Source organism: Jaculus jaculus, chromosome 10, assembly GCF_020740685.1.
Source record: "Jaculus jaculus isolate mJacJac1 chromosome 10, mJacJac1.mat.Y.cur, whole genome shotgun sequence".
NCBI lineage: Eukaryota > Metazoa > Chordata > Mammalia > Rodentia > Dipodidae > Jaculus > Jaculus jaculus.
In genome coordinates this window covers 13,585,921-13,866,752 of record NC_059111.1, presented here as the reverse complement: position 1 = coordinate 13,866,752, position 280,832 = coordinate 13,585,921, and the positions used below count along the sequence as shown (strand labels likewise).

The window sequence follows — 280,832 nt, the reverse complement described above, 5'->3', positions numbered from 1 at the left end:
CTATATATATTTGAGAGACTGTATACATATACATATACATACACATACATATACACATACATACATACATACATACATACATACATACATATATATGCAGTCTCTCAAATTTGTGTATTCCACCCCTTTAACTTAAGATGCTCACACTCTTGTTTGGAGAATCTGCTTTATTCTACAGATGACAGAGAAGACGGAGGAGAACCAAAATCCATCAATAAGACAAGAAGTTAGCCGACTGTCCACCAGGAGACGTGCCCCCTCTACCACATCTGCCCCGGCCCAGGAGAAACTGCAGGGGAAGTGACGACATGAACACCGCTCTTACTGCTAGCCTGGCAACCAGCCCCAGGTTGATGGTGACAAACACGGTGATCACTCAAAACCTATCAAAGTAGAAATCCAGAGGCCACAGAGAACTCAACACTAAATCAGACTGCCAACAGGCCTCCCATGGCTCAAAGAACATTGCAGAAGAGGAGGCAGGAAGATTGTAAGAGCCACAGAGTGGGTAGGAATATCCTGAAGCATCGTACCCCACTGCCCCCAGGGACTGACTGAGGCTTTCATAACCCTTCAGTGAATACCATAACTCCACTGAGGAGGGTCCTCAGGGTAACAGGACCTGGGACAAGGGGATAAAAGAGAATAACCTATCATAATTAATATAAAATAACAATTACTCTCAATCTCTGTCTCCGTTCTTCTCTCTGTCACTAATAAATAAATAAATGTTTAAAAGAAACTTATAAAAGAAAAAAGCTGGGTGTGGTGGCGCACGCCTTTAATCCCAGCACTTGGGAGGCAGAGGTAGGAGGATCACTGTGAGTTCAAGGCCACCCTGGTCAGCTTGGGCTAGAGTAAGACTCTACCTTGAAAAATAAAACAAACAAAAAAAGAGGGGGCTAGAAAGATGATTTAGCTGTTAAGGCGCTTGCCTGCAAAGCCTAAGGAACCAGGTTTGATTCTGCAGGTCCCACGTAAGCCAGATGCACAAGGTGGCGCATGTGTCTGGAGTTTATTTGCAGTGGCTGGAGACCCTAGCAAGCCCATTCTCTCCCTCTCTGTCTCTCTCTCTAATGAATAAACGTTACAAAAAAATTAACACACACATACTAGACAGAGCATGCTCCTGACTGGCTGAGAAGAAGAGAATCCCCTGGGTGGTTTCTCCAAGGGTGGCAGTGGGCCTCTCTGTCTATGTAACCAACCTGCAGAATCTGGGACCATCTCAGGTCCACTAAGTCAGTGCCCCTGGGGTCGGCCATGGGCTTCATGTTGATATGTTCCTGAGGGGTTTCTCAGGCACAGTTAATTCCGGGGTTTGCTTGTTTGTTTTAAGACAAGGTCTTGCTTTGTGGCCCAGGCTAGCCTAGAACTTACTTTGCCCATTCGGCCTCAGCTGGCCCAGTATTGGTTCTATAGCTGTGCACCCCCATGGGCAGCTCACAGTAACCTCTCTGTGGGAAGGGAGGACACATGTTCTCCGTCCTGCATCTTGACCTGGAAGAGTTTCCACGGTATACATGTAAAAATCAAAGCTTCCAACCGGGCATGATGGCACACATGATGGTCCCAGCACTCAGGAGACAGAGGTAGGAGGATCACTGTGAATTTGAGGCCAGCCCAGGACTACAAAGTGAGTTCCAGGTTGGCCTGGACTAGAGTGAGATTCTACCTCAAAAAAAAAAAAAAAAAAAATTTAGCTGGGCATGGTGGCGCACACCTTTAATCCTAGCACTTGGAAAGCAGAGATAGGAGGATCACCATGAGTTCAAGGCCACCCTGGGGATTACACAGTGAATTCCAGGTCAGCCTGAGCTACAGTGAGACCCTACCTCAAAAAATAAAAAATTTTTTCAAAAATATTTTTATTTGTTTTCAATTCGAGAGAGAGAGAGAGAATGGTCACGCCAGGGACTCTAGCCACTGCAAATGAACTCCAGATGCATGTGCTACCATGTATATCTGGCTTACGTGGGTACTGGGGAATTGAACCTGAGTCCTTAGGCTTTGCAGGCAAGTGCCTTAACCACTAAACGATCTCTCCAGCCCCAATTTAAAAAACAAACAAAAAAAAATTTTTTTAATGTAGCCAGGCATGGTGGTACATGCCTTTCAGCACTCAGGAGGCAGAGGTAAGGGAATCACCTGAGTTCAAGGCCACCATGAATCTACATAGTGAATTCCAGGTCATCCTGGGGTAGAGCAAGACCCTACCCTACCTTAAAAAACAAAACAAAGCAAGCCAGGCATGGTGGCACACACTTTAATCCCAGCCCTCGGGAGGCAGAGGTACGATTGCCGTGAGTTCGAGGCCACTCTGAGACTACATAGTGAATTCCTGGCCAGCCTGAGCTAGAGTGAGACCCTACCTGGAAAAAAACGAAATAAATAAATACAGCCAACAATACCCTTAAACTTTCTGATCCTCCTGCCTGCACCTCCTCCCCAGTTTTAGGGTTACAGAAATGCACCACCACACCTAATTTATGCAGTACTAGGAACTGAACTCACGGCTTTATGCATGCCAGATGTGGTGGTTTGATTCAGGTGTCCCCATAAACTTAGGTGTTCTGAATGCTAGGTTCCCAGGTGATAGAGAATTGAAAATCAACACCTCCTGGAGGCAGTGTATGGTTGGGGGTGGGCTGATATGGGTGTTATGGCCAGTGTCCCCTTGCCGGTGTTTGGCACTCTCCTATTGCTGTTGGCCACCTGATGTTGACGAGGGGGTGATGTCCACCCTCTGCTCATGTTGCCGTTTACCCCTGCCATCGTGGAGCCTCCCCTTGAGTCAGCAAGCCAAAATAAACCCTTTTTTTCCCCCCAAAAGCTGCTTTTGGTCAGGTGATTTCTGGCAACAATGTGAACCTCAGTCCAACACCAGACAAACACCTCACCAACTGAGCTACATCCCCAACCCAGAAGGAACTCTTTGAGCTGGGCCTCAGTGGGGAGAAGAGTAGGGACCAGGATGAAAGGAGTTGGAAGGCCCCGGAGGAAGATTCTTGTGACTGAGGTACTGGGAGAGGGTACCGGGAGAAAGTTGGCTCTGAGGCCTTGGTTATCCAGCTGCCTCGTCTCTCCCATGAGCAGGGTGTCCTCAAAGGCCCACAGCCGCTGTGGTCAGCCTAGGTAACCCATGGAGACTCCCAACTTGCCTCTAAGAGCATCCAGGTCATTCTTCCCAACAAGACAGCATTGTTTGGGGTTCCAATGAGAGACAAGAAAAACAGAGAGCTCAATTGTCCCTGTCATAATGGGTATATAATTTATAATAATGTCAGTCATTAAGGGATTTTTAGTAATTAACTGACAGTGGTGTGCTATTTCACTGCATTTTTGCCTGTCATAATGATCTTGAACTTTGCAAGGCGGTTTTGAACTTGTTCAAAATAAGCCCTTAATACAAAGGAAGGACACGATCCTTCCAAATGAGGGGGAAGTGGGGTGGCATGAGCTGGGCTGTCTTCCACCCAGGGAGATGGCTGAGCTGTGGGGGACCAGGGAACCTGAGGCCTCTGACTTCCCAGGAGTTATGCACCCAGAAGGCACAGACCAGACTGCTGTAGTGACTATGCAGTCAGTGGCTGAGGGAAGGTACCTGTTTGGAACACCTTGATTGCATAACACACAGCTGGGAATATATTCTCTACCCCAAGGAAATTTACTTCTTTTGTTGTTGTTTTTCTTTTCCCCCTTGAAACAAGAATTTTTTGCCATATCTTTTGCTATTTTCCCTTTTTTACTTTTTTAAAAGATTTTATTTTTATTTATTTACTATTAGAGACAGAGAGAGTAGGAGAGAGAGAGGGAGAAAAATCATACTAGGGCCTCCAGCCACTGCAAACAAATTCCAGACACATGTGGCCTCTTGTGCATCTGGCTTATGTGGGACCTGGGGAATCGAACTTGGGTCCTTTGACTTTGCAGGCAAGTGCCTTAACTGATAAGGCATCTCTCCAGCCCTCTTTTCCTTTTTTAATTTTAATTTTTGTTTGTTTGTTTTTGAGGTAGGGACTCGTTCTAGCTCAGGGCTCAGGCCGGCCTGGAATGTCAGGTTACTATATATTCTCAGGGTGGCCTCGCAGAGAGAGAAAGAGAAATGGATAAAGTCCTTTGAGGGGGTTTTGAGGACAGACTGCCTCTCTGGACCACGATTTTGGATTTTTATCTAATTCAACCTTCCATGTCAAGTGGAAGAACTCAAAGCCCACAGAGGTTCACTGGCTCCAGGGACAGTTAGAAAGTAGCAGAAACTGTTCTTGAACCTGTTCTGGCATCTTTCAAGGCCTGTCCATGGCAACCCTGCCCCGCCTTCCTCCACAGGAGTCTCCCCACTGGGGAGAACACTGTGCTCCATGCTAGAGGCCCACGGGCGGCAGAATAGGTCAGCGCCCAGTCTGTGGAGCCAGACACCTGCATGCCCAGCCCAGCTCAGCCTTCCTGCCTGGTACCTGTGGGCTCACTAGCTTTGGTTCTCTTCTGCGATGGAAGATGCTTGGGCTTGCTTAGAGTAAAGCAAACCCCGTTCTTACATGTTCCTAGACAACCTCAACCTGTTCACTGGACTTGAGCTTCCAGCCTCCTCCTTACGCCACGCTTCTCAAGCCGTTTGTCGCGCTGACCCCTAGTGGAGGGAAGCGTGTTATCAGAACAGGTGCCAGGTGGGTGACCTCATGATTTTATTCAGGTCATTTGGGTTTTTTGTATTTTGTTGTTTTGTTTTGTTTTTCAGGTAGGGTGTCACTCTACCCAGGCTGACCTGGAATTCACTCTGTATTTTCCAGGGTGGCCTTGAACTCACAGTGATCCTCCTACCTCTGCCTCCCAAGTGCTGGAATTAAAGATGTGTGCCACCATGCTCAGCTGTTGTTGTTTTTGTGAGAGAGGCAGGTAGAGAGAGGGGCAGAGAGAGAGACAGAGAGAGAACGGGCACACCAGGGCCTCCGGCTGCTGCAAACAAACACAGATTCATGCACTACATTGTGCATCTGGCTTACTTGGGTCCTAGGTATTCGAACCTGTGTCCTTTGGCTTCAAGGGAAATGCCTTAACTGCTAAGCCATCTCACCAGCCCTGTTTTTTTAAGTTTAATGTAATTTATTTATTTGATATAGAGAAAGGCAGAGAGAGAAGGAAATAATGGGCTCACCAGGGCTTCTAGATGCTGCAGATGAACTCCAGATACATGCACCACTTTATGCATCTTACTTTACATGGGTACTAGGGAATCAAATCCAGGTTCTTAGGCTTTGCAGGCAACTGCCTTAACCACTCAGCAATCTCTCCAGCCCTGTTCAAGCCATTTATACAACAGCCTGTATACCAGATGAGGAAAATGAATCTCTTGAAGCTAAGGAAATCTTCTCACATCTCAGAGGGGACAGCAGTGACGCTTAGCCATGACTGTCTGTGTCTAGTTCTTTTGTTATCTTTATGATGTGACTTCGATGGGAAAGACACCAAAGGGTGTAAGGATCCTGTGGAGGGGGTCCAGAGAAGAAGGTGAAACAGTGGAGACTAGGAGAGCAGGGGTCCCACCCACAGTGGCCCCTTTCCTGAGCTCCGTAATGGACAAGATGAACACAGAGAGGCCACCACCGCAGCCGGGATCACAGTGGGTAGACCCAGCTGTGATCTTGCTTCCAAATTTCAGGCTCAACTCAGCCAACAGGGTGGTGTTCACAGTCAGGAGGAGGTGGAGGTCAAGGTGTCTGTTCCCCAGTGTCATCCTTCTGGATGCTACGTCTTCTCCCAGTGTCCTCCTGCTGGGTGCTTTATCATCTCCAGTGTCCTCATACTGGGTGGTGTATCATCTCCAGTGTCCTCATACTGGGTACCGTATCACTCCAGTGTCCTCCTGCCGGGTGCCGCGTCGTCTCCTCCAGTGTCCTCCTGCCGGGGGCCGCGTCGCCTCCTCCAGTGTCCTCCTGCCGGGGGCCGCGTCACCTCCTCCAGTGTCCTCCTGCCGGGGGCCGCGTCGCCTCCTCCAGTGTCCTCCTGCCGGGGGCCGCGTCGTCTCCTCCAGTGTCCTCCTGCCGGGGGCCGCGTCGCCTCCTCCAGTGTCCTCCTGCCGGGTGCCGCGTCGCCTCCTCCAGTGTCCTCCTGCCGGGTGCCATGTCATCTCCTCCAGTGTCCTCCTGCCGGGTGCCGCGTCGCCTCCTCCAGTGTCCTCCTGCCGGGTGCCGCGTCGCCTCCTCCAGTGTCCTCCTGCCGGGTGCCACATCGTCTCCTCCAGTGTCCTCCTGCTGAGTGCCATATCATCTTTTCCCAGAGGCCTCCTACTGGGTGCTACATCTTCTCCCAGAGGCTCTGCTCCTGGCAGCATCTCAGGACTTGGCCGTGCTATGGTTGGGCTTTCTATCCTTTCCTCTCTCACTTCCACCAACCAGGAGACATCAGCTCCCTCCGTGGCAGCCCCAGCTACTCCAGCGTCCCGGATGCAGCTCTCTGGCCTGCCCCGCCACCACCTGTCTCCACTCCTCCCATGAATGGTGCTTCTCCCTCCTTTCTTGCCCTGACCTGTCTGTTACACTGGGAAAATGCTCCCTGTGCTTTCCTTTTCTTGTTCTTTTAATATTTATTTATTTGTGAGCAAGATAGAGAAAGAAAGAGAGAGAATGGGCACATCAGGGCCTCTCGCCACTGCAAAAGAACTACAGACACACGCACCACTTTGTGCATCCAGCTTTATGTGTGTACTGGGGAATTGAACCTGGGTTCTTTGGCTTTGCTGGCAAGCACCTTAACCACTGAACCATCTCTCCAGCCCCTCCCTTGTGCTCTTGAATAGAGTCTCCTGGGTCCCTTTTCAGCAGGTCCCAAAGAACTTACACCCATCCCCCATCCTGGCATTCTCAACTCTGCCAACATCACCACCCACCTTTTAGCCACTCATGTCCACCAGGATTACAAGCTGGTGGTTGATTTTTCTACTCGCCCACAGCCCTTAGCCCAGCTTCTGTGGGTCCCACCTCGACCCCTCTCCCTCAACTCCACCCTACCCAATGCTGGGCCTCTGTCACTGCCCATGTCCTCATAACAGCAGCCCTGCAAGTGACCCTCATCTCTGATTGCTCACGCTGCCTTGAGAAGCTTCTTTACCCACGTTAGGCCTAGCAGGGTCCCCTGCTCAAGCTTCTACTCCCATGGCCAGCAAATCAAAGACTCCCACTGTGGAAATCTGCCATCCATGCCATCATGTTTGCATGCCTGCCCAGCCACACCCTGGCCTCGGCTCCCTCCGCATCACCCTCTGCCTGCACAGCTCAGCTGTGGCTGAGAAAGTCACCCCCAAACTCAGTAGCTGAAAACAACACCTCCAGGTTTTGCTGACGAGTCCAGGGTCATCGGCTGTTCTGCTGCCCCGGCCAGACACAAGGCTTACTCACATGTCTCGTGACTGTGTGACCGGGCCACATGTCACTCATCATTTAACAGACCAGCCTGAAGGTGTATTACTTATCTGGCATGTCACTGCATAACAAATTATATAGCTAAAAAAACCCATCAGCGTGCATCTGACAGCCAGGAATTCGAATGATGCTTTGCTGGGTCATCTGGTTGAGGAGGGTCTCCTGACAGGGTAAATGAGGTAGCAAGGAAGGTTTCAGTCTGTCCTCTCAACAGTCAAAGGGGGGAGGTGGAGGATGGTGCTCCATCACTGATCGCCCAGCCTGCACGAGACCCTGTGTCCCATCCCCAGCACGGGAGGGTTGCAGAGTGGTGCATGTCTGTCATCCCAACACTCAGGAGGTAGAAACAGGAGGATCTGACGTCCACGGTCATCTCCAGCTACACAGTGAGTTCAAGGCCAACCTGGTTACATGAGACTTAAAGAAGAAAACTGAGCGATGTGTGGTGGCGCATGTCTTTAATCCCAACACTCGGAAGGCAGAGGTAGGAGGATCGCTGAGTTCAAAGGCCACCTTGAGACCCTGCCATTACTTTCTATTGTCCCTCTTCTCTGTGCCCCTTTCAGTGAAACTCTTCTTCCCAACCAGGCTCTCACTCTGGTCCAGGCTCACCTGGAATTCACTATGGAGTCTCAAGGTGGCCTTGAACTCACGGTGATCCTCCTATCTCTGCCTCCCGAGCGCTGGGATTAAAGGCGTGCGCCACCACACCCAGTTCTTGATGTCTTTTCTTGTGTGTATATGTGTGTGTATGTCCTGCTGAGTTTAAGTAGAGTTAGTTTAAGCAGGGCTACTTTAAGTAGGGTTAGTTTAAGCAGGGCTAGTTTAAGTAGGGTTAGTTTAAGCAGGGCTAGTTTAAGTAGGGTTAGTTTAAGCAGGGCTAGTTTAAGTAGGGTTAGTTTAAGCAGGGCTAGTTTAAGTAGGGTTAGTTTAAGCAGGGCTAGTTTAAGTAGGGTTGCCCGCAGGAACCTGGCTGGGTAATGATCTACCAAGGAGTGCATCCCACCACTGGAGACTCCTCCATTGAAGACAATGTCTCCCACTCCCCCAGCAACCATGACCTTGCTAGTACCTCCTCAAGGAGGTACGGGGGCCTCATGCCCTTCCCCGTCCCCCATGGGGGGATGTCAGTGGGCCCAGTACTGTGCAGATAACAGGCAACCTTTTTTAAGTAAGTTTACAATTTTGCCTTGGGCCACATTTGGAAATTCTTGCAGGCCAGGGGTTAGGCGAGCCTTGTCAGTGGACACTCTAGCGTGTAGAGGGATGAGCCACTTGTGAAAGCCCTTTGTGACTCACCTGACAATGAGGCTGGGAACCCAGAATCTCCCTCCATGGAGGGACCCAGTGTGCCTCCTGAGAGTCGGCCCCGGGGGGAAGTCATATTTCCTCCTCCTCTGTCCACCCGCACCCCCCCCATCCATCCTGGGGTGGCCTCCACTACAGGAATGCGATGATATCTCTGCAAACAGACAGCCTGTTCCCAGAGGAGACAAGGCCGCCTCTGGGAGGCCCAACTCTCCCCAGACTCGAGCCACAGTAAACACAAGGGTCTGTCCTCCTTATCAGCTCTGCTCAGCAGCCTCGGAGACAGTCTGCCTGCCGGGGGAGTCACTGCAGTGATAAGCCTGGGGGCCTTGGGTGGGCCACCCTCCTGGGGCTGCGCCCAGCTCCCAGGCAGTGGGAACCAACGAATCCTGATCCGGTGGGAATGGAGGGGGCTGCCCTGGCTTGGAGCCCTGAATACCTCCTGCACTGGCTGGCAGCTGAGGGCGGGCGCTTGGCTGGCTGTGTGCTGATCCTGTGTCCTTCTTAGAGGAGGAAAGCTGCACGGGAGTGATGTCCCTCACAGTGCAAAGCCGGATAGATGGTTGTTGAAAATTCACGAATCTTGAAACGCATGGCTTAGCAGGACACGGTTATCTTCAATGTCATCTTCATGGAGGAAGGGTGTTCTCCCTCCCGCCTTTTTCAGTCCACACCCCATTCAATGAATGAATGTGGTCAGGCACCTCTGGCCAGGCCTGGTGAGAGCCACTTAGCAGCAAAAGCTGCAGAGCAGTTGCCCCCAGCCCCTCAGGCAACTCACAGCCCCATATTCTTTCCTCGGCCTCCCCTTCCCCCCTTTTTCTCTGTGTGGGGCCAAAGTGCTGGTTTATTTATTATTATTATTATTATTATTATTATTATTATTATTATTATTAAGATTTACTTATTAGAGACAGAGGGAGAGAGGGAGAGAGAGAGGGAGAATGGGTACGCCAGGGCCTCTAGCCATTGCAAACGAACTCCAGATGCATGTGTCACCACGTTCTTCTGGCTTATGTGGGACCTGGAGAATTGAACCTGGGTCCTTAGGATTTGCAGGCACGCACCTTAACCACTAAGCCATCTCTCCAGCCCTGTTATTTATCTAGTTATTATTTATTTATTTATTTATTTATTTATTTTGGTGTATGTGTAATATGTGTGTTTGTGCAGATGGAGATGTAGAGAGGCCAGAGAAAGATGTCAGGTATTATCCTTTATTTCTCTCCTGTCTTATTTGAGGCAGAGTCTCTCCATGATCCTAGATAGCTCTGGTTTTTCATTAGTCTGGATGACCAAGGTGCCTCAGAAATCCTCTTGTCTCCATCTCCACTCCCAACACTCCAATGCTGGGATTATAGGGCGCACATGGTCATGCCCAGCTCTTTCAATGGATAACTTTTATGCATATATAGAATGTATTTTCTCTCCTTTTTTATTTCCCGTTGGCAATAAGTGTGAGCAGCATGTGGTGTGAGGGTATGGGTGTGGTGTAGTGCATGTACAGATGGATGCAGATGCACGGGTACCATAAGCAATGTTATGTACAGAGGCCAGAAGAAGACAGCAGATGTCTTTCCCGGTGGCTTTTCTACATTATTTCTCTGAGACACAGTCTCTCCCTGAATCTGGAGCTCCCCATTTTTTCAGTTAGACAGGCTGACCGGGATACCTCAGAGATTGACTAGGCATGGCTTTTCTCCTCACTTTTTTTTCATTTAAATATTTTTATTTTTATTTATTTATTTGAGAGACCGAGGGAAAGAGGCAGATCAAGAGAAAGGATGGCAGCCGGGTGCAGTGGTGCACAACTTTAATCCAGCATTTGGGAGGCAAAGGTAGGAGGGTTGCCATGAGTTCAAGGCCACCCTGAGACTACAAAGAGAATTCCAGATCAGCCTGAGCTAGAGGGAGACCCTACCTCAAAAAAAAAAAAAAAAGAGAGAGAGAGAGAGAGAGAGAGAGAGAAAATAGTCACACCAAGGCCGCCAGCCACTGCAAAGGAACTCCAGACTCATGTACCACCTTGTGCATCTGGCTTCCATGGGGCCTGGGGAATCAAACCTGGGTCTTTTGGCTGTATAGGCAAGTACCTGAACTACTCTCAGGCCTTCAACCCTCAACTTTTTTTTTTTTTTTTTTTTGAGGTAGGTTCTCGCTCTAGCCCAGGCTGACCTGGAATTCACTTGGTAGTCTCAGGTTGACCTTGAACTCATGAGGATCCTCCTGCCTCTGCCTCCCAAATGCTGGGACTAAAGGCATGAACCACCATGCCCAGCATCCCTCACCATTTTTTGATGTTGCTTATTTTTATTTATTTATTTGAGAGTGACAGAGAGAAAGAGGCAGATAGAGAGAGAATAGGCACGAAAGGGCCTCCAGCCACTGCAAAGTAACTCCAGATGCTTGCACCACCTTGTGCATCTGGCTTACGTGGGTCCTAGAGAATTGAGCCTTGAACCGGGGTCCTTAGGCTTCACAGGCAAGTGCTTAACCACTAAGTCTTCTCTCCAGTCCCCCCTCAACTTTTTTATTGATGATTTTTGTACATGTACATGGTGTATTTGATGATCTCCCATTACCTTTCCTTTCGTTTTTCTTTTTAAAAATATTTTATTTATTTATTTGAAAGAGAGAATGGGTGCACCAGGGCCTCTAGCCACTGCAAACAAATTCCAGATACATGCACCACTTTGTGCCTGTGACTTATGTGGATACTGGGGAATCAAACCTGGGTCCTTAGGCTTCTGAGGCAAGTGCCTTAACCACTAAGCCATCTCTCCAACCCTCCTTCCCTATTCTCTTTCAACTGAACTCCTTCTTTCTAACTAGTCCCTCTTCTATTTTGATGCCTTCTGTTCCCTCCTCCATCATCCACAATATTATGTTGGTGGACCCAATGTTGGGTAGGTCATATGCAAGTAACAACAGCCACTATGAGGTCATGAACACAACAGAACTTTGCGTCTGGAAGAGCACTCCTTCCCATCCTCTGGTTCTCACATTCTTTCTGCCACCTTCTCCACAACGCTCCCTAAGCCTTGGAAGGCCTGATAGAGATGACTCACTTAGTGCTGAGCTCAGTATTCACTTATTCTCAGCACTTTGATGAGTTTTGAGTCTCCCTATTGGTCATCTGCAAAACAATAAATAAAAACTAACAAAAAAAAAGGAGCTGGGCGTGGTGGCGCACGCCTTTAATCCCAGTACTTGGGAGGCAGAGGTAGGAGGATTGCTGTGAGTTCGAGGCCATCCTGAGACTACATAGTGAATTCCAGGTCAGCCTGAGCTAGAGTGAGACACTACCTTGAAATCCCCCACCCAAAAAAAAACCTTCTCTAACCAAAACTGAGAGCAGCATTAATCTATGGGCCTAAATACAAATATTTAGGATGACTTGATGAGCATAACATACCCATTTAGCCAAACAACAGTCATAGCTTCCACTAGGTTTTAATATCAAGTATTAATTCCCTTTCATGATGCCGGCTTCAAATGCAGTCAGAGAGCAGTTGGCTCCCATTATACCAGACTCGCCACTACTGCACCAATGAGTAGATCTTGTCTGGGTGGCTGATCGTGTAGCTCAGGGTCCACCGCTGGTCAAGACCATTGGCAACACTTTACCCCCAGCAGGTTACACAGCTCTTCCAAATATGATGACAGCTAATCAGGAGGAGCTGAATTTCTCACCTATAGCCCAGCATGTGGTGTCTTCAGCAATAAGATCTTACCATTCGCTTTGGTGATGTCCAGATGTTTACATGGGTACCAAGGATCAAACTCAGGTTCCCACGCTTGCCCGGTAAGCGCTCTTACTTGCCGGGCCGCCTCCATAGCCGTATATTTTGGTCACAAACCTCTCCTTTCTCCTTTTCTTGCCCCACCTTCCCAGCTACCTATTTTTTTTCTTCACAAGAAGCCCCCTTCTACTTCGAAGTCTCTGTCTCTCCCTCTCTCTTTTTCTCTCTCTCTTCCTCTCCCTCTCTCCCTCTCTCTCTTTCTTCCAAGGCAGGGTCTCACTCTAGCCCAGGCTGAACTGAAACTCACTCAGTAGTCCCAGGCTGGCCTGAACTCACAGTGATCCTCCTACCTCAGCCTCCTAAGTGCCAAAATGAAGGGTGTGTGCCCCCAGGCCCTGCTTAAGTCTCTCTCTCTCTCTTTTTTTTTTTCTTGTCTATTTATGTGGCCCACTGAGTTTATTTAGGGTGGCCTTCATGAGCATAGATGAAGGGTTATCTACCAGAGCACGTACCATTTATACCAGTGGTTACAGCACTGCAGAAAAAGTCTCCCAGTCCACCAACAACCATGACCTGCCAATACCACCTGATGGAGGGATGCAGGCCTCATGCCCTCCTCCACCATCTATAAAGGAATGTTGGTGAACCTAATTTTACGCAGGTCTTATCATGCCCAGCTTTTTATGGGCATGCTGGGAACTGAACTCAGGTCCTCAGGGCTTGCTTAGCAGGCTCTCTCACCCACTGAGTCACCTCCCTAGCCCAGCCCCACATTCTTATAAATCACATCTAACTTCTGTGTGGGAGGTCATGACCACTGTGTAGCCAGTTCCTTGGTTCCCTGTAGGTGGACAGTTCTGGACTGTACTCAAATGAAGAGGAAAGTAAAGGGCTGGAGAGATTGCTCAGCAGTTAAGGCCCTTGCCTACAAAGCCTAAGGGTCCTGGTTCAATTCCCCATTACCCTTGTAAGATGCACAAGGTGGCGCAGGTGTCTGGAGTCCATTTACAACGGCTTGAGCCCTGGCACTCCCATTCTCTCTCTCTCTCTCTCTCCTTCTCTCTCTTTCTCTCTCTCCAATAAATAAATAAAATCTTTTTAGGATTGGAGAGATTGCTTAGTGGTTAAGGTGCCTTCCTGGGAAGCCTAAGGACCCAGGTTCGCTTCTCCAGGTCCCACATAAGCCAGATGCACAAGGTGATGCATGCATCTGCAGTTCATTTGCAGTGGCTAGAGGCCCTGGTGTGCCTAATCTCTCTCTCCTCTCTCTCTAACTCTGTCTTAAATAAATAATACAATTTTTTTTAAAAAAAGAGGAAACTGAAGATGTCCAGAGAAGTGACGTGCTGTCTACAGCCACACCGCAGGGTCAGGGCAGTACTGAGATGAGGCACAAGTCCTGGGGCTCAAAGTCTGACACATCCTTTTCCTTCCTGGTCACTGCCTGCCCTCGCCTGCCAGTGAGGTCTCAGAGCCACAGCCTTGGTCTTCGCTGAGCTCCCCCAGGCAGGGTAAGAGTCTGAGAATTAGCTGGCTGCTGACACACTGGAAAGAGGCAGTGGATAGATTTCTGGAGTGGCCAGTGACCTCTGGGAGCCCACGGGATGAGCACCGGATTGGCAGTCCAGCTGCTCTGAGTCCCGGCCTCAGCCGTTACTCTCGGGCTGGCAACTGGCCGGGCCCTCACCCACCCTTCCTGGATGTGGCCCCAGTGGTCCCTCAGGAGTCTAAATCACCTCCTGTGCCTGGAGTGCTGCCAGAGCTGCCAGGTGAGCGGAATGAAGCAGTGTCCTTTTAAAATATTTTTGGGCTTTGCAAGGTAGGGTCTCACTCTAGCCCAAGCTGACCTGGAATTCACTATGTAGTTTCAGGGTGGCCTTGAACTCACGGCAATCCTCCTACCTCTGCCTCCCGAGTGCTGGGATTAAAGGTGTGCGCCACCACACCCACCTGTAATGTACTTTAAAAAAAAAAAAAAAAGATTTTTATTTATTTATTTGAGAGTGACAGAGAGAGAAAGAGGCAGATAGAGAGTGAGAGAGAGAATGAGCGCGCCAGGACCTCCAGCCACTGCAAACGAACTCCAGACGCGTGCGCCCCCTTGTGCATCTGGCTAACGTGGGTCCTGGGGAACCGAGCCTCGAACCGGGGTCCTTAGGCTTCACAGGCAAGCGCTTAACCACTAAGCCATCTCCTCAGCCCTGCAATGTACTCTAAAAAATATATTTTTATTATTTATTTGAGAGAGAATGGGCATGCCAGGGCCTCTAGCCACTGCAAACAAATTCCAGACACATGTGCCACCTTATGCATATGGCTTTATAGGCAAGTGCCTTAACCACTAAGCCATCTCTCTAGCCCATTCACTGTACTTTTTTTATTTTTATTTTTGTTTTTGTTTTTTCGAGGTAGGGTCTCACTCTAGCCCAGGCTGACCTGGAATTCACTATGCAGTCTCAGGGTGGCCTTGAATTCATGGTGATCCTCCTACCTCTGCCTTCCGAGTGCTGGGATTATGTGTGCTCCCACACCTGGCTTGCAATGTACTTTTTATTCTATTTTATTATATTTGCAAGTAGAGAGAGAGACAGACAGACAGAGAATGGGCATGCCAGGGTCTCTAGCCACTGCAAACGAACTTCAGATGCATGTCCCTCATGCATCTGGCTTACATGGGTCCTGGAGAATCGAACCTAGGTCCTTTGGCTTCTCAGGCAAATGCCTTAACCATTAAGCCATCTCTCCAGCCCACAATGTACTTTTTAATCAGTGGATTTAACTGTGCAACATCGGAACCCATGGCCTCCCTCTGATCAGCTGATTTGCCCTCCCTTGGCCAGCCCTGAGCCAGCTTAGATGCCTCCTCTTCCAGGAAGTCTCTCTGGACTTCAGCAGGGCACAACCACGGCCTCCATAGCATTGGCGCTCCTCTCCTGTGGCACTCTGTCCTTTGCCCGGTGACCATCATGGTCACCAGAGTTCAGAACAGAGCCACACACTAGACCCGTAATTAACATAACAAAGTGAGGAAGGGACCAGGTCTCCTCAGTGAGATAGCATCACAGTAAGTCTCTTCTTTAAGTTTCTATAAGAATGCTTAGAAGGCTGGAGAGATGGCTTAGTGGTTAAGGCGTTTGCCTGCAAAGCCACAGGATCCCGGTTCGATTCACCAGGACCCACGTAAGCCAGATGCACAAAGGGGCACATACATCTGGAGTTAGCTTGCAGTGGCTGGAGTTCCTGATGCACCCATTCTCATTCTCTCTCTCTCTCTCTCAAATAAGTAAGTAAAATTAAGAAGAAATAAAAAAGAACATTTAGAGTGCATACTCCTTGGGCAGCTGGGGCTGGTAAGACTCTCGATGGACAGTTCTTCCTGGGTATAACTTCCCTTACCACCACCAAATTTAATCACATACCGTCCCCAGGATTCGGACCCTGTGAGGCCTTTGGGGCCTCATGGCCAGCTTCTTCTCTGAACCTGGCCCTGTGACCTTTGTTGCGGTCTCGGGTCTCAGCCGTTGAAACAGCTCTACCATCTCAGGATGCACCGCACAGCTCCCAGCGCAGGGAGTTCTGAAGCCACGGGGTACTTTCTCCACACTTCAGGTGGCTGCACCAAAGGGGCTGCCATCACCTTTCCAACTTCCAAATGTGCCCAAGGAACACTGGCCTTTCAGCAGTGCTCCCAAGCCTGCCCTCCACAATAGACCCTGGGCTATGAGTCTCAAGACACCAAGAGAGGAGATGGGTGCTGAACTGGAATTTAGGGATAGAGAACAGCCCCTCAAGTGTCTTGGACTTTTTAATTTTTTTTTTAATTTTTATTTATTTATTATTTATTTATTTATTTGAGAGTGACAGGCACAGAGAGAAAGACAGATAGAGGGAGAGAGAGAGAATGGGCATGCCAGGGCTTCCAGCCTCTGCAAACGAACTCCAGACGCGTGTGCCCCCTTGTGCATCTGGCTAATGTGGGACCTGGGGAACCGAGCCTCGAACCGGGGTCCTTAGGCTTCACAGGCAAGCGCTTAACCACTAAGCCATCTCTCCAGCCCATTTTTTAAAATTTTTATTTATTTTTTATTTGAGAGGGAGAGTTACAGAAATAGGCAGGTAGAGAGAGAATGAGAGACAGAGAGAATGGGTGCACCAGGGCCTCCAGCCACTGCAAACAAACTCCAGATACATGCGTCACCTCGTGCATCTGGCTTACGTGGGTCCTAGGGAGTCAAACCTGGGTCCTTTAGCTTTGCAGGCAAGCGCCTTAACCGCTAAGCCATCCCTCCAGCCCTGTCTGGGATTCTCTTGGGCCACATCCTGCCTCCATCATTCACACCTCCATGTGCCCACACTCATTGTGAGAGGCTCCTCCGTCCATGACTGCAGCCTTGGACCTCCCCAGCCCCATGCAGGCTCCCCGCCTCCAACAGGGGCCCTATCAACCACTAGAGCCACAGAGACCTACAGAGTGCTTGCTCTATGTCGGACCCTGATCCAGGCATTGGGGACAGAGCAGAGGGCGGAGGAGACATGGTTCCTTCCCTCACGCCTCTTCCCGCCTCTTCAAAGAGCATCCACCTCGCATGTATGTTCCCAGAATGGAGACAAGGCAGAGCCAGGGCTCTCCACAGAAGCATGTGTCCCCTGCTCCTTGTGCCCAGGCCACCGGGAGCGGCTTGGTTTCCACTTGGTTACCCCCAGAACTGGCAAGCTTCTTGGGTCTGAAATATGATCCCTCCTCACACTTGATCGTGGAAAGTAAGCAGAGTCAGCCTGGTGGGTGCTTAGAGGAAGACTGAGTCCCTGGGAAGACCCATGCATGCCAAAAAGCCCACCGTCCTCAGGAAGATGTGATCAGGGAAGAAGGCTGGAGGAGCAGAGCGGGGGTTGGGAGGCGACACTGGGCATGACAGACGAAACTGCACATTACAGAGTTTCTCTAAACGTGGTTAAAGGTGCTTGCTCGCAAAGCCTGCCTGCCCGGGTTCAATTCCCCAGTGCCCATGTAAAGCCAGACATACTAAGTAATACATACATCTGGAGTATGTTTGCAATGGCAAGAGGCCCTGGCATGCCCATAGTCTCTAAAATAAATTTTGAAAGTAAATTATTTATTTATTATTATTATTTTGGTTTTTTGAGGTAGCGTCTCACTCTACCTCAGGCTGATCTGGAACTCACTATGTAGTCTCAGGGTGGCCTTGAACTCATGGTGATCCTCCTACCTCTGCCTCCTAAGTGCTGGGATTAAAGGCATACGCCACCACACCTGGCTAAAAGTAAAAATATTTTTTTTTAAATTTTTATTTATTTATTTATTTGAGAGTGACAGACACAGAGAGAAGGACAGATAGAGGGAGAGAGAGAGAATGGGCGCACCAGGGCTTCCAGCCTCTGCAAACGAACTCCAGACGCGTGCGCCCCCTTGTGCATCTGGCTAACGTGGGACCTGGGGAACTGAGCCTCGAACCGGGGTCCTTAGGCTTCACAAGCAAGCGTTTAACCGCTAAGCCATCTCTCCAGTCCCCTATTGTGATTTATTTTTTAAAAATATTTTTGGGCTGGAGAGATGGCTTAGCGGTTAAGGCATTTGTCCACAGAGCCTAAGTATAGTTCAATTCCCCAGAATCCATGTACACCAGATGCACATGGTGGTGCATGTGTCTGGAGTTCATTTGCAGCAGCTAGAGGCCCTGGTACGCCCATTCTCTTGGGCCTTTTTTTTTTTTTTTTTTTTTGAGGTAGGTCTCACTGTAGCCCAGGCTGACCTGGAATTCACTATGGAGCCTCAGGGTGGCCTCGAACTCACGGTGATCCACCTACCTCTGCCTCCCAAGTGAGTGCTGGGATTAACCACACCTAGCTTACACCCTCAAATAAATAAATAAAATAGGGCTTCTGGTCGAGATGTTGGAAAAGGAGTCACTCTAGAACAATGTAAGCAGAAAGGAGAGAGCAGAGTGCTGGGGAGCTCCGAGATCCATCAATAATGACAAGAAAAGATGGCTAACTGCCCTCCACAAGATGGGCCGCCCGCCTCTGCCACATGCACCCAGGTCCAGGAGAAATCGCAGAGGAGGCGGTGACACAAGTACCACTCCCGATGCTAGCCTGACAACCTGCTCCAGGGAAATGACGACAGACACTGTGGTAAACTGAAACACATCGAAGCAGAGACAGAGGCTACCGAGAACTCAACAGTAAAACAAAACTGCCAACGCGCCTGCCAAGGCTCAGGGAGTATTTCAGAAGGGGGGTGGTGGGAAGATTGTAAGAGCCACAGGGTGGGTAGAATATCCTGAGGGACAGCGCTTCCCCCACCCAAGAGACTGACAGAGACCCTAATAACCCCACAGCGAACACCAATAGCCCTATGAAGGAGGGTCGTCATGGGAGTGGGGGCTGTGGGAGAGGGGATATAAGACTGTAATCTATGTAAAAACACAAATAAATAATAAAAAATAAAATAAAGTGAAGGCACTATATAGTCCTCCTCTGAGCCTTTACAGCTGTGGTGGTTTGATTCAGGTGTCCCCCATAAACAGGTGTCCTGGATGTTAGGTTCCCCAGCTGATGGCAATTGGAAATTAAAGCCTCCTGGAGGTAGTGTATTGTTGGGGGCGGGCTTATGGGTGTTACAGCCAGCTTCCTCTTGCCAATCTTTGGCACACTCTCCTGCCTCTGTTGTCCACCATATGTTGGCCAGGGGGTGATGTCCACCCTCTGCTTGTGCCATCGTTTTCCCCTGCCATCATGGAGCTTCTCCCTCAAGTCTGTAAGCCAAAATAAACCTCTTTTTCCCAGAAGCTGCTCTTCGTTGGGTGATTTCTACCAGCAATGTGAACCAGACTGCAACAACAGCTGACAGACTGAAAGTTCCCCGTAAAAAGGACAAGGGAGAGATGGCTTAGCGGTTAAGCGCTTGCCTGTGAAGCCTAAGAACCCTGGTTCGAGGCTCCATTCCCCAGGACCCACGTTAGTTAGATACACAAGGAAGCACATGCATCTGGAGTTCGTTTGCAGTGGCTGGTAGCCCTGGCATGCCCATTCTCTCCCTCTCTCTCTTTTCTGCCTCTTTCTCTCTGTCTGTTGCTCTCAAATAATAAATATTGAAGAAAAAAAAAAAAACAGGACAGGGTTTAAACTGGGTATGGTGACACACGCCTTTAATCCCAGCACTTGGGAGGCAGAGGTAGGAGGATCTCTGAGTTCAAGGCCACCCGTAGAATCCAGAGCAAATTCCAGGAGAGCCTGAGCTACAGTGAAACCCTACCTCAAAAAAACAAACAACAACAAAAAAAGGACAAGGTTTGAGCAGGGCGTGGTGACACATGTCTTTAATCCCAGCACTGGGGAGGCAGAGGTAGGAAGATGGATGTAAGTTCGAAACCACCTTGAGACTACGTGGTGAATTCCAGGCCAGCCTGGGTTAGAGCGAGACCTTACCTCAAAAAAACAAAAAGAGGAGGACAGGGTTTGAGCCACCAGATGACTACCCCTGCCAAGTATTGGCACTGTTCCTCAGATACACCATGCCAGGCGGCGCGTGCCTTCTGTTTATGGGAGCAGATGAGTCAGGCAGAAGCCTGCGGTCAGGTGCTTACAGGGTACATACGCATTTAAATCCCAAGAGGACAATGGTCAGGGATCCCGGATATTACTTCTCCTGGAGTGAGAAAAAAAAAGAAAGAGAAGAATGAACACAGGACACCAGGCTCAGGGAGCTGACATATGTAAAGAGCAGGAAAGGAAAACTTTGGCCTTAGGTGGCAGGCACCAAGCAGGAAGTGTCAAAGTAGGAGGTGGAGACCTTCAAAGAGGGTTGCAGCAGGATCTGGCTCGTGTTCTTCTGGATCTCTCACTTCCTGTGAGTGTGAAGAGAAAAATGTTCTAGAAGCTCCAGGACGTAAGGTTTAAGGACATCCCTAAAATTGAGCAGTCAATGCATTTCTTTCTTTTCTTGTCTTTCTTCTTTTTTTCCTTTTTTCTTTCTTTCTTTCTTTTTTTTTTTTTTTTTGTTTGTTTTTGGAGGTAGGGTCTCTCTCACCCAAGGTGGCCTGGCACACACTATGTATTCTCAGGGGGGCCACAACTTCATGGCCATCCTTCTACCTCGGCTTCCCAAGTGCTGGGCTCAAAGGCGTGCACCACCATACCTGGTAGGATTATGTTCCTTTACTGATTTTCTTATTTTATTTATTTTGAGAGAGAGAAAGAGGCAGATAGAGAATGGGCACTCCAGGGCCTCCAGCCACTGCAAATGAAATCGAGACAAATGCAGCATCCTTGGGCATCTGGCTTACGTGGGTCATGAGAAATCGAACCTGGGTCCTTTGGCTTCTCAGGCAAACACTTTAACTACTAAACGATCTCTCCAGCCCATGTTCTTTTTTAATGTATGAAATTGATTAAAGTGAAAATTTTTCTTCCTTTCTCCCTTCTTTTCCTCCTTTATTTCTTCCTTGTTCTTTTTGTTTTGCTTTTGATACAGGGTCTTATGAAGCCCAGGTTGACCTCAAACTCACTATGTAGCCAAGGCTGACCTTGAATTCTCTCTCTCTCTTTTTTTTTCCCAAGGTAGGGTCTCACTGTAGCCCAGGCTGACCTGGAATTCACTATGAAGTCTCAGGGTGGCCTCGAACTCATGGCGATCCTCCTACCTCTGCCTCCTGAGTGCTGTGTGAGTGCGTGCACCACCACGTACAGCTGACCTTGAACTCTTTTTAAAACAAAAAAATTGTATCGCCGTGAGTTCGAGGCCACCCTGAGACTACATAGTGAATTCCAGGTCAGCCTGAGCCAGAGTGAGACCCTACCTCAAAAAACCAAAAAAAAAAAAAAAAAAAAAGTATTTATTTATTTTAGAGAGAGAGAGAGAGGAGAGGAGGCAGATAGAGAGAATGGGCGTGCCAGGACCTTCAGCTACTGAAAATGAACTCCAGACACATGCATCACCTTGTGCATCTGGCCTACGTGGCTTCCCCAGAATCAAGCCTAGGTCCTTAGGCCTTGCAGGCAACCACCTTAACCTTTGAGCCATCTCTTCAGTCCCTGACCTTGAACTCTTGAGCCTCCTGCCTCAGCCTTTAGATTGCTGGGATTACAGGCTTAGGCCACCAGATCTAGTGGGGCGGGGGAACTAATAAAGGTTCTGAGATCCGAGCAAAGACAGCACTGAGGATAGCTAATACTGGAGCAGAGCGTAGGCATCAGAATGCTTAACGGGTAAGGCTCTAGGGCTTCATAAGCAAGCACTCATTTAATCCTCACAGCAGCCCTGTGAGGTGAGCGTTTCGTTCCCACCGGCTCAGTAGGATGAAGGGTTGGGATTCAGGACCTCAGTCTTTAGTGGTGGAACTGGCTTGTGTGGAGTCTGTGGCAGAGATGGGGGTGGGGCAGGGTGGCGTGGAGTGGGGTGGGTAGAGTGGGCAAGGCCAAAGGGAGCCTGGACACAACCTCAGCATGGAATAAAGGTACTGTCCTTGTGACTTTTCTGCCCGTCACATACTCTAGAGACCTGGTGCCCGGTTTTCCAACCGCACGTGGCAGTGCCGTTGGCAAGGGCCTGGACCTAATGAATGCCACCAGAGGAGCCTTCCTGCACAGGGTGCTGGATTATCACGGCAACTGGACCTAGAAAACCGCTGGCTGTGGCCACGGCCTTCAAGGCTGCAGTTCCCTCCTGTGTCAACCAGGAGAGTCTCCGGGGACTTGGCACCACTCTTGCCTCCAGGGAAAAGAGGAGCCACCCTTCCGCTCCCCTCACTCCACCCCAGGCTCTTACGCCCTTGGAAAGCTGCAGCGTCTTTCAAATTACACAGACTGTCAGTAGCAGCACCCTAGTGCGAAGGGAAAATTCTCGGGACCAGCTATGGGGTTGAACCAGCCAGCTGGGTGATCGGCATGACAACCTGGCTCTATGGCGATCTGCCCACACACAGCTCCCATCTCTCCGGTGCTCAAATACTATCAATGGCTCCCTACTGTCCTAGAATGAAGCCAAGAGCATCTCCTGACATCCATGTCTTGTGCAACCTGACTCCACCTTCGGGAAGGACAATCGGCCCCTCTGACTCATCTGGACATCGCATAGCTTATCTTCTCTGAAACACATCCTGTGTTTCCAGGCGCGTGTTAGCGCTGCTCCCTTAGCCTGGAATGACTGTCATTCCCTCCAATTCCTTTTCGAACAAAATTTCAAGTTTCCCTTCCAGGAAATCTTCCCAGAGCACATCCACCCTCCAGGAAGTCCCAGTCTGCGCTCCTGCCCAGACACGAGTTCCGCTTGGTTTGATGCTGTTATGGGCTGAACTGTGGCTTCTATCCGGGGAAGCCGCATATGGAAGCCCCGAGGCAAAGTCCCCCAGACTAGTACTATATTTGAAGGCAGGGCCTTTAAAGGGGTCATTAAAGCAAAATGAGGCTATTACCAAGGGGTCTGACTAGTGGCCTTGGAGGACAGAGGGTCTGGATGCCCAGAGGTGTATGCCAGGAATGAGCATTCACAGAGAAATGACCATGGGGGGGGGGGCAGCTACCTGCAAGCCACAGACAGCCTGGCTAGCACTTCAGCCTTGGACTTTCAGCCTCCAAATACTGTGTGATTTTTGTTGTTGTTGTTGTTGTTAGTTAAACCACTCAGTCACAGCCCTAATCAACACATACCAATGTCCTAGAACTCCCTGTATTAAAAAAATATATATTTATTTGATAGAGAAAAGGGCAGATAGAGAGAGAGAGGAGAGAATGGGCGTGCCAGGGACTCCAGATGCATGTGCCACTTTGTGCATCTGGCTTATGTGGGTACTGGGAAATCAAACCTGGGATCTTTGGCTTCACAGGCAAGCACCTTAACCACTAAGCCAGCCCTCTAGCCCACTCCCTGTATTTTGCTAGACTTCTCAGCCTCTTCATTCCAACTCAGACTTCCTTGGAACCCTGTCTGTCATTGCTCCTTCACATGACATCCATTTACCCAAGGAGGACTCTGGTGGCTGTCTCTGGACAGGAATGGATGGACACAAGTAAGACCAAAGGGAATGTGTTGAGTTCCTCTGTGTCCCAACTCACAGATGGTTTCTCTCTGAGGACCAGGCGCTCAATTATTAAAGGCCAGACATGGGCTAGAGGGAGGGCTTAGTAGTTAAGGCGTTTGCCTACAAAGCCAAAGGACCCAGGTTCAGTTCCCCAGGACACCCACGTTAGCCAGATGCACAAGGTGGTGCATGCATCTGGAGTTCCTATGCAGTGGCTGGAGGCCCTGGGGCACCCATTCTCTCCCTCTCCCACCCCCCTCTCTATCTGCCCTGCCAAATAAATAAGTAAATAAATAAAAACAAAACATGAAAGGCCAGCTACAAGTGTCCTTGAAGTTGAGAAGTCATTTCCAGCGAGTTATTGTCATCTCCTTCGTGACCAATTCAAAGTCTCTGATAGATATTGGACTATTTATGATATCTACTTTCTTTTTAACTTATAACCCTTTAGATTTTTCAATAATCAATCTGTTATCTATGTGTGTATGAGCACACACGCTAGGGAGCCCGTTTGGAAGTCAGAGGACAACCTGCCATCTGCATTATTTGAGACAGGTTCTCTTGTCACTGTTTTTTTGTTTTTGTTTTTGTTTTTCGAGGTAGGGTCTCACTCTGGCCCGGGCTGACCTAGAATTCACTATGGAGTCTCGGGATGGCCTCGAACTCACAGCGATCCTCCTCCCTCTGCCTCCCGAGTGCTGGGATTAAAGGCGTGCGCCACCACGCCCAGCCTCTTGTCACTGTAAATGAACTGCTGGACTGCAAATGAGCTTCACATTAGCTAGCCTGAGAGCTTTTTTGTTGTTGTTGTTGTTTTGGTTTTTTTGTTTTTCAAGGTAGGGTCTCACTCTTGCCCAGGCTGACCTGGAATTCACTATGTAGTCTCAGGGTGGCCTTGAACTCACGGCGATCCTCCTACCTCTGCCTCCCAAATGCTGGGATTAAAAGCGTGCACCACCACGCTCACCGGGCCAAGATTTGGGTTCTTTTTGCTCTGCCTCCCTTTGTCATGGGGATCACAGAAGCACGAGCCACTCTGCATCCAGCTTTCTGTGGGTGCTGGGGGATTGAACCCGGCTGGCCTTTAATCATCTCCTCAGGCCCTATATTTCTTTTTGGGTACATTTGGGAAATGACGTCTTTCAAGGAATTTGTCTGCTCATCTAAGTTGTCCAACGTGCCAGGCTTCCGTGGCCTTCCCTCATCCTTGTAATGTGTGTAGAGTCTGTACTGATTGCTCACCCTCCTGGTGTTATTTCTCTGGTATTTGTTTTGTTGACTTTTGCCCTGGCCTTTTAATTTTCTACCTGTGTTCCATTTGCTCAACTCTTCTCATTCTTTAAGGTAGAGACTAAGAAAGTAGAACTAAGTGTTTTCGTGTTTTCTTGTTTTTTTGAGACGTCTCACTCTGTATCACAGGTTGTCTTGTGACTCAGTAGGTAGACCAGGCTGGCCTTGATCTCATAGTAATTCACCTGCCTCAGCCTCTCAAGTACTGGGATTATAAGCATGGGTCACCACACCTGTCTGGTCCATCTTGATAAATGCCTGGCAAAGCATTTTTTAAAAAAAATTATGGGCTCCAGGGATGGCTTGGTAGTTAAGGCATTTGCCTGCAAAGCCAAAGGACCCAGGTTCGATTCCCCAGGACCCACATTAGCCAAATGCACAAGGGGGTGCACATGTCTGAAGTTCATTTGCAGTGGCTAGAGGCCCTAGGGCACCCATTTTCTCTCTATCTATCTATCTATCTATCTATCCATCCATCCATATCCTTCCCTCCCTTATCCTCTGTCAAATAAATAAATAAATGAAAATAAAATATCCATGACTTCACAGTGCCTGACACTACCTACACAAGACCATCATAAGAGGAGGAAAAGATCATGACATAAAAATTAAAAGAGGGGAGGGGATATGATGGGGAATAGAGTTTCAAAGGGGAAAGTGGGGGGAGGGAGGGTATTACCATGGGATATTTTTTATAATCATGGAAGTTATTAATAAAAATTTGAAAAAAATTATTTATTTGAAAAGCTGGGCATGGTGGCACATGCCTTTAAATCCCAGCACTCAGGAGGCAGAGGCAGATGGATCACCATGAGTTCAAGGCCACCCTGAGACTATATAGTAAATTCCAGGTCAGCCTGGGCCACAGTGAGACCCTACCTTGAAAATCAAAACAAAACAAAAATTTTACTTGAGAGCAGGGTGTGGTGACACATGCCTTTAATCCCAGCATTCAGGAGGCAGAGGTAGGAGGATCACCGTGAGTTCAAGGCCACCCTGAGACTACATAGTGAATTCCAGGTCAGCTTGGGCTAGAGTAAGACTCTGCCTTGAAAACAACAACAACAAAAATTATTTGGGCTGGAGAGATGGCTTAGTGGTTAAAGAGCTTACCTGTGAAGCCTAAGGACCTAGGTTCAACTCCCTAGATTCCATGCAAACCAAATATACAAGGTGGCACATGTGTCTGGAGTTCAATTAGAGTGGCTGGAGGTCCTGGTACACCAATTCTCTCTCTTTCTCTCTCTCTCTTGCTCTCATTCTCTCACATTTAAAAAAAAAAAAAGGCTAGGGCTGGAGAGATGGCTTAGTGGTTAAGGAACTTGCCTGCAAAGTCAAAGGACCCAGGTTCAATTCTACAGGACCCACATAAGCCAGATGCATAAGGGGGTGCACGCATCTGGAGTTCGTTTGTAGCAGCTGGAGACCCTGGTATGTCCATTCTTTCTCTCTCCCTCTGCCTCTTTCAAATAAATACATAAAAATAAAATATATATATTTCAGTTTCAGTCTGGGGGTTGGAGAGATGGCTTGGCAGTTAAGGCACATGCCTGCGAAGCCTAAGGACCCAGGTTCAATTCTTCAGGTCCCACATAAGCCAGATGCCCATGGTGGTGCATGTATCTGGAGTTCATTTGCAGTGTCTAGAGGCCCTGGCACACCCATTCTCACACACACACTCTCTCTCCCCCCTCTCTGTCTCTAATAACTAAATAAAAATTCATAAATAAAAAGCCCAGTCTGTTGAGCTTGCCTAAAAAAAGTTTTATTTACTTGAGAGAGAAACAGCACACCAAGCTCTCCCGCCACTGCAAATGAACATGTGTGTCACTTTGCCCAACTGACTTTATGTAGGTACTGGGGAACGGAACCCAGGCCGGCATGCTTTGGGAGAAAACACCTTTAACTGCTGAGCCATCTCCCCAGCCCACATGTCTGATTTTTATAAATATTTACATTTATTTACTTATGAGAGAGAGGCAGAGAGATAGAAGCAGACAGAAAGAGTGAGTATGGTTGCTCCAGGGCCTCCTGCCACTGCCTATGAACTCCAGGTACATGTGCCACCTTGTGCAGGTGGTTTATGTGGGTACTGGGGAATTGAACCCAGGCCTACGGGCTAACCACTACGTCATCTCTCCAGTGCCCCGTCAACTCTCTTTAGGCTACTTCTTCTTCTTTTTTTTTTTTTTTTTTTTAGGTAGGATCTTGCTCTAGTATAGGCTGACCTATGTATTCTCAGGCTGGCCTCAAACTCATAGCAAGCTTCCTACCTCTGCCTCTCAAGTACTAGGATTAAAGGCATGCACCACCTCATCTGGCTTTTTTTTTTTAATATATTTTTACTTATTTATTTATTTTAGAGAGAAAGAGGGACGAGGGTGGGAAGGGAGAGAATGGACATGCCAGGACCTCCAGTCACTGCACACAAACTCCAGACAAATGCTCCCCCTTTTGCATCTGGCTTACGTGGGGCCTGGAGAATTGAACCCAGATTCTTTGGCTTTGCAGGCAAGTGCCTTAATTGCTAAGTCATCTCTCCAGCACCTCACCTGCCTTTTTTTTTTTAAAGCATTATTAATTTATTTATTCACAAGGGAAGAGAGAACGGGAATGGGCACCAAGGTTTCTACCTGCTGGAAATGAACTCTAAACATATGCACCACCTTGTGTGTCTGGCTTTATGTGGGTACTAGGGAATTGAACCTGGGTCATTAGGCTTTGCAGATAAGTGCCTTAACATCTGTGCCATTTCTCCAGCCTCTTTTATTGTTTTTTAATTATTTATTTATTAGAGACAGAGAGGGAGAGAATGGATGTGCTGGGGCCTCTAGCCACTGCAAATGAACTCCAGACATATATGCCACCTTGTGCAACTGGCTTATGTGGGACCTGGAGAATTGAACCTGGGTCTTTAGGCTTCACAGGCAAATGCCTTAACCACTAAGTCATCTCTCCATTCCCCTTTATTTATTTATTTTATTTATTTTTTTTTTTTTTTTTGGTTTTACAAGGTACAGTCTCACTCTATCCCAGGCTGACCTGGAATTCACTATGTAGTCTCAGGGGTGGCCTCGAACTCACAGAGATCCTCCTACCTCTGCCTACTGAGTGCTGGGATTAAACGCATGTGCCACCACGCCCAGCCCCTTTATTTTTATTTTTATTTTTTAATGAAAGAAACACAGATAAATCTGATTTGGACTCCAGCACCCAAGTAGAGAGGAGGAGGAGGAAGCTGAGTACTGTAAGAAATCCCAACCTGAGGGGCTGGAGGCTTTGTTGCACCCATTCTCTCCCTCTTTCTCTCTCTCAAATAAATAAATATTTAAGGAAAGGGTCTGGTGTGGTGGTGCACGACTTTAATCCCAGCACTTGTGAAGCAGAGGTAGGAGGATCACTGTGAGTTCCAGGCCAGCCTGAGACTACATAGTGAACTGCACATCAGCCTGGGCCACAGTGAGGCCTACCTCAGTGGGGGGGGGGGGGAACATGGGGGGATGTGAAGAAAGAAAAAGAAATCTAAGCCTGGGGCAGCAAGGCTAGGAATGGATCTGAATTCCTGGATTAACCCTCACAGCACCTCAGCCTTATTGCTATGACTGTCCCAACAATCTTTTATCCTCAGAAGTTTCCAGTCAAAAAGAACTTCCTGAAATTGGGCAGGGCAGCCTGGAGAGGCACAAACAATAACTCAGACTCCACTCTGGGCCAGGTTCTCCACACACTTCAAAGTCTTTAACTCTCCCATTGATCCAACTGGAGCCAGTTAACATGGTTCAATTTATAATAAAGGAATAGAAGCTGAGATTAGTCAAATGATCTGTCCAAGGTCACAGGAACACGAACCGGAGGTCTCCCAGTAAACAGCATGTCAGGCAGATACACACAGGTTGGAGGCAGGTAGAATTTTCTGCCATCCATGTGTCTTATTTTGGAGCCTCCATCCTGCTCTCCTCATATTAAAGCATATTAAAATTGTGGACCCTAGCCAGGCATGGTGGCGCACACCTTTAGTCCCAGCACTCAGGAGGGAGAGGTAGGGGAATCGCCGTGAGTTCGAGGCCATCCTGAGACTACATAGTGAATTCCAGGTCAACCCAAGCTAGAATGCGACCCTACCTCAAAAAAAAAAAAAAAAAAAAAGTAATGGGGGTCCTGGCTTTGTGGGCAAAGATCTGAAGGCCCATTGACCCACTGAAAGGCTTTGGGCTTAAGCAAAGGTGTGCCTGGTTATTAGGGGCAGCGCCACCCTCCCAGGAAGCTGAAGCTCAGGAGTCTGATTGGTCCAGAGCGTATACATACAGGCTCAGAACCATTCTTTTTGTTGTTGTTTAGAGAGAGAGAAAAAATAAAAAGACTGACAAGTCAAGCTTGGTGGCACACACCTTTAATCCCAGCACTTAGGAGGCAGAGGTAGGAGGATTGTCAAGAGTTCGAGGCCACCCTGAGACTATACAGTGAATTGCAGGTCAGCCTGAGCTAGAGGGAGACCCTACCTCAAGAAACAAAAAAAGAGGGCTGGAGAGATGGCTTAGCGGTTAAGCGCTTGCCTGTGAAGCCTAAGGACCCCGGTTCGAGGCTCGGTTCCCCAGGTCCCACGTTAGCCAGATGCACAAGGGGGCACACGCGTCTGAAGTTCGTTTGCAGAGGCTGGAAGCCCTTGCGCGCCCATTCTCTCTCTTCCTCTATCTGTCTTTCTCTCTATGTCTGTCGCTCTCAAATAAATAAATAAATAAATAATTTAAAAAAAAAAAAAGAAACGAAAAAAGAAAAAAAAAAAAGACAGAGAATGGGCATACCAGGGCCTCCAGCCATTGCAAACAAATTCCAGATGCATGTGCCACCTTGTACATCTGGCTCACACCAGTACTGCAGAACTGAACCCGGGTCCTTAGGCTTCACAGGCAAGTGTCTTAGCCATTAAGCCATCTCTCCAGCCCTCAGACACATTCTTATGTGACCGTGGCTATCCCTGTCAGTGCTCTGCGCCTTCTTCTTCTATGACGTTAGGATCCTTACTCCCACAGTGTGGCTCGGTTTGATGGTGTTTAAGACAAGAAGGCAAGAGGGTTCTAGAACTCACATGTGACTGGGCCGTGGAAAGCCCATCGGGTTGGCCATCTCAGCACCTCACTGGACTCAGCTGTTTTCCTTTAGAGTCATCTTACCTTATCAAGTCACAAGTCCCTGAGTCACCCTGGCCTGCTCCGGCTCCCTGGCCCTGGCTGTCCTGCAACACTTCCTGCGGCCCTCCTCCACCCGCCCCATATTGTTCCCTGCCCCACCACACTCAGGCATTCAGACACGGTTTTGTCTCCCCGAGCCTGGCGACCGAGAGCCGCTGGGAACAGGAACTGTGAGACGGCCCTGGCTACTGCCAGGAAGTCCCTGTGGGATGAAAGGGACGTGTCAAGCACCAGGCCTGTTGGCCCAGCCTGGAGCCCAACGACCAGCCACTGCCTGCACCCTAGACCAACAGGCAGAGGACAGCAGCCGAGCCTTGGGACCCCCACCCCTGTTCCGTCACAATCACTGGGTTCAGTTACCCTTACAACCACAAAGCCCCTCGTGGTAAAGCCCTCAGATTGGCATCAGATAGTTACAACAGGTGTGTAAATGCATGCATATGTCCACCCCTGGCACAGCTGTGCCCATGCGTGCCTGCCCAAGGGCAGTCCTGAGGGTCTAACCCCTCTACCCATGAGGTGCCACTCTGTCCAGAAAGCCTTCTCAGGCCCCACCGCCCATGCTTACTTGGTATCACATGTGTCCTGCTGTGCTCCTTAGCTGTGTGTCCTCTTGAGGTCTTCCTAGCAGAGGGACTTCCCTTCCCTAGCTGCACATAAAGGCCAGGTCTGCTTGGTGGATGGACACACGGTGTGACAGTGACCATATCTGCCAACCAGGGGCTCTCCTCTGTTCACATACCTCCCCATGCCTCAGTTTCCTGCTCTGACCCATGAGGACAACAGAGACTGCCAAAAGCATCTATGAGCTTGGCTCGGTGGCGCACGCCTTTAATCCCAGCACTCGGGAGGCAGAGGTAGGAGGATCGCCGTGAGTTCAAGGCCACCCTGAGACTCCATAGTAAATTCCAGGTCAGCCTGGGCTCGAGTGAGACCCTACCTCAAAAAAATAAAAACAAAAACAAACAAACAAACAATCAGACAAGAAGAAGGAGGAGGGAGGAATGTGCTTTATTCCAAAGGCTCCTAGTGGAGACTCGCTGTAGCTTAGTGATCCTCCTACCTCTGCCAACCAAGTGCTGGGATTAAAGGCATATGCCACCACACACGGCCCCTCTCACTTCTTTTTTTTTTTTTTTAACATATTTATTTGTTTGTTGGCACAGAGAGAAAGAGAGAGAGAATACGGGCATGCCAAGGCCTCCAGCCACTGCAAACGAATTCCAGATGCATGTGCCACATTATGCATCTGGCTTTATGTGGGTCCTGGGGGATTGAACCCCGGTCATTGGGTTTTGCAGGCAAGTGCCTTAACCGCTAAGCCATCTCTCCACCCCTCCTGTCCCTTCTTACAGCCCCTCAGATGAAGGAGGCAGTACCACCTGCTGTAGGCCCAGAGAGGAGCTCTGGCTTCCTGAGAAGGGACCATAATGGCCTTACCGGATATGACTGCCATTCAACCTTTCCATGCCCTGCTTAACACAAAGACCACTCCCCACTGGGGACTACTGGGCTTTCAATGATCCATCTGTATGTGTCACAGGTGTGATGACCACTGCTGTGATAATAGGAACACTGGGTTTGGGGACTCACAGAGCTGGTCTCGAGGCATTTCCACAGCCCCTGCAGCCCAGATAACAGAATTGCCCACTTGACCATTGAGAAAGAGGCTCTGAGGGCTCCGGAGCACAGCTTGAGTGGGTGGCTGAGGCTCACGTTGGCCTGAAGGAAAGCTGTGATGACCCACTGAGGCTGGGACTTCCAGCAGTGGCCAACAGAGAAGAGGGGGAGTCGAGGGAGAGCCAGGCAGGGGCTTGCCATGGGCTTTGGGAACCTGGCCCCTGGTAATATTTGTCCATCTATCTGGAGTTACACCATTAAAAGCATACATCGGGGGCTAGAGAGATGGCTTAATGGTTAAGACACTTGCCAGCAAAGCCAAAGGACCAGGGTTCAATTCCCCACTTCCCATGTAAAGCCTGATGCATAAAGTGGCACATACGTCTGGGGTTCATTTACAGTAGCTAGAGGGCCCTGGCTTGCCCATTCTCTCTCTGCCTCTGCTTCTCTTTCTCTCCCTGCCTCAAATAAATAAGTAAATTAAATAAAATCATGAAAGGCTAGGCATGGTGGCACACGCCTTTAATCCCAGCACTCGAGAGAAAGAGGTAGGAGGATCACTGTGATTTCGAGGCCAGCCTGACACTACATAGTGAATTCTAGGTCAGCCTGTGTTAAGAACAAGGCACTGCCTCAAAAAAAAAAAAAAAAATCCAAAACTCAAACCAAACCAAAACAACCACCAACAACAACAACAAAAGCGCACACGACACCCTGCTCACTTTGCTCGTGGAAAATCAGGCCTGGCATGGCCCGGCATCGGCACCACGTGCTTCAGTTTTCACTTGGCTTCAAAGCTCAGGCAGAAGAGGCCATGACGACTGGTGCTAACAAGAAAGTCAGGCCAGGCGTGGTGGCGCACACATTTAACCCAGCACTCAGGAGGCAGAGGTAGGAGGACTGCTGTGAGCCACCCTGAGACTACACAGTGAATTCCAAGTCAGCTTGGACTAGAGTAGACCCTGCCCTGAAAAAAAAAAAAAAAAGCAGTTAGTGGGGGTGCATAAAATATTTCCATAAAGATCAACCTTTTGGGCTCAAGAGATGGCTCAGCAGTTAAGGCACTTTCTGTGCAAGCCCAAGGGCCTAAGAGGGTCTGAGTGACTGACTTTGAGCCCCAGAACCCACATAAACAGCTGGGTGTGGCCACCCGCATCTGTCACCCCAGTCCCAGAGAAGTGAAGAGACCTAAGAATCATGGGGCTTGTGAGTGAAACAGAAAGCTTTGGGATCAGTAAGAGACTCAGGCTCAAGGGCTGGAGAGATGGCTTAGTGGGTAACGTGCTTGCCTGTGAGGTCCAAGGACAAGGGTTTGATTTCCCACTACCCACATAAACCAGAGGCACAAGGTGTCACATACATCTGGAATTTGTTTGCAGTGGCCCATTCTCTCTCTATATGCCTCTCCTCTCTCTCAAATTAATTAATTACATTTTTTAAAAAATTAGTTGGGCTGGGCATGGTGGTACACACCTTTAATCCCAGCACTCGGGAGGCAGCGGTAGGAGGATCACCGTGAGTTTGAGGCCACCCTGAGACTACAGAGTGAATTTCAGGTCAGCCTGAGCTAGAGTGAGACCCTACCTCAAAAAAAAAAAAAAAAAAAGAGTCGGAAGAATGATGGACACCCAATGTCAATGTTCAACTCTCACCACTGCAGACGAGTACACCCTGCCCCAGGCAAATGCATGGGTGCTGTGTGGGCTCATGCACATGTATGTAACACACACAAGGCCAATTAACTGATGAGAAAGAGATCTGGGTGCTGGAGAGATGGCTCACCGGTTAAGGTGCTTATCTGCAAAGCCAAAGGACTCAGGTTCAATTTCCCAGTACCCACCTAAAGCCAGATGCACAAAGTGGCACATGTATCTGAAGTTTGTTTGCAACAGCTGGAAGCCCTGGTGTGCTCATTTTCTCCACCCCGGCCCCCACCACCACTCCTTGCAAATAAACAAATAAGAACACACACACCTAATGATTCGGGACACTTGCAAAATCACCTGTACACTGCTAATTGCCTACAGAAAGATAATCCCAGCACATTCACGCAACTGCACACATGTGCTCGGAGTGAGAATTCCGGAATGGATCGTCCATGTTTTATTCCAAACCCCCTAAGCCATGTGCGGTGCATGTCTCTAATCCTAGCACTTAAAAGGCTGAGGAAGGAGGATTATGAGTTCAAGGCCAGCCTGGGATACATGTGGTGCTTGGCTTTCTGGGCCTGGGTTACCTCACTTAGTATAATCCTTTCCAGATCCAACCATTTCCCTGCAAATTCCATAACTTCATTTTTCTTTACCGCCGAGTAGAACTCCATTGTGTAAATGTGCCACATCTTCATTATCCACTCATCAGCTGAGGGACACGTAGGCTGGTTCCATTTCCCAGCTATTGTGAATACAGTGGCAATAAACGTGGATGTGTGAGTATCTCTAAGGTACTACAAACGAGTCTTTAGGATACCTGCCTAGGAGTGCTATACCTTGGTCATATGATAAATCTATTTTTAGCTGTCTCAGAAACCTCCACACTGATTTCCACAATGGCTGGACCAGACTACACCAACAGTGTAGCAGGATTCCTCTTTTTCCGCATCCTTGCCAGCATTTATTGTCATTTGTTTTCATGATGGTGGCCATTCTGACAGGAGTGAGATGGAATCTCAACGTAGTTTTAATCTGCATTTCCCAGATGGCTAGGGATGTAGAACATTTTTTAGATGTTTATATGCCATCTGTATTTCTTCTTTTGAGAAAACTATTTAGTTCCATAGCCCATTTTTTAATTGGGCTGTTTGATTTCTTATCATTTAATTTTTTGAGTTCTTTGTATATATGCCAGATATATAGCTGTCAAAGCCTTTCTCCCATTCTGTAAGTTGCCTCTTCGCTCTATTCACAGTGTCCTTTGCTGTACAAAAGCTTTGTAATTTCATGAAGTCCCAGTAGTTGATTAGTGATTTTGTTTCCTGAGCAATTGAGCTTATATTCAGAAAGTCATCGCCTATGCCAAATGTTGAAGGGTTTCCCCTATTTTGTCCTCTAGAAGTTTCAGGTGTGATATTTAGGTCTTTTTTCCCTCTGGGCTTAATTCTTGTGTATGGAGAATGATAAGGACCTGTTTTTAATCCTTCTACATATAGATGTCCAGTTTTCCCAGCACCATTTGTTAAAGAGGCTATCTTTTCTCCGTTGAGTACTTTAGCATTTTTGTTGAAGAGCAGGTGGCTGTAGCTGCCCAAACTTAACAACTGGGCCCTCTAATCTGTCCCATTGATCTACGTGTCTGTTTTGGTGCCAGTACCGTGCTGTTTTTGTTACTATGGCTCTGTAATATAGGTAAAAGTCAGGTATGGTGCTACCGTCAGCCTTATTTTTGTTGCTCAAAATTGTTTTGGACATTTGACTTTTTTTGTGTTTCCAAATGAATTTTAGGATTGTTTTTACTCCTTCTGTGAAGAATGCCATGGAAATTTAGATGGGGATTGCATTAAATGTATAGATTGCTTTTGGTAAGATTGATATTTTCACAATATTGATGCATCCAATCCAAGAACATGGGATGTCTTTCCATTTCCTAGTGTCTTCTGCAATTTCTGTCTTGAGTATTTTAAAGTTTTCATTGTAGAGATCCTTCACTTCCTTGGTTAGGTTTATTCCAAGGTACTTTTTTTTTTTTTAAGGCAATTGTGAATGGGAGTGATTCCCTGATTTCATTCTCAGCATGTTTGTTGTTAGCATATAGAAAGGCTCCTGATTTCTGTGTGTTTATTTTGTATCCTGCTACATTGCTAAAAGGTGGTTATCAGCTCTAACAGTTTGCTGGTAGAGTCTTTAGGATTCTTTATGTATAGAATCATATCATCTACAGATAATGATACTTTGAACTCTTCCTTTCCAATTTGTATCCCTTTTATGTGTGTCTCTTGCCTTATTGCTACAGCTAAGACTTCCGGTGCTATATTAAATAAAAATGGAGTAAAGACATCTTGGAATGGGAATACTGTCCCAGGTCTAGAGCAGACAGGAGAAAGGACTGCATATGGACCCTCAGAAACTGTCAGCCAAATTCTTTAATGAGACAAGATCAAAAATAATCACTGGGGGCTGCAGAAATAGCTTAGTGGTTAAGGCATTTGCCTGCGAAGCCGAAGGACCCAGGTTCAATTCTCCAGGTGCCATGCAAGCCAGATACACAAGGTAACACGTGTCTGGAGTTCATTTGCGGTGGCTGGAAGCCCTGGCACACCCATTCTCTCTGTATGTCTCTTTCTCTCTCTCCCTCTTCCTCTGTCTCAAATAAAAATAAATTTAAAAAATAATAATCACTGGACCTGGGTGTTGTGGTGCACGCCTTTACTCTCAGCATTCAGGAGGCAGAGGTTGGAGGATCGCCGTGAGTTGGAGACCAGCCTGTGACTACTGAGTGAGTTCCAGAGTGAAACCCTACCTTGAAAAACACCAAAAAGAAAGGAAGGAAGGAAGGAAGGAAGGAAGGAAGGAGCTGGAGGGATGGCTTAGCAGTTAGGTATTTGCCTGCAAGGCCAAAGGACCCAGGCTTGATTCCCCAGGACCCACGTTAGCCAGATGCAAAGGGGGGCACACGCGTCCGGAGTTTGTCTTCAGTGGCTGGAGGTCCTGGCGTGCCCATTCTCTCTCTCTCTCCTTCTTTCTCTAATAAATAAAAATAAAGAAAGAATTGGCCTTTCACCATCATTTTCTCGAGAATCCAGCCTGTGATCAGCATACAGTACTCCATCAGTCCTCCTGCCCTTGACTCCAGCTCCTTCTCAGAACAGTTTTGCTATGTGACCTGGGTGAATTCCTTCCCTCTCTGGGCTCTAGCTTCCCCACCCAATGGATCCCTAAGGCCACATAGCAATGAGCTTCTCTGCTGGGAGCTGGTGAGCAGAGTGAACCTATGTGGTAACCATGGTGATGGCCTGGACTGTTCCCTGAGATCCCAGACCCCTGGTTTGAAGGGACCAGGTCTACAGCCCCTCAGAGAGAAGGGCTGGAGGGGGATGAGCAAGCCTTTGTCAGCTCAGGCCTGAGGAGGCTGGTATTTGAAATATTCTTCTGAACCATGAAGAATCCCTGGGAGGTCTCTGGGTAAGCTGGGAGGAGGGATGCAGTTGCCTAGGAAACCATGTGTTTTTACTTTTCTAGGAGAGGGAGCCCAAAAAGGAAAAAGCTCGGGGTGTGAACAAGTGGAGGGAATGGGGGAGTATGTAGCCCTGGGGGTGAGTTGGGGAAGAGGACATGCATGGGCAGCAGTTGCCTACAGGCAATTGGTAGACCCAGATCTGCCAAGATGCTGGCCAAAAATACAGATTCCCAGGCCTTGTGATACAGGAAGGCAGGTGTGTGTGTGTGTGTGTGTGTGTTGATCAGTTTCTGGCCTGGGAACCTGGAGAGGAAGTCACTTTGGGAAGGAGAGGAGGATACTGAGGCTAAGCCTGACTCCTCTTGGGACTTCACTGTCTCCATCCGTAAAAGCAAGGTGGGGACTGAGGGTGTGACCCAAGGGAGAGAATGCTTGCTTAGCATGCATGAGCCCTAGGAAGAGTCCCCAGCACTGCATAAACCCACGCGGTGGTGCAGGTCTGTGATTTCTGCATTTGGGAAGGAGAGGCAGGAGAGTCAGAAATTCAACGGCATTCTTAGCTACTTGGCAAGTTAGAGGCCAGCTTGGGCTAAATGAAACCCTGTCTCAAAAGAAAATAAAATAAGAAGAAAGAAAGAAAAGAAAAGTGGAGCTGGAGAGATAGCTCAGTGGTAAAGACAACTGCTTGCAAAGCCTGACAGCCCAGGTTCGATTCCCCAGTACCCATGTAAAGCTTGATGTACAAAAGGATGTATGCATCTGGAATTAGTTTGCTGTAGCTACAGGGTCTGCATGACTCCTCACTCTGCTTGCAAACAAACAAAAAGATTAATAATGCCAGGTGTGGTGGCACATGCCTTTAATCCCAGCACTCAGGAGACAGAGGTGGGAGGATTACCATGAGTTCAAGGCCACCCTGAGACTACATAGTGAATTCCAGGTCAGCCTGAGCTAGAGTGAGATCCTACCTTGGAAAAAAAAAAAAAAAGATTAATAAGGGCTGGAGAGATGGCTTAACCATTAAGACACTTGCCTGCAAAGCCTAAGGACCCAGGTTTGATTCTCCAGGTCCCATGTAAACCAGATGCACATAGTGGAGCATGCATCTGGAGTTTATTTGCAGCGCCAAGATACCCTGGTGTACCCATTCTCTCTCTATCCCTGTTTCTCTCTCTGTCTCAAATAAAAATTAACTTTAATTTAAAAAAAAAAAGATTAATAGAAAGCAAAGAGGGCCCAATGTGGTGGTGCATGCCTTTAACCCCAATACTTAGGAGGCAGAGGTAGGAGGATCGCTGTGAGTTCAAGGCCACCCTGAGACGACAGAGTAAATTCCAGGTAAGCCTGGGCTAGGGTAAGACCCTACCTCTAAAAAAATATTTTTTTTAACTTTTTTAAAAAATTATTTATTTTGTTTTATTTTATTTTTTTTGAGATAGGGTCTTGCTCTAGCCCAAGCTGACCTGAAATTCACCAGGTAGTCTCAGGGTGGCGTCTACTCATGGCGATCCTCCTACCTCTGCCTGGCAAGTGCTGGGATTAAAGGCAGGCTTGCTTTATTTATTTATTTAAGGGACAGCAAGCGTGTGTGTATGGGCACAGCAGGATCTCGTGCTGCGAATTCCAGACACATGCAACACTTTGTGCAGCTGGCTTTACTTATATGGGTACTGGGGATCTGAAGCCGAGGTGCAAGGAAGAACCCTTAACTGCTGAGCCATCTCTCCAGCCCCAACCCTCTTTTCATTCTGAGACAGGGCCTTACTGAGTTGCCTGGGCTGGCCTTGAATTTACTCCGTGCTCCAGGCAGGCCTTGACCTGCGATCAATCTTCCTCTGCCACCCAAGTAGCTGGGATGTCAGACATGGGCCGCAAAGCCAGGCCGTGAACACCCTTCTCCCATGGCCCTTTCGGTGGCCCGTTCCTCGGGTATGTGAGGTTTTGGTCCTTCCTCCAGGGCTACTCCAAGCAGGCAGCTGGGACCCTCATCCCAGAAGCTGAGATGCAACGAACCTGTTCTGTAGGGACTGAGCCATCAGGGCCAAAAGGGGGCAGAAGTGGGTGACAGGTAGCCACTCAAGTCCTCAGGAAAGCCAGGGGATCCTGCTTAGCTGAACTTAGACCCCCACACACCTCCTCCTGGGAGGGCACCGTAGGATGGTGAGACCCTGTTTCTGTCACTCACTCCCCAGGGCCCTGGGAAAGGAAGACCTTTGCTGGGGTGGATCTCAATGCAGTATGATGTGGTGGCTTGGCCACTGGGTGTTCTTCCGGGGGACCCAAGTGTTTCTCCTGTGAAAAGGGGACCGAGCAGCGTCCTCCTGTCCCCTCCCACATCAGCCGCCTGGTGAGCTGCTGGGAGGCCCCTTCCTGCTCCCAGCCCGGCCTCGGAGGGACCCTGCAGCCAGCATGTCCTACGCAACCCTGGGCGACATCGCCCGTCGTCCTGGAGCCCGGTGGGAGCCTGGAGCCCAGCGGGCCGGAGGCGGGAGGCGACCCGGCAGCGACAGCGATAAGGCCGAGCCGGCGCCGCCCCAGCCCCAGCGGAGGCCCGGCTCAGACATCCGGCCGCTGTTGGGCCCCTCGTGGCCCCATTCACCATTCTGTCGCCTTCAGAGAGCAATGGAGGCGACAGACTGAGCCACCCTGGGCGCCCCAGGATGAGGACAGGGTGGGGGGGCTTCCCCCCCGCCCCCCGCAATGGGAATGCACAAGGTCTGACCTCTGGCACCCTGGGAGCTGTCCTTCCAGGCTTGGGAGGTGTAGGGTTACCTGCATCCACTGGCCACATGCGGTGTGCCCAGAAATGTCCACCATTGTCCTTGCACTGGGGATGGGGAGACAGACTGACGTTCCTGGCTAAGTCCTCAGCCCTCCACAAACCGCACTCCTTCTCCAAGCTCCCACGGAGCTGTCTCTGCGGACTAACCTCCTTCCCTTATTAAATCCTCTGGGCCTCCTGTCTCTGCCTTCATTGCAAAATTTCCCACTCAAATTTCCCAGGCGCCTAACCGGTGTCAGCCTTTGTCCCAGGGGCCACTGGGGACACCACAGCAAAACTAACTTCTGCCCACACAAGACCTCCTGTTCTAGCAAGAACAGGGAAGCAGCAGGAGAGGGCCTATGGGTCCAAGTCCCACGGGTCTTGGCTCTATGAAACTTAGGCTGAGCATTTTTTTTTTTTTAATTTCTTTCTTTCTTTTTTGGTTTTTGGAGGTATGGTCTTGCTCTAGCTCAGGCTGACCTAAAATTCACTATAGTGTCAGGGTGGCCTGAAACTCATGGCAGTCCTTCTACCTCTGCCTCCTGGGAGCTGGGACTAAAGGGCATGTGCCACCAGGCCCAGCTCTGGGAGGGACGGAGAGAGAGGTGTGTGTGTGTATGTGGTGTGTATATGTGTGTGTGTGTGTGTGTGTAGGGAGAGACAGAGGTGTGTGTGTGTGTGTGTGTGTGTGTGTGTGTGTGTGTGTTTATGTGGTGTGTATATGTAGGGAGAGACAGAGGTGTGTGTGTGTGTGTGTGTGTGTGTTTATGTGGTGTGTATATGTAGGGAGAGACAGAGGTGTGTGTGTGTGTGTGTGTGTGTGTGTGTGTGTGTGGAAACTTCCTGTAGAACGCATAGCTTGCTCACTACTGAGGAGTGGTTGGGCCCTAGGGAAGCCTGAGTGTGGTTTATTTGATGTCCTGTGTGGAGGGGCCTGAAAAGACTCCGCAGACTAGCAACTTGGGAGCAGGCTCCTTGTGCAGAGCAGGGAGGAGGTATCAAAGGGAAGGGGCAGGGAGAGATGGCTTAGCTGTTAAGGCATTTGCCTGCAAAGCATAAGGACCTAGGTTCAATTCCCCAGTTCCCATGCAAGCCAGACGCACAAGGTGGTGCATGTGTCAGGAGCTCATTTGCAGTGGCTGAAGGCCCATTCTCTATCCAATTTCCATCTGCCTCTTTCTCTGTCTTTCTCAAATAAATGAATGAAAATAAAATTTAAGGGCTGGAGACATGGTTTAACGGTTAAGGTGCATGCCTGCGAAGCCTAAGAACCCAGGTTCGTTTCTCCAGGTCCCACGTAAGCCAGATGCACAAGGGGGCGCATGTGTCTGGAATTCAGTTTGCAGTGGCTGGAGGCCCTGGCACGCCCATTCTCTCTCTCTCTGTCTCAAATAAATAAATGAATAAAATCTTTTTATTTAAGAAAAAGAATTTTAAAAAGTAACATTTTTGAAAAGGGGAGGAGCAGGATGGGAAGGCCCAGGGGAAGGTGCTAGAAGTCAGGAGCACGGGAAGCCGGTGGGTTATGTGAAAACCCTGTGGCCCCTGTGTGGTGAGTGGGCAAAAGCCAGGAGACCAGCGAGGAACCTTTGGCAGGTATCCACCAAAGCCACACACACCTTGACCTCTGGATGGCCCAGCTGGCTTCCTCTGCATGCCTTCCGGGTTTGCATCTGCGGTTTTTCAGCTCTGGCCACATCCACCTGACCCTCTATGCCATGGGCCCTGCTGATTGGTCCTGCCTGATCCATGCTGTCCTAGAGCCCCTGATTTCCCAGTTTCTCTTTCTCCTCTGACCTGGAGACACTCTGGCTTCAAGCTCCCTCTTCCCACATTCTCAAGAAGACAGCCTCATCCAAGGTCACAGATTTAGCCATCACCTGAACACATGTCCAGGTTCAAGGCCACTCTCTTCTAAACACAGCTCTGGGGATAGAGAGATGGCTTAGTGGTTAAGGCGCTTGCCTACAAAGCCTAAGGACCCAGGTTCAATTTTCCAGGACCCATGTAAGCCAGATGCACAAAGTGGTGCATGCGTCTGGAGTTCGTTGGCTGGAGGCCCTGCTCTCTGTCCCCTCATCTGTCTCTGAACCAAGTTCTAACTTCCTGTTCCTCCTCCTGATCACTCACAGATTCTGCCTAGGGGCCCTCTCCTCTAGGAACCTCCTGTCCCTTCTGGCTCCACTTCTCCCTGTGTTCCCCACACTGAGTGTTGGCAGGGATGGTGAGCCAAATTATGCCATTCCAGTGTGGGTGGGACCATTGTGAAGGAGAGATCTTACTGAACAAATCCATCTCAGAAATCATGGCCACAGAAACAAGGGACATCAGAGATAGCCCTGGGCTGACTCAGCTGGGTTGATCACATGGACCAACCAGTTTAAAAATGAGGGGACCAGCCAGGCATGGTGGTGCACACCTGTAATTCCAGCACTCCGGAGGCAGAGGTAGGAGGACCGCCATGAGTCAAGGCCACCCTGAGACTACATAGTAAGCTCCAGGTCAGCCTGGGCTAGAGTGAGACCCTACCTTGAAAAACCAAAAAGAAAGGAAGGAAGGAAGGAAGGAAGGGTGGGTGGGTGGGTTTGGACTTGTTGGTAAAGAGTTAGCCTTGGGCTGGAGAGATGCTTAATGGTTAAGTACTCGCCTATGAAGCCTAAGGACCGCGGTTCAAGGCTTGATTTCCCAGTATCCACATAAGCCAGATGCACAAGGTGGTGCGTGTATCTGGAGTTCATTTGCAGTAGTTGGTGCCCATTCTCTCTCTTGCTCTCAAATAAATAAATAAAAATAATTTTTTTTAAATAAAGAGGGCTGGAGAGATGGCTTAGTGGTTAAGCACTTGCCTGTAAAGCCTATGGACCCCAGTTCGAGGCTCAATTCTCCAGGACCCACGTTAGCCAGATGCACAAGGGGGCACATGCATCTGGAGTTTGTTTGCAGTGGCTGGAGGCCCTGGCACACCCATTCTCTCTCTCCCTCTTTCTCTCTCTGTCTGTCGCTCTCAAATAAATAAATAAATAAATAAATAAATAAATAAATAAATAAAATATTTTAAAAAATAAAAAAAAGAGTTTGCCTTGCAAGTAGGAGAACCTGAGTTTCATCCTTACAACCCAAGTTAAAAAAAAAAAAAAAAAGAGCCAGCCATGACTGGAGAAATGGCTCAGTGGTTAAGGTGCTCACCTGCAAAGCCTAACTAACTGGGTTGGACTCCCAAGTACCCACGTAAAGCCAGATGCATGAAGTGACACACACATTTGGAGTTCATTTGCAATAGCTGGAGGCCCTGGCACGCCCATTCTCTCTCTTTCCTCTCTCTATCTCTCTGTGTGCAAATAAATGCACTCGGGAGGCAGAGGTAGGAGGATCGCCATGGGTTCAAGGCCACTCTGAGACTACGTAGTAAAATTCAGGTCAGCCTGAGCTAGAGTGAAACCCTACCTCGAAAATCAAAAACAAACAAAAAAAAATTAAAATTAAAAAAAAAATAAAGTGGACAGTACTTTAGGAACAACACCTGAGATTTTCCCTCTGGCTCTGACACAGTGAGAAACACACAATGAGGACACCCCCACTGGCCCAGAACCCCCACGCCTAGGCCTCAGCAGCCCTCCCCAGTACACGGCACTGTGTACGGGTGGTCACACAGCCACTTCTTGCCAGAGCCTTCAGGGAACCCCACGCGGCAGCAGCAAACCGGACCCCAGCAGACAGCCAGGACTGGGGAGTAGGAGGCTATCACATCCTCACAGGAGACATACCCAAAGCAAGACCCACTGTGTTCACAACACTTATCCCTTGCAAGGAGGCTTCGCCAGCTGTTTGCACACAAGGGGAATTTGAAATTCCCACCGTCACAGAGATGGAGCTAATCTGAGGTGTCCTCGCCTCCTCCCATGGCCCTGAGGTGAACAGAACTCTCCACAGTCACGGCAGGACAAGATGAGTGCTCAGAGCTCGCCTGGACCCTCCTCTCGGGGACAGAAGTGAGGGGTAGACAGAGTGGGCAATAGGCCAGGTCCCAGAACTGAGATACAGGACGCGGAGCTGAGGGGCCTTAACGCACACGCACTTTGTTTTTGGTTTTTCGAGGTAGGGTCTCCAGCCCAGGCTGAGCTGCAATTCACTATGTAGCTGTCAGCGTGGCCTTGAACTCCTACCTCTGCCTCCAGAGTGCTGGGATAAAGGTGTGTGCCACCACGCCCGGCTCTTAAATGTGAGAGAGCTAGAGGGGGGGAGGGGGGAAGAATTGTCATGCCCGGACCTCCAGCCACTGTAATTGAACTCCAGACGTGTGCGCCACCTAACACGCATGTGCCACCTTGTGCACTTGCGTCACCTTGCGTCTGGTGCATATGGGACCTGGAGAGTCGGACATGGGTCACCAGGTTTTGCAGGCAGGCGCCTTAACTGCTAAGCCATCTCTCCAGCCCATCCAGCCAATTTCTTTCTGCCCCTTTGCTGTGGCTCTTGATGAGAGGTGCTTTAGGCCACCTTCAGACCAGTCCACGGAAGCTGAGGAACGGGGAGTTAGGCGACGTGCCCAGCTGGGAAGCAATGGGCTGAGATGCGCAGCTGGGACTTGGGGGAGAACACGGGAGGCTGCGTGCTGACGGGAAGTCCTGAGCTGAGTCCCGACTCTTACTATCTGTACGCCTCTTCAAGTGAGGAGTGAGACCCAAGGACCCCTGTGAAAGGGAATCTGTGAGATCCCAGGACACACAAGAGGGGCGGGGGGCTGGGGGCGGACCCAGTTCCTGAGCCTGGCTGCCAGACTGGAGCTTCTGGGGTCAGAAACAGGGAGGGGATGGGCCAGCCGCCACACCAGCCATGGCAGGCTGGAGACTGAGCCGGGATGTCTGCTCCCTCCCCGGCTGGCGGCCTCCCAGGGGTGCTGGGCTGGGAGCCTGGCTGGCCCCAGCTCTCCCCAGGGCCTGATAAACCAGCAACAAGCACTCCCACTGTGAGGGGAAGGAAGCCCCAGTACACAAAGGGCCCCTGATTCCATCGGCTCCTCTCAGGCCCTCAGCCACCCTGGCGGGCTAGGCAGGGCAGGGCAGGGCAGGGCAGGACCTGTAGACTGGCAGCCTCCAGAGCTGGCGGCAGGAGGCTAGGGGCCCTGTGGCCTGGCAGTCACTGTGCCTGCTGGTCCTAGTGCCCAGCTAGCTGCTGTGGGGACAGACCACATCTTGCCAGAGCCTCTTCATAACATGCCCTGGGTACAGGTGGTCTCGGGGACTTCAGCAGGGACCAGAGTCCCAGCTGGGAGCAAAGGTCCTCTCCCAAGCCCTACTGCCCTCAAATCTTCCAGAACCTTGTTTTGCCCCGTGAGGAGGCAGCATGGCACCATCAAATGGGCCCGACACAGACATGCCAGGCGCTTTCTAGGTTCTGACTTAATCCTCACTTGGGTCCTGTGAAGATAGCCATTGTATCATGCCCATTTTTTTTTTTTTTTTTTTTTTTTTGGATCAGAAAACTAAGGCTTGGAGCAATTAAGCAACATGCCAGGAGTTGGAACTGCAATCAGAGCCCATGCGTCCATAGACGGGCCTTGGCAAGGCTCTCAAGGACATGCAAACTCTCCTTCCTCTGGAGGGACACAGGACTCAGGGTTTGAGGGTTAGGCTGGGGGGGAGGGGAGGGGACTTCCCTGAGGGCTCAGAAGGGACATGGAAAGATGGGGACAGAGAGCTTCACTTATTTCTAAAGTTAGCCATGGGGAAAGGAGAAAAAGGTGGGGGTGGGACTGGGCTCTGGTCCTTCCCAGGAGACCCTGCAGGATGACCTAGGAGGCTTGAGGATGCCCAGGTGGTACTTCCACACGACCTCTGTCCACAGGGTAGAACACAGCCCCGTCTCCATGGGGCCACCAAGAGGAACCGCAAAGACCTTGAGCAAGGCCTCTTCCAGCTAAGGCTCCAGCCAGCCCTCTGGGCCCAGCCTGAGGTTTTTAGGCATGCCAAGTGCTGCCCACACACTGACCACCATCCCTGGGGATCTGCCTCAAAGACTGTCCTCCTCACATGGCCCCAACCTCAGAAATGAGGACTGAGGCCGGGAGAAACAAAAGCCAAGCTAAAGGCCTTAAGGAGCCAGTCCTGCAGGGGGCCACTGGTGATGGTCACTGGGGCAGAAGGCATGTGTCAAGCTGTGCCCTAGGCAGACTGCCTTGGGTTTGCACATGCCCAGAGCTGTCTGCTGGACTGAGCGAGAGTAGACAGCTCAGCCAGGTGTGTGTGACACATCCCTTCTTCTTTTCCTTTTTCTTTCTTCCTTTTTTTCTTGTTGCCAAGGTAGGGTCTTGCTCTAGCCCAAGGTGACCTGGAATTCACAATGTAGTCTCAGGGTGGCCTCGAACTCATGGCTATCCTCTTACCTCTGCCTCCTGAGTGATGGGATTAAAGATGTGCACCACTACAGCTGGCCATATATATATATATTTATTTTAGATATATATTTATTTATTTGAGAAAGAGCGCAAATGGGCGCTCCAGGGCCTCTAGCCACTGCAAAGGAACTACACACAAATGTGCCACCTTGTGCATCTGGCTTACATGTGTACTGGGGAAGTGAACCCCGGTCCTTAGGCTTCACAGGTAAGTGCCTTACTGCTAAGCCATCTCTCCAGCCCTTTTTACATTTTTTTAAAATTTATTCTCAGGGAGAGAGAGAGAGATTGGCAAATAGAGAGAGAGAATGGGCGCACCAGGGCCTCTAGCCACTGCAAACGAACTCCAGGTGCATATGCCACTTTTGTGCATCTGGCTTTATGTGGGTACTGGGGAATCGAACCCAAGTCGTTAAGCTTTACAGACAAGTGCCTTAACCACTGAGCGATCTCTCCAACCCATCTATCCCCTTCCTGAATACCCCTGGGCCAAAGATGGGTCACAGGCCCAGAGCCTGTCCTAGAGGCACTCACAGCCATGAGGCTCGAGCCCTGTGTACCCAGGGACAGGGAGCAGCGCACCCAGCAGGCACCGGAGCCCAGGCCCCTGCTCCCCTCCCCAGCCTTGCAGACCCGGACCCGCATCTCCATCCAGCTCAGCACGCTCAGACCAGAGAGGCCAAGGAGCCGGCTCTGTCCACTCCCCCCCCCCATAAACACCCACCTGGGGTCCTCAGGAGCATCCCATGAAGACCTAGAATCACAGGTCATCAACCCCGACATCCCTGGACATTGCTGGCCCACCTCTCCGGCCATCCTCAAAGCTGGGTGCCCGGGTGGGACGCGATGTACCCAAGCTGGCGAACAGAAGCCCAGGGCTCCCAACTTCCGACTCAGGACTCCCTCACTTCCGGGGCTTCAGGCTTTCCGCCTGACAGCAGCATAGACCACCTTCTCCAGTACTAAAAAATATTTTTATTTACTTATTATTTATTTGAGAGAGAGACAGAGGCAGCTAGAGAGAGAATGGGCACGCCAGGGCCTCCAGCCACTGCAAACGAACTCCAGACGCATGCACCACCCTGTGCATCTGGCTTATGTGGGTCCTGGGGAATTGAACCTGGGTCCTTTGGCCTTGCAGGGAAGGGGCCTTAACTGCTAAGCCATCCCTCCAGCCCAGTGTTCTCTCGTTCTTATCTCTGCTTTGGTGTATGGAACCTGTTATGGTAACTAACACTGGACCCCACCTCCGTCCCCCACCCCACCACTGCTGAATGACCGGATCTCCTTGCTGGGGGGGCTGGGCTCAGAGTGCTCCAGGGAACTGGAGACCCTCAGCTCAGCTCCGCTGGCACTGGAAGAGCCATGGAGTGAGAAAGATCCCAGGACAGGCTAGTACAAAAATTAGTGAGATCTGCCCTGCTCCCTTGCCATCAGGGACCCCAAGAGAGAGAGAGGAGCCTCTCCTCACACAGGTATGGGGTGAGGAAAGGCTGCTGCTGAGCCCGGGTGACCTAAAATGCCAGAGGAAGGGTCAGGGGGAGAATCCAAAACACAACATGAGCGTATAACCACCCCAGAGGAAAAGTCCAGGTCTAAATTTTAAACAGGAAGAACTAGGCGTCAGGCTGGGAGGACATTAACAGCCAGCTGAGCAAAGCAACAAGAAAAAAAGAAAAAACAGGGTCCCAGAGGAGAGCTGGAGGAGGGGTGCTTCTGCCTCCAACTAGGTGCTCTCTGGCTCCCCCTTTCTCCCTGAGCACAGGGGTCAGGGTCCTCACTCCCTACCACAAAGGGCCCAGGCCCAGGAGGGCAGCCCAAAGGCCTCCCTTCCAATAGAGGGCTTGAGGGCCAGGCAGCCCACCGGTCTCTGCAAGAGCCTCTGAGCCTCAGTTTCTCTTCCTGAAATGGGCTAAAAAAAAAAAAAAAAAAACAGCTTGCTGACAAGGGGAGACCAGGGTAGCTATGACCCCCACCCCCCACATCCAACCATGCTCAGCTTTGGAATTTCTCTTCATAGAGTCCCCAAAGGGCCACAGTTCCCCCACTGAAGAACTGAACTGAAGGACTGTTGGTCTCCACTTAAAAAATAATTTGGGAGCCGGGCGTGGTGGCGCACGCCTTTAATCCCAGCACTCGGGAGGCAGAGGTAGGAGGATCTCCAAGAGTTCGAGGCCACCCTGAGACTACATAGTGAATCCCAGGTCAGCCTGAGCCAGAGTGAGACCCTACCTCGAAAAACCAAAAAAAAAAAAAAAAATTGGGGGCTGGAGGGATGGCTTAGCGGTTAAGGCACTTGCCTGCAAAGCCAAAGGATCCTGGTTCGACTCTCCAGCAAGATGCACAAGATGCCGCATTCGTCTGAAGTTCATTTGTAGTGGCTGAAGGCCCTGGCGTGCTCTCTCTCTCTTCCTCTCTCCCTCCTCCCCACCCCCCTCAAATAATAGGCTTTCTCCAGCCTGGACCAGAGTGAGATCCTACCTAAAAAAAAACCAAAAACCAACGAGAGCAAACCAAGGAAGGAGCGGGGGAGGGGGCCAGGGAAGAGAAGCTAAGAAAGGGAGAAAAAGAAAAAGTAAAGAAAGAGGGGCCGGGCGTGGTGGCGCACGCCTTTAATCCAGCGCTCAGGAGGCAGAGGTAGGAGGATCACCATGAGTTCGAGGCCACCCTGAGACTCCATAGTGAATTCCAGGTCAGCCTGGGCTGGAGTGAGACCCTACCTTGAAAAATCAAATAATAATAATAATAATAATAATAAATAAAAGAAAGATAGAAAAAGAAAAAAAAAAGCCCTGAAGGAAATTTCCTAAAATGTTCACAGGTGGTTTCCATGGGAGCTAGGCAGATGGCCACCCTCCCTCCCAGGAGGTCACTGATGAAAAGAGCCCTCGGTTTGTGTGGAGGCTCGGCCCAGCCACTTAATCGTGGTGCCCACACTTCTGTGGTCCTGGAGTTGCTCCGCGTGAAATGGGAGGTCTGTTGGGAAAGCTGTGAAAGGAAGGGCCACTTCTGAAATAGCAACTGCCAGAAGAGCAACGGTTTCTAGGCCTTGGAGGTGGGAAGCAAAGGCAGCCAAAAAAAACCCAGCCATCCAGAGCCTGTTAGCTCTTACCCCGTGTCCCCAGATCGACCACGACTGATGTTCTTCAAACCTGGCTGAAGGGTGGGTGTCGCAGGCAAGCTCTGGAGTGAGAGAGCGCTGGGGAGGGACGGGCGGGGTGACACGCGGTTCCACCACCTGAGCGATGCGGCCACAGGACAGAAACAGTGACATCAGCCACAACCAGAGCTCATCACCGGCTCACCTTGCACCAGGAGTGCCCCAGCGCTTTATATGTGAATTAACTTGTTGGGGCTGGAGAGATGGCTCGGTCCTTAAGTGCACTGCCTGCGCAGGCATGGGGGCCTGGGAACAACCAAGTTCGAATCTCCAGCTCCCATGTGAACAGCTGGGCATCGCCTCAAAGGGGAGCAGAGACAGGGTGCCACCCAGGCTCATGAAAAGCAGATAGCTCTGGTATCATAGGAGACTCTGGATCAATAAGAACAGGCAGCAGAGCAATGGAACAGGCGACGCAGTGTTCTGCTGTGGCCACTGTAAGCGAGCATCCTTTGCCACAGGCGAGTATATGTGCTGCAAAGGTCTGTACACGTACACTCATCACACACACACATCACGTTACATGTATGCAAGCAGACAAAATAAGGATCAACTTGGGGGCTAGAGAGATTGTTTAGCAGTTAAGGCGTTCGCCTGCAAAGCCCAAGAACACATGTTTGAATCTGCAAGCCCCACGCAAGCCAAACCCACAGAGGCGCAGGCGGACGATGTTGCACACGCACACAAGGGGGCGCTAGCGTCAGGTGTCCATCGGCAGTGCCTGAAGACTCTGGCAAGCCCATTTTCTCTCTCTCTCTCTGCCTCTTTCTCTCTGTCTCAAAATAAATAAATAAAAATATAAAAGTAAAAAGAATCAACTTGATACAATCAACTTGCTACCGCACTGCCGAGCATCACGAAGCCCTGGGTGTGATTCCCAGCACTATTTAAATCAAGTGAGGTGGCCCTAATCTCAGCTCTCAGGAAGGAGAGGCAGGAGGATCAGAAATTCAAAGTCATCCTTAGCTACCTAGCAAGTTCAAAGCCAGCCTGAGCTACATGAGATGCTGTCTCAAAAGATAATAATAATAGGGGCTGGAGAGATGGGTCAGCAATTAAAGGCACTTCAGTCCGAAGACCAGGGTTCAATCCCCAGTACCGGCATCAAGCTGCTTGTACGAAGGGGCAAATGTCCGGAGTATGTTTGCAGCAGCAGGAAGCCCTGTCTTTCTCTCTCTCTTTCTTTCGTTCCTTCCTCCCTCCCTCCCTTCCTTCCTTCCTTCTTTCCTTCCTTTTTCTTTTCTTTCTTTCTTTCTTTTTTTTTTTTTTTCCAGGTAGGCTCTTGTTTTAGCCCAGGCTGACCTGGAATTCACTATGGAGTAACTCACGGTGATCCTCCTACCTCTGCCTCCTGAGTGCTGGGATTAAAGGCATGCGCCACCACGCCCGGCATAAAATATTTTAAAAGCATTCTAAACTGAACAGCAATGTAAGCTTTGATGCTTAGCCCAGGACATAGAGCTTGCTTTCCTCCTACCCTGTGTCAAAGTTCTGTGTTGTGTTAGAGATGGCCAAATGGTTAAGGGACTTGTCTGCAAAGGGTAAGAACCTAAGTTCAATTCCCCAGAACCCGTGTAAAGCCAGATGCATGAGGTGGCGCATGTGTTTGGAGTTCGTTTGCAGTGGCTAGGGACCCTTGGTGTGCCTTATCACTCTGTCTTTCTCTCAAATAAATTAATAAATATTTTTAAAATTAATTAATTTTTTAAAAGTTCTGTGTTCCTCACATCACCTATGTTCACATTATGTGCCCAAAGGGGCCGTGTGTGAACTCCATGGTGGGTCGGGGAAGCCAAGCCTCTGAGGACAAGAGGACAATGACTTGCCCAAGGTCAGGTGTCAAGAAGCTGCCTGGCTGGATTCTCACTCAGGCCCGATTCCCAGGTTCAGTCAAGCGAGGAATGTCTCCCGTGAGGCTGTTCCTGTCACCACAGAGTCTCCCCTTGTTGAGTGTGTACCTCAATCTTCTGGAAAAGGCCTTGCCCAAGCCCAGCCTCCCTTCGCATCCCTCAGCCCCCAGGCATCCTGTCCCAGCCACTGTGGGGGGAACTGGCTAATGTTCCTCTCCACTCGGTCCCAGCCGGCCACATCCACACTGCCATTATCGAGGCACATTTCCTCATGGGCCCAGCAGCGCCTCCCAGACTGAGGGCTGGCATCAGGCTGGTGTCCTTATCCCACGGCCTGTCAGGAATACTCACCATGTAATTTCTGCCATGTTGGTCAAAGGTGCTCTTGGTCCTCAAACCGCACGGAGCTCCTCTCCAGGGGCTGAGGCTTACGCCCTAGTTTAGGGCCAGCCTCCAAGATCTAGACGTAGAACGGATCCAGAGCCCCCCCCCCCCGAAGCCCCAGGCTGGGGGCAGCACCAAGAGCCATACTGTCTTCACCTGGAAGCCAGGGAGGGGAGGGAAGCCACATGCAACAAAGTACCTGATGGGGGGCGGGGGGAGAGGGAGGCCAGAGAGATGGGTTAGTGGTTAAGGTGCTTGCCTGCAGAGCCTAAGGACTCATGTTGGACTCCCCAGATCCCACTTAAGCCAGATGCACAAGGTGATGCATGCACAAGGTCACACACGCGTCTGGAGTATACAATTACAGTGGCCGGAGGCCCTGGCACACCAGTGCTCTCTCTTCCCCATTTCTCTCTTATTCTCTCTCATAAAGAAAGGGGGACTGGAGAGGGGGCTTAGCAGTTAAGGTGCTTGCCTGCAAAGCCTAAGAACCCAGGTTCGACTTCCCAGAACCCATGTAAGCCAGAGGCACAAGGTGGCACAAGCGTCTGGAGTTAGTTTGCAGTGTCTAGAGGTCCTGGCACGCCCATTCTCCCTCTCTCTTTCTCTTACACACACACACATAAATAATTAAAGAAAAATGAAGAAGCCGGGCGTGATGGCGCACGCCTTTAATCCCAGCACTTGGGAGCAGAGGTAGGAGGATCGCCGTGAGTTCGAGGCCACCCTGAGACTCCATAGTGAATTCCAGGTCAGTCTGGGCTAGAGTGAGACCCTACCTCAAAAACCAGAAAAAAAAGAAAGAAAAAAAGAAAAGGGGGGCCAGTCTGTACCTAGTTCTCCTGGCTCCTGGGATAGACTTCTTCCCCAGCTCTGGTCCCCACATAGAACTGCCTGTCTGGAGGGAGTCCACCCCCCTTTCTATGCAAGGCTGTGACAAAGTTTGGGAGTTGGGGTATCTCACATCTGGGGACTTTCACCCTTCAGCACTGGTCGAGGTGAAGGCCCCCGAGCAGCTGGCCCTGGGGCAGGCAGTGGCACACAGCTGGAACTGAGTCTCGTGCCCTTTCGTCCTTGTCCCCAGCTGCTTGAAAGGGCACAGAGGGACTTCCCACCTGAGAAGCAGCCAAGGGCAGGGATCCCGAAGCTTACGGCCTGAGGTTGGCCCATCACCCTTGTCAATGCTTGGTGACCTTGGCCACTTATTTATTTCTTGAAGCCTGGAGCCCTGAATCTGTAAAATGGGGAGATGGGGTTGTGGTCCTAGCACCTGAGAAGCGCCATCTGTCAGTCTCCATGGCCGGCAAGCTGCAGGAGCAATGGCAGCCTCTTGCCCGCAGCTAGGAAGGCTGTCTGGGGGAGGCGGGGGGGGGGGGCTTGATGGACGACGATGAGCCGCACACATGGCCAGGCAAGCAAGGAGAGATCCCCACACTGATGGGGGGAAGGGTTGAGCCTTGCCACAGTGGTGCTATGTCCTTGGACAAGACACCCCGCCCCACCCCAATAAAACTAAGGGGTCCACTCGGATGAGCACCCAGCGTGGCCCACTGACCTTTCTAGTTCTAACTTCCTGTACCAAAGCTGGGGACTAGACTGAGACAGGCCATGGAGGCAGAGGGTGCTGGGTGCAGAGGGCCAAGCAGACCCGCAAGGGGGTCCTGGGGCGGGAGCGCCGGCCAGGCAGGCATCGAGCTAAAAGTGAACTTTTCTGTCCCTGTACAGGCAGCTTTTTCTTTCTTCTTTCCTTTTTTTTTTTTTTTTTGTTTTTGTTTTTGTTTTTGTTTTTTCGAGGTAGGGTCTCACTCTGGTCCAGGCTGACCTGGAATTAACTATGTAGTCTCAGGGTGGCCTTGAACTCATGGCAATCCTCCTACCTCTGCCTCCCGAGTACTGGGATTAAAGGCGTGCGCCACCACGCCCGGCTCCTTTTTTTTTGTTTTTTTTTTGTTTAAAGATTTATTCATTTATATTTATTTATTAGAGAGAGAATGGGCGCACCAGGGTTTCTAGCCGCTTCAAACAAACTCCAGACACATGAGCCACCTTGTGCATCTACCTGGCTGACATGGACCTGGAGAATCGAACCTGGGTCCTTTGGCTTTACAGGCAAGCGCCTTAACCGCTAAGCCATGTCTCCAGCCCAGGGGGCTTTTCACAATGAGAATTAGAGGTTCGGTCCTTGGGTTGTGAGGAAATGTCAACAAAATGTTTCTGATGGTTTTGTCCTGTCAAAGGGAGGGGAGTGACACTGACTTATTTGCTTGGGGTTTTTTGTTGTTGTTGTTTATTTATTTATTTACTCAGTGGGTTGAGGGATTATCTGTGGACATTTTAGCCATGACAATAAGAATGACTAGTTGTATAGTTTTCTTTTTATTTTAACTTTTTAAAAAATGATTCTTTTTTTTTTTAGAGACAGAGAGAGAGAGAGAGAGGGCATGCCAGGGTCCCTAGCCACTGCAAATGAACTCCAGATGCATGCTCTACCGTGTGCATCTGGCTCACATGGAACCTGGAGAATCAAACCTAGGTCCTTAGGCTTCACAGGCAAGCGCCCTAACCCCTAAGCCATCTCTCCAGCCCTAGTTTGTTTGCTTGTTTGTTTGTTTTTGTTTGTTTGTTTGTTTCAAAGTAAAAAGAAAAAAGCAGAACAACTCGGTTTGACTCTTGCCCTGGGGCACAAAATTTTCCTTCCTTCCTCCTTTCCTGTCTGGCTGTCTGCTTGCCTGGGTCTCATGTTGCCAGGCGGGTCTGGACCTTGCTTATGTAGGTGAGCGTGATCTTGAACTTCTGATCCTCTTGCCCTGGAGCTCAGAGCAAATCTGCATGTGGCTGAGCCTGGGTTTGCTCGCCTGAAGGATGAGCTATCTGGCAGTGCTCTCCTCCTGAGAGCCAGAGATCTGAGTGTGGGTCTCCTGCAGTGCAGCCGAGGCCCAGCACCTAACCTGGTTGTTGTTGGAGGGTTTCTTCTTGTTGTTGTTGTTTTCTGTTTGTTTGTTTGTTTGTTTTGTTTTTCCAGGTAGGGTTTCCACTCTAGCCCAGGCTGACCTGGATTCACCATGTAGTCTCAGGGTGGCCTCAGACTCATGGCGATCCTCCTGAGTGCTGGGATTAAAGGTGTGAGCCACCACGCTGGCTCCTATTATTGGTAGTTTTTGTTTTTGTTTGTTCTTGTGTGTGTTAGCTTTTTTTTTTTTTTTTCAAGATAGGGTTTCACTTTAGCTCCGGCTGACCTGGAATTCACTATGTAGTCTCAGGCTGGCCTCGAACTCACAGTGACCCTCCTACCTCTGCCTCCTGAGTGCTGGGATTAAAGGCGTGCGCCATGACGTCCGGCTTCTTTGCTTATTTTGAAGTAAGGTGTCACATAACCCAGTGTATCTCAAACTTGCTCTGTGGGGCAGAATGAGCTTGAATTTCTGATCCTCCTGCTCCCGATGCGCAGCACAACACCCGGTTTTTACGCAAACTCGGGGGGCCTCCACGTTAGGCAAACACTGCCCACTGAGCAACATCCTCAACTCAAGGAGGATGCATTCTTGGGTCTCTTTAAAATAACACAGAAGATGAATATTGTAAAGCCCTACAGAAAGTCCACAACAATCTTCCTGGGGCTCACTCACCAGGCACCCCGACTCCTGACACACACACACAGCCTGACCCCTGGGAAAACACCCCCACAAGTCCCCACCCTGAGCTGGCAAAGAGCAGGGGGCCACTTTCCCAGCAGCTGGGACGCAGTGGCGACAGCTGATAAGCTAGCCTGTTTAGTTCTGTCTGCCTTGGGCCTGGGGGAGGCGAGCGCTCTGCCCAGGCGGCAGACAGTGTGACGGTGGCCTCTTCCCCTTCCTAGGCTAGCTTGGTTCCCCTAGGTCTGGGACAGCCCCAGTCAGGGGTCCTCCAGCCCTGTCTGAGGCTCAGGCTGGAAGGAGCCAGGAGTGGGGGCTGGGAAAAGCCTAGGCAGGCGAGGATGTGGCTTCAGGCTGTCTTACCACGGGCTGCAGGGATCATGTCTGCTCAGATTAAAACATCTCCACGCAGTGTCTGTCCCAGCCCACCTCCAAGTACCCCCCAGGGACAGGCTCTGCTGTAAGAGGAGGACAGTCGAGAAGCAAACATGCGCGTCCGCGCGTCCCTGCCGCCCTGGCTCGGCACAGCCTCCCCCAACACGTGCATAAGGGTGTCCAGCTCCCCGGGTGTCTCCTCTCCTGGTCTGTGGTCCTGCCCACCTGCCATCCCTCTGCCCCGCGCTCCTCTGCCTTCCGCCACTTTGCTCAGCTCCCTCCTTTGGGGACCCCCTTACCTCCGAGCTGCCTCGGTCTCTAGAAGTCTCGCCAGTGCCCTTGCAAAGCACTCAGGACACTGGGAACGTTCCCACCAAGCCTTCTCCAGATGGCTTAATTCTCTGTGCCCTGTTGGATGGTAGGGCCCCCAACTCCTCCAACTTGCTACGGGCTGTGCCAGTTTGGGCACCAACAAGTCCATGTCTCAGGAAAGTCACCGGGTACAGGTAAGCCAGGACAGTGGCACCCTCTAGTTTCCTGAGCTTCCAGAGGGCAGCAAAGGGGGCTGTCTTATCCTTCCCAGTCTCCCCAGCACCCAGCAGGTGCCTGGCACCTACGGGCTGCATAGCAAGCATGGAATCATGAAAATAACAGTCCCTCCCATGGTAATGCCAAGTGCCCCACACCATGCCCAGCAAACGCTCAGCACTCAGAAACTCATTTGATTCTCCCACCTTAGCCTCCTGGGTTCTGGGATTAAAGACATGTGCCACCATATCCGGCTTCTTTTTTAATGATATGACATTTACTTTTTTTTTTTTTTTTTTTTTTAAGATAGGGTCTCACTCTAGCCCAGGCTGACCTGAAATTCACTATGTAGTCTCAGGGTGGCTTCAAACTCACAGAAATCCTCCTACCTCTGCCTCCTGAGTGCTGGGATTAAAGGTGTGCACCACTACGCCCGGATTCTCTTCTATCTTGATGGCATCATTTTTTTTCCTCCTGTTATGTAGGTCTTGTGTAAGTAGAGTCAGCTACTATGGGGCCATGAATGCCAAGGCCACTTAATGTCTGGAAGACAGCATGGTAAGCATTCCTCTCCTTTCTTTTGGCTCTTTCCCCCACCTCTTCCACAATGGCCCCTAAGTCTTGGAGAGTGTGATAGAGATGCCCCTCTTAGTGCTGAACACTCCTCTGTCACTTCTCAGCACTATGGTGGGTTCTGAGTCACCCCAGTGGTCACCACCATCCGAAAAGAGGAACTTCTCTAACCAAAAGTGAGAGAAGCATTAATATATGGACTTAACCATAAGTGCTTAGAGGGCAGTTTGTTGGGCATACTAAATGCATTTAGCCAGACAACAGCAGTCATCACTCGCCCAGGGTTTATGATCCCCCCAGCCGCAGGGTTTTGACTCAGTTTTCAGTAACAGACATGTATGTATTTCTTTCAGGTGCAGCAGGTCTCCCTGGAGGTTTGGTTTTGTTTTGTTTTGTTTTTCCAAGGTAGGGTCTCACTCTAGCCCAGGCTGACCTGGAATTCACTCTGTAGTCTCAGGGTGGCCTCCAACTCACTGCAATCCACCACCACCTACCTCTACCTCCCAAATGCTGGGATTAACAGTGTGCGCCACCACGCCCAGGATTTTGTTTGCTTCTCTTGCCAGTCCCCACAGAGGTCACTCCAGCAGGCCACTAGAGAGCCAACAGGACAAGACCATCATCTTTTTACTGCAAATGACAGATGAGGCTATAGCCTAGCAGCTGCCGATGCACACAGTGTGTCAAGAGACACACAGTATGGCAAGAGGCAGGAATGCCTCCGAGAATGGTGGAAGTTTACTGTGATACTGGCCAATGGAAAGATGGAACAGCCTAAGAATCAAATGACATCAGCCAACCACACTTGGCATCATGCTCTGGGACCGTTCTGAGCACCACCTGACATGTATTAATTCATTGAACCGCTCACAAGCCTCAGACTGTAAAATAGGGATCATTTTTTGGATCGACACTCTGCAGATGAGGAAAGTAGGACTCAAAGAGAGGTCAAACAATTCTTGTCCGAAGGGCACACGGCTAGACTCTGTGGCGGGGAGTAGTAGAGTTTATTTAGTTTTTGGGTTTTTTTTTTTTTTTTTTTTTTTTTACTTTTATTTATTTATTTGAGAGAGGCAGAGAGAGAGAGAATGAGTGCACCAGGGCCTCCAGCCATTGTAAATAAACTCCAGAAGCATGTGTCACCTTGTGCATCTGGCTTACATGGGTCCTGGGGAATCAAACCTGGGTCCTTAGGCTTCTCAGGCAAGCACCTTAACTGCTAGACCATCTCTCCAGCCCTTTCCTTCTTAGAAACATGTCATTGTGAACTTTAGGCACCAACATGTTAAGCTCTTATCTAGAGATGAGGCCGTGGGACCAGATACCCCTGCATACCCTGCGGGACTGGAGGGGACCACACTGGGCCTTCTTGTTACTTCTGTTCCCTTAGGGAAGCTGTCAGCGTAGGTAGCTCTGTTGCATGGAGGGAAGAAGAGAGGGAAAGGGCTGAAGAAGGAAAGGAGAAGCGAGAGGAAGAGAGGGAAGGAAGAAGGGTAGATGGAAGGAAACAAAAGGAAGACAGAGCCGGGCATGGTGGCACATGCCTTTAATCCCACCACTCGGGAAGCAGAGGTAGCAAGGCTGTGAACTCGAGGCCAGCCTGGAATTTACAAAGTGAGTTCTAGGTCAGCCTAGTTAAAATGAGACCCTACCTCAAAAAAAGAAAAGAGCCGGGTATGGTGGTGCACACCTTTAGTCCCAGCACTCGGGAGGCAGAAGTAGGAGGATCGCAGTGAGTTTGAGGCCGCCGTGAGATGACATAGCGAATTCCAGGCCAGCCTGGGCTAGAGTGAGACCTACCTCCAAAAAATCAAAAAGAAAAAGACACTTGATGTCAACCTCTGACCTGCATGTGTGTGTGCACACATAAATATATGAACACACACACACACACACACACACACACACACACACACACACACACACCTGGGAATAGGAGAAGGAGGAGAGGAAGGAGAAGAGGAGGAGGAAGAAGAAAGTGGGCATGGTGGCACACACGCCTTTAATCCCAGCTTTTAGGAAGCAGAAGGAAGAGGATTGCTGTGAGTTCGAGACCAGCCTGGGACTACAGAGTAAGTTCCAGATCAGCCTGGGCTAAAGTGAGACTCTGCCTTGAAAAAGAATTTAAAAATAGAGGATGAGGAGGAAAAAGAGGAAAGACAGACAGAAACCTCCCAAACTTTTTTTTTTTTTTTTTTTACCAATTTATTTATTTGAGAGAGAGAGAATGGGCGCACCAGGGCCTCCAGCCACCGCAAACAAATTCAGATGTGTGCGCCCCCTTGTGCATCTGGCTTACAAGGGTCCTGGAGAATCAAACCTACATCCTTTGGCTCTGCAGGCAAATGCCTTAACCGCTAAGCCATCTCTCCAGCCCCCTCCCAAACTCTTAACTAACATGTACACTTTTTCTAATAAGGTCGTTCCTCAATGTCCTATGGGGTTTGGACCCTCTTCCAAAATCCAAGCTTGCCTAAACCCCATCTAGACTTTGGCATAGAATTTGCATCTAACCCATGTGCGTCCTTGAATATTTAAGTCCTTTCCAAGCGATGTCGCTGCGCTGGGTTGTTTACCGAATCATGACAAGACAAAGTCTACGTGCTTTTGATCGGAGATTGGTTGAATCCTTCGGCGAGGAGCCCTGGATACGGAGGGCTGGCTATTGACATATGTGACTTGAACTGGTCCACACTTTCATTCCCACGAGGACTAGACGGGAGCAAAATAAACACGGCTTGACCTCCTGGACCCCAGGGCCATGGGCTGTCTCCCCTAATTCTTATAAATGTCCCCAGCATGCAGGCTGTCTACTTTGCAGACAAGGAAACAGAAAGTTAAGCTATCGCACCCGCAATCAGAGGTGACTGTGGGGGGCTCAAATCCACTTGTCCCACAACCCTCATAACCCCACTTTTCTGATCAGAAGACAGGCTCATCAGCGTGGACTTGGAGGAACCAGATCCTCTCTTCCTCCCTGCTGCTGAGCTGTCCGCTAGGGACACATTCCCCCAGCCGGGTCACTAGGTGTAAGTACTTTTGTGGCTTCCCATCCATACTGCCAAAGCCTCGTGACAAAATGCCCCATGTGCTCTGCCACCCGCGCTGCCAGGGCTTTGTGCCCCCCCCCCACAACACACACCGGCTCAACTGGGCAGAGAAACAGCCATCAGCCCCACCCCCACAGGGCGTTCCCACAGCCCCCACATTGGGGGGACCATTAGGGGAGGGGACTTTGAGGTTTTAGTTTGTTTTGCAGAAATTTTCCTCTCTTGTGAAAGTGGTTAAGTCATGACCAAATGAGATTAAGCATAGTTAGGCTTGTCTTTTAAGGAAAGAAAAAAAAAATCTGGAAAATAAATAAATAAATAAAAGCTTTTCTGTCCCCTGGGCAGCTTGGCTGTGTGTATGCTGTGGGGGTGTCCCTAGAGGGGACATATAAGGAAAAGGAGGGACTTGAGAGGAGGAGGAGACAAGAGGAGAGGGGCCATCAAGCAGGATGAGGAGGGTGATCAGGAGAGGGGGCCTGGGTGGTGGCGCACGCCTTTAGTCCCAGCACTTAGGAGGCAGAGGTAGAAGGATCGCTTGAGTTTGAGGCCAGCCCGAGACCACATAAGGAATTCCAGATCAGTCTGGGCTAGAGCAAGACCCTACCTCGAAAAAACAAAATATGAAATAAAACAAAAAGGAGCTGGGGGCTAGAGAGATGGTTTAGCAGTTAAGGCATTTTCCCGAGAAGCCTAAGGACCCAGGTTCGATTCCCCAGGACCTATGTAAACCAGATGCACAAGGTGGCACATGCTTCTGAAGTTCTCATTTACAGTGGCAGGAGGCCCTGGCATGCTCATTCTCTCTCTCTCTGTCTGCCAATTCCTCAAAAAAACAAATAAATAAAATATATTTTTTTAAAAAGGAGCTGGGACAAGGGTGTGGGGGCATGGGGGGAGGGGAGGGGAGGGGAGGGGAGGGGAGGGGAGGGGAGGGGAGGGGAGGGGAGGGGAGGGGAGGGGAGGGGAGTGGGCCTAGGATGATGGAACTTAATGCTATAAATCTAGAGCCTTTGGCTTCAGTGCACTTAGTTGGTTGTTCCCCCCGCCTTAGGATTATTATCTCTTCTTGACTGAAAATTTTACCTGTGAGATTTTCTGGGTTTTGTTGGTTTTATCTTTAAGATCTTTCCCTGGGCCTGATTCTTAAATCTGTGGCTCTTGTGATAGTCACTGGCTTGCTTTTTTCTTCCTTCTGACTAACATGAGTGTGGATCCAGCATGTTCCCACAGTTCCTGTTCTGAAGAACCATCAGATCCTGAGGACATCTCACCAATGCCTGTGACTTATGGGTCTGAGGAAAATTGCTTCTCCTTACAAATACCTTCTACTGAGATGCATCACACAGAAACTGCCTCTCTTCTTCCTTCCTCTGTGAACCTACCTGTTCAGGACAGCCCTGATTCTTCCACCAGTCCCAAACTGGAACTTCCTGGTTCCAGCTCTGAGGAGGGCAAGGGAAAGAAAGAAGAGAGTAAGATCCAAGTCAAGAAGCAGAAGGTGAGAACTGTGTTCTCTCAGGCTCAGCTGTGCGAACTCGACCAGAGGTTTCAGAGACAGAAGTACCTCAGCCTGCAGCAGATGCAAGAACTTTCCAGCAGTCTGAACCTTAGCTCAAACAGGTTAAAACCTGGTTCCAAAATCAATGAATGAAATATAAGCCATGGCAGAAAAACAACTGGTCAAAGACTAGCAATAGTGTAACTCAGAACATCTATAGAATATCCAGGCCTCCATTCCAGCTATCTCCCAGGGTTCCTGGTGAACCCATCTGGAAACCTTCCAGTGTGGAGCAACCAGACCTGGAACAACCCAGCTTGGAGCAGCCATTCCTGGAGCACTCCGGCCTCGTACTCCAAAGTGTGGAGCAGTCAGCCCTGGGGTGCTCCGTTCCATAACTCTGGAGAAGACTCTCTGCAGCCCTACATGCAGTTCCAGCGGCATTTCTCTGGAAATGATTTAGAGGCCAGTTTGGAAACTGTTGGGGAAAACTCTAAGTATCTTAACACTCCGCAAGCTTTGGACGTCTTCCTGAACTACTCTGTGAACATACCTCCTGATGACATGTGAAGTGGACATGCAGTTTTAGTTGGAGAACTGGCTGAGTTCATGGCTTTCTTAAAGGGTCATTGTATTGTTTAATTTTGTTTTTAGTGCTGTAGGGCAAACCCGGGACTTTGCATATGCTAGGCAAATACTGTTCCACTCTAACACTGACACCAAATTGCTGTTTTAGAGCTATGTCACTATGGTGTTTTTGTTGTTGTTTGTTGTTTGTTTTGTTATTTTTTTTTTGAAGCCAGGTCTCACCCTAGCCTAAGATGGGCTGACCTGGAACTCTATATATAGCCCAGGCTTGCCACACACTCAGTGATCCTCCTACCTCAGCCTCCCATGTGCTGGGATTAATGGCCTGTGTCATCATGCCAGGCTCTTTTTGTTCTCTTTTCCTTTGCAGGGCTGTGTATTGAACTAAGGGCACGTGTATATGCTAGGCAAGTGCTCTACCACTGAGCTTCACCTCCACCTTGTCTCTTCCTTATTACATTGTATTTCATTGTACATAGTGTGTCAGTTTGAAGGGCGGGGTTTACTTAGCCTCTAGTTCAAGAGCTTTCAATAACCTGTTGCAGACTGTCTCTGGCTATGTCCTAATATATGGTCTGGGTATCCTTAGAATGTAGAATATAACTTAAAGCCGGGCGTGGTGGCGCACGCCTTTAATCCCAGCACTTGGGAGGCAGAGGTAGGAGGATCGCCGAGAGTTTGAGGCCACCCTGAGACTCCATAGTGAATTCCAGGTCAGCCTGGGCTAGAGCGAGACCCTACCTCAAAAAAATTCAAAAAATCAAAAAAAAAAAAAAAAGAAAGAAAAATAGAATATAACTTAAAATGTAGGGATAAGGAATACAAAAAATTGGCCTTTAATCCCAGCACTTCTCAGGAGGCTGAGGTAGTAAGACCACTTTGAGTTCGAGACCATCCTCAGATTACATAGTGAATTCCAGGTCAGCCTGGGCTGGAGCGAGACTCACCTCAAAAATAAAAGGGGGGCGGCTGGAGAGATGGTTTAGCATTTAAGATGCTTGCCTGCAAAACCTAAGGACCCAGGTTTGATTCCCCAGAACTCTCGTAAGCCAGATGCACATGGTAGCTGGTACATGCATCTGGTGTGTGTTTGCAGTGGCTGGAGGCCCTGATGTGTCCATTGTCTCTCTCAAAGCGATCCTCCTACCTCTGCCTCCCAAGTGAGGGGATTAAGGCATACTCTCCAATGCCTGGTGTCTCTCACTCTCTTTATCATCTATCTCTATATTTTTCTCATTAAAAAAAAATTAAATATTTTTTAAATGGGATTGGAGAGAATACAAAAATAACCTGATGTGGTGGCCTCTGCAGGTGGTGAGGTAGGATCATGAATTCAAGGCCAACTAGAAAATATAGCAAGTTATACAGCAGCCTGGACTAAATGTACACAGTGAGACCTTGTCTCAAAAAACAAAACTAGAGCTGGTCATGGTGGCACATGTCTTTAATCTCAGCACTCTGGAGGCCAAGGTAGTATTGCCATGGGTTTGAGGACAGCCTAAGACTACATAAGGAATTCCAGGTTGGCCTGGGTGAGAGCAAGACCCTACCTGGAAAACAAAACAAAAACCTAGAAAGTTATATGGTGCCAGGTGTGGTGATACAAGCCTGTAACCCTGTACTAGTAGATGGAAGCAAGAGGATCAAAAGTTCAGAGTTAGTGGGGCGTGGTGATGCATGCCTTTAATCCCAGCACTTGGGAAAGGTAGGAGAGTTGCTGTGAAATCAAGGCCAGCCTGAGACTATAGTGAATTCCAGGTCAGACTTGGCTAGAGTGAGACCCTATCTCACAAAAACAAGAGGGCTGGAGAGATGGCTTAGTGCTTAAGGCACTTGCCTGCAAAGCCAAAGGACCCAGATTCAATTCCCCAGGACCTACCTAAGCCAGATGCACAAGGGGGTGCGTGCATCTGGAGTTTGTTTGCACCAGCTGGAGATATTGGCACATCCATTCTCTATCTGACTTTTCTTTCTCTCAAATAAAAATGAAACGATCTCAAAAAAAAAAAAAAGGAGCTGGGCATGGTGGTTTGATTCAGGTGTCCCCCATAAGCTTAGGTGTTCTGAATGCTAGTCTCCCCAGCTGATGGCAATTGGATATTATAAGCCTCCTGGAGGCGGTGTATTGTTGGGGGTGGGTTTATAAGCTTTATAGCCAGTTTCCCCTTGCCAGTGTTTGGCACACTCTCCTGTTCCTGTTGGCCACCTGATGTTGGCCAGGGGGTGATGTCCACCCTCTGCTCATGCCATCATTTTCCCCTGCCATCATGGAGCTTCCCCCTCGAGCCTGTAAACCAAAATAAACCTCTTTTTTATTTTTTCCCACAAGCTTCTCTTGGTTGGGCGATTTCTACCAGCAATGAGAACTTGGCTGCAACAGTAATGTTGGTACCGAGGAGTGGGATTGCCACTAGACACCTGACTGTGCGGCTTTGGCATTTTGGAGCTGATTTTCAACAGGAATGTGGAAGGTCTTGAAACCTTTGCCTAAGAGATGCCTTGAAGTGCTGTAAGCACAGCTTGATGGACAGAACTGAATGCAGTACAAGCTATGGACTGTGAGGTTTGGTTTATGATGATCAGAAAGAGCTTTGCCTGGATTGAGCTGGAAGCAGTTTGTGTGAGAGGCTTACTGTAATAGCTGTGTCCTTAGAACTTGTGCAGGGCTGCAATGCTTAGAAATGGATTGCACATAAAAAATGAAATCTTTGGAGCTGGGCGTGGTGGTGCACGCCTTTAATCCCAGCCATTGGGAGGCAGAGGCAGGAGGATTGCCATGAGTTCCAGGCCATCCTGAGACTCCATAGGGAACTCCAGGTCAGCCTGATCTAAAGTGAGACCCTACCTCGGAAAAAAAAAAAAAAAAATGAAATCTTTGGGCCTAAACTGCTACCCATTCAAGCTGCACTTGTTCGAGAGATTACAACCATTGAGATTGGGCCAACTGACGTGAACTGAGGCAACAGGAAGAATACAGTTTTTGAAGGGGCCTGAGTGCTCAAGGAGTGTCCCGTTCTTCAAAGGCTGCTTTATGACCCCCTGGATTAACAAATATGCACCCTACCTGGTATTGTGAGGTATAACAAATGCAGGAAAGAGCCAGGCGTGGTGGCACACACCTTTAATCTCAGCACTTTGGAGGCAGAGGTAGGAGGATTGCTGTGAGTTTGAGTCCATCTGAGACTTCATAGTGAATTCCAGGTCTGCCTGGGCTAGAGTGAGACCCTACCTCAAAATAAATAAATAAATAAATAAATGCAGGAAAGAGAGGGTCATTGAGTTTGCAACACAGACTTGTGTTTTGGAAATGGCCATGAACAGTGTGAAGCAGGTTTGCTGGATGCCTGCATAGAGACCCGATAGAGCCGTGAGGATGGACCGAGGGCTGCAGTGGAGAACCAGTGGAGGACCACGATATATATAGATGAGGAGGAGAGGATGAGGAGGAGAGGGAAGCAGAAGCGGAGGGGATGTCAGGAAGAAGGGCATCAGGGAAGAGGGAGAAGGAAAGAAAGGGACACACGGAGAAAGAGGGATGTCAGGGGAAACGGGGAGCTTCCAGAGAAACGGAGTGTTGGTGGAGGAAAGGGGACACAGGGGAGGAGGAAGGAGTGTGGGAGGATGAGGAGGATGGAGGAGGAAGGGGACACAGGGGAGGAGGAGGGAGTGTGGGAGGACGAGGAGGATGGAGGAGGAAGGGGACACAGGGGAGGAGGAGGGAGTGTGAGAGGACGAGGAGGATGGAGGAGGAAGGGGACACAGGGGAGGAGGAGGGAGTGTGAGAGGATGAGGAGGATGGAGGAGGAAGGGGACACAGGGGAGGAGGAAGGAGTGTGAGAGGATGAGGAGGATGGAGGAGGAAGGGGACACAGGGGAGGAGGAGGGAGTGTGGGAGGACGAGGAGGATGGAGGAGGAAGGGCACACAGGGGAGGAGGAGGGACTGTGGGAGGACGAGGAGGATGGAGGAGGAAGGGGACACAGGGGAGGAGGAGGGAGTGTGGGAGGACGAGGAGGATGGAGGAGGAAGGGGACACAGGGGAGGAGGAGGGAGTGTGGGAGGACGAGGAGGATGGAGGAGGAAGGGGACACAGGGGAGGAGGAGGGAGTGTGGGAGGATGAGGAGGATGGAGGAGGAAGGGGACACAGGGGAGGAGGAGGGAGTGTGGGAGGACGAGGAGGATGGAGGAGGAAGGGGACACAGGGGAGGAGGAGGGAGTGTGAGAGGACGAGGAGGATGGAGGAGGAAGGGGACACAGGGGAGGAGGAGGGAGTGTGGGAGGACGAGGAGGATGGAGGAGGAAGGGGACACAGGGGAGGAGGAGGGAGTGTGGGAGGACGAGGAGGATGGAGGAGGAAGGGGACACAGGGGAGGAGGAGGGACTGTGGGAGGACGAGGAGGATGGAGGAGGAAGGGGACACAGGGGAGGAGGAGGGAGTGTGGGAGGAAGAGGAGGATGGAGGAGGAAGGGGACACAGGGGAGGAGGAGGGACTGTGGGAGGACGAGGAGGATGGAGGAGGAAGGGGACACAGGGGAGGAGGAGGGAGTGTGGGAGGATGAGGAGGATGGAGGAGGAAGGGGACACAGGGGAGGAGGAGGGAGTGTGGGAGGATGAGGAGGATGGAGGAGGAAGGGGACACAGGGGAGGAGGAGGGACTGTGGGAGGAAGAGGAGGATGGAGGAGGAAGGGGACACAGGGGAGGAGGAGGGACTGTGGGAGGAAGAGGAGGATGGAGGAGGAAGGGGACACAGGGGAGGAGGAGGGACTGTGAGAGGAGGAGGAGGAGGAAGGGGACACAGGGGAGGAGGAGGGACTGTGGGAGGAAGAGGAGGATGGAGGAGGAAGGGGACACAGGGGAGGAGGAGGGAGTGTGGGAGGAAGAGGAGGATGGAGGAGGAAGGGGACACAGGGGAGGAGGAGGGAGTGTGAGAGGATGAGGAGGATGGAGGAGGAAGGGGACACAGGGGAGGAGGAGGGACTGTGGGAGGAAGAGGAGGATGGAGGAGGAAGGGGACACAGGGGAGGAGGAGGGACTGTGGGAGGAAGAGGAGGATGGAGGAGGAAGGGGACACAGGGGAGGCGGACGGCCGGGGCAGAGGGGAGGGTCTGCGCAGGCGGTGCCCCTCGCTGGCGCCCGGTCTCCTGCGGCCGTGGCGGGCGCGCTGGGCGCGGGCGGCGCTGATAAGGCGGGAAGCGCGCGGGCGGCGGCGCTGCAGATAACGGGCCGCGCTCGGGCTCCGAGACTGCGCGACGCCGCGGCCCGGGAGGCATCGGCGCCCCCACCCTGCCCGCGGGATCGCTGGGGCCCCCCGTCCGCCCGCCCGGCTGCTGGGGACCGCGGACTCGCCCTGGCCCGGCCCCCGCCCCCGCCCCGCCGCCAGCCCGCTGGACGCTGCCCAGGAATCTCCACGACTGACACTTGCATTCTGCTTTTGCAAATTCCTCAAATTCTCCACAGAAAATCCAGTTGGCTGCCACACAGGGCTGGCAAGGAGGGCTGGGGAAGGAAGGCTGGGCTGGGAGAGGCCTCCCAGGGGCAGCCCCCAACCCACTCTGGACCTGAGTACCCCTCACCCCAGGAGCAAGTCTGGGGGTGAGTGGACATTCTCTCTCCGAGGGAATCTTCCTTTGCCTCACCCACTGCCCAAGTCAGACACCTCCAACCTCCGCCCCACCTGACCTGGTACCTGCCAGAGTGCACCAGCCTTTTCCCTGGCACAGTGGGGGCTGGTCTCTCTTCCTCTCAAGGGCTCTCTCTCTCTCTCTCTCTCTCTCTCTCTCTCTCTCTCTCTCTCTCTCTCCCCCTCTGCCCTTGGCTCTCTGCCCTCACCCTTTCCTCCCCTCTTCTCTGTCCTCTATCCCTCTCTTCCTCTCCTGTTTCCTCTCTCTCTCCTCCCTCTTTCTCTCCTCGCTTACTCTCTTTCTCTCCTCTCACTGCTCTTTGATCAGCCTCACTTTTTTTTCTTTTCGGTTTTTTGAGATACGGTCTCACTTTAGCTTAGACTGACCTGGATTTGGAATTCACTATGTAGTCACGGCTTCGAACTCATGGTGATCCTCCTACCTCTGCTGGGATTAAAGGCCGCCTCACTCTTCCAATGAGCCCTTCCCTCCCACCTCCAAGGCTCCCTTGAGCGCACATGTCAGGCGCCCAGAGGAACACGCTGGGCACCTTCCTCTGCCATACTTCCCTGAGACAGTCTTTGGCTGAACTTGGAGCTTCCCGGTTTTTGTTATTTAATATTTTATTTATTTATTTATCTGACAGAGAAAGAGGGGGAGAGAGAATGGGAACACCAGGGCCTCCAGCCACTGCAAATGAACTCCAAACACATTCGCCCCCTTGTGCATCTGGCTAACGTGGGTCCTGGGGACTCAAACCTGGGTCCTTTGGCTTTGCAGGCAAGCGCCTTGACCGCTAGGCCATCCCACCAGCCCTGTTTTTCTTTTCCTTTGGTAAGGCTGGCTGACCAGCTCCCGTGATTCTCCCGTCTTCGTCCCTCAGCACTAGCAGCTACAGGCATGTGCAGCCACACTGGGCTTTTCCGGAGGGTGTTGGGGATCAAACTTAGGTCCCATCCTGCCCGAGCCCCTGCAGCCCTTCCTCACTGAGCCACCTCCCCAGCCTGGCCTTTTTTTTTTTTTTTTTTTTTTTTTTTAAGCTGCCTTTGGAACTGTGCCCAGAGCAAGGTTCGACTCCTTGGTCATACAGCAGTCATTGATCACACTGACAGGTGTGTTAGGCCTATCATGATTCTATGTCATAGTTTTTTTGTTGTTGTTGTTGTTTTGTTTTTGGTTTTTCGAGGTAGGGTCTCACTCTAGCCCAGGCTGACCTGGAATTCACTATGGAGTCTCAGGGTGGCCTTGAACTCACGGCGATCCTCCTACCTCTGCCTCCCGAGTGCTGGGATTAAAGGTGTGCGCCACCACGCCCAGCTATTTCCTACAGTTTTAAGTCTGTTCATGAACCGCATCTTACAGATAAGAAACACTGAGCTCAGAGAGGGTCTGTAACTTGCCCAGAGTCACAGAGCCAGGAGTGCGGTAGGCCTCAATACAGCTGCGGGAAGAATCTAAGTCAAGAGTGTGCCAGTTCCCAGTCTCTTCCCCTGCCTAGGGCCTCAGTGGGCTGGGAGAGAAAGAAGAGCAGTTTGGGGTCTCTGCAGGGAGGCGTGTGGGGCTGGGCCTATGGGCCTGCCCTTTCATGGTGTTTGCTGTGGCCCTGTCACCCAGGTTACAGGCACTGACTCTCAGAGACTGAGTGGCCGCCCTCACTACCACCCAGTTTCTCCCACATAACAGATGCCCCTGTTTTCCTCCAGTGTGTGAGAGACCCTAGGGCCCTGGACTCTGTTCTTCCATTCAACACACACCCTCTCCCAGCCCCTCCCCACCCGCGCCCACCAGCTCACAGGCCCCTCTTTTCTGCTCCTCTGAGATCTGCTCTAGGCAAAAGGCAACAGTCACAGTTGAATATATGAATATGGTTTTGATTTTTTTTGAGGCAGTATCTCACTCTTGCTCCCCCCCACACACAAAAAAAAAAAAAAACGGACTTGAAACGCACTAAGAAGCCCAGGCTGGCCTTGAACTCGCTGTGATCTTCTTACCTCAGATCTCTAATCCCACTCCAAGTGCTGGGATTAAAGATGAATGTGAATATATTATGAATGAGTTCACGTTCCCAGCGTGCTTTGCCCTGAATTTGCATGTTATTGACCTGGGGTTCTAGGCGGTTACTAATATGGGGTGATAAGTCCCTCCTCCCCACACGAGAGGCTAGTCCTGCCAAATGTATCTGGAGTTCCAAATTTTTATGTTATATTGTTGTTGTTTTTCTCCTGCACCCACACACATCCCAAGCTGGGAGAGGGTTTCTAGGAGCCCACTAATTAACAAGAACAGAGGTTTTCTTATTTCCTAAGTAAAAAAAAAACACCCTCTGAAGAGGGTTGAACCTTTGCAGATATGCCCTGGGGGCGGGCCCTGAGCAGGTGAGCCCTGAGGGGCTTTTCCATGGGAATACTTGAAGGGTAGCTGTCCCTCATAAGAGGGAGGCTCCTGGGCTGGTTAAGCGCTTGCCTGTGAAGCCTAAGGACCCCGGTTCGAGGCTCGGTTCCCCAGGACCCACGTTAGCCAGATGCACATGGTGGCGCACGCATCTGGAGTTCCTTTGCAGTGGCTGGAGGCCCTGGCGCGCCCATTCTCTCCCTCTCTCTCTCCCTCTCTCCCTCTCTCCATCTGCTCTTTCTCTCTCTGTCACTCTCAAATATATAAATAAAAATGAATAAAAATTAAAAAATAAAAGAGGGAGGCTCCTTAGCCTTGGACATGATGGCATTCCACTTGGTAGGGTCCTACGGGGTTCGCATCCTGCCCCCACCACCCGCAGTCCTTGCTCACAGGGCTTTCTGTGTGAGGCCTTTGCGCAGAGGGGAGGAGAGCTCAGCTGTCCTCACGGTCCCCCCCTGTAAAGGAGCCCCGGGGTCTCCTCCTTCTCCAGGGGCCAGTTCTGCTGTCCCTAGGCCAAGCAAGGGAGCTGAACACCTGCTGGCTAAGTCACACCTCATTAACTTCACAGATGCAGAAACTGAGGCACAGGATCTGACCTGAAACCCAGACCAGAAAGGGCATCCAACCAAAGTGGAGACTGAGGTCCAGCGAGACCCAGCAACTCTTTCTGTCACTGTCCCTTGGCAAAAACCTTGTTCAAAGGACTGGTCACATAGCCGGGTATGCAGCGGCCCGCCTGGGCTGGGTCGACATCGGGCAGCAGCTCCTGGGGTGACAGAGGGCGCGCGCTCAGAGCAGAGGAGGTGGAAGGCTCTCTGCAAAGGCTTCCATGAGAGCGCAGCGGCCTGCGCGGTTCCCCCTAGTGGCCATGGTCTGTCACTGCAGGTGTTCGAGAGGCCTGAATTCAACCGAGATCCAAAGAACTTTGAGACCCATCTTGGAGTCCAGAAAGATCCAGAAAGATCTGGGGACTCTGGCTTGGCTGCTGCAGCCGCTTCCGTTCAGGTTGTGATGTAGAAAAGTTCTTTCCGGGCTGGAAAGCTGGCCCCTGCCTTCCACCCCGACATCCTTGGGCCCATTGCACCACAGCAGTTGAGGGAAAGCCTCAACTGAGATCACACAGCAAGCGGGTGTGGGGGAGTGGGAAGACAGATAAAAATGCAGTGGCAAAGCCCATCGTCTCAGTGTGCCTGCTGTGTGGCCTTGTGCCAGGTATGTACCTTCTCTGAGCCTCAATTCCGTCATCAAAAAAAAAAAAAAAAAAAGAGGAAATGGGGGCTAGAGAGATGGCTTAGCGGTTAAGCACTTGCCTGTGAAACCTAAGGACCGCGGTTGGAGGCTCAATTCCCCAGGACCCATGTAAGTCAGATGCACAAGGTGGCGCCATGTGTCTGGAGTTTGTCTGCAGTGGCTGGAGGCCCTGATGCGCTCATTCTCTCCATCTGCCTTTTGCTCTGTCTTTCTCAAATAAGTAAAAATTTTAAAAATATTTTAGGGGCTGGAGAGATGGCTTAGCGGTTAAGCGCTTGCCTGTGAAGCCTAAGGACCCAGGTTCAAGGCTCAAATCCCCAGGACCCACCTTAGCCAGATGCACAAGGGGGCACATGCATCTGGAGTTCGTTTGCAGTGGCTGGAGGCCCTGATATGCCCATTCTCTCTCTATCTTTCTCTCTGTCTGTTACTCTCAAATAAATAAATAAATAAATAAATATTTTTAAAAAAAATTAAAAGGAAATGCCAGGTGTGGTGTCTCACACCATTAATTCCAGCACTTGGGAGGCAGAGGTAGGAGGATTGCCATGAGTTTGAGGCCAGCCTGGGCTAGGATGAGACCCTACCTTGAAAAAACAAAAAAAGAAAGAAAGAAAGAAAGAAAAGAAAAGAAATTCAAGGTTGATTACCTTGCACACGATGCAGAGCAGTGTTTGTGGTGACTGGCATGACGACATTTTCTTGTTAGTGGTCCTTACTGTGTCCAAGGTTAGGGACCCACAACACCATCCTATGACAAAGGACACATCTCAGGCAGACGGGTCTGGAGTCCAGTAATAAGTCAGGAATCCTGACACTGGCTATTTCAGAAATCTCAGTGAAGAGGCAGAAGGACTGGCAGTGGGAAACCCACTTCCGTGGGGTTAAAAAATAAATAAATAAAACAGGAGCCTGGAGAGATGGTTCAGTGGTTAAGTCACTTGCCTGCAAAGCCTAACAACCCAGATTTGATTCCCCAATACCCATGTAAGCCAGATGCACAAAGTAGCGCATGCATGCGGAGTTCATTTGCAGTGGCTAGAGGCCCTGATGTACCCATACTGTAACCCCAGCATATTGGGAGGTGGTGTCAGGAGACCAGAAATTCAAGGTCACCCTCAGGTACGTAGCAAGTTCAAGTCCAGTCTGGGCTACATGAAATGCTGAGCATGGTGGTGCATTCCTATAAGCCCAGCACTGGGGAGATGGAGACAGGATCTCCAGGCCTCACTGGCTACCTAGTTTAGCCAAATCAGTAAGCTTACCGGTCAGCAAGAGACTCTGTCTCAGAGTAAGGTGGAAAGTGACTGAGGAAGACCACTGTGTTGGTTTGGTTCAGGTGTCCCCCATAAGCTTAGCTGTTCTGAAGGCTAGGTTCCCAGCTGATGGAGATTTAGGAATTAACACCTCCTGGAGGGAGTGTATTGTTGGGGCGGGCTTATGGGTATTATAGCCAGTGTCCCCTTGCCAGTGTTTGGCACACTCTCCTATTGCTGTTGTCCACCTGATGTTGGCCAGGGGGTGATGTCCACCCTCTGCTCATGTCGCTGTTTTCCCCTGCCATCGTGGAGCTTCCCCTCGAGTCTGTAAGCCAAAATAAACCTCTTTTTCCCCCAAGCTGCTCTTGGTTGGGTAACTTCTGCCAGCAATGAGAACCTGACTGCAACACCCCCCACCCATATCAACCTCTGGCCTCAACACACGTGTGCACACACATGCATATATCCATGCATACATACAAACACACACACACGCATGCATGCAAAAGAAAAGTTTGAAAACCTTGGCTATTTCAAAATGCTAATTTCTTCCATGGTCCTCTTACCCTCTCCCTCATAGAAAGCCCAGAGGCACCAGGCCTTCCAGCCAGCATCACCCAGAACCCCTGGTTCCTTGGGACCTCTCCTCAACGGCCCCCTGGCCACCCTGCCTGGTCCCCTGATGGCTGCTATGCGAGGCTGAGGTGGGCTCTATTTATAAGTTCTCGCTGATCATGAATCACGGGAGGAACTGCTCAGACTGGAGACAAAAGTCTGGGGCCGACTGGCCGGGAGGAAACACTCTTTAGATTTGACTTTCCCGTTGGCACAGGGCCTCCCTGCGCCTGGCCCAGCCAGGCTCTGCCAGCCCCTTCCAGTCCCTTTCTGTTCTCAGAGGCAGAAGCGCGCTTGCCGCCAAGTTCTGCCGGCCTGTCCGCCTTGCTGTGTAAACAGGACCGGAGGCCGGCGGCCCGCCCCACGCTGCCTTCCGCGCCCGGCCACTTCCTCTGTGTGTCCCGACACTGCTCAGAGTTCGAATGAGGGCTGGAGTTCGCAGGGAGGAGGTAAGAAGCTGGAGCCTTCCCTGCTGTGGTCCTCATCAGCCTGGGCCGAGGCTCAGTGGACAAGTGGAAGATGCAAAGGACTGCTGAGCAACCATCCCAGCTCAGTAGAGTAACAAAAAAAAAGTTTGATGGGCTGGAGTGATGGCTTAGCGGTTAAGGCGCTTGCCTGCAAAGCCACAGGACCTAGGTTCGATTCCCCTAGACCCACGAAAGCCAGCTGCACAGGGTGGCACGTGCATCTGGAGTTCCTTCACTGTGGCTAGAAGCCCTGGTGTGCCCATTCTCTCTCAAAACCTGTCTCTCTCTCTCCTTTCAAATAAATAAATAAATACAATATTAAAGAATTGAAAATATTAAAGAATTTAAAAATTGTGTGGATAATGCTCTTCCAGAAGCAACAGGAAAATTCCAGTGCCGGGAGTGGGATGCCTCCCAGTAAACTGTTGGTCAGGGAGGCCCCTGAGATCCCCCAAACAATACAGGTTATTGCCAAAGTTCTTGGTTGCCCATCAGAAGCAGGTGGTTAGACTCTATTGCTGAAGACACTGTGTGTTTCATTTGTGGACACAGAGAAATCAAGCTGGAACTGAGCTGAAAGCTTCCTTGTGGCTGGCTGTCATGTGGAAAATGCTATGCCCACTGTTGGGGGTGGGGAGAGGGAGAAAATTCATCTATAGTCTTGCCCAGCAATGGATCCTGCCTGTTATACCACTGACCAGCCAGGCACGATGTGCCCACGGGTGCAATGATGGCATTAGTGTTATGCGGGTAACCAACCACCCTCTGGTTGGATTAGAAGCCTGCTCCACACAGGTGGGAGGTTGTGCTGATATTGAAAACCTAGCCAAAAATCTGTGACTGTGGGCTGGAGAGATGGCTTAGTGGTTAAGGTGCATGCCTGCCAAGCCTAAGGACCCAGGTTTGATTCTCCAGGTCCCACATAAGCCAGATGCACATGGTGTCACATATGTGTGCAGTTTGTTTGCAATGGCTAGAAGACCTGGCATGCCCATTCTCTCTCTCTCTCTCTCCTTCTCTGACTAATAAATAAATAAATAAATCTTTTTTAAAAAAATGTCTGTGGGGGCTGGAGGGATGGCTTAGTGGTTAAGGCGTTTGCCTGCGAAACCAAAGGACCCAGGTTTGATTCCCCAGGACCCATGTAAGCCAGATGCACAATGGGGTGCATGTGTCTGGAGTTTGTTTGCAGTGGCTGGAGGCCTTGGCACACCTATTCTCGCTCTCTTTCTCTTCTTGTAAATAAATAAATAAGAATAAAAATTTTCAACGAATAACGTAAGATGAAAAGCCCAGTATGAATGACCCCTCCTCTAGGAAACCGTCCCACTGCCCCTTATTGTAGTTTGTACTTTAGCTCCATTCAGTCAACATGTACTGAGCACGTGTACACACCACAGTCATACACACGTTCTCACACCACACACACACACGTGCTCACTCACACACAGTCACATGCCTGATCACCCTAATACACGTGCACACACACACATACACACTCATGCATATGTGCTCACACACACTCACCCAGCCACACACCAACCACACTCGCTAGTGCATGGATTCACACTCACTCACATCTACTCACACTTACAAGCACACTGGAAATGGAACCAGGAATGCTGCCCTGGGGACACACGTGCATTGATTTCAGTCTAATGTCTTCAGAAAATTTATTTTTTTTTAATTTAATTTAATTTTTCTCTTTTAAGGTAGAGTCTCACCCTAGCCCAGGCTGACCTGGAATTCACTATGGAGTCTCAGGGTGGCCTCGAACTCACGACGATCCTCCTACCTCTGCCTTCCCAGTGCTGGGATTTAAGGAGTGTGCCTCAAAGCCCAGCTGTTTTGTTTTCTTGAGGTAGGGTCTTGCTGTAGCCTGGACTGACCTGGAATTCACTACGTAGTCTCAAGGTGGCCTCGGACTCACAGCAACCTTCCTACCTGTGCCTCTCAATTGCTGGGATTAAAGTTGTGTACCACCACGCCTGGCTCTATATTTTTATTTATTTGCAAGCAGAGAGAGATAGAGAGAATGGGTGCGCAAGGGCATCCAGCCACTTCAAACAAACTCCAGATGCACACGCCACTTTGCACATCTGGCTTTACATGGGTACTGGGGAATCGAACCTGGGCCAGTAAGCTCTGCAAGCAATCCCCTTTAACTGCTGAGTCATCTCTCCAGCCCCAGAGAATCTTTAAATTCTGCCCTGAAAAGGATCCTCACTCCCGTCTCTTGTGCAGGAATGAAAAGAGACCAGGGTGCTGGAGGGCTCGGCCCAGGATCTGGTGAGCAGTGTGCCTCCTCTGACAGGCTGGGCCGGCCTTCCTGCCCCCGCTGTCCACGCGGGGCGTGCCGCGCCATCCGCTCCGGCTGGGCTGGAGGTGGGTGTGGGAACCGCAGCTGGAAGGGCAGCAGGGATACAGGGGTCTCGGGGTACAGGCTTGGCAGGTCGCCCAACTGTGCAAAAATAACGGTGTCGCTCCTCTGCCAGGTTCGGGAGGCACCAAGAGAAGAACTGGGGGCCCCTGCAAGGTCTGATATTCCCCCATCACTGAGCAGCTTACAGGGCTTTGGGAAGTCGGCCCAAGGCGGGGTCTCCTCACCTGCCCGTCTGCGGCAGGGGGAGAAGAGCCCTTGGCAAAGCTATTTGCCTATCAAATGAGTTCAGACAGGAGAGATCAGTATGGCGGAGGGTAAGCAGACGCTCTGTCCCTTGGTGGCCTGCACTGGTCTGGTTATCTGGTCAAGGACTTGCCTTTCTTGCCCCAAGCTCCTCAAGTCCCTGAGGGAGGAGTGCGAGGTGCCAGATCTTGTGCCCTAGCTGGCCCTTCACAACAGTGCCCTATCAGTTCGAGCAGGTGACCTCAAGTGACCAGGCCTGGACAAAGGGGCACAGATTCAGTGACCCCCCCCCAAAGTCCTGTCTGGCTGGGGAGCTCTGCGGGATGATGCCCCCAAGGAAGGCTTCTCAAGCCTCTTGCTCCTGCCACTGAGCAGTTTCACATCCGCTGTCCCAGTGACTACATGTGGTTCTCTTAGATTCCCTCAGTCTGCTTGTGCAGGGGATCAAACTGGGGCTCAGAGGGATGTGGGGGGCCTGTCCGAAGCTACAAAGCCAGTGAGAAATAGAATCTTTTCTTTCTTTCTTTCTTTCTTTGTTTTTTGAAGTGGGGTCTCATTTTGGTCCAGGCTGACCTGGAATTCACTCTGTAGTCTCAGGGTGGCCTTGAACTCACCGAGATCCTCCTCTTCCTCCCAAGTGCTGGCATTAAAGGCCTGCTCCACCATGCCTGGCTCATTTTTCTTTTTCAAGGTAGTGTCTTGCTCTACTCCAGGCTGACCTAAAACTCACTCTCTAGTCCTGGGCTGGCCTCAAATTCAGCAGTCCTCCTATCTCTGCTTCCAAAATACTGGGATTAAGCATGTGTGCCACCATGCCCAGCTCTTTGATTTATTTATTTATTTATTATTTTGGTTTTTGAAGTAGGGTCTCACACTAGCCCAGGCCCTGGAATACACTATGTAGTCTCAGGGTAGCCTTGAATTCATAGTGATCCTCCTACCGCTGGCCCCCAAGTGCTGGGATTAAAGGCATGCACCATCATGCCCGGCCTATTTTTTAAAATAGTTATTTATTTACTTCAAGCAGAAGGAGAGAGAGAAGAAAGAATGAGATGCCAGGGCCTCACTGCAAATGAACTCCAGATGCATATACCACTCTGTGCACCTGGCTTTATGTGGGTACTGGGGAACTGAACCCAGGTCTTTAGAATTTTCAGGCAAGCACCTTAACCACTGAGCCATCTCTTCAGCCCTATTTTATTTTATTTTGGGATTTTCAAGGTAGAGTTTCACTCTAGTTCAGACTGACCTGAAATTCACTATGTAGTAGAGTGGACTTGAACTCACGGCAATCCTCCTACCTCTGCCTCCCAAATTGCTGGGATTAAAGGCGCGTGCCACCATGGCTGGCTTTTTTTTTTTTTTTTTGAGACAAGGTTTCATGTAGCCCAGGCTGGCCTCACACTCCCTAGGTGACCAAGCACAACCTTAAACATCTGATCCTCCTCCTGCCTCCAGGTCTTGAGGGCTGTGATTATAGGTATGCTCCTGTATTGCCAGTTTAGATGGTGCCCTGGGCTTTGCCCACATAAGACAAGCACTCTACCAACCAAGCCACATCCCCAGCCCTGTGCAGGCCCTTCAGTGAGGTGCTCAGCTATCCCAACCAGAACAGCAAGCCAAGAACTCCACGGGGCTCCAGCTGCAGTGGGGGGGGAGGTGGGGGATGTGCCTAGAATATACAGACCTGCTAGCCGCTGGCTCCAGGGCTCTCCCCAGTATCCCAAGCCTGGCATGGTGCCCACACAAAGTGGGTGCTCCATAGACATTGTTCAATGAATGGATGCTGTTTGCATACCGAAAGGTCCGCACTGCCGCCACCGTTCCCGGCTCCAGGAGACAATGGGCTGGCCTATTTGGACTGGGGGGGACTGTCCCCAAATGTCTGTGGGCTGAGGTCACCGAATGCACCGCCCGCAGGAAGCTCATGAGTTCCAGAACTCCCGAAGCTGGCGGGCAGACGTTTCCTGGCTGCCAGTGGCACCCTGCTCCTCCTCTTCCTCCTCCGCCCCACTCATGCCCCCAGCCTGGCACTGGGCTGGTATCTCTCCTCTAACCTCAGGCCCCACCCTGGGAGTGCAATGCCCCGGGCATTCTCATGTGCCTGCCTCGTCCCCAGCAGCCAGATAAGCAAAGCCCACTTGAGCATCTTTCCCGGACCACAGCCCTCAGAAGAGTCACACTGTGTGGCAGGAGCTGCCGGATACTAGATTCTCCTTTGCCTAATGGGTCTGGGGGTGGGAGTGTCACTCGTGAGACTCAGGACCCACATTGGGAGAGTGACACACTTCAGAAATGAGGCTCCCCTGACTGTATGTGGCTGACAGAGTGAGACTGAGGTCCAGAGAGGTTAAGCAATTTGCCAGGATTGAATAGCCGCTGGGCAGGCTCCTGCCTCTGCCAGTGTTTGGGGGAAACCATCCTCTGGACTTCTCCTGCCTTGCGCTTGCTTCACCTTTGCGCATCTGCTTTACATGGGATCTGGAGAGTCAAAATGGGTCCTTAGGCTTTGCAATCAAGCACCTTAACCACTAAGCCATCTTCCTAGGCCCCATCTCTGCTTTCTAACTACAGATCTAATGTGACTGGAGCCTCATACTCCTGCCATTACTCCTTCTCCATGCTGTACCCTCCTTAGGGTGCTTTCTTTTAGGTACATTAACAACTACAAAAAAATAGTAACTAACAGAGAGGTTGTTGCACCCAAGCTGGGTCTTGAACCTGTTACGCAGGCCTCTGAGACTCATCTTCCCGGCTCCCTTGACATGGCCACAGGCTGGCCAGAAGCTGCCAAGAAATCCGTGTGGGTATTTCTTAGCCCTTCTGAGGTCTGGCACACCTATTTAAATGGGGGTCTTTCAGAGATGAAACCCCTCAGGGACCTCCAGCCTCACGGCAAGACCAGATCTCAGGGGGTTTCCGACTTCCGTGTGCTTCAGAGTCCCCTGGAAACGACAGTGTCTTAGGAGGGTGTGAGGATCCACTCTGCCCGTCCTGTGCTGATGAAAGCGGCCAGGATGGCCAGGCTCTGGAGAGAAGGAGCAAGCCCAGAGCCGCTGAGACAGGCTGGGAGGCCCCAACCCCCGCTGCCCACTCCAATACACCCCGCTGCAAGGACCCTCTCATCAGACCCCATCATCACCGTGGCCACCAACCAAGACATAGATGGCCTGAGGGGGTCGCAGCCAAGAAAGGGCTATGCCCCTGTTTTTTGCTCTCCAGTGCACTGTGATTGTGGGCTAATGACCACAGTGGCCAGAGGCCAGGGGTCGAGTTTGATTTCAGGAAGCTGGCTACCCACAGTTCTGAACTCAAGCTGGCTGGGTCCACAGCTCAGGTCCAGCACTGCCTCAGGACCTCACGTAATCCCTAATGACAACTGTCAAAGGGGCTCGGCCATCTGATGGGACCCACAGTCAAATGGAGGTGCAGGAAAAATGAAATGGCTCACCATAGCTGCAGCCGACATCAAAGGGAGCTGGGTCCTAGCACCACATGTGACCTGAGCACCAGGATCTGGCCATAACCTGTTTCCTGGTGAGCTCCTGGCAGGGTCTGGCATGTTCTACCATGAGTACCTGCGCTGGGTCAGGTAAACCACTGCCATGCTTGCTGGTCATTGGATTGTGAACAGAATAACCCAGAAGAGAAGGCCTCACTCACCCCATTACACAGCTAGGAAAACCAGAGGCTCATGGAAGATCTGCTTCAAATAGTCACAGTCCCAGGCACTGTTGAATGGCAGAAATGTCCCCTGTAATGCCTTTCTTCCACAAGAGAAGTGAAATCCCATTACGGCCCTGTGTTTACAGCCTGGGCCACAAAGTGGGGCCTCATTAAGTTCTGCATCCCCGGGGGAGGGAGGGCCTACAAATGACCTGAACACTCTGTCCCTTTTGTATAAGAATAAAGCTTCAGCTAGGTGTGGTGGCCTCTAATCCCAGCACTGGGGAAGCAGAGGTAGGAGGATCTCTATGAGTTTGAGGCCAGCCTGAGACTACAGAGTGAATTCCAGGTCAGCCTGTGCTATTGTGAGAGCCTATCTCGAAAAACAAAACAAAACAAAACAAAAAGAATATAGCTTCATTTAAGATCAAAACACAAGGCACAAGGAGCTGGGGATATCATTCAGCAGTTGGAGTGTCCCTTGACTATCATACACAAGGCCCTGGGTTCAATCCCCAGCACTGCAAAAAACAAACAGAAAGCTAGGCATGATGGTACACACTATTCCTAACACTCAAGTGTGCCTGCTAACTCCTGCTTCCAACAGTCTGTTTCCTGGAGCAACACAGAAGACAGAAACATGGCTGGAGAGATGGCTCAGCAGTTAAAGCACTTGCCTACAAAGCCTAATATCCCAGGTTCGATTCCCCAGTACCCACATAAAGCCCAAATGCACAAAGTGGCACGAACATCTGGAGTTCATTTGCATCACTTAAGAGGCCCTGGTGATGTGCCCATTCTTGTTTTCTCTCCTTGCAAATAAAATTTTTTTGTGTGTTTTGTTTTTTGAGGTAGGGTTTCACTCCAGCCCAGGCTAACCTGGAATTCACTATGTATAGTCCCAGGGTGGCCTCGAACTCAAAGTGATCCTCCTACCTCTGCCTCCCAAGTGCTAGGATTAATGGCAAGTACCACCCCCGGCTCACAAATAAAAATATGTTTTAAAGGAGACAGAAGCATTTGGGAAGCCACTCTTGGGGATGGGAGCAGGCTGCTCTGCCTAAATGGTGACTCTGAAGCCTGTCATGGCGTCCCTCTGGTTCCTGAGTCCTTCACACGTGCATGTGGAGGCCAGAGGTCGATGTCCTAGCTCTTAGCCTATTGCTCTCCACATTATGGAAACTCATCCTCACTGAACGTAGAGCTCACTGATTTGGCTAGAGAAGTGGGCCAGTGTGCCTCAGGGACCGTTTGGTCTCTGCCTCCTCAGTGCTGGGATTATAGGCAACCATCCTGCCTGCCATTTTACATGGGTTCTGGGATCCAAACTCAGCTTTTCACACTTGTCTGGCATCTCCCTGCCTCCTGAGGGAGTTTTTTGTTTTTTTTTTTTTTGAGGTAGGGTCTCACTCCAGCCCATGCTGACCTGGAATTCACTCTGTAGTCTCAGGCTGGCCCCAAACTCACAGTGATCCTCCTACCTCTGCCTCCCGAGTGCTGGGATTAAAGGCATGCACTACCACATCCAGCTGGGTATGTCTATTTTTAAATTTCTTTTTAATTTTTATTCTATTTACTTATTTGAGAGAGAGAGAGAGAGAGAGAGAGGCAGACATGGAGAGAGAATGGGCACACCAGGGCCTCCAGCCACTGCAAAGAACTCCAGACGCACATGCCGTTTTGAGCATCTGGCTCACGTGAGTCCTGGGAAATGGAATCTGGGGTCCTTAGGCTTTGCAGGTAAAGTGCCTTCACCGCAGAGCCATCTCTCCAGCCCCTGAGTGAGCCTATTGACAAGAGTGACCCGTGTCTTCACGAGGGATCCTGTCCAACTGCAGGTATTGGGTTAGCAGTCTGAGGGGTGCTGAAGCTCTTGGTGGGGGGCGCCTTCTCATAGAGTGGTCCTGTGTGTGTGTGGCCACAGCTGGAGCTCCTCCCCTGACGCCTGGGCCTCCCCATCAGCCTGGAGTATCAAAAGTGAGGAGGCCTCATCTGTTTCCAGGGTGGCCACTGGATCATCCCAGGTGACTCTGATGTGCAGCGAAGGCCTGGATCTCAGCTGCGGCAGCACCCAAGCGCTCAAGGCACGGGAAGGCCACCAGCTTTTTTTTTTTTTTGAGGTGGGGTCTCACTCTAGCCCAGGCTGACCTGAAACTCACTATGTAGTCCCAGGCTGGTTTCGAACTCACGGCGATCCTCCTACCTCTGCCTCCCGAGTGCTGGGATTAAAGGTGTGCACCAACATGCTTGGCTTTCCATCTCGTTTTATATCAGAGAAGCTGAGACCGAGCAGTTAACTATGACAGGGACATCTGATGATGTCCGAAGTGTGAAAGCTCTTTCAGAGTCAGTAAGAAACACAAAAGGTTCTAGCACAGGTGTGGTGACGCTCTAAAGCAAGCACCTAGGAGGCAGAGGTAGGAGGATCACTGTGAGTTAAAGGCCAGCCTGGGACTACAGAGTGAATTCCAGGTCAGCGTGGGCTAGAGTGAGACCCTACCTTGGGCTGGCAGGGGTGGGGGGGGGAGGAAACAGACAAGGTCTGGAAAGATGGCTCAGCAGTTAAATGCACTTGCCTGCAAAGCCTGATAGCCCCAGGTTTAGATGCACAAGGTGACACACCACGTACCTGGAACTCTTTGCAGAGGCCCTGGTGCCCCAAAATCATTCTTCCTTTCCAGCTCAAACTTTTTCTTTCCTGGCTTTTTGAGATAGGGTCTCACCCTAGTCCAGGCTGACCTGGAATTAACTATGTAGTCTCAGGATGGCCTCGAACTCACGGCAATCCTCCTACCTCTGCCTCCCGAGTGCTGGGATTTAAGGTGTGCGCCACCATGCCCGGCTTCAGCTTGAACTTTTAAAAAAGTATATTGTATTAATTATTTAAGAAAGAAAGTCGGAGGGGGAAAACAGAGAGAGAGAATGGGTGCACCAGGGCCTCTAGCTACTGCAAATGAACTCCAGATGCATATACCTCCTTGTGCATCTGGTTATGTGGGTCCTGGGGAGTTGAACCTGGGCCCTTAGGCTTTACAGACAAGCACCTTTGCCACTAAGCCATATCTACCTCTATCTCTCCTTTCTCTGCTTGCAAATAAAAATAAATAAATAATAAAATCTGCCCTTATGGGTGGCAGGGGAACGTCACTGCCATCCCATATCTGGACTATTCAGTGCTGGGGATAGAACCCAGGGCTAGGTGTGCACTAGGCAAGCCCTCTACCCAGTGAGGCACATCCCAGCCCCTTTTTACATTGTCAAGTATCTACCATTCCCAGGGCCCTGTCCCGGGCCCTGAGGACAGCATCAAGTAACCAACACCACTCCCATCACAGTAGAAAGTCACTTCCATTCTAGTCAGTCCACTACCTACCTGTTACGTATGTAATGGGGAAACTGGGGGTCTGGGGGGGGGGCTTGTTAGAACCCCAAGCCCTGAGTTTGTATCTGCAAACTAACCAAAGAATTGTCAATTCCAGATTCAAGAGAATGATTGCTTTTTGTTTTGTTTTTCAAGATGGGACCTCACTCTAGCCCAGGCTGACCTGGAACGCACTCATCTCGCCTGCAGGATGGACAAGTGACTGCCTTGCCCTCCAGAGTCAGGTTCCCAAAGTGCTGCTTAGCAGAAACCATGGGCCTTCTCTCCGACATAGGTACCCCGGCCCCCTCATCCACTTTTGCTCACAGATCTCATACCACTCTGGGAACGCTGGGCCTCCGGGAGCCCACTTTCCGAGAGCAGGAATCTCACTGTGGGTATGGAAGTTCAGTGCGCCCGGCTCGGAACCACCAACTGCCAAGGAGAGTTCCTCAGGCCAGAAGTGCCGCCCACATGGTGTGTGAACGCCCCCTGGGGGCAGTTCGGCCAAGTGTCCCAGGAAACTCACAACCACCGTGTCCTACAACAGCCTAGCCCTGGGAGTTGACCTTGACCTCCAACATTTGCTGAAGAAATGGTATCTTTTAGGTTTTTGTTTTGTTTCCAAATGCAGTCTCACTCTAGTCCAGGCTGACCTGGAACTCACTCTGTAGTCCCAGGCTGGCCTCGAACTCACAGCAATCCCCCTAACTCTGCCTCCAGAGTGCTAGGATTAAAGGTGTGTGCCACCACACCCTGCTTCATTTAAATTAAAAAAAAATTTTTTTTTTATTAATTTATTTTTTTGTTCATTTTTTTTAAATTTAGTTATTTGAGAGCGACAGACATAGAGAGAAAGACAGACAGAGGGAGAGAGAGAGAATGGGCGCGCCAGGGCCTCCAGCCTCTGCAAACGAACTCCAGACACGCGCACCCCCTTGTGCATCTGGCTAACGTGGGACCTGGGGAACCGAGCCTCGAACTGGGGTCCTTAGGCTTCACAGGCAAGCGCTTAACTGCTAAGCCATCTCTCCAGCCCTCATTTAAATTTTTTAAAAAATAGTTTCTAAATATTTATTTATTTATTTGAGAGAGAGACAGAAAAAGAGAGAAAGGGTGCACCAGGACCACCAGTCACTGCAAACAAACTCCAGACGCATGTGTCCCCTTGTGCATCTGGCTTATGTGGGTACTGGGGAATCAAACGTGGGTCCTTAGGCTTAGGGTACGTGCCTTAACCACTAAGCCATCTCTCCAGACCTTTTGTTTTTGTTTTTGTTCTTGGTGTTTTCAAGGTAGGATCTCACTCTAAGTCAGGCTGACCTGGAATTCACTCTGTAGTCCCAGACTGGCCTCAAACTCACAGCGATCCTCCTACCTCTGCCTCCCAAGTGCTGGGATTAAAGGCATGCGCCATCACGCTTGGATCACTTAAATTTTTCAAAATGTGTGTGTGGATGCAAGTGTGCATGTGCTGTACGTACACGTGTGTGCATAAACCACCTTTAAAAATTATTTATGGGCTGGAGAGATGCTTTAGCGATTAAGCGTTTGCCTATGAAACCTAAGGACCCTGGTTCAAGGCTTGATTCCCCAGGACCCACATTAGCCAGATGCACAAGGGGGTGCACGCGTCTGGAGTTCCTTTGCAATGGCTGGAGGCCCTGGTGTGCCCATTCTCTCTCTCTCTCTCTCAATCTCTCTCTGTGTGTGTGTCTCTCTCTCTCTGTCTATTGCTGTCAAATAAATAAATAAAATAAACAAGATAAAAATTATTTATGTCTGTTATAGATGTCTGGTGTGGGGGGGCCCAGCATGTGTGTGGAGGTCAGAGGATACCCTCTGGGTATTTGTCCTCTCCTTCCACTTTATTTTGAGACAGTCTCTGTCTTTTAAAAATATTTCTTTTTTTAATTTTAATTTTTCTTTCTTTATTTGAGAGGGACAGACAGAGAAAGAGGCAGAGAGAGAGAGAGAATGGGGCCTCCAGACACTGCAAATGAACTCCAAATGCATGCGTCCCCTTGTGCATCTGGCTTACATGGGTCCTGGGGAATCGAGCCTCAAACTGGCGTCCTTAGGCTTCACAGGCAAGCGCTTAACCGCTAAGCCATCTCTCCAGCCCTATTTCTATTTCTTTCTTTGGAAGATGAGAGAACTAATGGGCACACCAGAGGCTCCATCCACTGCGAACAAACTCCAGACTCATGTGCTATTTTGTACATCTGGCTTCACGTGGATACTGGGAATCGAACCAAGTGTCTCGGGCTTCATGAGCCAATGGCTTTAACCACTGAGTCACCTCCCCAGTCCAAGAGACAGGGTCTCTCTTGTTGGTTGACCGCTGCGTGAGCCAGTCTAGCTGGACTGCAAGCCTCCATACTGACTCGCTCTGTCTCCTGTAGCTGAAGCGTTCTGGAATTACAGCCACATGAGCCGCTCTGCATCCCGCTGTTCATGGACTGGGGGGAGGATTAAACTCAGGCTTACAAACAAGAGCTTTTAACCGCTTTACCCCAGCCATTGTAAAAGCCTTTATTTATTTATTTGGTTATTTCTCTATTTATGAGCAGAGAGAGAGAGGGAGAGAATGGGCGTGCAAGGGCTGCTTGCCTCTGCCAACAAACTCCAGATATTTCTGCATCTGACTTGAAATCACCTGTGTGGTGATTCGAATGTAAATGGTCTCATAGCCTCAGGTATTTTTTTCCCCAAGGGAGGGTCTTGCTATAGTCCAGGCTGATCTGGAATTCACCACGTAGTCTCAAGGTGCTTCGAACTCACTGATCCTCCTACCTCTGCCTCTCCAGTGCTGGGATTAAAGGCGTGTGCCACCACGCCTGACAATTTAAATATCTTATTTTTATTTTATTTATTTATTTGATAGAGAAAGAGAGAGAATGAGCGCACCATGGCCTCCAGCCACTGCAAACAAACTCGAGACACATGGCACCACCTTGTGCATCTGGCTAACGTGGGTCCTGGGGAATCGAACCTGGGTCCTTTGGCTTTGCAGGCAAATGCCTTAACTGCTAAGTCATCTCTCCAGCCCGTGCCTGACGATTTGTATGTCCTGACTGTTTGATCCCCGGCAGGTGGCGATTTGGGAAGGGAACCTTATTGGAGGTGTGCTGCTGGGGGCCCTCTGCTCATGCCACATTGCCCCCCGCCATCAGAGCGCGTCCCCTCGAGTGTGTGAGCCAAAATAAACCCTTTCCTCCCACAGGCTGCTTTGGTTTTGCGCTTTGTGCCAGCAACGCGAAGGTGACTGCAACATGCACCATGAGAGGATCTGTGACTGAGATGGCTTTCTGTCACCCACCCACCCTGGGTGGACCTGAGACTTCTGCCAGGACACAGCTCAGGCTTGCGGGGGGGTGGGCCACCTGCCTCACGCTGGAATTCTGCTGCATGCCTTGGCCATCCCAGCAGCTCCAGCCCTCGCCACACACCTGTCAGGAATGAATGACCCTTTGTAGCACACCTGGCTAGAGGTGCTGGACACCGACCCTGTGCCCCAGAGATCCCCACCCCCCACCCCCCCCGCAGCCCCCTCCAGTTTGGGAATCCCTGTTGCACACCTACACACATTTTTACCAGGGACTCCGAAGTGGCAGAGGGCCAGCATGGGAACCCACAGTAAGTGGCCAGGTGCTTCCCAGTCACAAAGGCAGGTAAAAGAGGGGCCTTGGCAGGTGAGGCCAGACTCCCACATCTGCGCCTTCTCCCATGCTTCGCCTCCAAAGCCATGCAGAGGCAGGCACTGCAAGGGCACACAGGTAGGTAGGCACGGGCCTTTTCAGCTCACAGGCTCCTGGGGCAAGAGGGGAAGGGATGTAAGAGAGAAAAGAATGGAAGAGGGCTGGAGAGATGGCTTAGTGGTTAAGGCCTACAAAGCCTAAGGACTCAGGTTCGATTCTCCAGGTCCCACATAAGCCAGAGGCACAAGATGGCACATGCGTCTGGAGTTGGTTTGCAGTGGCTGGAGGTCCTGGCACACCCATTCTCTATCTCCTCTCTCTCTCTCTGTGCTTGCAGATTAGTTAATTAAATAAAAAAAAATTGTTTAAAGTCAGTCTTGACAAGAGCCTACTCCCCCATCCTCCTGGCAATGAGTGGTTCACTGCTAATGCCCAGTGCTGGGATTACAGACACGTGCCCGCCATTGCTTTATGCAATTCTGGGGATTGAACCCACAACTTTATGCATGCTAGGCAAGCACTGCACCAACTGAGCTACATCCCCAGCCCAAAGGTCCTTTCGGACCTTATATACAAAGGACCACCCAGATAAGACAGAATTCTGAGATGCACACAAAGCTTCCAGCAGGCACAAAGGGCCCCCCACTTCTTCCCTGAGAGAACGAAGCAGACAGAAAGGAAAATCACCAAGTCTCACCTCCAGCGGCACCTCACAGGACACTCCCCTTGGCGTCCTGCCAGCTTTTGGAGCTGTGGAGCAGGGTTATGGTGGGCCTGAGTTGTCCAGTATAGGGGTCACCTGCCAGGTGTGGGTAGTGACACCCTGAAGTAGGCCAGTCTGACCTGGGATGCTTGCAAGTGTGAACTACATACCAGATAGAAAACACCTAACAGAAAAATAGATTGTTCAGCCGGGTGTGGTGGCGCACGCCTTTAATCCCAGCACCTGGGAGGCTGAGGTGGGAGAGCTGCTGTGAGTTCGAGGCCAGACTGAGACCCCATAGTGAATTCTAAGCCAACCTGGGCTACAGCAAGACCCTACCTCAAACAATAAAAACAAACAATCAACAACAACAAAAAGGATATTATGAAAATTCCAAGGGCTAGTGGCCTGAAGAGAGATATCAGTGGCTAAGGCACTTACCTACAAAGCCGAATGACCAGGCTTCCATTCCCCAAGTACCCATGTAAAGCCAAATGCACAAAGTGGCACTTGTACCTGGAGTTCATCTAAGGCAGCTAGAGGCCCTGGCATGCCCATTCTTCCTCTCTCTCTCTCCCTCTCTGCAAATCATTTTTTTGTTTGTTTGTTTTTGTTTTTTGAGGCAGGGCCTCGCTCTAGCCCAGGCTGACCTGAAATTCACTATGGAGTCTCAGGGTGGCCTCGAACTCACGGCGATCCTCCTACCTCTGCCTCCCCAGGGCTGGGATTAAAGGCGTGCGCCACCACGCCCGGCATTGCAAATAAATTTTTTTAAAAGTTAAGGGCTGGGGTGGAACCCAGTTGTGAGCAGTCCCAAGGGTCCCCTGGAGCTTCCACTGTTCAAGCAAAGCTGAGAAACGTCAGACAAGACCCAGGCTCGGGCCCACAGCCAGCAGAACGCGAAGCCAACTCTAGAATTCTAGATCTTAGGACAGTCTCCTCTTGCCCCAAGAATCTGAGGGAGGCTTCTGGACCACAGGCTGTTTGAGATCCTACGATCTGGTAAAAGAGAACCCCACAGGAAGCTTGCTCGGTGGAGCCAACTCTTCTCTCCTTGTCCTGCCCTGACTCCAAACAGCCAATGCCCAGGGGGGGGAGGAGTGACTCAGCCACTTCCTGTTTTCTTGGCTACACTGTTGGGGTGTGTGGGGGAAGACAGTCACAGGTTGGGCTGGGGTTCACAGCCTGTGAGAGGGGTCTGAGGAGAAGGGACCCAGCCTGCCCTGGGACAGCGCTGGGGTGAGCTAGGTGAGGCCCTGCAGTGAGATTTCCTGGACCCAGGGTGTGAAGACCAGTGTTTTTGTGGGGCCGTGGGGTCGGGAGAAGAGGGGTGGGTCTGGGCCAGCTGTTCTTGAAGTATAAGGGAATCTCTGAGTCCTTGGGGACTGAAAGGGAGCTCTGAGGTTTGGTCCATAGGCTTGTTTTTAAGCAAAGCAGACAAGCTCTGGGTCAGCCCGGAGCACCATGTGACCCAGGGTAAAGCCCGTGGCACCAAAACAAAACCCTGAAGACAGTAATAAAGAGAACACGTTTATTTTGGCTCTCTGTTGTGGAGGTTCCAAACCAAACCAAGAGTGACCTCATATGGTTTTGGACCTGAACGTGGCTCACTCTGCAACCCAGGCTAGCCTCCAGCTCACGGGTCCCCACCGCAGTCTCCTGCGAGCTGGGAGTCTACGCGTGAGCCACTAGGTCCCTCTGTGATGGTTTTGTTTTGGGTAAAGTTTTAACTGGGCGTGGTGACGCGGTCCTGCAATCACAGCACACGTAGAGAGGCAGGAGGGTCAGGAGTTCAAAGCCAGCCAGCCTGGACTACGTGAGATCCTGTCTCAAATCAAGGACAACAGAAAAGTGGAATGGGAATATAGCTCATGGTAGAGGGCTTGCCCAGCATGTATGAGGCCCTCGGCTCAATTTCCAGCACCGCCAAAAACAACAACAACAACAAAAAAAAAAAAAACAGGATGTTTTGTTTGTTTTTTTGAGGTCTCACTCTAGCCCAGGCTGACCTGGAATTCACTACGAAGTCTCAGAATGGCCTCGAACTCACAGCGATCCTCCTACCTCTGCCTCCCAAGTGCTGGGATTAAAGGCATGCGCCATGACACCACCCCCCCCAAAAAAAAAGAATTTTTAAAAAGTTAAGAAAATACATAAATCTACTCATATTAGATACAGCACCACTCCTGAAGCAGGGTAAAGCCCCCACCCCTTCCTTAGATAGCAGCCTCAATTTCTCCATTGGGCGTAAGGCTAGCACAAGCTTTCTTCTCTTGAAGTAACCTTTCCCCGGGTCAGTCTGCTTTAATGGAAGCAGTGTTTTCCTCATAATTCCTTTCCTCCTCTTATCCCAAACACAAGCACGAAGGTCACTCTGGTGCAAAGTTTCACTATTAATTGCTCAAGAGAGCCAGGCGCACATCTTTAATCCCAGCACTTGAGGAGCAGAGGAAGGAGGATCGCCGTGAGTTCAAGGCCACCCTGAGACTACGTAGTGAATTCCAGGTCAGCCTGGACTAGAGTGAGTTGCTACCCGGAAAAACAAAACAAAACAAAAAAGAAGAAAAAGAAAAAAAGAAACTGGCCGGGCTGGTGGCACACACCTTTAATCCCAGCACACAGGAGGCAGAGGTGGGAGGATTGCCGTGAGTTCAAGGCCACCCTGAGACTCCATAGTGAATTCCAGGTTGGCCTGAGCTAGAGCAAGATCCTACCTCAGAAAAAAAAAAGAAAGAAAGAAAAGTAGGTCTCTGATAGATGTGCTAAAGGACTTCCTGAGAAACTGCAGAGTGCCTTTCTCTCCATTTTCCCTGAGACTTGTCCCTTCCCCCCCACACTACTTAGGCTTTACCAACTGGAGCCTTGGCTGGGCTCTTTGACAACTGACCTTGGGGTTCCCTTTGGGGATGGGGCAGAAAATGCCAGAAATCGTCAGGAGATGAACTTAATACAAGAAGCACTGGCCTTGCTTATGATGGGAGTGTGGGAGTTCCTCGCCAACACACCAAATAGATTTAGGGTAGCCCCAGATTCTTGTCTTGCAAATTTAAAGAATTAAAACCCATGGGCCAGAGGGTAAGGTTTGGAGAGACGTTACTGGGTGAGGAGGAGGAAGTGCGGTGCGGCAGGTCAGAGGGGTAGACAGCCCTGCGGGAGTGAGGCTCCCTCCACATCTCAGCCTGGCTGAGCAGGGATGAGGAGTGGTGGCAGCTTGCCAGAGCAGGGACTTGGTGGTTCTGAGAGGTGAAAAGGCAGCCTGGCAAGCATCTGTTTATAATCTTATTGCCATGGGCTTTATCGTCAGGTTCAGATGAGTCAGAGAGAGAGCTGACTGGTCTGGGCTCAGGGGGCTGGCTCAGGAGGAGGTCAGCCCACCTGAGTAGGGGGCACGAGAGATGACTGGGGGCTGGAGAGACGGCTTAGCAGTTAAGGCGCTCGCCTGCGAAGCCTAAGGACCCAGGTTCGATGCTCTAGATCCCACGTAAGCCAGACGCACAAAGGTGAGGCAAGCGCAAGGTCACACATGCCCACGAGGTGGCGCAAGTGTCTGATGTTCAATTGTAGTGGCTGAGGCCCTGGAGCAACAATTCTGTCTTTCTCTCACTCTCACTCTCTCTAAACAAACAAACAACAACAACAAAAAAAAAAAAATAGCCAGGCATGGTGGTGCACGCCTTTAATCCCAGCACTCAGGAGGCAGAGGTAGGAGGATCGCCATGAGATCAAGGCCACCCTGAGACTCCATAGTGAATTTCAGGTCAGCCTGGACCAGAGTGAGACCCTACCTCAAAAAACCAAAATAAATAAATAAATAAAATAATAATAATAAAAAGAAAGATGAAAACTGGGCATGGTGGTGCACGTCTTTAATCCCAGCACTCCAGAGGCAGAGGTAAGAGGATCACCTTGGTTCAAGATCACCTTGAGACTCCATAGTGAATTCCAGGTCAGCCTGGGCTAGAGTGAGACCCTACGTTGAAAAATTTAAAAAAAAAAAAAAGAGAAAGATGATTGGATGAGATTGGATCAGATGTTGATCCCTGGTTCTGCTGGAGCACGCCGCAACATCATCTCTTGCAATGACATCTCTGTTGATTTCCTTTTCAGGCCCTCTAACTGGCTCCCTGAAAATATAATACTACCTAATTCCCCCTCATTCCCTTCCAGCCTTCACTACCGTTCTAATCATAGACATGGCCTCCAGGTATACAAACCAACCTCCCCTCCCGAAGCCGGGGCCTGCAGGGCTCCTGGACAACAAGATGTGGAATTGATGGGATTTTCTTTTTGTTGTTATTGTTTTGGTTTTTAATATTTTATTTTTATTTATTTATTTGACAGAGAGAAAGAGGGAGAGAAAAGAGAATGGGCGAGCCAGGGCCTCCAGCCACTGCAGATGAATGCCAGACATGTGCACTCCCTTGTGTGTCTGGCTTACATGGGTCCTAGGGAATTGAACCTGGGTCCTTTGGCTTTGTAAGCAAATGCCTTAACCACTAAGCCATCCCTCCAGCCCTGTTGTTTTGTTTTTTTTACTGACAATGTCAGTGTCTGGGCCAAGACAGAAATTCACGTGTGCACGTGTGTGTGTGTGTGTGTGTGTGTGTGTGTGCACATGCAGACTATCCACACAGGTCTGCCCAGTGTGGGTAGGGTGTCAATTCATTCCAGATTTCCTGGAACAGCTTCAACTTCACATATTTGGACGACAAACCATTGAAATGTCCTGAAAATTCCAATGTGATTACTTCGTTTTGCAGCATTCCTTCAGTCCTGCTCCAAGAACAAGATTTGAGGAGCAGCGGCTAGAGAAGCCTGTGTGCTTCAGTACAAGTTAAAATAACAGACCAGGAAACCAGGGGGTGGGAGGGAATGAAATGCATCTCTTGGGCTGGAGAGATGGCTTAGCAGTCAAGGTGCTTGTCTGCAAAGCCAAAGGGCCCAGGTTCGATTCCCCAGGACCCAGGTAAGCTAGATGCACAAGGAAGTACATGCTAGAGGCCCTGACATGTCCATTCTATTCCCCTCTTTATCCCTGTCAAATAAATAAATAAAAATAAGATTCCAGGTGCATTAAAAAAAAAAAAAAGAATATGTAGGGCTGGAGAGATGGCTTAACGATTAAGCACTTGCCTATGAAGCCTAAGGAACCCGGTTCAAGGCTCGATTCCCCAAGACCCATGTAAGCCAGATGCACCAGGTGGTGCATGCACCTGGAGTTCGTTTGCAGTAGCCGGAGGCCCTGGTGCGCCCATTCTCTCTCTCTTTCTCTCATCTGTCTCTCTCAAATAAATAAATAAAAATAAACAGCAACAACAAAGAGTATGTATATTTAAAAAAAAAGAAATGCATCTCTCCAGTCCATTTCCTCGCGCATGCTAGAAGCAAGCGTCAGGGGGCGGGACTCACCAATTCCAAGCAGCTCGAGCTAAATGGGGAAGGAGATGCCAAGCCCACCTCAAGACCTACACTTTCGAGGTAGGGTCTCTTTGTAGTCCAGGCTGACCTGGAATTCACTCTGTAGTCTCAGGCTGGTCTGGGACTCATATGGATCCTCCTACCTCTGCCTCCCGAGTGCTGGGATTAAAGATGTGCGCCACCACACCCGGCTTTATACATATATGAAATTGTCAAAAAAAAAAATACTTGGAAGGAAGGAGAAAGGAAGGGATGAAGGGAAAAGGGCAAAAAAGAAAGTGAGGAAGGAAGGAAGGGAAGAAAGGAAGGAAGGAAAGGAGGGAGGGAGGAAGGAGGAGAGAGGGCATTCTTGGGGAGCAAGCCCTCAGTCTGCGGGTCTGACCCTGTCTAGACACCTGGGGATATGGAGTCAAATCAGAAGAGGGGAGCTGGTATGTATGACGGGCAGTAGCTGAGTCCAAAAGTCGGCTGTGCAATCACGGTTTAAGCACAGGGGCAAGCCGTCGGTTTTTGCCAGCCTCTGGTGAGCCCATGCTTGAAGCCCACAGGGGGACTCATGGCTCCGTCAGGGCAGGGCTTGACTCCCTGCACACCCCACAGCTCTCAGGGATCTGAGTGTCTTCGAGACAGAACTTTTCAGATCTTTGAAGCCCCTGGTGGACCCTCAGGGAGCATCTTCCCTAGAAATGCCACCTCTGCTCAGGGGCCTCCGAAAGTGCAGGCTTTGGGGCCTGAATAACATGATGGCTGGTGTTGGTGACGGGGCTTCTTCCAGGACGTTTTTCTGGGCCAGGCTCTAAGTTAGGCACTTACCTCACTCTCTCAGTGTCAAAGTGACCCTAGTGTATCAGTTACCTTCTCATTGCTGGGACAAAGTACCTGACAAAAACCATGGGTTGTGGAGCTTCCCCTCGAGCCTGTAAGCCAAAATAAACATCTTTTTCCCACAAGCTTCTCTTGGCTGGGTGATTTCTATCAGCAATGCAAACCTGACTGCAACAGTAAAGTGGTACCGAGGAGTGGGATTGCTGCTAGATACCTGACTCTGTGGCTTTGGCCTTTTGGAGCTGATTTTCAAGAGGAATGTGGGAGGATTTGAAACCTTGGCCTAAGAGGTGCCTTGCAGTGCTGTAAGTACAGCTTGATGGATATTCTGGTCAGAGTTGAAAGGCCTGAATGCAGTAAGAACTATGGACTATGAGATTTGGCTTATGAGGGTGAGAAAGAGCTTTGCATGGACTGTGCTAGAGGCAAGTTGTGTGAAAAGCTTGCTGTTATGCCCGTGTCCTGAGAAGTTGTGCAGGGTTGCTTTGTGTAGAAATGAACTGGTGTGTGCAGAGGGATATGGCACAGAAAAAAATGAAATCTTTGGGCCTAAATTGATGTCCATTCACCTGCAAATTGTTTGAGAGATTACAACCTTTGAGACTGGGCCAACTGACCTGCACTGGGGCAACTGGAAGAATGTAGACTCTTTTGGAAGGTGCCTGAGTGTTCAAGGAGTGTCCTGTTCTTCAAAGTCTGCTTTATTCCCCCTGGATTAACAAATTGGCACCCTACTTGGTATTGTGGAGTATAAGAAATGCAGGAAAGAGAGGGTCATTGATTTTGCAATGTGGTCTTGTGTTTTGGAAATGGCCATGGGCAGTGTGAAGCGGGTTTGCTGGATGCCTGCATGGAGACCCCATGGGGCCATGAGGATGAACCGTGGCTTGCAGTGGAGACCCAGTGGAGATGCCAGGACCACGAGATGGCTGCTAAGGAAAGCTGCCAGCCCCAATGAAGTTTTCCAGGACTGTGAGTAGCCTAGCTGGTGGGGTGTAATTGAAATGCTAGAGACTTGTTGCTGGTTATAATTATCGGACTGGAAGATTTGTCACTGGCTAGAGTTGTTGGACTTAAAGCTACAGAGTCTGATGTTTGCCCTGGTTGTTTTAAATCTTGTATTGGTTGAATATTTCTTTGCTATGCCCAATGCCATCTTTTGCAGCGTGAATGTTTATTCTGTGCCATTATGGGTATTTGGGGGATTCTTTGATATTATGGCTGTTAAAAGACCTTGGACTATAGGGATGTATGAACATCATTGGAATTGATAAAAACTATGGGGACTTTTATTAAAGTTAGACTGAATGCATTGTATTTTACATCATGTGTTAACATCAGCTTATGGGGGCCAGGGGTGGAATGTGGTTTGATTCCGGTGTCCGCCATAAACTTAGGTGTTCTGAATGCTAGGTTCCCAGCTGATGGACATTTGGGAATTAACGCCTCTTGCAGGGAGTATGTTGTTGGAGGTGGGCTTATGGGTGTTATACCAGCTTCCCCTCGCCTGTGTTTGGCACACTCCTGATGCTATTGTCCACCTGATGTTGGCCAGGGGGTGATGTCCACCCTCTGCTCATGCCATCATTTTCTCCTGCCATTGTGGAGCTTCCCCTCAAGCCTATAAGCCAAAATAAACATCTTTTTCCCACACACAAAAAAAAAGTCATGGGTTGGAGAGATGGCTTAGTGAAGCCCAAGGGCCCAGGTTCGATTCTCCAGGACCCATGTAAGGCAGACACACAAGGTGATACATGTGTCTGGAGTTCATTTACAGCAGCTGAAGGCCTGGTATACCCATTATTTCTCTCTCTTTCTCTCTCTCTCAAATAAATAAATAAATAAATAATCAGTTTTAGGGAGGAAGGGTTGATTTCTGTTTACAGTCCCAGGTTACATCCATCATGGAGGGAAGGCTTGGTGCAACGGGTCCCATTCAGTCCCCAGTGAGGAAGCAGAAAGTATTGAATGCCGCTGCTCAGCCAACTCTGTCCACTTTATTTTATATTATATTATTTTATTATTTTATTTTATTTTTGAGGTAGGGTCTCACTCTAGCCTGGAATTCACTATGTAGTCTCAGAGTAGCCTTTCCTTTTTATTTATTTATTTATTTATATATTTTTTTTAAAGTCGCTCTCAGCCGGGTGTGGTGGCACATGCCTTTATTTATTTATTTTTTTTATTTATTTGAGAGTGACAGACACAGAGAGAAAGACAGATAGAGGGAGAGAGAGAGAATGGGCGCGCCAGGGCTTCCAGCCTCTGCAAACGAACTCCAGACGCGTGCACCCCCTTGTGCATCTGGCTAACGTGGGACCTGGGGAACCGAGCCTCGAACCGGGGTCCTTAGGCTTCACAGGCAAGCGCTTAACCGCTAAGCCATCTCTCCAGCCCTTCCTTTTTATTTTTAATTATTGATTTTTTTAAACAAAAAGATTGCACATACAGACACACCCTCCTTTGCCCCAGTCCTGCTGAGGGTCTTCTTAAAGTAGGGTGATTGGTGGTCATTGTGGGGGCCAAGTGGCCTGTTGCAGTCAGGTTCACATTGCTGGCAGAAATCACCCAACTAAGAGCAGCTTTTGGGGAAAAAAAATGGGGGGGTTATTTTGGCTTACAGGCTCAAGGGGAGGCTCCATTATGTCCAGGGGAAACAATAGCATGAGCAGAGAGTGGACATCACCCCCTGGCCAACATCAGGTGGACAACAGCAACAGGAGAGTGTGCCAAACACTGGCAAGGGGAAACTGGCCATAACACCCATAAGCCCGCCCCCAACAATACACCACCTCCTTGAGGCGTTAATTCCTAAATTACCATCAGCTGGGAACCTAGCATTCAGAACACCTAAGTTTATGGGGGACACCTGAATCAAACCAGCACACGGCCCTTGGACAGTCTCTGCAGGGATGGGGGAAACATGGGGTCTCAGGTTATCTCCACCCACCTTGAGGCTCTTACAATCATACTGCCCCTCTTCCATGATGCTTCTTGAGCCTTGGTGGTCAAGAAAGAGATCTGATTTAGTGTTTCTTTCTTTTTTTAATATTTTACTATTTATCTAAGAGAAAGAGAGCGAGGGCTGGAGAGATGGCTTAGCGGTTAAGCGCTTGCCTGTGAAGCCTAAGGACCCCGGTTCAAGGCTCGGTTCCCCAGGTCCCACGTTAGCCAGATGCACAAGGGGGTGCACGCGTCTGGAGTTCGTTTGCAGAGGCTGGAAGCCCTGGCGCGCCCATTCTCTCTCTCTCCCTCTATCTGTCTTTCTCTCTGTGTCTGTCACTCTCAAACAAATAAATAAATAAAAATATTTAAAAAAAAAAAGAGAGAGAGAAAGAGAGCGAGCAGAGGATAGAGAGAATGGGAGTGCCAGGGCTTCTAGCCACTGCAAACGAACTCCAAAGTCATGCACCACCTTGTGCATCTGGCTTTACGTGGGTACCTTACCCACTAAGTCAGCTCTCCAGCCCTTTTTTTTTTCTTTTCTTTTTCTTTTTTCAAGGTAGGATCTCACTCTAGCCCAGGCTGACCTAGAATTCACTATGGAGTCTCAGGGTGGCCTCGAACTCGCGGCAATCCACCTACCTCTCCCTCTCGCCACACTGGGAAGAGGAACAAAGAGCTCCCCAAGGCCACTTTCAGAGTCCTGACATGAGGTTTGGGTTTAAATTGAGGGCAACTGACATGCCCGTATCCCCCTCTTCTCTCTCTCCTTACAAAGAAATAAATAAATAAAGGGCAAGCTGGGCATGGCGGTGCACACCTTTAATCCCAGCACTCCCTCTCCGGTGCTGGGATTCAAGGTGTGCGCCACCACGCCCAGCAGTGTGTTGCTTTCCTTGTGGACTCTGGGTCTCCACTTCGATGAGGTTTGAGTGACCACAGTGTTTGCCACCATTTCCCTGGCACGAGTTTTCAGGCTAGCCGTGAGAGCAGTATTCATGTCGCCACTTTCCTGCCACGACTTCTGGGCCCAGGCAGGTGAGGTGGAGGTGACCCATCCATCTCCTGGCAGACAGCCAGCTCTCTCTTCTTGATGTTTTGATGTATCCGTGTTCTCCCACATATCCTCCTCCATGCCGCATGCGCACAGGGGAACCCCCCCCCCAGCTCTTTTTTTCTTTCCAAGTAAGGTCTCACTCTAACCCAGGCTGACCTGGAACTCACTCTGTACTCCCAGGCTGGCCTCAAACTCACAGTGATCCTGGCTACCTCTGCCTCCTGAGTGCTGGAACTAAAGGCATGCAAAATTTTACTGAGCCTGGTGGGCAGGGAAGGGGTGAGACCCTTTTTGGTGGTGTAGCTGGCCATGAGTTCCTACTCCTGTAAACAACCCTAATGAACTTATATATTTCATCAGACTGGACTTGCATGAAGCTCTGGGCTATCTCTGCACCCTCCTTATTGGGAGTAAGTAGGAATTTTATTTCTTTTTTTCTTTTCTGAGGTAGGGTCTTACCCTAGCCCAGGCTGACCTGGAATTCACTATGGAGTCTCAGGGTGACCTTGAACTCATGACAATCGTCCTATTTCTGCCTCCTCAGTGCTGGGGTTAAAGGCACATGCTACCACACCAGGCGGAATTTTTCTTTCTTTCTTTTAAAATATATTTTAGTTATTTATTTTGCAATGAGAAAGAGAGTGTGTGTGTGTGTTCCAGGGCCTCCTGGCACTGTAAATGAACTCCAGACATATTGCCACCTTAGTACATCTGGCTTCACGTGGGAACTGGGGACTCGAACCTTGGACTGTCCCGCTTTGTAAGCAACGCACATTTAACCGCTGAGCCATCTCTCCAGCCCCAGTGAACAGGAATTTCTTTTCCGTCTCCCGGGGAAGTCACACAAGTCTCTGACTCAGTAGGCTGGGGAGTCTCAGTCCAGGCGGAGGAAGTGCCTGGCCCTGGACAACTGGCAGGGTGCAGACAGCGCGTAGTTTCCCCGAAACCCTCGCTGTGTGAGCTCTCGGGGAGCCTAAGAGGCAGAGCGGCTGCCGCAGCGCCCCGAGTCCCAGGCCGTGCCTCCCAAGGCCCGTCCTGTTACTAGAGCTGTCAGGATCAGAACCTTGGCCTTGGCAGCCCTGGCAAACCGATTCCACCCCTGTGCTCAGTAGGCCAATGACAGAAGCAAGTCATAGTCCAGAATGGAGAGAGGAAATTGATTCGACGTGGCCACACTGGGAAGAGGAACAAAGAGCTCCCCAAGGCCACTTTCAGAGTCCTGACATGAGGTTTGGGTTTAAATTGAGGGCAACTGACATGCCCGTATCCCCCTCTTCTCTCTCTCCTTACAAAGAAATAAATAAATAAAGGGCAAGCTGGGCATGGTGGTGCACACCTTTAATCCCAGCACTCAGGAGGCTGAGGTCGGAGGCCCACACTGTGAGTTCGAGCTAGGAGTTGGAGGCCAGCCTGAGACTACATAGTGAGTTACAGGTTAGCCTGGGCTAGAGTGAGACCCCCACCTCAAAAAACCAGCGACAAACAAAAAATAAATAAATAGAGGGTCATAGGTACGGATAAGTGAGCAATCCTGGTTAAGGCGTGGCCCTGCTCAACGCTGGCCTGTCGCTGTCTCAGCTCCTGTCTCTCCCCAGGGTGATCTGGGGGCTCGTCTGCACTGTGTGAAGTCTCCTCTTGGGCGACAACATGCCACTCTGGTTGGCACCAGGCTTCAGCCTTTTCCTTCTCCCAAATGAAGTTCGTTGGGAAAATTCCAACTTCCTAGGGACCATTTTTTGGTTTACAATTTATTTTTAGTTATTTATTTGAGAGAGAGAATGAAAGCGCACCAGGGCCTTCAGCCACTGCAAACGGAACTCCAGACACATGCGCCACCTTGTGCATCTTCCTTAAGTGGGTCCTGGGGAACCGAACTTGGGTCCTTTGGCTTTGCAGACAAGCACCTTAACTGCTAAGCCATCCCTCCAGCCCATGGAACCATTGTTTGTTTGTTTGTTTTTTTTATCTGATGGCCAAAGGGAGGCGCACAAGTGTCTTTCTTTGGAAAGTCCCGCCGCATCAGTACAGTCTCACCACGTCCCATGACTGAAGACCCACAGCGCCACCTGACACTGAGGTCGAGATCTGCCAGAGGCCGACCTGGTGCCCGTGGGAGAACCAGCCCCCTCCCCAGCCCCCCAAGCCGACCCACCATGCTGAGCAGAGCAGCCTTTCCAACACAAACACAGGGCCCAGCCTCCTGGCTCGGGACATTTTTCAAAGATGACATCAGCCTTTCAAGTGTTATATTTCCTGCTACCCTCATTCCCCAGAGCACAGCATGCCCAGAGCCCGCTGGCCTGGGAGACGAAACCACAACAAATGCCACGCATGGGCCTTAGAAACCAGAGGAGGTACCAGGTGGTCTGCTCAGCTCTGAGCATGGCCTCTCCTTATGTAGTGAGACAGAAGCAAGGCAGGAGAAGGTCCCATCCCACCAAGGCCCCGAACAAACCTGGAGCTTATACTCACGCTGGCCACTTGGCCTGTAGCTTTCTTTGCCCACAAGAGTCTCTGCATCTTTCCAGGATCCTGCCCAGCGTCCCTCCCCGGAGAGACCAGGCCTCATTCCCACCCATCGCCCTGCCCAGTGTTTGGAATTCTTCCTCAGCCTCTGGCCCCAACAGACCCCAACCACAGGCTCACTTGTGGAGAAAGACATGGGGAAACTGATGGGGGAAGACAGTGGTGGGGAAACACCCACAACTTATCAGTTTCCAGTGCAGTCAAGACATTTATTTTAAATTTTTATTTATTTACTTATTGAGAGAGAGAGAGAGAGAGAGAATTGGCACCCAAGGGCCTCAGCCACTGCTATCAAACTCCAGATGCTTGCACCACCTAGTGGGCATATGCGACCTTGCACTTGCTTCACCTTTGTGTGTCTGGCTTATATGGGATCTGAAGAGTCAAACATGGATCCTTAGGCTTCACAGGCAAGAACCTTAACCACTAAGCTGTCTCTTCAGACCCCCTTAAAAAAATTCTTTTTGTTTGTTCTTATTTATTTGAGAGCAACAGAGAGAGAAAGAGGCAAAGAGAAAGAGAGAATGGGTGCACCAGGGCCTCCAGCCACTGCAAACAAACTCCAGACACGTGCTCCCCCTTGTGCATCTGGCTAACGTGGGTCCTGGGGAATCGAGCCTCAAACCGGAGTCCTTAGGCTTCACAGGCAAGCGCTTAACCGCTAAGCCATCTTTCCAGCCCCTCCAGCCCCTTTTTAATATTTTATTTTTATTTATTTATTTATTTGAGAAAGAGAGAGAGGGAGAGAGACAGAATGAGGCAGAAAGAGAGAATGAGCTTGTCAGGGCCTCCAGCCACTGCAAACGAACTCCAGACACATGCGCCACCTTGTGCATCTGGCTTACATGGGTCCTGGGGAGTTGAACCGGGGTCTCTTGGCTTTGCAGGTGTGATAGTTAAGGTGTTGTCAACTTGATCTGTTTAGTAATCTACAGAAATCACTTTCCGGTGGGTCTTGGAGGTTGCTTCCGGGAAGGATTCACTGAAGGAGGAAGTCCTTCCCCCAGAGTGGGCAGCCCTGCTCAGAGGGGGACTTGATATAAGGAAGCTCTGGGTGAAAAGAGCCCTCCCTCCCTCCCTCCCTCCCCCCTCCCTCCTCCCTCCCTCCCTCCCTCCCCTCCCCCCTCCCCCCTCCCCCCTCCCCCCCCTCCCCCCTCCCCCCTCCCCTCCCCCCTCCCCCCTCCCCCCTCCCCCCTCCCTCCCCCCTTCTCCTTCCCCTTCCCCCCTCCCCCCTCCCTCCCACTTGGCTGTGGGAGCTGCTCGCTGCCTTCCAGCATGGACTGAAGACCAGAGTCCACTGAAGACGCACGTGGATGGAAACCCAGCGGCTCCTCAGGAACCTCCAGGCCTTCAGTGCCGGGTCGGGGCTGCTGAGGCCTCTGGCCACGTGGACTGAGCAGCTACCAGGTTCCGTGATTCTTGGGCCTGCAACTGCTACTGGACTACCGTAAACAAATCCAGTAAATTCCCTTTTTAAAATAATTCCTGGGCTGGAGAGATGGCCTAGCGGTTAAGCGCTTGCCTGTGAAGCCTAAGGACCCCGGTTCAAGGCTCGGTTCCCCAGGTCCCACGTTAGCCAGATGCACAAGGGGGCGCATGCGTCTGGAGTTCGTTTGCAGAGACTGGAAGCCCTGGCGCGCCCATTCTCTCTCTCTCCCTCTGTCTTTGTCTCTGTGTCTGCCACTCTCAAATAAATAAATAAATAAATTAAATAAAAAAAAAATAATTCCTTCTAGCCATTCTGTTCCTCTAGAGAACCCTGACTAATACAGCAGGCAAGTGCCTTAACCACTAAGCCATCTCTCCAGCCCCCCCCTTTTTTTTTTTTTTTTTTGAGGTAGGGTCTCACTCTAGCCCAGGCTGACCTGGAATTCACTCTGTAGTCTCAGGGTGGCCTCGAACTCATGGCGATCCTCCTACCTCTGCCTCTCAGTGCTGGGATTAAAGGCGTGTGCCACCATGCCCGGCTCTCCTGCCCCCCCTTTTTTTTAAATTTTTTATTTTATTTATTTATTTGAGAGTGACAGACACAGAGAGAAAGACAGATAGAGGGAGAGAGAGAGAATGGGCGCGCCAGGGCTTCCAGCCTCTGCAAACAAACTCCAGACACGTGCACCTCCTTGTGCATCTGGCTAACGTGGGACCTGGGGAACCGAGCCTCGAACCGGGGTCCTTAGGCTTCACAGGCAAGCGCTTAACCGCTAAGCCATCTCTCCAGCCCTCTCCAGCCCCTTTTTAAAAACAAATTTTATGTACTTGAGAGTGAGAGACAGACAATGGGAGAAAGTGAGAATGGGCACACTAGGCCTCTAGCCGCTGCAAACGAACTCCAGATGCATGTGCCACTTTGCGCACCTGGCTTTATGTGGGTACTGGGAAATCAAACCCTGATTATTAGGCTTTGCAGGCAAGCACCTTAACTGCTGAACCATCTCTCCAGCCCAGGACATCTTTGTGAAGGGATATGGCCCTAACATCCACTCGGCCCCACAAATATGCCTGGGGACCCTTGGAACTGGGAGAAGAGACTTTAGTTCCCCCATCCCAGGCTTTGCCAGTGGGAGCTGGAGACGCATCCTTCTGGTGTCCCAGTGGTCACCTTGACCTCTTCATCCCCTCTGTATGGTTCTGGACACCTACCAAGATGGTGGGGTTGGGCTGGAGAGATGGCTTAGCAGTTAAGCGCCTGCCTGTGAAGCCTAAGGGCCCACGTTAGCCAGATGCACAAGGGGGCGCACGCGTCTGGAGTTCATTTGCAGTGGCTGGAGGCTCTGGCGTGCCCATTCTCTCTCTCTCTCTCTCTATCTGCCTCTTTCTCTCTGTCTGTTGCTCTCAAATAAATAAAAAAATAAACAAGATGGGGTTTGTGGAGGTGAGAGGGGCTTGGGCAGTGGAGGAGCAAACTTTCTATTTCTTCCACAGCAAGATGAACCGGGGGATGGAACAGCCTGTGAGTGGACCATCTGTCGGCTGGTGGTCAGTGCAGAAGGGGATACCCTCCCCCCCCCAGGCTGAAGCTTCTCCTACCACCACCATAGCTGTACAGTACTAGAGATTCAAGGGGGCAGTCTTTGAAGACAACTGGACATCCACCCAGTCAGTGTTGGTCATTTTTAGGACAATAGTCAGACTTAGCCGGGCATGGCAGTGCATGCCTTTAATCCCAGCACTCGGAAGGCAGAGGTAGGAGGGTCGCCGTGAATTCGAGGCCACCCTGAGACTCCATAGTGAGTCAGCCTAGGTCAGCCTAGGCTAGAGTGAGACTCTACCTCAAAAACACACCCACACAAAAAATAAAACATTATGAGGGCTGGAGAGATGGCTTAGCGGTTAAGCGCTTGCCTGTGAAGCCTAAGGATCCCGGTTCGAGGCTCGGTTCCCCAGGTCCCACGTTAGCCAGATGCACAAGGGGGCGCATGCGTCTGGAGTTCGTTTGCAGAGGCTGGAAGCCCTGGCGCGCCCATTCTCTCTCTCTCCCTCTACCTGTCTTTCTCTCTGTGTCTGTCGCTCTCAAATAAATAAATAAAAAATTTAATAAAAAATAAATAAATAAAATAAAAAAAAATAAAACATTATGAGATTTTCTTTGACAGAGAGGCAATGGATGCTTCAAGGCCTCCTGCCTCTGCAAATAAATTCCAGATGCATGTGCCACTTTGTGCATCTGACTTTACATGGGTACTGGGGAGTTGGACCCAGGTCGTCAGGTTTGGCAAGCAAGTGCCTTTAACTACTGAGCCATCTCTCTAGCCCCATTATGAGATTTTAAAGATATTTTATTTAGGAAAGGGTATTCCATATATGCAAGCACATGGACAGGTTACTGGGGGTACAATGACCTAAGTAAAGTCAATGGAAAGGATTGAGTGGAGGAAGGGTGGGAGGGTTAATCAAAATTTAAGATGTATTGCCGGGCATGGTGGCACACACCTTTAATCCCAGCACTTGGGAGGCAGAGGTAGAAGGATCACCGTGAGTTCAAGGCCAGCCTGAGACTCCATAGTGAATTCCAGGTCAGCCTGAGCTAGAGTGAGACCCTACCTCACAAAACGAAAAAAAAAAAAAAAATTTAAGATGTTATGAATAAGCCACATGGAAATCTACTTCTTTGGACAGTGGCACACCCAGAAGCCATAGATTGTTACTAGAAATTTTTCAGTGCCAGGGATGGGATGCCTTCCAGTGAGTTGTTGGCCAGGGAGGTCCCATATGCCCCCAAAACATTACAGGCCATTGCTGAGGCCCTTGGTTTCCCACCAGGAATAGATGGTCAGACCCTATTGCTGAAGACTCCACATACTTGGGCTGCAAGGCCACTGAGAAATCCTGCTGGAGCTGAGCTGAAAACCTCCTCCATGTAGACCAGCTGACAGAAAGATGGAAAAAGCCATTCTGCATGCAGTTCAATGGGAGAGAGAAGTCTTCAACGATAGTAAACAGCAGTGGACGCTGCAAGCCTTAAGACTGTCCAAGCTGGGCGTGGTGGTGCATGCCTTTAACCCCAGCACTCGAGAGGCAGAGGTAGGAGAATTGCAGTGAGTTCGTGGCCACCCTGAGACTACATAGTGAATTTCAGTTCAGCCTGGACAAGAGTGAGACCCTACCTTGAAAAAACTAATAATAATAATAATAATAGAATAAAGAGATTGTCCAGCCAGACCAAATGACTCAGGAGTCAGGGGCGCAATAGTGGCATGTCTAATTTTGAGAAAACCAACCACTCTGTAATTGGACTGGGGGCTTGCTTCACAGAAGGGAATACATACCTGGTACTGAAAACCTAGTCAAAAGCCTATGGCTGGGAAAGAAAAAAAAAAAAAAAAAAGCACCTATGGCTGGGGAGGTCATGAGCCCTAAGAGTGTAATGCCTGCTGATGTCTGGCTAAATGCATAAATTATGCCCACCAAACTGCCATGCAAGTACTTTTCTTAATGTTTATACCCATACATTAATGTTTATACCCATATATTAATGTTACCCTCCCCCCCTTTTTTTTTTTGAGGTAGGGTCTTACTCTAGGCCAGGCTGGAGTTCACTCTGTAGTCTCAGGGTGGCCTCTAACTCACAGTAATCCTCCTGCCTCTACCTCCTGAGTGCTGGGATTAAGGCATGCACCACCACGCCCGGCTTACTCTCACTTTTGGTTAGAGAAGCTTCTCTTTTCAGATGGTGGTGACCACTGGGATGACTCAAAAGTTACCATACTGCTGAGGAGAAATGACAGTGGAGTGTTCCGCACTGAGACATCTCTATCACACCTTTCAAGGCGCACGGTCCATTGTGGAAGAGGTGGCGGAAAGAATGTAAGAGCCAGAGAAAGGGTAGGATTGCTTACAATACAATCTTCCAGACACAAAATGGCCTTGATGCCCACCTACACAAGAGCTTCATAATAGTGGGAAAAGATGATGGCATCAAAATAAAAGAGAGGGGCTGGAAAGATAGCTCAGCGGCTAAGACACTTGCCTGCAAACCCTAATGATCTGAGTTCTATTCCCCAGAACCCACATAAAGTCAGACACATGAAGTGGTGCGTGTGTCTGGAGTTTGTTTTCAGTGGCCATTATCTCTATCTCTGTGTGTTTCTCTTCTTTCTGTCTCCCCCTGTTTGAAAATAAAATAAGTTGAAAAAAAAAATAAAAGAGGGCTGGAGAGATTGCTTAGTGGTTAAGGCATTTGCCTACAAAGCCAAAGGACCCCAGTTTGATTCTCCAGGTCCCACATAGGCCAGATGCACAAGGGGGTGCATGCATCTGGAGTTTGTTTGCAGTGGCTGGAGGCCCTGGCATCATGCCCGTTCTTTCTCTCTTTGTATCTATTTCTCTGTCAAATAAATAAATAAGTAAAATAAATTTTAAAAAATAAAAGAGACTAATTGAGAGGGGGAGGAATATGATGGTGGGTGGATTTGTAAGGGGGAAAGTCAGGGGGGGGATTATCATGGTTTATTGATTGTAATAATGGAAGCGGTGAATAGAAAAGATAAAAATATTTATTTATGTGTGAGAAATACATACATACATATATATATATGGATATATATATGGATATATATATATATATGGATGGATGAGAATGGGCACACCAGGGCTTCTAGCCTCTGCAAACAAATTCCAAATGCATGTGTCACTTTGTGCATCTGGCTTTATTTGGGTACTGGGGAATCGAACACAGGTTCTTAGGCTTTCCAAGCAAATTCCTAAACCACTCACTGAGCCATCTCTTCAACCCCATTATAAGATTTTTTTAAAAATATTTATTTTTATTTTATTTATTTATTAGAGATAGACAGAGAGAGAGAAAGAATGGGCACACCAGGGCCTCTACTCACTCAAAATGAACTCCAGATGCATGTGCCCCCTTGTACATCTATCTTACGTGGGACCTGGAGAATCAAACCTGGGTCCTTAGGCTTCACAGGCAAGCGCCTTAACCGCTAAGCCATCCCTGCAGCCCTGAGACTTTTTTTTTTTTTTTTGCAATATTTTTTTTTATAACTTAACTGTGCAGTTCTGCATCATAGATGCCAAGGTCAAGTTACAGTGTCAAAAGGTTGGACATGCCTGATAGATTCATCTCACTACTGAGTGACCGCTCTAGGGGTGCTGGCCGAAGAGAGCAGAGGCTGACGTGGGGAATCTTGGTCCAGGAAGGCTTCTTAGAGGAGGAAGTGCTGCCCGTGGATGGCCTTGTAGAAAGGAATTCACCAAGAACAAGAGGGTAAAACCTTTGCGCTGAGAGAGACACCGGGAGGGTGCAGGGAGGCCAGGGAGCTGGAGGCTGAGTGGGGTGGGGGCGTGGAGAAGGGGAGGTCTTTCTGATAGCGGTGCCCCGCAGGGAAGGCACGTGTCTTACAGGCAGCGTTGGCTAAATAGGCACAAAGAGTAACGGATGAGAGAGCCGGGCGCCTTTCATCCCAGCACTCGGGAGGCAGAGGTAGGAGGAGCGCTGTGAGTTCAAGGCCAGCCTGGAGCTACGCAGTGAGTTCCAGGTCAGCCTGGGCTACAGTGAGAGTGAAACCCTACCTCGAAGACCAAAGAATGGGTGGGGTGGGGAGTTCGAAGAGAGGGAGCTGGGTTAAAAAAAAAAATAAATTCAGCATCACCTTCTTCAGGAATGTTCTGTGGCCGTGGAAGGGGCTGACTGATAACACACCAGCCCAACAGGTCCCCGGTCCAAACCCCACCTCAGGATGCCCAGGAGTGAGGTGTGCTGGGAGGTGTGAGGCCCCTGCCCTCCTCAGCGGCCCCTCTACCCAGCAAAGGGGCTGGCTGCATGCCCGGCCCAGGCGCAGGGCCGCTGCTGACTCAGGCCGCACAGGCCAGCTCAGCACTCCTGCCTGTCCCCTCCCCGTGGGGACTATTGAAGCTCTTTGTTGCGGTCAGGCCACAGGCCACACCCCCGACCAGAGCCTTCCCTGCCAGTACACTCTGCTGTCAGGGGACAGTGCAAACCCCAGGGGACATTCTGAGGGCGCTCTGGCCGCTTCCCTGGGGGTGTTAAGGACTAAAGCCAGGCTTGGGTAAGCTGACTGGGTTGGGTCAGCGGGGAGGGGGGATCCAAGTGGGAAGGGGTCCAGCTGGCACCCAGGACTGAAGGCCCAAGGAGAGATGCTTGTGCCTGGGGAGGGCATGTTCCACAGTGGGCAGATGGGCGGGCTATGGGTGGTGACTTGGTTCCCCCAGCAGTGACTTGACTCCCCCAGTGGTGACTTGAGCTCCTCATTAGCTTAGGGGTCGCCCATTCCTGCAGGGTCAGGAAAGGCGTTGCTTTGGAGCCTGCCCATCGCCTCAGCTTCGTCTCCTGCCTACTTCCTAACACAGGGTCCCCCGTGCCTTGACTGCGGGCCCACACAAACCGTCCCCTGTCCCTGTCCTCCCCTCCTGGCCTGTGTCCCCAAGCCCGCATCTGGCCCAGCCTGGCCTGCACAGGTATTTTTCTCAGGTATGGAGCCTGTGGAGGAGGGCCGGGTGGCATGAAGCCGCTGTGGGCTGTCACCGTATGGTGGGTGCTGCTGGTGCCCAGACTGGAGGCTTCCAGAAGAGGGTCCCCAGAAGAGGCCTCCTTCTACTATGGAGTCTTCCCACCCGGTACGTGGCGTCCCCTGCTGTTCTGTCCTCTGACTGTCCACCTGTCTGTCTCTATAAGCTTGCCCGCCTTGGCTGACTTGCCAAGGAGTTAGGTGTTCTGGCTTTCTGTCTGGTAGGATGGGAATCATGCCTCCTAAAATAGAAGTTCCTGGTGTGGCCGGGCATGGTGGTGCTCTCGGGAGGCAGCAGTGGGAGGATCGCCATGAGTTCAAGGCCAACCTGAAATTACATAGTGAATTCCAGGTCAGCCGGGGCTAGAGTGAAACCCTGCCGCAAAAAACCAAACAAGACAAAATCAAACTCAAGGCCTTGCCCATGCAAGGCAAGCACTCTGTCACTCAGCTACATTGCCAATCCACTGTTTTTTGTTTGTTTGTTTGTTTTGTTTTGAGGTAGGGTCTCACTCTAGCCCAAGCTGACCTGGAATTCACTCTGGATCACTCTCTATCACTATCAGGGTGGCCTTGAACTCACAGCGATCCTCTTACCTCTGCCTCCCGAGTGCTGGGATTAAAGGCATACACCACCATGCCCTGCTTGTTTTTTGTTTTGTGAGTAGACACTCTTTTTTAAATATTTTATTTATTTACTTCTGGGGCGGGGGGAGTAGGCACACCAGGGCCTTTAGCCACTGCAAACAAACTCCAGATGCATGTTCCACCTTGTGAGTCTGGCTCATGTGGGTACTGGGGAATAGAAACTGGGTCCTTAGGCTTCACAGGCAAGCAGTTTAAACACTAAGCCATCTCTCCAGCCCTAATCCACTGTTTTTTTTGTTTTGTTTCAAGGTAAGGTCTCACTCTAGCCCAGGCAACCTGTAATTCACCATGGAGTCTCAGGGTGGCCTTGAACTCACGGCAATCCTCCTACCTCTGCCTCCCGAGTGCTGAGATTAAAGGTGTGTCACCGTGCCTGGCTAATCCACTGTTTTTAAATTACTAAAATCTACTAAGACAATAAATGCTAATCAGAGCTAAAAATTATGCTTGAAATGTTTTAAATTCGGGCTGAGAGATAGCTAAGTGGATAAAGAGTTTGTCAAGCCAGCATGAGGACCTGAGGTCAGATCCCCAGAGCCCATGTTAAAGCCAGAAACAGGGAGGCAGAGGCAGGAGGACCCCTCAGGTTCATTGGCTAGCTACTAAGTATAGCTCCAGACTGAGTGAGAGAACCTGTTTCACAAATTATGGTACAAAGGCTGGAGAGATGGCTTAGTGGTTAAGGCACTTGCCTGCAAAGCCAAATGACTCAGGTTCAATTCTCCAGGTCCCATGTAAGACAGATGCACAAGGTGGCGCATGCATCTGGAGTTCATTTGCAATGGGTGGAGGCCCTGGCATGGCTATTATCTCTTGCTCTCTCTGCCTCCTTCTCTGTCTCTCTCAAATAAATATTTTTAAAAAATATTTAAAAAAATAGAATATGGGCTGGAGAGATGGCTTAGCGGTTAAGCACTTGCCTGTGAAGCCTAAGGACCCTAGTTTGAGGCTTGTCTCCCCAGGATCCATGTTAGCCAGATGCACAAGGGGGCGCACGCGTCTGGAGTTTGTTTGCAGTGGCTGGAGGCTCTGTTGCACCCATTCTCTCTCCCTCTCTTTCTCTCTCAATCTCTCTCTCTCCCTCTTTCTCTCTCTCTCTGTCACTCTCAAATAAATAAAAATAAAATATTTTTTTAAAAATAGAAATAAAATATTTTTTTAAAAAATTATGGTACAAGGTCTGGAGAGATGGCTTAGCAGTTAACGCACTTGCCTGCAATGCCTAAGGACCTATGTTCTACTCTCCAGATCCCATGTAGACCAGATGCACAGGTGATGAGAGGTCGCACATGTGCACAAGATGGTACAGGCACCTGGAGTTCATTGCAGTGGCTGGAGGCCCTGCCAAAAAAAATTATGGCATGAGTTGGGTGTGGTGGCGCACACCTTAATCCCAGCACTAGGGAGGCAGAGGTGAGGATTGCTGCGAGTTTGAGGCCAGCCTGAGACCACATAGTAAATTCCAGGTCAGCCTGGGCTCGAATAAAACTCTACTTTGAAGATCCAAATAAAATAAAATAATAATGATAGTAATAATAATAAAATATAGAGAGCAACTGAGGAAGACACCTCTGGCCTCCACAAGCCTGCCCACACAGGCATGTTAATCCCCCGCATACATGATGTCACACACACGCACACATACCACACACATGCGAAAATACTTTCAATTATTATATCTTCTCCCCGCCCCCACATTTCCACCCCATGGATCCGGGGCAGACCGTGCCAGGGCGGGTTGAGACTGGGAGGCACAGTTCAACCCTAGCTCCGGGTGAGGTTGGGGTGGCACAGGGTCCAGTGTGGGGCCTCTCTCTGCAGGCTTCTCCTGGGGTGTGGGCAGCTCTGCCTACCAGACAGAGGGCGCCTGGGATCAGGACGGGAAAGGACCCAGCATCTGGGATGCCTTCACCCACAGCGGGAAGGGGAAGGTGCTGGGGGATGACACGGGAGACTCGGCCTGTGACAGTTACTACAAGGTGCAGGTGAGCAAAGTGGGCCGTGTGTGTGTCAGTCCACCTGAAAGTGTGCAGTGACATTCAAGGGAGTCCCACTGACGGTGTCAACCAAACACCCTGTGCCTAGGCTGGAGAGATGACTCAGCGTGGAGGCACGCCTGCCATGCCTAACAATCCGGCTTTGATTCCCCAGTGCCCATGTAAAGCCAGAGGCACAAAGTGGCGGATGTATCTGGAATTCTTTTGCAGTGGCTAAAGGCCCTGGTGTACCCATATTCTCATTCTCTCTCTCCTTGCAAATAAAGAAATCAATTATTAAAAAAAAAAAAAATCCAGGGGTGAGCCGGGCGTGGTGGCGCACACCTTTAATCCCAGCACTAGGGAGGCAGAGGTAGGAGGATTGCAGTGAGTTCGAGACCACCCTGAGACTACATAGTGAATTCCAGGTCAGCTTAAACTACAGTGAGACCCTACCTTGGGGATGGGGGGTGGAAAGCCAAGTGTGGTGGCGCATGCCTTTAATCCCAGCATTTGGGAGGCAGAGGTAGGAGGATCATAGTGAGTTAGAGGCCTGTCTGGGACTGCAGAGTGAATTCCAGGTCAGCCTAGGCTGGAGTGAAACCCTACCTAGAAAAACCAACCAAAAAATTAAAAACAAAAACAAAGAGGTGGAGAGACTTGCCTGTGAAGCTTAAGCACCCAGGTTCAATTCCCCCAGACCCACATAAGCCAGATGCCCATGGTGGCACATGCATCTGGAGTTCATTTGTAGTGGCTAGAGGTCCTGGGGCACCCATTCATTCTCATTCTTTTTTTTTATTAATATATTTATTTGAGAGAGAGAAAGAAACAGAGAGATAGACAGAGAGAATGGGTGCCCCAGGGCCTCCAGCCACTGCAAATGAACTCCAGATGCATGTGCCCCCCTTGTGCATCTGGCTTATGTGGGACCTAGAGAATAGAACTGGGATCCTTTGGCTTTGCAGGCAAATGCCTTAACTGCTAAGATATCTCTTCAGCCCCCCACTCACTCTCTTTTTATGCAATAAAGAAATTTTTTTATTAAAAAAAAAAACACACTTGTACCCATGGGAGCCAAAGAGAATGGGGACAGAGATGGCTGCGACCGTGGGGCACCAGGAATGCAGGCAGAAGTGAAGCCACCAGGCCTCATCTGACTGGTCCAAGTGCAGAGGAAAGGTCCCAGGGCCTCCAGGCCATAGTGGTTGGGCCCTGGTCCCTACCTGTGGAGGAAATGGCTCATCTTCAGTAGTTATTTATTTATTTTTATTTCTGGAATTGGCTTCTTGTGAGGGAAGGTAATCACTTAACTTTATGAGCTCACTCTCATGGACTTCCTATGGGTCCCACAATAGTTCCTCTCTGAGTGCATCAGCCGTGCAGAGAGGGAGCAAATAGTATGGTCCCTATTGTGTGTGGAAGACATAAGCTATTCCCCAACTACTCAGAGCCACTGATGGGCTTGGGCCTCAGCCCTGGGCCCCAAAGTCCTGCATCCCCCTCCCCCCCCGCTTCCCCCTCCCCCAGGCTCCAGTCCTTCCTCCTAACCGTGTCTCCTCTCTCAGGAGGACACCCTTCTGCTGAGGGAGCTGAGCGTTAACCACTACAGATTCTCCCTGTCTTGGCCACGGCTCCTGCCCACAGGTGTCCGAGGTGAGCTACTGTAGTCCTCTAGGCTCTGCACAGACCACAGCTGGTGGTGGTGGAGGTGTGGGGGGGGCATCCCAGGAGCATACCTCTGTTGGCAGCCATCTCCTGGGTCCCCCAAGTAACAAAGTTCCCAGGTCTACCTAAAGCACCCCACCCAGGCCTGGGGCAGGGGTGGGCGGAGGGTAACTTCAGCCTGCAAAAAGCCATGGGATGGGCCCCATGAATGTTGTACCCCAGAAGGTAAGACCAAAGTCCTCTCTAGTTGAGTTTTCTTGTTTCTTGTTTGTTTTTAACTTTTAAAGAATTCCAAACGCATGCACCACCTTGTGTATGTGGCTTACGTAGGTCCTGAGGAATCAAACCTGGGTCCTTTGGCTTTGCAGACAAGTGTCTTAACCACTAAGCAATCTCTCCAACCCTTCTGTTTTTTGGGTTTTTTTTGTTTGTTTTTGTTTTTGTGTTTGTTTTTTGAGGTAGGGTCTTGCTCTAGACCAGGTTGACTTGGAATTCACTATATAGTTTGAGAACTGACCTCAAACTCACCGTGATCCTCCTACCTCTGCCTCCTGGGTGCTGGGATTAAAGGCATGTGCCACCATGCCTGGTTCCAACCCTTCTGTTTTTATTTATTTATTTAAGAGAGAGATAGAGAAAGAGGCAGATGAGAGAGAGAGAGAGAGTGTATGTGTGTGTGGCCATGCCAGAGCCTCCAACTATAGCAATTGAACTCCAGATGCATGTACCACCTTATGCACCTGGCTTACAGGGGTTCTGGGGAACTGGACCTGGGTCCTTTGGCTTTGCAGGCAAGCACCTTAACTGCAAAGCCATCTCTCCAGCCCAAGTTTTCATCTGTTTCACCTACAGCTGAGCGTGTGAATGAGAAGGGAATCCAGTTCTACAATGACTTCATCAATGCCCTGCTGAAGAACAACATCACCCCAATTGTGACCTTGCACCACTGGGATCTCCCCCAGGTGAGTGCCAGGCGGGCTCCCAGGGGCTCTGCCAGGAGCAATGAAGTCCTGGGGTGGCCAAGGACCGGCAGAGCCTGGGGTCTCTAGGCTTTGGCTGTGGGCAGAAAGATGCGGCTGGTGACTTACTCTCTTCTTGTGCTGTTGTAACAGAACACAACAGACTTGGGAAGTTATAAAGGGCAGAAATTTATTTCTCCCAGTTCTGGAAGCTGGGAACTTTTAAGGTTAAGGTGCAACAGGTTCGGTCATGTGGGGCCTGGTCTGTGCTTCCAAGACGGTGCTTTGAACGCTACGTTCTCTAGAAGGCGCCGTGTCCCCACTTGAATAGGAAGGGTGAAAGGTCTGAATTCCTTGTTTAATTCTTTGCGTGTGTTGGGGGCGGGGGTTGGTTGGGTTTTTGAGGCAGGGTCTCCCTCTAGCCCAGGCTGACCTGGAATTCACTATGTAGTTTGAGAACTGGCCTCAAACTCACAGTGATCCTCATACCTCTGCTTCCTGAGTGCTGGGATTAAAGGCATGTGCTGGGCTGGAGAGATGGCTTAGCAGTTAAGCGCTTGCCTGTGAAGCCTAAGGACCCCGGTTCGAGGCTCCATTCCCCAGCATCCACATTAGCCAGATGCACAAGGGGGCGCATGTGTCTGGAGTTTGTTTGCAATGGCTGGAGGCCCTGGCACGCTCATTCTCTCTCCCTCCCTCCCTCCCTCTCTCTCTCTCTCTCTGTTGCTCTCAAATAAATAAATAAAAATAAAAAATATTTAAAAAAAAACCCAAGGTGTGTGCCCCACCATGCCCGGCTTCTTAAATCCTTTTCTGAGAGTCCTGGTGTGACCATATACATACGTGAAATAATTTATTCGTCAGGTGTGTCAGCGCACATCTTTAGCCCCAGCCCCAGGCTGAAGTAGGAGGGTCAGTGTGAGTTCAAGGCTAGCTTGAGACTCCATAGTGAATTCCAGGTCAGCCTGGGCTAGAGGGAGACCCCACCTCGGAAATCTCTCTCTGTTGGCAGCTGCTCCAGGTCACGTACGGTGGGTGGCAGAACGCCAGCATGATCGAATACTTCGGGAACTATTCCGACCTGTGCTTCGAGGCCTTTGGGGACCGCGTAAAGCACTGGATAACATTCAGTGACCCTCGAGTAAGCAGGGACCCCACCCCCTCCAGGTGGGAAAACCAGAACGTTCTGTGCCCTATCTCACTGTCCATCCCTTGGTCTCCACTTGCTGTCCTTATAGGCAATGGTAGAAAAAGGCTATGAGACTGGCCACCATGCACCGGGCCTGAGGCTTCACGGCACAGGACTGTACAAGGCCGCACACCACGTCATTAAGGTGAGTGAAGCCTTCTCGGGTGGCATCTAGGTAGAGTTATCTGTTTGGGGGGTCTGAGCCTGTGCCAATCTCTACCACACTCCTGTGGCCTCCCCACCTCATCAATATGTTCCAGAGAACCTGGGCCTACAGCATGAGGTCCAGATCAGTCTAGGCTAGGGTGAGATTCCGGAGAGATGGCTTAGCAGCCCTGTTTTTTGTTTGTTTGTTTTGTTTGTGAGGTTGGTAAGTTCATTATTTAGGTACACAGCGTGTATACAACCATGTAGGTGCCATCGCCAGCCTCCTCCCTGTCTTCGCTGGGGAATGTGGATTGTGCATTGTGGGGTTAGGCATCAGTTATGGGTAAGAGGCAATGTCTCTGTGCATAATGTCCCTAGCAGCCCTGTTTTTTAAAAATATATTTTATTTATTTATTTATTTGAGAGAGAGAAAAAGGGAGAGGGAGGGAGAGAGAGAGAGAGAATGGGCGTGCCAGGGTCTCCAGCCACTGCAAACGAACTCCAGATGCATGTGCTCTCTTGTGTATCTGGCTTACGTGGGTCCTCCTGGAGAGCCAAACTGGGTTCCTTTGGCTTTGCAGGCAAACGCCTTAACCACTAAACCAGCCCGTTTCTAATTTTTAAAAGTATTTTCACTGGGATGAAGGGATGGTTTAGCGGTTAAGGTGCTTGCCTGAGAAGCCTAAGAACCCAGGTTCAATTGTCTAGAACCCACATAAGCCAGATGCATATGATGGTACATGTGTCTGGAGTTTGTTTGCACTGGCTAGAGACACACCCATTCACTATCTCTTTTATTCTCCTATATAAATAAAAAAATATAAAAATTTTATTTATAATTAGGCATGATGGTACACCCCTTTAATCCCAGCACTTGGGAGGCAGAGGTAGGAGGATCACTGTGAGTTTGAGGCCACCGTGAGACTACATAGTGAATTCTAGGTCAGCCTCGGCTAGAATAAGACCCTACTTTGAAAAACCAAAAAAAAAAAAAAAATAATAAAAAAAATTTTTTTTCATTTATTTGAGAGACAAAGAGAATATGGGCATATAGGGCCTCCTGTCACTGCAAACAAACTCCAGACACATGCGCCACCATGCGCATCTGGCTTATGTGGAACCTGGAGAATCAAACCTGGGTCCTTAGGCTTCACAGGCATGTGCCTTAACCACTAAGCCATCTCTCCAGCTCCTATTTTTATATTTTTAAACATTAGATCATACGTATACTTTAAAAAATATATATCTATCTGCTGGGCATGGTGGCACACACTTATTTTTTTTTTTACATTTTAAAGAAATATTTTATTTAATTATTTATTTGAATGAGAGAGAGAAAGAGGCAGATAATGAGAAACAGAATGGGTGTGCCAGGGCCTCTAGCCACTACAGATGAACTCCAGATGTGTGTGCCACCTTGTGTATCTGGTTTACGTGGGTCCTTGGGAATTGAGCCTGGATCCTTTGGCTTTGGCAGCAAGAGTCTTCACTACTAAGCATCTCTCCAGCCCACGTACCTGCTTACCTTTAACAATTTCACACACGGAAGCAAACCAATGATACCCACAATTCTTTTTTTTTTTTTTTTTTTTAGCATTTTTATTTATTTATTTATTTGAGAGAGAGAAAGAAAGAAAGAATGGGTGCACCAAGGTCTTCAGTTATTGCAAACAAACTCCAGACGCATGCACCACCTCTGCCTCTCCAGTGCTGGGATTAAAGGCGTGAGCCACCACACCTGACTTATTTATTTATTTGAGAGCTAGAGGAAGAGAGAAAGAGGCAGATAGAGAATGGACGCATCAGAACCTCTAGCATCTGGCTTTACAGGCAAGTGCCTTAACCACTAATCCATCTTTCTAGCCCCAAATTAACTTTCTGTTTAAAAAGGCTTTATTTTATTTATTTGAGAGAAAGAGGAAAGAGGCAGATAGGGAATGGGCCAGCCAGGGCCCTTGGCCACTGAAGTGAATTCTAGACACATGTACCACCTTGTGCATCTGGTTTACATGGGTCCTGGGATACCCACAATTCTTAAAACAAGGAGGGCTGACTGAAACAGCATTCTCTTCAAAATGTACCAATTGGCACACACTTTTAATTCTAGCACTTGGGAGGCAGAGGTAGGAGGATTGCCATGAGTTCAAGGCCACTCTGAGACTACAGAGTGATTTCCAGGTTAGCCCGAGCTAGAGTGAGACCCTACCTCGAAAAATCAAAAAACAAAATAAAATAAAATAAAAATCTATCTACCTGCTGACAAAAGTAACAGTGAGAATGGTGCACCAGGGCCTCCAGCTGCTGCAAATAAACTCCAGATGTGTGTTTCACTTTGTGCATCTGGCTTCACGTAGATACTGGGGAGTTGAACCCAGGCCATTAGGCCTTATAAGCAAGCACCTTAAGCACTGAGCAGTTTCTCCAAGCCAGAAGCCTTTTTTTCTCTTTTTTTTTTGGTGTGTATGTATGTGACCACATATGTTCACGTGTATGGATACCATTTAGTGCATGCCACAGGGTGAGCATGGAGGGTCGCTTTCACTGCACTGAGTTCTCCAGGCTAGCAGGCCCATGAGCCATCTAGGCAATTCCTGTCTCTCCCTCCTCACCCAAAGTGTACCAGGATTACAAATGCTGGTGCTACGGCATCTGAGTATGGGTCCTGGCATGTGTGGCAAGTGCGTTACTCAGGCTCAGGAACACTTTTAGAAATAGTAAATGGGGCTGGGAGATGGCTTAATGGTAAAGACACTTGCCTGCAAAGCCTGAGGACCCAGGTTTGATTCTTCAGGTCCCATGTAAGCCAGATGCATAAGGAGGCACATGCATCTGGAGTTTGTTTGCAGTGGCTGGATGTCCTGGCATGCCCATTCTCTTGGTCTCTAAAAAAGAAGGAAGGGAGGGAGGGAGGGAGGGGGGAAGGAAGGAAGGAAGGAAGGGAGGGGGAAAGGAAGGAAGGAAGGAAGGACGTAAATGGTAAGTGAAGGGTTGGAATACAGCTCAGTTGGTAGAGCACTTGCCTGACCCTGAGCTCAATCCCCAGTAGCAAAAACAAAACAAAACAAAACATATGAGAACATGTAAGTGTTTCCTGCCAAATTTCAACCAAGTCCCCTTCACAATACAGTGCTGGAGGTTACAGGGAGGGTGCCCATGGGTTGGGGTGGTTGAGGCTGGAAGGTTGAGGCTGAAGTTGCAATGGTAGGTCTAGAGTTAGGGCAGTAAGAAAACGAGTCAGGCTGCTCTGATGAATTCCTGCTCTTCCCAGGCCCATGCCCAAGCTTGGCATTCTTATAACAAGAAGTGGCGCCGTAAGCAGCAAGGTGAGCCGGCCCCCAGTGCCTGCCTACAGAAACAATGTGGGTCCACAGGAGCGATGCCCTGCTACTCCCTACCCATTTTCTTTCCTTTAAGGCCTGGTGGGGATTTCACTGAACTGTGACTGGGGGGAGCCCATGGACTTTAGCGACCCCAAGGATATCGAGGCTGCTGAAAGATACCTACAGTTCTGTCTTGGCTGGTTTGCCAACCCCATTTATGCTGGTGACTACCCCCAAGTCATGAAGGACCATATTGGTAAGCCAAGTATGGAGATTTTATATATATGGCTTTGGTTTTTTGAGGTTGCGTCTCCTCTTAGCCCAGGCTGACCTGGAATCCACTATGTCATTTCATGGTGGCCTCAAACTCACAACGATTCTCCTATTCTGCCTCCCACTCGCTGGGATTAAAGGCGTGCGCCACCACATCCAGTTTCCAGTGGTATATTTTTCCATGCAGATGAATCTTAATGCTCAGACTTTAATCATCATGCCAGCCAGTGACTGAGAAAGTGACACTGTTAACTTCTCGTGCTCCCTCCCGCCAGGAGAGAAGAGCGCAGAGCAAGGCCTGCGTGTGTCAAGGTTACCCGAGTTCTCCCTCCAGGAGAAGAGCTACGTTAAAGGCACATCTGATTTCTTGGGACTGGGTCACTTTACTACGAGATACATCGCGGAAAGGAAGTACCTCTCCCAGCAAGGGCCCAGCTACCACAATGACCAAGACTTAATACAGCTTGTTGACCCAAACTGGCCAGAGCTGGGATCTCAGGGGCTCTATTCTGTGCCATGGGGATTTAGGAGGCTCCTCAACTTTGCTCAGGTACTTATCACATGTACATATAATACATATAAATACATATAAACTGTGTAAGATCTTCAGATCTGAATGAACTTCTCCCAGCTTCGGCTCAGGCAACTGCTTGTGAAAGTTAATGGAACAGTCAGCCATGGTGGCGCACGCCTTTAACCCCAGCACTTGGGAGGCAGGGGTAGGAGGATCACCATGAGTTCGAGGCCAGCTTCAGACTCCATAGTGAATTCCAGGCCAGCCTGGGCTAGAGCGAGACCCTACCTCAAAAAAAGAAAAAGTTAATGGAACAATAAATCCAGTCCCCTATAGTCCAGAGGCTATTAAATACAGGCCTTGTAGACGCATATAATGCATAACAACTTCTACACATCTAGATTCAGCTAAACTTACCCCACAGTGAGTCTTTCTGTCCTTCTCACCTGCAGTGGACTCTGGGAAGGAACAAGCCTGCAGGGCACTTCCCCTCTGACAAGGCTAATTTACTAAGAACATATTCTTCCAGATCAGTCTGCCTCTTGCTTATATTCACTGCTACACAAACATATGAACTGGCATCTACTACGTGCTAACACATACTACATTAGAATGTGGCAGACCTGGGGCTGGAAAGATGGCTTAGTGGTTAAAGCCCTTACCTATGAAGCCAAAGGACCCAAGTTTGATTCCCCAGAACCCACATAAACCAGATGTACAAGATGGTGTGTGTATCTGGAGTTCATTTGCAGTGGTTAGAGACCCTGGTATGCCCATTCTCTATCTGCCTCTTTTTTTCCTCTCAAATTAAAAATAAAAGTGTGGGCTCTTGTACAGATCCACCGCGTTGGTGAAGTCAAGAGTCTGAGCTTAAGCCCGAAATAAAGCCCCTTGCTTTTGCAATAAATAAATAAATTAATTAAATTAAATAAAAATGAAAGTATGCTTGACTGGTCTCCCCAAAACTCACCTGTATGTCAGAATTTGATATCCATTACTCACTTTCAGACTCAATATGGCGATCCTCCCATATACGTGACAGAAAATGGAGCATCTCAGAAATTACATTGTACTCAACTGTGTGATGAGTGGAGGATCCGATACCTCAAAGGATACATAAATGAAATGCTAAAAGGTGAGATACAAACCCAGACACACTTCACATAGTTTCTACTTAAACAAACTTTGGGACTGGGCACACGCCTTTAATCCCAGCACTCGGGAGGCAGAGGTAGAAGGATCACTGTGAGTTTGAGGCCAGCTTGAGAATACAAAGTGAATTCCAGGTCAGCCTGGGCTAGAGAGGGACCCTACCTCAAAAAAAGAATCAACAACAATAAAAAATTCAGGGGTTGGAGAGATGGCTTAGCAGTTAAGGCACTTGTTGCAAAGCCAAGGACCCAGGTTCAATTCCTCAGGACCCACAGCCAGATGCCCAAGCAGAAGCATACGTCTGCAGTTCATTTTCAGCAGCTAAAGGCCCTGGCAAACTCATTTTCTCTCTCAAATAAATAAATATTATTATTATTATTATTATTATTTTGGTTTTCCAAGGTAAGGTCTCATTCTATCTCAGGCTGATCTGTAATTCACGACGTTGTCTCAGGGTGGCCTTGAACTCACGGCGATCCTCCTACCTCTGCCTCCTGAGTGCTGGGATTAAAGGCATGCGCCACCACGCCTGGCCTCAAATAAATAAAAATTTTAAAATTGCTTCTAAATCTCACAAAACATTTAATGTTATCTCTATATTTTCCAGTAGATGAATAGATTAAAAATGGAAAATGTCTTTGCAGCTATAAAAGATGGCGCTAATATAAAGGGGTACACTTCCTGGTCTCTGTTGGATCAGTTTGAATGGGAAAAAGGATACGCGGATCGATACGGATTCTACTACGTTGAATTTAACGTAAGAAATAAGCCTCGCTATCCCAAGGCTTCCGTTCAATATTACAAGGAAATTATCAAGGCCAACGGGTTTCCAAACCCGCGAGAGGTAGGACTGAGTGTCTGTGCGATTTGTTCTGGGCTTGAAAGAGCTAATCACTTAGGGTACGACGTCTTCTTTCCCGCGGCTTCCTACATTCTGTTTACAATGGAGTAAGGATGACTCAGAGTTCTTTTTCCCCCACACAGGGCAGAGATTACACTAAGTTATGACAGGGCACAATAAATAGTTTTGTTTTTTTGTTTTTTGAAGCAGGATCTCACGGTAGCCTGGGCTGACCTAGAATTCACTGTGTAGTTTCACAGGGGCCTTGAACTCATGGTGATTTTCCTACCTCTGCTTCCCAAGTGCTGGGAATAAAGGCGTGTGTCACTGCACCTGGGGATAATTTGGTTTTTTATATTTTTATTCATTTATTTGTGAGGGAAGAGAGAGACAGAAAGAAAGTATGGGTACACCAGGGCCTCTTGCTACTGCAAATGAACTTCAGCTGCATGTGCCACTGTGTGCATCTGGCTTTACATGGGTACTGGAGAATCAAACCCAGGCCGACAGGCTTTGCAAGCAAGTTCATTTAACCACTGAGCAATCTTCCCAGCCTGCGATCAATAGACTTCTAATTAAATGTTTTTATTTGTTTCTGGTGTTGGGAGATCCAACCCAGGCTTTATCCATGTTAGGCAAGGGCTCCATCACTGAGGTACATCTCCAGTTCTACATATTGTCTTACTGCAAACAAATACTACTGACTATTCAATACATCAGAAGTTAGCTAAATCAAATGTGTAATAACTGTCATTTCTTTAACCCCACCAAATGGCAATACCATATATATGCACCGCCTCCAAGACAAAATTAAACATAAACCAACTTTAACCTTTTAAGATTTTGTTTATTTTTACTTATTTGAAAGGGAGAGAGAGAATGGGTGCATCAAGGCCTCCAGCCACTGCAAATGAACTCCAGACACATGTGCTACTTTGTGCATCTGGCTTACATGGGTCCTGGGGATTTGAACCTTGGTCCTTTGGCTTTGTAAGCAAGCACCTTAACCGCTAAACCACCTCTTCAGCCCTAATTTAGATTTTTTTTTGTTGTTGTTGTTTTTTTGTTTTCTCGAGGTAGGGTCTCACTCTAGCTCAGGCCGACCTGGAATTCACTATGTAGTCTCAGCGTGGCCTCAAACTCTCAGCAATCCTCCTACCTGCCTCCCAAGTGCTGGGATTAAAGGCGCGCGCCATGCGCCATCACACCCAGCAACTTATTAGAATGTTTAATAAAACCTATTATTAAAAACTAATCTGACCACCTTACCAGAATTTCCATTGTTTGGGTCCATTTGGGGGCAAAAATGGAGGCAGTGACTGGAGCTACGAAGCATTCACTGTGTCATCACTGGAGAGCACTGCACGGAGCTGGGGTGCCCACCCGGGCAGGGAGCTTGCCTGCCATGGTCCCAGCTGTGGTGGCCCACGCCTAAAACTCCAGCACTCAGGAGGTGGAGGCAGAAGGATTCTCAGTTCAAGGTTATCCTCAGCTATATAATTTGAGGCCAGTCTGCGATATATGAGACTCTCAAAAATGAATCAGTGCCAGGTGTGGTGGAGCACACCTTTAATCCCAGAACTCAGGAGGCAGAGTAGGAGTATTACTGTGAGTTCAAGGCCAGCCTGAGACTACAGAGTGAGTTCCAGGTCAGTCTGAGCTAGAGTAAGATCTTACCTAAATAAATAAATAGAAATAAATAAGGGGTTATGGAGATCACTCAAAGGTTAAAAGCACTTGCTTGCACAGCCTGCCAGCCCAGGTTCAATTCTTCAGTCATCCACATAAAGCCAGATGAGTGTTGGTTTGCAGCAGCAAGGGACCCCCCCCCCGCCCATGGAAATAAATAAAATGGTTAGAAGTGCTTGCTGACAAAGCCTGCTGGCTCAGGGTTCAATTTTCCAGTACCCATGTAAAGCCAGATGCACCAAGTGGTGCATACATCTGGAGTTCATTTGCAGTGACAGGAGGCCCTGGCACACCTATACTCACATTCTCTCTTTCTCTCAAATAAATACATAAAAACTATTTTAAAAAATTGAAGGGCTGGAGAGATGACTCAACAGGTAAGGCACTTGCCTGCAAAGCATCATGACTGGGTTCAACTCCCCAGTACCTACATAAAGCCAGTTGCACAAAGTGGCACATGCATCTGGAGTTTGTTTGCAGTGGCTGAAGGTCCTGGTGCACCCATTCTCCCTCTGCTTGCAAATAAATAAATTAAAAAAAAATAAATTAAGCCAGGCCTGGTTGGTACATGCCTTTTTAATCCCAGCACTAGGGAGGCCGAGGTAGAAGGATTGCCATTAGTTTAAGGCAAGCCTGGGGCTACAAAGTGAGGTCCAGATGATTATGGGGTAGAATGAGACCCTGTTTTAAAAACAAACAAACAAAAAAAAAAACATAATAAACAAACTAAAAAACAAAGTTGGGGGCTGGAGATATGTCTTAGCAGTTAAAGGCACCTGCTTGCAAAGTCTGACATCTTGGGTTCTATTCCCCAGTATCATGTAAAGCCAGATGCACAAAGTGGCACATGCATATAGAATTTGTTTGCAGTGGCAAACATACTTACTCTTTCTCTCTCAAATAAATATATTTTAAAACTTATAGTTAAGAAAATCAGGGGCTGGAGAGATGGCTTAGCGGTTAAGTGCTTACCTGTGAAGCCTAAGGACCCTGGTTCGAGGCTCGATTCCCCAGGACTCACGTTAGCCAGATGCACAAGGGGGCACACACATCTGGAGTTCGTCTGCAGTGGCTGGAGGCCCTGGCATGCCCATTCTCTCTCTATCTGCCTCTTTCTCTGTCTGTCACTCTCAAATAAATAAATAAAAATAATAAACAAAAAAATTTAAAAAAAAAGAAAATCAGTAGTGTGTTTCAAGCATAGTTTGTTACTTCACCCCCTCACTAGCATGCACACAGAGGTGTAGTAAGTATTAATCCAAAATTAAACTAGTTTTCATTTCAATCTAAAAGCATATTTAAGAATATTTTACAGCTGGGCATGGTGGCGCATGCCTTCAATCCCAGCACTTGGGAGACAGAGGCAGGAGGATCGCTGTGAGTTCGAGGCAACCCTGAGATAATATAGTAAATTCCAGGTCAGTCTGAGCGAGAATGACACCCTACCTTGGTAAAACAAAAGCAAAAATATTTTACTCCACATTTATCCCAACAATTTAAAATAACAAAACAACAAAAATCTAAGACATTGCTGTGGGTTTTTATTAGGTGGAAACCTGGCACCTCAAAGCTTTGGAAACTTGCTCTACCAACAACCAGATGCTGGCCACAGGTGAATATATTCTAATTCTTTTCTTTGATAACTAATACATAACTTTACATATGATATTACCCAAATCTCAAAATAATCTATCTAAAGTCAATCTTCCTAAACCATTTGTGATTAAAATACTTGGAAGCTTTTTTTTTTTATGTTGTTTTTTATTTTTGTTGTTTGAGGTAGCGTTTCACTCTAGCTCAGGTTGACCTGGAATTCACTATGGAGTCTCAGGCTGGCCTTGAACTCAAGCAGTCCTCCTACTTCTGCTTCCCGAGTGCTGGGATTAGCCTCGAACTCACAGTGATCCTCCTACCTCTGCCTACTGAGTGTTGGGATTAAAGATGTGCTTCACCACACCCAGCCCTTTGAAGCTTTTGAAAAAAATACATGTATTTTTTGGTGTTGGGGCTAGAAGCCAGTGTTTTGTATCTGTTAGGTAAATATACCCCTGGCTTAAAGAATGTTAAATATAAAGGCTGGAGCGATGGCTCATTAGTTAAAAGGTGCTTGCTTAAGAAACCTGACGGCATGGGTTCCGTTTTCCAGTACCCACATAAAGTCAGATGCACAAAGTGGCACATGCATCTAGAGTTCATTTGCAGTGGCAGGAGGACCTGGTACACCCATCTATCATCTCTCTCTCAAATAAATAAATAAAGTATTTAAAATTTTTAGAAGGCTGGAGAGATGGCTTAGAGGTTAGGATATTGTGCCTCTGAAGCCCAAGGATCCAGGTTCGATTCCCCAGTACCCACAGAAGCCAGTTGCACAAGGTGGTGCATGCATCTGGAGTTAATTTGCAGTGGCTGGAAGCCCTAGTGCACCCACAGTCTCTCTCCCAAATAAAGAAAAAACAATTTAAGAAACAGAACCTCAAATAGAAAATATACGAACATTGAACTCACAATATAGTATTTACTGTATGAGGTATGCAGAACTGCTTAAAGAAAATAAGAAAATGTTAGAAGAATGTCTTTTTTTTTTTTTTTTTTAATTTGGAAAGTGCTCCAGTCCTGTACTGGATTAAAAAAAAACAAACAAAAAACCAGAACCAGATGTGGTGGCACACGCCTTTAATCACAGCTCTGAGGAGGCAGAGGTAGGAGGATCAGAGTTTGAGTCTACTTTAAGACTACAGGTCAGCCTGGGCTCAAGTGAGACCCTTTCCTCAAAAAAAAAAAAAAAAAAAAAAAAAAAATCAATATAAAACACAACCACCAGGATTAAGGAGAAACATGTGCTGGGTATGGTAGCTCATGACTGCAATCCCAGTGCTGAGGCAGGAGGATTGCTGTGCAGCATGGTATACATGAGCTCCAGACCATTCTGGGCTTCAGACTCTATTTTCTCAAAAAACAAAATAATAATAGTAATAATAATAAAACCCACAGTGGGCTAGAGATGGCTCAGCAGTTAGAAGCACTTGTTTGCAAAACCTCCTGGCTCAGGCTCAGTTCCCCAGTACCCATATAAAGACAGATACAAAAAGTAGTGCATGTATCTGGTGTATGTTTACAGCAGGGAAGGAGGGAGAATATGAATTTCAATTACTTAAATTTTATTCTTTCTGAATTACATTATAAATTTACATACCTACCAATTTCATTAAAATGGGCATGTGGAATTGGAGGCAGAGGTAGGAGGACTGCCGTGAGTTCAAGGCCACCCTAAGACTACATAGTGAATTCCAGGTTGGCCTGGGCTAGAGTGAAACCCTACCACAAAAAACCCAATAAATATGAATAAATAAATAAATAATTTGAGAGAGAGTAAGGCAGATAGAGTAGAGAGAGAATGGGCATACCAGGGCCTTTAGCCACTGCAAAACAACTCTAGATGCATGTGTCACCTTGTGCATCTGGCTTACATTAAGGAATTGAACCTGGGTCCTTAGGCTTCGTAGGCCAAGTGCCTTAACCAGTAAGCCAGCTCTACAGGCCTTTTGAAAACTTTTTTTTTTTTTTAACTAATTTTAGAGCGAGACAGAAAGAATGAGAATTGGCATGCCAGGGCCTCAGCCACTGTAGTCTAGCTCCAGATGTGTGTGCCACCTAGTGGCATGTGTGACCTTGCATTTGATTCACCTTTGTATGTCTGGATTATGTGGGATCTGGAAAGTCGAACATGGGTCCTTAGGCTTCGCAGGCAAGCGCCTTAACCACTAAGCCACCACTCCAGCCCCCATTTTTTGACTTTTTGAGAGAGGGTTTCACAAGTTGCCCAGGCTGCCCTTGAGCTCACACTGTGGCCCAGGCAGGCCATTTATTTGTGACCCTCTTGCCCCAGATGCCTGAGGAACTGTCATTATAGGCATGTATCACCAGGCCCAGCTAAGCATTATTAAGCACTCCCTATTTTGTGTGTGTGTATGTATATATGTATGTATGGGCATAACAGAGGCTCTTGCTGTCACAAACTCCAGATGTATGTGCCACTTTCTGCATCTGGCTTTATGAGGGTCCTGAGCCACCTCCCCAGCCCAGCACTCTCTCGTACTCATAGTACAGAATTTACTAATGAGCCTTTATGATCTCCATGAGATCACGGCCTGTGCCCACGGACCTCATCAAAAGTGGGTATGAAACAAAGACCTACTACTACTATATTGCTAAGCATATAATTAATTTATCCTTTAACTTACAGATTAAATTATACAAGAATTACCATAAGGGATCTCTTAAAATTTTATTAATTTTCTGGTTAGCATATAAAGAAATGGGTTTAAAAATTACCCTAAGAAGCTGGGTGTAGTGGTGCATGCCTTTAATCGCAGAACTTGGGAGGCACAGATAGGATCACTGTGAATTCAAGGTCAATCTAAATTACAGAATGAGTTCCAGATCAGCCTGGGCTACACTGAGACACTACCCTGAATCCTCCCCCACCAAAGAATTATCATTTTAATAGATATTCCCATAACTCATTATATATACACATATATGTACACACCATACATACATACATATATACATACACATACACACAGTAACATACTTGGAAGGTTGTAAATGTTTCCCAAGAATTTTTCTTTCACAACCACCCCAAGGAAAATTATGACTATGCACCATGGCTGCTGATGTTCTGAGATGAGTTGATGGCAAGCATGACTACTGAGGCACATTTAGACCTTACTAAAGTAGCAGTGGAATCGCGATCTGACTTAAAATGTGCGTGCTGCTGGGAGTCACTCCCAAGGCCCTAGCGCACGCTGAGTTAAGTGCTCTACTTTGCATTACACACCAGCCCATAAGTTCACGAGGACATTTTATTTGCCAGGTTCCCTTTACAGCCAATGGTGCAGCAGGGAACCTTGATGCCACTTCTGTAGCTTTTGCAGCAGTCCTGGGTTGCGGGATGAGGCTCAGCTCTGGGTCTGTGTCCGTTTCAGAGCCCCTGCTCAGCCACATGCACTTTGCCTCGGAGGTTGTGGTGCCCACGGTGGGCTCCCTCTGCATCCTCATCGCTGCCCTGCTGCTGCTGCTGCTGCTCAGGAGCCACAGCTGAGACGACCCACGCCTGCATCATCTTTCCACAGTCGTATAATGTCAATTTTCAGGCCCTGTGATAATTAGCTTTTTTTTTTCCTTTTTCTTTTTTGTTTGTTCTGGAATTTAAAAATTAGAAAATAAAAATAAGCATAAATTTAAAAAAACCTGGTACTTAAGTAGGGTTAATATTATATTTTGCTGTATATCATGCATACTTTTTTCTCTTGAGGTAGGGTCTTGGAGAAGCCCAGGCTGACCTAGAACTCACTATGTAGTCTCAGGGGGGCCTTGAACTCACAGTGGTCCTGCTACCTCTGCCTCCTGAGTGCTGGGATTAAAGGCATGTGCCACCATGCCTGGCATATCTGGGAGGCAGAGGTAGGAGGATCGCCGTGAGTTGGAGGGCCTTCTGAGAATACAGAGTTAATTCTAGGTCAGCCTGGGCTACTGCAAGACACAATCTTGAAAAATCAAGAACAACATATCTTTGTGGTTTTTTGGTTTTCTGTTTTTGTGTTTTTCGAGGTAGGGTCATGCTTTAGCCTAGGGTGACCTGCAATTTACTATGTTTTCTCAAGGTGGCCTCAAACTCACCAGTGATCCTTCTACCTCAGCCTCCCAAATGTTGGGATTAAAGGTGTGTACCACCCTGCCTGGCTTTGTGGGTGTTTTTCTTTATTGGGGTGTGTGTGCTTGTGCCCAGAGGGACAGAGGTGGCCGTCTGTGTGTTGATCACTCCATCCTTACTCAGGGTGCTCCCTGCCTCTGTCTCACGAGCACTGGGAGGTATAATAGGCATGCACCACCACACTCAGCATCTTTCTTTCTTCCTCCCCCCCCCCCCCCTCCAAGGTAGAGTCTCACTCTAGCCCAGGCTGACCTGGAATTTACTATGTAGTCTCAGGGTGGCCTGAAACTCATAGTGATCCTCCTACCTCTGCCTCCCAAGTGCTGGGATTAAAGGCGTGTCCACCACACCTGGCATGTTTTATTTTCTTTTATTTTTGAGGTGGGATCCCATTCTAACATAGGCTCACCTGGACACCTAGAGCTCCATGATTCTCCTACCACACACAGACTGACAAATGCTGGGGGTTAAAGGCGTGCTCCAATATGCTCCACACGCCCAGCATTTTATGTGGGTTTTATGTGGCTTTTACTCATGTTTGCACAGCAAGGACTTTACCCTTTAAGCCACCTCCCTTGTCAGGTCAGGTCACCTGTCAGGGTTTTTCTCTTTCATCATTGTCTTGAAATCAAATGGTGTCATTCAGATTTAAAATGCAAAGATATTACCACTCAAAATTTTGTTTCATTTCTCTAGTTTTAGAATTAAACTGACCTATTAAGTTGTCAACCAAAGGTATACAGGAAATAAAGAAATGCACTACTAAGTAATATCTGGTAAGTTTTCGTGGGATAACTAACAAATAATCCATACTTCCAATGTACTAGACCAACACTTACAATGTAGAAATAACTGAAACACAGTAACTTAATACATTATGTGGCATTTGGAGAAAACACATACCTGACCAGGGACCCCTGAGCACTTTACTTGAAATGCACCTGGCTGCAAGTAAGCATGCTGGTAAAGGGTGTCCTCTCTTCCAGACTACCGTTTAGTGTAGATTCAGAAAAATCTGCAACCAGAAAGACAGTGAGGTCAGAATTGCTTAGTACTCATGGTGTTTCTACCATGCACAATGCAGAATTTCTGACAACACAGTAACTGAGAGGTGGTGTGAAAGTCAGCCAGGACAATTCATTTAAACCCCTTTGGCCCATTTAAAACATGGCATAGCAACCCAAGTAGTAGATTTTTAATAAATAAATAAATGTCCATTTCCTAAACAACTGCTTTATTTTTTTATGCCACAACATTTTCTTTTCTTTTCTGTTTATTTGGGGGTGGAGGGTTGGGGTATGGTCTCCCTCTAGTCCAGGCTGATCTGGAATTCACTATGTAGTCTTAGGCTGGCCTTGAACTAAGAGTAATCTTTCTACCTCTGTCTCCTTAGTGCTGGGATTAAATGTGTGCATCACCACACCCTGTTCTGTACTTCATTTTAAAATATTTTTTGTTTATTTTTATTTATTTATTTGAGAGTGACAGAGAGAAAGAGGCAGATAGAGAGACAGAATGGGCATGCAGGGCCTCCAGCCACTGCAAATGAACTCTAGATGTGTGCGCCCCCTTGTGCATCTGGGGAATCAAGCCTCGAACAGGGGTTCATAGGCTTCACAGGCAAGCGCTTCACCACCTCTCTAGCCCCTGAACTTCATTTTTGACTATGCTTATCTTACTCCAAAATAATTCAAGGGCTGGAGAGTTGGCTTAGCAGTTAAAGCACCTGCCTGCAAAGCCTAAGGATCCAGAGTCAGTTTCCCAGTATGCATGTAAGCTATATGCACAATGTGGTACATGTGTTTTGAGTTTGTTTGCAGTGGCTGGAGGCCATGGCGTGCCCATTCTCTCTATCTGGCTCTCTCTCCCCCTCAGGTAAGTAAATACATAAATAAATATTTTAAAAAATTCAAATATACAAAAGAGTACAATGGTAGGGTGAATCTTATGTACTCATCACTAGATTTCATCAGCCAACAACATTTTGCAAATCTCTCTCTTTTTTTTTATTTTTTCAAAGTAGGGTTTCACTCTAGCCCACGCTGGCCTGGAATTCACTATGTAGTCTCAGGGTAGCCTTGAACTCACTGAGATCCTCCAACTCTGCCTCTTGAGTGCTAGGATTGAAGGCTTGCATGTGTCCTCGGCCTTCTCTTTAGTTTTTATTAGTTATGCTGTTCATGGAAGTTTTTCTTTTTTTTTTTTTTTAATCCATAATACTGCCCTGTACTAGTTGAAAAGGCTTTTATTGAGCTGGAGAGATGGTTTAGCGGTTAAAATGCTTGCCTGAGAAGCTTGAGGACCCAGGTTTGATTCCTGAGAACCCAGGTAAACCATATTACACAAGGTGGCTCATGCTGAGAGGGACTGGGCCCCTGAAAGTATAAAAGGCAAAAAATTGCTAAAATTTTGTCTCTTGTCTAGACGTGTTTTTCCACAAGCAACCTGGACCATACTTTCCCTATGGTATCTATCTCTCAGAATGGAAATTCTACTTAGGACCTATAGCCTTAGAGCTTGACAAAGCTATTTTTATTTTCCCTCTCAAAGAATGACCATTGTCTGGGCATGGTGTCTCACACCTTTAATCCCAGCACTTGGGAGGTCAAGGAAGGAGAATCACCATGAGTTTGTGGCCATCCTGAGACTACAGAGTGAATTCCAGGTCAGTCTGGGCTATACTGAGACCCTACTTTGAAAAAAAAAAAAAAAAGAATGAATACTGTTTTCCAAAATTAAATGGTCAAATCAGCATTCAGCTGAGAGCACATCAACTTCTTTGTAGGTCAATGTTTTGGTTTCCATATTGTCATCATTATCACGATCATTTACTGAGTGCTCAGTGGGTAGGCAGCACTCTACTGAACACTGTGTTTCACCTCATTAACTCCAAATCATTATTGTCTCTTCATAAAGCAGCTAAAAGTATACTTTTCTCTTAGGTCTCCCGACTTTTGATGCCAACTGTTTTACTCAAGAGCATGACATTAGATCTACTGAAGTGCTACTTGTTCACCAAGTTCTTGGGGGGGGGGGCTCTAACTTCTGTAAGTGTATACATACATATTTTCGGCATAAATAAATCATAATTTAAGCCAGGCATGGTGGTGCACCCCTTTAATCCCAGCACTTGGGAAGCAGAGGTATGAGGATTGCCATGAATTCGAGGTCACCTGGAGACTACATAGTGAATTCAAGGTCAGCTTGGGCTAGAGTTAAGACCCTACCTTGAAAACCCAAAAATCATACTGTAGTTGTTTGTTTTTTCCTTTTTGGAGGGTGTGGTTGGGACAAGGTCTCATGTGGTCCAGGCTGGCCTTGAGCTCATTCTACAGCCAAAAATGATTCTGACATCCTTTCCACCTCCCGTGCACTGGGATTACAGGTTTGTACCACCCTGCATAGCCATAACTGACTTTCACTGAAGAAGTTCTAAACACAGTAGGATATATGACAGTGTCATATATACTGATCATCTCAGTACTTGGTAGCTGGAGGTAGGCGGATGCTACAAATGCGAGCCAGCCAAGGTCAGCACAGAGAGGCCTATAACAGTTACTTCGCAAGGACCTGTCTTAAAAAAAAAATATACAACAAGGAGGCTAGGTTATAAATTTCAAGCCAAACTTGTGTGAGTACATTTCCAAGGACACATAAATATAAGATCTGACAAATTTCTTTTTGCCATGAGAAGTCAATGGGCATGGAGATGAGGAGTCCACAGGTGTTTCACAAAGGAAGGCTTGGGCTGGGTGTGGTGGCGCACGCCTTTAATCCCAGCACTTGGAAGGCAGAGGCAGGAGGATTACCATGAGTTCTAGGCCATCTTGAGACTACATAGGGAGTTCCAGGTCAGCCTGGGCTAGAGTGAGACCCTACCTCAACCCCCAACCCCCTCCCCCCAAAAAAAGAAGGAGGAAGATTTAGTGGGCTAGTTAATTTATACAAAGGCCTGAAGAGACCTTTTTTAAAATTTTTTTCAAGGTAGGGTCTTAGTCTGGTCCAGGCTGACCTGGAACTGATTATGTAGTCTCAAGGTGGCCTCGAACTCAAGGTGATCCTGTATCCTCTGCCTCCCAAGTGCTAGGAGTAAAGGTATATACCACCATACCTGGCTAAGAAACATTTTTTTGTTAGAGAGAGAACTGGCACACCAGGGCCTCAGTCACTGCAATCAAACTCCAGATGCTTGTGCCACCTAGTGCACATATGTGACCTTGTACATGTGTCACCTTTGTGTGCCTGGCTTACGTGAGATCTGGAGAGATTGAACATAGGTCCTTAGGCTTTACAGGAAAGCACCTTAACTACTAAGCCATCTCTCCAACTCTAAGAGACATTTTTTTTTGTTTTTTCAAGGTGGGGTCTCACTGTAGCCCAGGCTGACCTAGAATTCACTCTGTAGTCTCAGGGTGGCCTCTAACTCACAGTTATCTTCCTACCTCTGCCTCCTGAGTGCTAGGATTACAGGAATGTGCCACCATGCCCAAGCCTAAGAGACATTTTTTGACAAACCCAAACCCAGGTCAACTCTGTTTTTAAAATTATAGACAGACAGAGGGGTGGGGGAGGGGAAGAATATGAATGAATGGGCATGGCATGCCAGGGCCTCTTCATTGCACATGAAGTTCAGACCCAAGTGCCACTTACTTTGTGTATCTGGCTTTATACATAGGTATTGGGGAATAAAACCCATGAAGGCAGACATTGTAAGCCATCTTTTTTTTTTTTAAATTTATTTATTTATTTGAGAGCGACAGACACAGATAGAAAGACAGATAGAGGGAGAGAGAGAGAGAATGGGCACGCCAGGGCTTCCAGCCTCTGCAAACGAACTCCAGATGCGTGCGCCCCCTTGTGCATCCGGCTAACGTGGGACCTGGGGAACCGAGCCTCGAACCGGGGTCCTTAGGCTTCACAGGCAAGCGCTTAACCGCTAAGCCATCTCTCCAGCCCTGTAAGTCATCTTTTTAGCCTCACTTATAAACATTTTTTTTTCTTAATTTTCTTTGAGATAGTCTTGCTCAGCCCAGGCTGACCTGGAATTCACTTTGTAGTCTCAGCTAAGCACATCTGTTTAAGTTGGGCCTGGTGTGGTGGCGCACGTCTTTAATCCCAGCACTCGGGAGGCAGAGGTAGGAGGATCACCTTGAGTTTGAGGCCACCCTGAGACTACAGAGTGAATTCCAGGTCAGCCTGGGCTACAGTGAGACCCTACCTTAAGAAACCAAATCAAACCAAAACAACAAAAACAAAAAGCTGTGTTGTATGCCTATAATTTGGGAAAATTATTTAAAAGTGGGCACAAGAGTTGTAATAATGATTTTTCCCACTAAGGTTACATATTTACCAAGTTTGTGAAGAGTCAGATGGTCCACAGGTGAGGTGTCACTCAGCTGCCAAACTGTTTTCACCTTCTTTTGACTACTACTTATTTCTACTCTCCATTTCTGTGGCTTCTCACTAAGGGGGAAAAAATCAAAAGAAACAAATTTAGGGCTGGAGGGATGGCTCAGCAGTTAAAGGTGCTTGCTTGCAAAGTCTACCAGTGCAGGTTCAATTCCTGAGATCTCACATAAGGCCAGGTGCACAAAGTGGCATTGTGTTTGGAGTCTGCAGTGAAGAGAGGCCTTGTTGAGTCCACACCCTCTCTCCACCTCACAAAAGAAAAACCAATGCTGTTAGTGTGCTGGCCATGGTGGCACAGGCCTTTAGTCTCCTAGTACTCAGGAGGCTGAGGTAGGAGGAGAATTACCACACGTTGGAGACCAGCCTGGCTAAAGTGAGAAACTGCTTAAAAAAATTTTTTTATACACACACACACACACACACACACACACACACACACACACACACGGCTGGAGAGATAGCTTAGCAGTCAACGCATTTGCCTGCAAAGGCAAAGGACCCAAGTTCAATTCCTCAGGACCCATGTAAACCAGATGTACAAGATGGTACATGTGTCTGGATGCCTTGGCGTGCCCATGCTCTCTCTGCCTTTCTCTCTCTCTTTCAAATAAATAAAAATAAAAAATTACAAAAATAAATAAACAAAATATACTGTGCTGGGTGTGGTGGTACACACCTTTAATCCCAGCACTTGGGAGGCAGAAGTAGAAGGATCTCTGTGAGTTCAAGGCCCCCCTGAGCTACAGTGAGACCCTACCTCAAAATAAATAAATAAAAATAAAGTTTGCTACTGAGATTGGAAAGATTGAACAAAGGAAAACCATCTGATTGTTTTCTCAGTGCAAGGTTCAATATAGATTCACTTTTCTGGGAGGCTTGCAAAATACCATATTATGGGCTGGAAAGATGGCCCAGTGGTTAAAGGTGTTTGCTTATAAAACCTGACAGCCCAGATTCAATTCCCCAATAACCATGTAAAGTCAGATGCACAAAGTGGAGTATGCATCTACAACTCATCTGCAGTGGCTGGAGGCCCAGGCATGCCCATAGTTCCGCCCCCCTTTTTCTCTCTCAAATAAATTAAAACTTTTTTTTTTTTATTTGAGAGTGACAGGCATAGAGAGAAAGAGGCAGAGAGAGAGAGAGAATGGGCGCGACAGGGCCTCCAGCCACTGCAAATGAACTCCAGATGCGTGCCCCCCTTGTGCATCTGGCTAATGTGGGTCCTGGGGAATTGAGCCTTGAACTGGGGTCCTTAGGCTTCACAGGCAAGCACTTAACCACTAAGCCATCTTTCCAGCCCTAAATAAAAACTTTTTTTTTTTCAAAGCATAAACATTTTATTCCTATGTGGTCTCATAATAGTAATAACTTATGCATACTTTTACAAAATACTTAACGCTATGTCAAAATGACTTTCCAGGTTGTTACAATGTCACCATAAAAATAATTTTCCTTCCTTCAAAAATACATTTCTGTCAGGCATGGTGGTACACACCTATAATCCCAGCTGCTGAAGAGGCTGAGGCAAGAGGACCACAAGTTTGAGGCCAGCTTGGTCAAATTAGTGACACAGTCTTAATCCTGTCCAGATTCATCCATTTTCCTGCAAATTTCATAACTTCATTTTTCTTTACCACTGCGTAGAACTCCATTGTGTAAATGTGCGATATCTTTATTATCCACTCATCAGTTGAGGGACATCTAGGCTGGTTCCATTTCCCAGCTATTGTGAATTGAGCAGCCATAAACATGGTTGAGCAAGTATCTCTAAGGCAGTGAGAGAATCCTTAGGATATATGCCTAGGAGTGCTATAGCTGCGTCATATGGTAGATCTACCTAAATAAAAACTTTTTGTTGTTAATAAATAAATAAATAAATAAATAAATAAATAAATAAATCAAGTTTGCTGGTATCTAGGTATGACGGCATGCCCCTGAAATCCTAGACTGGGGAGACTGAGGCAGCAGACTGTGAAGTTGGAGGCCAACCTATGGCAACAGCCAGTCTCATAAAAATAAAATAAAAAAGCCATTTGTGACCTTTGGCAGCACTTTCAGAGTGCTGTCAGGAATGTGACATTGCAAGAACCTTATACATGTGGAGGAGAAGTCAGGGAGCCAACATCTGCAGTAGCCTCAGTGTCCACATGGATGACCAACCACATTCCTGCAGCCGTACATGACCTTGGCCACGCCATCCCTATCCTCAACATTTTCTCCCAACCTCTCACCCTCCCCTCCACCCGTGTGTGTACTTCTCTATTTTGTGAAAGAACTGCAATTAAGACCAAAATGGAAACAGAGGCTCAAAGTCTAGATACATACCCTTGCAGAAGGAAGAGGGAGAACGATCAGACACTAATCAGAGAGCAGGACACAGATTAGGGTTCAGGGCTTAAGCAGTGCTGGATCATGCAGTCCCCATGGAAAATGGACTCCACAATTGCCAAGAACCATGGCAGCACACAAGACACAGCTTAAGACTGAATTTCTTACCTTTGATAGAAGTTTTTAATAGCAGCTGGTCTGACCGGCTGCTGGAAAACGTGTTGTTCATCTAGAGGATTTTGCTTATAATACTTTATGCAGGATCTGAAAAGAAAAAAAAAAGCACCTCTTTTAAGAAATAGGTCTGCAATGGAATACTCAGGAGCCATAGATTGTTACTAGAAAATTTTCAGTGCCAGAGATGGGATACCTTCCAGTGAGTTGCTGGCCAGGGCAGAACCTGATGCCCTTGCCAAGGCTCTTGGTTTCCGACCAGGAGTAGATGATAAAACCCTATTGCTGAAGACTCCACATACTTGGGGTGCAAGGCCACTGAGAAATCCTGCTAGAACTGAGCTGAAAACCCCTTCCATGTAGACCAGCTGACAGAAAGCTAGAAAAAGCCATTCTGCATGCAGTTCAATTGGACAGAGAGAAATCACCAGTGAAGATACTCAACAGTGGATACTGCTTACTTAAATTTGGCCACCCAGGCCAAATGAGCCAACGGGTGCAATAGTGGCACATCTGTCATGGTGGAAACCAACTGCTCTCTAATTGGACTGGAGGCCCACTCCATGGGAGGGAATACATCCCTGATACTGAAAACCTACAACAGGGGTAGTCATGAGCCCTAGGGGTGCAACGTCTGCTGCTGTCTGGCTAAATAAATATACTATGGTCATCAAACTACCTGGTAAGCACTTCTCTTAATGTTCATAACCATATGCTATTTCTACTCTCACTTTTGGTTAGAGAAGCATCTCTTTTCAGATGGCAGTGACCTTGGGATGACTCAGAAGGCACCATGGTGCTGAGAAGCAGTGACAGAGGAGTGCTCAGCACTGCAATATCTCTATCACACCTTCCAAGGCTCAGGGTCCATTGTGGTAGAGGAGACAGAAAGAATGTAAGAGCCAAAGGAAGGGTAGGACTCCTTACAATGTGCTCCTCAAGACCCAAAACGGCCTGGATATCCATAACCTCACAGTGCCTGACACTACCTACACAAGACCATCATAAGAGGAGGAAAAGATCATGACATCAAAATAAAAGAGAGACTGGCTGAGAGGGGATGGGGATATGATGGAGAGAGGAGTTTCAAAGGGCGGGGGGGGGGGGGAGAGAATTACCATGGGATATTGTTTACAATTATGGAAGTTGCCAATAAAAAAATTAAATTAAAAAAAAAAAAAAGAAAAAGCTGGGCTTGGTGGAACACACCTTTAATCCCAACACTCTGGAGGCAGAGGTAGGAGGATCACCAAGAGTTTGTGGCCACTCTGAGAGTACATAGTTAATTCCAAGTCAGCCTGGACCAGAGTGAGATTCTGCCTTGGGGGGCGGAGGGAGAAAAAGACAGAGTCTGGGCTGGAGAGATGGCTTCATGGTTAAGGCACTTACCTGCAAAGGCAAAGGACCCAGGTTCAATTTCCCAGGACCCACGTAAGCCAGATGCCCAAAGTGGCACATGTGTCTGGAGTTCCTTTGCAGTGGCGAAAGGCCCTGGTGCACCACTTCTCTCTCCCTCTCCCTCCCTCCCTCTCTCTCTATCTACTCTTTCTCCCTCTCAAATAAATAAATAATAAATAAAACTTTAAAAAAGGAAAAAGGTCTAAAGCATAGAGGCTTTTTAGTCTGGAGAAACATTTTACTAAGTACCATTAACTACACTTTCAATAAAAAGAATTATTTCAGGGCTGGAGAGATGGCTTAGTGATTAAGGCACTTGTGTGCAAAGCCAAAGGCCCCAGGTTCTATTCCCCATTACCCGTATAAGCCAGATGCACAAGGTGGCTCATACATCTGGAGTTCACTTGCAATGGCTGGAGGCCCTGAAGTGACTATTTTTTTTTCTCTCTCTCCCTATTTGCCTCTTTCTCCCTCCCTCCCTCTCAAATAAATAAATTAAAAATAAAATATTAAAAAAAGAAAAGACCTGGGCACAGTGGTACACACCTTTAATCCCAGTATTCAAGAGGCAGAGGTAGGAGGAATTCCATGAGTTAGAGGCCACACTGAGACTACATAGTAGCCTGGACTAGAGAGAGACCCTACCTTGAAATTAAAAAATTTAAAAAAAAAGAAACACAAGAAAGAATGATTTCAGCTGGGTATAGTGGCACACACCTTTAATCCTAGCACTTGAGAGGCAGAGGCAGGAGGATCACTGTGAGTTCAAGGCCATCCTGGGACTAGACTATACAGTGAACTCCATGTTAGCCTGGGTTAGAGTGAGACCCTACCTCAAAAAGCAAGCAAACAAACAAAAAAACTAAAAACAACCAAACAAACAGAAGGCAACACTTACTGTGTTAAGGAAAACAGGAGCTCATGTTGCGGTTTAATGAAGAGCATGCAGCTGACTAGTACTTCTAAAATATGATGGAGCTTTTGTACATGGCAAACCTGTTCTTGTGCATCTCCGGATGGAGAAATGAAGTACTCCTGGAATGAAAAGAAGTGTAAGCAAAACAGAGTTGAAAAATAAACAGAAATGTTGGGCCACGGTGGTGTACACCTTTAATCCCAGTACTCAGAGACACAGGCAAGAGGATCACTGTGAGTTCCAGGCCACCCTGAGACTACACACTGAATTCCAGGTCAGCCTGGGCTAGAATGAGATCCTCACTCGAAAAAGAAAAAAAAAAGGGGGGGGGGGTAAGTAAATAAAATAAGCAGACTCTGGAAAAATATGGGTATGCCCCTTGTAGTTAAGTTTGATCATAGGGAGGAAAAAAGGAAGAGAATTTACCTTTCATTATTACTATTTGAACCCGAGTCCTTTGGCTTTGCAAGCAAGTGCCTTAACTGCTAAGCTATCTTTCCAGCCCCTCATTATTATTATTTTAAAATTAAACTATAAGTCTTCACTGAGAATATTATATGCAAAAACATATATACATTCTTTTCTCTCTGATAAGGTAAATTATGGGCTGCTTTACTGAGAGAGTACAAGTGAGTAGTTAAAACCATCCAACCATACCCCACAATCTCCCGACGATCCTGAACCTCACTATACACATGCTGATTTGACAGACATGCCCATTTCTAACTCCTGATCCTCCTGCCTCTTCAGCAATACTCTACCGGCATGCACCATTACTACTCACTAGACATGCCTGTTTCTTCAAAGAAGACAGTAAGGAAGCATGGGGTACTGAGAAATTACTTGGGTGTGTCGACAGCTTCCACTCTCACCTATTGCTGGTATTGATACAGACGCTTAGCAAGTCATGACAGCATCATAAGACTTCCTCATCCTACTTCTGAGACTGTGCTGCTTTGATTCAGGTGTCCCCCATAAACTTAGCTGTTCTGAATGCTGGGTTCCCAGCTGATGGAGATTTGGGAATTAACGCCTCCTGGAGGCAGTGTATGGTCGGGGGTGGGCTTATGGTGTTTTAGCCAGTGTCCCCTTGCCAGTTTGGCACACTCTCCTGTTCCTGTTGTCCACCTGACGTTGGCCAGGGGGTGATGTCCACCCTCTGCTCATGCCATCTTCTTTCTCTGCCATCATGGAGCTTCCCCCTTGAGTCTGTAAGCCAAAATACACCCCCCCACACACACAAGGTGCTCTTTGCCGGTTGATTTCTGTCAGCAACATGAACCTGACTGCAACAGAGACTGACCCTAATAATCTATAGTCAGCATAAGATGAATTTGATGATGGCCACCAAGACTCCAGCCCCTTGGAGTACAGACATATCTTGTACAATTTCTTTTCTTTTCTTTTTTCTTTTTTTGGTTTTTCGAGGTAGGGTCTCACTCTAGCCCAGGCTGACCTGGAATTCACTATGGAGTCTCAGGGTGGCCTCAAACTCACGGCGATCCTCCTACTTCTGCCTCCCGAGTGCTGGGATTAAAGGCGTGTGCCACCACGCCTGGCTAAATTTCTTTTCTTTTTGTTTTTTTTCCTCACTCTACCCCGAGATGACCTGGAATTCACTCTGTAGTCTCAGGCGGATCTTGAACTCACAGTGATCCCCCTACCTCCACAACCCAAGTGCTGTGATTAAAGGTGTGCGCCACCACACTCAGCTAATCCCCCTTTGGATTAGTACATAGTTTTTGTTGTGTGTGTGTGTGTGTGTGTGTGTTTTAGGAAGAGTTTCCCGCAAGCCCAGGCTGACCTGTAATTCATTATATAGCCTCAGGGTGGCCTCGAACTAATGGTGCTCCTCCTACCTCTATTTGTGACACAAACCTGGCAGTAGAATCCTATGATGTTTCCATGTTCTGAGCTCACTCACAGGAAAGAAATTACACAAGGAATGTGCAAGGTGGCACACACCTTTAATCCCAGCACTCAGGAGGTAGGAGGATCACCTGGCTAGAGAGAGACCCTTATTTGAAGAAAAAAAGAGGGGGGGGCGATTGGAGAGATGGCTTAGCAGTTAAGGTGTTTGTCTACCAAGCCAAAGGATCCTGGTTCGACTCTCCAGGACCCACGTAAGCCAGATGCACAAGGGGGCGCACGCATCTGGAGTTCGTTTGCAGTGGCTGTAGGGCCTGGTGTGCCCATTCATACACACTCTCTCTCTGCCTCTTTCTCTCTTTCAAATAAATAAATTAATTAAATATATTAAAAGAAAAAAAAAAGTGAGATTACTGGCTGGTCATTTTACTAACCCAATCAAGGAGCTCTGCAGAAGACAGAGGTGTGCAGGAGAAGCTCTTCTGCTTACCAAGTGGGGAAAGCTGCATGATAAAGGCTGAGACATATCTAGGATCTGAAGTTGGTCTTGAACCAATACAATAAAGTACATCACCCTCCCAAAATACAATTATGTATTAGTATCATAAATGCACAGAGAACGAGAACCAATACCAAATACGCTACTTTTTCATTTGTTTTAGTGGGCAGTAATAACTAAAGACATCATTTATCTCACTGATTCTTCCTAGGACCTGGGACAGAGCTGACACATTACAGGTACTTACTAACTGTATGCAGGATGACTGGATAGGATCAATATTTGAATTAAAAAAAAATAAACTCACCAAATGATTCAAAGATGCAAGTTCCTGACCTATCAAGAAAAACACATATAGTCAAACTCTAGGAACTTTCCTTGAAATATTAAAGAACCAAAGTAAAAATTTTTCTTAGTTCATCCATTAAAGATATGATCATGCTAAACAGTCCACACAAGAGACCAACTTTTCTGGAATATTATACCATAAATACCTATCAGTATTTATTCTAAAATTAATCACAGCCTACCCATAATAAAACTTGCCAAGTTTTAGGTATTAAAACATTTCATAAAAGGTTTCACTTGGGGGCTGGAGAGATGGCTTAGTGGTTAAGCACTCACCTGTGAAGCCTAAAGACACCGGTTCGAGGCTTGATTCCCCAGGACCCACATTAGCCAGATGCACAAAGGGGTGCACTCATCTGGAGTTTATTTGCAGTGGCTGGAGGCCCTGGCATGCCCATTCTCTTTCTCTCTCACACACACTCTCAAATAAATAAATAAAGATAAAACAAAACAAAAAAAATTAAAAAAAAAAAGTTTTCACTTGGGCTGGAGAGATGGCTTAGTGGTTAAGGTGCTTGCCTACAAAACCTAAGGACCCAGATTTGATTCTCCAGAACCCACATAAGCCAGATGTACATGGTGGTACATATGTGTGAAATTTGTTTGTAATGACTGGAGGCCCTGGCACATCCATTCTTTCCTTTCTCTCTGAAAAATAAATTTTAAAAAATTAAAGAAAGGTTTCACTTAATCTCACAGAACCTCAAATGCATGAACTAAAAGCAAGTAAACAAAACTATCACCATATTTAATCTAATATTTTTACTGAGTAGAAATAGGCTCAGAAAAGAGAAACACTTGTCTCAGTCAACAGGGGCAAAGCCAGGGCTACAGATGACTAGAAGGCAAATCCTGAAACTGGGTGTGGTGGTGCACACCTTTAATCCCAGCACTCAGGAGGCAGAGGTAGGAGGATCACTGTGAGTTCAAGGCCACCCTGAGACAACATAGTGAATTTCAGGTCAGCCTGGGCTAGAGCAAAACCCTACCTCGAAATACCAAAACAAAAACAACAACAACAATAAAAACAAAACCAGAAAACAAAAAACAAACAAACAGAAGAAGCAGGTAAATGTGAGAGGACCTGTGATGGTGCTGACAGGCTTTCTAAATTTATGACATGGGAAAGGAGCTTACCTATAAAAAAACTGACATAATCTCTTTTCAGTTTGTCCAAACCAATTTCCAAAGCCATCTGAAGTGGAAGTGTTCCAGTGAGAGAAACCGTGTCCATGGTGCCATGGTAAGACTGATGAATGAGCTTACTTAGTAAGCTGTTACTGCCACTATGGAGCTAGAAATCAAGAAAGCGTTATTAAATCCTAAATATAAGTATAAATGACTTCAACAAGCAGAAGATATTAGGTACAAGTTAAAAATCATAACCTTACATTTGTGTCTCCTGACACAATTGTTGAACAGAAGACTCCAAGTTATGAACATGACAGTGTACAATACCATTCCTGCTTCATGTGTTTGAACAAAGCAGCTAAGAAGGCTTTAACTTACCACCCCTCAGTGGTCAATTTGACCTCACCAATGGTGAGAGTTGGCCCATGGAAGTTTTACAAGGGAGCCCTCTCCCCTCCTCCTTCCTGATGTGGGCATCTGTTCTGAACTCCACACCCTGCCCTACACTGCACTCTGCTGCGGCAGGAACACAAAGCTCTGCCCTCAGACCTTCGAGCACACGTCGTAATTCCTTTTCACCTCATGAGCCAAATTACAAATGAGGAAGAGTTAGGAACTGAGGTCTTACATGTTCCAAACACTAAATCATTCCTTTAAACATACACGTCACCTTCCTACGCCTTCCTTGTGCAGGTTTTAACTTTCATCAGTATCCTTTGATTTCCTCTTTTGAAAACTAGTTTCCCTTGTTTTCATTCTTTGCACACAGTAGGATCCTACTAGTAAACACCTAACAAGCACAGAAAGTCTGAAGAAGAGATTTCAATGAAAAAGAAAACAGTCCCTGCCTTTAATCCCAGCACTCGTACGGCAGAGATAGGAGGACTGCCATGAGTTCAAGTACAGCCAGAGACTACACAGTGAATTCCAGCTTCCAGGTTAGCTTGGGCTAGAGCAAGAGCCTACCTCAAAAAACAAAACAAAAAAACCACGTGGGGTGGGGAGGGGGGAGTAAAACAGCAGAACTACAAATGCTAGTTAAACAGAGCTTGTGTGACTGTGCTCTGGGGAACTTTTCTTATCTATGAAAATTTGTTTCTGTTTTTGGTGCTAGGGATTGAACTTAGAGCTTCATTCATTTATGAAAAACTTTAACTTTCAGCTGGGCATGGTGGTACATGTCTTTAATCCCAGCATTTGGGAGGCAGAGGTAGGAGGATCACTGTGAGTTTAAAGCTACCCTGAGACTACATAATGAATTCCAGGTCAGCCTGGGCTAGAGTAAGACCCTATCTCAAAAAAAAAAAAAAAAAAAAGAAGAGAAAAACTAAGTTTCATCACCATGAATTGGCAGCTACACTATTTAAAATGATTCCAAATAGACATTTTGGTTCATTGTAAAAGTAACACAAGCTCACCATGGAAACCTCACACAGCACAGCAATATATTATGGCAGTTTCCAAATATCTGTAAGACTCCCACCAGAGGTGGCTGCTACCAAGATTTAACCCAACTGTTCCCAGAGTTTTCCTTCTAAACGTACATCTCACAGTTATATATACAGATGCCTTGGTTTTTAGTGAATAGTAAAAGCATTTCTCCCTATCACTTGTTAGCACCATTTTTTAGCATTTTTTAATTCTATTATGTGGGTGTGCCATTATTAGTCATCTCATTAACAAGGAAAATTTAGGCCATTTACTAATTTTGTCTATATATAAATGTTATGGCCAGGCATGGTGGTGCACGCCTTAATCCTAGCACTTGGGAGGCAGAGGAAGAAGGACTGCCGTGAGTTCAAGGACACCCTGACTTCAAAGTGTATTCCAGGTTCCAGGTCAGCCTGGGCTAGAGCAAGACCGTATCTCAAAAAAACAAGCAAACAAAAAAAGCCATAACCATCCATGATACATAAAATCAATACATTTTTTTCTTTTTTCAAAGTAGGGTCTTGCTTTAGCCCAAACTGACCTGCAACCTGGAATTTACTATGTAGCCTCAGAGTGGCCTTGAGCTCACAGGGCTCCTTCTACCTCTACTTCCCATGTACTGGGACTAAAGGCATGCACCACCACACCCAGCTTTTTTTTTTTTTTTTTTTTTTGAGACAGGGTCTTACTACTGTAGCTTACACTGGCCTCTCCAACTTGTGTTCTCCAGCCTGTCTCTCAAATGCTAGGTGCAGGGGCAGGCACCACCAGGTCTGGTCTTGATACATGTCTTTGTATAAGAGTGCAGGATAGGTCCTAACAAAAGTATTATTGGTTCGAAGGGCATGCAACATTTACAGGATGTTAACTCACCATCAAAATGGCTTTAGAAAGAATATGCAGTTTTCTTTTTAATTTTTAAAAAATATTTTATTTTTCATTTGAGAGAGAGAATGAGTGGTCCTGGGCCTGTAGCCATGGCAAAGGAACTCCAGATATATGCACTACCTTGTGCATCTGGCTTACGTGGGTCCTGGGGAATTGAACCTAGGTTCTTTGGCTTTGCAGGCAAGTGCCTTAATCTCTAAGCCATCTCTCCAGCCCAAGTACCCAGTTTTTATTCACAGTAACATTACATGAAAATTCTCATCCACAGCACAGGTACAGTGTCAGTATGATTACAGATACTGAGCCAGGCACAAGTGCTTGAATTCATTAACCCATAACCACCACCATCAAGTAAGTATGGTTCCAATGCTCATGTCATAAACAAGGACAGTGAGGTACAGAGGTCAAGAAATCTCCCAGAGTTTGCTCAGCTAGAAGGTAACAGAGCTAGAACTCAAACTCTGGCTCTCAGCTCCTATGCCTGTGTGCTCACCCATCATGCTATTTTTTTCTTTTCTTTCTTTCTTTTTTTTTTTTTTGGTTTTTCGAAGTAGGGTCTTGCTGTAGCCCAGGCTGACCTGGAACACATGGTGATCCTCCTACCTCTGCCTCCTGAGTGCTGGGATTAAAGACATGCGCCACCACGCCTGGTCATCATGCTATTTTTGATTTGGTTTAGCTCTGTGCTTCTTTTACCTAAAATGCTGTGTCACTGAGAAAACATTCTAACCCATGCTACTCAACATACCCATGGCTGTATGTCCCCACGCTGCAGACTCTGGAGGATCAACGTGAAACACCTCACCAGGTCCTGGTACGAAACCACACCTTGAAAACCAAGTCACTAAAATTACTTTCATATCTCTACAGATAAAAATTAATTTTAGTGGTAAACAAATTAAATAGAAGACAAAAATCTGCACTTTATGGGCATGTGGGGGAATTTTAAAAGGCCAAAAAAAAAAAAAAAGATTTAATGCATTTCCGAAGAAAAACATCACTGAAATGCCAAATAATATATTTAGTACAATACTAAGAAATACCTTTTTTTCTTAATTGTAATTTTATTCAGGTTTATTTTGGTTTATATTAATATAAGTAAGAACCAAATAAGTTTTATTCTTTAAGAGACAGAAGAAAATAAACGATTTATGAAGACATTTATTTTGTCTTCAGCAGAATATACAAACCCATTATTAGAAACAAATTTAATAAAATAGGAACCAGACTTCTACACAAACTAAAAGTATACACTGGCAGGGCACGGTGGTTCATGCCTTTAATCCCAGCACGTGGGAGGCAAAAGTAGGAGGATTACTCTGAGTTCAAGACCACCCTGAGACTACAGAGTGAATTCTAGGTCAGCCTGGACTAGAGTGAGCCCCTACCTTGGAAAAACAAAACAGAACAAAAAAAAGTATACAATGTGTTATTTCAAACTCTTAAGTAGCAAAAAACACTTAATTATAGTGGATACTTACTGCTGCTCATTTTGCACCAAAGTTGTTCAACAAAATCGAGATCCTCGCGCACTGTGATGAGTACGGACCTATCAACTGCAGCAGCGTCGTGGTTCACTGTCTGAAAAAGAAGCCAGTTTCAGAACACTCAGTTTACTTGTGCACTTATTTTTATTTATTTGCACATGTGTGCATTCTAAGGTCTCTTGCAGCTACAAAGGAATGCCTGTTTGGCTTTACATGGATGGCTGGGGAATTGAACCTGGGTCAACAGACTTCGCAAAGCAAGCACCTTTAACCACTAAGCCATCTCAGTAGCTCCATTTACTTAATTAGTTTAAGTTGTTAAATTCTTCTCTGAGAAATTATGGATACATGAGCACACACAAAGAATGGTATTTATTTTCTACAATTCTGTAGTCACTAATAAAAAGACATACGTGAATAGGTAGGAAAAATTAGAGCCAGGTGTGGTAGCTCATGCCCATAGTCCTAACACAAGAGACTGAGGTAGGAGGATCCCCATGAAGAGCTCAAGGCCAGCCTGGGGTACAGAGGGAGTTCTAGGTCAGCCTAGAACAAAAAAATAATCAATGATGAAAAATTAAGTGATTTGAGGACTGGGGAGATGGTCTAGCAGTTAAAGGCGCTTGCTTGCCATTCTCCAGTACCCACAGAAAGCCATGTAGACACTGTGGAGCAAGCATATGAAGTCCATTCGCAGTGGGGAAAGGCAAGGACCCAGGTTTCATTCCCCAATATCCACATAAGCCAGATGCACATGGTGGTGCATGTGTCTGGAGTTGGTTTGCAGCGGCCAGAAGCCCTGGTTGTGTCCATTCTCTCTATCTGCCCCTTTCGCTCTCCCTCAAATAAGTAAAAAAAAAAAAAAAAAAAAAAAAAAAAGCTGCTTCAGGGCTAAAGAGATAGCTTAGCAGTTAAGGAACTTGCATGAGAATCCTAAGGACCCAGGTCCAATTCCCCAGAACCCACATAAGCAAGCTGCACATGGTGGTGCATGTGTCTGGATTTCATTTGCAGTGACTAGAGGCCCTGGTGTGCCTGTTTTCTCTCTCATAAATGAATAAATAAAAATAAAAAATATTTTAACTTAAAAAGCTGTTTTAGGGCTTAGTGGTTAAGGCGCCTGCCTGGGAAGCCTAAGGAGCCATGTTCAACTCCCACGTAAGCCAGATGCACAGGGTGACATGTGCCCAAGCACACATAACAGCACATGTATGTGGAGTTCAATTGCAGTGGTCCTGGCACACCAACTCTCTCTCTCATAAAAAACAGAAGAAGAAGTTGTTTGAATCTACAACACCTAACTAGGTGTGGTGATGCACACTGGTAAAACTAGCACTTAGAAGAACATGGTGAGAGACCTGAGTTTGAGGCCTGTCTGGGCCACAGAGCAAAACCCTGTCTCAAAACAAAATACAAACAACAACAACAAAAATATGTACTGGGTGTAGTGTACACACCTTTAATCCCAGCACTAGGGCAGCAGAGGAAGGAGGAGTGCCAATGAGTTCGAGGCTACCCTGGGACTACCACAGTGAATTCCAGGTCAACCTGAGCTAGGGTGAGACCCTACCTTGAAAAAACAACAACAAAAAAAACCCCAGTATGTAATGCATAAAAGGGAATACTCAGCCAGGTGTGGTGGTGCAAGCCTTTAATTCCAGCCCTTGGTAGGAGGATCACTGTGAGTTCAAGGCCACCCTAAGATCACATAGTGAATTCCAGGTTAGCCTGGGATGGGGCGGGGGGAAGAAAAAAGTGAATATTCCGATTTCCTTCTACATGAAAATACTAAATTACGGATGCTTTCCTTTTAATGAGAACATATATAGCTTTTTCCTAATGTCCCATTATGATATATAACATCTTATGATATGTTAGTATACTATAACACAGTATCTACAGTGTATTAACAGAGCTGTTTTGACTTTTTTCCTTGAGACAGGGTCTCACTGTAGCCCAGGCTGACCTGGAACTCACTCTGCAGTCCCAGGCTGGCCTCAAATTCACAGCAATCCTCCTACTTCAGCCTTCTGAGTAAAAAAAGCATGGGCCACCACACCCAGCTTTTGTTTTGTCTTTTCTGCAGCTGAGCAATACCATGAGCCGAACCAGATCTACTGGAAGGGGCAGTACCACCAAATGTTCACAGCAATCCCACGGGATGTTTCTAACTGTTAACCGTCACTTACCTCTTTTATTGTGTCTTTTTTTGTAGAATCACCAAATTCATCCAGTTTATTTAAGTCTAGAAAGTAGCAAAAGTTTATTAACTTGATTTTATTTTTCTACTTTCCATATGGTTTCCATCCTAACCCTATTTTCAAATAGCAAATGGGAATAGGAGTAGTATAATAAGATTTTAGCAAATTACCATTCTCCAGTGCAGCTAATGACAGGCATACAATAAAGAGAGGTGTAGAGCTGGAGAGATGGCTCAGCAGTTAAGGCACTTGCCTGCAAAACCTGACAACCCAGGTTCAATGCCCCAGTATCCACAAAAAGCCAGATGCACAAAAAAGTGCATACATCTGGAGTTTGAGTGCAACAGCTAGAGGACCTGGAGCACCCCTTCTCTTTCTTTCTCTCTGTGCTTGAAAATAATTTTGTTTTGTGTTTCAAGGTAAAGTCTCACTCTAGCCCAGGCTGACCTGGAATCACTATGTAGTCTCAGGGTGGCCTCGACCTCATGGTGATCCTCCCTCTGCCTCCCGAGTACTGGGATTAAAGGCGTGTACCACCACACCTGTCTAGTAATTTTTTTTTTTTAAGAAAGGTATAATAATGCCAGGCATGTGGTAGATACTTAAAAGTTTACTCTTTTCCACCAATCTCAAATACAGGTGCATTATATATATATATATATTTCAAACTAAATCTTTTTTTCTTTGTAGTTTTTTTTTTTTGGTAGTTACATAATTATAATGTTATTTATGTCTTGGGAATAAGAGTGTGTACTATTAAGTCTTTGTTGAACTCATTACTGTTTTATCAAATTTATTTCAAATAAAAGGTTTGTACATTCTGCTCAAGAACTGTACCAAGGGGCTGGAGAGATGGTGTGCAGTGGTTAAGTTGCTTGCTTGTAAAGCCTATGGACCTGAGTCTTACTCCCCACTATCCACGTATAGCCAGATGCACTAAGTGGCACATTCATCTGGAGTTTGCAGCAGTGGCAAGAAGCCCTGGGCACCCATCCTCATTTTCTCTACGTATCTTTCTCCCTCACAAACAAACAAACTGCACTAAGATAAGTCAATTATTAAATGTATTTTTCTCTTGCTTTTTTAAAAGAGATGTTTATTTTATTTATTTGAGAGAGCAAGGGAGAGATGAAAGAGGCAGAGAGAAAAACAGAGAGAGAGAGAGAGAGAGAGAGAATGGGCACACCAAGGCCTCTAGCCATTGCAAATGAACTCCATACACATGTGCCACCTTGTACACCTGGCTTATGTGGGTCCTGGGGAATCAAACCTGGGTCTTTTGGCTTTGCAGGCAAGCACCTTAGCCAATAAACCATCTCTTCAGCCCCTTTCTCTTGCTTTAAAAAATATGACTATTTTGATTTTTGTTGTTTTTTATGAGGTAGTTATGAGGCTGTTTTTTTACTAGGCCAGGCTAACCTGAAACTTAGTCTGAAGTTCCAGGCTCGCCTTGATCTCACAGTGATCCTCCCTTCTATCTCCGGCTCCCAAGTGCTGGGGTTGAAGATGTGAGCTACCACACCTGGCTTATTTTGGTTTTTTATACTGTGTCTATATAAACCAAATGCCTAGATTTGGCAACTCGCGCACGTTTGACAAGTGCTCTCCCGCTGAGCTGCACCCCAGCCCTCGTCCCATTTTGTACCTCTCATTTTGTGAAGGGCCTCACGGTGCTATCCAGGCTGACATTCAACTCAGTCTGTCGCACAAGCTGACAGTCTCTCTGCCTCAGCACCCTCAGCAGCTAGGATTACAGCCCTGCCCCACTAGCTGTAGTGCAAACTAAATCTTACTAATTTTCTTAATTCCTTAGATCTTTACCATCAGCACTTTTGAACAAAAGCTGTTCCTCCAACCCTGTGAGACTACAGCTTTAATATATTCCACATAAAAGGGTTATCAAGCCTAAAGAAACAACTTATGTTTACATGTAGCATAAGTACCAATAGCAAGCAACAAACATCAGTGAGCTATGGGAACAAACCCTCCAGAAACTCCTGCACCATGTCAACAGCAGGTTTTGCTTCCAGAGGTTCGGGCCATTCAGCCACACCAGTCCTCAATCCGTTTGCCAAAGCCTGTAGGAGGGTTTGAAATGCCAGACAAGTTGTTAGCAAAAACATGGTATAATCAATACGGATACATTTAATAATAATATTAATACAGTATCATTTCTTGAGTGCCTGTCAAATACCAAGCACTGTTGAAGTATTGTCTCTGCATATATGTAGTATGGTGTTTCATCCCAGCACAAATGAGAGATGTTACTATTACCCTCATTTTATTGACGTGAAGAGAGGTTAAGTAACTTCCTCACAGTCACACAATTACTAACAATTAGTCCAAGATAACATTCAGCATTATCATTCCACGGACAGAGAGAGACAGAATGGGCGCACCAGGGCCTCCAGCCACTGCAAACAAATTCCAGATGCATACGCCCCGTGCTTCTGGCTTATGTGGGTCCTGGAGAATTGAACCAGGATCCTTTGGCTTTGCAGGTAAATGCCTAACCGCTAAGCCATCTCAACAGCCCTAAGAATATTTTCATTTATTTGCAAATAGAACCAAAGAGGGAGAGGGAGAAGGCGAGAGAGAGAGGGAAGGAGGGAGAAAGGGAAGTACAGAGCACACACCAGGGTCTCCTCCACTGCAAGTGAATTCCAGATGCATGTGCCAGTTTGGTTATCTTGCTTTATATGGACACTGGGAAGTCAAACTCAGGCTGTCAGGCTTGGCAAGCAAGTGTCTTTAACTGCTGAGTTCTCTCTCCAGCCCCAACAAATTTTGAAGGAAGCAAGTCTTATATATACTTCATGAAATTTAACTTAAGTTAGAAATTCCAAAAGGATACTCACAAGAAGAAATTTCAGTTCTCTGTGAAGATGAGTCAAACAATCTCTTGGGTCTCCTGATTCCACTTTGATATTCTGAAAATATCCCAAGTCCATCAGTTTCCAATGGCATTCCCATCTTCTCTACCCAAGGGTGTCAGTGACTTGCATTTCAAACCATCCACACATGTAAAAACATGTTTTATAAAGCACTAATGAATTAAAATTAGGTCTACACTTCACTTAGAACACCTTACCCAAATATTCTGCAGATCTTGGTACAGAAACTTAAATTCAACTCAATGCCCTCTATACTATGAAGCTGGACAGCTGCCTCCCTCACATGCATTCATGCTTCCCCAGGGAACTTCCAGGAGAACAAGTAAGGAGAAATTAGATAAGTATCTCAAACATCAATGACACTCAGCCTTATTACAGAATGAAAAAAACAAAGTCCCAATAAATCTGCTGATTACATGCCTAACTGAAATAACAACACACTATTATTAAATAAATATTTTTTAAAAAACCAACACTGGAAAGACAGACACTGTGGCACACATCCTTAATCCCAGCACTCAGGAGGCAAAGGTAGGAGGATCACCATGAATTTGAGGCCACCCACCCTGAGACTACATAGTGAATTGCAGGTCCTGGACTATAGCAAAAGAACCAAACCCTACTTTGAAAAACAAAAACAAACATACAAACACTAAAATAATTATTAGAAAATCCTCAAGTATCATAATTGTGGAGTTGTGGGCAACGAGTACCTTAGCTCCCTTAGCAAAGCCTCCACTTACTGTCCTGATGAAACCCCAGTTGCCAGACAAGCCTTTCTAAGTCATACAGCCTCACAGCCAGTAAACGGTGGGGTTGGATGCACACAGCATCTGCAACGAGCAAGTTAACGGCCACTTAGGGTCTGAGCAACCCAAAAGGAAGATGGGCCCACTCCTACCAGAACTGCAGTTGAGGAGAGTGGAGGGGTTTGAAGAATCTCATCCACGGGACCCCAGCAAAGATCCAAAGTGATGGTAGTTTGTGATGGTGTGACCATATCGTCCAACTCAGTAGACTTGAAGAGCTCATACTGGGCAAAACCTTGGCTTGTTACCTAAAGAAAGTGCACCAATACACCATTAGCTACATTTTGACACAGTCAAAAGCCCATGATCAAAATCAGCTTGATTTCATTTCCCAAAGAAAAAACATACCATATGCCACATTTCATTCCAAGTGGAAAAATAAAACAAGTATTTTAAACCACAGACATTAGCTCAAAGGCAGGAAAGCATATAACAGGATTATTCTCACTCTATTGGATTCAACCAGGCATGGATTTCAAACACACAGATTTTGCCACCTAAGCATGGTCCTAAGACCAGTCCTCATGGACACCAAGAGATGACCATATCTTGGTTGATATGAAAAAAAAAAAGACAAACATGGGACTTCAGAGATAGTTTCGTGGTTAAGGTGGTTGCCTGTGAAGCCTGAGGACTTAGATTCAATTCCCCAGGACCCACTGAGCTAGATGCACAAGGTGGCACATGTGTCTGGAGTTTGTTTGCAGAGGCTAGTGGCCTGGTATACTCATTTTCTTTCTATCTGCCTCTCTCAAATAAATAATTTTTTTAAGTATTAAAAAAACACAAACATTTAATAGCATAGAAAATATTGTCAGCTGGGCATGGCAGGGCAAGCATGTAATCCCAGTACTTGGGAGGCAACCTGGGACCACACAGCTAGTTCCAGGTCCACCTGGGCTAGAGTTAGACCCTACCTGAAAACAACGAAGAAAGAAACAACAAAACCGCCATATTAAGAGTAAAGAAGGCTGGAGAGATGGTTCAGTGGTAAGGAACTTGCCTGCAAAGCCTAAGGACTGGGTTTGATTCCTCAGTACTCACATAAAGCCAGATATACAAGGTGGCACATGCATCTGGAGTTTGTCTGCAGTGGCTAGAAGCCCTGTTGCATCCATTCTATTTCTCCATCTGCCTCTTTTTCTTCCTCTCTCTCAAATAAATAAATAAAATATAATGTGAAGAAAAATAATTTGAGACGGGTGTGGTGGCATACAGCGTTAGTCCCAGTACTCAGGAGGCTGAGATAGGAGGATCACTATGAGTTTGAGGCCAGCCTGGACTACATATAGCGTGAATTCCAGGACAGCCTAGGCTATAATGAGGCCCTGCATTGAAACAAAAAAAATAATAACAATTAAGGGCTCTGAGGAGATGGCTCAGCAATTGAAGGCACTTGACTGCAAAGCCTGCTGGCTGGGGTTCAATTTCCCAATGCCCACACAAAGCCAGATGCACGTGCAGAGTGGTGTTTGTGTGTGGAGTTTTTTTGCAGTAGCAAGCTGGGCTTGGTGGCTCACACCTTTAATCCCAGCTCTTGGAAGGTAGAGGTAGGATTGCCATGAGTTTGAGGCCACCTTAAGACTACATAGCGGTCAGCTAGAGTGAGACCCTACTGCAAAAAAAAAAAAAAAAAAAAAAAAATCTGAGCCAGGCATGGTGGTACACACTTTGATTCTTTGATTCCAGCAGTTAGGAGGCAGAGGTAGGAGAACCACTGTGGTTTTGAGGCCAACCTGGGACTATAGAGTGACCTCCAGGTCAGCCTGAAACCCTATCTCAACCCCTCCCCTGTAAAAAAAAAAAAAAAAAAAAAAAAAAAAACAACTAGGAAAGCAAATCAGATCAATAGCAGTTTGAATAAACCAGCATTAGAGAAATACTTACAGTAGACAAGTGATGTCTTTTCTTGTGTGAATTTTTTAGATTTTCCAGACTTACAAAGTAATTTTTATCAGCTATAAAACGTGAAGGTAAAGGTAAATTCAAAATTATATTGTTACAAAGAACTAAAAAATTATAATTTCTTAAAATCAAAAGATGCCATAATGCAATACAACTTACTAATCATTGAAATTAAAACTTTTAAGGCCAGTGTGGTGGTGCACGCCTTTAATCCCAGCTCTTGGGAGGCAGAGGTGGGAGGAATGCCATGAGTTTGAGGCCACCCTGAGACTACATAGTTAATTCCAGGTCAGCCTGGACCAGAGTGAGACCCTACCTCAAAAAAAAAAAAGAAAAAAAATTATATTTATTTATTTATTTGCAAGCAGAGAGACAGAGAATGGGTGCATCTGGCCTCTAGCTGCTACAAATGCACTCCACATGCATGCACCACTTTGTGCACTTGCCTTTATGTGGGACTGGGGAATTCAACCCGTCACCTCTCCAGCACCCAAATTAAAATTTTACATCACAGATAAGGAGGCCAAGAAGATGACATAGTAGTTAAAGGTGCCTGCAAAGCCTGGTGGCCTGGGTTCAATTCCCCAGTACCCATACAAAGCCAGAAAGCGTACACATGCACCTGGAGTTACAACTACAGTAACAAAAGGCCTTGGTGTGCTCATTCTCTCGCTCCCATAAGTAAATAAGCCAGACATGGTGGCGCAAGCCTTTAATCCCAGCACTTGGAAGGCAGAAGTAGGAGGATCACCATGAGTTCAAGGCCACCCTAAGACTACATAGTGAATTCCAGGTCAGCCTGGGCTAGATTGAGACCCTACCTCAAAAAAATAATATATATATTAAAAAGATAAACACAGATGCATAACTATTGGGCTGGGGAGATTGCTCAGAAGTTAAAGGCACACTTGTTTGTAAAGCCAGCTCAGGTTCAATTCCCCTGTATCCATGTAAAGCCAGATGCACAAAATGGCATGCATTAGGAGTTGTTTGCAGTGGCTAGAGACTATGGTACATCCATATTCTCCCTCTCTCCCTGCTCATAAATAAATAAAAAAATCTATATCTATCAATCCACCCATCCATCCAAATGGAGTAGCTAATGCCTATAATTCCACCACTCAGGAGGCTGTCAGGAAGATCTTGAATTTGGAAGCAACATGAGCAATATTGTGATACCCTGTCTCAAATAAATAACTTAAAAAAAAAAAAAAAACATGGGGCTGGAGAGTGGCATAATGGTTAAGCGCTTGCCTGTGAAGCCTAAGGGCCCTGCTTCAAGGCTCAATTCCCCAGGACCCACATAAACCAGATGCACGAGGGGGCGCATGCATCTGGAGTTCATTTGCAGTGGCTGCTGGCCTCTCCATCTGCCTCTTTCTCTGTCTGTCGCTCTCAAATAAATAAAAGTAACAAAAATTCCTTGGGGCTGGAGAAATGGCTTAGTGGTTAAAGTACTTGCCTGGAAAGCCAAAGGACGAAGGTTCAATTCCCCAAGACCCACATAAGCCAGATGCACAAGGTGGCACATGCATCTGGAGTTCCTCTGCAGTGGCTGGAGGGCCTGATGTGCCCATTCTCTCCCTCTCTCTCTACTTCTTTTCTCACTCACAAATAAAATAAAAAAATATTTTTAAAAACTTTTCAAATACAAGTATATGTGTGTGTGTATATAAATACACACACATGCACAAATTTACACAGCTGGAGTTCGGCATGGTGGGGCATGCCTTTAATCCGAGCACTAGGAAGGCAGAGGTAGGAGGATCACAGTGAGTTTGAGGCCACCCTGAGACTACATAGTGAATTCCTGGTTAGCCTGGGCTAGAGCAAGACCCTACCTCAAAAAAAAAAAAAAAAAAATAAATAAATAAATAAATTTAAAACCCCATTATACAGTTGTGTGTATTGACATGCACTTGTAGTCCCAGTTCTTAGGAGGCTGAGGTAGGAGGCCCACCTGAGTTCATAAGCTAGACTAGCCTGGGAAACACAGTGAGAACTCACCTAAAAAAATACCAAAGCTAGGCCAGGTGTGGTAGCGCACACCTTTAATCTCAGCACTTGGGAGACAGAGGTAGGAGAATCCCTGTAAATTCGAGGCCACTCTGAGACTACAAAGTGAATTCCAGGTCAGACTGGGCTAGAGCAATACTTTACCTTGGAAAAAAAGAAAAAACAAGACAAAACTGAGGTGTAGAGATGGTGCTCATCTATAATCCCAGCATTTAGGAGGCTGAAGCAGAGAATTACATGTAACAAATTGAAGGCAAAACAAAAACCAAAACTTCCAAGTCTCAAGGTTGGCCTAGGCTACAAGGTTACATTGTCTCAATAAGCCCCGCCATAAAGCTAAACATATAGTTACTTAACTTCAGTTTTTAATCCTCTGTGTTACAAAAGATACACACACATCAAATGATGCCAACTTTGTGGTATCTCTGGTGTACTCCCAACCAGCTGTGTTACAAACTAGAGCAAGCAATAAAATAAAGTCCCTCTATGTACATGCTCCTCTCAAATTTCAGGAAAGACCACCAGACAATAACTACACAAATAACCACACATATGCAAAAAGCGAACACTCACCTTTACAACTGACCACATACAAGATAATCCCTGTAATACTCGCATTTGCTGTGGTAAGCTCAGCTCCAAGCCAACAGGTACCTTCAGGATCTGAACCGTCACATCTCACCCAAAGGGGAGGAAGGGCAGTAACTGGCTGTTCTACTTTTAAATGGGTCATATTAGGATTTTGAGCCATGGTATAAAGTCCAACTAATTGCCTGGAAAATAAGAATCAAAAGAACAGATTATAGATTGCCAATCAATCATGCAGCATTCTCTTTTTTTGGCGGGGGGGTGGGCGGTTTCGAGGTAGGGTCTTGCTCTTGCCCAGGCTGACCTGAAATTCACTATGTAGTCTTGGAGTGGCCACAAATTCTCAAATTCATTTCAATCCTCCTACCTTTGCCTCCCAAGTGCTGGCATTAAAAGCGTATGCCACCATGCCCGGCTCAAAAATCCTTTTATCTGAAGGTGTGCTATCAGTTCAAGGCCAGCCTGGGACTACATAGTGAATTCCAGATCAGCCTAGGCTAGAATGAGACCTTACCTCAAAAAAAAAAAAAAAAAAAAAAAGAGGGGTGGCTAGAGACGGCTTAACAGTTAAGGCGCTTGCCTTTGAAGTGTAAGGACCCAGGTTCAATTCTCCAGTACCAACATAAAGCCAGCCAGATGCACAAAGTGGTGCATATGTCTGGAATTCATTTGCAGCAGCTAGTGGCTCTTCCTCCATCTCTCTCTACTTGCAGGTAAAATAAAAATAACTTTAAAGAAATGGAATTTATGGGCTGGAGAGATGGCTTAGCGGTTAAGGCACTTGCCTGTTAAGCCCAGGTTTGATTCTCCAGGTCCCACGTAAGCCAGATGCACAATAGTGGCACATGCATCTGGAGTTTGTTTGCAGTGGCTAGAGGTCCTGGTGTGCTCATTCTCTCACCCCCTCTGTCTCTACTAAATAAATAATTAAGAATAATAAATCTTAGCTGGGTGTGGTGGTGCATGCCTTTAATACCAGCACTCAGGATGCTGAGGTAGAAAGATCACTGTGAGTTCAAGGCCACCCTAAGACTACATAGTGAATTCCAGGTCAGCCTGGGCTAGAGTGAGACCCTACCTTGAAAAACAACCCCCCCCCAAAAAAAAACCTTAAAAAAATGGAATTTACAATCACCAGATGATCAAAAAAGGAATTTCTAAGAGATTTTATTTTTTGAAAAGTACAATAACCTTAGAAGAAATAGAAAACAAAGAAATAAGCATATAAATTAAGTCAGCTGTGCATGGTGGCGCATGCCTTTAATCCCAGCACTCAGGAGGCAGAGGTAGGAGCATCGCAGTGAGTTTGAGGCCACCCTGAGAATTTAGAGTGAATTGCAGGTCAGCCTAGACTAGAGTAAAACCCTACCTCAAAAAAAAAAAAAAAGGAAGGGAGGCAGCCAAGAGCTAGTTGGATCACTTTTCAATGTGTGTAAAAATGTTTTTATTACTTATCTATTTATTGTAACATGATCTCATGTAGCAAAGACTGGCTTTAAACCTGCTATATATATAGTTGAGGTTAACTTTGGGCATTTTCTTTTTCTGATTTATTTATTAGAGACAGAGGGATAGAGAGAGAGAAAGAGGGAGGGTAGGCACCTCCAGGGCCTCTAGCCACTAAAAACGAACTCCATATGCATGTGCCACCATGTGCACCTGGCTTACGTGGGACCTGGAGAATTGAACCTGGGCCCTTAGGCTTCGCAGGCAAGCACCCTAACCACTAAACCATCTCTCCAGCCCCATTTAATTATTTTTGGGGCAAGCCCAACAGACTGCCTTTTTTCATGCAACACAGAGAGAACTGGTGTGCCAGGGCTTCCAGCCACTGCAATCAAACTCCAAACTTGTGCACCCCTTTGTGTGCATGAGTCATACTGTGTGAGGCTTATGTGGGACCTCAAGAGTCAAACCTGGATCGTTAGGATTTGCAGGCAAGTGTCTTAACCACTAAGCTAATCTCTTCAGCCCAACTTTGCACTTTTTTTTTTTTTAAACTTTTTTTTGTTTTTCGAAATAGGGTTCACTATAGCCCAGGCTGACCTGAAATTCATTCTGTAGTCTCAAGGTGGCCTTGAACTCACAGTGCTCCTCCTCCCTCTGCCTCCTGAGTGCTGGGATTAAAGATGTGTGCCACCATGGCTGGCCCAACTTTGGACTTTTGATTCTTGATTCTTCGGCTTACTTCTACCTTCCCCAAGGAAACCAGTTTAATTCAGTGCTAGGGATCAAACACAGGAGTTCATCATGCCAGGCAAGCAGTAACCAATGAAGCTATACCTTGCCACGAGAATGTTTTAATTAAACCTTAACCTCCATGCAAGAAAAAATTTACCTTGCTCTCCCAACTGGTAAAGCCAGTGGCCCAACATTCTCACCAGTAGAGAAATCAGAAATTGCAGTTTCTTCAGACTGAAGTTCTTCAACATGACTTGTTTCTTCCTTTTCTAAGGGCTTTAAAAATGTTTCCATTATTTGGAGCTAGAAAGATGGCTCAGTGCTTAAAGGCACTTGCTTGTGAAGCCTACCAGCCTAGGTTTAATTCCCCAGACACCCAAAAAAACCCAGATGGTCATTCCTTAGCAGTGGCAAGAGACTTAGCATACATATGCATGTACACACGTGTGCAAATAACCAAGTAAAAATAGAACTTTAAACTTTAAATTGGACTGGGAGATGGCTCAGAGGTTAAAGGCACTTGTTTGCAAAGCTTACTTCCTAGGATTATTCCCTAGTACTCACATAAAGCCAAATGCACAAAGTGGTGCATATGTCAGGAGTTTGTTTGCAACACCAAGAGGCACTACTGTGCCCATGCTCACTCATGCTTTCTTTCACAAATAAATAAGTAAAAATATTCAAAAAAGAGCCACGCATGGTGGCACAGGCCTTTAATCCCAGCACTTGGGAGGCAGAGGTAGGAGGATGCTATGAGTTCAAGGCCACCCTGAGACTTCATAGTTAATTCCAGGTCAGCCTAGACCAGAGCGAGACCCTCCCTCAAAAAAACAACAACAACAAAAAAAAAAAACCACAAAATTTAAAAAGGAAACCATTTAAGTTGTTCAGGGGGATGAAAGAATCAGCTCTTCACTAGGCTCCTAGTACATGGTGTACTCACTCCCGTATCTCCAGGCACAAGTGACTGGGCTATGGTAAGAAGCATGGTCAGAAGTTAGTTTGGTGACAACAAATCTTTCTATAAGAACTATTTCATAAAAAGATACTTACAGGGGTGGGACAGATGGCTCAACGTTTAAGGCACTTGGCCTGTGAAGCCTATGGACCCTTTTTTGATTCCCCAGCACCCACATAAGCCAGAAGCACAAGATGGCGTATGCATCTGGAGTTGATTTGCAGTGGCTAGAGGCCCTAGTGCATCCATTCTCTCTCTGTCCTTGTCAAACAAACAAACAAATAAAGTAAGGCTGGAGAGATGGCTTAGTGGTGAAGGTGCAAGCCTGTGAAGCCTAAGGACCCCAGTTCGATTCTCCAGGTCCCACATAAGCCAGCTGCGCATGGTGATGCATGCACCTGGAGTTCGTTTACAATGGCTAGAGGCCCTGGCACACCCATCTTTTTTTCTCTCTCTCCCCTTTTCTCTATCTCTAACAAATAAAAGAAAAATATTTTTTAAAAGAAGTAAATCAAATTTTTTTAAAAAGATAATTGTGGGCTAGAGATGGCTCAGCAGTTAAGGTGCTTGCCTGCAAAGCCTGACAACCTTGGTTTGATTCCCTAGTATCCATGTAAAGCCAGATGCACAAAGTGGTGTGTGCATCTGAAGGTTGTCTAAAGCAGCTAGAGGCCTTGGTGTACCCTTTCTCCCCACTTGTAAATAATTAAAAAAACAAAAACAAAGATTGTAATTTTAGCTGTGTGTGGTGGCACATGTCTTTCATCCCAGCATTTCAGAAGCACAGGTAGGACTACATAGTAAATTGCAGGTCAGCCTGGGCTACAGTGAGACTTTACCTTGAAAAACCATAAATAAAAGTAAAAGTAAATAAATAAAAATTTTTAAAATAGATTCTAGCTGCAGCTTGTAAAGGAAGCATCCAATACCATCAGACAAGTGCTGCAAAAGGCACAAAATGACAAGCTAAAGGTAAAACTCCAGGGAAAGCCATGGGAAGGCCTAGATTTTGTTAGTTTTTTTTTTTTTTTTTTAACTTCCCAACTGGAAGGCCTTGTTTCTTGGTTTAGGGGGCACAACTCCTCTTCTTTCTTGGACATAGATTCCTACCATGCAACCCAGGTGTGGTGGTTTGATTCAGGTGTCCCCCATAAACTTAGGTGTTCTGAATGCTAGGTTCCCAGCTGATGGATATCTGGGAATTAATGCCTCCTGGAAGGAGTGTATTGCTGGGGGCGGGCTTATGGGCTTTATAGCCAGTTTCCCCATGCCAGTGTTTGGCACACTCTCCTGTTGCTGTGGTCCACCTTATGTTGGCAAGGGGGCGATATCCACCCTCTGCTCATGCCACCGTTTTTCCCTGCCATCGTGGAGCTTCCTCTTGAGCCTGTAAGCCAAAATAAACATCTTTTTCCCAGAAGCTGCTCTTGGCTGGGTGATTTCTACCATCAATGCGAACCGGACTGCAACAGTAAAGTGGTACCAAGGACTGGGGTTGCTGCTAGACACCTGACTATGTGGCTTCAGTCTTTTGTAGCTGATTTTCAAGAGGAAAGTGGAAGAATTTGAAACCTTGGCCTAAGAGATACTTTGCAGTGCTGTAAGTACAGCCTGATGGACTATTATGGTCAGAGCTACAAGACCTGAATGCAGTAAGAACTATGGACTGTGAGGTTTGGCTTATGAGGGTGAGAAAGAGCTTTGCTTGGACTGGGATAGCAGTTTGTGTGAGAAGCTTGCTCTTACGCCCGTGTCCTGAGAAATTGTGCAGGGTTGCTTTGCATAGAAATGAACTGGTGTGAGTAGAGGGATATGGCACAGAAAGAAAAATCTTTGGGTGAACTGCTGCCCGTTCAGCTGCAACTGAGAGATTACAACCTTTGAGACTGGGCTAGCTGACCTGTGCTAGGGCAACAAGAAGAATGTCAACTCTTTTGAAGGGGCCTGAGTGCTCAAGGAGTGTCTGTTCTTCAAAGTCTGCTTTATTCCCCCCTGGATTAACAAATTGGCACCCTACCTGGTATTGTGGAGTATAAGAAATGCAGGAAAGAGGGCCATTGAGTTTGCAACATGGTCTTGTGTTTTGGAAATGGCCATGGGCACTGTGAAGCAGGTTTGCTGGTTGCCTGCATAGAAACCCCATGGGGTCATGAGGATGAACTGTGGATTGCAGTTCATCTTCATCCTCGTGTTCAAAATTTTTTACAAAGAAACAAATTTGGCTAATAAGAATCAATCATGGGAGCTGGGCATAGTGGTGCATGCCTTAAATCCCAGCACTTGGGAGGCAGAGATAGGAGGTTCAAGGCCAGCCTGAGACTACCTATTTTGAAACACCGAAAACAGGTGTGGTGGCTCACACCTTTAATCCCAGCACTTGGGAGGCAGAGGTAGGAGGATCACTGTGAGTCCAAGGCTACCCTGAGACAACACAGTAAATTCCAGGTCAGCCTGGACTACAGTGAAACTCTACTTTGAAAAAACAAAATAAATGAATAAATAAATAAAATAAAAGATCATGGCCCGAAGAGATGACTTAGAGGTTAAAGAACTTGCCTATAAACCCTAAGGACCCAAGTTCGACTCTCCAAAACCCACATAAACCAGATGCACATAGCGGCACATATGTCCAGAGTTTGCTGGCAGTAGTTGGAAGCCCCATGAGCCTGTTCTCTCTCCCTTTCTAATAAATAAATAAAAATATTTTCTTAAAAAAGAACTAATCAGGGCTGGAGAGATGGCTTCAAGGTTAAGTGCTTGCTTGTGAAGCCTAAGGACCTCAGTTCAAGGCTCGACTCCCTAGGACCCATGTTTGCCAGATGCACAAGAGGGCGCACCCGTCTGGAGTTCATTTGCAGTGGCTGGAAGCCCTGGCGCGCCCATTCTCTCTCTCTCTCTCTGTCTCTCTGCTGCTCTCACATAAATAAATTAAAAATTAAAAAAAAAAAAAAAAAAGAACTTATCAGGGCTGGAGAGATGGTTTAGTGGTTAAGGCATTTGCCTGCAAAGCCAAAGGACCCTAGTTTGATTCCTCAGGACCCACATAAGCCAGATGCACAAGGGGGGGTACGTGCACCTGGAGTTCGTTTGCAGTGGCTGGAGGCCCTGGTGTGTTCATTCTCTTGCTCCCTCTGCCTTTCTGACTGTCTCTCTCAAATAAATAAATAAAAACAAAAAGTTAAAAAAAAAAAAGAACTAATCAGGCTGGAGAGATGGTTTAGTGGTTAAGGCATTGGCCTACAAAGCCAAAGGATCCTGGCTCGACTCTCCAGGACCCATGTAAGCCAGATGCACAAGGGGCACATGTGTCTGGAGTTTGTTTGCATTGGCTGGAGGCCCTGGCATGCCCATTCTCTCTCTCTCCCTCATAAATAAATAAATAAATAAAATATTTTTTTAAAAAAAGAATTAATCATACAACCGAAATACTTACCACTTTTTCCATAAGGAATATCAAGTCATTTTCAGTAAGAATATCTTTCAGAAGACTTGGGTGACCTTTGCTGATCAACTGCACCTGGACATCTGCCTGTTAAAACAGATGTCAAACAAGGTTATTTACACACATGCACACACAGAAAGAGAGAATATTTTCAAAATAGTTATTTATCTGGGAGAGAGAGAACGGGCATGACAGGGCCTCCTGCCACTGCAAATGAACTCCAGACACATGCATCACTGTGTGCATCTGGCTTTATGTGTACTGAAGAATCAAACTTGGGCTGTTAGGCTTTGCAAGCAAGCACCGTAACTGCTGACCTATCATCTCTCCAGCCCTTTACTTTTAGTTTTTAAGAGCTTTTTGTATAATTTTTATGCATACATACACACACACACACACACACACACACACATTAACCTTCTATCTTGTTACTAGTTTGTTTTAGTTCTTTATCTTACAAATGTAGGTTTTATCTTCCCAACTCTGAGGAAGTTAACCATGGAACATTAGCACATAGCAATTTCTTAATAAATATAGAACTTTTATAATAGCCTTACTAGTAATTATTCAAAAATGGAAATAACTCAAATGTCCTTTAGCCCATGACTGGATAGCCAAAGTATTACACAACACTCAATAAAAATGAATGACCAGGGCTGGAGAGATGGCTTAGCGGTTAAGATGCTTGCCTGCAAAGCTGAAGGACCCATGTTTGACGCTCCAGAACCCATGTAAGCCAGACGCACAAAAGGTGAGGCAAGCACAAGGTAGCAAATGCCCACTAGGTGGCACAAACACCTGGAGTTCAATTGCAATGGCTGAGGCCCTGGCACACCAATTCTCTCTCTCTTTAAAAAAAAAAAAAAATGCCTGCCAGACATTTGGTGTATGCCTTTAATCACAGCACTTGGGAGAAAGAGGTAGGATAGTCAGGAGTTTGAGTCCAGTCTGAGACTACACAGTAACTTACAGATCAGCCTGGGCTACAGTGAGACTCTACCTTAAAAAAAAAAAAAAAAAGGGGGGGGAGTGACCTATTGCATATAACATCATCAGTGGATCTCAAATGTACTACTATGGGCTTTAGAAGCCAAAGCCAAGAGACTGTATAAAGTAGACATTCTGGAAACAGCAAAACTATAGAAACAAAGACTGACTATATAGGAACATGAGAAAATTTTTACAGATGAAATAACTCACCACTTTAGAACCACTGAGTTGTATTAAAAAGCAAATAGGGCTGGAGTCTTGCTCAGTCTTGCAATGCTCATGCTCAAATCTCCAGAACCTATATGCACAGCTGCATGTGGCCAAGCATACTGTAACCCCAGTCTTGTGGGGAGTGGATACAGGAGAATCTCTGGGGCTTGCAAAATGGGAAGCTCCAGAATCAGAAAGATTCCTTTGCAAGGAAAAAGCAGCCATATGACTGATGGAGGGGACACTTCACATTGTCCTCTAGCTGCAGTCTACAGGGCACCAAGTCAATACATCCATGTGCATACACCACACACACACACACCATAAAAAATAAATTGTTCCTACCTCATAGACAAATGGGTCTTTACATATCCCTTTCTTTTCTTCTTTAAATTCCCTGAAATGCAGAAGCACGTGTGATAAATAAAGCTGAAGTATCTATACTGGTATTTATTTAAACTCAGAAATTGGCCAGCACTTTACACTTTCTCAGCATTTTACACATCAGTGCAAAAAAAAAATAAAGGTATTTATGGTGGCTCTACAGAAAGAAGAGAAGAAAACAAGAATCAAGAAAAGATGGAGCAGGGCTAGAGAGCCTGGAGTTCTATTTCTCAGTATTTCCACACGAAGTGGCACATGTATCTGCAGTTTATCAGCAGTGATGGGAGGACCTGGCATGACCATCTTCTGTTTTTTTCTTTCCCAAATAAAAGATATATACACGCACTGGGCATGGTGCCGCACGCCTTTAATCCCAGCACTTGGGAAACAAAGATAGGAAGATTGCTGTGAGTTCGAGGCCACCCTGAGACTAAATAGTGAGTTCAAGGTCAGCCTGGGCTAGAGTGAAACCCTACATTGAAAAAAAAAAGTATACACACACACACACACACAATTTGCAGAGGGGAGAGAGAGAGAATGGTTGTGCCAGGGCCTCTTGCTGCTACAAATAAAACTCCAGACACATGGCACCACTTTGTATATCTGGCTTTATGAGGTACTTAAGAATCGAACCTGGGCTGTTAGGTTTTGCAAGCAAGCACCTTAACCACTGAGCCATCTTACCAGCCCCCTAAAAAAAATAAATTTTAAAAAGAGAAAAAGAAAGATAAAGTGGCAGCAATGTAGCTGTGGTAGAGCCCTAGCCTAATAGGTGCAAGGGCCTGAACTGCCTCCACAGCATGGTGGGGAGGAGGCTTTTGATAAATATTGAGTGTGGTCTATACTTGAGTACAATGACTCCTTAGAGGAAGCAGGAAATTAGGTTGTCTCTTCTTCTCTTCAAACATATTATTAACATCAGCAGTAACATTAGAGGTAATTTACCATATGACATTTGTAAAGTAAAAATGGGATCATTAGCACTGAGCCAGTGGGTAATCAGAGAAGGTACTTAAGGATCCCAGACCTTAGATTTCTATGGTTAAAAGTAAACACTGGCCCGCTCCATGGGAAGGAATACATCCTTGATAATGAAAACCTACAACAGGGGTAGTCATGAACCCTAGGGGGTATAACGTCTCCTGGTATCTGGCTAAATGCATATACCATGCTCACCAAACTGCCCAGTAAGTACTTCTCTTAATGTTCATACCCATATATCAATGCTACTAGAGAAGCTTCTCTTTTCAGATGACAGTGACCTTGGGATGACTCAGAAGGCACCATGGTGCTGAAAAGAAGTGACACAGGAGTGCTCAGCAGTGAAATATCTCTATCACACCTCAGGGTCCATTGTGGAAGAGGTGGCGGAAAAAGCCAAGGAAAGGTAGGACTCCTTACGACGTGCTCCTCCAGACACAAGATGGCCTGGATATCCATGACCTCACAGAGCCTGACACTACCTACACAAGACCTTTATAACAGGAGGAAAAGATCATGACATCAAAATAATAGAGACTGATTGAGAGGGGTTGGGGATATAATGGAGAATGGAGTTTCAAAGGGGAAAGTGGGGGAAAGGAGGGAATTACCATGAGATATTGTTTTATGGAAGTTGTCAATAAAAGGAAAGAAAGAAAGAGTAAACACTGAGCATGGCTGTGGTGGCACATGCCTTTAATCCCAGCACTTGGGAGTCAAAGGTAGGAGGTTCACCATGAGTTCAAGGTCATCCTGAGCCTACATAATGAATTCCAGCTCAGCTTGAGCTAGAGACCCTACCTCAAAAACAAAACAAGGACAAAAGAAAACACTGGACTGGGGAGATGGCTTAGTGGTTAAGGTTTTTGGCACCTAAGGGACCCAGGTTTGATTCCTCAGTACCCATATAAGCCAGATGCACAAAGTGGCACAAGTGTCTGGAGTTTGTTTGAAGAGGCTACAGGCTCTGGTGCACCCATTCCATCAGCCTCTCTCCTAAAATAAAATTTAAAAAATGTAAACGTTTATCCTTCATTTCATAATTGGAAAAATCAATATATGTTATGTTGAACAATTCCTTTAAAAAAATGTGAAGGTTAGGCTAGAGCGAGACCCTACCCTGAAAACCAAAAAGAGAGGCGGCATAGTAGTGCATTCTAATAACCCCATGGGAGGCTAACGCAGGAGGACAAGGAGTTCCAGGCCAGCCTGGGCTACAAAATAAGACCTTGACTCAAAAATAAATAAGTTATTTAATAATTGTTTAATTCAAGAATTTTGTTTCTTTGTTTTCCGAGGTAGGGTCTCGCTCTAGCCCCAGCTGGCCTGAAATTCACTATGTAGTCTCAGGGTGATCCTCCTACCTCTGCCTCCCAATGAGATTAAAGGAGTGGGCCAACACACCTGGAAAGAAAGTGGTTTTTTTTGTTGTTTTGTTTTTAATTGCTATGGCTTCCAGGCAGGGTCTCACTCAATCCCAAATTGACCTGCGATTCAGTCTGTAACTTCAGGGTGGCCAAGAAAGCTTTTACTACTGATCTCAAAGCACATCAACTATAAACTATTAACATACTCAAATGCAATACCAAAATGTCCATCAGCTTGATTGATACTGTAAAAGGGAAAAGACGCCAACAGATTTGTCTCAGGACATTTGCATTTATTTGATCTGTGATCTATTTAAATGGAAACAAGGAAATAGGCCTATGACTGATTCATTTTTGCTGTATTACACAAGACTGAATTTTTTTTGTTTTTTAAAAATATATTTTGCCGGGTATGGTGGCGAACACCTTTTAATCCCAGCACTCAGGAGGCAGAGGTTCAAAGGCACCTTGAAACTCCACAGTGAATTCCAGGTCAGCCTAGGCTGGAGTGAGACCCCCACCTAGAAAAACTAAAATACAAATCAATCAATAAATAAAAATCATTTATTTATTATGAGAGAATGGGTGCACCAAAGCCTCCAGCCACTGCAAAGGAACTCCAGATAGATGTTCCACTTGTGCATCTGGCTTACATGGATTCTGAGGAATCAAACCTGGATCCTTTGGCTTTACAGGCAAGCGCCTTAACTGCTAAGCCATCTCTCCAACCCTAGATTTTTACATAGGATACAGAACGTGATCAACTCACCTTAATAGTAATACCTAACTCTAAGAATAAAGTAAAGCTGTGGGTGGTGACTCATGAATGTGATCCTAATACTTGGAAGGTTGAGTTGGGAGATTGCCACAAGTTCAGGGCCAGTTTGGGTTCTGTGTTGAATGCCAGGCCAGCCTGTCTACATGGTGAGCCCCTACCTCAAAATTAAAAAGAAAAAAAAAAAAAAAGTCAGGGCTGGGAAGAAGACTCAGCAATTAAAGGCGCTTGCTTGAAAAGCCTGCTGGGCAGGGGTTCAATTCCCCAATACCCACTTAAAGGCAGATACGCAAGGTGGCACGTGCATCTAAAGTTTGTTTGCAGTGGCTAAAGGACCTGGAGTACCCACTCATTCTCCCTCTGCTTGCAAATAATATGTATGTACATACATACATACACATATACTTAAATACATACACATATATTTAAAACACCAAAAGTCACGGGGCAGTAACATAAAGGTCCCTTTTAAAGCTTCGTTACCGTTACAAATGTAACCTCTTTGGTTCACTATCCGGAACATACTGTCATCCATACGTTTCACCTTTAGGAGTCAGCCAAGGCTTTAAACGGGGAAAGACGAGTACATATAATTTTCCCTCTCCTGGCAGCTGCTACTTATAATAATCATCATGCGCATCAGCAAAACGCCGCTGGTCCCGTTCCCGCGCAGCCTCCGTACGCCCCCAGGTCCAAGCCCTCGGTGTGAGCACAGGGACCCGCCGCTCCCCGAAAGCCCGACTCCTCTCGGTCAGGCAAAGAGCTGTGGCGAGGCTCCGCAAGCCCAGCGGGACGAGTGCCGCCCCCGGAGCCCGGCCGACGGTAGGGACAGGGACTCACTGCAGGAGGCGAGCGTACAAGTCCTCCGCCGCGCGGTTCGTTCGCGCCCACATCCCGCCCCGCCTCGGGAGCCGCCGGGAGCCTCCCGCCGATCTGAACCGCGCGCCGCCGCCCGCCGTCGTCACCGGCCTGGCCCCGCCCCGCCGGGACTACTTTCTGACGACCGGTTCCGTTCGTCTTCAGAGAGACATTTTCTGCTTCACACTTTTGAGCGTCCAGTGATACCTTCCACTGCTACAGTCTCCCATTCCCATCGGGAAATACGATAAAGAGAAACTAGACGTGTTTGCGGGAAATGCGGGGGGAAAAAAAAAAAATGACACGTTGTCTCGCGAGACTTTGAGATAACGCGCTCTGACGGATTATTCCGCGAAAAGGAGTCCCAGTTTTCTAGGCACTATTATTGACTTTGGAAGAAATCTACGGCGTGCTTTGACACACACGATGAAACAAGGCGCTGTTTCTAAATTTTCCTAGCTTGGTAGAGTCGTGTCTGGGGGTGACAGTGTGGGTTGCGAGGAGAGGCCGGGCGGAGACGAGGGGTGGAAGGTTACATATAGGGCGGGGCGGTGCTGCGCACTTCCTTTTCCTGTGCGAGCGGCCGCGCCGAGAGGAGCGTGGCCTTCTCCGCTCCTCGCCATGGTGAGTGGAAGTGCTCGTCACGGGACTTCTCCGTGATCGCGGGACGGGGAAGAAGAAGGGATGGACGGTTGGGGACTTGAGCTCCCCGGCAGGGCAAGCGGGCACACGAGGCACGAGGGCGTCTTCCTGGCGGGGAGGTGGGTTGTGCGGCGCGGCGGCGGCCATCTTAGAGGCAACGTGGGCGCCGGGATGCAGCCCCGGACTGACGTCCTCGTTCCCGGGATCTCGGGGACCAGAGTGACCACGGGCGAGCGGGGCTCCCCGTCCGGAGTCCGCTCGGGGCCTTGTGCTTGCTGCGCAGGGAGGTGCCTTTCCACCCAGCCTGCAAGAGGAGGATGTTCTCAACGCCAGGCAGGGAGTGCTGCTAGCCGCAAACTGACGGTGTGCCCGCCGTCACCTGAGCAGATCCTCAGCCAGCTCTCACTCAGAATCCGTGTTCTTTGTGTTGTTAACCTACAAATATTGTCCATGTGCGGAGCGTGTGTTCTGCGTGACCGTGCACAGATCCGAGTTGTAATAAACTCGCTAGTACTCGGTTGGATACAGGAAATTGGAGCGGGCCATGCTTCTGATTTAAAGGACTTGTAAGACGGGCTTTGGGATGAGAACTGTAAGAAGCAAGTTGAAGTGTCTTACACTATGGGGGAAGAAGTGAGAGGCAGAGCAGATTGTAGGCCATCATGGGGATTTTGATTTTACGCTCAGATGAAAATAACTGAACAAAAAGTACTATGAGAAGTTTTGGTATGCTTCAGATGTATTTTTGTTTTTCGAGGTAGGATCTCACTGTAGCCCAGGCTGACCTGGCATTCACTGTGTAGTGTCAGGGTGGCCTCGAACTCAAAGCGATCCTCCTACCTCTGCCTCCCCAGTGCTGGGATTAAAGGCGGGCGCCACCACTCCCTGCTGATATATGTTTATAGGGTGCACGATATTGAGATGAGTGAGCCCTAGAAGATAACTTGCTACAATTTGCGATCGAAGTTTATTGTTATCTTAGGTTTTTTAAAACTATGCTCAACGCTTGCACTGCAGTTTTTCAAGGTAGCTTCTCACTGTAGCCCAGGCTTGGCATAAACTGCCTTCTGGTACTAGGCAGGCTTGCTTTGAAGTTTTATGATAAATGATTTGAAAAGAATGGAAATTGTGCAGCACAAAGCTTGAGACTCTTCAGTGTAGCATTGCTGACAGGTTAGAGTTTGTTTCCAGTGTTTCTTGTCAATATAAAGATAACTTTAAAGAGGGCATACTAAAACGGTGTGAATTAAGACATTTTCATACATGTTTTGTCTTTTCCCTCCAAGGCGTGTGCTCGTCCCCTCATATCGGTGTATTCTGAGAAGGGGGAGTCATCTGGCAAAAATGTCACTTTGCCAGCTGTGTTCAAAGCTCCCATTCGACCAGATATTGTGAATTTTGTTCATACCAACTTGCGTAAAAACAACAGACAGCCCTATGCCGTCAGTGAATTAGCAGGTACAGATTTCTGTTTTTCTCCGGTTAGTAATTTTAAGAGCTCATTTACAGTAGTGATGAAATTCCACTTCATTGGTCCGTGTTTCTGAACCATGTGATTTTTTGTGGACATTCTGACGCTGGCTTAATGGTGCATAAAAGTCATAGGTTGGTATGGCTGAGAAGCTGAAACACATTACTTTTCTATTTTAGGTCACCAGACCAGTGCTGAGTCTTGGGGTACTGGCAGAGCTGTGGCTCGAATTCCCAGGGTACGCGGTGGTGGCACCCATCGCTCTGGCCAGGGTGCCTTTGGCAATGTATCCTTTGTTTCACTGCCTTTACTACAGAATGTGGGAGTTTAACAGATGTGGTCTCTGGAGGTGTAGATTTTTAAATACAGGGCTTTCTGGGGTGGGAGTGGGCAGCTTTGCTTGCAATGATGTCGTAATTTGCGTCTTACTCTGTTCTCAGCGACAGTTGCCTGCTGTCAGTAAGCTGGTTCAGAAGGTTGACGAAAATCGTTACTGAGCAAGGAATAATACAACAAAATAAATTTGATTTATTTTTATTTATTTGAAGGGGGTGGAGAATGGGCACATCAGAGCCTCTAGCCACTGCAAATGAACTCCAGAGGCATGCACCATGTTGTGTATCTGGCTTATGTGGGACCTGGAGACTAGAACCTGGGTCTTTAGGCTTTGTAGGCAAGTGCCTTAACCACTAAGCCATCTCTCCAGCTCTGAGTTTGGCTTGTAATGTGGGCGCCTCATTTGCCTTTGAGCTTTATAGTTAGGTTGGGCTAGCTACCTAGCAAGTTGCTGGAGCCTGGAAGGCCAACACTTTGCCAACTATGCTGTCTTCCTAGCCCCTGGAATGTAACTCTTAACTAAGAAAATAGATGTGTAGAGGAGGCCGCATGTTTGCACCAACGAAGACTTGGCGTCGGTGGCACCGCAGAGTAAACACAACCCAAAAGCGATATGCCATCTGCTCTGCCCTGGCTGCCTCAGCCCTACCAGCATTGGTCATGTCCAAAGGTTTGTATTACTTTGTATTAAGTTGTGATTTAATGTAACTCTTGTCATGTTCCCTACCACATTTTTGAAACTGTCAAAATGATGAAATTCCACTTTTGGTCCGTGTTTCTGAAACACATGATATTTAGTGGAAATTCTGAATAGGCACATCACATACCATTAATGTTAAAATATTTCAGATAGCCAGGTAAGTATTGAGTTGGTTTTTTTTCAGGTCACCGTATTGAGGAAGTTCCTGAACTTCCTTTGGTGGTGGAGGATAAAGTTGAAGGCTATAAGAAGACCAAGGAGGCTGTGTTGCTACTTAAGAAACTTAAAGCCTGGAATGACATCAAGAAGGTAAGCTGGACCGTCCAAAATAGTACAAATGTTCTGCTGTGAAGATCTTCACCTTAATTAAGATACGAAAACTCACCTTTTCATATAGGTCTATGCCTCTCAGCGAATGAGGGCTGGCAAGGGTAAAATGAGAAACCGCCGTCGCATCCAGCGTAGGGGACCCTGCATCATCTATAATGAAGATAATGGGATCATTAAGGCCTTCAGGAACATCCCTGGTAATTAATTTTACTATTTGGTGTTTGTTGACTATTCTGTGCCAACTTGCTCAGCTTTGATGGTGATGAAATTCCACTTCATGGTCCGTGTTTCTGAAATTACATGATTTCTGTGGAAGTTCTGATTCCTGGCTGACTGAGTTACACCGTTGATAGTTGGAATTTCATAAGTAGTAAGGTTGACTCAAGTGCCCGTGTGGCGTGATGAGCCATAAAAGCTGAAGTACAAGCTTCCTAACAACTCATCATCTCCCTTTCAAAGGAATCACTCTGCTTAATGTAAGCAAATTGAACATTTTGAAGCTTGCTCCTGGTGGGCACGTGGGGCGCTTCTGCATTTGGACTGAAGGTGCTTTCAGGAAGCTCGATGAGTTGTATGGCACTTGGCGCAAAGCTGCTTCCCTCAAGAGTGACTATAAGTGAGTGGTCCCTGTGGGCTTACCCAAGCTAAATTGCATTTTTGCCTTCAGAATTGCTTCACACCTGTGGGTTGTACTTTGCTTATATTAGGATTATATTTTGTTAACGTCCTATAATACACGGACCAAACCTGCTGGAATGTTCAATGTTTGGCCTCATTTGTCGGTGTTAATGAGAAGTTAGACCCCCTGAGAAAGTTCTAGTGGCCGTGTTCATGGTCATGACTCTGAACACCCGAGCACACTGTTCTTCCCCTGCAGTCTGCCAGTGCACAAGATGATGAACACAGACCTTGGCAGAATCTTGAAAAGCCCAGAGATCCAAAGAGCTCTCCGAGCACCACGGTATAGTCTGGGTTAAGTTCTGGCTGTGCCCTCAAAGTTTTTGCTATTTTAAAAACATGTTCACCAAGAGTGCTGCCTGCTTTTCCCAGCAAGAAGATCCACCGCAGAGTCCTGAAGAAGAACCCTCTGAAGAACCTACGCATCATGTTGAAACTGAACCCCTATGCCAAGACCATGCGTCGGAACACCATTCTTCGCCAGGCCAGGAACGTAAGTCATAATTTCTTTTACTGCCATGACAAGATTTTTAGAAAGCTTGATTCTTACATTTTCTGCCTGATTTGCTCCAGCACAAAATCCGGGTGCAGAAAGCCATGGCGGCGGCGGCGCCCAAGTCAGGTGAGAAGGGAGCAGCGGCCAGGACGAGTGCGGGCAAGAAGCCTGCCCAGGGGAAGAAAGGAAAGCCGCCCACAGAGGCCAAGAAGCCGAAGAAGCCAGCTGGAAAAAAGGCTGCAGCTACTAAGGTCCCAGCAGAGAAGAAAGCTGCAGAACAGAAGCCTGCTGCATAAAGCTCTGCTCCCTAGGGTCAAATAGAGACCCATCTGAATAAAGACCTATCTTTGGATGAGGGATGTGGCTTACATGCATCTTCATGAGGGCCTTCACAGGGGTGGGTTCTGGGTCTCTTGGTGGCTGCACCTGTGGATGCTGGAAAACAGAACCATGGCCAGCAGACAAGTGCTTTAGCAACTAAGCCATCTCTCCTGCCTCATGTGAAAAGTCCTTCAAAAAGGAAGAAACAAGTCATGTTAATATTCTTCCACAATTTGGTATAAAATATAGTGTGCGGGGTCCATCCCCCCCCCAGGGTGGTCTCACTAGTCCAGGCTGACCTGGAAGTTACTGTGTAGTCTCAGGGTGGCCTCCAACTCCTACCTCAGCCTCTTCAGTACCCAGATTAAAGCTGTGTGCCACCATGTCCAGCTTCTATGTATTACTAAGTTTTTTTTTTTTTTTTTTTTTGAGGTAGGGTCCCACTCTAGGCTGACCTGGAATTCACTATGGAGTGCAATCCTCATACCTCTGCCTCCTGAGTGCTGGTATTAAAGGCGTGCACCACCTTGCCCGGCAGTATCTTTATTAAGAGCAACAAAGAGGCAGAGAGAATGGCACCTCAGGGCCGTCGCCCCCTTGTGCATCTGGCAAACGTGGGTCCTGGGGAATCAAGCCCCAAAGTCCTTAGGCTTCACAGGCAAGCGCTTAACCGCTAAGCCATCTCTCCAGCCCAGCACTGTTTCTTAATAGAAGTAATCTAACAGAAGCTAAATCTGTTAGTATCATGGGTACAAAGTTCTTAAAAGATTTGTACAGTATACACGCTGTTGAATTGTACTCCAAAAGGGGAGTATTCTGTCTCATAAAGATGAGTAACCACAAGAGGGCACAATAGTACAATGGTTCCAAGCAAGTCTCACCAAGTTAGGGAAGCTGCTTGGTGGGTGTGCGATAACTAAGCGGACTATAGATGAAATTTAAGGGAACAAATTTCAGCGCCTTAGGGTTTCCCAACGATCCTACTTTTCCCACTTCATGGATTTTTTTTTTTTATTAAATACACTAGCATAAAATTTTTTTATGCTATTTAAAGCTCTGTGCTATTTGGGGTAAGGCACTCCTCCGATTTATGAGACAGGGTCTGTCCTTCAGGCTTAGCTGGAGCCAAAGTTCCACCACGTCCGGCTTCACTTTGGGCTTGTTCACCTCCGGTTAACTTGAGAGGCTCCCGCTGCGCTCTTGCCCCCGAGGTTTCTATGCATTTCTAGTCGCTTCTGGAGGCTTGGGACGGCCTTCGCAGGTCCTCCCGCAGGGGGCGCTGTCGTGTCCCCCTTCCGGCGCGGGGACGGAAGTGGCGTCATCATCGGGCGTCGCGCAGAAGGCGGGGAGCAGACCAGCGACGATGCTGAGCCGACTCCAGGAGCTACGCAAGGAGGAGGAGACGCTGCTGCGGCTGAAGGCGGCCCTGCACGACCAGCTGAACCGCCTCAAGGTGACCCCGCAGTAGCCCCGTCCCCCCAGACACCTAGCGGCTCGTTACCGCCGAGCGCCCGGGCGGCTCGCCTCGTGGGCCCGGAGCGGCCATCGCCCTGACATGGTTAGCCCCCAGCCCACGTTCACGCTCCGTGCGTGGACCGCCCTCCGACGCCCATCCAGTCCTGCAGCCCCAGCCACCACAGCTGCTGTGGACGAGGCTGCCTTGGCGCAGGGAAGGAAGGGCTCTGGCATTGCAATCTAAGAGGGGAATCTGAAGATCCTTCCGCGGTACCAAGGAGACCTGGGAAAGAGACTTGTCCCGAAGCCTAAAACTCGAGTAGCTCTTGAGTTTTTGCTGACTCCCGGGCCTTAAAGGAGGAATGCGGATTTAGGCCCATCTTAGTCATTTCCTGGACCCACGGATAACAGCCCTTGTAAAATGATAGTGATCATCCCTCAAGCATCCTCATTCAGAATCTTTAAATCCAAATGATGAGGATTACAAAAGCCTTTTATAAACCGAAAAGCAGAGCATTGTACCACTGTAACATCAAAATGTAATAAACCAAGGCAGTTGTGATGATCCGCACGTAATGTCTCCAGTTGCAACAGTACCCACCCCTACAGCCAACCTATGATTGGTGTTGGTAATGAAATCGCCTGCCCAGGCTCCCTGATGCTCCAGGAAGCACCCACACGATTCTTGCTGCTTTCGCTTACTCATTACCAAGTCCCTGTTGTCTATGGAGCCAGGTGATGCCTGCCTCTTTCTTTTTTTTTTTTTTTTTTTTTGGTTCTTTTGAGGTAGGGTCTCGCTCTATACCAGCCTGACCTGGAATTCAGTATGTAGTCTCAGGGTGGTCTCGAACTCACCGTGATCCTCCTACCTTGCCTCCCGAGTGCTGGGATTAAAGGCATGCGCCACTACTACTGGCCCTTGACCTGGAACTCTTCAGTGTTCCTCCTACCTCTGTTTCCTAACCTAGTACTGGGATTAAAGGAGTATGCCTCCATACCTGGCTTTTTTTTTCTTTTAGGCAGTGCAAATTGGCCTTGAGCTCACTATGTTGGAGAGGCTGATCTTGATTTTGTGATCCTTCTGCCTCTACCTCCCCAGTACTGGGATTACAAGCATATAATAACTCACCTGGCTTTTTTTTTTTTTTTTTTTTTGGTTTTTCGAGGTAGGGTCTCACTCTAGCCCAGGCTGACCTGGAATTCACTATGTAGTCTCAGGGCAGCCTGGAACTCAAGGCGATCCTCCTACTTCTGCCTCCCAAGTGCTGGGATTAAAGGCATGCGCCACCGCGCCCTGCCTTACCTGGCTTCTTAATGGCACTCTTAAATTTTCTTCGCTGTGCTGCTAAGTCTGAAGGAGTGGGAAGCTGGAGCTTAGCGGGAACACCTGGACAGCCCAAGGAAGAGGCCAGAGCTCCCTGGCATTCCTTCTAAAGCAGCGGAGATTATAGTCTGTCTCTCCCCCCCTTTTATATACACACATATATATGTGTGTGTGTGGTTATATATATGTATATATACTTTTTTTTTTTTTTGACAGAGAAAGAGGGAGAGAGTCAGAGAATAGGCACACCAGGGCCTCCAGCCACTGCATACTCCAGACACATGAGCCATCTTCTGCATGTGGCTAACGTGGGTCCTGGGGAATCAAGCCTGGGTCCTTTGGTTTTTCAGGCAAATGCCTTAACTGCTAAGCCATCCCTCCAGCCCTGTCCGCTCTCTTCATACCAACCTTTTACAGCATAGCAAGTTGTTCCCCCATGAGTAAGCCAACCAAGGCTCAGGAACTGACTGTGTTCTCAATTCTCCATTCCCAGGTTGAAGAACTGGCTTTGCAGTCAATGATCAGTGCTAGAAAAGGGGATGAGATGCCGTCTTCTCAGCCTGCGCGGGAACAGTCACACGATGTAAGCTTGATCCAGTAGATGCTTTGGGACTGAATGCAAAGTCCCCCTGCTCCTGTGATGCTTGGGTCAGCAAATGTTGTGCCCAAAAGACCCTAGGAAGATGCAGTCAGAATTTTTATTTTTGAGGCGGGGGGTGGGGGGGGAGGGAGAGTGGCAGGCTGGGGATTGAAATCAGGACTTTGCACATAGTAACAGGAAACAAGTAGAACTTTCTACTTTAACATTGTGCACTTTCTCTAATTCAGGCAGCCTCTACCCTCCTAGCTATCCATTCTAGTTACTTAAACAAACCCTAAGAACCCGAGATCTCTGTGGGACTGCATGAGTTCCCACTTGGTAAACATGTTAACAACTTGTGTGGCTTCATCTACAAAACAGTGCTAAAAGATGACTTCCAGTCCTGCCCCTCTTAGTGTCTGCCTTCAAAGATGCAGTAAAATCAGATTCTCAAACACACTAGTGGAGTCGTTCTGGATATTGTGCGCTAAGTCATGCACTCTCTACTACGCAGTTACTCTGTTCTAGCTTTCTAGAAGCACTGCATTTGAAAGTTTAACCTCCTACTGAATCTGCAGCAGGTTTTTTTTTTTTCCCCTGTATCTTGGCCGTGGGAATGAGGGTAGAGCTTGGAGAAACAGGAAATACAGAAGTGGTCATATCTGTCAGTCCTAAGAACAGGATGAGTATGCAGTTTAGATCTGATTTGAAGGCATTAAAAGAATTTGCTGGAGCCAGGCTGTAGTGGCGCATGCCTTTAATCCCAGCACTTGGGAGGCAGAAGTAGGAGGATCACAAGTTCAAAGCCACCCTGAAACTACATAGTGAATTCCACCCAGGTCAGCCTGTGCTAGACTCTACCTCAAGAAAAACAAGAAAAAAATTGCTGGGACTGGAAAGATGTCTCAGTGGTTAAAGGTGCTTGCTTCCAAAGCCTAAGGACCCAGATTCAATTCTTCAGTACCCACATAAGCCAGATGCACAAGGTGGCACATGTATCTGGAGTTCCTTTGCAATGGCAAGAGGCCCTGGTACACCCATTCACATTCTTTTTCCTTGCATATATGCGGGTGTGTGTGTGTGTGTGTGTGTGTGTGTATTATATAAATTTTTTTTTGGTGGGGTTAAAGGTAGGATCTTGTGATAGCCCAGGCTGATCTGGAATTCACTATGTAATCTCAGGATGGCCTCAGAATTACGGTGACCCTCCTACCACCTGAGTGCTGGGATTAAAAAGGCGTGCGCCACCACGCCCAGCTTCTAAATAATTTTTTTGTTGTCTTTTGAGGTAGGGTCTCACTCTGCCCAGGCTGACCTGGAATTCACTATGTAGTCTCAGTCTGGCCTTGAACCCACAGCAATACTCCTACCTCTGCCTCCTGAGTGCTGGGATTAAAGGCATGCGCCACCATGCCTGGCTAAAATAATTTGGGGGGGAGGTGGTTGAAGTAGGGTTTCACTCTAGCCCAGGCTGATGTGGAATTCACTATGTAGTCTCAATAAAAATATTTTAAAAATATTTACTGACTTGCTACCAGTACGCTTCCTGCAGAACCATAATGTTCTCATCTAACAGATGCTGGTGCACGTGGACAATGAAGCTTCGATCAACCAAACTGCACTGACGCTGAGCACAAGGAGTCACGCAATGGAAGAGGAGGAGGAGGAGGAGGAGGAATCTGATTCCTAACGAGACGAGCTGTGGTTACCTTTACAAATTAAATTTCAAGGAAATCATCTTACCATTGGCCCTATGGGCTACTTGAAAGAGAAACAAAATCTATAGGAGGATGTGTAATGATAAAATGGCTCCATCAATAACTTAAGCTTCAGAATGTTTGAACAAAAATTAATGACATAAGCCAGGCATGGTGGCACACGCCTTTAATCCCAGCACCCGGGAGGCAGAGGTAGGAGGATCACCGTGAATTCGAGGCCAGCCTGGGCTAGGGTGAGACCCTACCATGAAACACCAAAAACAAACAAAAAAAAATTAAGGACATAGAAAATCAAAGATGCGGTATCTTACCATTGAGCAGTTTAGGTGGAATCTGACATCTGATCACATTCAGTAATTGTGTTCAAAACAAAACTTACTCTGAAATGTCCTTGAAAAATATCTAGCATGTGTGAAAGGGCAGAGCTTAATACAAGCCAGCCCCCCCAGTCCGTGGTGCCCCTTTTAAGGAAACCAGTTCCTGGCTGTTTGCATGCTACTGATCATGCAACACAGCACAGTTAGGGGAGAATTTAGGAGAGGAGTGACAAGGAAGACAGCCACTTTGGAGCATAAGCTGTGTGGAAACATGCTGTCTGCCAGACGGCTGTGTGTGGCTGGCTGTTACCACATCTCGTTTGAAAGATCCCTGGTAAAATGTGTTTGAAGTAAGTTGCAGATGAGGAGCCATCATGGAGTTTGCAGGTCTCCAGATGCAAGAGTGACAGGAGCAGGTCCTCCTCCCAGGGCGCCTCACAGGAGAGGAAGTGTCCGGAAGAGGGATCCCCACACGGAGCTGGGGCTGTATCACTGACGGCTACGGAGAACTGTTTGTGCCTGAAGCTGAGGTTCATCTCGGCATGTGGTGCTTTCCCCACAGCCAGTTAAATCACCACTTAATTTGGAAGACCCATTGGCCCTGTGCAAGCAACAGAGGAGGCCAACACAAGAAGCTGCACAATCTCCAGCACAGCTTATGTGACTGACGGACGACAGGCGTGTTTGTGGTGGGTGTTAGTCAACATTCCATTAAGGGAATGGAGAGATGGCCTAATGGTTAAGGTGCTTGCCTACAAAGACCCAGGTTCAATTCCCCAGTACCCACGTCAAGTCAGATGCACAAGGTAGCACATGCATCTGGAGTTTGTTTACAGTGGCTAGAGGACGTGGTGTGCCCATTCTCTGTCTCTTTCTCAGTAAATAAGGAAAATACTGTTTAAAACATTTCATTAAAATTACAGCAAAATATGTTTACAGGAAACAATGGTCTTTTTTGTTTTATTTTGTTTTTTGGTATTTTGAGGTACAGTTTCACTCTAGCCCAGGCTGACCTGGAATTCACTCTAGTGGCCTTCAACTCATGGCCATCCTCCTACCTCTGCCTCCCAAGTGCTGGGATTAAAGGTGTGTGCCAACATGCCCAGCTAACAACGGAATTTTAAAAAATTTTATTTATTCATTTGAGAGAGAGAGAATGGATATGCCAGGGCCTCCAGCCACTGCAAACGAACTCCAGACGCATGTGCCACCTTGTGCATTTGGCTTACGTGGGTCCTGGGGAATTGAACCGAGGTCCTTTGATTTTGCAGGCAAATGCCTTAACTGCTAAGCCATCTCTCCAACCCTTTTTTTTTTTTAAAAAACAATGGAATTTTTGAGTATGTTCCTGGAACTGAAGAACAGGGGGCCAAAAAGCAAAGGGATACATCCTGGGGGTGAGAAAAAATATGGGCATGGATGGTAGCACGTGTGGAGTATGTTAATGAACGCATGTGCATGGCCACACCAGCTGTTGGCTTCTGCAGAGTCACAGAGAGGTGCTGCCAGGCCTTCCTGCTTGTGCCAAGCACTCTCGTCTGCTGAGCCCTCTTCCCCGCCCTGAGAGCTGGCTGCGGCGTGCTCACTCGCTGCCTGCTAACAGGTGGTTTGCCCTCTCACCCCTCCAGCTCTCACTCCCATCTGCAAAGACAGGATGCACATCTGCTCTAGCAGGTTCCCAAGTTGTAAGGTATTAATGATGTATAATGATGTATCTGACACCTTAAAACACAGCTATTATAGGTACCTCAGTAGAACAAAAGTAAAGAAGGCATTGGCACAGGGAACTTGAAGAGCGTGTGCTTGTAGTGCTGAGGCCAAGGACATCATTCTTTTTCTCTTTGTTTTTGAGGTGTCACCCTTTCCCAGCCTGACCTGGAACTCTATAGCCTCAAATTCACAGAGATCCTCCTACCTCTCTGCTTGGAATAAAGGTGCGCACCACCACGCCCAGCCCTTGTTTCTTTGAAGTAGCGTTTCACTCTAGCCCAGGCTGCCCTGGAACTTACTCCAGCTCTAGGCTCCTCTCGAACTCAACAAACTTCCTACCTTGGTCTTCCACTTGCTAGGATCATGGGTATGAGAGATCCACCCAGGAGGGATCATCACTCTTCATTTTTTTTTATTAAAAAAAGTTTTGTTCATTTTTTATTCATTTGAGAGTGACAGAGAGAGAGAGAATGGGCACACCAGGGCTTCCAGCCACTGTAAACGAACTCCAGATGCGTGCGCCCTTGTGCATCTGGCTAACTGTGGGTCCTGGGGAACCGAGCCTCGAACTGGGGTCCTTAGGCTTCACAGGCAAACGCTTAACCACTAAGCCATCGCTCCAGCCCAGGATCATCACTCTTGAAAACAGGATCTTTTGAGCTTGAAAGAAAAAATTACTGGAGCAAAGTTCTTACTCAAAATCAAAATGCAATAGTTTTGGGTATGAAGAGATTTTATTTTAACACTCCTCTCCCAAGGGACACTGAGGATGAAAGCATTCAGATTTGGGTCCTTTATTTTTGTTCATTTTTTTTTTTTATTTATTGAGAGTGACACAGAGAGAGAGAGGGGGAGAGGTAGAGAGAGAGAGAGAGAGAGAGAATGGGCACGCCAGGGCTTCTAGCTACTGCAAACGAACTCCAGACGCGTGTGCCCCCTTGTGCATCTGGCTAACGTGGGCCCTGGGGAACCGAGCCTCGAACCGGGGTCCTTAGGCTTCACAGGCAAGCGCTTAACCGCTAGGCCGTCTCTCCAGGCCTGGGTCCTTTATTCTTAAAAATATTTTTTTATTTATCTGAGAGGGAGAAAGAAGCAGAGGGACGGGGAGAGAGAATGGGCACACCAGGACCTCCAGCCACTGTAAACGAACTCCACATGCATGTACCCCCTTGTGCATCTGGTTTACTTGGGTCCTGGAGAGTCAAACCAGGATCCTCTGCCTTTGCAGGCAAATGCTGTAACTGCTAAGCCATCTCTCCAGCCCTGTTTTTGGAATTCACTATGTAGTCTTAGAATGGCCTCAAACTTAGCGATCCTCATACCTGAGATTAAAGGTGCGCTGCCACACCCAGCAATCCACTTTGTTTTTAATCCAAAAATTAAATGGGCCTTTTGTTTTTAAAAGTAAACATCGGCTTAGGTGTTCTGTATGCTACACTCTTAAAGAACAAAAAAAGGGTACTTAGAGTCAGTCTCATGGGTAGTTGAGTTCCAAGTCACTTCCAGAGGAGAGTGCTGGTGGCCAGTGGCCTGCAGCTTGGTTTTCTGATGTTACAGGCATGACAAATTTGGCATTTGGCACAGACACATCTGTCTTTCTCAGGAAGGTTTGGTTAAGCTTGGCTGGGGGGAAACCTGTGGGGCAAAGTGGCTAGTCTCTGCTCCGAGGGTCACCAGCAAGGCCCTCCTGTGAGCATGGCGGCCAGAACTGTAGGTAGGCATGCCCTGGCTCAGCTCAGCTCCAGAAGAGTGTTGTGTAAAAAAGGCTTGTGAGTTAGTTCAGCCATGGTCCCAACCCGCCCCCGACTGCGGCTTCCCCCTTGAATGGGGAGATGGTAGCTGGTCACTGTGGACGGTCCAGAGGTGACTGGGAGTCACGGATAATGTACTGGAGAGGAGAGTCAGTCAGTTCAAAGAGTGAAACTGTAAGAAGTGCCATTAGCCCACTGCACTGAGCCAGTCCGTGTGGTAGTTCAGCATCCTGTCGTCTTTCCTCTCCTTTGGTGCCTGGCTAAGCATTTGATTTCTTATGCTGTGTGTACAAGCCTAAGTGCACATGTAGAGGGCAGAGGACAACTTTGGATATCCTCACCTTGCACTGTTTGAGGTGATGTCTCTCATTCAGGATGCACCAGTGTCCACCAGACTAGCTGGCCTGTGAGCTTTGAGGGCTTCTCCTGTCTCTGCCTCCCTTCTTGCCATGGGCATGCTGAGATTACTGATGTCCACTCCAGCGTCCAGCTTTATGTATGTTCTGGGGATCCAAACTCACGTTCTCACACTTGTGTTTTATTCACACTGAGCCATGTCCCCAGCCTTATTTGATTCCTTGTGTATGTACTAGACAAACTAAAAGCCTGCCATAAAAACAGAAATACACTTTTTGCTTTAACCGCATAGTATATTTATTAGAATAAGAGATTTGATAAACATCTGGATTAAAATGGTTAAAAGGATTTTCATACAATTTTGAGGCACTATACACGTTGTTTACAATAGCATTGGTACTTGGGCTAGAGGGAAAGTAGAAATCTGACACATTTTAATGCCTTGACCAATTTGTAACATTCAAAATAACACCCTTCTAGAAACACTAACCCAAAACTTAAAGAGACGTACACCACTAAGTCCCCCACACAGTATATTTAAAAATAAATATAGAAATACAGCCAGACGTCTACAAATCATCACAGTAGACAGACTGGTGAAGCCCCAGCTATCATGGCAGTGAAGGGCTCTGGCTAGATTTTGATGGAAACTGCTGAATTCTACACCAAAAGCAAAAAGTAAAAACCACATGACGTCCACTTTCTGCCGCTCATCCAGTTAAGTAGCAGCAAAGCATGCTTTACGTGCACTGCCTGTGGGGGCTCTCGCGAGGCAGCGCCCTCCCCGTGGCTGGAGGGAGGAGGGACGCGGGCAAGCATGAAGTACCGCCAGTGTCCAAACCCTGACGACACAGGCGGCCAGCCAGGCTCGGAGCAGGAGCAGCAGCGCAAATGTCAGTAAGAACGACGACCCACGGTCACCAGTTACCACCGTTCAGCCTGGCATGTTTTGACCAACATACAAGTAGCCCCAAGCACAAAGCCAATCCACGTAGGGGAGGAACAATATTGTAATAAAGACAAGGAATATTAAAAGTGACACAAGTATAGTTTTGGCACATGCTGTGTTCTTCATCCTTTGTCACAGGTGAAATGCACGTCTGAACAGACACAAGCATGGGAGAGGCCTGAAAGCAACGTGGCACATCGTGGGCGTTAGACTCAAGGGTCAGATGCCAGCTGCATGGGTTGGTGTGCTGGGCTGGTTAAGGCCAATGGTGGAGCAGAGCCAACCTGCAAAATCCACCTCCTCAGCGTCAGATCTCTTGATGAAAGCATGAACCTGCATGCAGGAAACACAGAGGAAAGGAAATGAAGGGACTTAGGACTGGAGCCTGCGTCCTGCTCCTGGTACCCACAAATAGCAAGTAGGGCCAGCCCAGAGGCCTGTCTTCAGACACCCCAGCTGTGAGGCCCTGGCCAAGTCGCTTGCCTCTCTGAGCACTTTCCACATAATGAAGTAAGTCACTTTGCCGCCAGTCCTTTCACAGGCTTGTTAGGATGGGACAGACAGCAGTGTGCGTTGCACTGTCTGAGCTACCCAGGGCATGTGAACCTGGATATTTCAATATCCCATTCCCAGGCCTTCTGCCTCCAAACAAGAAGCAAGTGGCTCGAGCCTCCAGACTCCAGACGGTGCTAAATGTAAGACAAGACAGTACTAGAAAAGGGGACTAGCCCTAGGAAGGGGGTGGGCTAGCCCTTCCCCTCCACTCCCTCAGGCCGTTTCTCTTGCCTCCCAGCTTTCCTGTAACTATTGGGAAGACAGAGGAGACTGGTGTTCGGCATTCTGTAGCCTCAGGCCCATCTGGACTACAGAGGGCACGGCAGGGCAGAGAACAGGCTCAAGAAGCACTGGACTGAGACCGATGAAAGGCAGGTACTAGCCAGCCGTGGTGGCACACACCTTCAGTCCTGGCCCTCGGCAGGCAGAGGTAGGAGGACGGCCCTGAGTTTTGAGGGCAGCCTGGACTACAGAGTGACTACCGTGTAGGGGACTCACCATGAGTTGCTTCAGATCCGCTCTCTCCGCAGGGTTCTTTATCAAACTGAAAGAGAGAGAATGAGAGTTCTGCCTGGCACCAGGCCCCACTCAAATGTCACATCCGCACCCCTGTCCCTGTGTACTTTGCAGGAGGAGTGCCTGAGCCCTGTTCATCTTTCCTACTGGCTACATCACATCCACAGTACACTCATGAACTCTTGCTGAATTAAATGGGGATCAAAGAGCAACAAGCAGTAAAAGCAGTCTGACCTGGCAGTCATGACGTAAGGCCGCCCTGCACAGAGGGCCGAGGCAGCCGCACAGGGAGGAAACAGGAAGGAAAGGGCCAAGCCGGTAGTCCCCGAGACAAGGAGCAAACTTACCACTTGTTCACAAAATCTTGAAATTCTAGACTGAACACTCCACTGGGCAGTTTTGGAGGAGGCTGCAAACACACGTCAAGATGTGAGATTTAGAGCCGGGTGTGGTGGCGCACGCCTTTAGTCCCAGCACTCGGGAGGCAGAGGTGGTAGGATTGCCATGAGTTCAAGGCCACCCTGAGATGACAGAGTTAATTCCAGGTCAGCCTGGACCAGAGTGAGACCCTACCTCGAAAAAAAACCAAAAGAAAAGATGTGAGATTTGTCTGCCTTCCTCCCATCATGCTCTCTCGCCACGGGGCAGTGCTGCCTCCAGTCACAGAAAGCTAGCTGGCCACTGACCGTACCAAGCATGCTACCACTTCTCGGCTAAGTGGACACGCCGGGCTCCTCTCTGAGCCTGATTGTGAAATGAGGTTGCGTTCTCAGTTCTGACACTACAAACATTTAGAAATGCCACTAGCAGTGACCAACAGCAACGCCAGGGGGACGTGTTCTGACAGTACACGTATGTAAGAGGGTGACTGGCATGGAGACGTCACCAGCCTAGTAGCCAGTTACCAACGGCAACAACCAGGAGCATGTGCACGCCACCAGATGGCACTTGTAGAAACAAACAAAATCCACCCCTTCTGAGCTCTGGAGAGTCAGAGAAAGGTTAATAAAACATTAATTGGCAGGCGGCTGGCTCTAGAAGAATGTTACCTGCATAGTGCACACACGAGCCCGTTTCAGGCCTCTGGCAAGAGTCCTGACAGAAGCCGCACACAGGTGGCTGCTGGGAATCTACTTATATGAACAGAAAAGGAGTGCAGCTTCCTCGGGAAAAACTGACCATAGTACCTAAGATGCGATTCAAGATTAAAAATTGAAGGAACCCTTCTACACTGCTGGTGGGAATGCAATCTGGTCCAGCCATTGTGGAAAACATTGTGGAGGTTCCTAAAACAGCTAGAGATTGATCTACCATATGACCCAGCTATAGCACTCCTAGGCATGTATCCGACTCATCTCATTTCCTTAGAAGTACGTGCTCAACCATGTTTATTGCTGCTCAATTTATAATAGCTGGGAAATGGAACCAGCCTAGATGTCCCTCAACTGATGAGTGGATAATGAAGATGTGGCACATTTATACAATGGAGTTCTACTCAGCGGTAAAGAAAAATGAAGTTATGAAATTTGCAGAAAAATGGATGGACCTGGAAAGGATTATACTAAGTGAGGTAACCCAGGCCCAGAAAGCCAAGCGCCACATGTTCTCCCTCATATGTGGATCCTAACTACAGATGATTGGGCTTCTGTGTGAGAAGGAAAATACTTAGTAGCAAAGGCCACTAAGTTAAAAGGAGATATAAAGGGAAGAGAAAGGAAGGGAGGAGGGTACTTAGTAGGTTGGTATTGTATATATGTAAGTAGAATGATTGAGATGGGGAGGGGATATGATGGAGAATGGAATTTCAAAGGGGAAAGTACGGGGGGGGGGGGTATTACCATGGGATGTTTTTTATAATCATGGAAAATGTTAATAAAAATTGTGAAAAGATAAAAATAAATAAAAAAGATTAAAAATTGAGGCCTGAAGCTAGGCGTGGTTGCGCACGCCTTTAATCCCAGCACTCAGGAGGCAGATGTAGGAGGATCGCCGTTGAGTTTGAGGCCACCCCGAGATTACATAGTAAATTCCAGGTCAGCCTGGGCTAGAGTGAGACCCTACCTAAAAAAAAAAAAAAAATTGAGGCCTGGGGAGATAGTTCAGTCAGTAAGGTGTCACTTGCAGGCATGAAGGCCTGAGTTCAATCCTCAGTACTCTCATAAAAATGCCGGGCATGGTAGTAAGTGTGATCTCAACCTTGGATACAGGAGGCTCTCTGGAGCTCGCTGGCCAGTCAGGATAGCCTAATGAGCAAGCTGCGGGCCAGTTATAGAACCTGTCTCAAAGGAAGGTTGTGGGGGGGGGGGGCGCGTGGGGGTGGTGCCTGGAGAGCTGGAGAGATGGCTTAGCAATTAGGGTGCTTGCCTATTTGCAAAACCAAAGGACCAGGGTTCCATTCCCCAGTCAGTATCCACATAAAGCCAGAAGCACAAGATGACACATGCTTCTAATTCATTGGCCATGGCTAGAGGCCCTGGTGTGCCCATTGTCTTGCAAATATATGTGTTTTAAAGGTGGGGTAAGCCAGATGTGGGGCTGCACACCTTTTATCCCAGCACTAGGGAAGCTCAAGTAATAGGATTGCTTGAGTTTGAGGCCAGCCTGGGTCTGCAGAGGGAGACCCAACCTGGAAAAAACACCAAACAACAAAGGGTAGGGAATGGAAATAGGACTGGGCAGTTAATTGCACTTGCTTACAGAGCTCAATTTCCAAGCCACCCATGTAAGTTGGTCACAAAAAAAATGGCACACGTGAGCTGGACAGATGGCTTTGTAGTTAAGGCGTTGCCTGTGAAGCCTAAAGTCCAAGGTTTGATTCCCCACAACCCACCTAAGCCAGAAGCACATGGAACATGCGTTTAGAGTTCGTTTACAGTGGCTACAGGTCCTGGCATGCTCCTTCTCTTTCTCTTTCATAAATTTACAAATGAAAAAAAAATTAAATGGCACAAGTATCTGGTGTTAACAGTTGCAATAGGACCTGGTGTGCCCATAAACAATACGTTTTTTTTAAAAAGGTGAATGGGGGCTGGAGTGATGGCTTAGTGATTAAGGCACTTGCCTACAAAGCCAAAGGACCCAGGTTAGATTCAACAGGACCCAAGTAAGCCAGATGCACAAGGTGATCCACGCGTATGGAGTTCAGTTGCAGTGGCTAGATGCCCTGGCACGCCTGTTTTCTCTCTTCTGTCTACCTGCCTATTTCCCTCTCTCTCTCTAATAAGTAAATAAAAATACTTTTTTAAAAAAGTGGAATGGTGCTTGAAGAATAACACCTGAAGTTGCCTCCTGACCTCCACATACATGCACGCACAGAGATTCAAGAGAAATACTAATGTGGGCGTGGTGGTTTGGACCACTGAGCTCAGCACTCAGAAGGTTGATGTGAGAAGACTGCTATGAGTTTAAACCCAGACTGGACTACAGAATGAGTCCCGGGCCAGCCGGGGCTAGATTGAAACTATGCCTCAAAATTAAAAAGCCAGATGTGGTAGCATATGCCTTTAATCCCAGTACTGGGGAGGCAGGTAGGAGTTTCACCATGAGTTCAAGGTCAGCCTACTCTAAAGTGAGAACTTACCTTGAAAAAAACAACACAAAAATGCCAGTTGTGGTGGTGCACGCCTTTAATCCTAGCACTTGGGAGGCAGAGGTAGGAGGATCACCTTGATGAGTTTGAGGCCAGTGAATTCCAGGTCAGCATGAGCTAGAGTGAGACCCTACCTTGAAAAACAGGAACAAGTGAAAGGGAAAGGAAAGGAAGGCTGGCTAACTATTCCCAACAATTGTGCGGCACTTGAGATCAACTCGGGGTCTCACTGTAAGACCCTGTCTAAAGCCAACGCTAGCACTCACCCCACTAAATAAAGCAACAAGCCCTGAGCCCCTGAAGGCCCTGTGAAGGATGTCATCTGAGGGTGGCCCATGGACAGCCCAGCCTGCAGACTATCTGCCTGCTGAGGGGCAGGAGCAGAACGTTCATAGAGAAGACCAGCAGGCCCAGCCTCCAGAAGCCTTCAGGTCATTCTGAGTAGGAAGGAGCCAGGCAAGGGATGCCAGCCGAGGCTCTCTGGAGGCAGAGATGGAGTGGGGATGAAAGGTGGTAAGAAGTCAGCAGTAGGGCTATAGAGATGGCTTAGTGGTTGAAGGTGCTTGCCATCAAAGCCAAAGAACCCAGGTTTGATTCCCCAGAACCCACGTAAGCCAGATGCACAAGGTGGCACATGGGTCCAGAGTTCATTTGCAGTAGCTAGAAACCCTGGCATGTCCGTTCTTTCTCTTCCTCTCTCCCTCTCTCTCTCTCAAATAAACAAGTGCTGAGAATACAGGCATGTGCCACCACACTCAACTCGTATGTAGTTCCTTAAGAAAGTCAGGGGAGCCAGGCAACACTCACCTCATTGACTATGTAATCCAGCAACTCAAAAATTGCCATAGGAGGTCTGCTGTCCATTCCGTATGCTGCAGATGTTAAAAGAAGGTAAGAAGTTACTTGTCAATGGAAGGCATGGGATCTGGGCACGGATCCCAGGGCCCAGAACAGAGTCATGATAATACACAGAATGACCATCAGGAGGGCCTGCGCATGGAGAGAGGCCAGCAAAAGCCACAAAAAGTCGCTGGTCAGGCTTCAAGTAGAGAATTCTGTAAATTGGAATCAGATGACAATTCTACCTTCCCATCTTCCTTACATTGAGAGAGAAGCCAATGACACAACCAGTAAGTGAAGAGCTTAGTACTTTTCACTTGGTTTTGGTCTGTAGTACTGACAATGGGCCTCAAGATTATACACAATAGCCGGGCGTGGTGGCGCCCACCATTAATCCCAGCACTCGGGAGGCAGAGGCAGGATGAGCTCTGTGCGTTCAAGGCCACCCTGAGATTACATAGTGAATTCCAGGTCAGCCTGGGCTACAGTGAGACCCTATCTTGAAAAAACAAAAAACAACAGCAAAAAAAAAAAAAAAAAAAAGCATGTACACAAGTGCTCTACCTCTAAGCCACACTTCCAGAATTTACTTTCAGTTCTCCCTGAACACGGGTTTGTGCTTTTCATCATATCCCAAAGACACAGGGAGCCTGTCTATGACTGGCCAACAGCTAGCACTGGCCTCTCGCGGGTAGCCCTTCCTATGCACTCCCCACACAGACCTCCTCAGGGCAAAGACCAGATCTCCCCAGCCCGATGAGAACTGACAAGAACCGCATAAGAGAAGAGCTGGGTCAGAATACTCCGGAGAACCACGTTCCCTCAGTGTCTATCCTCAGAGGCGGCACAACGGCTACCACCTTAGCAACCAGACTGGCCACTGCAAGCATATGTGGCCCTGGCAAGTTAAGCACTCTGTGCCTCAGTTTCCTCTTCTCTAAAGCAGAGACAACAGTGTTCATGGGCAGGTTGCTATTAAAACTAGCAAATGCCAGGTGGAACCATGGAAACAGAAAGTAGATTAGTGGTTGCCATGGGGTGGACTTGGGGAAACTGAGAGTACCTGTTAATGGAGATAAGTGTTTTAGGGTAAAAAAAAAATAGCTGGGCGTGGTGGCACACAACTTTAATCCCAGCACTCGGGAAGCACAGATAGGAGGATCACCAAGAATGCCAGGCTACTTTGAAAATACATAGTGAATTCCAGGTCAGCCTGGGTAGAGTGAAACCCTACCTTGGGGGGAAAAAAGGTTTTGGAATGAGATTGGAGATGGCTACGTAACATCAAAGCATATACTATAAATATACTTTGAAGATTGGAATTTTATGTTATATGCACCTTACTAAAGTTACAAGGTCAATTGACATAATTAAAGCAGCAAATCAATGCAGATAAAGTGCTAATAAGCACAAGACCTACCATGGTAGGTATCCTACAAATGGTGGGTATTGCTGGAAGCAATCATTGCCTACACCCACCTAGAGACCCCCACTGCTTCCCCAACCCCCGCCTGGCATCCACACAGAAGCAGTGCTGGCGGATGCACAGAGGACCAGCCCCCCCGAAAGCCCCAACCCCAAAGTCCTAGCTGGGATCACAGCAGGCCACTTACAGCTGAGGGGTCTTCCGGGAGTCCTTGGTCTGGGTGGTGTCTCAGCCACATCTCCCTCCACTTGGCACCCAAACATCAGCTCCAGCTCCTTGGCATCGGGAGGAGGGATGGGGTACCTCCCCACCGCCATCTCCACCAGAGAGAGCCCCATGCTCCAGATGTCCGACTGCACAGAGTAATGAGTGCCCTGGAGTCTTTCAGGCTGCACGAGAGACAGAGACAGCTGCGACCCCGTGGACCAGGCCTTGGGCTGCTCACGACCCTCTGGGAGGTGGCGGCGCCCTCCCCCGGCAGCACCGCTTCCCAAACGCCGCTGGCCCCGTGGCACTGAGCTTGCCCCACTGCGTCCTGCACCCGCCCTGAGCTGACACACAGCGGGGCCCTGGCGGCTGCTACTCTATTAGCCTGTAGTGCCAGCTTTGCCCAACCTGGCCGCCATGTGCAGCCGGTCCATAGCCCAGCAGGAGCGGCTCTCTTTGTCACCTGAGTCTACATGTGAACCTGTCAACACGGGTTATGAAATGAGGTGGTGCAGGGCAGAAGGAACAGAAGATCGGGGGTCAGGGGAGCTGGAGACCTGGGTCTTACAAGCTATGGGATCCCAAGCCTCGGTTTCCTAGTCTGCAAGATAGGGCTGGCTGCTGATGGTAGTAATAGTAACGATGACAATAAAATAGCCACTCTACTGACTAGTGTCACTGCAGAGGTCAAGTGAAAGCATGTTTAGACGAGGCAAAACGCTATGCAAATGGGCTGACGGGAGGGAAGCATTCAAAGAAAGTAAAGGCATGTGGAGCCATACAGGAGCGCTGTTTCCTGAGTGTTGTTTCCAGGAACACACGTTATTACAAGAACCCCACAAAAAAGCTTCAATCTGCCAGGCGTGGTGGTGTACGCCTGTAATCCCAGCACTCGGGAGGCAGAGGTAGGAGGATCACTGTGCGTTCAAGACTACCTAGTGAATTCCAGGTCAGCCTGGACTAGAGTGAAACCCTACCTTGAAAAACGAAAAAAAAAAAAAAAGTCTTTAATCTGACTGCAGTACATTTATTCAGAAGTCAAATTAAGTTCTCCCATAGGATCTCTAATGCTGGACTCTTCTGAAACTGACCACATCACCACAAACACCCCACCGCAGCCCTAGATCAATAAGTCCCAGGGCCTACTAATTGAGTTTGAACTTCAGCGTTGGCAACTGAGAGGCCCCTGGTGCCAGCTGCTCAGCTATTGCCCATCTAGGGAAGAGGGAACGAGGGGGTGACGGGGAAAGAGCTGAAGAGCTCCCCTGTGAGCCACATGAGTTGGATGGGGGGTGTGGGCCAGCAGCGAATGATGCCGACAGTGGCTGGAGTCCCATAGAGACGGCACGGGTACACGCACGGAGGAGACACTGGGGGCCGCGGGAGCACTCCCCAGTGCGCACGTGAAGTACTCGGGGCCTCCCCTGCCGGCGCTGCCTGGGCCTGCACTTCTCCCTCGGTGAGGAGCGGCCGTCCTCTAGCTCCCCTCTGCGCCCCCTGCAGCACTCGTGGCTCCTTTCCCAGCCACACAGGAACGGGGTCTGACCTGCCCACTCAGCCCAGTCCACCTCACCCACTATCCAAGCATTGCCCCGACACCTAACACGCACCACACCCCAGCCTGACCCCGGGGAAAAGACTCCAATGCTAACTCGTGCGTGGGTGAGGGGACAGCCACACGCAACACTCTGGTGGCAGTAAGGGACAGTAAATTGGGCTCAGGAAGGAAGACTCCACAATCGGGCACTGGCTAAGCTACAGCTGACTTCAGCCCAGAACAAAGGGTGATGAGAACGGAGGTGATGACTCTATCACAGACTTTCGGGAGTAAGGCCACTAGATGTTAATCAGGAGGGGGTGGGGAGATGGCTCAGCAGTTAAGAGAACTTGCCTGCAAAGCCTAAGACCAGGGTTCAATTCCTCAGTACCCTCGTAACCCCAGATGCACAGCAAAGCCTAAGGACTGGGGCTCAGCTCCTTAGCACCCACATAACACCAGCTGCACAAGTGACGCAAGAGTGTGGAGTCCATTTGCAGTGGCCAGAGTCCCCGTTGTGCCCACCCCCCCCACTATGTCTCTCTTCTCTCCCTTGCAGATAAACACTATACATATTTTTATTTTATTTATTTGAGAGAGAGAGAAAGGATGTGCCAGGTGGTCAGCCGCTGTAAGTGAATTCCGACTCACGTGCCATCTCATCTTGTGCATCTGGCTTATGTGGGTCCTGGGGAATCGAACCTCGGTCCTTTGGCTTTGCAGGCAAGCACCTTAACCGCTAAGCCACCTCTCCAGCCCAAACAAACATTTAAGGGGGGGGGGGTGCTGAAGAGATGGCTCAGCAGTTAGAGCATTTCCCAGCAAAACTAAAGGACCCACGTTGGCTTCCCCGTTACGTTCATAAAGCCAGTTGCACAAGGTGGCACAGGTGTCTGGAGTTCATTTGAAGTAGCTGGAGGCCCTGGCGTACCCATTCTCCTCCGACCCCCCCCCCCCCGCTTCTTCCTCTTTAATATAAACAAACAATTTTTTAAAAAGGATGGGGCAGGGCTGGAGAGATGGCTTAGCGGTTAAGCGCTTGCCTGTGAAGCCTAAGGACCCTGATTCGAGGCTCAATTCCCCAGGACCCATGTTAGCCAGATGCACAGGGGGCGCAGGCATCTGGAATTCGTTTACAGAGGCTGGAAGCTCTGGCACGCCCATTCTCTCTCTCTCTGCCTCCTTCTCTCTGTCGCTCTCAAATAAATAAAAATTAAAAATTAAAAAAAGGTTGGGGCAGACAGTTAGCACTGGCAACAGTGGTATCAGGTGAGAAGGCGGGGCAATTGAGCTGTGGTCCTGTCTGAGCATCTTGGGTCTGAGGTTCTATACCCAGTCAGAGAGGCATCCAGAGGGTCAGTGGACTGTCAATCTCTTCCGAATAGAAGCCAAGCTTTATTACATACACTCTCTCCTCGTGAGCTGAGACCACTCCCACCTTCCAGAGAACACGCACCTCATCCCTCATTTCTCACGCCCACCCATTACCCAGCACAAGACGACAGCTCCACAGGGAAGGCAGCTGCCTGGCTCTCTCTAACCCTCTGAGGAGAAACGGAACTGCTGTTCATACCGACATGTAGGACCTTGTGCCCACGAAGGAGTTGGCCATGGAGTCAATCAGCTGACCGCTGACCCCAAAGTCACAGAGCTTGATCTCCCCGCGGGAGTTCACTAGGATATTGGAGGGCTTCACATCTGTGGGGAAGAGAAAGCAGGAAATTAAGGAACAGGAAGGCTGTGGAGGGAAAGGTTCAATGCTTTACTGACAGACAGAGCAGTCCCAAGGAGTCCCAGGCCGTCAGAGGCAGCCATGACTTGCAAGCTCTGGACACCAAGGCCATGTATGGCCCCTGCTCAGGGCTCCAGGAAGGGTGGGGGTGATGCAATGGCCAGCTGCTGGAGAAGCAGGACGGAAAGCCAGCGAGTGTGGACTTTGAGGTTGCAAACCTGGGCACATCGCCCACAGAAAGGAGTCAGTTATCCTGACCAGTCAAGATTTCAAGCAAGCACCTTCAGCCACTAAGCCATTTCTAGTCCCAACCAGTCAAGATTGCAGTATGGGGCTGGAGAGATGGCTTAGTGGTTAGTGCAAAGCCAAAGGACCAAGGTTCAATTCCCCAGGACTCATGAAAGCCACTGGCCTTCTGGATGTCTACAAGGTGGCACATATGTAAGGAGTTTATTTGCAGTGGCTGGAGGCCCTAGCGTGCCCATTCTCCACCCCCCGGCCCCACCGCTTTCACTCTCAAATAAATAAGATTTCAGTCTGTTACTTCAAGCACCCAAATGGCAAGATAGCAGTATCTATCTGGCTGGATCAGTATGTAGGCATACTAAAAGGGAACGGAGCAGAGGCACAAATTTCTTTCTTTTTTTTTTTTAAATATATTTTTATTTATTTACTTATTTGAGAGTGACAGACACAGAGAGAAAGAGGGAGAGAGAGAGAATGGGCGCGCCAGGGCTTCCAGCCTCTGCAAACGAACTCCAGACGCGTGCGCCCCCTTGTGCATCTGGCTAACGTGGGACCTGGGGAACCAAGCCTCGAACCGGGGTCCTTAGGCTTCACAGGCAGGCGCTTAACCGCTAAGCCATCTCTCCAGCCCAGAGGCACAAATTTCTATTCTCTCACTAAAGCCACTCACCCACCCTTTCCATCACAGGAGGACCCCCAGTACTTAGGGTAAGAGAACAGAAAGGCCTGAAAGAAGCCCCTAGGATTAAAACAGTGCCCGGCACCACGCCGCCCCCTTCACGCACTCATATGCCCACCTCGCTCCACACCTGTCTACTGTCACCCACACAGATGCTTCCCATGCATCCACTCCCTTGCCATCTCCCCTGTGAAGTGGACTGACCAAGGCATTACCCTCGACCCCGGGGTTAGGACATCGTAGCAGAGGGCTCAGCCAGAGCTTTGTGAGCGGGTATCAACAAACAAAGAGACCGTGCAAGCGCAGGCCACATCCAGGGACAAAATCCTCAGCCATGGCTGGGGAGATGGCGCAACAGGTAGCAGCACTTGCCATGAGCGCCCAGACCCATGTCAAAAGATGGGCATGACCATGCCACCTGCCGCCTTCACCCACGAAGAGCAGAGACCAGCGAGCCCCTGGGGTTTGGTGACAGAAAATCCTAAGTCATGACTTAATAAAGGTTTATTCTTATTTTTATTTATTTTTCACTGTTTGGTTTTGTGACGTAGCGTCTCACTCTACCCAAGCTGACCTGGAATTCACTCTAGTCTCTGGGTGGCCTTGAACTCACAGCAATCCTCCTACCTATGCCTCCCAAGTGCTGGGATTAGAGGTGTGAGCCACCATACCTGGCCAATACAGGTATTTTCACTAGCAGTAATGTGTATGCTATCATCTGGAATATCAGAGAAAATACAAAAACCACTCATAACTCCAACTTACCAGGGCCACTACTAACATTTCATTATTGTTCCCATAAATATTCTTCCAGATGAATGCATTTGTTCTTTTTTTGCAAGGTAGGATCTCACTCTAGCCCAGGCTGACCTGGAATTCACGATGTAGTCTCAGCGTGGCCTTGAACTCTCAGTGATCCTCCTACCTCGGCTTCCGAAATGCTGGGATGAGAAGTGTGAGCCACTGCACCTGGCAATCCATTCTTCTTTTGGAGGGAGACACAAGGTTTCTTTCACTTGCTATGTAGCCCAGGCTGGACATGAAATTGTGATCTTCCTGCTTCAGCTGCTGAGTACTGGGGTTGCAGGAATGCATCACCACATCCAACCCATTGATTTATTCTTAGATTCTAAAAATCTTCCCAAGGGAAAATTGGGGGCGGGGGGCGCCCTGTCAGTAATCCACTCCCCCGAGCCACCCTATGTCCCCCACATCGTTCGCAACGCCCCTCCTTCCCCACACCCCGGCAGGTCATGCACGGCCCTCAGAATCTGCCTCACCTTGGTCGACTTTGAGCCAGAGCCATACCTGGCACCCAGCAGGTGCTCCCCAACCCTGCATCTGGGATGACTGGCTCTAACTAAAGTCACTGTGTCCACAGGCGTACATACAGTGTGCGTCTGTGTGTGCACACAGAGCGGGCGGGGGGGTGGGAGGCGAAGACCCAGTCCTCTTTGTCACCCACGGCACTAGCTCGGGATACAGTCTGCCTCCTGTAAGGAGCACAAACCTCCCTGTGAGCCCACGTCCCACACAGGGTCCCCAAGGTACAGGTAGCAGGAGAAGCCTCAAAGGGCATCTGATTTCTTCCCTTCACAATGCCGACCAAAGGTCCAAGGCCTCAAGTCCAAGGACTTGTTCAAGGTCAAAGGGCAAAAGCCAAGTTACAAAGAGCCATCCCCAGACTGCCGTCCAGTACCCGCTGCCATAGCACTTAGTCTCTCACCTACTGGCTACTGAGCAGCTGCCTCCTGCAAGTACCCCCGTACGGGGACAGCTGGAAAAGCTGCCCAAGGCCCCACAGGCACACAGCTCACATTTCCGTAAGCACATAACATCAGGTCGTCTTGTGTGACGTGCAAAGAGGAGGCAGAAATCAGGTGAGAGCAGAGTGGGGTGCTGGGTGCTAGCAATGTGGGCAGAGCTGTGAGGAGCTCCAGCAAGAGCCTGGACAGATGGGAGGGAGGCCCATGGCCTTCTAGAGAGCCAGGAGTAGACAACTCAGGCAGGAGGTGAGGAACGGCCTCTTTTTAAGCCTTACGTTCCGACAGGCCCCCACACTCCTCAGCCGAGCAGAGTCCTGCAGCAGTTTGGGGGGCCCTCATCCTCGGCCCCACTGCCGCTCTCGGGAGGCAGGCCCCTGGAGGTCATATGCTCAGGACCCAGCCCATGATGCTACCTAAGGGGACCAATCTGGGAAGAGCGGGGCAGCACTCCAATATAAGCCCTCTTCCCCACACCTCCCACCATATGTCATGGCTTCTCGTCTGCACACTGTGGTCCCTCACCAGTCCCAGATGCTCCCATGGCCTATCCGCTGTGACCTGGGGCCAGAGAGCAGCACTGGCTAGAGAGGAGAGGCTTGCACTCGTCCTGGCCGCCAGCGCTCTACATGTGGCCTTGGGCGAGTAGCTCGGCTCCTCCGGTCAGGACAGCAGCGGTGGGGGTGCTCCTGCAGAGCCATGCAGCCGGCCACAGGAATACAACACAGGCTGCCCTGTCACCCCCATCTGCAGTGCCCAGGGGCAGCGCCCCACCCTCCACAGCCCTCCTCGGCTGGCTCTCCCCCAGCTGCAGCTGCTGTCACAGGGCTGGGCTGTCTCTAGCTGTCCTTGCATCTGATTTCTATTCACACAGCAAGCCAGCCTCCAGCCTCCGCACAGATCTTTCTTACATAACCCCGCTCTCCCGCACCCAGGCTCAGAGCTCGGCTTCCACTCCCAACACTCGCCCCGGGGAACAGCCCCGCCTGGGCGGCTGCGGCAGTCACTGGAGCTGGGAAGCGGGAAGCAGCAGAGTGGAGGGGGGGGGGAGGGAGAGAGGGAGAGATGCGGTTCCCCTCTCTGACCCCAGGCTCTCGGGAATGAGACACACTCAGTGCACAAGGTCCCGGGTGACTTAGAACCCAGCACACTGCATGACCACGCTCCAGTATGCGCCCCTGTGGGAGGAACGCTGCTCTTCAACCCTGCAAAAGGGCTGAGAGCCCCATACGAGCCGACTCTTCCCTGCAAGTAGAAGCTGGATTCCTCATCTCCACGGGCACCCAAACATTCCACAGTGGCTGGTCCCTGGACCCCCCCACGTTCAGGTCCCCAGGACCGTCCACCTCTACCCAGGGCTATCCTCGTCCCAGGACCACTGCTACTCCGAGCCTACTATAGCTCCTATTCGCCTTACAGCACAGCCCCAAGCCCCTTTTCCTGACTTCCCAGACCCTCTATTGTTACTTTTGTTGTTGTTTTTCAAGGGAGGGTCTCACTGTAGCCCAGGCTGACCTGGAATTCACTATGGAGTCTCAGGCTGGCCTTGAACTCACGGTGATCCTCCTACTTCTGCCTCCTGGGTGCTGGGAATAAGGGCGTGCAACACCACGCTGGCTCTGCTCTACAATTTCTCATATGTAGTGTCTGCACTGAACAACTAGTGAAAAGGCCCAGTCCCTGTCCTCAAGGCTGTGCCTACCAAGAGGAGCAGCTCACAGGCTGTGACCCTGAGAACACAGGCAGAACCACGGTTCTGTTCTCCCAGGCAGCTGGAATCGGTGCAACCCACCTACGGCAGGCTGCCCAGCTGACAAGGCCCGCCGGCAGATGAACCAGATGCAGGTGCCTTCCAGAGGATTTATTCTACGTGTGGTTCCTGCATTGTGCTCGGATGGGTAAGATTAAAAGAAGCCACATCCCCTAAGACAAGAAAGCACGAGCAAGGCATGAAGCAGAGGACAGGCACGGGGGAGGGAAGCTCAAGAGAATCAGAGAAGCAACAGGAGCAAGAGCCGGCAAAGAAGCAAGCAGAGTGACACACAGAAGCGACAGGCTCATCTGTGACAGAGGTGGGTCCAAAGGTGAGATGATCGTGGATCATTAAGCACTGACATTTATTCTCGAGGCAGATGTATTTTACTTTTTAGAATGCTAGGTTCAAACTTCAAGACTGCCACTACCAACTGAGAAATGCATCTGGTTCCAAAACAGATTTCTTTAAAAAATATCTTTATGTCAGGGAGAATGAATACCTCTGTGACTCTGGCTGCAGCAAATGGATTAGACACAGAGACCACTTCATGTGATTGGCTTTACATGGGTACCGAAGAACTGAACCCAGGCCATCAGACTTTGCAAGCACGTGCCTTTAACCACGGAGCCATCTCTCCAGCCCCAAAATACATTTTTTTTGTTGCTTTTCAAGGCAAGGTCTAACTCTAGCCTAGGCTGACCTGGAAGTCACTATGTAGTCTCAGGGTGGCCTCGAACTCACAGAGATCCTCCTACCTCTGCCTCCCGAGTGCTAGGATTAAAGGTATGTGCTACCACACACAGCTCTCCAAGTGATTTTTTTTTTAAATAAAAAGTTTTCATTTATTTATTTACAAGCAGAGAGAGATGGAGAGAAGACAGAAATACAGGGAATGAGTGTGCCAACAAACACCAGACACATGCTCCACGTTGTATATCTGGCTGTACATGGGTACTGGGAAACTGAACTCGGGTAATTAGGCTTTGTAGTCAAGTGCCTTAACTACTGAGCCATCTCTCCAGCTCATCAAATAAATATTTTTAAATATTTTTATTTATTTATAAGAGGGAATATGGGCACACCAGGACCTCCAGCCACTACAGACAAACTCCAGACACATGTACCACCATATGCATTTGGCTTACGTGAGTCCTGGGTCATTAGGCTTCTCAACCAAGCACCTTAATGAGCCTTAAATTTATTTATTTATTTTTTTTGGTTTTTCAAGGTAGGGTCTCACTCTGGAGCAGGCTGACCTGGAATTCACTATGTAGTCTCAGGGTGGCCTCAAACTCATGGTGATCCTCCTCCCTCTGCCTCCCAAGTGCTGGGATTAAAGGCGTGCACCACCACGCCCGGCAAGCCTTAAAATTTTTTTAAAGAAGTTTAAAAATTCTACAGAGGACAAAACCAAAGGGGAAGGAAGCTGACCCAGATATGTGTAGCTACTGCCTGCACAGCCATTCCTGATTACCACCGGCATTTAAGAGCTCATTAAGCAGCCACGATACTAAAACTCAGAAGGGCTGGAGAGATGTTTTAGCTTTCCTGCAAAGCCAAAGGACCCAAGTTTTATTTCCCAGCACCCACGTAAAGCCAGGTGGCGGTACATGTGTCTGGAGTTTGTTTGCAGTGGCTACCTGCCTTTCTCTCTCTCATAAATAAAATAAAATAAAATAAAAAATCTCAGAGAAGGGCTGTAGAGATTGCTCAGCAGTTAAAACACTTGGCCTGCAGAGCCTAATGACCCAGGTTCAATTCTCCAGGACCCACATAAAGCCAGATGCACTGGAGTTCCCCTGCAGTGGCTAGAGGCCCTGCCATGCCCATTCTCTCTCTTTCCCTCTCTCTGTTTGCAAATAAATTTAAAAAGTATTTAAAGCCAGGTGTGGTGGCACACGCCTTTAATCCCAGTGCTTGGGAGGCAGAGATAGGAGGATCACTATAGGCTTGAGGCCAGCCTGAGACTACATAGTGAATTCCAGGTCAGCCTGGGCTAGAATGAGACCCAACCTCAAAAACCAAACCAAAAAAAAAAAAAAAAAAAAGTACTTAAAAATTATAATGGATTTATAACAGACAGATTCAAGTTCACTGAGATGAACTTCCAGACCCGGCACGGTTATGGAGGAAGGGATATTTATAGCCACTTACAGCTTCAGGGGAAGTTCCATAAATGGCAGAAGAAGCTGGCCTGCCTTCACAGGTCCAAGCCCTGAGAGAAGCACAAGCCAAAAGCCACACAGCACAGCACAGCACACTTCAGGAACTCCAGCTAGGCATACTTTGCATATCTTTAGATTGAAATCTGAAACCCACCACACCTTAAGATCCACCCAGTAACACTGCCTCTAGCCAGGTGGCTACAGATGCAAACTACAAACTAATAAACCACTGAATATATTGGGGGACCATCTATTCAAACCACCACAAGGCTGGAGAGATGGCTTAGCACTTAAGGCGCTTGCCTGCAAAGCCAGAGGACCTCGGTGCACAAGGGGGCGCACACATCTGGAGTTCGTGTGCAGTGGCTGGAACTCTGGAGTGCCCATTCTCCCTCTCTCACTCTGCCTCATTCCCTATCTCAAATAAATAAATAGAAATAAAATATTTTTAAGAAAATAGAAGTCAAGTTGTAGATGAGGGAAATAGAAATAATAATTTAAAAAAAACACCTCAGAGAAATCTCAAAGCCGTTTCCCAGCCATTACCCGTAACTCTTTCCCCATCCAGACTTCTGTCTGTCAGCAGCGCTGAGAGCGAGGCTCAGGCGCCCTCCCTGCCCGGCAAAACGGCCTCAGCAGAGACCCTGCAGCATGGGTCGGTACATGGCCACCTGTGAACCAGAGCACTTCTCCTCCATCCTCGCAGGGGAAGTGTGAGGGAGCACGAGGAACCCAGTGCACAGGGGAAAACCCACACCCACACTGGCAGAGGCTGTGGCCGGGGCTGGGTTTGAACTCCAGGCTGCTGACGAGAGCCACTGCTGACCCAGACTGCGGAACTCCCACTGCAGGTGGCAGGGAGTCAATGGCCTGGCAGAGGCCATGAGCATTTCAGGAACTGGACCTGACTTGGGCAAGCTGAAATCCTAGAAATCCAGCACGGACAGAAATCCTCTCTGTGCTGGCTTAGCAGGTGCACCAGGCACTGCTGCTTCCGCAGTGCCAGTCCATTATCCCCCAGACACGGCTGACGGCTAACGGCAGGAGGCTGGCGAGCAGCAGGGGCTGGAGGTTGTTTCCAGCTCCTTCTGATCACGGCCGAGTTCAAACAGCAAGCAGAGCTGCAGAGGAGCAGCCCGCCAGTCCTAATGAGCAACTATTTTTATCCCCTCCGCTTTCACAACACTACAGCCAAGCCCAGCGACCTGCATATTAAGGTGTTCCCCTCCCCCAGGTAGGGTCTCATCTGGCCCAGGCTGACCTGGAATTCACCATGTAGTCTCAGGGTGGCCTCAAACTCACGGCGATCCTCCTACTCTGCCTCACAAGTGCTGGGATTAAAGGCGTGTGCCACCACGCCCGGCATCTTAAGGTTTCTCTCTCTCCTCTCCAAATGCTTTTGTGATCTTCTCTCCTGGGCACCTCTCTCCAGTTCACTGCTCACCCTCAACCAAGCCAAGACACACAAACCCTGCCCCCGACACAAGATGATGTTGCCTGAGCTCAGCCCTTGAGGCTGAGGAGACGGCTCAGCATGTAAAGCCCTTGTGTGCAAGCAGGGGAACCTGGGTTTCGATCCCCAGCGCCCACGGAAGAGTGTAATCCCAGTGTGGAGGAGACACACGGGAGGCACTCTGGGAGCTGCTGGCTAGTCGACCCAGTTTGCTTGCAATGGATTGAGGCCCTGGCATGCCCATCCTCTCTCTTTCTCTCAAATAAATAAATAAAACTAAGGTACAGAGTGATGCGGAAGACACCTGTCATCAGCCTCTGGCCTCCACATTCCTTATAGGAACACACATACACACACACACACACACACACACACACACACACACACACACACACGTTCAGGATTTGGTGTTGCTAATATATGCCATTCCAAGAAGCTGTCCACATTTAGAAAACAGAGTGTAGCAAAAAAGCCAGAGCAAAAGGTTCAGAGGGCTACACTTGGGGGGTGGGGGGTGGAAATAAGTGGAGGGGGAAAGGAAAGAAAGCAATAAGGGAAATGCTTGGGACCACAAATCTCTGTTCTCTCTTCTCTAATGCCTTATAATGACACTTGGCAGAGCAGATCCAGTCCAGACATGGAAACTGAGGTTCCACAAATGAAGTCTCTTGCCAAAGATCAGCAAGTAACCTTTCCATTAAAAGAACCCTGCACAAAGCATTGTGTTTGGGTAACCCTGGAAGAGGAGAGGACATGAGCGGGCTGCCATCAGTCCCAAAGCCAATCAACCCCCTGCTGACAGGAGCACATGCTGACTAATACACACACTCATCATATGCTATTCAATAAGGGAACTTGTCTAAAAACCTGTTGTGACCTGCTGCAAGATAATTTGCTCAGCAAGACGAGAGGAAGCAAACAGACAAAAGGAGATGGACCGAATGAAGATCTGTTCATATAAATGGAAAGTGGAGGACGATGTCTGGTGAGGTCACTGTGTGTGGGGGGGAGGGGGGACCCAGGCACCAGCGAAGTTGTGCATTACTGTTGGCCTACCTCAGAGCTCAGCACAGTCCACCAGAAATGTCCTAAGAGGTGAGAGGCCACTCATCAGTTCTTCCTATCCTGGCAGTGACAGGTCCCTAAAGGACCAGGCTTAGGACAGTGTGACGATTTAATGACACGTGCCGAGCCAATGGAATGGGCAGTGCTTTAGTGTAAACCTAAACAGAGAGTGCCCAGTAACCATAACCATGCAGCCAATGTTAAGCGGCCCACTCAACACCAATAGTGCTTCATCGATAATCTCAACCTTTTCTTGGCAGGTGAGAGAGAAGGCTGCCTGCCTTAGGGCAAATCCCAGACATTACAGTCCATTCACCCATCAACCTTTGACCTAACTTTTCCCATGACAGAGCCTGCTTCTCCCGCTTGTGTGAGGGCAGGCTACTCTTAGGAGCTTGGTGTTTTAAACTAGGCAGTTGTATCAGATCCCGAGGACCGCTCCAGAGATGAAGGGGAAGTGACAACGAGGAAGGTTAGACTCCGAATCAACAGCAGATCTGGAAAGAATTTTCCTTCAAGGGCCACTTGGCAAGCAGCAGTCCCCTGCAGCTTCAGCACTGGGCCACCTCCTTGTGTAGGCCTCCAGACCAGACAACACTCACGTCCAACAAGGAGCCTTAAAATGTCCAGATGGGAAAAAAAGTCCCATCACATTTCTCTCTAATTACCTTGGTACTTCCAAGCCTTATGCTTGATCCCAGCCCCCAAGGTGCTCCTGTGGGTCATGAGCTGATTTCTATCTTGCTTTGGGTAGTGGTTAATAAAATCTTCTCCTAGTGTGATCACCAGGTAAACCAGCTTTCATGGGGCCAAGGTCCTCTGTAAGTGAGGAGACTAGCAATCCTGGCCCAGGTTGAAATGAGGACCAGGTCATACCTTTCCAGGGTATAACCTATGTCACCGTACCCTTGCCCCCCCCAACCAAGGGCCATGAGCAAGTCTTCTTCCTGCCACTTCCATTTCCTGCCAGTACCTGACCTTTGCTCTCAAGAGAATGCCCAGAAAATCCTAGTCACCTTTCTCCCGTCTGTCCCCTCCTGTCCTTTTACTGCACTGCCATCCTAACTCTGACCCACATTCTGCCTCACTGGGCCATGCCAACCCCTCAGCCACAGCAGCCCAAACCCTTATCCTTACAGGACAGCCTGTGTGCTGGGACATGTCAGGGTAGATGCCACCCAGTACCACCACCATTCCTCAGCTTAATTCCTGACCCTCACCACAGGGGAGCCTCTGCTCGCACAGCTTGGGCAACTGCACCTTCCTGTGAGGGTGAGTCAGTGTTTGCAGGCTGCTTCTCTCTACCTGGAAACCCGCTCCGGTTACTGACACATGTGAGACTTTGATCTCTCAGCCAGCTCGCATGCCGACTCCGCCAAGACGCTTAGTGAGGGACAGCCACAGAAACACTCCCTCCTCGGTGAACTCTGTCTGCCTTTTGTGAGGAACTGAGAGACAGCCTCATCTGCAGCCATAATCCACCACTGTGGAGTAGGCAGGTGAGATGGCTCTAGAGAATGAGACTCACATTTCTAGCCGAGAGAGCAGCCCACTGGATTCCAGCTATAGCCAGCCCCTCCTTCTTTCCATCTGCAAGGCAAGGCAGTCTAGACAGGGGCGAGAGGAACCCCTGATCCCTGCAACCCGTCATCCCTTCAAGCTGTTGCCCACACGGCTACAGGATGAAGCTGTGGACAAATGAAGGACCACCAACCATGTGGATGGCATGGGCAGGCTCCTTTAGCTCAAGGAACAGCTGAAAAGTCTGGGTACACAGACAGGGACTGTGCCCAGGCAACAATCTTGCATAGAGCCTCAAAGCCAGGCATCTGGAGGAGGCTTTCTTCCAGGGAAACCTTGTAAGGTGCCAGGAAAGCCCTGGTGGGCGGGACAGTGCTTGCCTGATGTGGGTGGCAAAAGTCAGTCAAGTATACTGCAAACAGCTTATAAAACAAGACAGAAACAAAGGAGCAACCACCACCCATCGATGACATGCTTAATGAATGTCCCGGAGTTCAGAGGCTGAATTACATTCCTGGCATTTGCTAAGGACTCGCTGCGCAGGAGGCTGTTGCTGGGACGCCTGAGATGTCCTGGAGAATCTCAGTGCTCGCCAGGGCCCAGGCACAGAGCGCACTCCCATGACCCTCACGGCAGGCACACGTTTGCCTAGCACGACCCTAGACAAGCAAGACCTCTTCTGGAGGGCATGCCCCGCATGATGGCCCAAGAGATCAGCAGTTCCAAGGTAAGTCGTCACTGCTCACGAGGCCACCTAGTCTGACATTCACAGCAGCAAACAAGAGAGATTGTCTCAGCAAAGGTGGAAGGCAGCCCAGTATGACAGTGCACACCATTGATCCCAACACAGGAAAGGCTAAGTTAGAAGGAGCGCTGTGAGTTTGAGGCCAGCCCAAGATGCCAGCAGAGTGAGTTGCAGGTCAGCATGGGTTACAGTGAGATCCTACCTACTTCAAAAACTACTCACAACCTGAGACGCCAGAGTGAATTCCAGGTCAGCCTGAGCTAGAGTGAGACGCTACCTTGAAAAAATACATAAATAACAACAACAAAAAGGGTATAAAGGGCAAGAATCCTGAGGTTGTCTCTGATACACGCATACACACACACACACACACACACACACACACACACAGAGCGACATGCACACACATCTACATCATCATCATCATCATCATCCAATCCCAGGCTGGCTTTCTCAAATCAGGCTGTGAATGCAATCTGGACATGAAGATCTACGTCGCCTGACAGAAAGAAACAAGTGAAGGCATCCCTGAAAACCGCTCGTAGCAGGCACTGATCTCTGTTAGGAAGCCCAGGCCAAGGTGTGCACTCTGCACTGACCCAGCAAAGTGCCTCCTCAGGGTCCTGAGCCAACTACGGTCTTGCTGGCCTGGAGAGATGGTTTAATGGTTAAGGCACTTGCCTGCAAAGCCCAAGGACCCAGGTTTGATCCCCAGGACCCACGTAAACCAGATGCACAAGGTGGTACACGTATCTGAGGTTTGTTAGCAGTTGCTAGAGGCCCTGGTGTACCCATTTTCTCTTTCTGCCCCCCCTCCCCTGCTGAAATAGATAAATAAATAATTTTAAAAGTATTGTCTTGCTAATTCGAGCAGGTTGAGCTGGCAGGCTGGTAACGTGATCGTTCTCACTAGTGACGCACAGCTGCAAGCTGGCACCCTGCAACTCTTTTCGGTTTATTTCTCAAGGTAGGGTGCTCAGGCTGACCTAGAATTCACTCTATAGTCTCAGGGTGATCCTCCTACCTCTATCTCCTGGGACTAAAGGCGTGCTCCACCATGCCCGGCTTAATTTTGTTTTTTGAGGTAGAGTCTCACTCTAGCTCAGGCTGACCTGGAATTTACTACATAGTCTCAGGGTGGCCGTGAACTCACGGCAATTCTCCTACCTCAGCTCCCAAGTGCTGGGATAAAAGGTGTGTGCCACCACACCCAGCTAAACACCTACTTTTTGTTTGTTTTTCAAGGTACAGTCTTGCTCTAGCTTGGGGGGAGGTCTACTTTTAATTAATTTGCTTGTTCTCGCACCCATTCCTTCTCCCTCCTATTAATCTCTATTAACAAATTCCCTCCTTTTCAAATGCCAATACCAAATACCAAGTAGGTCTTGTGGGGGGAGGGGTCAATCTAGAGGCTCCATTTATCTTACCAGTGGTGAGTATACAACTGCACTGCTCCTGTGCCCTCACACGGAGGCTGGCCCAGGAATAGGTAACAACTCCCACCAGAGCTAAGCAGAGCCCACCGAAGGGTTAGGCACTGAGGTGGACTGGGGAAGAGTTGGGGAAGCTTTGTCAGGGATGGATGAGTGGATGACAGATTGACTCCAGCACTCTGGAGGAAGAGGCAGCCTAGACTACATGAGACCCTGTTTCAAAGAGCAAATGATTATAATAATGATGATGATGAAGGTAACAAATGAGGAAAATCAAGCCATGACCAGCCTCAAAGCTGTCGCTCACTTTTTTAAAAGATATTAAGCTGGGTGTGGTGATACATGCCTTTAATCCCAGCATTCGGAAGGCAGAGGTAGAATGATTGGCAAGAGTTCGAGGCCACCCTGAGAGAATACATAGTGAATTCCTCCAGGTTATCCTGACCTAGAGTGAGACAAAGAGGGAGAGAGAATGGGCACACCAAGGCCTCTAGCCAATGCAATCGAACTGCAGATGCATGTGCCACCATGTGCATCTGGCTTATATGGGACCTGGAGAATTGAACCTGGGTCCTTAGGCCTCATAGGCAAGCACCTTAACCACTAAGCCATCTCTCCAGCCCTGTTCATGTCTTTTCTACCTCATTTTCACCCCTCCTTCAGACCTTTTTCTTTTTCTTTTTTTTTTTGTTTTTTTTTGAGGTAGGGTCTCACTGTTGCCCAGGCTGACCTGGAATTCACTATGGAGTCTCAGGGTGGCCTCGAACTCACAATCCTCCCACCTCTGCCTCCCGAGTGCTGGGATTAAAGGCGTGCGCCACCACGCCCGGCTCCTTCAGACCTTTTGATGACTCAAGCCAACTCATTCCCTTTTTGATTAAATAATCTTGAGTCTGACACAACCAAAGAATTCTGACTAATAAATGATGCCACATCAGATTCTCTTCGCAAGTTGGCAAGGTAATGAATGATTCAGGCAGTAAAACTGACACTGGCTACTTCTACCATGCAGCAGTAGTTACAGAGAAGTCTCTTTCCTCACGAAGACACGGCTCACTATGAGCCATCTTATGGCCTCCGTACTGACTCATCCAGCACATTGCACTTGGCAGGCATTCTCTAAATATTTTACAAATATGAATTACTTGTCTTGGGTGGAGGACGAGGCTGTGAAGAGAGGGTTATTAACATGGAGGAGCACCAGACGTCGCTGGAGATGCCAGACAACGCTTACCCTTCCCGCAGGGCACAGACCTCACGCCCTGCACAGGGTCAACAGGCCACAAACCACATGTATCAAGAAGAGCCACACAGACCTTCCCTTCCTCGGACATTCGGGAGATAGAATACAGTGTCCCGTACAAAGCACGTCGCTGGGTAAGGAATCCAGAAAGGCAAGCCAGGGCGTCAGTGCTGTGACACCAGCTGAGCTTGTCCTGCCTAGGACTGGTCCTGCTCCTTAAGGACAAAGACAAGACATGGACACGAGGCTCAGAACCCGCTTAGTTCTAGAGTCCCATTCGATGTGGGCACGTGGACAACAAGAGAGCTGGCCAGCTGGGCTCCCAAGGCTAGGCACCTCACAAGGACCAGGACGTACTTGTCCAGCACACGTTACCTGCTACCCAGCTAGAAAAACTGCCTTGAATGCTAGCTGGAGGCAGCTGGTTGCCCCCAACACCACGATTATACTTCCAGTACAAAGGAATTGGAAATGCAAGTATGCCTAGCTTCACCTAACATATTCCTGAAGAGCGAAGTTCCTGGGTACAGGGACATGGCTCAGTGGCAGAGCGCTTGCCTAGCATAGGTAGACACATGGGTTTGATCCCTAGGACTAAAGAGGGGGGAAGGGGGGGACTGTCTCTGACAAGAAAGGTTTAAACCAAATTGCTACAATTTTCTTGCTTACATGGGTTATATTTTTATTTATTTATTTGCAAGCACAGAGAGACAGCACTTGGGAGGCAGAGGTAGAAGGATCACCATGAGTTCGAGGCCACCTGAGACTAGTGAATGGGCCAGAGTGAGACCCTACCTCAAAAAAAAAAAAAAAAAAAAAGTCTTACAGGGCTGGAGAGATGTCTTAGCAGTTAAGACATTTGCCTAAAAAGCCAAAGGACCTCAGTTCAATTCCCCAGGACCCATGTAAGCCAGATGCACAAGGTGGCACATCTGTCTGGAGTTCATTTGCAGTGGCTAGAGGCTTTGGCACACTCTCTATCTGCCTTTCTCTCTTTCTCTCTTTCTCTCTTTCTCTCTTTCTCTCTCCCTCCCTCCCTCCCTCCCTCCCTCCCTCCCTCCCTCCCTCCCTCCCTCTCTCTCTCTCTCTCTCCCTCCCTCTCCCTCTGTGTGTGTGTGTGTGTGTGTGTGTCTGTCTGCCTCTTTCCCTTTCTTACTCTCTCAATTAAATAAATAAAATTAAAAAAAAATAAAAAGCCGGGTGTGGTGGTACACACCTTTATTCCCAGCACTTGGGAGGCAGAAGTAGGAGGATCGTCATGAGTTCGAGGCCAGCCTGAGATTACATAGTGAATTCCAGGTCAGCCTGAGCTACAGTGAGATCCTACCTCAAAAAGAAAAAAAAAAAAAAAAAAGTAAGAAGAAAAAAAGCTGGGTGTGGTGGTGGGAGCAAATTACAGGAGGCAGAGGTAGGAGGATCACTGTGAGTTCAAGGCCATTCTGAGACTACATAGTGAATTCCAAGTCAGCCTGGGCTACAGTGAGACCCTACCTGGGAAAGAAAACAAACAAACAAAACAGTCCTAGGTGTTTAGGAACTGGGGTATGTTGCCAGCTCCTGCAACTGGAAACTCCGTGAAACTGTGATCACTAAAGAAGGCAAGGCTCTCTGTGGCCTATCAGAGTGGGTCTACACCCCTGGCAAAGAGGCTCTGCGGCCACACAGACTGCTGACTACACAGTAACAAAGTACTGCTTTCAACTGTGAAGTCTGGAGGTAGTTTGTTACATCACAAGAGGTTTCCTGCAAATGTCAACAAACATGAGCAAAATGTTTTCCCTCAAGGAAAACACACTCACACATGAAGTAACACCTAGAAAATTCTTCTCACCTCTGTGCATAATCTTGTGCTTCTCCCTCAGGTACGTCAGGCCTTTGATCACCTGGAGGACAGGGGTATAAAGATGGGAAAGAGCTGTCACTAACACATACCCTTATCTACTTCCTACCAACACATTAATTTATCCATGAGAAAACGTGGAAGTAAGACTTCACAATATACTTACAGCAATGCTAACTTTCCCTAAAATTTGCTCAGGAATTCTCCCGGCTTTCTTCAAGACTTGATCCAAGGAGCCACCATCCTAGGAAGAAGAACATCAGGCCATTTAGTACCGGCGCTTCCCGTGCTCATTTCGGGTGCTACGCTTCGGGAAGAAAGTGAAGCTGTGGGCTGAGGGGATGGCCTGGCAGGTCGCTGCTCCTGCTGCAGAAGCACGGGGACCTGAGCTCAGCCCCCGACACTCAAGTGCAAAGCCAGGTGTGGCCACACAAGCCTGGAACCCCAGCAAAGAAGAGGGCAGAGAGCAGAGACTACTGAGGCTCACTGGCCAGCCAGTCTACGCGAAGCGTGGTGAGCTCCAGGTTCAGTGAGAGACTCTGTCTCAGGAGAGCAAGGCAAAGGAACAACAGAAGACATATGACATCTTCTGGCATCCACACACGTGACCATTAGGTGCACCTATCTGTGCACACACATGCACACATCACACAACGTTATCACACATTCTACACATGTGCACCAAAAAAAGAAGAAACAGGGCTAGAGAGATGGTTCAGTGGTAAAAGGCGCTTGGCCTGCAAAGCCTTCTGGCCCGGGGTTTGATTCCCCAGCACCCATGTAAAGCCAGATGCACAAAGTGGTGCATGTATCTGGAGTTCATTTGCAGTGGCAGGAGGCCCTGAAGTGCCCATTCATAGTCTCTCTCTCTCTCTCTCTCTCTTTTCAAATAAATAATAAAAAAAAATTTTTAGGGCTAGAGAAGTGGCTTAATGGTTAAGGAGCTTGCCTGTGAAGCTTAAGGACTCAGGTTTGATTCCCCAGTACTTACATAAGCCAGATACACACGATGACGCATGAGTCTGGAGTTTGTCTGCAGTGGCTAGAGGCTCTGGCATGCCCATTCTCTCTCTCCCTATCTGCTTTTTTCTCCGTGTGTGTCAAATAGGTAAATAAATAAAAAGAAAAGAAAATGGATCTTGGGGCTGGGGAGATTGCTCAGTAGTTAAAAGTGCTTGCTCCACAGGAATCTAAGAACTGAAGGTGGGTTATGCCAGCACAGTCTGCTGTAACAGTGGCAATCGTATCAACAATCCCAGCACACCAGGGCAACGTGAAGGAGTCAGGAGAATCCGAAAGCTCCCCGCCAGCTAGTCTGGCCTTCCCAGCGGCCAACAAGAGAGACCTTGAGTCAGGCAAGGACCAGCCCTCACGGCTGTCCTTCGACCTCCACAAATGCACCACGGCGCAGGCACACCAAAGTGACCAAGTGAAAAAACAAAAAATAATCGCACACCATCACGTGCAGCAAACCTTTCGAACAGGTAAAAGAAAAGCACCCTGTGGTTTGCTCTACGTATCAAAGCACTGAGGCTGGTACCAATTAACAAACATGTCAGCTCCTTAAACACACCACTAACACATAATGAGGAAAAAGTCTTGCTTTACGGGCTGACGGCTCAGGGTGGTAGTCACCATGTGGTCCTACCAACAACACATCGAAAGATGAATCCCAACCTTCCCGCTCAGAGGACCCTGAACAGGTTACTCAAGTCATAAAATGATGGAAATAATTACAAGGCTATAATAATAACCACAGAGCTAATTATAGGGGTTAACACAACTAACACATGAGGTACTTACAACGGTTAGCATAAAAAAAAAAAACCCACTCAATAAATGTTAGCTGTTTTCTCTCTACTATTTAAGCTGGCAGGCATCAGGTATTATCCTAAACCACTGAAACACGTTGTGGAAGGCAACCATTCATTCTGCAAATCCTACAAACTGCCAAGGACCATTTTGTTGTTGCTGCTGTTTTTATTTATTTCTTTATTTTTGGTTTTCTGAGGTAGAGTCTCACTCTAGTCCAGGCTGACCTGGAATTCACTATATAGTCTCAGGGTGGCCTTGAACTCATGGCAATCCTCCTACCTCTGCCTCCTGAGTGCTGGGATTAAAGGAATGCACTACCACACCCAACAAAGGACCATTTTTTAAAACATTTTAAAATTAATTAATTAATTTGCAAGCAGAAGAGAGAGAGAAGAGAGACAGAGAGTGAGAGAAAGAGAATGGCCCAGCCACTGCAAACAAACTCCAGACATTTGCAGCAACTTGTGCATCCTTAGGCTTTGCAGGCAAGCATCTTAACCTCTAAGCCATCTCTCCAGCCCCCAAGGACCATTTTAGATTAGTCTCTCTCAATTACGTAAGTAAATAAATAAATAAATAATTTAAGCAAAGAGCAAGATCTTCTCTCAACAAAATCATTAACTACTATAATAAAACCAGAACTGTAGAAGAGAAGTATTATATACATGTCAAAGAAAATATTCTGATTGAGCTTAGAAAACAGCATTTGAGCTGAAATCTTTTCTGGAGTGTAAGTACTGTTTCTGGCAAGGGGCAGATTAAGGGAACAGAACAGGCTATTTCAACAAGACTGGACACCAACAAGCATTTGGCCATCTAGTGCCCCTGGGATGACATGGAGTTCATTTCACTGTGGGTCCATGAAGAGATGCAGGGACAGGGCTGGAGGGATGGCTTAACAGTTAAGGTACTTGCCTGAAAAGCAAAAGGACCCAGGTTCAATTCCCCAAGACCTACATAAGACAGCTGCACAAGGTGGCACATGCATCTGAAGTTTGTTTGCAGTGGCTAGTGGCTCTGGTGTGCCCATTCTCTTTCTCTCTCCCTCTTTCTCTATATCTCTTTTTCTCAAATAAATCAATAAAATAAAAATTAAAAAAGGGAGAGAGAGAAAGATGTAGGGACAGACAGGGCTAGACACTCCATCTAGAAAATCAAGGCTTGACTTTATCAAGGCTGAAGTGATGAGGTCTACCCCTGGGGTTTTAAGATCAGACTCACAATACTGTGTGTGTGAGAGAGAGAGAAGGGGGGAGAAGGAAGGGTATACCTCAGTGTGTAGTGCGTGTTTCCCTAGCAACCCCCCCCCCAAAAAAAAGATATTAAAAAGTAAGAGGGCTGTGTGTGGTGGTGGCACACGCCTTTAATCCCAGCACTCAGGAGGCAGAGGTAGGAGAATCACCATGAGTTTGAGGACCCCCTGAAAATACATAGTGAATTCCAGGTCAGCCTGAGATAGAGTGAGACCCTTCCCCCCACCCCCAAAAAAAAGAGGGCTAGAGAGATGGCTTAGCAGTTAAGGCACTTGCCTGCAAAGCCTAAGGACCCAGTTTCAATTCCCCAGGACCCATGTAAGTCAGATGCACATGATGGCACATGAAATCTGGAGTTCATTTGCAGCAGCTAGAGGCCCTGCCATATCCATCCTCTCTCTCTCTCAAATAAATGAATAAAAATATATTAAAAAAAAAATAAATTGGGCATGGTGGCACACACCTTTAATCCCAGTATGTGAGTGGCAGAGTTAGGAAGATTGCCGTGAGTGTGAGGTCACCCTGAGACTACAAAGGGAATTCCAGGTCAGCCTGGGCTACAGCGAGACCCTACTAGGGGGAGGGGGAACATTGGCTCATTGGCTTTCTTCACTAACCCTCCTGAGCTCCAGGCCAAGCTAAAGGGAGAACAATGGACTCAAGACGAGGTAAGGGTACAAGCTAATCAGGATTACCCAATACTGCCTGCAAGTAACCCTACAGCCTCCCAGCTCGGCTTCCCGCTGCCAAGAACTCGCCTTCACTGACTACAGCTGCTGACACGGTGCGTATTTTTAGAAGCCAATTATTAACTAAGTGAATGGTACTTTTGTGATGGCTTTCTGTAGAAGAGATAAGTGCTTTATGAGAATAATAGCTCAGAAGCTTTTACTCCTGCCTGAGAACCATCAAGCCCAGGCCCCCACCCGTGGTTGCTCAGCTACGGCTGGAGCAGGCATCTGTTCTCCCGCAGACAGGCGAGGCTGCTGTGGGCAGGGAGCGTCACTCCCCGGATGTCCCCAGTCACACCGGGCGTGCAGGTACAGGTACCTCTAGGACAGGTGAGCCTCTTCTGAGTGCTTCAGAAGATGGACAGTGAGTATTGATGTTGACTTTCAAATGAACCCCAAAACTGGTAAGAGCCAGGGAGATGATGGCTCAGTGGGTAAAGTGTCTGCAGCACAAGCACTCGGGAGGCAGAGGTAGGAGGATCGCTGTGAATTCGAGGCCAGTCTGAGACTACATAGTGAGTTCCAGGTCGGCCTGGGCCAGAGGGAGACCCTACTTTGAGAAAACTGTTGGAAGTGCATGTTAATGACACGAAGCATCATGCAAAATCTACAAAAACTCTGTACATAACGTCACTTTGCAAATGTTTAAGCAGAGGCTGAAGAGAAACTCAAGAGCAGTACAGCCAGCAGCCAGCATCCCAGCAGGCACGGCCACAGGAGGCCTGCTCACGGAGCAAGGAAAGGGAGAGAGGATTCAGGCTACAGCACAAAGCTGTTCAGACTCTCAAGACTGCCCGGTCTTCAGGCCATAACTGCTTTCTACACAGTCTGTCTAGAGCTGCTGGCAGCTCTGAGCCACTCCACCAGTACAAAAAAAATGTTTGAGGGCTGAGGCTCAATGGTACAGCACTGACCCTAGCGTGCACAAGCCCTGTGCTGTATGCATCCGTTTGAGAGAGATAAATAGGGAGAGAGGGGGAGAGAGAGAGAGAGGGAGAAAGGGAGGGAGGGAGGGAGAAAGGGAGAGAGGGAGAGAGGGGGAGAGAGAGAGAGAGGGAGAAAGGGAGGGAGGGAGAGAGGGAGAGAGGGGGAGAGAGAGAGAGAGGCAGAAAGGGAGGGAGAAAGGGAGGGAGGGAGGGAGGGAGGGAAGGAAGAGAGAGAGAGAAAGGGCACGCCAGGGCCTCTAGCCACTACAAACGAACTCCAGATGCATGTGCTACTTTGTGCATTTGGCTTTATGTGGGTATTGGAGAACTGACCCAGTGTTCTTAGTTGTTTTTGTTTTCTTCCTTTTTTGTCTTTTCATTTTTCAAGGTAGGGTCTTGCTCTAGTCCAGACTGACCTGGAATTCACTATGTAGTCTCAGGGTGGCCTTGAACTCACAGTGATTCTCCTACCTCTGCCTCCCGAGTGTTGGGATTAAAGGCGTGCGCCACCACGCCCCATGGGTTCTTAGGTTTTACAGGCAAGGCGTAACTGCTGACCCACCTGTCCAGCCCTAAGTTAGTTAGTTGGTGTATTAGTTCTGGTTGCCCTGTGAGCCTATGCGTACTCAGGCACTCAAGGACAGAGGGCCCTGGGGCTGGCTCCACGGCTCAACTCCCTACAAGCCCCAGGCCTTCCAGGCCTTCCCCTAACCTAGCCAACCTCATGCAATCAGACAGCACACAATACCTAATGGGTTCTAGGCACGGTGCTTGGCCCTCAAAAGAATTCACCCTTCCACCTCCTGACAGTTTTTCAGATTCACACTCCCTAGTACCAGAAGAATCTTCTACTCTGGGGACTCACTATTCCCAAAGATCCAAATCCATGGGAAGAAAAAAAGGGTCTGCCATATCCAGAGTCCAAGGGTAGAAAGAAATCAGCAAGGGAACAAAGGAGGCAACCACTATTTGTAAATCCAGAGTAAAAAAGGAAGGGTTCCTGGGCTGGAGAGATGGTTTAGCAGTTAAGGCGCTTGCCTGCAAAGCCAAAGGACCTCGGTTTGACTCCCCAGGACCCATGTAAGCCAGATGCACAAGAGGGTGCATGCATCTGGAGTTCGTTTCCAGTGGCTGGAGGCCCTGGCACATGCTCTCTCTCTCCCAAATAAATAAATAAAAATAATTTTTTTTTTTTTTAAAAGGAAGAGTTCCAGAATCATTGAAATAACCAGTCTAATATGGTGGGCAGTCTACAATCCCAGAACTTGGGAGGTTGAATCAGTAGAGCCACTAATTAGAAGGCAGCCTAAGCTACACAGCAAGATCTTGTCTTTAAGAAAAAAAGGAGGAGGGCTGGAGAGATGGCTTAGCGGCCTGCGAAGCCTAAGGATCCAGATTTGATTCTCCAGGCCTCACATAAGCCAGATGCACAAGGTGGCACATGCGTCTGAAGCTCATTTGCTGTGGCTAGAGGCCCTGATGCACCCATTCTCTCTCCCTCCCACTCTCCCTGTCTCAAATAAAAATAAATTAAAAAAAAAAAAAACTTAAAGGGGAGAAGGGCTGGAGAGATGGCTTAGCAGTTAAGGCGCTTGCCTGCAAAGCCTAAGAACCCATGTTTGACTCTTCAGATCCCACGTAAGCCAGACACACAAGCTGACCACAAGCACACAAGGTTGCACATGCGCACAAGGTGGTGCCCACATCTGGAGTTTGATTACAGTGGCTAGAGGCCCTGGTGCGCCAGTTCTCTCTCTCTCTCTTTTTTTGCTCTCCCTTTCTTGCATTAAAAAAAAAAAAAAAAAGGCCAGGCTGGGTGTGGCGGTGCACGCCTTTAATCCCAGCACTCCAGAGGCAGAGGTAGGAGGATCGCTGTGAGTTCAAGGCCACACTGAGACTACATAGCCTAGGCTAGAGTGAGACCCTACCTCAAAACACACACCAAACAAACAGCAGAACAATGAACCTATGTTAGTCAACTAATGTAATTGTGACTGGATACAAGAGCCCCAAACCACACAAGTGGGGGTCCTTAGAGAAGACTTCACCATCTAATCATGTCCTGTGCTGAGAAGACACAAAAATCCCAGAGTGCACCACCTGCACAGTGCAGTGGGGAAGAGCAGGAAACTTTAAGAAAGCTGCCACTTACTGGTTCTGTGACGTAAAGTAATTATAAAATCTCTCAGGGGGCTGGAGGGATAGCTTAGCAGTTAAGGCGCTTGCCTACAGTCAAAAGACCCAGGTTTGATTCCCCAGGACCCACGTAAGCAAGATGCACAAGATGGCACATGCCTCTGGAGTTAGTTTGCAGTGGCTGAAGGCCCTGACATGTCTATTCTCTCTATATATCTATTTCTCTCTTTCCCTCTCTCTCAAATAAATGAAAATTTTAAAAAAATTAAAAAATCTCTCAGGGCTAGTCTCACTGATCCAGCTGCAGGGGAGGGGATAATAATTCATCTGAGATGAGGGTGACCGGATTAATAACTTATATAATGTGGGGAAAAAAAAAGTCCTGGCAGGTGGTGGAAGATCTGAAAACTGGTTGTTATTAAAACCAGTCATACCACCACCCACCTTCTGTGATGTTAGCAAAACTGAAGAGGAATGTACGCTCCTCTGGCTCTGCTTGTTTCTGGTTTATCACCACTTCCCCTTTTCCTTCTACTTGTCTAGGAATTTCCCAGCCATTTATACATCTTCATCCAAAACTCTTGGACCAGGGCTAAAAATAAAACCACTCATCAGAGACACAGAGAGCACAAGAAACCCAAAGTATCCAGGCACAACAGACAACATCTGCAATACTTGCACTTGGTAGCCCAAGGTGGGAAAATTACTGCCAAGTTCAAGATCAGTGGCCTATACAGTGAGTCCCAGGCCAGCCAGAAGTACATAGAAAAACCCTGTCTCAGGACTGGAGGGATGGATTAGCGGTTAAGGTGCTTGCCTGCAACACCAAAGGACCCAGGTTCGATTTCCCAGGACCTACACAAACCAGATGTACAAGAGGCGCCCGTGTCTGGAGTTTGTTTGCAGTGGCTAGAGGCCCTGGAATGCCCATTCTCTATCTCCTCTCTCTTTTTGCTTACAAATAAATAAATAAAATGAAAAGAACAGGAAAAAAAAAAAAAAAAAAAAAACCCTGTCTCACCTGCCATGGTGGCTCATGCCGTTAATCCCAGTAGTCAAGAGGCAGAGGTAGGAGGATTGCTGTTTGAGGTCATCTTGAGACTGCATAGTGAATTCTAGGCCAGCCTGGGCTACAGTGAGACCCTACCTTAATGAAACAGAACAAAATCAAAATTAAATTAGATTGAGGAGGATACCTGAATGTTGACGTCTGGCCTTCACATATACACACAACATACATACACATGTACACATACCATAGATATGGACGGGGGGAGGGGAGGGGAAGTCTAAGAGCCAAATGGGAAAGTCAGCATCCCAGGCCAGAGGCTGCAACCAAGCCAGAAATGTGCCCACACTTCTGACAGGCACTACCTCGCTCTAGTCAAACCTTTAAACACGAAGAAGCCAGTCTAATGATCTACGTTCCATATGGCACCCACCAATGTTGGCAGATGGCAGAAAATATTTGTGGCCCCTCGTGATCAACAAAATGAAAATTTGTTTGTTTGTTTATTTATTTATTATTTTGAGCTCTTTGATGTAGGGTCTTGTTCTAGCCCAGGCTGACTTGGAATCACTCTCAGGCTGGGCTCGAACTCACAGCCATCCTCCTACCTCAGCCTCCCCAGTGCTGGGATTAAAGGCGTTCACCACAACACCTGGCTGACGAGATGCTGAAAACAATGGGAGTAGGAGCACAAGAGCCCTCCCAGGGAGGCCCATGCAGGCCAGGCAACAAGGCCTGGGCAGGTGCAGAGGGCCAGGAAGGAGACAGAGCCAGGGCTCAGGGCCCGCTCCACATGGAAAGCACTGCACCCCACACACAGCCGCTAGCCAGCTGCTCGGAACCGTGGGCACCGTGGCAAGGAGGGCGTGGAAAGCGCCGCTTGCAGAACGCGGCCTCTCGGTCGGACAGCGGGCTGGCGTGCCTGCTTCGGCTGCTCTGATCCAGGTGTCCACAATGAAGCAGGTGTGAGGGCGGGCACTGCACAGGTGAGGAGGCTGAGGATCAGAAGATCAAGCAAGAAGCCTGCCCCAGGTCACAGTGAGCCGGTAACACTGAGGAACAGAATGACAAACACCTGCTGTGCCATTCCCGGCTTTTAAGACACGGTGGGGCAACGTTGAGGAACAGCTCAGTGGCAGAGCAAGACCCTGGGCTCGATCAACACTTATTTTTAATCTTTTCAAATATGTTATTTATTTATTTATTTGACAGAGAAAGGGGGGGTTAAGAGAGAGTGAGAATGGGCATGCCAGGGCCTCCAGCCACTGCAAACGAACTTCAGACGCATGCGCTACCATGTGCTAACTTGGGTCCTGGGGAAGTGAACATGGGTCCTTTGGCTTTGCAGGCAAATGCCTTAACCGCTAAGCCATCCCTCCAACCCAACATCAACACTTTTTATTGATGTGTGAAAAAGATGTAAGCACGCATCTGTCTCATTCCGAAGTTCCCTATGCCGTGCTGCATGACGGAAACAAGCCAACAAAGTAGCCGTGAAGCCAGGAGCTCTTCCCTTCGGTACAAACACCCAGTCCGCTCACCACTACCCAGTGGGTTCGTGGAGCATCAGCATTGGAGTCAGGCTGCCTCCGTTTAAACTCTACCCGTCTGACTTCCTAGTGGTATGACCTAAGTGGTGACCTAGGTGATTCTTCTCTGGGCTTCATTTCCTCACGGGGTGACATAATGTGCCCACTCAAAACAGTTGCGATGTAAATGCGTTAAGATACTAATTTACTTAGGTTAATGCTGGATACAATGATATGCCCCATAAACATGAGTAATCACCGTCAGCACTGACTTTACGGCTGCTGTTGTTGCTGTTGTCGCAGGGAAGGGAAGGGCCTGCAGGCAGCTGGTGGAGATGGGACTGATGTTAGCATGCACTCAGCTAGGCTCAAATGACCGCTCACTCACCCCTGCCCTCCCCAAATGCATCTGCAGGGAAGGGGATACTGCTCTACTCACCCAAAAGGCTGCCCTTAAGGTAGATTATAAACCCTCTGAAGGCAGGCAGCATTAACTCATCTACAACTCCAGAACTCTGTACCTAGCACATAGCACTATATAAAGTGAGTAAATTTAAATTTTATTGACCAAGTGTCAACCACATCAAAACCTTAGGGAAGGACTGGAGGGATGGCTTAGTGGTTAAGGCGCTTGCCTACAAAGCCAAAGGACCCAGGTTCGACTCTCCAGGACCCATGTAAGCCAGGTGCACAAGAGGGCGCATGAATCTGGAGTTCATTTGCAGTGGCTGGAGGCCCTGGTACACCCATTCTCTCCCTCTTTCTCTACCTGCCTATTTCTGTGTATCTCTCTCACACAAATAAAGTTTAAAAATATATTTTTTAAAAAAGTTAGAGGCTGGAGAGATGGCTTAGCAGTTAAGCATTTGCCTGTGAAGCCTAAGGACCCAGGTTTGAGGCTCAACTACCCAGGACCCATGTTAGCCAGATGCACAAGGGGGCGCATGCATCTGAAGTTCGTTTGCAGTGGTTGGAGGCCCTGGCACACCATTCTCTATCTATCTCTATCTGCCTTTTTCTGTCACTCTCAAATAAATAAATAAATTAATTAATTAAATAAGTCAGGGCAGCACTGGAGGAGGGATGGCTTAGTGGTTAAGGCGCTTGCCTGCAAAGCCAAAGGACCCAGGCTTGATTCCCCAGGACCATGTAGGCCACATACAAAAGATGGTGCATACATCTAGAGTCTGTTTGCAGTGGCTGAAAGCCCTGGCATACCCATTCTCATTCCCCCCCCCCCCTCTGTCTCAAGTAAATAAAACCAAAAAATTGTATTGCTGAGGACTCCACATACTTGGACTGCAAGGCCACTGAGAAATCCTGCTGGAACTGAGCTGATAACCTCCTCCATGTAGACCAGCTGACAGAAAGCTGGAAGGAGCCATTCTACATGTAGGTCAATGGGAAAAAGAGATACCACCAGTGAAGATACTCAACAGTGGACACTGCAAGCCTTATAATTGGCCAGCCAGGCCAAATGAGCCAACAGGTACAATAGTGGCACGTCTGTCATGGTGGAAACCAACTGCCCTCCAATTGGTCTGGAGGCCCACTCCATGGGGGGAATACATCTGTGATACTGAAAACTTAAAACAGGGGTAGTCATGAACCCTGGGGATGTAACATCTGCTGATGTCTGGAAAAATGTATATACTCTGCTTATCAAACTGCTCAGAAAGCATGTCTCTTACTATTCATACCCTTATATTATATTAATGCTACTCTCACTTTGGGTAGAGAATCTTCTCTTTTCAGATGGCAGTGACCTTGGGATGACTCAGAAGGTATCATAGTGCTGGAAAGAAGTGACTGGAGTACTGAGTAACATCTCGATCACACCTTCCAAGGCTCAGGGTCTAATATGGAAGACGTGGCGAAAAGAATGTTAGAGCCAAAGGAAGGGTAGGACTCCTTACAACATGCTCCCTCCAGACACAAAATGGCCTGGATATCCATAACCTCACAGTGCCTGACACTACCTACACAAGACCATCATAAGAGACGGAAAATATCATGACATCAAAATAAAAGAGAGACTGATTGAGATGGGGAGGGGATATGATGGAGAATGGAATTTCAAAGGGAAAAGTGGGGGGGGTATTACCATGGGATATTTTTTATAATCATGGAAAATGTTAATAGAAATTAGGAAAAAAAAAACCAAAATAAAATAAAATAAAAAGCCTTAGGGTATAGTAAAAAATAAAAAAACCTGGAGTTATTTGGAGAGGAGAAAACTGAAAGTCACATTCTGAAGAAATCCACGGAGGACCCCTGGTTACTACCATCTCTCTTTAAAGAGAGGCAGAAGCCTAAAGAGGCCTGTCATCCTGTGAGCTTGTCACCACCCAGAGCACAGATCACACTGCGCTAATGAACGCCACGGCCCACAGGCAGCTACGCACCATGTGCTCCATGCAGATGCTGATCTCGCCGTCGCTGTAGAAGGCCCCGTAGAAGCCCACGATGTACGGGGAGTTGCACTCGTGCAGAACCTGCAGCTCCCGGATGATCTGGTTCCGGATTGCGGGTTTGATCTCCAAGTGGATTAACTGGGAAAGAAACAGACGGGAGGAAGCCTTAAATATTGTCCCCCCTTCTATGGTTCTGGGGATTGCATGGGGGCCTTACTCATGCTAGGCAAGTGCTCTGTCACTGAGCTATGTTCCCTAACTCGCTTGTGACTTTCTTTTTTATTTTTATTTTTTTAACATTGTCCAGACTGGCCTAGAACTCACTCTGCAGCCCAGTCAGGCTTTGAACTCACAATCCTTCTGCCTTAGCCTCTCAAGTAGCTAGGGTTACCAGCAAGAGCTATCACAGCTGGGAAAGTAAGCAGTTTTTACTGTCATTTCTTTTTCTTTTTCTTTTTTTTATTTATTTATTTGCAAGCAGAGAGAGAAAGAAGACAGATGAGAGACAGAGAGAGACAGAGAGAGAGAGAGAGAGAGAGAGAGAGAGAGAGAGAGAGAGAGAGAGAAAGAGAGGAGAATGGGCGTGCCATGACTTCTAGCCACTGCAAACGAACTCCAGATCCATGTGTCACTTTGTGTATCTGGCTTTATGTGGGTACTAGATTACCAAACTCGGTCTGTTAGGCTTTGCAGGCAAGTGACTTTACTACTACTAACACATACCTCCAGCTCAAAATAGGCAATTTTGAAAACCATGTTTGTACTTCATCCAAGTCCTACCCGTTCATGCACAAGCAGGTGCTGGCACCAGAAAGCTAGGCTACCAGTCTTTCAATCCAGAAGTGGGGAACAGTGGCATCGCCGCCCCCAGGAACAAAACTAAATGGGGGCTGGAGAGATGGCTTAGCGGTTAAGCGCTTGCCTGTGAAGCCTAAGGACACCAGTTCAAGGCTCATTTCCCCAGGACCCATGTTAGCCAGATGCACAAGGGGCGCATGCGTCTGGAGTTCGTTTGCAGTGGCTGGAAGCCCTGGTGCGCCCATTCTCTCTCTCTCTGCCTCTTTCTCTCTCTATCTGTCACTCTCAAATAAATAAATCAAGTGAGAGATCATGCTTAGAAGTGGTGGTTGGCAGCGTGGACTGAAGCAACTTAAGAGGTGGGTCCTAAGGATGGACACTGCTGGGAGAGATGGGAGACAGCATACATGCAAACACGGGAGAATCCAGTCTTTCTGGACAGGAGGGCTGTGTTCACAAAGAAGAGCAGGGGTAGACAGGAGAAGAAGCCAGCTCAAGGCTTCACCATGAAGGGTTCAGTATTCGCCCTGAGCTCCCCCTGACAAATGACAAACCGGGTGTCCCCCTCCCAGCTCATGGAACACGAAGAAGGACCCCTTGCTACTGTTTCCCAGACTAGGAAATTCAAACAGCATGCAAAGGCACTGTGTGACCAGTCCTCTTTCTTCTAAGCGTACCCAGGGCCCCAGGTCTCCTGAGAGATAACCTCATCACCTGTTGATCCAGGCAAACTCACCTTTCTGGCCATGACCAAGCCAGATGGCTTATGGGAGACCTTGAACACCACTCCGCCATTGCCGGCCCCCAGCTCACTGATCTTCTCGAAGTCGTCATCCTTCAGTTCCCCCACCTTCTGCTTCTGCGTCAGGAAGGCCTCGAGACGCTTCCGCTGCTGCTCATCAAGCTCCAGCTCCTCCAGCTTCTTCTGCAAGGCTTCTAGGTTGGTCCTGCCGGAAGGGAGCCCAGGTCAGTGCTGTTGCCAGACCAGTGGGGCCAAGCAGAGACCCGGACTGCGGGGCTCCACACACACTGGCTCTGTCCCCTTTACTCCAGCCTCCTGTAGCCTTGACCACCAATCCATCCTACTTCTTAGAACTCTGACTTCCTCATCCACAAAATGAGAGAAATAGATTTCTCTCAATATGTCGCAGTTCTACAAGAGGGACCAAGGCATATTGCTAAGATCCAGAATGAGCCATCTTAAATTGCTTTAAAAGTCTCAGGTAAGATTGGGGAGATTGCTCAGTGGTCAAGGTGCTTGCTTTTTTTTTTTTTTTTTTTTGGTCTTTTGAGATAGGGTTTCACTCTAGCCCAGGCCAACCTGGAATTCATTATGTAGTCTCAGGCTGGCCTCGAATTCACATTCTCCCAAGTACTGGGATTAAAGGACATGTACCACCATATCCAGCTAAAAAATTAATTTTAAAAATAAAAAAAGTCTGGGCTAGAAAGATGGCTTAGCTGTTAAGGCGCATGCCTGCAAAGCCGAAGGACCCACGTTCAATTCTCCAGGTCCCACGTAAGCCAGATGCACACGGTGGCACGCATGTCTCGAGTTCGTTTGCAGTGGCTAGAGGCCCTGGCGTGCCCATTCTCTCCCCCCTGCCATTTCTAATAAATAAATTTTTTAAATCTTAAAAATAAACAAATAAAAATTTAAAAGTCCCAGTTTAAAGGAAAATGGATCAGCAGTTAACAGCACTTGCTTGCAAAGCCTGCTGGTTCAATTCCCTAGCACCCACATATAGTTAGAAGTAAAAAGTGGGAGACTGGAGAGATGGCTTAGCAGTTAAGGCACTTGCCTGCAAAGCCAAAGGACCCAGGTTCAACTCCCCAGGACCCACATAAGCCAGATGCACAAGGGGGCACATGCATCTGGAATTTGTTTGCAGTGGTTGGAGGCCCTGGCATGCCCATTCTCTCTCTCTCCCTGCCTATTTCTGTATATCACTCTCTCAAATGAATAAATAAAAATAAAATATTTTGCCGGGCGTGGTGGCGCACGCCTTTAATCCCAGCACTCGGGAGGCAGAGGTAGGAGGATCGCCATGAGTTCGAGGCCACCCTGAGACTACATAGTGAATTCCAGGTCAGCCTGAGCCAGAGTGAGACCCTGCCTCGAAAAACAAACAAAAAAAATAAATAAATAAAATATTTTTTTAAAAAGAAGCAAAAAATGGGGCATGCATCTGGTATTTGTTTGCATTGGCAAGAGACTCTGGTGTGCCCATGCACACGTGCAAATAAATATGTAACTTTTATAAGCTCCAACAGGGCTGGGGAGACGGCTCAGCAGTTACAGGTGCTTGCTTGCAAATCCTGTTGGCCTGGGCTCAATTCCCCAGTACCCACATGAAGCCAGATACACAAAGTAGCACATGCATCTGGCATTCCATTGCAGTGTTAGAGGGCCCTGGCACACCCATACAAACACACACACACACACACTCCTCTCTCTTTCTTCTTGTGAATAAATAATAAATAAATAAAATTCACTAAATCACTGAAACCCAAATCCACTTTACACTACACCACAGCAGTAGGACCCTTCAGTTCTATACATAAACAGACTAATTGAAAAGTCTCAGTGAGCGAGCACAGGCACTCAGAAGGCTGAGGCAGGAAGATCACTATAAAGCTTGAGGCCAGTGAGTTCTAGGCAAGAGTGAGACCTTACCACAAAAGGAAGAAAGAAGGGCTGGAGAGATGGCTTAGCAGTTAAGGCGCTTGCCTGTGAAGCCTAAAGATCCAGGTTCAATTCTCCAGGTCCCACGTAAGCCAGATGCACATAGTGGCACATGCATCTGGAGTGGATTTGCAGTGGCTGGAGGCTCTGGTGCACCCATTCTCACACACACACACTCTCTCTCTCTCCCTCCCTCCTTCTCTCTGTCTCAAGTAAATAAATTTAAAAAATCAGAAAAAAAAATGTAAAGTTCTGTCAAATAAATAAATTAAAAAAATACTTTTTAAAAGGGAAGAAAGGAGGGAGGGAAGGAACAATAGGTGGAGAAAGATACCACAAAATGATACACCTATTTTGCTCAATACACATAACTGTACATTCACTCCTTTAACATAGGGCAAGGCCCTATGAGTAAGGGCCCACATCTCACGTCTTATGTGAAACTTGTGAAACAAAACACTGTCCATGATCTCAAGTGCTGCTTGTGTGAAACGTGAAAATGCAGGAGCGTGGAGCACAACCACACTCCGACCCTCCTGGTGGCCCCGGTCTCTGTCATTTGACAGTGGAGTGTGCAGTGGCTGGGCCTGCCTGAGTCTGTGTTTAAAGAACGACAGGAGAACACCGCTTCATTTGCCCCGTATTCCATCAAGCTCTCTCGTACGCATCCGCGTCCCGTAGCTCTGGTGACAGGCCTAACTGTCCAACTGGGCTGAGTACCAGCTGGCCGTGAGGAAGCACACAGCTTGGGCAGTAGCGAACGGGCACAGCAGGGAGCAGCCTCCGGCCATGGGGTCGGTGTGCCAGGGGCACCACTCGCAGCGCTTCATGCGGAGAGAGCTGGCAAGCACTCGCTGCGCCTGTGAGCGGGCAAGAGCACTCCCACCGGGTCTCATCCGACTTCACTCGCTCGTCTAGTGACAGAGGCAACAAGTCGGGCCTTATGGCACATCAGCATGTTGCTCCGCTCCCACCAGTTCTAGGCATCGAGGGAGAGCAAGCATAATCTGCCCTTCTTGCACACCCTTATGCAAATGCCAAGAAGACAGACCTCAGGGCCAAATGTCACCCACTCTCCTCACTGGGTGAATCTGTTGGGAGGAAGGTTGGTGCCATGGGACTAAATTATGCCCATCCCATTTATACGAAGATGAACGTGACTCCAATGTGACTGGATATGGAAACAGGCCTTCCAGGAAGTAATGAAGACTCAAAGGTGGGGCAGCAATCAGACAAGATTGGTGGCTGGTAAGAACAGAAAGATGGCCCCTCTCGCTCCTGGCAAGAGGAAGAGCTGGAAAAAAGGTGGTGAAAAGAAAGCTGTTCTCTTCCCACGTTAGGATGGCACACACGAGGACCCTTTGGCCCAGATGCAGTGGCATGCTCTGCAAAGCAAGACAAAGGAGCAATGGGGGTGAAGCAACTTCACCTTGCAACCAACCCTAGGACCAGAAACTCTCCCCTGAACAGAGAGAACGAGGAGAAAGGAATGCAGACTTTTCTGGCCTTCCATAGAAACAAGCCGAGCTAGACTGGTGTGGTAGTACACACCTACAGTCCCCAACGTGGGAAGCTGGGCAGGAAGAACACCACGAGTTCAAGGTTAGCCTGGACTACATAGTGAGACTGATTTTTTTTTTTAAATAACAAAATTTTAAAAAATGGCATGCTGATGGCCCTTACATTGTAATTCGAACACTAGGGAGGCAGAGGTAGGAGGATCTCCATGGGTTAGAGGCCACTCTTGAGACTACATAATGAATTCCAGGTCAGCCTGAGCTAGAGTGAGACCCTACCTTGAAAAATCAAAAAAAGAAAGAAAGAAAGGAGGGAGACATAGAAAAAAAGGGAGGAAATAAGCAGAGAGCCAAGCTATGTTAGCACCTTTAAGAATAACAACCAGGGGCTGGAGAGATGGCTTAGCGGTTAAGCGCTTGCCTGTGAAGCCTAAGGACCCCGGTTCGAGGCTCGGTTCCCCAGGTCCCACGTTAGCCAGATGCACAAGGGGGCGCACGTGTCTGGAGTTCGTTTGCAGAGGCTGGAAGCCCTGGCGCGCCCATTCTCTCTCCCTCTATCTGTCTTTCTCTCTGTGTCTGTCACTCTCAAATAAATATAAATAAATAAATAAATAACTTAAAAAAAAAAAAAGAATAACAACCAGGTCCGTCCTTCCACACTTGCAGGCCATCTAACCCTGCTGTGTGCTTCCTGGAGTTACAGCCAGAGGGGCCCAGGGCAGGCTGTCACTGTGAGGGCCAGGTGGGCGCTAGGGTGCAAAGTGTTGCTGTCTCAGACTTCTCTTCCACATACTGGGAACAACAACTTCATGTTTACCTACCAAGGAAGGGTCAAACCAGAAAACTCAGAAGAAACACTAACATTTTTGACATATTTTGATGTGTAGAGGGCGAAGGAGCACAAAGTGTGTGTGGCAGGGGGAGGCCAAGGCAACAACAGCAGAATTCCGAAATGACTGTTTCCTTTAAGGATTCTTAAAGCAAGCGGGCTGTGGTGGCGCACACCTTTAATCCCAGGACTCGGGAGGCAGAGATAGGAGGAACGCCGTGAGTTCAAAGCCACCCTGAGACTATGTAGTTAATTCCAGGTCAACCTGAGCCACAGTGAGACCCTACCTCGAAAAACCAAAAAAATAAGGAGGAGGGAAGGAAGGAAAGAAAGAAAGAAAGAGTTCTTAAAGTATTTTTGTTTTGTTTTGAGGTAGGGTCTTGTCCAGACTGACCTGGAATTCACTATGTAGTCTCAGGATGGCCTTGAACTAACTCATGGCTATCCTCATAACTCTGCCTCCCGAGTGCTAGAATAAAAGGCATCTGTCACCACTCCTGGCTCATTTTTGTTTTCAAGAATCATTTTCTGGGGCTGGAGAGATGGCTTAGTGGTTAAGGCGTTTGCCTGTGAAGCCAAAGGACCCAGGTTCTATCTCCCCAGTACCCCCATAAGTCAGGTGCATAAGGTGGCGCATGCATCTACAGTTTGTTTGCAGTGGCTAGAGGCCCTGATGTGCCCATTCTCTCTCTCCTTCTCTCCCTTTATCTCTCTCTCAAATAAAGTAAAATTTTAAAAGGAGAGTTGTTTTTTTTTTTTAAGAACTTTTTCTTTCTTTTTCTGCAAAACCTGGAGACCCAGGTTTGATTCCCCAGTACCCACATAAGCCAGATACACAAGGTGGAACATGCAACTTGAGTTTGTTTGCAGTGGGTAGAGGACCTGGTGTGCCCATTCTCTTTCTCTCTCTAATAAATAAATAAAAATCTTACCAAAAAAAAAAAAAAAAAAAGAATCAGATAAACTGGGCATGGTGGCACACTCCTTTAATCCTAGCACTCAGGAGGCAGAGGTAGGAGGACCGCCATGAGTTTGAGGCCATCCTGAGACTACACAGTGAATTCCAGGTCAGCTTGGGCTGGAGTGAGACCCTACCTCGAAAAGGTGAATCTGAAGGTGAACAGAGAGAAGACTCTGGCAGCACAATAGCTTTTGGAGCTAATTATAAATAAACCAGTCAATAATATGGTGTCCCGGGTTGCTTCCTCTTGCACAGGGAATTGGTGACAGTCCACAAGGCTGGTTACCGACCCCCACCCAAGGGGAAATGCTTCGAGCAAAGACAATGAACAGAGCGCCTCTCCCTCACCCTCATTACACATCCCCAAGAGTCAGAGGCAGGAATCTGCCTCCTCCGCAGTCATTACTTTTAACTCAAACCAGCAAAACTAAGACTTGGAGGATTTTTGTGTGTGCATGTACGCGTGTGCGTGTGTGCAGACTGTTGTGGTGTGGTGTGTGTGCAAGCGTGCAGAGGCCAGGGAACTTCAGGTGTCCTTCTCTATTGCTCCTCCATAGACTTCCTTGAGATGGGGGTCTCTCCCTACCCAGAGCTGCCTTTTTTTTTTTTTTAGTTAGTGATTTCCAGTGATTCTCATCCTGTGCCTCCTGCCACAGACTGGGGTTATACACATACATGGCCATGCCCTGCTGCTTACATGGGCTTGGGAGAGTCAAACTCATAGTTTGAGGCCCTCATGCTTAAATGACAAGTGATCTTAACCACTGAACCATCTCTTCAGTTTCAAGACTGTAGATTTTAAAACAAAATTGAGGGCTGGAGAGATGGCTTAGCGAATGAGACGCTTGCCTGCGAAGCCTAAGGACCCAGGTTCAATTCCCCAGTACCCACATAAGCCAGATGTACAAGGTAGTGCATGCGTCTGGAGTTCATCTGCAATGCCTAGAGGCCCTGGCACGCCTAGTCTCTCTATATATCTACCTCTTTCTCAACATACTCTCTCTGTCAAATAAATTTTTTTTTTTTAATTGAGGCTGGGTGTGATGGCACATGCCTTTAATCCCAGCACTCAGGAGGCAAAGGTAGGAGGATCACTATGAGTTCAACACAGCTAGGGACTACAGACAAGTTCCAGGTCAGCCTGGGCTACAAGTGAGAACCCTATCTGGGAACCCCCCCCCACCACCACCCAAGAAAAAGAGGAGGAAACAAAAAAACAAAACAAAACAAAACTGGAGTACCAGCATAGTGAGTCAGTTTGTCTCTATGTCTCCATCTTTCCTTGGACACACACACACACACACACACACACACACACACACACACACCCTCTCTTCAGAGACCAAATATGATTATCTCAACCGCCCTCAAGCTCAGCACAGTGACCCGTGATTTCTGCACCTCGGTGTCCTAACAGTAAACACAAGTTCACAGACATACAAGGAGATTATAGGCTTGAATTTGGAGTGCAGAGAAAAGCAAGGGTTGTCACTGGCATTCTGCAAACATTAGAGAGGCACGGTGAAAGGATGATCCTGTGGCAAGAACCTCTCCCTCCCCGGCTGTCAGACCTAATCCCGCGGCCACACTGGGAGCTTTCTTGTGCGACGTAGGAAGCAGGGTGAAATGTAGCACAAGGAGGGACCCTGAGGACAACCTGATCCAACCCTCATTTCACAGGAACCCAAGGCCCAAAATTGACAAGGACATGCAGTACATTGGTGACAGGCCTTCCAAGCCTAGAAAAGAACTTCTCTTCTCCTCCCCTTCTTTTTCTCCCACAGTGTCCCAAGTAACTCAGGTGGGCCTCAAATCTGCTATGTAGCCAAGGCTGACCTTGAACTCTTGATTTCTTACCTCTCTCCCAAGTGCTGAGATTGACAGGCAAACCACCACAACCTCCAGCTCAGGAGTCTCAAGGTGGCCCCTTCTGGGCTCCTATGACTCAGAAGCTGGCATAAGGAGTGATTATAGTAAGTCGTGAAGCTGCCCAGACCGTGGGCCAAGCATGCATGCCCACCAGCCAGCTTGACAGAGGCTGGCTGCAGGCCTCCCCTTTGCCAGGAGGGGACATTAACAAAAGGCTAGAGGATATGAAATCACTGTGCTGGAGGAGAACAAGGGTCCCCACAGAGGGGACCTGCGTGAGAGTTATCGACTGCTCCCTGGCCTGTGGCATTTGGCAAGTAGGGGTGCTCCTGTGGCAGGAAGCACGAAGACCAGGGGAGGAGCAGAGGGAGGCCCAAGCCAAGAGGGATGGGACCCGGGAACAAAGGCTGCAACTCAAAGCATCATCTCTACCACTCTCCATCTGTGGGACCATGGACCGGCTGTCTTCATTCTACTTCTCAAAGGAGGGTGGGAAAGCCGTGTGGGTAGCGCCGAGGCCCAAGTATATCAACGTGATGGGAAGCTGAGGAGGACCAGATGCGGCTGAGAGTCTCAGGCTGAGGCGCTGAGGAGCTCAAGAGGTGGAGAGAAGGCGTGAATAAAAACAAAAAGAAATAAGCACGGGATGGTGACACACGCCTCTAATCCCAGCACTCAGGAGGCAGAGATAGGAGGATCGCCGTGAGTTCGATGGCACCCTGAGACTTCCTAGTGAATTCCATGTCAGCCTGAGCCAGAGTGCGACCTTACCTCAAAAAAACAAAAGAGAGAGAGAGAAAAACAGCACCAGCTCTCTGTACAGTGGAACCATGGATGGTTTGGGGTTGAGGGTTCGGGGAAGAAGAGTTCAGTAGTCAAAAACAAAAGAGAAGGTAGGTGTGGTGACGCACATCAGCCACTCAACTATCAGGAAGCTGAGGCAGGAGGACAGACACCATGTTGAAACCAGCATGGGCTACATGAAGACCCTGTCTCAAAAGGGACACAGCGGGGAGGACGGCTTGGAGATGAAGTGCTTACCTGGGTTCAATCCCTAGTACCATAAAAAGTAAATAAATAGAAAGAGAAAAGAAGATTGACTGTGGCAAAGCATAACAACTTCCATCTCCCACACTAGGAGAACCCACCCAGGGTGAGGAGGGTTCCTCACACTCCAACACCTCTATCCTACAGACCATGCCAGAAGGGCTGTCAATAAACTGGGCAAGAAGACACTCCAATTTTGATATGGGCTCTGTGAATAAAGCCAGACACAAAAAAGCAGCACGGCACGAAATAGATATAAATACACATGTATGGGTGTGTACATATATGGGTATGTACATATGTGTATGCGTGTGTTTCCACCTGTATATAGTTCTAATCTACGCAATTATAAATTAGGAAAGTGATCACCTTTGGGGAGAAATAACCACAGCCATGTGATAGCTGCATGTGTCACCTTGACTGGTTCATGGTGCCCAGCTATTTAGTCAAACATTTTTCTGGCCATCTCAGTGAAAGCACTATTTAGTACGTAAATTAGTAAGCTCTGATTAAAGTAGCTAATCCCCCAAAATATGGGCAGGACTCTTCCAATCAGCTGAAGATGAACGAGAACAATCACTGAGCTACCAAAGGAGAAATTCGAAGCCAGGAGGGCATGGCGGGAAGATCACACACTGCCGGCGGCGCCGGGCTCCACATGATACAGACCCTTCTCTGCAAAACAGATAAGGGATGTGGTAAAACCAGCAAACAAGCTCTGGCTGGAAGCGCAACTCTTCCCTGAGTCTTGGGCCTGTTGGCCTGTGCTCCACAGTCGTGGGAGCTAATTCTCTAAAACCAGTTAGTATTACTCACCGTTGCTCTCTCCTTCCCACCCCACCGCTACTGCCGAATACACACAGCCCAGTGAGCTGTTTCTCTTTCTAGCACAGGGCAAAGGGGAAACTCATGGGCGCTGGCAATGTCTGTTCTTGACCCCAGTGCCGGCTACCGGGCATGTGATCTGTGAAAACTCATCAGGCTATGCATTTGTGATACAAACATGCCACAGACCTGTACCTGGGAATCAAGCTATCTGGGTCTGAGTCTGTCTGGTTCAAATAGCTATGTTAACCTGGAGAGGTTAATAAAAACCTTAAACTTCAGTTTTCATGGGTAAAAAACGAGGTTAACAATGGTCTTCACATAGTGCGGCTATCTTGAGCAGAAATACCCAACTCACAGTAAGAGCTCCATAAACACTATCGAGTTAAATGCCCATCTTATATGCCAATAATTACCCAGCAAGAGCATTATACTATTAAATAGCTATCTAACACTAGGTAATTCCAATTTCTCTTTAAACTCTTACTGTCCATAACTTCCTTTAACCATTACATCTTAAACTGCCTTTAGCTGTTTATACCCCTTTCTCTGTTTCCCTAGGGACAGTCTAGGCTGGAAGATGAGCTGAACTGTGTGCTTAAAGGAAAAACAACAGGGAGGGGTACCTACCACTGGAGCACACAGGCAAGAAGGACTGAGACCTCAACAATATGGGAAGCCTCCACTAGAAGCATGGTCTTCACGCCCAGCTGCTCACGTCTAACCTTGGATCCTATGGGAGGAATATGATGTCATGACTGATTATATGAACGCTAGCCAGGCGTGGTGGTGCAAGCCTTTAATCCCAACAGTCCAGAAGGCAGAGGTAGGAGGATCACTGTGATTCAAGGCCACCCTGAGACTACATAGTAAAATCCTGGGTTAGAACAAGACCCTACCTTGAAAAGACAAAACCAAAAAAAAAAAAAAAAAAAAAAAAGAAAGAAAGAAAGAAAGAAAAAGAAAAGAATGATGATGTTGGTATAGGGCTGGAGCAGTTAAGGCCCTTGCCAGCAAAACCTTATGACCTGGGTTCAATGCCCCAGTGTTTATATACAGCCAATGGTGCAAAGCCTAACGACGCAGGTTCAATTCCCCAGTATCCATATAAAGCTAGATGCACAAAGTGGTGCAAGCATCTGAAGTTAGTCTGTAGTGACTGGAGTCCCTAATGCATCCATTCTCCCTCTCTCTCTCTTTCTCTGCTTGCAAATAATATAAATATTTTAAAAGAGAGACAGACAGAAAGAACAAAACAATATCAGAGTTAAAAAGATATTTCAGTTGTTGGCCTGGGAGGTCCCTGATGTCCCCAAAATATTATAGGCCATTGCTGAAGCCCTTGGTTTCCCACCAGGAGTAGATGGTAAGACTATTGCTGAAGATTCCACATACTTAGGTGGCAAGGCCACTGAGAAATCCTGCTGGAACTGAGCTGATAACCTCCTCCATGTAGACAAGCTGACAGAAAGCTGGAAGAAGTCATTCTGCAAGCAGTTCAATGGGAGAAAGAAACCACCAGTGAAGATATTCAACAGTCTTATATTTGGCCAGCCAGACCAAATGAGCCAATGGGCGCAATAGTGGCATGTCTGTCATGGTGGAAACCAACTGCCCTCTAATTGGACTGGAGGCCTGCTCCATGGGAGGGAATACATCCCTGATACTGAAACTTAAAACAGTGGTAGTCATGAGTCCTAGGGGTGTAATGTCTGCTGCTGCCTGGCTAAATGTATATACTCTGCTTATCAAACTGCCCAGTAAGCACTTCTTGGAAAGAAGTGACTGGAGTACTGAGTAATACCTGGATCACACCTTCCAGGGCTCAGGGTCTAATGCGGAAGAGGTGGCAGAAAGCATGTAAGAGCCAAAGGAAGGGTAGGACTCCTTACATTGTGCTCCTCCAGACATAAAATGGCCTGGATATCCATGACCTCACAGTGCCTGACATTACCTACACAAGACCATCATAAGAGGAGGAAAAGATCATGACATCAAAATAAGAGAGAGACTGATTGAGATGGGGAGGAGATATGATGAAGAATGGAATTTCAAAGGGGAAAGTGAGGGGAGGGAGGATATTACCATGGGATACTTTTTATAATCATGGAAGTTGTTAATTAAAATTTGAAAAAAGGGCTGGAGAGATGGCTTAGCGGTTAAGCGCTTGCCTGTGAAGCCTAAGGACCCCAGTTCGAGGCTCAGTTCCCCAGGTCCCACGTTAGCCAGATGCACAAGGGGGCACACACATCTGGAGTTCGTCTGCAGAGGCTGGAAGCCCTGGCTCTTTCTCTCCCTCTATCTGTCTTTCTCTCTGTGTCTGTCGCTCTCAAAATAAATAAATTTAAAAAAAATTTTTTTAAATAAAATAAATAAATTTGAAAAAAAAAAGAGAGAGAAATATCTTGCGTGGAGAAATAGCTTAGCAGTTAAGGCACTTGCCTGCAAAGTCAAAAGACCTTGGTTCAATTCCCCAGGAACCACATAAGCCAGATGCACAAGGTGGAACATGTGTCTGGAGTCGGTTTGCAGCAGCTGCAGGCCCTGGCACACTCATTCTCTCTTGCGCGTCCTCTCTCTCTCTCTCTCTCTCTCTCTCTCTCTCTCTCTCTGTGTGTGTATATATATATGTGAATCTGGCTCTCTATCAAAGAACTAATTAAATAAAATATTTTAAAGAAAAAAAAGATATTTCATTTTGAAACAGGTAGCTTTTAAGCCAGTAAACAAAACATTTTTAAAGCCAAGAAAATAAATTGATGAAAAAGAAACGAGAACAACAACAGAAATTACCCCTTAGCATCAAGCAGGCTTCTACAACTACATATGTATAAATTACCTTCCGACAGCATGTCTCTGCAGATGGCCACACTGAGAAGCACACGCACCAGCCTCTGGAGTTATGGAACCATCCACCCCCTGACTGTTCCTGAATGTTGAACAACATCTGAATCAGAGAGGGGGTGTCGTGCTATTGCTTGAATAATCTGACAGCCATGGTTTTCTCTACCCCAGTGGACAAGATCTTGTGTCTTGTAACTAAGAGAAAACAATTCTCAAAGCATCAGCCTTCAGCTGAAGTACAGAAAGGAAAAGTGAGTTTGGAGGGAGAGGAAGAAAGGCCAAAAGATGAAGGGCAGCCAGGCGTGGTGGCACACACCTCTCATCCCAGCACTCGGAGGGAGGAGGATCTCTCTGAGTTTGAGGTCAGCCTGGGCAACAGTAAGTTGAAGGTCAGCCTGGGCTACAGTAACACCTGCCTCAAAAACAAAAGATAGTGGGCTGGGAGGGATGGACCAGTGGTTAAAGGCACTTGCTTGCAAAGCCAGACAGCCAGGGTTCGATTCTCCAGTACCCATGAAATAGCAAATGCACAGAGTAATGCATGCATCAAAATTTGTTTACAGTAGCTAGAGACCCTGATGTGCCCAAACACACTCTCTCCCCCTCTCTCTCAAATGGATATTTTATTTTTATTTTTGAGAGAGAGAGAGAGTGAGAGAGAGAGAGAGAGAGAGAGAGAGAGAGAGAGAGAAAATGGATGTGCCAGGGCCTTTCAGCCACTGTGAATGAACTCCAAACACATGTGGCCCCTTGTGCACATGTGTGACATTGCACACTTGCATCACTCCTGCGTCTGGCTTTCCGTGGGAGATTCGAACAACTGTTCTTAGGCTTCCCAGGCAAGCACCTTAACTTCTGAGCCATCTCTCCAGCCCTCAAAATAAATATTTTAAAAAAGATATAGCTGGGGCAGTTAAGATGGCTCAGCAGTTAAAGTACTTGCTTGCAATGCCTAACAACTCAGGGTTTGATTCCCCAGTACCCACATAAAGCCAGAAGTACAGAGTGGCACATGCATTTGGAATGTTTGCAATGGATAGAGGCCCTGGCGCACCCATTCTCTGTCTTATCTCTCTATCCCTCTGTGCTTACAAACAGAAATAAAATTTTTAAAAATAACATAAAAATCATATAATATGTGGGTGTGTGCTTGTTTGTTTATTTATTTATGTATGTATTTATTACAGACATGAGAGGCAGTTATGGAGCCTTTCCAAAGTTGGGACTGAAGCTCTACATTTTGGCCTTTCCTCCACACTGTCTTTCAGAGAAATCCCTTCTGGCTCATCTCTAACGCCAGGAACTTCCCTCAGAACCCTCTTCCCTGAGGTAAAGAACAGAGTTCTAGGAAGGTGCTAAGGGTCCTGGCAGTGCAATAGGTTGACTCACCGGAGGAGGACTCCCAGTCTGACACACACAGTGTGAGGAGGAGGCCAAGGACACTGACTGGCAGGCAGACGTGGGCAGAAGCAGGAGGCAGGCACAAATGTTGGCACCACAAAAGAACTGGGCTACGTACTGGGAGGTAGAAGGGTAGCCAGGACAGGTTGGGAGTACTAAAAAGAAAGAAAAGGGCTGGAGAGATGGCTCAGCAGTTAAGGCACTTGCCTGCAAAGCCTAAGGACCCAATTTCAAGTACCCATGTAAGCCAGATGCACAAAGTGGCACATGTGTCTGGAATTCCTTTGCAATGGCTAGAGGTTCTGGCATGCCCATTCTCTCTATCTGCCTCTTTCTCCCTAATAAATAAATAAACAAACAAACTTTTAAAAAGAAAGAGAGGAGCCAGGGATGGTGGTGCATGCTTTTAATCCCAGCACTCAGGGAGGCAGAGGTAGGAGGATCACTGTGAGTTCGAGGCCATCCTGAAAGTACAGAGTGAATTCCAGGTCAGCTGGTGCTAGAATGAGACCGTACCTCAAAAAAAATAAAATAAAATAAAATAAAATAAAAAAGAAGAAAGAGAGAGAGAAGGAAGGAAGGAAGGAACGAACTAATGAATAAATGAACAACCCAGATGGAAAAATCCAATAAATATGTGGTTCTCATCAAAAAAGAACAGGGAGCCAGGTAGGGTCTCACTCTAGCCCAGGCTGATCTGGCACACCGTAGTCCCGGGCTGGCCCAGAACTCACAGCGATCCTCCTACCTCTGCACCCCCCAGTGCTGGGATTAAAGTGTGCGCCACCATGCCCAGCACAGGCTCACACATTTAATCCCAGCACTCAAGGCTGAGACAAGAAAATCTCCAGGAGTTTGAGGCCAGCCTGCCAGAGCCAGAGCTCTTGGTCCACTGGGGCTAGAACAGGAGCCTGCCTCAAAAACCAAACAAACAAATAAAATCAAGAAGAGGAAGTAGAAATAGAGAGAGGAAGAAAGATGAAGAGACACAGAGAGAAATTAAGTTCCTACGCAATCATGGCTCTTGCTGCTCTGTGAACCAGAGTGCACACTGCTGGGTAGTCTGGCTGTTCTGTTTTTTTAAAATATGTATCATTTATTTATTTTGTTTCTTTTAGAATAAGTCAAGGAGAGAGGATGGGGGGAAGAATGGGCACGACAGGGCCTCCAGCCACTGCACACCATCTCCAGATGCATGTGCCACCTTGTGCATCTGGCTTACATGGGTCCTAGGAAATAAAACCTGGGTCCTTTGCCTTTGCAGGCAAGCGCTTTAACTGCTAAGCCACCTCTCCACCCAGTCTGGCTGTTTAAAGACAGGATTTCCTCTGTGTACCCAGGCTGGTCTCCTGCCTTAGTCTCCTAAAATCTGTACGTACCTGTAATACAGGTCTAGAATAAGCTATTCACTGAGGAAAGACACAGGCACAATGTGACCACAATCCTCAATCTCATCATCCAGAACCACAAGAGCAACCCAGTTCCCAAGGCCAAAGGTCAGTGTCCAGTGTCCAAGAAGCACAGCCAAGGACAGGAAGACACTGTCAGAAGACACACAACATGCGCAGTGTCTCCAGGGGCTGAGGCTGCAGCTTACTTCAGAGAGTGCCTGCCTACCATGCTTGAACCCCTGGGTTCCATCCCCAGTATCGCATAAGCCCAGCACCTGGAAGGTACAAATAGGAGGGTCAGAAGTTCAAGAAAGAAGTAGATGTACCACAAGCAGGGTGGCAAAAGCCATTTAAAACCAAATCTGGAGCTGGGTGTGGTGGCATACGCCTTTAATTCCAGCACTCAGGAGGCAGAAGTAGGAGGATCACCATGAGTTCGAGGCCACCCTAAGACTATACAGTAAATTCTTGGTCAACCTGGGCTAGAATGAGATCCTACCTACCTAGGGGGGAAAAAAAATTCTAAGCTGGAGAGATGGCTCAGTATAAGGCACATGTCTGCAAAGCTTAACGACCCAAGTTCAATGCCCCAGTACCCATGTAAAGCCAGACACACAAAGTGGCATATGCTTCTGAAGTTTGCTTGCAGTGGCTGGAGGCCCTGGCACAACAATTTTCTCTCTTTCTCTCTCTCAAATAAATAAATAAATAAATAAATAAAACCAAAGCTGGAGAGATGGCTCAACAGTTAAAGCGTTTGTCTGCAAAGCCTAATAACGTAGGTTCAATTCCCCAGTACCCGCATAAATCCAGATGCACAAGGTAACACATGCATTTGGAGTTTATCTGTAGCAGATAGAGACGTCGGTGTGACCATTCTTTCTCTTTCTCTTTCTCTCTCTCTCTCTTGCAAATACATAAATAAATAGTCACCTGATTTTCTGTTGTCTTTATTGCTGCAATAGGACAGAGGGCGTCTTCCCTGCCTGAGTCTCCAGTTCAATCTGCTGTGCACACAAGCGGCTCTGTATGTATTTTGGTCTTGGAGGAAACCACCCAAAGGAGGCCACGTTCCAAACTGCTTCAACATCCAGCAAAAAACACAGAGGAAAAGCCACTGGAAGAGGAAAAGTTAAGACGTGACTGTGGGAACATGAGCTTCTAGGACTGCTCTATCCAGAGGGCGGAGGCCAGGGACTGATGTAAGTGAACATCTGGTAACAACTACTTGTGCCCCTAGCCATTCGAGTGCGAGCGTACGACGGCCATCTCCTGTGCGGCGTCACTGTGTGTGCTAGAGGTTACGGGTACAAGGGAAGACAGAAAGGTCCCTGCCCCAACAAGGCCGTGTCAGTGTACACGGTGGACGTGTGAGACACAGCGAGGTGAAGGACAGGCAGGGCGAGGCAGCCGGCGGACTTCATCTACAGGGAAAGGTAGTAACCAGCAGGCCGTCTACTTGGCAAGCTGGGTCCCAGTGGCGACGCAGAGGTAAGCAGAGAGTGGTCAGAACATACAGACACACTCCAAACCCTAAGATGAAGGAAAAGGAAAGTGAAGGCCAGGAAAGGTAATGATTCCAAGTTCATCTTGAAGGATACTTGGGCCAAAGGGCAGGAGCATCCTTTCCTCCCTCAGGTAATTCCTGTTCACGCTGCTGGATGTGTACTCTTCTAGACTCCAAGGGCATGTCTACGGGGAAGTGTAGTTGCTAACAGTGTGTGCGTGTGTGTGACAATGTCTCACGTAGCCCACGCTGGCCTCAAACTCATGCTGATCCTCTTGCCTCTGCCTCCAGAGTGCTACTGTAACAACAATTTCTGAAGTAAGAAAGTGATAAAGTGATAAGGGGCTAGAGAGATGGCTTAGCAGTTAAGGCATTTGCCTGCAAAGCCCAAGGACTCAGGCTCAATTCTTCAGGTCCCAGGTAAGCCAGATGCACAAGGTGGTGCAAGCATCTGGAATTTGTTCGCAGTGGCTGCAGGCCCTGGTGTACCCATTCTTTCTTTATCTGCTCCTTTGTCTCTCAAATAAAGAAAATATTAATAAAAGAAAAAAAGGAAAAAGGGGGCTGGAGAGATGGCTTAGCGATTAAGGCTCTTGCCTGCGAAGCCTAAAGACCCAGGTTCAATTCTCCAGGTCCCACATAAGCACATGGTGACACATGCGTCTGGAGTTTGTTTGCAGTAGCTGGAGGCCCTGGTGCTCTCATACCCCCCCCCCCGGTCTGGAGGAGGGGGGGGCTGGAGGGATGGCTTATTGGTTAAGGCATTTGCCTGCAAAGCCAAAGGACCCAGGTTCAATTCCCTAGGACCCACGTTAGCCAGATGCACAAGGGGGCGCACACGTAGGGAGTTTTTTGCAGCGGCTGGAGGCCCTGGTGCACCTATTCTCTCTCTATATCTATCTGCCTTTCTCTCTGTCGCTCTCAAATAAATAAATAAATAATGAACAAAAAAATTTAAAAGAAAAAGAAGTAAGTGATAAGATCAGCTTTAGGGGCTAGAGAAATGGCTCAAAAGTTAAGGCGCTTGCCTACAAAGCCCAACGACCCAGGTTTTGTTCCCCAGTGCCCACACACAGCCAGGTGCTCAGAGTGGTGCACACAGCTGGAGTTCATCTGCAGTGGCTGGAACCCTGGCAAGCCCATCCACACTCACCCTCTCTCCTTGCAAATACATACACAACGATTTTAAAAGGGACTCAGCAGATTAACAGAGGGCAGTACAGAGCTGACAGAACAGAGCCCAGAGGCGGGAATCGGCTTGAGCACCACAGCAGCAGAGAACGGAGAAGGCAGCAGATAGGAAGAACTGAAGTTAGCTGGAGTTGAGCGTGCAAATGAGGCCGTGACACTTTGGGGAGGGGCTACTGTATAAGGAAGCACCGCTGGCCCATGTCCCCTGTGGGAAGGCAACTTCCTGAGTACTAGGGGCGCCTTTGTTACTCATGGTGTGTCTCATGGTTTATGCTGAGATAACTCACCAGTGACCCTATAGACAGTCTGCTGAAGAGAAGACAAAGGATGAGGCCAGGCCATGAGGAAGGCCAAGCATGCTGTGAGCGAGTTGGGGCATTGAGGCACAGAACTCTGAGGCTGGAGACCAAGTCCAATCACAAGGGCATGCTGTAGATGAGCGTGCCCCCAGAACTCCAGACAGAGACTCGGGTGAACTAGCGGCATGCCAGGACAGTGCAAGAGCAGTGTGGTCTAATGCCACAAGACCACAGGAGTGTCATATCTGGGACAGTGTGCTGTGTGTCACTCCTTTTGGTTGGTCTTGATTTGTTTCCTTTAAAAAAAAAAAAAATCTTTCTTTTTTTTTTTTTTCCTTTTTAAAGAACTGCAGACACATGTGCCACCTGGGTCCTGGGGTCCTTTGACTTTGCAGGCAAATGCCTTAACCACTAAGCCATCTCTCCAGCCCTATCTTTTTTTTTTTTTTTTAATTGTGACAGAGATAGTAAGAAAGAGGAAGAGAGAAAGAAAGAATGAATGGATATGGGTACACCAGAGCCTCTAGCCACTGCAAATGAACTCCAGACACATATGCATCTGGCTGATGTGGGTTCTGGGGAATCATACGTGGGTCCTTAGGCTTCACAGGCCAGTAAGTACCTTAACTGCTAAGCCATCTCTCCAGCCCTTTTTATCCATTTTTGGGGGAAAATAAAATTGTAAGCAGAACATAACCAGTGTTTCTCTGTGTTGCGTAGTTAATCTAACAGGAACCATTCATCAGAAGCACAGACATCCTAGGAATCGCCATGCTTGCAGTGGGCACCGAAAGTGCGAGCAGTCTCACAAGGGAGCTACAACCTCATTCCAGGTAGCTCATTCCTCTCGCCATGGCCAAGAACGGGAACGCTGAGAAACTACCACTGGGAAGAGCTGAGTGCGAGAGGAAATTTGCAGGCGCATGCTATTTGCCTAACAAAGTGGGCCAGAAACTTACACTAGAGGTCTAAGGCAAGTCCCAAAGACAAAAGAGTGGGGCCCAAGAAGGCTGAGGTGCTCGCTTTGGGGACATGGTCTTCGCCTCGGAACAGCGGCGGCCACGAACACTTTGGACTTGATGGATACACATTTGCAATGAAAAATGATTTCATGTTATTCAATTCACAATTTCTTTCAGTACTACTATGAATAGATAGACATAAAGAGCTCAAAGAATTTAAACAGTCATGTTTTCTTTTGTTGATTTTTTAAAATTTTGCTTGCCTTAAATCTTGTCTGGCATTTTTTGTTTTGTTTTGTTTGGTGCTAGAGATGGAGCCAGTACCTTGCACATGTTTAGTGAGTGCTTTACCACTGAGCTTACACCCACGGGCTGTTTTGTTGGGTTATTTTTATCTTTGTTGTTTTGTTTTATGTTTGCTCCGAGTCTAGGTGGAGGAAAACACAATGTTAAAGTACCAAGAAAAGCATCAGGCTTATTCTCCTATCCTAAAGGCCCTGAGAGAGCAGCCTAATGCCTCAGGACATTAGCTTCAGCAAAGGGCAGCCTGACAAAAAGGACGATCAGAAACAGCCCTGAGACTAGGGAGGAGGCTCAGCAGTAAAGGGGGCTTGATGCACTGGCATGAGGGCCCGAGTTCAATTCCCAGCACCCAGGTAAGAAGCTGGGCATAGCTGGGCGTGCCTGTAACCCCAGCCCTAATGGAGGCAGAGACAGGAGGATCACTGGTCAGACAGTCTAGCCAAAAACCAGGTTCTGTGACAGGCTGTCTCAAAGAGAAATGAGGCAGAAATGCAATGAAGGAAGACATTTATTCTCCTCTGGCCTCTACACACATGCACATGGGGCATATACAGCTGCACATACACGGGCAAATACCATGCTTACACACACATCACACATGCAACATACACCAAAAACAAAATCTAGCCATGGGGGCACTTGAGAGGCTGATGTTGAAGGTTTGCTACAAGTACAAGGCCATCCTGGGCTACATGCGATCTTGTCTCAAATACAAAGTGACAGGGCTGGGGAGATGGTTCAGCAATTAGGCATGCTTCCTGCCTGAGCATTAGAGCCTGAGTTCAAATCTCCAGACCCCACATGAAGCAGCTAGGTGTGTGGTTACACAGGCCTGTAACCTGCCCCGCAAGGGAGCAGAGACCCGAGACCCCATGGATCCTTACAGGTTCCATAAACAGATTAAAGAGAGAGAAAGAGAGAGGCTGAGGTTCAAAAACAAGACCAGGCAGAGTACTGATGGACACCCAGTATTCCATTCCGGCCACCACAGGCAAGTGACCCTGACACAGATAAGCACCCCTGTGAGAACAAATAAAACCATTTAAAAAGAAAAGGCCCAGGCCTGACTTAGATAGAGAACTAGCCGGCCAATGTGCTGACCTTTTGCTTCTGTAAACTTTGCTTGCTTAATTGCTGCCTTTCCCCCAAGTTTCTGAGGAATCTCCACTTCAAAGACATTGCAGAAACACCCCACTGAGGGGGATGGGGGGGCCCTCTGACCCCCTGCTTAGATAAGAAACTGAGGAATCTCCACTTCAAGGACAATGGAGATGACTTCATCTGCCTGGAGTGCCCCTAGCTCCTGCCCCCAACTTCCTGAAACCCCAAGCCAATCAGAACTGTTTAAATCAACCAATCATGTATCTATCCCCTACTTCTTTGTTCGAATTCCTATATGAACCCCTTCCCCCAAAAGAAAGGGGCTCTCTCCCTCACTACTGCTGTGCCGGGCTGTGGGGATGGAGCCCAGGCCTAGGCTTGCAATAAAGAAACCTGTTGCTTTTGCATTGGAGTGTCTCAGCTTCTGTGGCGGTTCTCTGGGTGACTCCTGGATGACCGGGAACTTGGCTCCTGGTCAGGGGTCTTGGCACAACACCCCCACTGCAGATGAGCATATGTGGCACCACAAGAACATACACCCGTGCAAACACTGCACACTACATTACACACACACCAACATTTAAATAAAATAAATAAAAACAACAAACAAAACAGACATTTGCAGTGGGTGTGGTGGCACATGCCTTTAATCCCAGTACTTGGGAGGCACAGAAGAGGATCTCTTGAGTTCGAGGCCACCCTGAGGCTACATAGTGGGTTCCAGGTCAGCCTGGGCTACAGTGAGACCTTTCCTCAAAAACCAAAAAACAAGCCCGGCGTGGTGGCTCATGCCTTTAATCCCAGCACTCGGGAGGCAGAGGTAGGAGAATCACCATGAGTTCAAGGCCACCCTGAGACTAAGTAGTGAATTCCAGGCCAGCCTGGGTCATAGCGAGACCCTACCTCGAAAAACCAAAAATCCAAACAAACAAAACAAAAAAATGTGATTGTGCCCAGCTTGGTGGCACATACCTTTAATTTCAGACTCGACTAGGGAGGCCGAGGTAGGAGGATCACTCTGAGCTCAAGGGCAGCCTGAGACTATGTAGTAAATTCCATGTCAGCCTGGGCTAGATAGATGGATATGCTACCTTAAAAAAACCAAAAAATAAAAAATGAAAAAATTAAAGCTGGGTGTGGCCAGGAGACAGGGGAATTGCTGGAGCTCACTGGTCAGCCAGTCTGACTAAAACAAAAAACAGCAGTTCCAGATTCCATGAGAAACTGCCTCAAGGAAACAACATGGAAGAATGCCAGAGGACAGCCGACATTTCCTCCAGCCTCTGTATACATGCACACGGGACACACCTACCTGCACACACTCAAGCACAAACCACACCACACATACTACTCACACACACCAAAACAAGAAGAGGGATGAATGAGTTGGATCACAACCTCTATAGGTCTTCAAGGGCCGTGAAAGGGTACACTCAGAGGCGTGAAAACACCACACACGAGGGTCAAGCTCACCAAGCAAGTTCTAGAGCAATACTCCACTGCATATCCAACTCGTTAGCTGTAGGGGGGAAAAAAAAAGTAACCCCAAAACCAGCATGACTGGTAGCATTCTTGGAACCTGAGTCACTGCAGGGTCAAAGTGCTGCAGGGTCTGCTCAGCTTGAGAAAAGAGCCCCGTCCTTCCAGCAGAGACAGAGAATCTGTCCAAGGAGCTCTTCCTCTTTACTTCTAGCCCTCCCGCCCCCCACACTGACTTCCTTTTCTTCCCAAGGAGATGGGTTCTCTCTCCTTTACCCATGGGCTTGCCACAGCCTGCCTCTGAGCTACTTCCAGGGAGCTTCTGGGCTATTCTGAGAACTTTAACTCCTTCAAGGCCCTGAGGCCACTAGAATATTGATGGCAACCCTCCCTGAATTTTTTGATGTTGTTTTTTGGAGTTTTTTTTTTTTTTTTTTTTTTTGGTTTTTCAAGATAGGGTCTGTGGTGGTTTGATTCAGGTGTCCCCCGTAAACTTAGGTGTTCTGAATGCTAGGTTCCCAGCTAATGGATATTTGGGAATTAATGCCTCATGGAGGGAGTGTATTGCTGGGGACAGGCTTATGGGCTTTATAGCCAGTTTCCTCATGCCAGTGTTTGGCACACCCTCCTGTTGCTGTGGTCCACCTTCTGTTGGCCAGGGGGTGATGTCCACCCTCTGCTCATGCCATCGTTTTCCCCTGCCATCGTGGAGCTTCCCCTCGAGCCTGTAAGACAAAATAAATCTCTTTTTCCCAGAAGCTGCTCTTGGTTGGGTGATTTCTACCAGCAATGTGAACCAGACTGCAACAGGGTCTCACGGTAGTCCAGACTGACCTAGAACTTGTCATATAGCCTCAAGGTAGCCTCAAACTCTCAGCAATCCTCCTACCTCTGCCTCCCTAGTGTTGGGATTAAAGGCGTGCGCCACGACGCCCGGCCCACCACTAAATATTGATGGCACCCCACCCACCACTGAATATTGATGGCACCCCACCCACCACTGAATATTGATAGCAGCCCTCCCACCACTGTCCCTTCCAATCTAGTAAACAGACTATTGAGCTCACCAAATATTCCCAACTTCCTTCATGCCACACGTAGTTAAGACATTTTTACAACAACTCATTTTACAACAACATCCCACTTGGGGATACCAACGACCCATCCTTGCTTTAAAAGTCAAAAAAAAAAAAGGGCTGGCGAGATGGCTTAGCAGTTACGGTGCTTGCCTGTGAAGCCTAAGGACGTAGGTTCAATACTCTAGCACCCATGTAAGACAGATGTACAAAGTTGTGCATGCGTCTGGAATTCTCTAATAAATAAATTTAAATAAATTTCTAAAGTACCACCCACAAGGAAAGAAAGGGGACAAAAAGTGTGGTGGAAGCGGAGATAGGAGGGTCACTGTGAGTTTGAGGCCACCCTGAGACTACATCATGAATTCCTGGTCAGCCTGAGCTAGAGTGAGACCCTACCTCAAAAACACAACAAGACTCAAGGACAATGAACAAGGGGTGAGTGAGCTGGTGGTGCAGTGCAAGATTAGCAATGATAAGGCCTATGTTCAGTCTCTAGCACGTGGGCCAACACCACACCACACACACACACCATAAAACTCAATGCAGCAGGGCATAGTGGCACACACCTTTAATGCTAAAATAGAAGGATCACTGTGAGTTCGCAGCTACCCTGAGAATAGTGAATTCCAGGCCAACTGAGACCCTACTTTAAAAAAAAAAAAAAAAAAAAAAACACTCAATACACATTAAGTTTGGTACCAGTGGAACCCCAACTGTAGAAAGCTGCCTCTCGTGCACTCTGTACAGCACACTGCTTTCCACATTTTAATGCTCCCCTGAACAGCAGGAGATGGGGCATCAAGGTTGATCCTCTCACAATGTAGTTTCACTCTTTCTCAGTAGCTTTTGTTTGTTTTTGTTTTTGTTTTTGCCACCTTGTTCATCTGGCTTACCTGGGTACTGGGGAACTGAACCTGGGTCCTACCCTTTGTAGGCCAAGCACCTTAACTGCTAGGATATCTTTCAAGCCTAGAACTTTTAATTCTCTGCCTCAGCTTCCTGAGTGCTGCTGTTACTGGACTGTGCCACCATACCTGTTGAAAGAAAAACGAATGACTTTTCTCTTTCTCCATATACATCTCTCTCTTTTTTAAAAAAAATTTTTTTTACTATTTTTATTTATTTATAAGCAGAGAGAGAGAGAAAGAGAATGGGCATACCAAGGCCTCTAGCTGTTGCAAACAAACTCCAGATACATGCACCACTTGTGCATCCAGCTTTACATGGGTACTGGGCAATCGAACCTGGGTCATTAGGTTTTGCAAGCAAGCTCCTTAGCAACCGAGTCACCTCTCTAGCCCCTAATTTTTGCTTTTTTCCTAAAGGTTAAAATGCCACACAGATGGGGTGGAGAGATAGCTTGGCAGTTAAGGTCCTTGCTTGCAAAGCCAAAAGACCCAGGTTCAATTCCCCAGGACCACCATAAGGCAGATGCACAAGGTGGCACATGTATTTGGAGTTCGTTTGCAGTGGCTGGAAGCCCTGGCATGGACATGTGCTCCTTCTCTCTCTCCTTCCCTCCCCCTCCCCCCCACCCCATGTGTCTGTCTGTCTGTCTCTCTGTCTCTCTCTCTCTCTCTCTCTCTGCATTTCTCTCAAATGAGTAAAAACAAAATATTTTTAAATGCCACATAGACCTGGGTATGGTGGCACAGGCCCAGAATCCCAGCACTGGCCAGGCCCAGACAGGAGGATCCATACAAGGTTGAGGCCATCCTGGGATATGCATGGAGACCCTGTCTGAATGCTAAGTGAAGAGAAAGATAAAGGCTGGCAGGAAATCCACAGGCCTGGGGCTGTGCTGAATGAACATTCTGCTCTATTCAGTTTGGGAGCTGGTTAGAGGTCCTAGCAGGCAAGCGCACAGCTGCTCCTATACCCTTGACTGAAGGCCAACCAGCCCTTCTTTATTCAGGGAAGGCTGTCCACTTCAACCCAGATCACAGCTAGAGGAACGTGCAGGGACGGAGGAAGGGGACACCCACCTAGCCAGCCAGGTCAACCCTGGTGACCAGTGAGATGACAGACGTCACAACCAGATTGCCCTCGCATCCTCTACCTTAATTCATTTTGAAACAAAAGAGATTACCGTGTCTCCCATTCCTCAGACAGAGGAGAAGGGAAGGCAGTGGAACAAAACAGAGCAGGAAACGGGGGTCCTGCACTAGAAAAGCTAGGAGCCCTGGATCTCAGTGTCTGTGCCAGCCCTGACCCTGATGAGCACGTGCCCCTCTCTGAGGGACTCGCTCTCGCCACACGGGAGGGCCGCTGAACCACCAGGCCCCTTGCCACCTCTAACATTTTAGGGAAGGATAGCTACAATCGGGAGAGAGGAAAATTAAAAGAGCTGGTTGGAAAAGAAGGAGGAACACGATGCTATCCTGGGCCCAGAACCAGCCTGGCTTGGCGCAGTGCTCACCTCATCAGCCTGGATGTATTAAAGGGTGGGTGGGAATCACAGCCACCCACAGTGAAATTAAGCTGCTCCCAAACGAGTTCTGCTGAAGTGTGATTTATCAAAAGTGTCAACTTCCCAGCAGTATGAAACTGCATTACCAAAATTGTGTGATTGCACAACAAACTTAACTTTCTCCTCCAGTGCGATTTGCAGAGAGGACACGGAGTGAGAATGCTGAGTCTGTGGCCATCTGTCCCTATCCCCTCCCTTGGAGAGGCGTGAGGGGGAGTGTGAAAAGCCACCAGGTGCCAAGCAAATTCAGCCACCAATGTCACATATCCATCGCAAGCCTAGCACTGGCTGGTTGCTGGGACTAAGGACGCACCTGCAGCTCCACATGAAAGAGACAGAAAGTGGCTCCTCCATCCATCAGAGCCTCCCAACCCTGGCCCAGGGCTGAAGGGATGCCACAGAATAGGGCAGGTACATCACTGCCAGGTGGTACATGCTCTGTCCAAATGTCTCCACAGGGGCTGGGGGCTGAGTAGCAGCAGAGAACGCTGCAGGCCTCCTCAGTTGCCCCGTGAGACAAGCATACAAGTTCTTCGACAAGAAGTCGCTTCCTCATCCATCAATAGCGATAACACAACCCCCATGCTTCGTGGGTTTCCATGAGGAAAACAACAGATGTCCAAACAGCAAAGAGCACACAGAGCTGCACAGAAGAGACGCCGTGACTCTCCTGTGACTAGATCCTAGCTGAAAATAACAGGCTGCCAATGAAGTCAAAGTTGAATTTCACAGAGACCAGCAGATGTCCCCTTTGGTCAGGAGTGTCTGCAGCCCTTTTTTTTATGCCATCTCCAGCTTTGCTTAGTCATCAGCAAAGCCTCCAAATCAGATCCCAGGTGCTATAGTTTGGCTTAGGAATGTCCCCAAAGACCCATGTGTGAAAGGGGTAGTCTCCACCCTGTGGTGTTACTGGGAGGTAATGGAATCATTAAGAAGCAGGGGCTGGCTCTCTGCTTGGTCCTGTGAAGGCAGGACAGCTTCTTCTACCATCATGAAACTTCTCCTGGATCTGTAAGCTTCAATAAATCCCTTCCTTCCATAACTGTGCCTGGTCTGGAAATTCATCTCAGCGAACCTGAAGCTGTCTGCTGCCGAAAGTGGTACCAGAATGTGGGATGAGATCAACTTGACCATGTGGATTTTGGTCTTTTGGAACTTTTGTTTTGGGGCAACAGGCATGGACTTGGTGCTTGCAACTGAAGATGCATTCTGGAGCGGTAAGCTAAGTATCATGGACTATTCTTATGAGAGTTTGAAAATGCTAACAACAGAGAGTACTGAACTTTGAGGCTTGGCTTATGAACTTTCTAAGGGGAAGGAAAAACTGCAGAGGACTTTGTTGGAACTGGGCTACTGGCATAAGGGCTGGCTGTGTCCAGCTTCCCACGCCCAGAGTTTGATCAAGGTTAAATTTGTAATGGACTGATGTGCTTGGCTAAAGATATTGGACTAAAAGATTTTAAGTTGGAAAGCCTCAATCAAGTTAAACTTACAGGCACTGAGACTGGTCTTAGGTCACTGAAGCTGCTATTGTGAAACATTAGCAATCTTAAGGAAGATGGCCCAACTGCTTTAAAACAATGGAGAGGATGCCTGAGAAATGACTATGATAGACATGCAAACTCCTTTTGGAAAAAGTTGACTGGAGAAGGAACCTAATTTTCATGGATGAGATTTATTTCATCCCTGAATTAAGAATATGGCTGTGTCCTGCACACCTGGTATTGGTTTTTGAAGGATGAAAAATGAGTGGAGTGGTCATGAATTACACATGATTCCAGGAGCCTGCTGAGATACAGCATGAGGCAGGGTGTGATCACCCTGACAGGCCGGAAGAGCCTTTGGAATATGGACCATGGTTTGCATGGAGACCCGAAGATGTTTTGGATATACTAGGACTGTGCAAGGGCTACCATAGAGCAGACTATTGGCTTGGGATGGAAATGTTCCCCTGGCTACTCTGCCCAGCTGGAGGAGCGGAATTGTAAAATGTGGAGAATATCGGTCTCTGCTTATACTGGACCCGTGAAGGACCCAAGAATCAGAGTGATGCCGTGACAGACTTTAGTAGGGCGCTGCCCTGGCTAGGCTTAAGTTTCAAGTTCCCCCATAAGCAGAGGGCAACTCCCCTGACATATGGTCAGGAAAGATATCCAAGCCCAAGGGTCGGAGTCAGCCCCCAGACATGTTCAGGACATGCCTAAGACTTGCCCAAGACTTGTGCCTTCTGCCTCTCTGCACCAGCCAATCAAAAGCATACAAATGTTACTGCTGCTTGCTTAGCCAATCACATTAAAGGTGACCTAACCTAATCTGCCTGAAATTCCCCAGCCTCTGCCGCCAACATCTTAAGGCCAATCAAAAGAATGCAAGTACAGTTACAGTTCAAACCAACCAATCATGTAACTGCCAAGCTGGAAACACCCATTTGTTCAAATCCCTATAAAAACCCTACCCTCCAGCTACTCAGGGCTCTTGCATGAACCTACTGTGCTGGTGAAGTCAAGAATCTGCGCTTAAGCCCGAAATAAGGCTCTTTGCCTTTGCATGCCTGTTTGGTTCTCCTTGGTGGTCACTGGGGGTGCCAAGAACTAAGCATAACAATTGGGGCTCATCCAGAATCCCCTCAGAGACCCCTGAGGACCACCAACACGTGGAGTAAAACAGCAAGAAGCCACTATCTCAGTTTTGGTTTTGTAGTCACTGGCCAGCTGAACTTTTTTGCTGTCTTTTTCCTTTTTTTGTTGTTGGAATTACTATTTGTGTGATTGGACAGATGGGACAGACACAGACTACCCCACTTTCTTTACTGATGGACCACTTTCAGGATGTTAAAATTAGGGCTCATAACCTCAGTGTAGAAATAAAGAAAACTAAACTTATCCCTCTTTGTAGGAACGAATGGCCCACCTTCAATGTAGACTGGCCCCCAGAGGGCACCTTCTACTCACTGACCATATGGTGAGTACAGGAAAACATCTTCCAGGGACCTCCTGGCCACCCAGACCAAATCCCCTATATTCTAGTCTGAAAGTACCTGGTGGAAGACCCTCCCTCTTGGGTTAAACTTTTTCTTCCCCCTCCACAGGAGACCACCACTATTATGGCAATTAAGAAGATAGACAGGGCTGAAGAGATGGCTTAGTGGTTAAGTGCTTGCCTGTGAAGCCTAATGACCCCAGTTCGAGGCTCAATTCCCCAGGACCCACGTTAGCCAGATGCACAAGGGGGCGCATGTGTCTAGAGTTTGTTTGTAATGGCTGGAAGCCCTGGCGCGCCCATTCTCTCTCTGTGTCCCTGTCCTTCTCTGTCACTCTCAAATAAACAAACAAAAAATAAAAATAAAAATAAAGAAGATAAACCAGATGATTCCTCCTCTTCATCCCCCTCCTCTCCTCTATATCCTGTACTTCTGAATTCACAGGAGAAAGAATTGATCGTCCCTCCTCCCTACCCTTCCCTACCTATAAACCCGTCTATACCCACAGAGCCACCTTCTCAAGGCCCTCCACCCATACGATGAGATAGACACAAACTTCAACGCAACCAATGTGCCTACTGCAAAGAGATAGAACACTGGATAAAAGAATGCCCTAAAAAGCCTCCTCAGAAAACCAGCTGCTCAGTGCAAGTATGCATTCTGGAATTAGAAGGACTTGATAACTAAGGAGACGGGGTTCATATCCCCTCCCCAAACCCAGGGTAACTTTAAGATTGGAGGGGATGCCTACTAACTTTTTAATAGATACTGGGGCACAACATTCAGAGTTAACAAAGCCCCAAGGGAAACTATTAGACAAAAAGTCTTGGGTACAAGAAGCCACCAGTATGAGCCAGTATTCATGGACTACCCGAACAACAGTGGACCTCGGCATGGGCCGGGTATCCCACTCCTTCATGGTCATACCTGAATGCCCCTACCCTTTATTGGAGTGTCGGGGGCCACTGGGCTGGCCTGGAATCCTTAGCATTGGGCTGTTTGGCAATAAGACTTTTGTACCTCCAAGTAAGCAAGATTTTGTACATTCATTGTTACTGGCAAGAGTTGACCATTCCTTGAAACTTTATGCTTGTATTGCTGGAAACAGAGGGTTTGTTTCACTCTCAACCTTGGAATAATCTTTTTTACTGAGAAGTGGTCGAAGTACATAACTCTGTAACAGAAAGTTGATGTTTTGATAAAACTTGTGTGAAGGCCATGGAATTTTTGTACATGGGCAAACTGTTTGCAAGAAAAAAGTATTGCTGAGAAATGAACAGTGCTTCAGGCCTGGACTGCAGTCCTTACTTTCATTCTTTCTCCTGTCTTTCTTTAATCCTCACTCCTCATCAGGCTCAAACCCTTTCAGCAGGCAGTCTCCAGCATTGGAGAGAGATTTATTAAACAAAATAGCAGCTCAAATTTCTTTTGATCCAGACAGGCCTCATCTTACCGATAAAGATGGGCACCTGGTGCAAATATTAACTACGCAACTAGAAGATAAATAGACTCCATCAGCAACCAAGTCCCATGACAGACATTGCTGAATGGTTACAAAAGTTCGCTAAGACCTAGACAGAAACAGGGGGGATGGCACTGGCCTCCCGTCACCCACCCATCTCGATGCAGCTGAAGCACAAAACAACTCCCTTCCAATCACAATGAAGGTTACCTAATCTGCCTGGAATTCCCCTAGCCTCTGCCCACCAACTTTGCCCGCCAACATTTTAAGGCCAATCAAAAGGATACAAATACAATTGCTGTGCAAACCAACCAATCATGTAACTGCCAAGCTGTTCAAATCCCTATAAAAACCCTACTCTCCATTATAGGCCATTGCCGAGGCCCTTGGTTTCCCACCAGGAATAGATGGTAAGACTACTGCTGAAGACTCCACACACTTGGGCTGCAAGGCCACTGAGAAATCCTGCTGGAACTGAGCTGATAACCTCCTCCATGTAGCCCAGCTGACAGAAAGCTGAAAGAAGCCATCCTGCATGCAGTTCAATGGGAGAAAGAGAAATCACTAGTGAAGATACTCAACAGGGTACACTGCAAGCCTCATATTTGGCCAGTCAAGCCAAATGAGCCAATGGGTGCAAGAGTGGCATGTCTGTCATGGTGGAAACCAACTGCCCTCTAATTGGACTGGAGGCCTGCTCCTTGGGAGGGAATACATCCCTGATACTGAAAACCTACAACAGGGGTAGTCATGAGCCCTAGGGGTATAACATCTGCTGCTGTCTGGCTAATGTATATACTATGCTTATCAAACTGCCCAGTAAGCACTTCCCTGAATGTTCACACCCATATATTAATGCTACTTTCACTTTTGGTAGAGAATCTTCTCTTTTCAGATGGCAGTGACCTTGGAATGACTCAGAAGGCATCATGGTGTTGGAAAGAAGTGACCGGAGTGCTCAGTACTGTAGTATCTCTATCCCACCTTCCAAGGCTTAGGGTCCATTGCAGATGAGGTGGCAGAAAGAATTTAAGAGCCAAAGGAAGGGTAGGATTCCTTAGAACATGCTCCCTCCAGACACAAAATGACTTGGATATCCATGACCTCACAGTGCCTAATACTACCTACACAAGACCATCATAACAGGAGGAAAAGATCATGACATCAAAATAAAAGAGACTGAGATGGGGAGGGGATATGATGGAGAGTGGAGTTTCAAAGGGGAAAGTGCGGGGAGGGAGGGTATTATTATGGGATACTTTTTATAATCATGGAAGTTGTTAATAAAAATTTGAAAAAAACCCTACCATCCTGCTACCCGGGGCTCTTGCAAAGATCTACTGTGCTGGTGAAGTCAAGAGTCTGAGCTTATTAACATAAAGCTCTTTTTGCCCTTGCTTGTGTGTTTGGTTCTCCTTGGTGGTCACTGGGGGCGCCAAGAACTGGGCAGATGTTTGATGTTTGCTTGACAAGGTTGGGTTTACATTGTTCTCGTTTCTCCTTGCTAGCCTTAAACCAGTTGAAAATGTTTACTCAGTGCCTTTATATGATAAAACTTTTTAATCTGTTTGATTTTACAGGACTCACAGCTAAGAGAAAATCTGAAATCTCAGAGGAGACTTGGGACTTTGAAATTATCTTAAGTTGGTCAAGACTGTGGGTAACATTTTACACAGTTTACAATGTGTGATGGTTTTGAATCTGTTGGTAGTCAGGGGTGGAATGTGATAGTTTGAATATATTGGGGGCCACAAATTCAGTGTTTTATTAGCTTATAGTTTGGATCTGCAGCCAGGTGGCTGGAAGCAGTTTAGGGTCCAGCCCTAAGGTGTGGTGGTGGGTTTGAGATTCCAATTTAAAGATGTACAAAGTGTGCCTACCTGGGGTTCCTGAAGTGTGCAGTGCTATGTGGCTTTTGGCTTGTGGTTTTTCTCTGTTTGGTCCTGTGAAAGCAGGCCATCTTCTTCTGCCATTATGGAACCTCTCCTGGATCTGTAAACTTGAATAAATCCCTTCCTACCATTAAAAAAAAGGGGGGGGCTGGAGATATGGCTTAGCGGTTAAGTGCTTGCCTGTGAAGCCTAAGAACCCTGGTTCGAGGCTCGGTTCCCCAGGTCCCACGTTAGCCAGATGCACAAGGGGGCGCACGCGTCTGGAGTTCGTTTGCAGAGGCTGGAAGCCCTGGCGCGCCCATTCTCTCTCCCTCTGTCTTTCTCTCTGTGTCTGTCGCTCTCAAATAAATAAATAATTCAAAAAAAAAAAAAAGCAGCAGCAGGGGCTAGAGGGATGGCTCAGCAGTGAAGGTGCTTACCTGCACAGCCCAACAGACCTGGGTTCAATTCCCCAATACCCACAGAAAAGCCAGATGCACAAAGCAGTGCATGCATCTGGATGGAATTCGTTTCCGATGGTTCTCTCTTTCTCTCCCTCTCGTTGCAAATAAATACTTAAAAAGGAGAAACTATTTTCAAATCCCAGGATCACTGAGAACGTACCCCGAAAAGGAACTGTAGTCACCCCATCCCTTCCTTTGCTTTTGCTTTTCATAGTGAAAGCTGTAGTTTTGCTCTGCTATCATGATGCAACCTCATCATAGGTACTTATCAACAGTGTCTCTTCCTCACTCCCCTCTCTTCTCAGGGACTGCTTAAGGTGAAGGAAGTGGACTGGCACATCCAGAAGGCGCTAAGCACTTAAGGTAATGAGGAAGATCCAGCCAAGGCTTCCAAGTTCAGCCAACTGGATGGGGTTATGCACATGCTTCACGGGTGATGGAGTAGGAGTACAGCCTTCAGAGTGGGCCAAAAGAGTGTTCCAGGACAGACTGAGAGAAAACCTACAAACTGAGCTCTGACACGGAGCATGTCCAGTGAGGGAGTGCAGGAACCTCCCCAGAGGAAGACCCGGCGTAAGCACAGGCCCAGGCTCACTGGGAAGGATGTCTGCATGAATCTTCGCTGATCCCCAACATCTGCTTGAGACTCAGGAAAGGAGCCTTGCCTTCCGGCTATGCCCCCCAAGGCCAGAGACAGCCCCTTCCTCGATGTCCTCCCAGCCAGGCACAGGCACACGGGAAATCCTTGCTGAACTGAGAGAAAAGGAAGTTGAGCTTCCTGGGTGATGGCCAGCAGGCAGCTGGCCAGCCCAGCCATGCTGGAGGAGTCTGTATTAGGATGACCTAGGTGGCAGTTGTTTCTCAGGCACCTTTTGCAGACTCCTATTTCACTGAAAATAATTCTTCTGCTTCCTGCATGTCCTAAAAAATTTCAAGTATGCCCCGTGTTGGCTCTGTTCTGAGTGTATACATAGCTAAGGAACAGCTGAAGAGCCCATCACTGGAAGTTGTCTGGGAAGTGAGAATTTTCTCTGCTTCTCCCCTAGTAGAAAGCAAGGCACCCCTAACTGCTGCCATTAGTCCTGCTAGTCACAAAACACAGCTTACACAATGCGAGTGCATGAGCTTTTTGTTAGGTTTTTGGTGTCTGCTCTAGCCCAGGCTGACCTGGAATTCACTACGTAGTCTCAGGGTGGCCTTGAACTCCCTGCAATCCTCCTACTTCTGCCTCCCGAGGGCTGAGACTGAAGGCGTGCGCCGCCATGCCCTGCCTGCACGAACGCTTTCTGCTGGGCAAGTGACATTAGTACAGTTTTACAGATGTGGAAGCGGACTCAAGCATACACAAGAATCCACATAAGGCCCCCAAGACAGTGAAAAGCAGGATCCCCGCTGAAACTAGAGTCAGTGGAGTGCCAATGCTGTTCAAAGCCTCCCAGGTCAGCAGGCTTTGTAGGCAAATGCCTTCCCCACTGAGCCATCTCTCCAGCCCCTAAAAGACAACTTTCTAAACCCAAAGTCTGTGAATTACACTTGCCTCCTAAAAACATCACCCAGGCCGGGCGTGGTGGCGCACACGTTTAATCCCAGCACTCGGGAGGCAGAGGTAGGACGACTGCTGTGAATTCAATTCACCCTGAGACTCAGTGAATTCCAGGTCAGCCTGGGCTAATGTGAGACACGACCTCAAAAAGACAAAAACAAAAACAAAAATCAGGGCTGGAGAGATGGCTCAGAGGTTAAGGCGTCTGCCTGAAAGGCCAAAGGATCCGGGTTCGACTCTCAAGGACCCACCTAAGCCAGATGTACAAGGGGACGCATGCATTTAGAGTTTGTTCATTTGCAGTGGCTGGAGGCCCTGGTGTGCCCATTCTCTCCACCCCCCAGATTCTTTCTCTCTCTCAAATAAATAAATAATATATTCTTTTCAAAAATCACCCAGTACAATTCTTGTTCCCATGTGCCCAACCCCCAAATATGCACACATACACTTTTTTATTTTTTTAATATTTCTTATTTATTTTTATTTTATTTATTAGAGACAGAAAGAAGGGGGGGGAGAGAGAGAGAGAGAGAGAGAATGGGTGTGCCAGGGCCTCTACCCACTGCAAATGAACTCCAGATGCATGCACCACCATGTGCATCTGGCTTACGTGGGACCTGGAGAATTGAACCTGTGTCCTTAGGCTTCACAGGCAAGTGCCTTAACTACTAAGCCATCTCTCCAGCCCACACATACACTTTAGGCTGTCATTCAGACACTGGAGGGTGTGATTTAAGTCTTTATCAGCACCTACACGGACATTTGCATGTAATTCTTCCATTTCCTTCAGAGCTATGATCTAATCTAAAGCTTTTACCAATCTGAGAGTAATGGGAAGATGCATGGATGTCAAATACTAAGGATGGGGGCTGGAGAAATGGCTTAGCAGTTAAGGCGTTAGCCTGCAAAGCCAAAGGATCCCAGTTTGATTCTCCAGGACCCACGTAAACCAGATGCTCAAGGGGGCGCATGCGTCTGGAATTCATCTGCAGTGGCTGGTGGCTCTGGAGGGCCCTTTCTCTCTTTCTCTTTCTCTAAAATAAATAAAATATATTTTAAAAAAATACTAAGGATGTAATTCTGATAAAAAAAAAATTTAAAATATAGCTGGGCGTAGTGGTGCATACCTTTAATTCCAGCACCTGGGAGGCAGAGGTAGGAGGATCACTGAGCTTGAGGCCAGCCTGGGACTATAGAATGAGTGCCAGGTCAGCCTGGGCTAGGGTGAAATCCTACCTTGAAAAAAACCAAAAAGGGCTGGAGAGATGGCTCAGTGGTTAAGGTGCTGAATCCACTGTACCCACATAAAGCCAGATGCACAAGATGGTGCATGCATCTGGAGTTTGTTTGCAGCAGTTGGAAGCCCTTGTGTGACTATTCTCATTCTCTTTCTGTATGCTTGGAAATAAATAAACGATTCTATAAAACAATTTAAATGCATTTGACTTGCCCATATCTGCATCTCTTTCAATTTTAATCAAAGCCCTTTTATCCCATCTTGGAAGCCAGTGTCTGGTAGGTACTAAATTTCAGTTTAATGAACATTAATCTTAATACACAAATTAGATATTCATTGGAATTTTGGAGCTAGGTTAGTGGTGTATGACTGTAATACCAGCATTTGGGAGGCTGAGGCAGGAGGATTGAAAGAGGAAGGGAGGGAGGGAGGAAGAAGGAAAGAAAATTCATTGTGATTTTGGTCATATTCTAAATCTATTTGATCCTACACCAGTGCCATGAGTCAACAGCAAGTAACAGGCAGCTGTGAGCAAAGTTAGACACACTTTTGTCATCTGAACTGTTTTGAAGTTGTGTCTTGTTTGGAGGACAAATGGTTAGCAGCTGCAAATTGAATTACAAAGTGCTTGGTAGGGAGGCAGAGGAGGAACCAGAGGGAATCCAAGTGCCACTACATACATTAAGTATGGAATTCCTTTCCAACAAATGTCTTTCATTTCCTTGGGGGAAACTAGTCCAGATATGCTCTTTGAACTTGGAGAATATAGGACTGTGCTTTGAAAGAAAAGGGAAAAATCTCCAGCTACAGAAGCATGGCTGAGAGAGTAGGAAGTCACTCCTCTACCTTCTCCATCCTTTCATTCGGAAAGCAGCGCAGAGGCCCCGGCGCTGGAGACCCACCAGCAGCCACTCTGAAAGCTGGGATTCCTGACCCAACTGATGCCCACTGCGCAGGTTACTACCTCCTCCTTTTCTCCCTCGTTTTCTCCTTTGCAAAATAAAGGGGAAAAAAATCAAAAGACAAGACTAACTGACCTCCAGCCCAGCACTAACTGAACTTCAGCAAGGATGGAAGGGCCCAGCCTATGTTGTCCAATACAGGAGCTACATAGGACCACTACACCTTATGGCTGAAATGGCCCAGAAACCACTATTTAAGCTGCATTTAAACTTAATCGTAAATCGCTCTATGTGGCTAACAGCTAGTTTTGAAAAGTACAGCTCTAAAAGACCCCCCGCATTTTACAGAACGAGGAGGGCGGGGGATGTGATTGACGGGAATGCAGAGGGCCCAACAGGACAGCCCTGAGCTCTGAACTTAACTCCGTAACGCACTGTGTACAAGCCGGTGAAATGACTTCACTCCCCTCAGCCTCATCTGCTTCATTTGAATCAGAGAACACTGAGACTGTTCTTGTAAAGGGTCAGTGCAAACAGGACCACAAGAGTGAAGACACCAGACAGGCCTTCAAGAAACCCAGCTCATTTCCAGTCACACTCTTTAGGAATAAAGCTTTCATGTCTCCGACTCCGCCCTACTGGCCCTGCCTGCACAGGATTTTTTGTTTGTTTGTTTCTTTCTTCTTTGTTTTTTTCTGGTTGTGTCCGAGGTAGGGTCTCACTCTGGTCCAGACTGACCCACAATTAACTGTGTATTCTCAAGGTGGCTGGCTATCTCTGCCTCCTGGGTGCTAGGATTAAAGGTGTGCACCACCACACCCGGCATTCTTTTTTGTTTTGGGTTTTTTTTTAATATATTTTATTTATTTAAGAGAGAGAATGGGCGCACCAGGGCCTCTATCCACTGTAAATGAACTCCAGGTGCATGTGCCCCCTTGTGCATTTGGCTAATGTGGGTCCTGAAGAACTGAACCTGGGTCCTTTGGCTTTGTAGGCAAATGCCTTAACCACTAAGCCATCCATCCAAGCCTCCCCAGGGTCTGTTTTTTAATCACCTCACAGACTCAAAGCTTCGTCCTACATGTGTGCCCTTGTCTGTGAAGCAAAGCAACTTGGTCAGGAACTGTTCAGCTCCTCAGCTGTGGGCAAGCCTCCAGTAACCGACGTCCTCTGAGCCTCCGGAACCACTGGCTTCCGCTCATCCTCTGTCCCACTACTGCACATGTCAGGTGGTGACCGAGGATCAAGCTGAGACCGTTCAGTGCCACCAAAACACCTGCTGGTTGGTCATTTCTGGCACTTTCCTAATTCCCCTTGTCGGTTCCTAACAAAGACAGTGGGAAGTGCTTAGGACTTTTTTGTTTGTTTGTTGCTGGTGTTTGAGGTAGGGTCTCACTCTAGCCCAGGCTGACCTGGAATTCACTATGGAGTCTCAGGTTGGATTTGAACTCACAGTGATCCTCCTACCTCTGCCTCCCGAGTGCTGGGATTAAAGGCGTGCGCCACCACGCCTAGCTTGCTTAGGCCTTTATAAATATTGGTCCTGATATACAACCCTCAGAAACAGAAATGCAACAAGGTACAATCATGCTAACCCAGCTGTAATTTAGTTACCAAAATAAAACAGGGCAAAAGATGCCGGGCATGGCGGCACACGCTGGGGACCCAAGGTAGGAGGACCGCGGTGAGTCGGAAGGCAGCCTGAAACTACACAGGGAATTCCAGGCCTGGGCTAAAGCTCAAGACCTACTGTGGTAAAAGCCTGGCCAGGGAGGCCTATCAGGCTTTCCTGAAGCTGAGGCAACTATCCTGCTGAGGGGAGCCTCTGCTTGGCTCTGATGACCAAGTTGGATCAGGAGACACAAATGCACACCTAAGAAAGCACATAAACCTTCTATGACAGCAGTCATTACCAGAACGCTAAGTAGCTCTCTGACTCCTGCTTCCCCTCCCAGTAAACACGCAGTGGGAGGAATGAGCTAACGGCAAGGCATGCGGGCAGGGAAGGCAGGATTTCAACCCGGATTTCATAAGCCACTGCACAGAGGTCTGCAGTTTAACTCAGAATCTCTGCTAACTTTCTAAAGGCACCTGATAAGGGCATTCTTGGGACTGGTTACCAAGAGGAGGGACAAAAGAAAAGGAGGCAAATAATTTTAACTCAGGGTTCAGTGTGGTAAAAGATGAGAAAGTCTATTTTATCTTATTTCTGTGTTGATAAGAAAGGAGCAAACCCAGAACTTCACAAGATTTTTTTTTCCCCTCAAGGAAAGGTCTCCCTCTGGCCCAGGCTGACCTAGAATTCACTCTATAGTCTCAGGGTGGCCTTGAACTCACAACAATCCTCCTACCTCTGCCTCCCAAGAGCTGGGATTAAAGGCATGAACCACCATGTCTGGCTTGATCTACTTTTTAAAAATATTTATTTTTGTTGATTTATTAGAGAAAGGGAGAGAGAGAGAATGGGCACACCAGGGCATCCATCTACTGCAAACAAACTCCAGATGCACGTGCCACCTTGTGCATCTGGTTTATGCGGGACCTGGAGAATCAAGCCTGGTTCCTTGGCTTTGCAGGCAAGTGCCTTTACTGCTAAGCCATTTCTCCAGCCCCATGATCTACTGTTGTAAAATTAACCCTGATGTGTGACCTATAACTCAATAAAAAAGGAAACATAACCAGGCTGGCTCCATACAAACCTATGAGGACAACATTTGACGACTGACAGGCTCAACTCCATACAATTCCCATATTTTAAGACTAAAACTGACTCTGGAGCCCAGGTAAATTGTTCACTCTACTGTTCCACTTTTTCTGAAAAGCCCATGCAAACATTGGAGATTCTGAAACTTTCTTGCTTTTAAACTAAAACACAGGTCACTTCCAGAAAGATTCATTGCATTAAGGGGATTTTTGATTGTGGGTGTTTTTATTTTGGTTTGTTTTATTTTGGTTTGGAGGTAAGGTATCACTTTAGCCCAGGGTAACCTGGAATTAACTCATAGCAGTCCTACCTCAACCTTCTAAGTGCTGGGATTACCAAACCCAGAGAAAACTCCTAAAACTGACGCTATGAGGCTTACAGAAAGCCCTCCTTGTACAGATAGAGGAAATCTCACCTCATTTCCTTATTCTTTCTCTCCTGAACGCTTAAAAGAGTGAAGATATAAAGGGACCACTTTCCAAAGCTTCAGGAAGTTATCTGAATTTTTGTTGCTGCTGTCTCACTCTAGCCCAGGCGTGCCTGGCGTTCGCTCTGTAGTCCAGTACAGGCCTCCAGGCAACCCTGCTACCTCTGCCTCCTGAGTGCTGAGATTAAAGGTGTGCGCCACCACGTCCAGCGTGAAAACATTTTTAAGACTTATTTTAGGGGCTTTACCTACTCCTCCCCACGACATCTCTTAATCTAACAAAGTCACTAGCCTTAAAATCATGTGGGTGTGTGTATGTACGTGTATATATATAAAATTTTTTTTTAATATTTTATTTATTTATTTGAGAGCAACAGAGACAGAGAGAAAGCTAGATAGAGGGGGAGAGAGAGAGAATGGGCGCGCCAGGGCTTCCAGCCTCTGCAAACGAACTCCAGACGCGTGCGCCCCCTTGTGCATCTGGCTAACGTGGGACCTGGGGAACCGAGCCTCGAACCGGGGTCCTTAGGCTTCACAGGCGAGCGCTTAACCGCTAAGCCATCTCTCCAGCCCTATATATAAAATTTTTTAAGAGGCTGGAAAGATGGCTCAGTAGTTAAAAGGTGCTTGCTCGACTCCTAATGACCCACATAAACCAGACACAGAAAGTAACCCAAGCATATGACATTCCTTTGCAGCAAGAGGCCCTGGCATACACACACACATATATATATACATGCAAATTAATAAATGAAATGGTTTTTAAACAATATTTTTTTAAAAATTATTTGCTTCTTTGATAAAGACAGAGAGGCAGCGAGAGAGAGAAAATATGGATATGCCAGGGCCCCCGGCCACTGGAAACGAATTCCAGACTCAGGCGCCACCTTCTGCATCTGGCTTACAAGGGTCCTGGGGTGGGAGCCTGGGTCCTCGGGTTTTGCAGGCAAACGCCTTAACTGCTAAGCCATCTCTCCGGCTCTTAAAAATTGTATTTTCTCCAGCTCTTAAAAAATCATATTTTAGGGCTGGAGAGATGGCTTAGCGGTTAAGCGCTTGCCTGTGAAGCCTAAGGACCCCGGTTCGAGGCTCGGTTCCCCAGGTCCCACGTTAGCCAGATGCACAAGGGGGCGCACGCGTCTGGAGTTCATTTGCAGTGGCTGGAGGCCCTGGCGCGCCCATTCTCTCTCTCTCTCTCCCTCTATCTGCCTTTCTCTCTGTGTCTGTCGCTCTCAAAAATAAATAAAAAAAAAACATATTTTAAAAAAATATTTTTTTTAATCAAAAGAAGGGCTGGAGAGATGGCTTAGCGGTTAAGGCGCTTGCCTGCAAAGCCTAAGAACTCATGTTTGAATCTCCAGGTCCCATGTAAGCCAGATGCAGTGACACAAGCACACAAGGTCGCACATGTCCACAAGGGGGCGCACACAGCTGGAGTTAGACTGCAGTGGCTGAAGGCCCTGGAGCACCAACTCATTCATATTCTCTCTCTCTCCCTCTCTCCCTCTCCCTCCCTCCCTCCCTCCCTCCCTCCCTCTCTCTCTCTCTCTCTCTCTCTCTCTCTCTCTCGCATAAAAAAGGCAGTCTGTTGTGCTGGCCTCCAAAAAAAAAGAAATCAAAAGGGGCTGGAGAAATGGCTCAACAGTTAAGGCACTTGCCTTCAAAACCTCACGCCCTGCACTGGATTGCCCCACTGCCCACGTAAAGCCAGATGCACAACGTGGCGCACGCATCTGGAGTTTCATTTGCAGTAGCCAGAGATCCTGTGCCCCCATTCTCTCCGTCTTTCTTCTCTCTACCTGAAAATAAGTAATTAAAAAAAAAAAAAAAAAAAAGATGACAACAAAGACGAAAGCAAGCCAGGCACAATGGCTCATGCTTATAATCCCAGGACTCAGAAGGCTGAGGGAGGAGGACTGCCATGAGTTCGAGGCCAGCCCTGGGACTAGAGTGAAACCTTACCTCAAAATTATATAGATATTTCCACCCTGAGACTACACAGTGAATTCCAGGTTGGCCTAAGCTGCAGCAAAACTTGGGAAATTTCTTAAACCATTAAGTATCCAAAATGAAATCATGTAACTGTAACCACAAGATCCTGAGCCAGATATAAATTCACCTGTCTCCTACTAGAGCAGTGGAAATGTGTACCAAGTTCCTCCCCAACTCCTCTGGCATACTGATGTCTCAAATGAAAGCAACTGGCTAGGGCTAGGAGAACCTGAAGGTCCCATCCAGGTCTACAGGATCCACTGCTAACAGGATCCACTGGTTCCTTAGGAAGAACAGAAAATTCTCTGGCCCAGAAGGTCCTCCCAAAGCCTTCTTATACTTGAGTGCTCCCCTAAGAGCAGTGCAAGGTTGCCTACAAGAAAGGCATGTTTTACAGATGATGCTGGTAAATACAGAAATGCATGTATATCAATCAAAAACCTACTAGATGGACCAAATCAATGTAACAAAATGTAGGACATGGATAATTCATGCAAATCAAACTATAATTGCAATGTAAAGTAAAACAGGGCTGGAGAGATGGCTTAGTGGTTACGGCACTCACCTGAAAAGCCAAAGGACCCAGGTTCAATTCCCCAGGACCTTCGTAAGCCAGATACACAGGTGGCACATGCATCTGGAGTTCATTTGCAGTGGCTAGAGGCCCTGGCACGCCCACTCTCTCTCTCCTCCTCTCTATATGCCTCTCTCATAAATTAATAAATAAAAAACAACTGGGCACTCGGGAGGCCGAGGTAGGAGGATTGCTGTGAGTTCAAGGCCAGCCTGAGACTACACAGTCAATTCCAGGTCAGCCTGGGCTAGAGTGAGACCCTATTTTGAAAAACAAAACAAAAAAAAAAAAATATGCCGGGCATGGTGGGGGCATGGTGGCGCACGCCTTTAATCCCAGCACTTGGGAGGCAGAAGTAGGAGGATCACCATGAGTTCAAGGCCACCCTGAGACTACACAGTGAATTCCAGGGGGGAGGGAAAAATTATGACAGAGTCAAAGTGCTAAGAGTAACTGAAATTACTTGGGACACAGAGCACTATTCTGAAGAAAACTATTAAAACTAGAGCAGAAAGTGCCCGGGCAAGGTGGCACACTCCTTTAATCCCAGCACTCAGGAGGCAGAGGTAGGAGGACTGCCATGAGTTCCAGGCCACCCTGAGCTACAGTGAGACCCTATCTCAAAATACCAAAAACAAAACAAAACAAACTAGAGCAGAAAGTGAGGCAGTAGTAATACATGGAAAGATATACTAGGGCTGGAGAGATGGTTTAGCAGTTAAGGCGCTTGCCTACAAAGCCAAAGGATCCACCAGATTCGATCCCCAAAACCCACATAAGCCAGAAGCACAAGTTGGCACATGCATCTGGAGTTGGTTTGCAGCAGCTAGAGGCCCTGCTGCGCCCATTCCCTCCCTCCTCCTCCTCTCTGAAATAAACAAAATATTACAAAAGAAATATACTAAATATTTCAATTTTCTTTAACCACACCAAATTGTATGTCTACATAATTACACCCACAGCCAGGCTAATAAGAAGTTTAAAGAGTGCACACTTCAGCAGCATGCATACTAACATTGGAACAATACAGAGATTAGCATGCCCCTGCACAAGGATGCCATGCAGATTTGTGAATCGTTCCCTATTTAAAAAATAGTAAGTTTAGAGCTAGAGAGATGGCTTAGCGGTTAAGCGCTTGCCTGTGAAGCCTAAGGACCCCGGTTCGAGGCTCGATTCCCCAGGACCCACGTTAGCCAGATGCAGAAGGGGGCGCACGTGTCTGGAGTTCGTTTGCAGTGGCTGGAGGCCCTGGCGCGCCCATTCTCTCTCTCTGCCTCTTTTCTGTCTTTCGCTCTCAAATACATAAATAAAAATAAAGAACAACAACAAAAAGAAGTGTAAAGTCAAAATGCCATAAGGACTAAGTAAAAGCAAACCAGAAAAATGCACCAAATGAGTGAGTATGTTTAATAAAATCTTCCAATAAAAACTCATTGTGGCGAAAAGTTAACTTAAGCCTATAATTCACACCAACACAGTTATTAATTAAGAGAGAAAAAACTAAAAAGAAGCCACAACCAGTTTGGAGAGGTTGCAGATACCTAAATGTTAATGTGAAAATAGGCTCTCCCACAGAAATGACATGCCTGTGAAGAACAGAGAGTACTGTGTCTTAGTACAACAAACATACTGAAAGCCTCGTAATTTGCACAGCTTTAAAACTCGGAACACAATGCAGGCACCGTGGCACGTGCCTGTAATCCCAGCACTTGGAAGGCTAAGGTGAGGAGATCTAAAAGTTGGAGGCAGTCTGGGTTGCACAGCAAGACCCTATCGTAAAGAAAAAAAGTGGGAAAAATACAAGCACCTTAAAAAACGATCACAAGGCAAGAAAAATTGGCAAGTGACTTGTCCAAGCCCTTGCCCGGATACCACACACAGCACAGGCCCAACCTACCTCTCCAGCTTCATGTCCGGCGACCTGGCCCGCTGCAGTCACACCGAGTTACTTGCTGGTCCCCTCTAGCACACATCCTAAACTTCCCCTGGGTGAAGTGGCTCATCCAGCCCTCTCTTCCTGCCACGCCCCTCCCCTCATTCCCACGGAAATCCTAGCCCTCCTTCAGGACCCAGTTCAAATGTCATCCCTGAGAGGGCTCTCCAACTCTCCTTCCTGCTGGGTGCATGGGCTCCTTCCTCTGAGTGAGCTCCACAGTGCTCTCTTTGTACCTTTTCTTTCGGGACACTTTTACTCTGCAGCCATTTATTTTCCCCTCTGGAACACCTATAGTTGGCTCTCCCCTTCCCATATTAGAAGTTAAGATACTTGGAGGCAAAGTTTAGTATCTTAACCATCTCCGAGTCACCTATGAGCAGCTCCCAGCACTGTGACTTATATGTGCAGTTAGCACTCAGTAATTTTTATTTTCTGAGTGGGGGTTAGAGGAGAGCTTTTTCGAGGCAGGGTCTCACTCTGGCCCACGCTGACCTGGAATTCACTCTAGTCCCAGGTTGGCCTTGCACTATCAGTGACCCTCCTACTTCTACCTCAAGTGTTGTGACTAAAAGCATATGCCACTATGCCCAGCTGCTCAGTAAGTTAAACTACCACAATGAAAAGAAAATAATCGCATTTCAAAAATATAGCCAGCAGGCTGGAGAGATGGCTTAGCGGTAAGGTGCTTGCCTGCAAAGCCAAAGAACCCAGGTTCAATTCCCCAGGACCCTGAGACTACATAGTAAATTCCAGGACAGCCTGGCCAGGAACCTACCTTAAAAAAAAGGTATGTATGGCCGGGCATGGTGGCGCCCGCCTTTAATACCAGCACTTGAGAGGCAGAGGTAGGACAAACGCCATGAGTTCAAGGCTACCCTGAGACTCCATAGTGAATTCCAGGTCAGCCTGGGCTAGACCCTACCTCAAAAAACCAAAAAAAAAAAAAAAGGTATATACGTATGTGTGTGTGTGTGTGTATTTATGTATGTTATGTATGTACACACACACACACACACACATATATAATCTGATATATATCTGACCAGGTATGGTAGCACATGCCTTTGATGGCCAGAACTCAGAAGGCTGAAGTAGGAGGATTACTGTAAGTTTCAGGTCAGCCTAGGCTACACTGAAGCCCTGCTTCAAAAAAAACAAAGAAGAGGGCTGGTGAAATGGCTTTAACAGTTAAGGCATTTGCTTGCACAAGGGAGTGCATGCGTCTGGAGTTCATTTGCAGTGACTAAAGACCCTGGCATGCACATTCTCTCTCTCTCTCTCCCTCTCTCAAATAAATAAAGAAAGAAAATAAAATATTTTTAAAAAGAGAGAGCTGGGCATGGTGGTGCACGCCTTTAATACCAGCAATGGGGAGGCGGACAGCAAGGAGGCTCACCGTGAGTCCAAGGCTACCCCGAGACTATATAGTGAATTCCAGGTCAGCCTAGACTACAGTGAAACCCTAACTCAAAAAAGACCTAAAATAAATATATAAATAATATATATATATATATATATATATATATATATAAAATCTAAAAAATAAGCATATAATGGAATAAACATAAACTAAATGGAGAATTGAATGGGTACAGGCTCTTTAAAAGGTGTTTGTCCACCTTTCAAAGACATGGAATCTGCACAAAATTCCACAGCTGGCTGAGTGTTTCACTTAGAAACATAGGATTTTATTTTGGGGGTAAAGAAACTTATCTGGAACATTACCTGGTATTGAGGAATCTTAATAATTTTTTTTAATATAAAAAGCCCCTCACATGCAGTGTGTGTCCTCCTGAAACTCAAGGTACCTGTCCCATTGTGAGGGACTTTGCAAGCAATGACTAGATGGAGTCAGAACTACACGTAGGACTTGCTTGGTGTCCGTGCATGTGTCACAGAGCCCAGGAGCTTGAGAAAATGGTCGCAATTATTTTTAAGTGTTTTTTATTGGGATTTAAGAACTAATACAAGACCTTGTTTTGTGTCTTTTCCTACATCAGGGGACTGTGGAAAGGTCTGCTCCTGCGATGTGTTTTGTCGTAGATTAGTGATCATAAGGAAAACCTAGACTGTAGGCAGAAATCCAAGCCCAGTGCAGTGGCTCCCTTTCCCTTGGGGGTAAGGTTTCTCAAGTAAGCACGTGGCCACCCTCATTTTAAGATGCCTTTCTTGGGATCTGTTTTACATCTTAATTTTGTTGAGATCTTTCCCTTCTTCCTTTTGAAAAGTTCCCAAATCTTGTTTGCTGTACCTTGCAGCACTAAGGAGTTTCTTCCTTTTTCACAATGGGCCACTCACACAGGTGGAAACATGGAACAGTTGGTTTTAGTGTATCTATAACTTTGCCATATAGCAAACTTATTTTTATAAGTTTTCATCCTAAGTCTCAAATCATGTGATTAGTAAATTGCCTGATTATTTACGGCCTGATTGTGGCTCTTTATTAATAAAAGCTAATGGAAAAGGATCCTTTGTGAAGCTGACTAGACCTACACTTATTTTCCCCACAGTGTACGAAGCATTGTACCAGAGTATTAAAGATGTATAATATTTTATTGATAAATCTATCCTTTAAAAGGAAAAAAATTAAAAATAAAAGGTGTTTGTATAGGCAACATTCCTAGACCTGTCCTGGAAAAGTCAACTAGTCAAAGAGAAGGGTTTTTTAAAAAACGAGAGAAAAGAGGAAGGTAGAAGTCACTGTTCTTATCCACTTTTCCTTCACCGCCCCTCCAACCTCTTTTGAATGCAGCTCCCTTTCAGACATCAAAGCAGGATGCCCCTGAGAGAAATCTGAGGCCGGATCAGCTTCTCAGCCCTTCAGTGGGCCTCTTAACACCTGCTCTTTTAAAACAAAACTCCATTCATCCAGCTAGGAGCTAACTCAGCAAACAGGTATGTGAGCCACCAAACTGCTCTCCTGGGATTTGGGGAAACAACTCAGGTCACAGGACATGGAAAAAAAAAAAGAGAGAGGGCTGAAGAGATGGCTTAGTGGCTAAGGCACTTGCCTGCGAAGCCTAAGGACCCAGGTTTGGTTCCACAGTACCCACATAAGACAGATGCACAAGGTGGCACAGGAATATGGAATTAGTTTGCAGTGACCAGAGGCCCTGGAGCGCATATTCTCTCCCTTGGAAAAAAATATAAGGCTGGGCTGGAGAGATGACTTAGCAGTTAAGCACTTGCCTGTGAAGCATAAGGACCCCAGTTCAAGGCTCAATTCCCCAGGACCCATATTAGCCATATGCACAAGGTAGTGCACGTGTCTGGAGTTCATCTTCAGTAGCTGGAGGCCCTGGCATGCCCATTGTCTCTCTTTCTCTTTCTCTTTCTCTCTCTCCCTCCCCCGCCTCTCTCCCCCCCTCTCCCTCCCTCCTTCCCTCCCTCCCTCCCTCTCTCTGCCTCTTTCTCTATCTGTTGCTCTCAAATAAATAAATAAAAATAAAAACAAAGCCGGGCATGATGGTGCACGCCTTTAATCCCAGCACTAGGGAGGCAGTAGTAGAATTGCCATGAGTTTAAGGCCACCCTGAGATTACCTAGTGAATTCCAGGTCAGCCTGGGCTACAGTGAAACCCTACCTCGAAAAACAAACAAACAAACAAATAAATAAATAAAAATAAAAACAAAAAATTAAAAAAATACAAGGCTGGGTGTGGTGGCACACATTTTTAAAAATAATTTTTAAGAGAGAGAGCTGGGCGTGGTGGCGCACGCCTTTAATCCCAGCACTCGGGAGGCAGAGGTAGGAGGATTGCCATGAGTTCAAGGCCACCCTCAGATGACAGAGTTAATTCCAGGTCAGCCTGGACCAGAGTGAGACCCTACCTCGGAAAAACAAAAAACAAAAAAAAAAGAGAGAGAAAAAACTGGCGTGCCAGGGCCTCAGCCACTGCACGTGAACTCCAGACACCTGCGCCACCTAGTGGGCATGTGTAACCTTGCGCTTGCTCCCCCTTTGTGCATCTGACTTACATGGGATCTGGAGGGTCAAGCATGTGTCCTTAGGCTTCGCAAGCAAGCATCTTACATCTTAACTGCTAAGCCGTCTCTCCAGCCCATGGCACATTTTTCTTTCTCTTCTTTTTTTTTTTTTTTTTTTTTTTTGGTTTTTTTAAGGTAGGGTCTTGCTCTAGCTCAGGATGACCTGGAATTCACTATGTAGTTTCAGGGTGGCCTCGAACTCACAGAACTCAATCCTACTACCTCTGCCTCCTGAGTGCTGCAATTAAAGGCGTGAGCCACCACGCCCGGCACATGGCACACTGTTTTAATCCAAACACTCAGGCAGGAGGATCAGGCCAACTTGGAACTACAGAGTGAATTCCAGGTGAGGACAGTAAAGCGACCACTTCGGATGGGACAGTGTGGGTAACCTGGCAAAGAGGAAAATCAAACTGGGCCTGGCATGCCAGCGCCACCAGCAAGTCTCTGCTCCTCTCCTTCAAAACGGCACCAGTATGTGAGAGTGGAATATGTATGGAATGCCAGCCCAGGCTAACCTGGAATTCACTACATAGTTTCAGGGTGGCTTTGAACTCACAGTGATCCTCCTACCTCTATCTCCCAAGTGCTGGAATTAAAGACGTGCGTCACCATGCCTAGATGGAATATAGTGTTTGTGTACAAATAAGAGCTCCACAAGATCTCCGTGCCACAGGCTACTACATCGTTAAGATCCCGCCACTTTATATTTGCTACAACAGCAAGCACATTCTTCCCGAGGACATGGATGGGCCTCAGAGGGCCTGACTTTTCACCAGGGCTGTTCTACAACAGTACCAGATATTGCCCTAATGAATCCATGAAGCATCTAAGGTCAGAACCACAAAATGCATGCACAACCACGTTAAAAGCTCCAGGTTACCATGGTGTACATCTTAGGGAAGACCCTAAGAGGACACCCCCCCCCCAAAGTACATAGGTCTTCAGGAAGACAGGGTAGTGCACACCTGAACTCCCAACAGAGGTGGCACAGGCAGGAGGAATGAGAGCTCCAAGTCTACCTGGACTACACAGCGACATCTTTTATAAGGAAGGAAGGGAGGGTGGGGTAGGGGGGTGGCAAGAGGGAAGGGAGGGAGGAAGCTAGCTAAGCTGCAAATGTAGCTCAGTTAGTAGGGTGCTTGCCTAGCATGCACAATGCGCTCAGTTCAATCCCCAGCCCTGCATAAACTAGGCATGACTTTATCTCCTCAGGAGGATATAAAGGTGGGAGGAGCATGAGTTCAAGGTCCATCTCCCACCCCCTCCTCCACATGCTAGGCTACACAGCCACTTTGTGAGACTGTCTTAAAAAGTAGAGGAGGGTTGGATGGATGGCTTAGTGGTTAAGGCGTTTGCCTGCAAAGCCAAAGGAACCAGGTTCAACTCCCCAGGACCTACTTAGCCAGATGCACAAAGTGGTACATGCATCTGGAGTTCGTTTGCAGTGGCTGGAGGCCCTGGTGTGCCCATTCTCTCTCTTTCTCTGTCAAAAAAATAAATAAATAAAAATAAAATATTTTTTCAAAAGGAGCGGAGGAGCTGGAAAGATGGCCTAGTGGTTAAGACACTTGCCTGCAAAGCCTAAGGACCTAGGTTCGATTCCCCAGTACCCGGTAAGCCAGATGCACAAGGTGGCTCATGTGTCTGGAGTTCACTGCAATGGCTAGATGCCCTGCCACACACATCCTCTTTTATTCTATCTTCATCTTTCTCTCTCTTTAATAAATAAATTTTAAAAAAAATTTAATTCTAAAAAGCAGGGGAGGGGAGCAGGGGAAATGGCTCAGTGGTTAAGGTGAATGGTTACAAAGCCTGACAGGCAGGCTAGAGAAATGGCTTAGTGGTTAAGCGCTTGCCTGTGAAGCCTAAAGACCCTGGTTCGAGGCTCAATTCCCCAGGACCCATGTAAGTCAGATACACAAGATGGCGCATGCATCTGGAATTCATTTGCAGTGGCTGAAGGCCATGGCGTGCCCATTCTCTCACTGCCTCTTTCTCTGTCTGTCTTAAATAAATGAATAAAAATTTTTTAAATGCCTGACAGCCCCAAGCTCAATCCCCATATTCATGTAAAGCCTCCAGAGCCAGACACCTTTGCAAAGGCAACAGACCCTGTCTCAAAAGAACGTGGAGCTTGGACAACTCCCCTGACCTCCACGTATACGCACCATGGCACGGGTCATCACGCCCATCAATAAATATTTCATTTTTAAGGGTGAGGTTATAGCTCAGTGGAGGTGCAGAAGCTTAGCATGTGTAAGGGTCTGGGTTCAATTATCACTGCAAAATAAATCAGTCTATCTTTACCATTTCTGTCCCCTTCCTCAAGGGCCTTCACACACTAACAGATGTGTGCTCCTCATAAACCTGACAGACCTGTTAATGCCATGAACAGAATAATTAAGTCTGAGCGTTTCAAGTTACACAAAAACAGTTCAAAATCCAAACTCAGGGACACCAAGGCCAAACAATAAGCCCTAAGTTTATTCAGCATCGAGTGGCTTTCAAAGTCCCTTGGCGTGTTATCTTGCCTCATCTTCACAGTGCTCCTTGTAGGTAGAAACTGCCCAACCAGTTAATCAGCAGACACCGACCCAGAGCCCACGGTATGCCACATACGGTCCTATGCACCTAGCAAGGTAAGGCAAATGGCTGGGAGATGGCTCAGCAGGAAAGGCACCACTGTGAAAGCCTGAGGACCTACGTTTGGGTCCCCGACACCCACATAACGGCAGCACTTCTCTGAAAGACAGGAGGAACCCCTGGATTTCGAGGGCCAGCTAGCCTGGCACATGCAGGGGAAAACAATGGTCCTGACTCCAACATGGCGGAAGGCAAGGACCCTAGCCACGCAAGGCCGTCATCTCACCTGCATGCACACACTCAAGGACTTCTGGTTTTTATGAGGTAGGGTCTCACTCTAGCCCAGGCTGACACAGAATTCACTATGTAGTCTCAGGGTGGCCTTAAACTCACAGCGATCCTCCTACCTCTGCCTCCCAAGTGCTGGGACTAAAGGTGTGCACCACCACACCAGGCCACACGCAAGGATTTAAAAAAAAAAAAAAAAAAGGCTGGGCTGGGTGTGGTGGCACACACCTTTACCTTAGCCTCTCATCTCAGCCCTTGGGAGGCCAAAGTAGGAGGACTGCAGTGAGTTCAAGGCCAGCCTGAGACTAAGTAGGTCAGCCTGGGGTTAGAGTGAGACCCCCACCTTAAAAGACTAAAAAGAAAAGAAAAAAGGAGACATGGAGCTGGGCATGGTGGCACATGACTTTAATCTCAACTCTTGAGAGGCAGAGATATGAGAATCGCTGTGAGTTCGAGACCACTCTGAGACTACATAGTGAGTTCCAGTTCACCCTGGGCTAGAGGTAGACCCTACCTTGAAAAAAAGAATAATAATAATGGAGACATGAAACCAAGTATGGTGGTTAGTGTCTACAATCTCAACATTCTGGAGGCTGAGATTAGAGGACTGCTCCAAGTTTGAGGCTAGCCTGGGCTATAGAGTGAGTTCCAGGTCAACATACACTATCGTGAGATTCTGCCTTTAAAAAAAAAAATGAAAAAAGGGCTGGAGAGATGGCTTAACAGTTAAGCACTTGCCTGTGAAGCCTAAGGACCCCGGTTCAAGGCTCTATTTCCCAGGACCCACGTTAGCCAGATGCACAAGAAAGCACATACATTTGGAGTTCGTTTGCAGTGGCTGGAGGCCCTGGCACGCCCATTCTCTCTCTCTCTGCCTCTTTCTCTGTGTTGCTCTCAAATAAATAAATAAATATAAACAAAAAATTTTAAAAAATGAAAAGATGGAGATGTGAGAAAGTGGTCTGTGAGCAGCTCTGATATCTCTGAAGAAGCAAGAAGGTGTGGCAACTGCTTCTTCCATAGCTAGGAAAGAGAGGGGGGAGGGCTGATTCACTGCAGGCGAAGGGAACAGTGTGTGCAAAGGCCAGGAGGGTGCAGAGGCCGTCTCATGGAGGAAGTGAGAGGGCCAGGGCAGCAGGAGAAAGGAGCAGCAGGAAGTTCACGCAGAGACTGGGGAGGGAACACAGTACTCAGAATTGGGCGTGGTGGCACACGCCCTTAATGCCAGCACTCCGAAGGCAGAGGTAGGAGGATTGCTGTGAGTTTGAGGCCAGCTTGGGACTAGAGTTCCAGGTCAGCCTGGACTACAGTGAGACCCTACCTCAAAAAGAAAAAAAATACAGCTGGGCATGGAGACGCACATCTTTAATCCCAGCACTCGGGAGGCAGAGGCAGGAGGATCGCTGAGAGTTCAAGGCCTCCCTGAGACTACATAGTGAATTCCAGGTCAGCCTGGCCTACAGTGAGACCCCACCTTGAAAAACCAAAAGAAAAAAAAAAATAAGTAAATAAAAAATAGCTGGGGATGGTGGCGCATGCCTTTAATCCCAGCACTTGGGAGGCAGAGGTAGGAGGATCTCTGTGAGTTTGAGGCCACCCTGAGACTACAGAGTGAATTCCAGGTCAGCCTGAACTAGAATGAAACCCTACTTTGAAAAAACAAAAATAAAAAAACTAAAAAATAAATAAATAAAATAAAAAATAAAAACTCTCAGCCCAAGATGAGAAGTGTGGATTATAGTCTAACTGCAATGGAGACAGAAAAAAATATACAAATAAAAACACAGCAATGATATAACCTTATTTCCAATTTATTTCATTATAAAACTTGGGATCCTGGTGTTTTGCTCACGCGTTTTAAATGTTTTGTAAACGTTCCCCGGCTTCTTTCCTGAATGACAAAGGGCTATATGAGTGGCAAACCTGAGGTACTTGTGGAATAATTGACCCTGATAACTTGATCTTTTCTTTCTTCTCTTGCTCTCCTTGTCTGAAGTTTCAAACCGTCCCAGTTGGTCTAATCACAGAAACCAGGAGTACCTTAGAGCCCTTTCTGCCGGCGGCCCAAAGGAGGAAAGGAGGTTTGGGCTTGAGAAGCCCTCCCAGGGTGAAGGGTGTAGACGCACATGCTTTCCTGCTGCCCACTAGAAAACATGGGGGAACAGCCCGTTTGTCTCAGGCAGCCTACACAGGGATGCCTGCCGCTGTCACCCAGCGTGAGTCACGGGGGCAGACGCAGGTGCCATGGAAAACTAAGCTAGGGAGTTGTTTGTCCAGAAGAACCTCAACCTGTCCGCCACCACGGACGGAAACGCCCTACCAACGTCCTCTAGCCTTGTCAATGCTCACCCAGTAATAAAAGTGCCCACAGCAGGCAGTTTTAAGAGGGTTTATTATGCACTTGGTCATTTAATCACAACTACTGTTAAGCAGGTCCTGTGATTGGGCCAACTCGTGCAGAACAAAAAATGGTAAATAAACCGAGGCCTCAGATAGACTAACAAACTTGTCCGGGGTCACAAAACCACATCTAACAGACTCGGGCTTCAATCCCAGCTTGATTCCTCAGCCCAACCTCTCAACCACTGTTCAAAATCTCCCAGTCTCCACCCAATGTTTCTACCACCGACTCAGAGATAGTTTCTTCTTATCATTCTCTGTTCCTTAGATACCCCCACCTGCAAGATTATTACAACCATAATGTCGCAACTAAGAAAATGACAACAGGGGCTTCCAGCAGGAGGCATTCACCTCCAAACCCAAAAGTTTAAAACGGAAACAAAGCCAGGCATTGTTGGCGCACACCTTTAATCCCAGCACTAGGGAGGCAGAGGTAGGAGGATCCATGTGAGTTAGAGGTCACCCTGAGAATACACACTGAATTCCAGGTCAGCCTGAGCTAGAAGTGACACCCTGCCTCAAAAAAAAAAAAAAAAAAAAAAAAAAGATAAATAAAATGGAAAATAGAGCCCACTCTAACAAAAAAAAAAAAAAAAAAAATTGCCCTAAACTGGGTATACTGGCTCTAGTCTGCAATCCCAGCACTCAGGAAACTAAGGCAAGAGGATTTCAAGTTGCACACCAGCCTGGATGACACAGCAAGAACCTGTCTTAAATAAATAGGGGGGGGGGGGGGGAAGCTAGATATGGTGGTGCATGCCTTTAATCCCAGCACTTGGGAGGCAGAAGCAGGAGGATCGCCATGAGTTCGAGGCCAACCTGAGACTACATAGTAAATTCCAGGTCAGCCTGGGCTAGAGTGAGACCCTACCTCAGAAAACCAAAAAAAGAAAAAGAAAAACAAAATAGAGCTGGAGAGATGGCTCATTGGTTAAGGTGCTTGTCTACAAAGCCCAACAACCAAGATTTGATTCCCCAGTACCCATGTAAAGCCAGATGGAATTAATTTACCGTGGTGGCTGGAGGTCCTGGAGTGCCCATTCTGTCTGCTTCTCTTCTCTCCCTCTCTCTCTCCACTTGCAAATAAATAAGCAAACAAATTTTTTTTTTTTGGTTTTTTGAGATTTTTGGGATTAAAGGCATGCACCACCATGCCTGACACAAACAAGTATTAAAAAAAAAAATACTTAATAAGAGCTGGAGAGACGGCTTAATGCTAAAGGTACTTGCCTATGAACCTAAGGACCCACGTTTGATTCTCCAGGGCCCCCATGTAAGCCAGATACACAAGGTGGCACATGGGTCTGAAGTTCGTTTGCAGTGGCTGGAGGCCCTGATGCGCCCATTCTCTCCCTCCCTCTCTGTCACTCTCAAATAAATAAGTAAATAATAAACAAAAACTTAAAATGCTACCCATCACTATACAGGTCAATGTCATATAAAACAGTCACTATGGTATGGGGGGTACTAAAGAAGGGGTGTGTTGGGAGCAGGTCTAATAGAATCTGGCTGAGCTCATACAAGTTCATCACCAGCCTTGTGATCATTTCGAGGATAGATGGAAGTCACCAAGCTAAAAGGTCTTGAGTTATTAAAATCTGGGAGAAGAAGGAAGTTACAGAAATCAGCGGAAGGCAGAAGGGCCCAGACCTCACTGTCACATTACCTGCAGTCTCCTGCTAACAGACTGAGAATTCCTTTTCTAGTTATTTCTCCATCTAGCTGAGGGTCTGCCAGTCAGTCGGTGTGTGTGTGAGAGACAGACAGACCAGATATAAGACAGCTGAGCTCAGAAATCACCACCAAACACCCCTATGAAATAAAGCGCTGCTCTGTAAGCAACATGTAAACCGCAGGCGTACAGCAACCTTTGTGGGTGGTTTCCATGCCGTCCTTTCGGGTCACTTTAGGTCTCACGGACAAAATACGGAAAGCCAGGGGAGAAATCACGGGTAAGGAGACGGCTTAGATGAAATGATTAGATGTAGAGGAGACGAAAGCCGCTTCCTTCAAACAAGACAAGTTGCCACGAAGGCCAAGGATAGGAGGGGTCTCCCCAAAGTAGAGCCAGGGAAAAGCCATGAGCCAGGCGGTGCACACACGCCCCCGCTGGCCAGGCGGCTGACCTACGGTAACAAGGCCCCACAGGTGTCAGGCGAACCAAAGGTGAAGGATAAGGGCTCCAGACCCCGAATCTCAGATACCACCCCCCCGCCCTACCCCCAAAATCCTCAGATGCGATCTGAATTCTTTCCAAAACATTCCAGGCCAGATTCCCAGAAGGATCATATTTAGAAAACAACTAAGGGTTGGCGGGGGGGTGGGGGGGAGAAGGAGGCGTACTAGCTTTCATTTTCTTGCACAGAACCCTGACCGGTGGGGCCAGGGGCGATTGGAAGGGGAAATCGGGGACTCGCTGGATGCTCCATCCTGGGTCCTGAGTCAGGAGCACCATCAGTGCTTAGTCACCGATCCCTCGGAGGCGGCCGGGGACTTCCTCGCGCCCCTAAGCTCCCACCCCCACCAGCCCGGGAACCGTACGTGACGGAGCCCAGCGGCGCCCGCGCGCCCCTCGGGGCCTCCTTCTCTGCTCCCCTCCCCTCCCCTCGAAGCCCGGCCTCCCTCGATCGCCGTCCCTCCTTCCTTCCCAGACTTACTCGGCCGAGCTGGTCCCGTTAACCGCCGAGCCATCGGGGGCCGGGTTCAACTGGATGGGTGTCGGCTTCTTTTTGGGCATGTCTGCACCGGGGGATGGAGCTTCCAAATCCCCTCTCGCGGCGGCCCCGCGTCCCCGTTGCTCCGGGACGCAGTCGGGACGGCGGGAGGCCCCCCCAGGAAGGTTACCTTCAAGGGGGGGGTAGCGCGCCCCGCACGGTGCCTCGGCGTAGAGGAGACAGCGACGGCCTTCGAGGACCCCCCCACCCCAACACACACACACTCACTCAACCTTCGCCCCACCCGCCCCGGGCTAGGCGCGCAGAGAGCCGAAGGACTTCTCTAATCCCGGCTGCGCGCGCGCGCGCTCCGCAACCCCGGGATTCCCTCGCTCGCGCTCTCTCCCGCTCTCTTTCCTTGCACAGCCCCTCGGGCTCCGGCGGACCCTCAGCGCACACACCAGAGCCCAGCCACGGCCTCCAACCACCCAAGCCGGGAAACTCAAGCCACCGACGCCGCCGCCGCAGCCGCCGCGCGCGCAGCAGTCCCGGGGACGGACTGGAGGGCGGGGAAAGGGGAAGCCTCGCCCCGCGCCCGGGCCGCTGGGCTTCCAGCAACACCCACCCGGCTCCGCCCCCGCAGCCTCCCGCACAGCCAATGAGAACGAAGCTCGGGGGGCAGATGACGCGGAAACACGTCACGGGGGCGCGGCTAGACAGGCTTGGAGGAGGCGGGGTCAGGGGAGGGCTCCATGGTGCCCTCTGCTGACCAGAGGGGTACAGGTGAACCCAAAAGAAAAGGGAGAATTTTTGTTTGTTTGTTTGTTTGTTTTCTGAGGTAGGGTCTCACTCTGGCCCAGGCTGACCTGGAATTCACTCTGTAGTCTCAGGGTGGCCTCGAACTCACGGCGATCCTCCTACCTCTGCCTCCCCCGAGTGCTGGGATTAAAGGCATGTGCCACTACATATGACCAGCTTTTTCTCACTATTTTTGTTTGGTAGAAAACATTTTACTCATTTATTTTTTTTTTTTCGAGAGTGAGTGAGAAAGAGCGAGACAGAACAGGTGCACCAGGGCCTCTAGCCACTAAAATGAGCTCTACACGCATGCGCCACCTTGTGCTTCTAGCTTTACAGGGGTACTGGAGAATCAAACTCAAGTCCTTACGCTTTACAGACAAGCGCCCTATCTACTGAGCTATCTTTGCAGCCCCTTTTTAAATTTTTTTTAAATTTGAAAACAGAGAGAATGGACACGCTGGGACCTCTAGCCACTGCAAATGATCTCCAGACAAATGTGCTACTTTGTTCATCTGGTTAGTGATGAATTGAACCCTGGTCGTTAGGCTTTGCAGGCAACTTCCTTAACGGCTGAGCCATCTCTCCAGCCTATAAGGTGACTTTCTGCCAGGTGCCAAAAGGTCTCCTTCTTTGAAGGCCCTGGACTCCTCGGGTTACTACCTGTCCTCCCTTGTGCTCAGTCATGTTAATGAAGATGAAAGTACAAAATAAAGGGCTGGGGAAATGGCTTAGGGGTTAAGGCTTTTGCCTGTGAAGCTAAGTACCCCATTCAATTCCCCAGGACCCACATAAGCCAGATGAACAAGGGGGTGTGCATTCTTCTATCTGCCGTTCTCTCTTTCTCTCTCTCTCTCTCTCCCTCTCCTCTCCCTCACTCTCTCTCTCACACACACACATAATTTTTTTTTAAGTACAAAATAAGGACTAGGGAGATGGTTCATTAGTTAAAGGTGCCAGCTTGCAAAGCCCACTGGCCGGCCAGGGTTCAATTGCCCAGTACCCATGTAAGGCCAAATACACAAAAGTGTAGCGGGCATCTGGAGTTCCTTGGAAGTGGCAAGAGAGCCCTGCTGGCCCATTCTTTCTGTTTACAAATAATTTGTTTAAGTAGGAAATAAGGAAAAGGACCCTTTCTCATGTGGACAGAAGTAGAGTAGCAGAACAGAAAACTTCTCAAGACACTACCTACACAAGACCATCATAATAGGAAGAAAAGATCATGACAACAAAATAAGAGAGAGACTGATTGAGAGGGGGAAGGGGTATGATGGAGAATGGAGTTTCAAGGGGAACAGTGAGGGAGGGAGGGAATCACCATGGGATAATGTTTATATTTATGGAAGTTGTCAAGAAAACTTGTCAAGAGACACCTTGCTCCAATTTGGCACCTTTTTTTTGAGCGATTGACAAGAGAATGAGCTAAGCGCACCAGGGCCTCTAACTACTGCAAACCAACTACAGATGTATGCACCACCATATGCATCTGGCTTATGTGGGTACTGGGGAATTGAACCTGGGTCCTTAGGCATCACACACAAGCATTTTAACTGCTAGGCCATCTCTCCAGCCTGCATATATATATATATATATTTAAAATTTTAATCCCACTGGCAACAGTGTACATGGAAAGCTGGGTACTGAGTGCCTATAGACTGCAAGCCTTTTTTTGTTTGTTTGATTTAGGGTGAAGCTTTTTTTTTTTTCTTTTCCTTTTTTCTTTTTTGCAGAGAGAGGTAGAGAGA

The 280,832-nt window shown here is 48.0% G+C and overlaps 5 protein-coding genes, 5 non-coding genes and 1 pseudogene across 13 annotated transcripts; 9 read left to right on the top strand and 2 right to left on the bottom strand.

Annotated features, from left to right (window-relative positions):
- Positions 1 to 60,630: 60,630 nt before the first annotated feature.
- On the top strand, positions 60,631 to 61,497 carry LOC101613359 (annotated as a pseudogene).
- Positions 61,498 to 107,360: 45,863 nt separating this feature from the next.
- On the top strand, positions 107,361 to 127,474 carry Lctl (lactase like). Its single transcript, XM_004662561.2, has 14 exons — positions 107,361 to 107,473; positions 107,896 to 108,041; positions 110,402 to 110,565; positions 112,125 to 112,212; positions 113,077 to 113,186; positions 114,196 to 114,324; positions 114,422 to 114,517; positions 117,788 to 117,842; positions 117,934 to 118,095; positions 118,388 to 118,662; positions 119,635 to 119,761; positions 120,423 to 120,622; positions 123,857 to 123,920; positions 127,297 to 127,474. Exons 2-14 carry the CDS (start codon positions 107,927 to 107,929, stop codon positions 127,410 to 127,412), a joined length of 1,701 nt encoding a protein of 566 aa, XP_004662618.1. The 5' UTR covers positions 107,361 to 107,473; positions 107,896 to 107,926; the 3' UTR covers positions 127,413 to 127,474.
- Positions 127,475 to 128,927: 1,453 nt separating this feature from the next.
- On the bottom strand, positions 128,928 to 168,658 carry Zwilch (zwilch kinetochore protein). Of its 4 annotated transcripts, none has more exons than XM_045160850.1 (18): positions 168,447 to 168,658; positions 164,445 to 164,496; positions 162,891 to 162,986; positions 158,657 to 158,775; positions 156,304 to 156,503; positions 153,697 to 153,767; positions 151,902 to 152,057; positions 150,965 to 151,036; positions 150,091 to 150,184; positions 148,095 to 148,150; positions 145,900 to 145,999; positions 145,167 to 145,246; positions 142,106 to 142,262; positions 140,928 to 140,956; positions 138,235 to 138,371; positions 135,933 to 136,028; positions 133,375 to 133,487; positions 128,928 to 129,039 (listed from the first exon to the last, which is right to left on the bottom strand). In XM_045160850.1, the coding sequence occupies exons 1-18, from the start codon at positions 168,497 to 168,499 to the stop codon at positions 128,951 to 128,953; spliced, it is 1,770 nt and encodes a 589-aa protein (XP_045016785.1). In that variant the 5' UTR covers positions 168,500 to 168,658; the 3' UTR covers positions 128,928 to 128,950. The 4 variants fall into 4 exon arrangements, with proteins under 4 accessions (XP_045016785.1, XP_045016786.1, XP_045016787.1 ...); XM_045160851.1 differs by lacking the exon at positions 168,447 to 168,658 and adding an exon at positions 168,090 to 168,401; XM_045160852.1 differs by lacking the exon at positions 164,445 to 164,496 and having other exon boundaries at positions 168,447 to 168,501.
- An 83-nt stretch (positions 168,659 to 168,741) lies between these two features.
- Positions 168,742 to 173,474, top strand: Rpl4 (ribosomal protein L4). Its single transcript, XM_045160617.1, has 11 exons — positions 168,742 to 168,777; positions 168,924 to 169,088; positions 170,393 to 170,564; positions 170,757 to 170,863; positions 171,445 to 171,583; positions 171,798 to 171,922; positions 172,011 to 172,140; positions 172,403 to 172,559; positions 172,821 to 172,904; positions 172,994 to 173,114; positions 173,195 to 173,474. Exons 1-11 carry the CDS (start codon positions 168,742 to 168,744, stop codon positions 173,411 to 173,413), a joined length of 1,455 nt encoding a protein of 484 aa, XP_045016552.1. The 3' UTR covers positions 173,414 to 173,474.
- Positions 170,613 to 170,685, top strand: LOC123464255. Its single transcript, XR_006639485.1, has one exon. It is a non-coding gene; the product is annotated as a small nucleolar RNA SNORD18 (small nucleolar RNA).
- On the top strand, positions 170,979 to 171,077 carry LOC123464258. The gene has a single exon (XR_006639488.1). It is a non-coding gene; the product is annotated as a small nucleolar RNA SNORD16 (small nucleolar RNA).
- Positions 171,657 to 171,727, top strand: LOC123464254. Its single transcript, XR_006639484.1, has one exon. It is a non-coding gene; the product is annotated as a small nucleolar RNA SNORD18 (small nucleolar RNA).
- LOC123464253 lies at positions 172,198 to 172,269 on the top strand. Its single transcript, XR_006639483.1, has one exon. It is a non-coding gene; the product is annotated as a small nucleolar RNA SNORD18 (small nucleolar RNA).
- A 1,289-nt stretch (positions 173,475 to 174,763) lies between the features above and the next one.
- Snapc5 (small nuclear RNA activating complex polypeptide 5) lies at positions 174,764 to 179,770 on the top strand. Its single transcript, XM_004662558.2, has 3 exons — positions 174,764 to 174,891; positions 176,711 to 176,800; positions 178,374 to 179,770. Exons 1-3 carry the CDS (start codon positions 174,802 to 174,804, stop codon positions 178,485 to 178,487), a joined length of 294 nt encoding a protein of 97 aa, XP_004662615.2. The 5' UTR covers positions 174,764 to 174,801; the 3' UTR covers positions 178,488 to 179,770.
- Positions 179,771 to 182,922: 3,152 nt separating this feature from the next.
- Map2k1 (mitogen-activated protein kinase kinase 1) lies at positions 182,923 to 278,378 on the bottom strand. The gene is made up of 11 exons (XM_004662557.3): positions 278,293 to 278,378; positions 223,258 to 223,468; positions 221,715 to 221,861; positions 210,077 to 210,154; positions 209,902 to 209,953; positions 193,843 to 193,967; positions 190,713 to 190,914; positions 189,067 to 189,131; positions 185,018 to 185,079; positions 184,653 to 184,698; positions 182,923 to 183,932 (listed from the first exon to the last, which is right to left on the bottom strand). The coding sequence occupies exons 1-11, from the start codon at positions 278,370 to 278,372 to the stop codon at positions 183,819 to 183,821; spliced, it is 1,182 nt and encodes a 393-aa protein (XP_004662614.1). The 5' UTR covers positions 278,373 to 278,378; the 3' UTR covers positions 182,923 to 183,818.
- LOC123464227 lies at positions 265,425 to 265,527 on the top strand. Its single transcript, XR_006639463.1, has one exon. It is a non-coding gene; the product is annotated as a U6 spliceosomal RNA (small nuclear RNA).
- Positions 278,379 to 280,832: the final 2,454 nt, after the last annotated feature.

Bases quoted from the DNA above. Each gene is read 5' to 3' on its own strand.
- Lctl (XM_004662561.2), top strand. From the start codon at position 107,927: ATGAAGCCGCTGTGGGCTGTCACCGTATGGTGGGTGCTGCTGGTGCCC. The intron at 114,325-114,421 runs GTAAGCAGGGAC...CTGTCCTTATAG, and splicing joins TAACATTCAGTGACCCTCGA to GCAATGGTAGAAAAAGGCTA. The intron at 117,843-117,933 runs GTGAGCCGGCCC...CTTTCCTTTAAG, and splicing joins GTGGCGCCGTAAGCAGCAAG to GCCTGGTGGGGATTTCACTG.
- Zwilch (XM_045160850.1), bottom strand. From the start codon at position 168,499: ATGTGGGCGCGAACGAACCGCGCGGCGGAGGACTTGTACGCTCGCCTC. The intron at 156,504-158,656 runs GTAAATTTTTTC...CTTATTTTCCAG, and splicing joins TTACCAGTTGGGAGAGCAAG to GCAATTAGTTGGACTTTATA. The intron at 148,151-150,090 runs GTTTGTTCCCAT...GCTACTTTCTAG, and splicing joins GGTGCAGGAGTTTCTGGAGG to ACTTAAATAAACTGGATGAA.
- Rpl4 (XM_045160617.1), top strand. From the start codon at position 168,742: ATGCGGGGGGAAAAAAAAAAAATGACACGTTGTCTC. The intron at 172,141-172,402 runs GTAATTAATTTT...TCCCTTTCAAAG, and splicing joins GGCCTTCAGGAACATCCCTG to GAATCACTCTGCTTAATGTA. The intron at 172,905-172,993 runs GTATAGTCTGGG...TGCTTTTCCCAG, and splicing joins AGAGCTCTCCGAGCACCACG to CAAGAAGATCCACCGCAGAG.
- Snapc5 (XM_004662558.2), top strand. From the start codon at position 174,802: ATGCTGAGCCGACTCCAGGAGCTACGCAAGGAGGAGGAGACGCTGCTG. The intron at 174,892-176,710 runs GTGACCCCGCAG...CTCCATTCCCAG, and splicing joins ACCAGCTGAACCGCCTCAAG to GTTGAAGAACTGGCTTTGCA. The intron at 176,801-178,373 runs GTAAGCTTGATC...CTCATCTAACAG, and splicing joins CGCGGGAACAGTCACACGAT to ATGCTGGTGCACGTGGACAA.
- Map2k1 (XM_004662557.3), bottom strand. From the start codon at position 278,372: ATGCCCAAAAAGAAGCCGACACCCATCCAGTTGAACCCGGCCCCCGAT. The intron at 210,155-221,714 runs GTGCGTAGCTGC...TCTTCTTCCTAG, and splicing joins GCATCTGCATGGAGCACATG to GATGGTGGCTCCTTGGATCA. The intron at 185,080-189,066 runs GTGAGTGTTGCC...GTGTGTTTGCAG, and splicing joins TGGATTACATAGTCAATGAG to CCTCCTCCAAAACTGCCCAG.